The sequence below is a fragment of the Phyllobates terribilis genome, unplaced genomic scaffold (assembly GCF_046119375.1).
Source record: "Phyllobates terribilis strain yellow unplaced genomic scaffold, ASM4611937v1 Scaffold_13__5_contigs__length_258822181, whole genome shotgun sequence".
NCBI lineage: Eukaryota > Metazoa > Chordata > Amphibia > Anura > Dendrobatidae > Phyllobates > Phyllobates terribilis.
The window spans coordinates 129022509-129266301 of NW_027362773.1; the positions used below are offsets into that span (position 1 = coordinate 129022509).

General features: G+C 44.8%; 2 protein-coding genes across 6 annotated transcripts; one reads left to right on the plus strand and one right to left on the minus strand.

Annotated features, from left to right (window-relative positions):
- Nucleotides 1-96375: 96375 nt before the first annotated feature.
- Nucleotides 96376-158328, minus strand: HRAS (HRas proto-oncogene, GTPase). The gene is made up of 6 exons (XM_073658632.1): nucleotides 158029-158328; nucleotides 118606-118729; nucleotides 111315-111493; nucleotides 107058-107217; nucleotides 100670-100794; nucleotides 96376-98396 (listed from the first exon to the last, which is right to left on the minus strand). The coding sequence occupies exons 2-5, from the start codon at nucleotides 118714-118716 to the stop codon at nucleotides 100675-100677; spliced, it is 570 nt and encodes a 189-aa protein (XP_073514733.1). The 5' UTR covers nucleotides 118717-118729; nucleotides 158029-158328; the 3' UTR covers nucleotides 96376-98396; nucleotides 100670-100674.
- Nucleotides 158329-164788: 6460 nt separating this feature from the next.
- On the plus strand, nucleotides 164789-240414 carry LRRC56 (leucine rich repeat containing 56). Of its 5 annotated transcripts, none has more exons than XM_073658635.1 (15): nucleotides 164789-164899; nucleotides 168661-168803; nucleotides 190597-190644; nucleotides 192791-192941; nucleotides 193039-193144; nucleotides 195474-195534; nucleotides 212106-212202; nucleotides 213780-213977; nucleotides 221590-221761; nucleotides 228678-228878; nucleotides 229015-229079; nucleotides 229479-229610; nucleotides 230511-230697; nucleotides 232254-232569; nucleotides 235253-240414. In XM_073658635.1, exons 4-15 carry the CDS (start codon nucleotides 192798-192800, stop codon nucleotides 235425-235427), a joined length of 1854 nt encoding a protein of 617 aa, XP_073514736.1. In that variant the 5' UTR covers nucleotides 164789-164899; nucleotides 168661-168803; nucleotides 190597-190644; nucleotides 192791-192797; the 3' UTR covers nucleotides 235428-240414. The 5 variants fall into 5 exon arrangements, with proteins under 5 accessions (XP_073514736.1, XP_073514734.1, XP_073514735.1 ...); XM_073658633.1 differs by having other exon boundaries at nucleotides 229479-229609; nucleotides 230513-230697; nucleotides 232233-232569; XM_073658634.1 differs by having other exon boundaries at nucleotides 193039-193126; nucleotides 229479-229609; nucleotides 230513-230697; nucleotides 232233-232569.
- Nucleotides 240415-243793: the final 3379 nt, after the last annotated feature.

The following is a 243793-nucleotide window of genomic DNA, read 5'->3' on the forward strand; positions in this document are numbered from 1 at the left end:
ACGGGGCAGCAGGTATGGGAAGAGGCAGAAGGCGGTCGGCTGGCAGATGTCTAGGAACCTTGTTGTGGGCGCAGGACGCACAGGCTGAGACAAAGTCTATTACGTCCTTGTGCAGGGTAGGCCACCAGTAATGCCGGGTAATAAGCAGGAGGGTCTTTTTCTGGCCAGCTAGCTTAGACGAATGTCCCCAGTGTAGGACTTTCTCACGATCAGGTACTGTTACGAACGTCTTACCGGGTGGAAGACGATTTAGATCCACGGGAGTCACCAGCATTACCTTGGCGGGGTCGATGATGTGCTTTGGCTCCTCCTCTACATTGGAGAACAAAAAGGATCGGGACAAAGCATCAGCTTTGATATTTTTGTCTGCCGGGCGAAAATGAAGAATGAAATCAAAGCGGGCGAAGAACAAGGACCAAAGGGCTTGGCGCATGTTAAGTCTTTGGGCACTCTGGAGATAAGCCAAGTTTTTGTGATCCGTGCAGATTATTACCAGGTGAAGAGCAGCCTCGAGCAGGTAACGCCACTCCTCCAGTGCCCACTTAATGGCTAACAATTCTCGGTCTCCTATAGAATAATTGCGCTCAGATGAGGAGAAGAGTTTGGAGAAGAAGCCGCAGGTTACCATTCTTCCGGATGACGACTTTTGGGTGAGCACCGCTCCGGCTCCGGAGGAGGAAGCGTCTACTTCTAAGAAGAATTGTTTGTTGCTGTCCAGACGGTGCAGCACAGGAGTGGAGGAGAAAGCTTGTTTCAAAGACAGGAAGGCCTCCTCTGCCTCGGGCGGCCATTCTTTGGGATTAGCGCCCTTACGGGTGAGCGCAGAGATAGGGGCAGTCCGGGAAGAGAAGTACGGATTGAAGAGGCGGTAATAGTTGGCGAAGCCCAGGAACCGCTGGATAGCCTTCAACCTCTCCGGTCGGGGCCACTTCTGGATGGCAGAAAGTTTCTCAGGATCCATTCGTAGACTGGTCTGAGAGATGATGTAGCCCAGAAATGGAAGCGAGGTCTGCTCAAAGAGGCACTTCTCAAATTTTGCGTAGAGGTGGTTTTGCCTGAGCCTGAGCAGGACCTGACGAACGTCCCTCCGGTGTGTGGGGAGATCCGGAGAGAAGACCAAGATGTCGTCCAGGTATATCACCACGCAGGAGTAGAGAAGGTCACGGAAGATATCATTGACCAACTCTTGAAAGACGGCGGGAGCATTACAGAGACCGAAGGGCATTACGAGGTATTCATAGTGGCCGTCCCGGGTGTTGAATGCCGTCTTCCATTCATCCCCCTGACGGATACGAACCAGGTTATAGGCCCCACGGAGGTCCAGCTTGGTGAAGATTCTAGCACCCCTCAGACGGTCAAATAATTCAGGAATGAGCGGAAGGGGGTATTTATTCTTCACTGTGATCTGGTTAAGGCCTCTATAGTCTATGCAGGGACGGAGTGAGCCGTCCTTCTTTTTAACGAAGAAGAAGCCTGCTCCTGCCGGGGAGGTAGATTTCCGTATAAATCCCCGGGCCAGGTTCTTCTCGATATATTCAGACATGGACCGGGTCTCAGCAGCAGACAAAGGGTAGATACGCCCTCGGGGCGGAGTAGCGCCAGGTACCAAGTCGATAGGGCAATCATATGGTTTATGAGGAGGTAATGTCTCTGCTTCCTTTTTATTAAAGACATCAGCATAAGACCAATAGGGTACCGGCAGGCCGGGTAGATTGGCTGGGGGAGGAGAAGGACGGGCAGGACGAACGGGAACTAAACAAGTCTTATGGCAGTCCTGTCCCCAGCGAAGGACTTCTCCGGTCTGCCAATCAAGCACGGGTGCATGTCTCTGGAGCCAAGGTAGGCCAAGCAAAAGGGCATGAGAGAGTCCAGGTAGAACATGGAAGAAGATGCTCTCGGAGTGCAGCATTCTCACCTGCAGAGTTATGGGTTCGGTGATAAGTTGGATGGGATGCGGTAAGAGACCCCCGTCCACGGAGGCGACAGATAAGGGTTCGGCCAGAGGTTTGGTGGAAATGCGGTATTTCCAGGGACTGAGAAATGAGATTTCCGGCAGCTCCAGAATCAAGTTGAGCTAGTTCAAAGTAACGGTTCTCCCCGCAGATGATAGAGACCAACAGCATCAGAGATGGAGAGGGTTTATTCTTGTCTAGGACGACCTCTCTGAGCGATCCTAGACACAGGCGTTTCCCGACCTCTCCGGGCAGGAACGGATCCGGTGCTCCTTACTGCCACAGTAGAAGCAGCTCCCCTCGGCACGGCGTGACTCTTGACGGGTTTTGACCATCTTGGTCTGGTCGACCTGCATAGGCTCGGGTGAGTGCGCCTGGGGAGTAACAGAGGAAGTGACGGGATTCTGGAAGGTAGGAGCAAGGCGAGGAAACCTCCTCTCACGGGTGACCTCTTTGGTACGCTCCTGGAACCGGATGTCAATCCGGGTGGCAAGTGTTATTAAGTCATCGAGAGTGGTAGGAATGTCCCGACCAGCAAGTTCATCTTTAATCCGGCCGGATAGACCCTCCCAGAAGACGGACACCAGGGCGTCATTATCCCAGGCAAGCTGAGAAGCAAGGGTACAGAACCGTATGGCATATTGGCCCACGGTGAGACTCCCTTGACGGAGGCGTAGCAGAGATGAGGCGGATGAGGTCTTTCGTCCTGGTTCGTCGAAGACTTTCCGGAAAGCCGTGAGAAAGGCTGGCAGGTTGGACACCAGGGGTTCTCCTCTCTCCCATAGAGGATTTAGCCAAGCCAGCGCCTCCCCAGTGAGATGGGACATGATGAAGGCCACTTTGGCTCGGTCGGTGGAAAACTGGTGTGCCAAAAGTTCGAAGTGCAGGGTGCACTGGTTAATGAAGCCCCGTGCCTGACCGGGATCTCCACCAAAACGAGGCGGGGCGGAAAGGCGGGGACCGGGAAGGGATGCCATGGTATTGATGGGCAGCGGCGCTGCCGGGGTAGTAATTGTGCGAGTGGAAGCAGCTCCCGACGAGGCAGTCAGTGTGTCCAGGCGGGAGTGAACACTACGCAGGTGGCCCAAGATGGAGTCCTGTTGGGACCTCTGACGGGAAAGTTCATGACATAGGTCCAAGAGCGAGGGAGCTTGGGTGCCACCGGGTTCCATGGCCCGAGCAAACTGTAACGGGTCTGGGGGGTGGAACCTCTGAGCTACTATACAAAGGGGCAGTCCTTGTAAGGAAGCGGGTGGCTCCCAGGGAAGGCGGGCAGGTAGTCATGGCAAGTAACAGGAACAGTCTCTGGGTAGAAGGGCAGGAGGTCGCGACAAGTGACGGGAACAGTCTCTTGACAGGCGGGCGGTCACGGCAAGTGACAGCAGGGTAAGAGTCTCTAGACAGGCAGGTGGTTACGGCAAGTGACGGCAGAGCCTCCAGGTAGGCTAGCTGGCGGGTAGCAGGTGAGCGCTCCCAGGTGAGCGGGTAAGAGTCTCTCGGCTGGCTGGCAGGTGGTCTCAGGCAGGTATCAGGCAGGTATCAGGCAGGTATCAGGCAGGTGCTTCCTGATCCGCAGGCGGACTGGTCCATAGACAGACTGGCGGATGCTGGTAGACAGACTGTCGGACCGCAGGGAATGCAAGCAGGTAGACAGAGCTGGAAAACAGACTGGTAACAGGACCTGAGGGCTGAAGCAGAGGTGAAAGGCTTTGCAACAACTTTGCTCGGGCACCTCCATTTTGGAGGAGGTGCCTTATATATGGGAGCTCCACCGGCAATTGGCCGGGGACTCCTTAGGACGGCGCGTGCGGCCCCTTTAAGAGAGAGGGAGCGCGCGCGCGCGCCCTAAGCACAGTGCCCGGGAAGCAGCGAGCGCTGCCAGCAGCGCGGGAAGAGGACCCCGAGGACGGAGCAGGAAGGTGAGGGGAACGGTGTCTCTGCCTAGCAGGAGGCAGGGACGCCGACGCTACAGTAGTCTCTACCTCTTAACCCGATTGCAGTCCAGCACCAGATCATCATTTCACTTTTTGGGGGCATGGCGATAGGGAACGGGTCGCTTATCCTAACGCTACCAATCTCACTACCAGACAGTTCTACCTGTTGCCGCTTCATTAGGGCTCTGATCTCTTTTTGTAAGACACGCTGCTGGCTGGAGCTGGCATTCATTGCAACCTGCTGTAATATAGCAATTATGTCTGAAAGACAATTTTCAATAACGTTAGTACTCAAGGTTATTTTAGGGTGACTTTCACGACGGTCAATGTCCACAATAATCAGTCCTTGCGCCGGCAGTTCAACTTTACCAATTTTGATGGTCACCTCCTTGAACCCCACCTGCGGCACGGGCTGACCATTGCTGGCGATGATGCTTAAGTCATTATCTGGGTAGCGGGTAATATTCGTGTCATTCCAGTACTGCATGAAAAGTACATAGGGGATGGTGGTTACCTGTGACCGGGTGTCCAACAGTGCACTCATGGGAATGCCATCCAGTACCAAAGGCAAGACCGGTCGTCCCCCCACATACTTGTCACGCCGGTTTGAAGGGCCTGATGATCTTACTCCTGGGGGTGGGCTCGTTTAAATTACAGTACCTCGCAATATGTCCTGGCTGGCTGCAGCGGCGGCAGATGGGTTGTCCCTCCTGGTCGTAGCGGTCCGTTGGCTACCCTCTGGATGGTGGGATCCTCTTCTGTCGGCGCCACGGGACGTCCTCCGGACTGGTAGCCAGCTGGAACTTTCCTGGAGAGGATACCTGCAACGACTGCACAGTCCTGGTTAGTGCGGCAACGCTTTTGGTCAGTTCTTGGACCTGATGGTGCAGGTCTGTAGACGGGGTACTATTCATAGTCTGTGCATTGGCTCCTGCAGGTTCTGTAGACTGGGGCGCCGCCTCCTGGTAATAAGTGATAGCAGGGTGCCTAGAGGCCGCAACGCCACCGGGTGCGGGTTCTCGGAGTACCCGGATGGCTCTGTCCTTAAACTGTGCAAAGTCTAACTCAGGGTTCTGCAAGGCCATCAGGCGTAACTGGGTTCGGTGGGCGCTGGACAGCAGATCCTCAATGAATTGTTCAGTCAGCAGTTTATCTGCATTCCTCACACTGTCAGGCTCTGCCTGCTTAATGGCTCTCAGGGCCTCTTGCAAATTCAAAGCATAGTCTCTTATACTGTCTTGGGCCTGCTGCTTGCACCCATAAAATCTCATTTTGATCTCTGCTGAGGTGCTGGTATCAAAAGTGTCCTTTAGACGGGCTAGAATCTCCTTCACGATCCCCTTGTCCCTGACTGACCAGGACTTTACTTCTCATTGGGCCGCAACGGTTAACTGGCCTATCAGTATGGTCACTTTTTGTTTCTCCATCAGGGGGTATACTTTGAATAGGCTATACAGTCTCTCTTTAAAGTCACTCAGGGTATGCGACTCCCCTGAGTACTGGGGCAACCAGGCCGCTCCGCGGATGTAAGGCATCGTGAACGGCATTACTGCGGCAGTGGCCGCGCTGGCGGTGACAGTTCCCTCCGCTTCCGACATCTTCCTCCCCCCTAGTCAAACGTGGCCTACCTTCCGTTGCTTTTCTTCTGTAGGCCGCGGCTCCTTGTGACGTCCTTGTGACGTCAGCGTCCTCTCGGCTCCTTTCAGGACCTTGCGCAGCGTCCGTGTGTAAGGCGGGGCTCCAGTTCTCGCGCGCTTTCGTCGTCCACGCCCCTCTTCTTCCAGCGCGGCGTCCCAGAAATGGCGCCCGATGGCAGGAAATGGCTGCGGATGGCGGTAAACTCTACCAATTTAAGTATTACAGTCTTTCTTCAGGCACTCAGTACCCATTGGTGGCGGGCACGAAATCCTGCCGACTACGCCAAAAGTTGACGCGCCCCCTGGGCCGCGTGTGTGTGGGGATACCCGGAACCGGACCCGTTGTGGATGCTGGAGGTTGTAGTCCTTGCGTGGCGGGGACCCGGTCCCGTTGCTCAGGGTGGTCAACGCAAATGGCATTCTTATTTATAGGGTTTTATGACTAAATGTCCGACTAAGCCACCCGTGGATTGCGGTCAGAGTGAACCGCCGCTGCAGGGCAGACCGCTGAGGCTGGTGTTGGGGGTGCAGCAGAGGGTAGAATAACTCCCCACGGGAGGAATATAGCCTCAGGGCAGTAAATAGGGATGTTGGTGGTGATGGTGCGCGGGAGCAGCAGTAACCACACAGAGTCTGTCATGCAATTCAGGGTCTTTACTGTTGGCGGTATTAAGGGACCCTTCCGGAATACAGGTTAACAATGGAGGCCTGGTCAGTCTGAGAGCAACTGGGAAATCCCGCTGGTCAGGGGGAGTTTGTAGGCCTACCGTGCTGACTTAGCTGTTTCTTGGCTATCCTGCTGTAGTATGGTGGTAGCCCACGTCTCTGAGTGTACCGTGTTTCTCTCGCCCGTATGACAGGTGACTCGGGCCTTCCGTACCTCTCATCCCTCCGGGGCAGTAGTGGTCCCTCTTGTGTGGCTGAGCCTCCGGGCTTCCTTGGGCCAGAGGACTTGAAGTACCCTGCGTGGTGGTTTTCTGCTGCTGGGCTTATAACCCTCACAGCCTCGGACTCCAGTGTCCGGCTTTGTAAGTCTCTAGCTAGGATGAGCTCTGCTAGCTCCCCTCCTGGCCTTGTGTTCCTCCTCTGCCTACAGGGACTCCTCAGCCTGCTGCTGACCTCTCCCTATCTGCAACTTCACTGGAACTCGAACTCTCTAACCCCGCCCCAGATCCAGTTTATAAAGGGCAGATTTCTCCCCTCCCTGGACTGAGGCAGGAGGTGCTGCATGCTAATTGTCCCCAACCACTGTACCTCCCACCTGCTCTCAGACATGACATTGCTGCCACTGCGGCGACCAGACCTGGGGTGCCACACATACCTTGCTTTGGAGTCCACTTTATCATAATGATTCCTTGACTAGTTTTTTTGCATTTGGCCGTCACATAGCCCCTTTTGCACAATCTGCATTTTTGCACATTTTGGGAAGTATATATGCACTAGCACTTTATACACTTCCCTATTGCATTTATTTTGCTTGAGACTCTATTGTGTTTGTACTATCGATATACCTATATATATACATATATATATATATACATTGATGGACTCATATTTATATAATATATAATCTATACTTATATTTATTTATTTGGATATATATTTATTACAGCAGTATTTACTATTTATTATATATTTTTGTATTACATATCATCTATTACACTATTTTAGTAATCAATTTTTTCTCTTACTCCACCTGCATGGTTTTGGCATATGATACACATGTATATTATATTTTATTATGTTTTGCATATGTGACGGTTATATTTTGCTGTCCATTGATTGGCTGTTCCCATCGTGATTTTCCATACAATTCCTGGATATGTGCCCCTGTTTTTAGATGCTTTTAGTGTATTTATTTTATAATTTCTTGACATTGTTTTGTTATCCATTGTTGTCACCTGTAATAAATAAAACATATTTTTTCCACTGCACATGACGTTTTGGGACTGTATAGTCGGACTGTTTTCCTTTTTTCTTCCTTTGTTTTTCCGACTGTCCTTTGGTTTACGTTAGTCTGGATTCCTGTTTAGAGAATACTATATACCACTAGGGTATGAAATTTCTTATATCTCTCAGGAATTTAACTTCTTGTTTACCCTTGTTTTGTTTTATTATAGCGTCTATTGTATGTACGGGTAATTGCAAGTCTATAAGACTCAGAGAGGATCATATTGACTCACATTGAGAAAGCGATTTCCCTTTCACACAAACTCTTTTTCTAAGCTGGCTAGTATGAATTGAGGTCAAGTGTTCCAGAAGAACACCACACTGGCACTGGAAACCAGGGAAGAAAGGGACCAATAATTATTTTACACTTACTCTACATAATTATTCAGAAACAATTCTAAAGGAAAAAAATGTGCTGGGAACTCTTCTTTAGTTTCAGATTATAAAATATGGTGTTCTAAATGCCGATGTTATGTGAAATATTCTGATTCAAAGCTTTCAGGGTAAGACTAGCAGTCATGATAAACTAGCCTTGGTTGTGAAAGTATCATCTCACAGTCACACCCTAATATCATTGATGCCAGTCATCAAGTAAATTATAGTAATTAGATTTTATTTATATTTTTAAATAATAAACCTGATGATTACAAAGGAGGTAATAATAATGCATTTGCAATAGATACAATGTATTGGAAAAATGCTTTCGGCATATACCAAACTTTTTTTTTTTTAATCAGATAAATTTTTATTAAACATAACAAAACGTAGAACAGATATTATATGACAATACTCGTTTTACAATAATACAGTAAGTCACCCCCCTTCCCTTACCCCCCCATCCATTGAGACCTTTCTTTCTCTTTTTTTTTTCCTCTTCTTTCCTTTCCTTTTCTTCCCTACACTACTCCTTTTTTTACTTCCCCTACTCCCTTTCCTTCTCTTCCCCTTCCTTCTCCTTTTCTTTTTTCCTTCTTCCCTCTCCACTCCACCATACAGTTTACCAAGAGTTTTATGCTACAGTAGTATATGTAGGTGTTACTCTAATTAATCCTATCCAACCATGGCTGCCATAATTTATGGAAATATTCCTGCCTATTCCTCTTGGCGTAAATACTTTTTTCAAGTTGAATTATATAGTTCGTTTGGGCAATGAATTCGCGTCTGGACGGGGGCTCCTCTCTAATCCAAAATTTTGCAATCAATTTTCTGGCAATAAACAATAATCTATAAATTGCTATTTTGGTAATGTTGTCTGTTTTTATTTCCTCAATGTTCCCCAATATACATGTCAGTGGGTCCCTATGGACAATACACCTATTCACCATTCCAATACGGTTCAACACTATGATCCGAAAGGAGGACAATCTATGACAATGCCAAAGCATATGCAGTATGTCTGCCTGAGATTGCGAGCACCTTGGGCAGTCGGAGTTAGACTTCAACCCTGCTTTAAATAACATATCAGGGGTTCTATACGCCCTGTGGATCACATACAGCTGTGACATTCTCCCAGGCTCACTCATGGATAACTTGGGTATATATTCTAGAATACAGGGTGGGCCATTTACATGGATACACCTAAATAAAATTTGAATGGTTGGTTATATCAACTTCCTGTTTGTGGCACATTAGTATATGGGAGGGGGAAAACTTTTCCTGATGGGTGGTGACCATGGTGGCCATTTTGAAGTTGACCATTTTGGATCCAACTTTATTTTTTTCAATGGGAAGAGGGTCATGTGACACATCAAACTTGTTGAGAATTTCGTAAGAATAACAGTGGTGTGCTTGGTTTTAATATAACTTTATTCTTTCATGAGTTATTTAAAAGTTTCTCTTTGTTTACAGCCATTGACATGTCGCAGAGGTTAACACGTGAGGAGCGGATAGAAATTGTGTTGATGGCTGGTGAATGCAGTACCCGGGTCATTGCAGCAGATTTCAATGCAAGACACCCTACGAGACCACCTATCTCCCATGTTACAGTTAGCAAACTGCTTGCCAAATTTTGTGAAACAGAAACAGGAAGTTGATATCACCAACCATTGCCATTTTATTTAGGTGTATCCATATAAATGGCCCACTCTGTAGACTCCCAGCTATCGTCGTTTATCTCTCCCAAGTCTGTCTTCCACTTCCTTCTAGCTTTGATAGGGTGTCCTCCAAGAAAGGCGTGCAGCCGGTCTCTATAAACTTCAGATATTGCCCCTTCGTTCCTCTGTTTTTAAGTATAAAATCTATCATCAGATCTATTTGTATTCCAATAGGCCCTCTTCTGCTTTGGGTCTGAAATGCGTCCTGAACCTGTCTATTTTGAAAGAGGTTAAGCCTTGGGAATTGAAATTCTTCCTGCAACATTTCATATGATTTAAGCTTCCCTCTGTAAATCAACTGATAGATCAGGCCAATACCCATTTCTTTCCACTCACCAAACCCCTTCATATTACTGAACTTCTGAAAATAGATGTTATCCCAGATACGTGAAAACTTAAGTGAGTTACCCCCCTAATCTGCTTGATTTTCTGCCACATCTTATGTATTAGATTTATGGCATGGTAATGCGATCCCCATTTCTTGAAGACTCCCGGCTCCAGTCCCATACATAATGGCATATACCAAACTTTAGAGGGGTTACCTGGGACCATTTTATTTTTTTTCTACTCTTCGACAGAGTAGTGGCTTCTTTTCCGTTCTGCCCTGATGACGGGGCTTGGCTGCCAATGTCATACTGATTGACAGCTGGCTGCCCACTGCCTAACTGCGGGGATCCACCTGTCAATCAGCTTTATGTCAGCAGTAATGACCCATTGACAGGGTAGCCTGGAAAAGGAAGAGCTGCTATGTTAACGTAAAACAGCAGTATCACTGGCATTCATGGTCCGTGACTGCTCTGAGCCGGCAGAGATCGGCACCGGATAGAACAGGCAAGTAGTTAACAACTACCTACCTGCTAGTTCTTAGGCCCATAGGCAAAAGATAAACTAGCCCCGGATAACCCCTCTTAAAAAAAATAACATCACTCTATTAGCAGTACCTTGATATTCAATATCAGTACCTTAAAAACACCCATTTAATGTGTTTTAAAGTAGAACGCTGATTAGTATCTACATGGTACCAATATATTCTACATCAGTAGTCTCCTGCTTTTTCAAAATTACCTTTACTCCTCTATTATCACACTGATGTCCTTATTCTAATACATCTAGCATAATAATAGCATATTACTGGTATATGACATCACTTTATGATTGGCGGGGGTCTAAATCAGGACCCCTCTCAGATCCTGAGAGAAAAGCGCCACAGCTATGATTCAGAGGAATGCAGATTTTCAGGTTATTTACAAAACACATTACATCATTCTGGAATAAATCTGATTTAACAGTAATATAAAAGTGAATCCGCTTTAATCTGAAAGCTATTAAACAAGAGATGACAAAACAGACAGAAAGTGAAGAAACAGGAGTCGCATAAACAATAAAACAGAAAATGAAACAAACATACTGGAAAATCAACCAAAAAGCACAATGCAAAAGGGTCTGCAAACCCCGAAAACGTTACTGCCACAAATCCAAGTACCTCTATTAAATATAATAGTATCTCCCCTTTTAGAGAACTGAAGCGCCCCCTGGGACCGTGGGGTAGCCGGGCCGGTCAGTTCTATTGGGGTAGTCACGGTGGCGTGACCTGGTCCATGGCCCAGGGCAGTCAATAAATGAAGAGAAGAGGGGAATAAAGCTTTTGGGGATAAAGTTCGTGACGCCACCCGTGGTATGTGGCTATAGGTGACTGCCACGGCTGTTCAGGTCCACTGGGCCTGTTGGTGACGCAGCAGAGATGGTTCAGCTCTCCACGGGTAGAGCTAGGCCCCAGGGCAGTTAAATAGTTAATTTTAGATGGTGGTGTAGTGCAAGGCAGGTGATGCAGCAATTAAGTCAAGGACACAGAGGGTGCAGTCTTCAAGTTTTTTCTCACAGTTTTTACGGTACTCCAGGTTACAAATGCTAGCCATATTATAAGAGCCCACCGGGTTCTGTGTCCTCCGGAGAAGTGATTCAGCCAACTCTCAGATAACTTGGGTGCACTTGATCGGGACCGCCTTCTAGTGTACCTTTCTGGGTCGTCTCTCTGCACTGGCTCTCGCCCTCCAGCCCTACACCTCACACACAGTGTCACGAGCCAGTGGCCCCAGGCCTTGTCGAGTGACGTCCTCTGTCCCCTTGGTCCTATATGGCCACCTTTTCAGCAAATGTGTGTGGTTTTGGCTACGGCACTTAGAGATACCGCAGCCTCCGGTTTGCTAGCTGAGTCTTGTAGTCCTCCACTAGTCGGGGGCCGGTCCCCTACTGCGACCTGAACCCTTCACGGTCGGCGTGAATTCGGGTGCACGGGTGGACTCCGCACTTCCCGTGCCCCTAAGATCCTTTCTCTGTCTCTGGAGCCCTTCTCTCTGACTCCCTCGCTCCTCTTGTTCTTTCTCTTACTGGACTCCTCTGACTGGACTCTACTCCTCAACGATCCTCACTCACTGCGCTCTTGCTCCTAGGACCCTTCTAGATCTTTCTACCTTTCCTTTTATGCTACCTGTCATGTGACCCAAGTCACCAACTGTCACTCTACGTGGTCCCCTCTACCTTCAGTCCTTCCTTCAGTGCTTCCCCTAAACTACTTCCTCCACCCACCTCCTCTACCTAGTTCCATCCTCCAGACAGGGACAGGGACTGTGCTCTCCCTCAGGAGCAATCTCGCCCTTCCCTACTGGAGTGATGTGATGTTGGATGTGTGTGTGGGGATCCCGGGTAGTGCTCCCCTTCTTACCCGAGAGTGGGGTACCACACCTCTGGCTGAGATGCAGTACCTCTGTGGCGACTGGACCCGCAGGGGCACCACATTACACACACGATATAGTTGCAGATGAACAGAATAACTTTATTTTCTGCTGACCTTCACAGAAACTTTAGCCGTGATGGTGCAGCATGCTATACTGGAGAGATCGGTCAGCCTGCAGGCAGAGTAGCTACTACAGTGCCATTTTATAATGCACGTACTATCTCTTAATAAGACTGATCATGTTCACAGCCCATGTTAATCATGCACTGATTCCTAAAAATTCCAAGTCCCTCTCAGCTTGCTTCACAGTGACAACACTTGAGCACAAGAACTATTAGACAAAATGAGGAATCCTAGGACTGCAATAGATTCATCTTGGAGTACATTAAGGAGTAGTGTTGAGCCACCCCCGTAGTGTTCGAGTTCGGTTCGGTTCGTTGAACACCCGTATGTTCACCGAACTGTTCGTCGAACTGTTCGTTGAACACCTTCGAACACCGTTAAAACCAATGGCAGGCAAACAAAAACACATAGAAACACATAGAAAACACCTTCAAAGGTGTCCAAAACCTGACAAACTGCTCAGAAGACACAACTAACACATGGAAAAGTGACAAGTACATATAGTCATGCGAAAAGAAAAGAGGTGGAGGAGTAAAAGGAGGGGGAGACACATGCCCTTCCAAAACCAAAAAAGTGCGAAGCCGACACGGCCAGTCCGTTCCTGCCCGTGCGACCTCCGTGTCGCCGGGTTTGTGCCAGAGCTGCGGTGGACCCTGACCGCCAGCCCCCCTCTCCCAATACTGGTGCCTGTCCGCTGGTTGGTCGAGCGAGCCCCCCTGCGGCGGAGGCAGGTCTAAGCTTTTTAATTTAAATTGTCTCTCTAATTTGAATGAGTACCCTTTAAATCCTTTTACAAGGATCTATTGGAGGGCAAGTCTGATACCAGCAGCTGCGGGAATTCCAGCTCCAGTAGCGTCCACTAAAGCTGCTGCAGTTAAAAAGCTTTTATAAGGATCGAGCTTGGCGGTCCACCGCAAGGCGTCCTACCGCCAGTCCCAGCCCCTCTGCCTTGGGGTGCCTCCCGATGCTCTTCACTGAGTGTCCCGGGGGCCCGAAGCATTTCCTTTGAAAAAATTAAGTGTCCAAACTACAGGTGGTGTAGCTTGCTTAACAGCTGGGATAATCCGCTGACTAGCAGACACTGCTACTAGGCACAAAGTATTTCCTGGGCTAGATGCAGTTAAAAATTTGTAATTAGATACTTTCGTTGGATGCTGAGAAAGCATTCCATAAAGTCTCCAGGCACACCATATATTATTCTCTTAAAAAGCTTGGGGTACTGGTCTAGGGGACCCTTTTATAGCCAAAATCACGGCCCTGTATTGCAATACGTCACCTAGGCTGAAGATAAATGGAACATTTTCATCACCTTTCATAATCACCAATGGGACAAGGCAGGGATGTCCTCTGTCCCCTCTCTTATACATCCTAGTGACGGAGAACCTGCTCTCATCAATTCGCCATAACCCCAATATTAGGTGGATTGAGGTGGGAGGCACCGAGTACAAGTGCTCTGCATTTGCTGATGATGTCCTAGTATATATCACTCAATCACATATATCCATCCCTGCTGTTATGGCTGAAATAGTTCACTTTGTTACATGGTCAAATTTTAAAATCAATGCAGCGAAGTCTGAGGCCCTCGATGTCTCCCTCCCCAAATCCATACAGGATTCCATCCAGTCCAACTTTCCCTTTGCCTGGCCCTCACAGGGTATCAAATACTTAGGAATTCGTATTCATAGAGACCTCTCCCGTCTATGTTATCTTAATTTTGGGCCCTTTATTGAACAACTGCATACAGACCACGGTTTGCAAGTTAGAACTGTAAGATTCACTACGTCAACCACTGGTGTTTTGTGGAAAAGCACATGTACACTGTGTTCCAAATTATTATGCAAAAAGTGTTTAGGAGTGATAAGGTAAGAATTTTTTTGTTTGTCAGTTAAACTCATTGATGGTGATGTGTGTCAGGGCTCTTTATATCACTGTAAGCAATTGCAGACACCTGTGCTAATTAGTTTGGCAGGTGTGTCCAATGAAAGGCAAGACTACTTAAGAAGGCTGTCCCACATTATTAAGCAGCCTACATTTTCGGCCAAAATGGGAAAGAAAAAGGATGTGTCGGCTGCTGAGAAGCAACAAATTGTGGAGTGTTTAGGTCAAGGCATGACTACAATCAACATTGCCAAGACACTTCATCCTGATCATCGCACAATCAAGAAGTATGTAGCTGATTCACAGTACACACGTGTGCGTGCTGATAAGGGAAAATTGAGGACTCTTTCCCACAGGCAATTACGTCAGGTTAAAAGAGCAGCGGCAAAAAAGCCTTGTCATAGCGGCAGACAAGTTTTTGAAGATGCTGGTGCCTCCAACGTACCCCAAACAACAAGACGCAGGGTCCTTCAGAGGTTTGCAGCTGTGCGTAAGCCATCCTGTCGACCTCCTCTATCCACTGTACACAAGCAGAAACGGCTCCAGTGGGCCAAACAATACATGAAGACTGACTTCAAAACTGTATTGTTCACCGATGGGTGCCGTGCAACGCTCGATGTTCCAGGTGGATGGAGTGGAGGATGGCTGGTTGATGGACATCCCACGAAAACACGGCTACGGCGCCAACAAGGAGGAGGTGGAGTAATGTTTTGGGCTGGAATCATGGGGAGAGAGATTGTCGGCCCCTTTAGGATCCCTGAAGGGGTAAAGATGAACTCCATAATGTATGTGGAGTTTCTCAAACAGCACTTCCTGCCATGGTTCAAGAAGAAGAACCGTGTATTCGGCAGCAAGATCATTTTCATGCATGATAATGCACAGTCTCATGCTGCACATAACACATCTGCTTCTCTGGCTGCTATGGGCATAAAAGGGGACAAACTTATGGTGTGACCCCCATGCTCCCCTGACCTCAACCCCATTGAGAACCTCTGGAGCATCATCAAAAGGAGTGTCTATGATGGCGGGAGGCAGTTCACATCTAAGCAACAGCTCTGGGAGGGTATTCTGTCCTCATGCAAAACAATTGAAGCAGAAACCATCCAAAACCTGACAAATTCAATGGACGAGAGAGTTCAGAAGCTCCTTTCGAACAAGGGGTCCTATGTGCAAATGTAACATCACCTAGAATAAAGTTTTGAGTTGAAAACTGTTTGATTTCAGTTTGTAATAACCTGATAATGCTTATAATTTCAAAAATGACCATTTTTTTGTTCTTTATTAAAATGAAAAGGTTGATCGAAGAGTGTGGGGGATCTAAGAGTGCGGCAACCCAGTAGTCAGGATTATTTCGAATTCTGACAATCTGAGAGTCATGTTGCAGGTAGTGCAGCAAGAAGGCACTCATGTGTCTTGTGCATCTAGGAGCCCCAAAATTATTTTCCGGGCTAGATGCAGCTAAAAATTATTATTAATTTGAAAGCTGGTGGAGCTTAGTGTAGATGGCTTAATAGAATCAGTACTGCAAACTGCTACAAAGCCCAAATTATTTTCCAGCCAAGATACAGATAAACATGATTAGTAATTTTAAATCTGGTGGAGTTTAGTATAGATGGCCTAATAGAATCAGTACTGCACACTGCAACAAGGCCCAAATTATTTTCCAGCCAAGATGCAGATAAACATGATTAGTAATTTTAAATCTGGTGGAGTTTAGTATAGATGGCCTAATAGAATCAGTACTGCACACTGCTACAAGGCCCAAATTATTTTCCAGCCAAGATACAGATAAACATGATTAGTAATTTGAAAGCTTAAAACGGTTGGTGAGGTGATTTTAACAAATCATCAAGCTTTTACTCTCCCCAGGATGACACAGGGGTAGAAAAGTCGTTTAGGATCCATGATTTGTTCATCTTTATGAACGTGAGTCTGTCTACATTCTCAGTGGACAGCCGCGTGCGCTTATCTGTCAGCACACCACCAGCAGCGCTGAACACACGTTCAGACAGAACGCTGGCTGCGGGGCATGACAAGATCTCCAAGGAGTAAGTGGCGAGCTCTGGCCATTTATCCAGATTGGAAGCCCAAAAAGAGCAAGGGTCCAGTGACACAGTCATGGCTTCAATGTTTACTTGGAGATACTCCTGTACCATCGTTTCTAGGCGTTGACTATGTGTCAGACTTCTTGTCTCCAGTGGCCTTGCGAAGGATGGGCTAAAAAAGTGGTGAAATGATTCCGCAAAATTGATTTTACCAGCAGATACTGTGTTTCTGTTACGTTTTGAGTGCTGAACACTCGACGGTCCCACGGTTGGCAAGTTGGAACTGTGAGATTCACTACGTGCACCACTAGTGTTTTGGGGAAAAGCATATGTAAGATTCTGCAACAGTCTCTGCTGATACTCCTGCATGTGTGCATCTCTTTCTATGGCAGGAATAATTTCTGCAAATTTACTTTTGTACCGGGGATCTAACAGTGTGGCAACCCAGTAGTCAGGATTATTTCTAATTCTCACAATTCGAGGGTCATGTTGCAGGTAGTGCAGCAAGAAGGCACTCATGTGTCTTGCGCATCCAGGAGCACCAAGTCCCTGTTGTGTTGGTGGCGAGGTAACAATCATGCTTCCTTCCTCTGCCCTCTCCCCCCAACCTCGCACAACAGAAATGTGATCAAGGACTCCCTCATCTGATGAGTCTTCCATCAGTTCGTCCTCCACTTCTTCCTGGGCTCCTGCACCTTCCTCACTAGTTTGGCTGCTACCATGTGCCCTGGTAAAACCATATCCCCCACCCTCACATGCCTGCCGGCTTGGTGCTGCCGATCGTCTGGACCTTGCAGATGTTAGACCTTCCGCATACAACTCCTCCTCCTCTACTCCCTCCACCTCCTCTTCTGCCACCACCTGACTCCGAATTCTGTTTAACATGTGCTCCAGCATGTAAATCACCGGTATAGTCATGCTGATAATGGCATCGTCAGCACTAAACATCTTCGTCGCCATTTCAAAACTGTACAGAAGGGTGCATAGGTCCCTGATCTGAGACCACTCCTCCAGCGTGATTTGCCCCACCTCTGGATCTCGTTGGCCCAGGCTATACGTCAGAACGTATTGCACCAGGGCTTGTCGGTGCTGCCACAGTCGCTGCAACATGTGCAGAGTTGAATTCCACCGGGTAGGCACATCGCATTTTAGCCGGTGAAGTGGCAGGCCCAACGACTTCTGTAGAGATGCAAGTCGCTGAGCTGCTGGATGCGAACGGCGGAAGTGAGCACACAGCGACCGTGCCCTCTGCAGAAGGTCATCTAGTCCGGGATAGTGGACTAAAAATTGCGGGACAACCAGGTTCAACACGTGAGCCATACAAGGCACGTGTGTGACATTGCCCCGGCGAAGGGCCGCACCGAAGTTTTCAGCATTGTCGCACACAGCCTTCCCTGGTTTCAGGTCCAGTGGAGACAACCATTCATGAAACTGGTTCTCCAGAGCTGACCACAACTCCTCAGCTGTGTGACTCACATTTCCCAGACATTTCAAAGTAAAAACCGCCTGATGACGTTGAGCCCTGCTGCCAGCATAGTAAGGAGGTGTGCAGGATCCCTTCTGCGCAGTTAGAAAGCTTGTGGCATGACCAGACAGGCTTTGGGTGCAGGTGGAGGACCGAGAGGAGGTTGAGGAGGCAGAAGCAGTGGAGGAACTTTGACATAAAGAGGATTGACGCACAACTCGTGGGGACGGCAATACTTGGACAGCAGCCCCTTGTCCTGCTGTCACCATAGTTACCCAGTGCCCAGTCGGCGACATGTAACGCCCCTGTCCATGCCTACTCGTCCAAGTGTCTGTGGTGAAATGCACCCTGTCACACACAGAGTTTCTCAAAGAAGCTGATGTTGTGTGCGACATGCTGGTGGAGCGCAGGCACACCTTTCTTTGAGAAGTAGTGCCGACTGGGCATCTGGTACTGGGGCACTGCGACGAACATAAGGTCTCGAAAATCCTCTGTGTCCACCAGGCGGAAAGGCAGCATTTCTGTAGCCAAGAGCTTGCAGATGGTGAAATTCAACCTCTTAGCTTTCTCATGGCTAGGAGGAAATGGTCTTTTACTTGTCCACATCTGAGGGACCGAGGGCTGGCTGTTGTGCTTAGACGGGGTTGAGAAGGGTGTCCCCGGCAAACTGCCCATCTGTGAGGAAGATGCAGGCGGACATGTTAGCCTTGATCCAAAGGTGGTGCTATCGATGTCGGACAGCGCTGAACACCAGCTGGTGTTTCCACCTCCAAAGAAAATGATGACCTGCCAACCTGCTGTTGCGGGTAAAGAGGTGGCAGGTCTGCGTCCCAAAAGAGGTGTGACTGCTGTCCCCCCAGTCACAGAGGATGAAGAGGCCGCGGATGCACAAGATGTGGCAGACGGTGGTTGGCCCGGCTGGCTAGGCCGCATTGTAGCACAGTGAACTTCCCACTGCAACTTATGCTTCATATCCATGAGCCGGTTCATGCATGAAGTACTCAAACTATGTATTTTTTGGCCTCTACTTAGGTTTTGATGACAAATGTTACAGATAACACGAGTTGGGTCATCTTTATCGATCTGAAAAAATGGCCAGGCTATGCAAGGCTTAGCACCCATGCGACCTGAAGAGCCACCACGACTTGTGGTCAGAGGCAGTGTTGTGTTTGAGGATGCAGTTGTTGACGTGCTTGCAGTACTACGTCTCTGTCCAGGAAGGCGCAACCTGACCTCGTCGTCACTAGCATCCTCCTCCACCTCCTCTGCTGACCTCATCTCTTGGCTGACTATGGGTTGACAGTAAGTGGGATCTCCAACCTCGTCATCATAACCCTGTGTGTTATCACACCCATCGTCCTCAGAGCCAACCTCTTCCTGCCCTGACAAAAAACTCAAGTTGTTGCTCCAATCAGGTATTTGAGTCTCATCATCGTCTTCCTCATTGTCTCCACCAACAGGAGTTACAGTATGGGAACGAGGGTCTACATTATGGTCAGAACCTTCTGCGTCTGGATCCGACTCATAAAGATTCTGGGCATCAGTGCAGATCATTTCCTCGTCTGGATTCACAGAAGCTCTGGAGCCAACCTCTGATTCCCAGGCTATAGTATGAGTAAACAGCTGTGCAGACTCAACCATCTGTTCTACCCCATACTCAGACGGGCAGTTGGAGGCTTGGGAGCTGTGAGGAAGCAAGTGCGATTGGGGTGACACCTCTGAGGACTGGAGTATTTGTGATGTTTTAGTTGAGGTGGAGGAGAGCCCACTTAAAGGAGCACTTGATATCCGTTGAAGCACCTGCTGTTTTTGTGCCTCATCTGGAATTTGTAGCGATTGGCGTGGCCGTAAGAAAGGGATCTTATCACATTGTCCGCTAAAAGAAGTAGACATCTTAGTATGGCTGGAAGATGGTCTTTCTTCTGCAGATGTTACTGTTGCTTTAACACCTACCCCACGGACACAACCTTTTTTTCCCTTCCCAACACGCCTATTCCCCTTTCCACCAGCAGCAGGCCTTTTTCCACTCATTTTGGTGGTTAACTAATTCACAACTCTGAAGTTGTTTGCACAAAAAACAATGGATGGGAACCGAGTAGAGCTGAGTGGCCAAACTGTGATATTAGCCCAAAAGTATTGGCTGGGTTAGATGCAGATAAAAATTGTATTGAATTTGCAACCTGGTGGAGGTTAGTATAGATGGACTAATAGAACAAGTCCCACACACTGCTACAAGCCAAAATATTTTTTCAGAGCTAGATGCAGAAAAAAATTATATTGAATTTGCAACCTGGTGGAGGTTAGTATAGATGGACTAATAGAACAAGTCCCAGACACTGCTACAAGCCAAAATATTTTTTCAGAGCTAGATGCAGAAAAAAATGATATTGAATTTGCAACCTGGTGGAGGTTAGTATAGATGGACTAATAGAACAAGTCCCACACACTGCTACAAGTCGAAATATTTTTTCAGAGCTAGATGCAGAAAAAAATTATATTGAATTTGCAACCTGGTGAAGGTTAGTATAGATGGACTAATAGAACAAGTCACACACACTGCTACAAGCCGAAATATTTTTGCAGAGCTAGATGCAGGAAAAAAATTATATTGAATTTGCAACCTGGTGGAGGTTAGTATAGATGGACTAATAGAACAAGTCCCACACACTGCTACAAGCCGAAATATTTTTTCAGAGCAAGATGCAGAAAAAAATTATATTGAATTTGCAACCTGGTGGAGGGTAGTATAGATGGACTAATAGAACAAGTCCCACACACTGCTACAAGCCAAAATATTTTTTCAGAGCTAGATGCAGAAAAAAATTATATTGAATTTGCAACCTGGTGGAGGTTAGTATAGATGGACTAATAGAACAAGTCCCACACACTGCTACAAGCCGAAATATTTTTTCAGAGCAAGATGAAGAAAAAAATTATATTGAATTTGCAACCTGGTGGAGGTTAGTATAGATGGACTAATAGAACAAGTCCCACACACTGCTACAAGCCGAAATATTTTTTCAGAGCTAGATGCAGAAAAAAATTATATTGAATTTGCAACCTGGTGAAGGTTAGTATAGATGGACTAATAGAACAAGTCCCACACACTGCTACAAGCCGAAATATTTTTTCAGAGCTAGATGCAGAAAAAAATTATATTGAATTTGCAGCCTGGTGGAGGTTAGTATAGATGGACTAATAGAACAAGTCCCACACACTGCTACAAGCCGAAATATTTTTTCAGAGCTAGATGCAGAAAAAAATTATATTGAATTTGCAACCTGGTGGATGTTAGTATAGATGGACTAATAGAACAAGTCCCACACACTGCTACAAGCCAAAATATTTTTCAGAGCTAGATGCAGAAAAAAATTATATTGAATTTGCAACCTGGTGGAGGTTAGTATAGATGGACTAATACAACAAGTCCCACACACTGCTACAAGCCAAAATATTTTTTCAGAGCTAGATGCAGAAAAAAATTATATTGAATTTGCAACCTGGTGGAGGTTAGTATAGATGGACTAATAGAACACGTCCCACACACTGCTACAAGCCGAAATATTTTTTCAGAGCTAGATGCAGATAAAAATTATATTGAATTTGCAACCTGGTGGAGGTTAGTATAGATGGACTAATAGAACAAGTCCCACACACTGCTACAAGCCGAAATATTTTTTCAGAGCTAGATGCAGATAAAAATTATTTTGAATTTGCAACCTGGTGGAGGTTAGTATAGATGGACTAATAGAATGATGCTATGCCCAAAAGTTTTGACTTCACTAGGTGCAGTAAAACAATTTGTAGTCTATACACAGGTGGTGTAGCTTGCAACACAGATAGGCTGTGAAAAAACTTGCACAGCACTGGCACAGATCTGCCTGGCAAAAAGTGATAGCAACTGATGTAACCTAGCCCTGAAAAGGACTGCAATTACAATTAGTCTTTACTCCCAACCTATCTATTTAAGAGCACAGACCTGCCTGATAAAAGTCGTAGGAAATGCTGTAACCTAGTCCTTAAAAGGACTGCAATCACAACTATTCCCTACTCCCAAGCTATCTGTTGATTTGTGCAAAAATTGGCTTGAAATTAACAAAGTATAGCGCACACAGCAACAGCGGTGCCGTCTAACACGCAGCTGCAGCAGTGAGAAAATGGTGGCGACGGGGAAAATGGCTGGGTCTTATTGGTGCAAGGACATGTGACATACACTGCCAATGACACATGCCCTTGCTTGTGTGAAAAAAAGCACTTCGCTCCGTGTGTGCGCTGCTGATAGGCTGACAGATTGCACCTCCCCACTGTAAATGCGGGAAAGAGAAAAAAAAATGGAGATCTTCATTATTCCTGCAGAGATCCATCCCCTGCCCCTCCCCCCACCCCGCTGTACACTCAAACTGCGTATTAACATTAATTTTCAGCATTACTGAGAAAAAATCCAGTTATGATTTTGGTGCACGAACAGTTATCGAACATAACCTCGAACAGCCGAATTTTTTTCAAATCGTTCGTGTTCGCCGAACGGCTCGAACACCGCCCAAAACAGCTCGAATTTGAGATTGGCGAACAGTTCGAGTCGAACACCGCTCATCTCTATTAAGGAGTGGAGTCTAATGGATTGTTTTGTTATCATTCTTTAACCGTTTGCTATGTAATCTGAAAGCAGTATGATGTAGGGACTGAAAGCCTGATTCCAGCTATGCGCCACTTACTAGGCTGTGTTTTGATGTTTCAATAAAATCAGTGTTTTATCAGCAAAGGATTATCACTACAGGACTAGGTGTCTCGTGCATTTTAGTCCTTCTGCCCTGTGTAACTCCGTCCCACCACTGATTGACAGCTTTCTACCTATGTATAGTGTACACAAAGAGCTGCCAATCAGTGGTGGGGGCGGGGTCACACACAGCTCAGCATTCCAACCTCTGCTAGTTTTGCTGCAGAGAAAACTGTGATAGTATCAAAATGACAGCATGCAGACCAGCAGGTGACATCACTGGATTCAAGGTCTCTGCCCCTACATCATGCTATTCTCAGAGTACATAGCAAAACCTGGGGACAGATTCCCTTTAAAGGGAGCAGGAATTAGCTGCAGGTCGTGCCCAGTGTTAGCAACAGACAATAAGTTGCAGAGTTCAATATAAGGTGAATGGAAAACATGAAGTGTAGACAGACAGGCAGGTGGACTTCTCACACAACAGTGAATAGGCAGACGATCAGGGCAGGCAGCAGATAGGTGGTTGAGGTGAGGAAACAAGCTGGGTAAGTAAACAAAACTGAAGAACATTTAGCTTAGACAGGAACCTATTGAAACTAAAGCCCCCGTCACACTAAGCGAGATCGCTAGCGAGATCGCTGCTGAGTCACAAGTTTTGTGACTCAACAGCGACCTCAGCAGCGATCTCGCTACGTTTGACACTTAGCAGCGACCAGGCCCCTGCTGTGAGATCGCTGGTCGTGTCGGAATGGTCTGGACATTTCTTTGATCGTTGAGGCCCCGCTGGGTAGCATACATCGGAGTGTTTGACACCTTACCAACGACCTTGTTGACAACTTAGACACAGAAACACATAGGTGTGCATCGTTATACAGATCGTTACGGGTCGCCGTATCGTTGCTGCGTCTTTGGGAAGATCTGACTGTTTGACATCTCACCAGCGACCACATAATGACGCAGCAGCAATCCCTGACAGGTCGTATCGTTGTCGGGATCGTTGTAGCGCCACTTGGTGTGACGGGGCCTTTATTTCTTAGGCAATGAGTGATAGGGGATAGGTCTGGACAAAGGTTTGTCTGGACAAAGGCTGGGGTGGTTAGACAGGTTTAGTGTGAGCTGGATCAAAAGATAGAGTCAGTAAGCCCACTAACAACAGCTAAATCTGTTAAAAGATGATAAAGGCCAAGACTCACAGTCAGGGCCGGCGTCAGCACCCGGCGCACCCGGGCAAATGCCGGGGCCCTGAGCAGGCAGAGGGGCCCACTGGCGGTCGCGCACCCCGCTGGGCTATGGGCGGAGGAGAGCGGTGTCAGCGCCCCCGCCCTTCTCCCCCGCTTGCTCAGGGCCCCGGCAGCCCGAGCCTCCGCAGATCAGCTGTCTTCCTGCTCTGCGCTCCCTGTGACGTCTCAGGTCAGAGGGCACGGTGACGCCTTTACACCGCGCCCTCCCCTGAGCCGTCACAGGGAGTGCTGAGCGGGAAGACGCCGACAACGCTGGAGTCCCGGACCCGAGCAGCGGCCAGCGGACAGCAGGCAGCAGGTAGCAGGTGAGGAGAAGGGAGGTGAGTATTTGATTTTTTTTTTTAATGCATGGAGGCATGGGGCAGTATAAAGAGAGGGGGGGACATCCTGCATGGGGCATTATAAAGAGGAGGGGTGACAGCATGCATGGGGCATTATAAGGTGGGGAACAGCCTGCATGGGGCATTATAAAGAGGGGGGGCATCCTGCATGAGGCATTATAAAGAGAGGGGGGGACATCCTGCATGGGGCATTATAAAGAGGAGGGGTGACAGCCTGCATGGGGCATTATAAAGAGGGGGGGGGGATTCCTGCATGGGGCATTATAAAGAGGAGGGGTGACAGCCTGCATGGGGCATTATAAGGTGGGGAACAGCCTGCATGAGGCATTATAAAGAGGGGGAGGGATTCCTGCATGGGGCATTATAAAGAGGAGGGGTGACAGCCTGCATGGGGCATTATAAAGAGGGGGGGATTCCTGCATGGGGCATTATAAAGAGGAGGGGTGACAGCCTGCATGGGGCATTATAAGGTGGGGAACAGCCTGCATGGGGCATTATAAAGAGGGGGGGGGACATACTGCATGGGGCATTATAAAGAGGAGGGGTGACAGCCTGCATGGGGCATTATAAGGGGGGGACAGCCTGTATGGGGCATTATGTGGGGGGTAACAGCCTGCATGGAGCATTATAAGGGGGGGACAGCCTGTATGGGGCATTATGTGGGGGGTAGCAGCCTGCATGCAGCATTATATGGGGGCCAGTATCCTGTATGGAGCGTTATAAGGGGACCGGTATCCTGTATGGAGCGTTATATGGGGGCCAGTATCCTGTATGTAGTTTTACAAGGGGACCAGTATCCTGTATGGAGCGTTATATGGGGGCCAGTATCCTGTATGGAGCTTTATAAGGGGACCAGTATCCTGTATGGAGCGTTATATGGGGGCCAGTATTCTGTATGGAGCCTTATATGGGGGCCAGTATTCCGTATGGAGCCTTATATGGAAGCCAGTATTCCGTATGGAGCCTTATATGGGGACCAGTATTCCATATGGGGGCCAGTATTCCGTATGGAGCCTTATATGGGGGCCAGTATTCCGTATGGAGCCTTATATGGGGGCCAGTATTCCGTATGGAGCCTTATAGCATTATAAGGGGGGGACAGCCTGTATGGGGCATTATGTGGGGGGTAACAGCCTGCATGCAGCATTGTATGGGGGCCAGTATCCTGTATGGAGCGTTATAAGGGGACCGGTATCCTGTATGGAGCGTTATATGGGGGCCAGTATCCTGTATGGAGCTTTATAAGGGGACCAGTATCCTGTATGGAGCGTTATATGGGGGCCAGTATTCTGTATGGAGCCTTTTATGGGGGCCAATATTCCGCATGGAGCCTTATATGGGGGTCAGTATTCCGCATGGAGCCTTATATGGGGTCAGTATTCCGCATGGAGCCTTATATGGGGGTCAGTATTTCGCATGGAGCCTTATATGGGGGTCAGTATTCCGCATGGAGCCTTATATGGGGGTCAGTATTCCGCATGGAGCCTTATATGGGGGTCAGTATTCCGCATGGGGCCATATATGGGGGCCAGTATTCCATATGGGGGCCAGTATTCCGTATGGAGCCTTATATGGGGGTCAGTATTCCGCATGGAGCCTTATATGGGGGTCAGCATTCCGCATGGAGCCTTATATGGGGGCCACTATTCTGTGTGGAGCGATTCACCGGTTTCTGAGCTATTGTGGAATTTACAATAGATATCACTCATGTAATGTAAGAAGTGAAATCTTTGCATTGTTCTATATATATATATATATATATATATATATATATATATATATATATATATATTTCTCCGCCGTATCTCTGCATCATGAATCGTGGTATGTGTTAAAGGGGCCACTGAGACTCTTTCGCCCGGGGCCCAGAAAAACCTGGAGCCGGCCCTGCTCACAGTGAGAGGTGAAGTACGCCGCTGAGGATTGAAGCCACAAGCATCATTGGTGCTGCTCACCGGTTGGAGGGGCCCCGCAGTGATTAGCTGTGCACGTGTCACATAACATTTTGGCGCCAAAATATCTAAGGCTGACATATAGCCTGTAGTTAGATAGTTAGGCAAATTGGTTGTAAGTTTCTCACATGTTACATGCCAATGATGTGGTCTAGTACTTAATGACTATCCTCTGTGCATACCTTGCTTTGGACTCCACTTTATCATAATGATTCCTTGACTAGTTTTTTTGCATTTGGCCGTCACATAGCCCGTTTTGCACCTGCTGCATTTTTGCACATCTTGGGAAGTATATATGCACTAGCACTTTATACACTTCCCTATTGCATTTATTTTGTTTGAGACTCTATTGTGTTTGTACTATCGATATACCTATATATATATATATATATATATATATATATATATATATATATATACACACACACACACACATTGATGGACTCATATTTATATAATATATAATCTATACTTATATTTATTTATTTGGATATATATTTATTACAGCAGTATTTACTATTTATTATATATTTTTGTATTACATATCATCTATTACACTATTTTAGTAATCAATTTTTTCTCTTACTCCACCTGCATGGTTTTGGCATATGATACACATGTATATTATATTTTATTATGTTTTGCATATGTGACGGTTATATTTTGCTGTCCATTGATTGGCTGTTCCCATCGTGATTTTCCATACAATTCCTGGATATGTGCCCCTGTTTTTAGATGCTTTTAGTGTATTTATTTTATAATTTCTTGACATTGTTTTGTTATCCATTGTTGTCACCTGTAATAAATAAAACATATTTTTTCCACTGCACATGACGTTTTGGGACTGTATAGTCGGACTGTTTTCCTTTTTTCTTCCTTCGTTTTTCCCACTGTCCTTTGGTTTACGTTAGTCTGGATTCCTGTTTAGAGAATACTATATACCACTAGGGTATGAAATTTCTTATATCTCTCAGGAATTTAACTTCTTGTTTACCCTTGTTTTGTTTTATTATAGCGTCTATTGTATGTACGGGTAATTGCAAGTCTATAAGACTCAGAGAGGATCACATTGACTCACATTGAGAAAGCGATTTCCCTTTCACACAAACTCTTTTTCTAAGCTGGCTAGTATGAATTGAGGTCAAGTGTTCCAGAAGAAGACCACACTGGCACTGGAAACCAGGGAAGAAAGGGACCAATAATTATTTTACACTTACTCTACATAATTATTCAGAAACAATTCTAAAGGAAAAAAATGTGCTGGGAACTCTTCTTTAGTTTCAGATTATAAAATATGGTGTTCTAAATGCCGATGTTATGTGAAATATTCTGATTCAAAGCTTTCAGGGTAAGACTAGCAGTCATGATAAACTAGCCTTGGTTGTGAAAGTATCATCTCACAGTCACACCCTAATATCATTGATGCCAGTCATCAAGTAAATTATAGTAATTAGATTTTATTTATATTTTTAAATAATAAACCTGATGATTACAAAGGAGGTAATAATAATGCATTTGCAATAGATACAATGTATTGGAAAAATACATTTGGCATATACCAACCTTTTTTTTTTAATCAGATACATTTTTATTAAACATAACAAAACGTAGAACAGATATTATATGACAATACTCGTTTTACAATATTACAGTCAGTAACCCCCCCTCCCTTACCCCCCCCCATCCATTGAGACCTTTCTTTCTCTTTTTTTTTCCTTTTCTTTCCTTTCCTTTTCTTCCCTACATTACTCCTTTTCTTTCCTTCTCTTCCCCTTCCTTCCCCTTTTCTTTTTTCCTTCTTCCCTCTCCACTCCACTATACAGTTTACCAAGAGTTTTATGCTACAGTAGTATATGTAGGTGTTACTCTAATTAATCCTATCCAACCATGGCTGCCATAATTTATGGAAATATTCCTGCCTATTCCTCTTGGCGTAAATAAAATACTTTTTTCAAGTTGAATTATATAGTTCGTTTGGGCAATGAATTCGCGTCTGGACGGGGGCTCCTCTCTAATCCAATATTTTGCAATCAATTTTCTGGCAATAAACAATAATTATCAATTGCTATTTTGGTTATGTTGTCCGTTTTTATTTCCTCAATGTACCCTAATATACATGTCAGTGGGTCCCTAGGGACAATACACCTATTCACCATTCCAATACGGTTCAACACTATGATCCGAAAGGAGGACAATCTATGACAATGCCAAAGCATATGCAGTATGTCTGCCTGAGATTGCGAGCACCTTGGGCAGTCGGAGTTAGACTTCAACCCTGCTTTAAATAACATATTAGGGGTTCTATACGCCCTGTGGATCACATACAGCTGTGACATTCTCCCAGGCTCACTCATGGATAACTTGGGTATATATTCTAGAATACAGGGTGGGCCATTTATATGGATACACCTAAATAAAGTTTGAATGGTTGGTTATATCAACTTCCTGTTTGTGGCACATTAGTATATGGGAGGGGGAAAACTTTTCCTGATGGGTGGTGACCATGGTGGCCATTTTGAAGTTGACCATTTTGGATCCAACTTTATTTTTTTCAATGGGAAGAGGGTCATGTGACACATCAAACTTATTGAGAATTTCGTAAGAAAAACAGTGGTGTGCTTGGTTTTAACGTAGCTTTATTCTTTCATGAGTTATTTACAAGTTTCTCTTTGTTTATAGCCATTGACATGTCGCAGAGGTTAACACGTGAGGAGCAGATAGAAATTGTGTTGATGGCTGGTGAATGCAGTACCCGGGTCATTGCAGCAGATTTCAATGCAAGACACCCTACGAGACCACCCATCTCCCATGTTACAGTTAGCAAACTGCTTGCCAAATTTTGTGAAACAGAAACAGGAAGTTGATATCACCAACCATTGCCATTTTATTTAGGTGTATCCATATAAATGGCCCACTCTGTAGACTCCCAGCTATCGTCGTTTATCTCTCCCAAGTCTGTCTTCCACTTCCTTCTTGCTTTGACAGGGTGTCCTCCAAGAAAGGCGTGCAGCCGGTCTCTATAAACTTCAGATATTGCCCCTTCGTTCCTCTGTTTTTAAGTATAAAATCTAACATCAGATCTATTTGTATTCCAATAGGCCCTCTTCTGCTTTGGGTCTGAAATGCGTCCTGAACCTGTCTATTTTGAAAGAGGTTAAGCCTTGGGAATTGAAATTCTTCCTGCAACATTTCATATGATTTAAGCTTCCCTCTGTAAATCAACTGATAGATCAGGCCAATACCCATTTCTTTACACTCACCAAACCCCTTCATATTACTGAACTTCTGAAAATAGATGTTATCCCAGATACGTGAAAACTTAAGTGAGTTACCCCCCTAATCTGCTTGATTTTCTGCCACATCTTATGTATTAGATTTATGGTATGGTAATGCGATCCCCATTTCTTGAAGACTCCCGGCTCCAGTCCCATACATAATGGCATATACCAAACTTTACAGAGGTTACCTGGGACCATTTTATTTTTTTTCTACTCTTCGACAGAGTAGTGGCTTCTTTTCCGTTCTGCCCTGATGACGGGGCTTGGCTGCCAATATCATACTGATTGACAGCTGGCTGCCCACTGCCTAACTGCGGGGATCCACCTGTCAATCAGCTTTATGTCAGCAGTAATGAGCCATTGACAGGGTAGCCTGGAAAAGGAAGAGCTGCTATGTTAATGTAAAGCAGCAGTATCACCGGCATTCATGGACTGTGACTGCTCTGAGCCGGCAGAGATCGGCACCGGATAGAACAGGCAAGTAGTTAACAACTACCTACCTGCTAGTTCTTAGGCCCATAGGCAAAAGATAAACTAGCCCCGGATAACCCCTCTTAAAAACATCACTCTATTAGCAGTATCTTGATATTCAATATCAGTACCTTAAAAACACCCATTTAATGTGTTTTAAAGTAGAACGCTGATTAGTATCTACATGGTACCAATATATTCTACATCAGTAGTCTCCTGCTTTTTCAAAATTACCTTTACTCCTCTATTATCACACTGATGTCCTTATTCTAATACATCTAGCATAATAATAGCATATTACTGGTTTATGACATCACTTTATGATTGGCGGGGGTCTAAATTCAGGACCCCCCCCAGATCTTGAGAGAAAAGCGCCACAGCTATGATTCAGAGGAATGCAGATTTCCAGGTCATTTACAAAACAAATTACATCATTTTGGAATAAATCTGATTTAACAGTAATATAATAGTGAATCCGGTTTAATCTGAAAGCTATTAAACAAGAGATGAGACAAAACAGATAGAAAGTGAAGAAACAGGAGTGGCATAAACAATAAAACAGAAAAGGAAACAAACACACTGGAAAATCAACCAAAAAGCACAATGCAAAAGGGTCTGTGTGACGCCTCTCAATCCCTGCCCTGGGAAGATGGGGTACTCAGAGCCGGGTCAGATGTTGAAGGGGGATGCAGTCGTGGCCTCGACCCGTTCCGTGCCCAGGGCCGTCACATTAAAAATGATGTTAGGGCTAATCCGGGTGGAGTGGTAATTGTCGACTACACCACCTGTGGTGTCTGGTGATGGGCCACCAGCGCTGCTAGCAGTCCACTGAGGCACGATGTCGTGGCGGCTAAAGTTCTCACTGCTCCCCACAGGCGGAGCGAGGCCTCAGGGCAGACAGGCCGGGATGAAGGGGGTGCAGTGTTGAGGGAGTAGGGACGCGGGCAACGTGTCGCATGGTATGGCGCGTAATGAACAGTCCGGAGGCCAAAGGGATGAATTTCCAAGGCTTTACTCACAGTTCTCATAAGCAGCGCAAGGCTTCTCCCTGCTCCTCGCGGAGTCCTGCGGCCACCAGGGATGAGGGTCCGACTACCTCCGAGGAAGCCCAGTGTTTGGCAGCGTCCCTACTGTAGAGTGTTCCTGCACTAAAGACTTTACCCTTTCCCGTCTGTGCGTGTGTGGATAGGCCGGGTCTCACTCTGAGCTCCTCTCAGATCTAGGGCTCGGGTGGCAATTCCTCTCCAGCCGAGGCCCGCCGGGATCCTCAGGGCCTAACCGGGCTTTCCCGTCCTGGACATAGAGTACGAGGTCGGGTGTCGGGGGCCGGGACCCCTCTTGCAGCCGGAATCCCTCTGAATAGATCAGGTAGTAGATGACAGGTGGCGAACTCCGCTCCGTCTGCATCCTCCCCGGGACCCATTTGCTAGGGAGCCACACTCTAAAGCTCCCGGGCCTTTTTGATCCTGGTCCTTGGTCGGGTTGAGACATTCCTTGTCTGCAACCTCCCTCCCGTCCCATAGTTTAGGGTACGGGGGCTGTGTCCCATTCCGGTGCAGGCCCACACAGGATCTGCGCTCCCGGAGGGAAGTCACTTTAACACACAGTAGATGACAGCACAGTACGACCACTTGACAGATACACTGTCAGAGACCACACAGGTCAGTTAAACAAAGGACCGAACCGAGACAGAAGAACCAAGATTCAAGATGGCATTCTAATATATATCAAATTAGAAGTGTCACTAATTAACTGTTCCTCCACCCACACCCACTAACTGGTTCCTACAACTTTGTGTTCCCCAGTCTCCCTGTAACCAGGGGAGCAGCACTAGTGTATACTAGCTCCCTCTGGTGGAAATGTGTGGTGTTGGATGCAAAAGCAGGTAGCTACCTTCACACAGGACTTACCTCAGAGGAGGAACACCACACTCCATTAAAGAAGTGCAGCATTCCTGTGGCGGCCGAACCCTCAGGGGCGCCACATCTGCAAACCCCGAAAACGTTACTGCCACAAATTTCAAGTACCTCTATTAAATATAATAGTATCTCCCCTTTTAGAGAACTGAAGCGACCCCTGGGACCGTGGGGTAGCCGGGCCGGTCGGTTCTATTGGGGTAGTCACGGTGGTGTGACCCGGTCCATGGCCCAGGGCAGTCAATAAATAAAGAGAAGAGGGGAATAAAGTTTTTGGGGATAAAGTTCGTGACGCCACCCGTGGTATGTTGCTATAGGTGACTGCCACTGCTGTTCAGGTCCACTGGGCCTGTTGGTGACGCAGCAGAGATGGTTCAGCTCTCCACAGGTAGAGCTAGTCCCCAGGGCAGTTAAATAGTTAATTTTAGATGGTGGTGTAGTGCAAGACAGGTGATGCAGCAGTCTTCAAGTTTTTTCTCACAGTTTTTACGGTGCTCCAGGTTACAACTGCTAGCCATGTTATAAGAGCCCACCGAGTCCTGTGTCCTCCGGGGAAGTGATCCAGCCAACTCTCAGATAACTTGGGTGCACTTGATCGGGACCCCCTTCTAGTGTACCTTCCTGGGTCGTCTCTCTGCACTAGCTCTCGCCCTCCTGCCCTACACCTCACACACAGTGTCACGAGCCAGTGGCCCCAGGCCTTGTCGAGTAAAGTCCTCTGTCCCCTTGGTCCTATATGGCCACCTTTTCAGCGTGTGTGGTTTTGGCTACGGCACTTAGAGATACCGCAGCCTCAAGTTTGCTAGCTGAGTCTTGCAGTCCTCCACTAGTCGGGGGGCCGGGCCCCTAATGCGACCTGATCCCTTCACGGTCGGCGTGAACTCGGGTGCACGGGTGGACTCCGCACTTCCCGTGCTCCTAAGATCCTATCTCTGTCTCTGGAGCCCTTCTCTCTGACTCCCTCGCTCCTCTTGTTCTTTCTGTTACTGGACCCCTCTGACTGGACCCAACTCCTCATCGATCCTCACTCACTGCGCTCTTGCTCCTAGGACCCTTCTAGATCTGTCTACCTTTCCTTTTATGCTACCTGTCATGTGACCCAAGTCACCAACTGTCACTCTACATGGTCCCCTCTACCTTCAGTGCTCCCCTAAACTACTTCCTCCACCCACCTCCTCTACCTAGTTCCATCCTCCAGACAGGGACAGGGACTGTGCTCTCCCTCAGGAGCAATCTCGCCCTTCTCTACTGGAGTGATGTGATGTTGGATGTGTGTGTGGGGGTCCCGGGTAGTGCTCTCCTCCTTACCCGAGAGTGGGGTACCACACCTCTGGCTGAGATGCAGTACCTCTGTGGCGTCTGGACCCGCAGGGGCACCACATTACACACATATAGTAGCAGATGAACAGAATAACTTTATTTTCTGCTGACTTTCACAGAAACTTTAGCCGTGATGGTGCAGCATGCTATACTGGAGAGATAGGTCAGCCTGCAGGCAGAGAAGCTACAACAGTGCCATTTTTTAACGCATGTACTATCTCTTAATAAGACTGATCACGTTCACAGCCCATGTTAATCATACAATGATTCCTAAAAATTCCAAGTCTCTCTCAGCTTGCTTCACAGTGACAACACTTGAGCACAAGAACTATTAGACAAAATGAGGAATCCTAGGACTGTAATAAATTCATCTTGGGAGTACATTAAGGAGTGGAGTCTAATGGATTGTTTTGTTATCACTCTTTAACCATTTGCTATGTAATCTGAAAGCAGTAAGATGTAGGGGCTGAAAGCCTGATTCCAGCTATGTGTCACTTACTAGGCTGTGTTTTGATGTTTCAATAAAATCAGTGTTTTATCAGCAGAGGATTATCACTACAGGACTAGGTGTCTCGTGCATTTTAGTCCTTCTGCCCTGTGTAACTCCGTCCCCACCATTGATTGACAGCTTTCTACCTATGCATAGTGTACACAAAGAGCTGCCAATCAGTGGTGGGGGCGGGGTCACACACAGCTCAGCATTCCAAGCTCTGCTAGTTCTGCTGCAGAGAAAAGTGTGATAGTATCAAAATGACAGCATGCAGACCAGTAAGTGACATCACTGGATTCAAGGTCTCTGCCCCTACATCATGCTATTCTCAGAGTATATAGCAAAACCTGGGGACAGATACCCTTTAACCCCTTAAGCCCCGCGGGTGGTTTGCACGTTAATGACCGGGCCAATTTTTACAATTCTGACCACTGTCACTTTATGAGGTAATTACTCTGGAACGCTTCAACGGATCCCCCTGATTCTGAGACTGTTTTTTCGTGACATATTGTACTTCATGATTGTGGTAAAATTTCTTCGATATCACTTGCGTTTATTTGTGAAAAAAACAGAAATTTGGCGAAAATTTTGAAAATTTTGCAATTTTCAAAATTTGAATTTTTAAGCCCTGAAATCAGAGCGATATGTCACACAAAAGAGTTAATAAATAACATTTCCCACATGTCTACTTTACATCAGCACAATTTTGGAACCAAAATTTTTTTTTGTTAGGGAGCTATAAGGGTTAAAAGTTGACCAGCGATTTCTCATTTTTCCAACAAAATTTATAAAACCATTTTTTTAGGGACCACATCACATTTGAAGTCACTTGGAGAGGTCTTTATGACAGAAAATACTCAAAAGTGACACCATTCTAAAAACTGCACCCCTCAAGGTGCTCAAAACCACATTCAAGAACTTTATTAACCCTTCAGGTGCTTCACAGGAATTTTTTGAATGTGGAAGAAAAAAATGAACATTTAACTTTTTTCACAAAAATGTTACTTTAGACCCAATTTTTTTTTATTTTCACAGGGGTAAGAAGAAAAAATGGACCCCAAAATTTGTTGTGCAATTTCCCCTGGGCACGCAGATACCCAATATTTGGGGAAGAAACACTGTTTGGGCGCACGGCAGGGCTCGGAAGGGAAGGAGCGCCATTTGACTTTTTGATTGTAAAATTTGCTTGAATAATTAGCGGACGCCATGTTCTGTTTGGAGAGCCCCTGTGTGCCCAAACTTTGGAGCTCCCCCACAAGTGACCCTATTTTGGAAACTAGACCCCCCAAGGCACCTTTATAGATGCATAGTGAGCACTTGGAACCCCCAGGTGCTTCACAAATTGATTCGCAAAAATGAAAAAGTGAAAAAAAAACACACTTTTTCATTTTTACGAATCAATTTGTGAAGCACCTAGGGGTTCCAAGTGCTCACTATGCCTCTAGATAGGTGCCTTGGGGGGTCTAGTTTCCAAAATGGGGTCACTTGTGGGGGAGCTCCAATGTTTGGGCACACAGGGACTCTCTAAATGCAACATGGTATCCGCTAACAAATTGAATGGAAAATCGGCTCAAATTGTTAGCGGACACCACATTGCGTTTGGAGAGCCCCTCTGTGCCCAAACTTTGGAGCTCCCCAACAAGTGACCCCATTTTGGAAACTAGACCCCCCAAGGCACCTTTCTAGATGCATAGTGAGCACTTGGAACCCCCAGGTGCTTCACAAATTGATTCGTAAAAATGAAAAAGTGAAAAAAAAAACACTTTTTCATTTTTACGAATCAATTTGTGAAGCACCTAGGGGTTCCAAGTGCTCACTATGCATCTAGATAGGTGCCTTGGGGGGTCTAGTTTCCAAAATGGGGTCACTTGTGGGGGAGCTCCAATGTTTGGGCACACAGGGACTCTCTAAATGCAACATGGTATCCGCTAACAAATTGAATGGAAAATCGGCTCAAATTGTTAGCGGACACCACATTGCGTTTGGAGAGCCCCTCTGTGCCCAAACTTTGGAGCTCCCCCACAAGTGACCCAATTTTGGAAACTAGACCCCCCAAGGCACCTTTATAGATGCATAGTGAGCACTTGGAACCCCCAGGTGCTTCACAAATTGATTCGTAATAATGAAAAAGTGAAAAAAAAAACACTTTTTCATTTTTATGAATCAATTTGTGAAGCACCTGGGGTTCCAAGTGCTCACTATGCATCTAGATAGGTGCCTTGGGGGGTCTAGTTTCCAAAATGGGGTCACTTGTGGGGGAGCTCCAATGTTTGGGCACACAGGGACTCTCCAAATGCAACATGATATCCGCTAACAATTTGAGCCGACAATTTGTTAGCGGATATCATGTTGCATTTGGAGAGTCCCTGTGTGCCCAAACATTGGAGCTCCCCCACAAGTGACCCCATTTTGGAAACTAGACCCCCCAAGGCACCTATCTAGATTCATAGTGAGCACTTGGAACCCCAGGTGCTTCACAAATTGATTCATAAAAATGAAAAAGTGTTTTTTTTTCACTTTTTCATTATTACAAATCAATTTGTGAAGCACCTGGGGGTTCCAAGTGCTCACTATGCATCTAGAAAGGTGTGCTGGGGGGTCTAGTTTCCAAAATGGGGTCACTTGTGGGGGAGCTCCAATGTTTGGGCACACAGGGGCTCTCCAAACGCAACATGGCGTCCGCTAACAATTTGAGCAGATTTTCCATTCAATTTGTTAGCGGACACCATGTCGCGTTTGTAGAGCCCGTGATGTGCCTAAACAGTGGAGCTCCCCCACAAGTGTCCCCGTTTTGGAAACTATACCCCTCATTGATTTTATTAAGGTTTATAGTGAACATTTTGAACCCAGAAGTACGGCACAGAATTTGTTTACATTAGGTCATCATATTGAATAAGTTGTCATTATTCTTGAGCGCAAGTGCTCGCTACTTGAGTTTGCATCGGGTACTCAGGTATGCACCATGTACAGCGTGTGCTTGAGTGACATGCTCGAGTCCCTGCTCCGCATGTTTCACGGTTATTAGACACCCAAAAAAAAACATGCGGGGATCGCTCGTGCATGGCAGGCAAACCCCGTAAAGTTTTTTGGCCGCGAAGCATATGGGGCAGAGACTCGAGCATGTCACTCAAATACCCACGATACTCAATGCATACCAGAGCACCCGATGCAAACTCAAGTAGCGAGCACTTGCGCTCAACACTAGTCGTCATATCGTCATCTTTTTTTCTTACTTTTGAAAAAAATCCCAACCCCAGCCCTAACCCTAGCACAACCCTAGCCCTAGCACAACCCTAGCCCCAGCACAACCCTAGCCCCAGCACAACCCTAGCCCCAGCACAACCCTAGCCCCAAACCCAGCCCTAACCCTAGCCCAATCCTAACCCAAGAGTTTATTTTTGACGCCGTTCCTTGTGCGGTATAAGTGATTAGACGACTTTATTCTTCGGGTCGGTGTGATTACAGCAATGCCAGAATCATATGGGGTTTTTATGACTGACAGCTGTCACACACTAAAAGACGCATTTTTTGTAAAATCTAGTTTTTGCATCGCCATATTTTGAGAGCTATAATTTTTCCAGATTTTGGCAGACAGTCATGTGACGGCTCGTTTTTTGCGGGATGACTTGACGTTGTTATTGGTGCCATTTTCAGGCACGTGACATTTTTTGATCGCTTTCTATTCTGATTTTTGGGAGGCAGAATAAACAAAAACCAACAATTCAGGAATTGTTTTTTTTTTTTTTTTTTATTCTGTTCCGCGTGTGGTAAAATTGATGAGGTAGCTTTATTCTTCGGGTCAGTACGTTTACAGCGGTACCACATTTGTATAATTTTTCTATGTTTTGGCGCTTATACACAATAAAAGCTATTTTATAGAAAAAAATATTTTTTAGCATTGCTTTATTCTGAGAGCTATAACTTTTTTATTTTTCGGCTGATGGAGCTGTATGGCGGCTTGTTTTTTGCGGGACGAGATGACGTTTTCAGCGGTATCATTTTTATTTATATGCGTCTTTTTGATCGCGTGTTATTCCACTTTTTGTTTGGCAGTATGGTGATAAAGCATTGTTTTTTGCTTCGTTTTTTTTTTTTTTTTTTTTTACCGTGTTCACTGAAGGGGTTAACTAGTGGGACAGTTTTATAGGTCAGGTTGTTCCGGACGCGGCGATACCAAATATGTGTACTTTTATTGTTTTTTTTTTATTTTTTTTATAATAATATTTATTGATGGGTACATTATATTTTTATTTTTGGTGTATTATTTTTTTTATTTTTTTATAATATTTTTGCACTTTTTTTTTTTTTTTTCCACTTTCAGATAGTTTGTACACTTTATTACTTTGTCCCACTCTGGGACTTTCACTTTTTTTTTTCTGATCGCCTGCATGGCACAGGAATGGAGCACCATCCCTATGCCATGAAGGCTGTCAGAAGTGCACAGTGTGAAGATTGCTTGGAGATGCACTGCGCATGTCCAAGCAATCTTCCTGCTCTCTGGTGACCCGGATGTTGTCATGACGACATCGGGTCGTCATGGCAACACCCGGGAAGCCGCTGCAGACTGCGCTGGAAGCCGGAAGAGGAGGTGAGTATCGCCGATCACCTCCCCTTGCCCCCACAATGCCGCGATCGATTTCGATCGACTTCGATCGCAGCATAGCGGGGGTTAATGTGCTGGGAGCGGTGCAGGAACGCTCCCTGCACATAGTACCGGGTGTCAGCTGTGACAATCAGCTGACACCCGGCGGCGATCGCGCCCGCACAGCCTGTGTGCGCGCGCGATCGCGATGACGTACTAATACGGGTGTGGGTCTTAAGTCCCAGGGCACAGACGCGTATTAGTACGTCAGATGTTATTAAGGGGTTAAAGGGAGCAGGAATTAGCTGCAGGTGGTGCCCAGTGTTAGCAACAGCCAATAAGTTGCAGAGTTCAATATAAGGTGAATGGAAAACATGAAGTGTAGACAGACAGGCAGGTGGACTTCTCACACAACAGTGAATAGGCAGACGATCAGGGCAGGCAGCAGATAGGTGGTTGAGGTGAGGAAACAAGCTGGGTAAGTAAACAAAACTGAAGAACATTTAGCTTAGACAGGAACCTATTGAAACTTATTTCTTAGGCAATGAGTGATAGGGGATAGGTCTGGACAAAGGTTTGTCTGGACAAAGGCTGGGGTGGTTAGACAGGTTTAGTGTGAGCTGGATCAAAAGATCGAGTCAGTAAGCCCACTAACAACAGCTAAATCTGTTGAAAGATGATAAAGGCCAGGATCCACAGTGAGAGGTGAAGTACGCCGCTGAGGATTGAAGCCACAAGCTTCATTGGTGCTGCTCACCGGTTGGAGGGGCCCCGCAGTGATTAGCTGTGCACGTGTCACATAACATTTTGGCGTCAAAATATCTAAGGCTGACATATAGCCTGTAGTTAGATAGTTAGTAGTGTTGAGCGAGCATGCTCGACACTGCTCGGTACTCGCCCGAGCATCTCACTACTCGGGATGTTCGGCGAGCACCGAGCATTTCCGGGTTACTCGGGCGGGAGCTCGGGTCTCCGCCCTGCATGTTTGACGCTCTTTACAGAGCCAATGAACATGCAGGGATTGCCAGCCAGTCACTGTAATGCCGCAGCCATGTTGGTTGTGGGCATTACAGTGATTGGCTGGCTGCACAGCGTCACCTCGAGTATTTAAAACCGGGCTCCGCCATCTTGGACACAGTCGCTCCGCATCAGACAGTGTAGGGACAGCGCTGCTGATTTAGGGAGAGATACAAACTGCGAAATAGTTAGTGTAGGGTCTGTAAAGGCTGCCAGATCAAGCAAACAGTCCTTCTCAGGACTAATATCCATCCCAGATATCAGGCAGGCAGGCAGGCTGTATAGGAGACGCAGTGGTTATACCAGCAAACGCTGCATTACAGTCCTGTGTGCTCCTGTTGCTGAAATTGCTGGACTTAGCACCAGGTTTCAGGGGACAGGAAAAATCCTTTTTTTTTTCATCTAAATCCTCTTTTTTTTTCCTCCTTCACACTGTACAAATACCCATCTTATTAACCTTTTGGTGTCCCCCCCCCAAAAAAAAAGCGTGTCTCTGATTTTGACAGACACAAATATATCTGTTGAAAATAGTCAGGTGTAGGCTAGAGAAACAGAAGTGTTGTTTTGCACTTCCACTGTTCAAACCTCTGTATTATCCACTTTTGGGCCTTTGGTATCTAAAAAAACACAGTTTGAGTGTGTCGCTCACTGTTCAGCCGCAATTATATTTATTTAAAAAAGTCTGGTATACCCCAGTAAACAATAACTGTGGTTTTGCCATCCCACGGTAAAAAATCTCTATTATTCAGGTTTTGGTATATTTTCCGTAAAGAAAAACAGTAGTGTCTCCTGACTGTTGTGACACAAAAATATATCTGTTGAAAATAGTCTGGTGTAGGCCCGACAAATCCCAGTGTGGTTTTGCAGTTCCACGGGTCAAATCTCTGTACTATCCAGTTTTGGGCCTTTGGTATCTAAAGAAACACAGTTTGAGTGTGTCGCTCACTGTTCAGCCACAGTTATATCTATTTAAAAAAGTCTGGTATACCCCAGTAAACAATAACTGTGGTTTTGCCATCCCACGGTAAAAAATCTCTATTATTCAGGTTTTGGTATATTTTCCGTAAAGAAAAACAGTAGTGTCTCCTGACTGTTGTGACACAAAAATATATCTGTTGAAAATAGTCTGGTGTAGGCCCGACAAATCCCAGCGTGGTTTTGCAGTTCCACGGGTCAAATCTCTGTACTATCCAGTTTTGAGCCTTTGGTATCTAAAAAAACACAGTTTGAGTGTGTCGCTCACTGTTCAGCCGCAATTATACCTATTTAAAAAAGTCTGGTATACCCCAGTAAACAATAACTGTGGTTTTGCCATCCCACGGTAAAAAATCTCTATTATTCAGCTTTTGGTATTTTTCACGTAAAGAAAAACAGTAATAGTTTCTCCCTGATTGTTCAGATTGTTTAAAAGAGTCAGGTGTAGGCCAGAGAAATAGAACTGTGGTTTTCCTCTTCCACGGTTCTAATCTACTTTTTATTACCCTTTTTCCATTGATAGTGCAAGTGTAAGCTATTTTACTTCCTTTACAATGGGCAAGGCGCGTGGCAAGGGACGTGGAAGTGGATGTTCTGGTGATGGTTCGTGCAGAGGACGGGGCGTGGCCAAGGTGAAAATGTGCCACAACCAACAGCCACATCTTCTCGCTCCCACTTCTTGACCGAATTACTAGGGAAGCACAGAACAACACCAGTATTGAGAACTGTAGAGCTGTTCACTGGTCCATTTCCATATTTGTGCCCCTCGCCTGATACGCTTGAAGTGGTGGAAGAGGAGATCCCATGTAGCGATGCCCAAATATTTGAACAGCCACGGCCACAGGAAGTTGACGCTGGCAATTTGTCACAAGAGGTGGACGATGACAAGACACAATTGCCAAGAAGTGAGGAGGAGCATCGTGGTGCGCAAGTGGAAGAGGAGGAGGTGGTGGATGATCTAGTAACTGACCCAACGTGGCAGGAGGACATGCAGAGTGAGGCCAGCAGCACACAGGGGGAGGGAGGAAGAGTACCCCAACAGGCAGGAAGAAGCAGTGTGGTGGCCGCAGACAGAAGGCGGGGAAACCGTGTCCCGTAACACCAACACGAGGGACGTTGCCAGTACAAGCGGTAGGTCTTCCAGAGTCTGGAATTTTTTTAAAGACTCTGCTGATAACCCCAAAAAGGCCATATGTTCCACCTGCCATGCCAGCATCAGCAGGGGTGACAAAACTACCAGCCTGATCAGGCACATGGCAGCAAAGCACCCGACTTTGTGGGGCAAAACCCAGGGTCCACGACCAGTGTCAGCGGGTGTCAACACTGCTTCTTCCACTGTTGTGCGTACAATAGAACCCCCTGTTGTGTGTGCAAGGCAATCCCCTGTCCATACTGCATGTAAAGATGCCCCCTCCACTCAGTCTTCACTTTTTATGGCAGTTTCTCAAGAAACAGCATCAACGTCCACGTCCCACCGCAGCGTTCAATTGTCCATATCCCAGACCTTTGAACGAAAGCGGAAATTCGCAGCTAACGCCCCACAGGCCACAGTCCTAAATTCGCACATTTCACGACTGCTTGCATTGGAAATGCTGCCTTTTAGGCTGGTGGAGACAGAATCCTTCCGCGTCTTATGGCGGTGGCCGTCCCTCGGTACTCGGTCCCCAGCCGACACTATTTTGCCCGGTGTGCCATCCCCGCACTACACAAGGACATGTCCCAAAGCATCTGCCGTGCCCTCAACAACGCAGTTACTGGGAGAGTCCACCTGACAACGGACACGTGGACAAGTGCTTGTGGCCAGGGACGGTACATCTCTCTGACGGCACACTGGGTAAACATAGTGGAAGCCGGGACCCAGTCGGACCTTGGGACGGAACACATCCTCCCCACACCGAGGATTGCGGGCCCTATGTCAGTCAGAGTTGCCCCCACAGTGTACAGCTCCTGCGCATCCTCCTCCTCCTCCTCATGTTCAGCCTCCATCTCAGATATCACCACATCAGTTACAAGCTGGAAGCACTACAGTACTGCCTCCGCCAAGCGGCAACAGGCTGTGCTGAAACTCATAAGCTTAGGTGATAAACCTCACACTGCTTGTGAGTTGTGGACAGCTGTGAAAGAGCAGGCAGATCTGTGGCTGAGACGGCTGAACCTACATCCCGGCATGGTCGTGTGTGACAATGGCCGTAACCTGGTGGCGGCTCTGAGGCGAGGTGAGATCACACACGTACCATGCCTGGCTCATGTGCTTAACCTCGTGGTTGCCAGATCTGCTCGTGAAAGTACGCCGCCTGTCAGCTCATTTTCGCAAGTCGGCTACAGCTTCCGCCGCCCTTGCTGTGTTGCAGCAGCGTTTGCAGCTTCCGGCACACCGACTGGTGTGTGATATCCCCACACGTTGGAACTCTACCCTCCACATGTTGCAAAGGATTTGTGAGCAGAAGAGAGCAGTTCTGGAGTACCAGATGCAACAAGGCCGTCGATATTCAGGTCAGACTCCACACATAAGACCTCAGGAGTGGACCTGGATGTCTGACATATGCACCATCCTGACAAACTTTGAGGGGGCCACCAAGATGGTGAGTGGCGATGACGCCATCATTAGTGTCAGCATCCCACTTGTCTGTCTTTTGCAACGCTCTCTGCAGAGAATTAAAGAGGAGGCATTGCAGCCAGAGTATGATGAGATGGATCAAGAAGCCGTAGTGGGCGATTACACACAGCCCAGCCTCATCTCATCCCAACGTGCATTGGGGGACAATGAGGGAGAGGAGGAGGAGGAGGAGGAAGAACAGGAGCGGCTATCATGCACTGAAGACGGTAGTACCTGTACAAGTGTCATACCGTCGGTTCAGCGTGGGTGGCCTGAGGACAGGGGGGAGGAGGAGGAGGAGAGCATGGTCAGTTGTCATCTTGGTGAGGACACGGAAATCTTGCCCGTTACCAGTCTGGCACGCATGGCTGACTATATGTTACGCTGCCTTAACCGTGACCCTCGCGTTGTCAAAATGTTGGGTGACAGTCATTACTGGTTGGTGACACTTTTAGACCCCCGCTACAAGGAGAACTTTCACTCTCTTATTCCTGAGGTGGAGAGGTCTACAAAAATGGGGCAGTACCAGAAGGCCCTTGCTGCAGAACTGTTAAAAAAATTCCCATCTGAACACGCTAGCGGCAGAGGTCACAGTTCGTTGCCCAACCAAGGAGTACAGGCGAGAGAGATGCAACTCCAATCCAGCAGAGGCAGGGGAACACTGTCAACGTTCTGGGACAGATTTCTGACACCCGCCCAGCTTACAGGCCCTGAGGCGCGGGGTACTCTCACAAGGAGTGGAAAGTTTCAAAAGATGGTGAGGGAGTACCTTGCCGACCATACCAGCGTCCTCCGTGATTCCTCTGTGCCTTTTAATTATTGGGTGCCTTGGAATGAACTCGCTCTGTACGCCTTGGAGGTCCTGGCCTGCCCTGCCGCTAGCGTGTTATCGGAGCGTGTTTTTAGTGTCGCTGGGGGAATTATAACTGATAAGCGCACTCGCCTGTCAACTGACAATGCTGACAAGCTGACCCTTATCAAAATGAACAAGGGCTGGATTGGGCCAGATTTCTCATCACCACCAAATGACAGCAGAGTAACATAAAGTCAAATCCACTGTGTTATTTCGGGAGGTGTATTCACATGCACCGCTTCACACACACACATGGGTATACGCTTCCTCATTTCAGCTGTTTTATGTTTTTCTCCTTATCCTCAGCCTTCACCACCACTATACCACCAGGGTGCCAGCATTGCAAGTTCCTCCGTCCTTATTTTTGTTAGCTTTTGCTTGGAAGGCATAAGCAAATCCTATGGGAGACCCACGCCCCAATAATGGTACTTATGTTTGTAATATGCTGTACTGCATGGCTCTTGTAAGGGGCATTGCAAGTTGCTCTGTCCTAATTTTTGGAAGCTTTTGCTTGGAAGGGATAAGCAAATCCTATGGGAGACCCACTCCCCAATAATGGGACTTATGTTTGTAATATGCTGTACTGCATGGCTCTTGTAAGGGGCATTGCAAGTTGCTCCGTCCTAATTTTTGGAAGCTTTTGCTTGGAAGGGATAAGCAAATCCTATGGGAGACCAACTCCCCAATAATGGGACTTATGTTTGTAATATGCTGTACAGCATGGTTCTTGTAAGGGGCATTGCAAGTTGCTCCGTCCTAATTTTTGGAAGCTTTTGCTTGGAAGGCATAAGCAAATACTATGGGAGACCCACTCCCCAATAATGGGACTTATTTTTGTAATATGCTGTACTGCATGGTTCTTGTAAGGGGCATTGCAAGTTGCTCCGTCCTAATTTTTGGAAGCTTTTGCTTGGAAGGCATAAGCAAATCCTATGGGAGACCCACTCCCCAATAATGGGACTTATGTTTGTAATATGCTGTACTGCATGGCTCTTGTAAGGGGCATTGCTAGTTGCTCCGTCCTAATTTTTGGAAGCTTTTGCTTGGAAGGCATACGCAAATCCTATGGGAGACCCACTCCTCAATAATGGGACTTATGTTTGTAATATGCTGTACTGCATGGCTCTTGTAAGGGGCATTGCAAGTTGCTCCGTCCTAATTTTTGGAAGCTTTTGCTTGGAAGGGATAAGCAAATCCTATGGGAGACCAACTCCCCAATAATGGGACTTATTTTTGTAATATGCTGTACTGCATTGCTCTTGTAAGGGGCATTGCAAGTTGCTCCGTCCTTATTTTTGGAAGCTTTTGCTTGGAAGGGATAAGCAAATCCTATGGGAGACCCACTCCCCAATAATGGGACTTATGTTTGTAATATGCTGTACTGCATGGTTCTTGTAAGGGGCATGTTGGGCCAAAAAGTGGCAAATGGGGTTCAATGCCGATAAATGTAAGGTCATGCACATGGGAAAGAAAAACAGCAGTCACCCATACTTATTAAATGGGAAACCGTTGGGGAAATCTGACATGGAGAAGGACCTGGGCGTCTTGGTTAATAGCAAATTAAATTGGAGTGCCCAGTGTCAGGCAGCAGCTGCGAAGGCAAATAGAGTCATGGCATGCATCAGAAGAGGAATAGGGGCATATGATGAGAACATTGTTCTTCCTCTGTATAAAGCGCTGGTAAGACCGCACTTAGAATATTGTGCACAGTTCTGGTCTCCGGTGCTCAGGAAAGACATATTGGAGCTAGAGAGGGGACAAAGGAGGGCGACTAAGGTAATAAAGGGAATGGAGGGACTAGAATACTCAGAGAGGTTGTCAAAATTAGGCCTATTTACGTTGGAAAAGAGAAGGCTTAGGGGAGACCTCATAAACATGTATAAATACATCAGGGGGCAGTACAGAGATCTCTCCCATGACCTGTTTATACCAAGGATGGTGACAAAGACGAGGGGGCACACTATGCGTCTGGAGGAAAGGAGGTTCCTGCACCAGCATAGAAGGGGATTCTTTACGGTCAGAGCCGTGAGACTCTGGAACTCTCTGGGAGAGGAAGTGGTGATGTCCAACTCACTTAATAAGTTCAAGAGAGGCCTGGACGCCTTTCTTGAGAACAATAAAATTACATCTTATGCTTATTTAATTAATCCAGGGATTTAATCTGACTGCCAGATTGGTGTCGGGAAGTGAATTTTTCCTCAATGATGTAAATTGGCCTATACCGCATGGTTTTTTTTTGCCTTCCCCTGGATCAAAGCTGTGGAATAGCTGCAGTGCACAAGAAATAGGCTGAACTGGATGGACGCTTGTCTTTTTTCGGCCTTATAAACTATGTAAATATAAACTATGTAATTGCAAGTTGCTCCGTCCTAATTTTTGGAAGCTTTTGCTTGGAAAGCATAAGCAAATCCTATGGGAGACCCACTCCCCAATAATGGGACTTATGTTTGTAATATGCTGTACTGCATGGCTCTTGTAAGGGGCATTGCAAGTTGCTCCGTCCTAATTTTTGGAAGCTTTTACTTGGAAGGCATAAGCAAATCCTATGGGAGACCCACTCCCCAATAATGGGACTTATGTTTGTAATATGCTGTACTGCATGGCTCTTGTAAGGGGCATTGCTAGTTGCTCCGTCCTAATTTTTGGAAGCTTTTGCTTGGAAGGCATAAGCAAATCCTATGGGAGACCCACTCCCCAATAATGGTACTTATGTTTGTAATATGCTGTACTGCATGGCTCTTGTAAGGGGCATTGTTAGTTGCTCTGTCCTAATTTTTGGAAGCTTTTGCTTGGAAGGCATAAGCAAATCCTATGGGAGACCCACTCCCCAATAATGGTACTTATGTTTGTAATATGCTGTACTGCATGGCTCTTGTAAGGGGCATTGCAAGTTGCTCCGTCCTAATTTTTGGAAGCTTTTACTTGGAAGGCATAAGCAAATCCTATGGGAGACCCACTCCCCAATAATGGGACTTATGTTTGTAATATGCTGTACTGCATGGCTCTTGTAAGGGGCATTGCTAGTTGCTCCGTCCTAATTTTTGGAAGCTTTCGCTTGGAAGACACAAGCAAATCCTATGGGAGACCCACTCCCCAATAATGGGACTTATGTTTGTAATATGTTGTACTGCATGGCTCTTGTAAGGGGCATTGCAAGGTGCTCCGTCCTAATTTTTGGAAGCTTTTGCTTGGAAGGCATACGCAAATCCTATGGGAGACCCACTCCCCAATAATGGGACTTATGTTTGTAATATGCTGTACTGCATGGTTCTTGTAAGGGGCATTGCAAGTTGCTCCATCCTTATTTTTGGAAGCTTTTGCTTGGAAGGCATAAGCAAATCTTATGGGAGACCCACTCCCCAATAATGGGACTTATGTTTGTAATATGCTGTACTGCATGGCTCTTGTAAGGGGCATTGCAAGTTGCTCCGTCCCAATTTTTGGAAGCTTTTGCTTGGAAGGGATAAGCAAATCCTATGGGAGACCCACTCCCCAATAATGGGACTTATGTTTGTAATATGCTGTACTGCATGGTTCTTGTAAGGGGCATTGCAAGTTGCTCCGTCCTAATTTTTGGAAGCTTTTGCTTGGAAGGCATAAGCAAATCCTATGGGAGACCCACTCCCCAATAATGGGACATATGTTTGTAATATGCTGTACTGCATGGTTCTTGTAAGGGGCATTGCAAGTTGCTCCGTCCTTATTTTTGGAAGCTTTTGCTTGGAAGGCATAAGCAAATCCTATGGGAGACCCACTCCCCAATAATGGGACTTATGTTTGTAATATGCTGTACTGCATGGCTCTTGTAAGGGGCATTGCAAGTTGCTCCGTCCTAATTTTTGGAAGCTTTTGCTTGGAATGGATAAGCAAATCCTATGGGAGACCCACTCCCCAATAATGGGACTTATGTTTGTAATATGCTGTACAGCATGGTTCTTGTAAGGGGCATTGCCAGTTGCTCCGTCCTTATTTTTGGAAGCTTTTGCTTGGAAGGCATAAGCAAATACTATGGGAGACCCACTCCCCAATAATGGGACTTATGTTTGTAATATGCTGTACTGCATGGCTCTTGTAAGGGGCATTGCAAGTTGCTCCGTCCTAATTTTTGGAAGCTTTTGCTTGGAAGGCATAAGCAAATCCTATGGGAGACCCATTCCCCAATAATGGGACTTATGTTTGTAATATGCTGTACTGCATGGCTCTTGTAAGGGGCATTGCAGTTCCTCATAATTTTTGGAAAGCCTTCCATTCACTGCTTAGGCCAACAGTGTACAGGAGACCCAGTTGATATAAATGGAAAAAAAGGTTTAGTTAAGGCCCTCTGACCTCCATGTCATGTCATTTCCAATGGGCATTGAAGTGCCTCAAAATTTTTGGTAGGCATTGCACTCACTGTATGCCCTATAACTGTGTAGCCGAACCGCTCCTTTTGTTACAGAAACATATCCTACAAGACATATCTGGTTGACTGGCCTGATATTGATGTGAATGGTCCCTGTTTCTCCTGCTCTTTCTCCTTTGCCACTACCTCATCCATCATTTATCACCTGAAGCTTTGTTTTAACGGGAGTCATAGAACTTGGATAGTAGCAGGAAAACATCCAGCAATCCTCGGAGGAGGTAGGATATGCGCCAAAACGCTGACCACCTCAGGCCTAGCCGCTACTACATACATGCGCTTGCATTCCAACAAAACAAAGCAGATGCTAACTTTTATCATCCTCATCATGCTCCTCACCTTGGCACTCTCAACTCCCCTGATGGAGAAGCCAGGGCCCACAGGAGGAGTCTGGTTGTCTGGTGGGTTCGGCCAATGCTGCCCTAAAGCAGGCCAGGCTAAGAAAAGTGTGGGAAAGGTTACCGGGACAAATAGGGGTGGCTGGGGACCAAGTATGGACACCCGGCCGCCCCCTGGAGGCTGGGGAGCAAGCGGGGACATCCGGCCACCGGGCGGCTGGGGACTGAGTATGGATACCAGGCCGCCGACGCAGCCATGGCGTGGTGGCCAGATTCCGCCTCCACATGCCTAAAAGGCCCAATTTCAAGTGCAAGCAAGCAGTATAGTATTGCAACCTGTGGGTGGGTGGGTGGCAGGCTGCATACTTGCGCTTGTATTGCAAGGAATGGGGGAGGTACAATTGAACACTGCCCTGGGACTAGAACTTGCATGGGGATAGTTGCAAGTCTGCATCTTCTGATGCGGCAAGGTTCACTTATGATGGGCACACTTTTAGACAGTGACCTGGGGGTCAGAGATGCTTCCAGGGGTCTTCCCCATGCTGTTCCCATGTCTTTTCAGCACTTTATGCATGTGTCACACAGCACATGGCCAGATAAGGTTGTAAAATGTTAAAATGGCATTTCCTGGTGAATGCATTTGTCACAGTTGAAAGCAATACAAAAGTGCAAAAACGCATAAAAAATGCTACTTGTGAACATAAAAAACCAAGCAATGTGATCTGAGGTCTAAGATGGTAGACATGCAAGAAATAGGAGCATGTTCACACTAGCAAAAAGAAGCAAAACCTACAAAAGACAAAAATATATCTCATACCCTACCATCATTATATATAAATGTAAAGCAAAGTTGCATAATAAATATAGGGTACTTAGTGAACTATTTTTGATCAAAAAAAGTATACAAGCCGTCCCACCAGCGGCAAGGTGACCCTAAATTGGGACGGTACCTATACTGCCTATATTAAAAACCTTACTGTATATCAAAGTTGAAGTAATGCATATAAAAGGGTAGACAAATAGGACCGGGTCCCAACTCCAGACCACCTAGGCCCGTGGTAAGCTACATATATACTAATCAGCTCAACAAAGGGGATGCCACACCCTTAAATTGCACAGAATGCAAACAAGACAAAAAACCAAGCAATGTGAACTAAGGTCTAAGATGGTAGACATGCAAGAAATAGGAGCATGTTCACACTAGCAAAAAGAAGCAAAACCTACAAAAGACAAAAATATATCTCATACCCTACCATCATTATATATAAATGTAAAGCAAAGTTGCATAATTAATATAGGGTACTTAGTGAACTATTTTTGATCAAAAAAAGTATACAAGCCGTCCCACCAGCGGCAAGGTGACCCTAAATTGGGACGGTATCTATACTGCCTATATTAAAAACCTTACTGTATATCAAAGTTGAAGTAATGCATATAAAAGGGTAGACAAATAGGACCGGGTCCCAACTCCAGACCACCTAGGCCCGTGGTAAGCTACATATATACTAATCAGCTCAACAAAGGGGATGCCACACCCTTAAATTGCACAGAATGTAAACAAGACAAAAAACCAAGCAATGTGAACTGAGGTCTAAGATGGTAGACATGCAAGAAATAGGAGCATGTTCACACTAGCAAAAAGAAGCAAAACCTACAAAAGACAAAAATATATCTCATACCCTACCATCATTATATATAAATGTAAAGCAAAGTTGCATAATAAATATAGGGTACTTAGTGAACTATTTTTGATCAAAAAAAGTATACAAGCCGTCCCACCAGCGGCAAGGTGACCCTAAATTGGGACGGTACCTATACTGCCTATATTAAAAACCTTACTGTATATCAAAGTTGAAGTAATGCATATAAAAGGGTAGACAAATAGGACCGGGTCCCAACTCCAGACCACCTAGGCCCGTGGTAAGCTACATATATACTAATCAGCTCAACAAAGGGGATGCCACACCCTTAAATTGCACAGAATGTACTTCTGCGTGCTGCTGTCCCCGGCCAGCGGCATCATGGGATAGCAGACGGTCATATCTGACAGCCTCCTCATCACGGAGCGCGGGAGACTTGAAGAACAGGATCCAGGAGTGTGGGCCGGACCAGAGGCAAGCCACCCAGCAGGTGAGCACTATGAGTCTGAATGCTCCAATCAAGGGCTGTAAAGCATCCAAAATGTATTTGTATGTAGCTGAGGTTGTATAAATCTGCAAATGTATGCTTGTGTGTATATATGTGAATATATCTATGTATGTTGAATTGTGTGTATTTGTAGATGTGTGCATGCGTATGTGCGTGTATGTATGTGTGTATATACAGGTGCATCTAACTAAATTAGAATACCATCAAAAAGTTAATTTATTTCAGCTCTTCAATACAAAAAGTGAAGATCATAAATTATATAGAGTCATTACAAACAGACTGATCTATTTCAATTGTTTATTTCTGTTAATGTTGAAGATCATGGCTTACAGCCAATGAAAACGCAAAAGTCATTATCTCAGTAAATTAGAATAATTAACAAAATACACCTCCGAGGCTTCCTAAGCATTTAAAAAGGTCCCTTAGTATGTTTCCTTAGGCTCCACAATCATGGGGAAGACTGCTGACTTGTCAGATGTCCAGAAGGCAGTCATTGACACACTCCACAAGTTCCCAGAATTCCAATTTTCATTTGGAAATCAAGTTCCTAGAGTCTGGAGGAAGAGTGGAGAGGCCACAATCCATGCTGCTTGAGGTCTAGTGTGAAGTTTCCACAATCAGTGATGGTTTGGGGAGCCATGTCATCTGCTGGTGTAGGTCCACTGTGTTTTATCAAGACCAAAGTCAGTGCAGCCGTCTACCAGGAAATGTTAGAGCACTTCATGCTTCCCTCTGCCGACAAGCTTTTTGGAGATGGAAATTTCATTCTCCAGCAGGACTTGGCACCTGTCCACACTGCCAAAAGTACCAATACCTGGTTTACACACAACAGTATCACTGTGCTTGATTGGCCAGAAAACTCGCCTGACCTTAACCCCATAGGGAATCTATAGGGTATTGTCAAGAGGAAGATGAGAGACACCAGACCCAACAATGCAGATGAGCTGAAGACTGCTATCAAAGCAACCTGGGCTTCCATAACACCTCAGCAGTGCCACAGGCTGATGGCCTCCATGCCACGCCGCATTGATGCAGTAATTGATGCAAAAGGAGCCCCGACCAAGTAATCATCAACATTAACAGAAACAAACACTTGAAATAGATCACTCTGTTTGCAATGACTCTATATAACATATGAGTTTCACTTTTTGTATTGAGCAACTGAAATAAATTAACTTTTTGATGATATTCTAATTTGGTGAGATGCACCTGTATGTGTGTGTGTGTATATATAGGGACTGCGTGCGGCCTCATAGTATATATAGGGAGTTGCGTGCGACCTCAAAGTGTATATAGGGAGCTGCGTGCGGCCTCGCAGTGTATATAGGGAGCTGCATGCAGCCTCATAGTGTAAATAGGGAGCTGCGCGCGGCCTCACAGTGTATATAGGGAGCTGCGTGCGGCCTCACAGTGTATATAGGGAGCTGCGTGTGGTCTTACACTCTATATAGGAAGCTGCGTGCGGCCTCATAGTGTATATGGGGAGCTGCGTGCGGCCTCATAGTGTATATAGGGAGCTGCACCCTATATACACTATATCACACTGTATATATAGGGAGCTGCGTGTGGCCTCATAGTGTATATAGGGAGCTGGGTGCAGCCTCACACTGTATCTAAGGAGCTGTGTGCGGCCTCATAGTGTATATAGGGAGCTGCGTGCGTGCTCACAGTGTATATAGGGAGCTGCGTGCAGCATCATAGTGTATATAGGGAGTTGCGTGCGGCCTCACACTGTATATATAGGGAGCTGCGTGCGGCCTCACACTGTATATATAGGGAGCTGGGTGCGGCCTCACAGTGTATATAGGGAGCTGGGTGCGGCCTCACAGTGTATATAGGGAGCTGTGTGTGGCCTCACACTGTATATATAGGGAGCTGTGTGCGGCATCACAGTGTATATAGGGAGCTGGGTGCAGCCTCACACTGTATATAGGTGTGGCGCCCAGCTGCGCTTGGTATCACAGATCCTAGAAGTGTGCATTGATGGAATCCTCCACAAGAGGCCCCCATAAACATTCACACATCTCCACTTTCCACCTCAGACCAGCAGAGGGAGCCCGTTAGGGATATAAATAGGGAAGGTGGAGCCAGGCAGTTCAGTCTAGCCAGAACAAAGTTCATGCTCACAGGAAGAGAGGGATAGAGTTCTCCGTTCGGTTCCTGAAGAAATCTGTCTGCAGAGGAAAGCCCAGTCTAGACTCAGTTGTAGCTCAGGTTATTGAGATTTAGGTGTGCCGACGCCATAAGATCGGTGAAGCGCGGCAAGCTGCCGTTAGTGTGAGTAGCCTAGTGAGGGCCTGAGCGTGGCCGAAGGCGAGTGGAAAGTGAGTAGCAGTGGGGGCAGAGGAGCTTACCCAGCTCACCCCAAAACATATACCGGACTCCGGGTCCGAGCTTACCGTGATCTCTACGACCCAGTAAGGCGTAACTGGAATCCCGGGAGAACTACAGGTCCCAGGTTCACCAGCGAGCTGATACATAACAGAGCCAGGAGACACATAGGCCCCGTAAGCTGGGAGCGTGTACTCCAAGAGAAGGCCCTACCACAACGTCAGCCAGTGCAGGACAGAGATAAAGTTAGGCCTAGCTTCAGGCAGGTCAGAAACTTACTACGCAGAGGCAAGAAACAGGAGGCCCTACACCCGCTCATTGGGGAGGATCCTGATATGCACCCTTCACCCTACAGTGCTCCGGGATGTGCCTGAACTACCACCAGTAAAAGGTACTGAAGTGACTACCGTGTCCGTCCCTATTCTTGCTCTGACCCGGCTGGGTCTCGCCTGTCCTGCATCCCCCTCTCCGTACGCTGCCCTGAGGCCTAGCTCCACCTGCGGGGAGCTATACCATCGAGCTGCCTTTTCACCGGCCTCAGTGGACTGCCGCAGCGCTGGTGATTCTCACAAGAAACCACAGGTGGCGTCACAAACTTTCATAGAGTTAACAAATAATCCCCTTTTAAAAGCTGACCCAAGGGTACGGGCCCGGGAGCCGACCACCGCAACATCCCCAAGGCCAGGCAAAGGCCCATGTACCGAGTCGTCCCCATTCCCCTGGGCGAGTCATAGGGAGCTGCGTGTGGCCTCACACTGTATCTAGGGAGCTGCGTACAGCCTCACAGTGTATGTAGGGAGCTGTGTGCGGCCTCAGTGTATTTAGGGAACTGCGTGCAGCCTCATAGTGTATATAGGGAGCTGCGTGCGGCCTCACACTGTACATTGGGAGCTGCGTGCGGCCTTACACTGTATATAGGGAACTGCGTGCGGCCTCACAGTGTATATAAGGAGCTGTGTGCAGCCTCACACTGTATCTAGGGAACTGCGTGCAGCCTCATAGTGTATCTAGGGAGCAGCGTGCAGCCTCACACTGTATCTAGGGAGCTGCGTGTGGCCTCACACTGTATATAGGGAGCTGGGTGCGGCCTTACAGTGTATATAGGGAGCTGCGTGCGGCCTCACACTGTATATATAGGGAGCTGCGTGCGGCCTCACACTGTATATATAGGGAGCTGCGTGCGGCCTCACACTGTATATAGGGAGCTGCGTGCAGACTCACACTGTATATAGGGAGCTGCGTGCGGCCTCACACTGTATCTAGGGAGGTGCGTGCAGCCTCATAGTGTATATAGGGAGCTGCATGCGGCCTCACACTGTATATATAGGGAGCTGCGTGCCTACTCACACTATATATAGGGAGCTGCGTGCAGCCTCACACTGTATATAGGGAGCTGCGTGAGGCCTCACACTGTATATAGGGAGCTGCGTGAGACCTCACACTGTATATAGGGAGCTGCGTGAGGCCTCACACTCTATATAGGGAGCTGCGTGAGGCCTCACACTCTATATAGGGAGCTGCGTGCGGCCTCACACTCTATATAGGGAGCTGCGTGCGGCCTCGCACTCTATATAGGGAGCTGCGTGCGGCCTCACACTCTATATAGGGAGCTGCGTGCGGCCTCACACTCTATATAGGGAGCTGCGTGCGGCCTCACACTCTATATAGGGAGCTGCGTGCGGCCTCACAATCTATATAGGGAGCTGCGTGTGGGCTCACATTGTATCTAGGGAGCTGCGTGCGGCCTCACACTGTATAGGGAGCTGCGCACTGCCTCAGTGTATGTAGGGAGCTGCGTGCGGCCTCAGTGTATATAGGCAGCTGCATGCGGCCTCATAGTGTATATAGGGAGCTGCTTGCGGCCTCACAGTGTATATAGGGAGCTGTGTGCAGCCTCACACTGTATATAGGGAGCTGCGTGCGGCCTCACACTCTATATAGGGAGCTGCGTGCGGCTTCACACTGTATATAGGGAGCTGCGTGTGGCCTCACACTGTATATAGGGAGCTGCGTGCGGCCTCACACTGTATATAGGGAGCGGCGTGCGGCCTCACACTGTATAGGGAGCTGCGTGCGGCCTCACAGTGTATGTAGTGAGCTGCGTGCGGCCTCACAGTGTATGTAGTGAGCTGCGTGCAGCCTCAGTGTATATAGGGAGCTGCGTGCGGCCTCTTAGTGTATATAGGGAGCTGCTTGCGGCCTCACACTGTATATAGGGAGCTGCGTGCAGCCGCACACTGTACATTGGGAGCTGCGTGCGGCCTCACACTGTATATAGGGAGCTGCGTGTGGCCTCACACTGTATATAGGGAGCTGCGTGCGGCCTCACACTGTATATAGGGAGCTGCGTGCGGCCTCATAGTGTATATAGGGAGCTATATGAAGGCCCATACTGGATATAGGGAGCTATTTGGGGGCTTATACTGGATATAGGGAGCTATGTGGGGACTCATACTGTATATAGGGGGATGTCCGCATACTGAATAGTGCTCAATATTAAGTCATGCAATTAAATTTAAATTATTATAATTATTTTTTATTCTATATTAATTTGCCAATGAATGGGGGCATTTGGGGACTTATACATGTGGGGCTGTTTGTGGGGACATATACACGTGGGGCTGGTTGCTGGGACATACATGTGTGGCTAGCTTTGGGGACATATATACGAACGGCTGGCTGTAGGGGACATACAGTTGTGCTCAAAAGTTTACATACCCCGGCAGAATTTTTCCTTTCTTGGCCTTGTTTCAGAGAATATGAATGATAAAAAAACTTTTTCTCCACTCATGGTTATTGGTTGGGTGAAGCCATTTATTGTCAAACTACTGTGTGTCCTCTTTTTAAATCTTAATGACAATCAAAAACATCCAAATGACCCTGATCAAAAGTTCACATACCCTGGTGATTTTGGCCTGATAACATGCACAGAATTTGACACAAATGAGTTTGAATGGCTACTAAAAGTAACATCCTCACCTGTGACCTGTGGAGGCCATCATATTGTATAGAGGGCTATGGGGGACATCCTTCTGCATAGGGGACTGTAGGGGACATAATAATGTATATGGGATTGTGGGGGACAATGTACTGAATACTGTAGAGATGAAATACTGTATGGATGTGGTGAACATACTGTATTAAGGGCAGTGGTGAAAATACTATATAGCTGCCTGTTGAGGACATCATACTTTATAGGGGGTTGTGGTAACATAGTAACATAGTTTTTAAGGTTGAAGGAAAACTATGTCCATCTAGTTCAACCCATAGCCTAACATGTTGATCGAGAGGAAGGCAAAAAAAAAAACATGTGGCAAACACCAAGCTCCACATTGGGGAAAAAAAATCCTTCCTGACTCCATACGACAATCAGACTAGTTCCCTGGATCAACGCCCTATCAAGGAATCTAGTACAGTACAGACCAAAAGTTTGGATACACCTTCTCATTTAAAGATTTTTCTATATTTTCTTGACTATGCAAATTGTACATTCACACTGAAGGCATCAAAACTATGAATTAACACATGTGGAATTATATACTTAACAAAAAAGTGGGAAACAACTGAAAATATGTCTTATAATCTAGGTTCTTCAAAGTAGCCACCTTTTGCTTTGATGACTGCTTTGCACACTCTTGGCATGATAATACAAACACATGAGTGCACCGATAGTATGGACATTATAATAACATTATATGTTGTAACATACGAGAGAAATACAATGGTTATGACATTTGGTGATGACTTCTGTGAATTGGCGACATAACAGAGATGAGAAGTGGTCGGTAGGCTGCGATGAGTGTGAAAGGTGACTAACGGCTAAGGGTATACTATATATGGTAAAATAGAGAAGGCTGTTGGGATGAGGGGCATGTATGTACATGGGTGGGTACTGATAAGGGTATCAACTAAATGACAGGAGGTCGTACTCCCTGTTGAGGCCCCTGGGAGTACGACCTCCTGTCATTTAGTTGATACCCTTATCAGTACCCACCCATGTACATACATGGTTATTATAATGTCCATACTATCGGTGCATTCATGTGTTTGTATTATCATGCCATACTGCTCATTCATTGTTTTGTGACCTGCCTCTTTGTGTCCTTCCCACAGATGCTCCTCCTACTCTACGGTCCTCCCCTCCTCTCCTCTTATGCCCTTCTTCTCCACCGCAACCTTAGGAAATCCTGCCGCTCCCTCTGGCTATTCTTAACATTGTGGAACGCAAGTTTCGCCTCCTGGAACGCTCACATGACCGGAATCCGTCACTTCCGGTCACGCGACTTGCCACTTCCGGTTTCGCGTGGTCACCTGTTTTTGTACTCGCGCTTGTATTGGCTCACTCATCAGCCTCTCCCCCTATATACGCCCCCTCTCTCACTCTGGTCTCACATCGAGCGGTGGACACCGCGATGCACAACCGGAGCCTACGTACGCTCCTCTAAGGTAACCTTCTCTCCACTGCTGGATATGTTAGTTATAATCTTTGTTGCCCTAAATACTTATTTGCTTCTCCCTATCCCCTCATCTATAGGCAGCCCGATTGGGACCCTACCTCTCTTACTACACCAGCAGTTCTTTTTGGTATGTTTACACCCTCCACCGCGGCTCCTCTAGCATTTCCTCCACATTTTCTTCTACAGCTGCTCGCTATTCTCTTCCTCATCCCTCTTCTTTCCCAGTATCTCCCCCCTTGTTTTATCCTGTCCTCCCTATCCTGTACTGTGTATAACATTCAATTTCTTTTTTTCACCTTTCATAGTACCAGTGATATCACATTTACCTGCTCTTTCTCATGGTCTCACACACTTTCTACAAAAATCTCTTTCCCCTTTATAAACTCCTCCCTCCCCCACTCCTTCTTTTCCATATGTTTCTCCCTTCCTTCCCCCCTTTTTTTCATCAGATTGCTTTATTCATTTATCTAATATGCCCTTTAGGCACTATGTTTTTTTCCAACTACCAATTGTATTTCGTGATTACTACCATTATCTTTGTGAGCTATGTTTTGTCCTTATCATTATTGTTTATAAGGAATCACATTTCCCGACAAAACCTTACATTGTTTTTTATCTTCTACAGCCAACTGAAGAAGGTCATTATGACCGAAACGTTTTGTTGTTATATTGCTGTGTGTTTATCATGCTAAAATAAATTTTCACATATAAAGGACATTTTGAGTGCCGAGGTTTCTTGAACTGTGTCCTAAAGGGTTCGGCCCCTGCTCGAGCACCTACAAAGGGAGTGCAGTGATATTTATTTTCACTACCTGTACTGTATATATAACCTGTAATATTATACTTTTCAAGAAAGGCATCCATGCCCTTCTTAAATTTTAATAGTGAATGACTCATTACAACATCATGCGGCAAAGAGTTCCATAGTCTCACTGCTCTTACAGTAAAGAATCCCCGTCTATGATTATGATTAAACCTTCTTTCCTCTTATGCCCCCTTGTCCCTGTCTCAGGCCTCAGAGTAAAAAGATCAGTAGAAAGGTCTTTGTACTATCACCTCATATACTTATACATAGTAATAAGATCACCCCTAAGCCTTCGTTTTTCCAAACTAAATAACCCCAAGTGTAATAACCTGTCTTGGTATTGCAGACCCCCCAGTCCTCTAATAACCTTGGTCGCTCTTCTCTGCACCCGCTCTAGTTCAGCTATGTCTTTCTTATACACCGGAGACCAGAACTGTACACAGTATTCTAAGTGTGGTCGCACTAGTGACTTGTATAGAGGTAAAATGATGTTCTCCTCATGAGCATCTATGCCTCTTTTAATGCATCCCATTATTTTATTTGCCTTTGCAGCAGCTGCCTGACACTGGCCACCAAACGTAAGCTTGTCGTCCACCAATACACCCGGGTCTCTTTCAGTTTCTCAATGGTGACCATATTGTATAAGGAGCTGAGGTGGACATCATACTGAATATTGGGGGTCTGTGGTGTATATCATAGGGTATATTAGGGGGCTGTTGTGGATATCATATTGATTGGGCTACTGTGGTGACCATCATACTGTGCAGTGGGACAGTGTGAGTAGGGGGTACAGTTTGGAAAGGACAACATGATGGGCAGTATAAGGGCATAGTGTGAAAAGGGAGCACAGAATGGGTATGGAGAGGGGACAGTGTGAAATGGGAGCACTTTATGATGAGAGGTTAGCATGGTGGGAGACAGTGTACAGATAGAGAAAGTGTAAGGGAAAACAGTGGAGAGGGGACAGCCATGGTATAGGCCATGGTTCTTAAGGCCGGACAGTATGGCGGTTAGGTGGACAGTGAGGAGGTCATATACCTTTTGTAGGTTTATTAAAGGCATAGTATGATCAGATATTTTTATGCAGAGGGCATTATAATGACACTCTTATTTTTGAGGGCACTGTGTCGGAATTTGCTGCAGAAGACTGGAGAAGAGGGAATCTGGAAAGAAGAGCTGTGGATGTGAAAAGAGGAAAAGAAAGAAAGAAAAGACTCAGAGAAGATGTCACTAATAAGGTACCTTGATGTAAATGTGTACTTGCTAATATGATACTGACTATGTCTCATCAGTACTGTGGTTCCTGCTTAGTCCACAGTCTGATAAGGACTATCGATGGCTATGATGTTCTATTTATGTACTGATGATGATTTTGGCTTAGTATTCATGTACTGATGATGGTTCTAGTAATGAATACAGCACCAGAACCATCATCACTGCATGAATAGATCACCAGAACCACCATCAGAACAGGAATATGACACAAGAACCCCATTAGTACATGATCCACTGCTCCAAAACCACCAACAGCACACAAAAATGGAACCAGAACCACCATCAGTACAGGAATACTGCACCAAAACCACCATCAGTTTTGTTGCAAACTCTATTTGTCACATGACGAAGGTAAAAACCATCATAAGTATCCCTTTATCTATGATGGGGTCTGCTTAGCTTCCATTGGGGTATCCTCCAAATGCTGAACACCTTAATTGAAACCAATCGACCACCATTATAGTCAGGTTATATTAGTTTCTATGACCATGCTTGAACCTGACATTTAAATATAGGATGTCAAGGATTAATATCACTATTTGTCCCTGGTATTTTGTAAATGGTTCCCAAACAATGATTCTATATTTAAGTTTGCAACACACTCTCTGTTGAGCCTCCCCCCTAAAGTACAAAACTTTTTTTACATCGTCATGGTATTTGGTGAAAAAAGTAACAACTCTAGTGGAAGTGGTCGTCATAGCTTGTTACCTGACCCATCATAGGGGGAGGGGTGTGTGATAGACTCATTTTTCTTTAGTCTCTGACCCATCCCTTTACTTAGGGGATGAGGGTTCATGGGGTGGGGAGGGGGGCGCCATCGGTTTCACCTGCTTAGGGCACCAAAATACCTTGTTCCAGTCCTGTGGACCATATATATTAAATGCTGCTGCACTAACCTGACTCACTGGCAGAATGCCCAAGTTTAGTCGTATCAAGGCACTGTCCTTTTTCTGGCAAATATCCTGAGCCCCAATCCCATGAACGTCTTTCAGCAGATTGAATCAAGTGGAAGAACAGGCCCAGTTTGTATTATCATGTCCAGCCTCCAGTGTCCCGTTGGAGAGAGTATTCAGTGTGGCCAGTGGCTTTGTCACAATCAAGTGGGCCAGGTTACTCTCCGCAAGCTTGGAAAACATTACATTTGGCAAAATGAATCAGGCAGGTACTTGTGTGAACATTCATTCACCTACCGTTGATGCCGATGCTTAGATCGGCTGTACCACCTGCCTGCCTTGTGCATTGTCTTCTACACTGTTCTGCTGCTGCAAATGACATCCAGCTGGGCATCTACTTCCTATCCATCATGTCATCTATACCAGTGTTCCCCAACTCCAGTCCTCAAGGCTAACCAACAGGTCATGTTTTCAGGATTTCCTTACTATTACATAGGTTATGCCATTATTGCCTGTGCAGGTGATGCAGCTATCACCTGGGCAATACTATGAAAATCCTGAAAACATGGCCTGTTGGTGGGCCATGAGGACTGGCGTTGGGGAACCCTGATCTATACTGTACAGCTTTTGCCATGGCTACAATTGCTGACCCTAAGCTGCCAGTTATCTCCTTGCCTCCCATTCCCTTCAACCATGCAGCTTTTGCCACTGCCACTCCACAGGCATTAAAACCAACAAATTTCCAACACCAAATAGTAATAGATAAAATACTAGAAACGCACCCACAATAAATATGAATACCCAACTAAACAAAACGGTGAACCAAAAAGGTCTCATATGAAAGAGTACTTTATTAATATTATATGCAATTGACAAAAATTCTATAATTAAAGAAAAGGCAGAGTGATTCAATGGAGGGCTTTGTGAACAGATCCAGGTAACGCCCTGTCTCTATAGACTAAGCTACTGCCTGCAGTAACAAATTACAATGGAAAATATGGCACTAAACAAAAAATTCCATTATTATAATATTGGTAAACTGATGTATAAACAATTGGCATACTAAGAAAGTGGAGTATATTAATGCTTATAGTGTAAGCCCTAGTGGGTCATGTAAGATACAGCAAATCTAAATAGATCACTTATATGATATGATGTCAGTAAAACCTGATTTATCCTGTGGCCCTGGAGCCCCAACGCCCGTTTCACCCCAGCTTCGTCAGGGGGCGTCAGCCACATATCTCTTGGCTGTTTACTAAGTTTTATAGTGTTATACTTTACTGCTTCTGCATCAATAAAGAGTTAATATTTGGATGGCTTTATAAAAAAGCCATTGTAATTATTTGTTCATTTTGAGTATAGCAAACTGTAAATCCTCAAGGAGGAATCTTTTATTTTTTACTCCTAGATGATTTTGCATTTTAAAAACAGCACGAGTCTGCTCTCCCTGGACAAAAACATAATTTTTAGACTATTTGTGAAAAAGCTTTAATTTCTTCACTTACCAAATGAAAAAGCCCTCCGTACTCCCCAAACAGGGATAATTCTTGCACCACCTCTTGTGAAAAAGCTACAGCTTCTTTTGTTGGCACCATCTGTGCATAAGCAGACTTCTGCCCCAAAGAAAGGATAATTTTTAGTCTACTTTTACAGTTTAAGAAACCTAAAGAAGCTGTAAGTACAGTGTGGGCCATTTACATGGACAACCTAAATTGAAACAATGGATACTGGAAGCCTGTGCTAGCATTTCTTCTGCGGTGTTGCTATCAGTGTGTCAAGAGTAGGAGAAGAGGGTTGCATTGACAATCCAACACAATGGGCAGCACTTTGAACACATTTTATACGTGGTCATAAACTTGTAAAATACTCAGGAAAGAATAAAGTTATGTTAAAACCAAGCACACCATTGTTTTTCGTACAAAATTCTCAATAAGTTTGATGTGTCACATGATCCTCTTCCCATTGAAAAAAATAACATTGGATCCAAAATGGCCGACTTCAAAATGGCCGCCATGGTCACCACCCATCTGGAAAAGTTTTCCCCTCCCATATACGATATCACCAACCATTCCCATTTAATTTAGGTGTATCCATATAAACGGCCCAACCTGTACAGTGTGTTATTAGGCAGGCTGTTGGTACTACCATAGTTGACCTATAGCCGGGTGTGTTTGCACTTAAGACCTTGAAAGGAATTCAATATACTACTTGGAGATCTCAGATTGTTACATACGTCTTTTCTGGGCAATCAGAAGCTTTGCAGTGTTGAGATCCACTGCTAATCAATTTTTTGGGGGGAAATCCATTGAATCCTGTAAATTCAAATTTCAAAACATTCAATCATCTCTATTCCCGCGTCCTTAGAGAGGGGGTCGCAACACAAATTAATTTTCATTATAAATGCCTATCTTCTTAATGCCATAATTGAATCTATTTTGTGATATACTTTAATTAAAAAGTCCCTATGCTTCTCTAACTACACTGCTTTATTTTTTTCTACTACTTCCTTTATGATGATGCTTTGTTTGAGAATACTAGTGCATGTTGGGATACTGAAACGAAGCATCATCAAGGGAAGATGCTGTTGTCACTGCCGCAGCCCCTGGCCCTCCCTGAAACGAAGCATCATCAATTACCTCCATTTCAGGGGCTGGGCTAATCCCTTGCTCTACTGAGGGTGCGTCAGTTGTCAATTCCAACAGATACTCAGTAGATTGTTGCAGGGCTGACACCAGGAATTTCAGGGCCCCATACTGGCAAAATTTTCAGGCACCCCTGAGACTCCGCCCCAACTCTGCATTTACCTTAACTCTGCCTCCGCACTGCAAAACTTCCACAGTCCCACCGCCCACTCTTGGAAAAACTCCATTTCTGCACCACGTCCTCACCAATCACACATTACCAGTTCCCATCGAACACCATATCACATACTGTACAAAACCATTAGCTTTTGTTTTGGCCAAAAGATTTTTGAAGCTGCAACCATAACAAGGTAGACTCTTCTGGCCAGGTCCTACTCCAACCTATTAAACATTTGTTAAAATATCCAATACTCTTTTTAGGTATATTTCTATTTATTTTTCTTTAAGAGAATGTGTCTCGTACATTTTTTAAAATGACCAATAATATCACATGCAAGAGAGAAATACCGTCACACCATGGCCGGACCACATATTACCACCACGTAGTGAAATAATACCATATACAGGGACAAATAACATCACACCATGAGTAGACACATATTACCACCACATAGTGACTGAATAATACCACATACAAGGGACAAATACTACCACAATATGACCAGACCACATATTACTACCACATAGTAACCAAATAATACCACATACAAGGAACAAATAGCGCCACACCATGGCCAGACCACATATTACCGCAACATAGTAACCAAATGTTACTACATACAAGGGACAAATACTGTCACACCATGACCAGATCACATATTACCACCACATAATGACTGAATAATACCACATACAAGTAACAAATACCGCCACACCATCACCAAACAACATATTACCACCATATAGTGACCTAATATTATAATACTGATCATTAATAAAAAAAACACAATACTAATATTACCATAAGTGCCATTAATACACGGGAGCTCTGTATATAGTGTCAGTGTACAGGTAATACAGGGATCACCAGTGACATTATACACAGGAGCTCTGTATATAGTGTATAGTGTACAGGTAATACAGGGATCACCAGTGATGTAATACACAGGCACTCTGTATATAGTGTATAGTGTAAGTGTACAGGTAACACACTGACTCACCAGTGACGTCTCTAGTTGAAGTCCTTTGCTTTTATTTTCATTCAGAGCAGACTGCCATCACTTCTTCCAGCCAGAACTTGTCTCTGCATAACACAGTTATCTAGAGCATCACTTCCAGAGGACATTTCCCACTTTTTCCCCTTCTACTCAGCTGAATACAGACGTGCACCTGTGGCGCCCCTGAGGGTTCAGTCTCCACAGAGGTACTGCACCTCACCCCGAGGTGTGGTGTCTCGTTTCTCTCAGGTAAGGAGGGAGTGCTGCACAGAACCCCAAACACCTGCATACAACACTACACTGCTCCAGGCCAGCTGGAGGGGCAACATGCAGAGCGCAGCTGCTGAGCCCTGACCCTGGCTGGAGTGGGGGGAACCCAAAGGTAGGGGGAACTAGTAGTGGGTGTGGGTGGAGGAAGTAGTTAGAGGGAGCACTTTGGTAGGGGTATAAGATAGGGAAGCCATCTTAGGGTGGCAGATTAGTCAGAGGGAGCAGTTCAGAAGAACAGCTCGGGACAGTTCAGAAAAACAGTCCGGGAGCAGAGTCTCATTAGGAGATCTGCTCCACAAGTAGGGCCAAGTCAGGAGGCCCAGGAGGGGAGCAGGGATTAGGTTTCATTCTAGAAAGTATCCCAGGGGGTACGGCGCGTGCAGTACGGCACCCGTACGCCCCGTATCTGCCAGAAGACAGAGGGATCGCAGCGCATTCTAGTCCCCAGGGGGTCAAGCAAGTCTGTGTAACTCCAACGGAGAGGAGGAACTTCAGAGTACCCAAACAGGACTGAGAGTGGGCAGCGCAGGGCAGGAGAGAGAAAGACCCAGTGGAAGACAGTCAAAATAGGAACACGAGAAAGTGGGGTTCTGCCAGGTATTCCCAAGTTGCCTGAGGAAGGATTGAACCCCTGCCCGGTGAACGTAGCGCAACGCGGGAGGCCTGCACCTTTACAGTGCACCTTCGGACTGTCTGAAGAATTGTGAGTAAAACCTTGGATGACTGCACTGTACCGCCTCCGTCCATTCTTTCATCGGCACCATTGTTCCCCCTGCACTACAACGCCCAGCGCAACCCACTCTCCCTCACCTCACTGCCCTGAGGCCTGTTCCACCTGTGGGGAGCCGTCCCATCACAATCTGCCCTAACATCTACCTCAGAGGACTGTTGCAGCGCTGGTGATCCTCACCAGGCACCACAGGTGGCGTCACGATCTTTCCAAATCCCCTATATATTCTCCCCTTTTACTGACCGCCCTGGGTCACGGACCGGGCCAGCCACCATGATATCCCCCAGCAGCCAGAGGCCCGGCTGCCGAGTACCCCACGGCCCCGGGGGGACGCGTCACACCGACCATTAATATATCATTTGTTATTATTAGTGTTGAGTGAGCACTAAAATGCTCGGGTGCTCGGGCCAAGCTCACCGTGATACTCGGTTGCTCGACCCAAGCAACGAGCCCAATGTTAGTCTATGGGAGACCCGAGCATTTTTGCGGCGGCACCCCCGGCAGTCTGTAGAAAGCCTAAAAAGTGCCCAAAACGATAGTGACAATGCTCAAATGACATGGGGACAGCATGGGGATCGCCCCAGGAAGCATTTCTGACCCTCAGGTCACTGCTGTCAACAACGTGGTCAGAGGTATTAAGCCACTTTTACTGGCTCACAATAAAACGTTCAAAAACTAAACTGAAACTGTTTTCCTGTGAAATGTGTTAAGGAACATCCTTGCCAGGATAAAGACTTGTGTATAAGGTAAAATAAGGCTGTGTGCCCACGATGCGTCTTTTAAGCGTTTCCGCAGCGGCAAAAACGCTGCAGAAACGCTTAAAAAACGCATCGTAGAAGGCCTGCCATGTTCCCCAATCATAATTTGCATGTGCTGTGCACATGCTGCGGAAATTTCCCCTGCAGATTATCATTGCGGAAAAAAACGCAGCACTACCAATTATTTTGCGTTTTCGCCGCCATTGACTTGCATTGAACGCATAGATTCTGCATCACTGTATATGTAGATGCGCATTCCATGCGTTCCAATGTGTGGATGGTACCCAGGTGTGGAGGAGAGGAGACTCTCCTCCGGACCCGGGTACCATAGAACCTGTGAAAAAAAGAATAAAATAAAAAATAATTGTTATACTTACCTTCTGACGGTCCCCGGTGCACTCGTCCTCCCATGCCGGCAACTAGCGATGGCCTGAAGGACCTGCGCTGACGTCATAGTCATGTGACGGGTCACGTGATGCTGACGTCGGCAGGTCCTTCAGTGTACCACGAGCTGCCGGCAGCCAGGACGCAGCGAACCAAGACTGCGGGGGCCATCGGAAGATAAGTATAGATTTATTTTTTTTATTTGTAACCATTCTTTAGGTCACACTATATAAATCCATGCCGTTTGCATTTATATAGTGTGACCAAGTTGACAAGCACTTTCCAAGTGATGCTAAAATCGCTTGGAAAGCGCTTGTCAACCCGCATGCGGAAATGCATGTGAAGAACACTTCACATCCGCTTGTCCCTGGCAGGAAATCCGCATGTACAATCCGCATGTTTTTTCTGCCAGGGGAGATGCAGAAACGCTCAGGAAAAATCCGGAGCATTTCTGCATTGTGGGCACATAGCCTAAATAACTAAAAACAAAAATACTCCTCCACACCTTGGGCTATGTTCACAAGTAGCATTTTTTATGCGTTTTTGCACTTTTGTATTGCTTTCAAACGTGACAAATGCATTCACCTGGAAATGTCATTTTAACATTTTACAACCTTATCTGGCCATGTGCTGTGTGACACATGTGACTAGCCCAGGGGCAGATGGGGGATAACTCGGTACCCGCGCCTTTAGCCTTTAGAGATGTCGCGGTGGTCGGCTCCCGGGCCCGTACCCTGGGCCTCTCTTTTAAAAAAGGGGTTTATATTTGTAAAGTTTATAAAAGAAAGAGTTCGTGACGCCACCTGTGGCTTCTGGTGAGGATCACCAGCGCTGCGCAGTCCACTGAGGCCGATGATAGGGCAGCTTGATGGTATTGCTCTCCACAGGTAGAGCTGGGCCTCAGGGCAGTATAGGAACGGGGATGCGGGACAGAGAGACTACGCCGGGTCAGAGCAAGAACAGGGACGGACACGATAGTCACTTCAGTACCTTTTACTGGTGGAATTTCAGGCACTCCCCGGAGCACTGTAGGGTGAAGGGTGTATGTCCGGATCCTCCCCAATGAGCAGGTTTTGGGCCTCCTGGTTCTGGCTGCTGCGTAGTAAGTTTCTGACCTGCCTGGAGCTAGGCCTAACTTTGTCTCTGTGCTGCGCTGGCTGACTTTGTGGTAGGGCCTTCTCTTGGAGTGCACGCTCCCGACTTACGGGGCCTATGTGTCTCCCGGCTCTGGTACGTATCAGCACTTTAGTGATCCTGGGACCTGTAGTTCTCCAGGGATTCCGGTTTATCTTACTGGGTCGTGGAGATCCCGGCAAGCTTCGGACCCGGTGTCCGGTAACTGATTCTCCTTCGGGGTGAGCTAGTTAAGCTCCTCTGCCCCCTATGAGCTAACTCTCTACTCGTCGTCTTCGGCCTACTCGAGCCCTCAATAGGCCACTCACACTAACGGCAGCGTGCCGCGTTTCACCGATCTTATGGCGCGGCACACCTATAGCTCACCTCACTGAGCTACACTGAGTCTTGATCTGGATAAGCTCCACTGCAGGGTAGGATGCAGGAGCTGGAACAGGCTTTTGTCCTCTGAGGTAACTCATCTCAGACTGCACTGGACTCACTGCTAAACCAGAATAGACTGACTGCTGCCTGGCTCCACCTTCCCTTATATATCTCCCTAAGGAGCTCCCTCTGGTGGTCTGAGGTGGAAGGTGGAGATGTGTGAATGGTTATGGGGGCCTCTTGTGGAGGAATCCTTCAATACACCCTTCTGGGTCTGTGATGCCAAGCACACATGCATACAGTGCTGAAAAGACATGGGAACAGCATGAGGAAGACCCCTGAAAGCATCTCTGACACCCAGGTCACTGCCTAAAAGTGTGCCCATCAGAAGTCATCCTTGCCGCATCAGAAGATGCAAACTTGCAACTATCCCCCGTGCAAGTCCTTGTCCCAGGGCAGTGTTCAATTGTACCTCCCCCATTCCTTGCAATGTAAGCGCAAATATGCAGCCAACCACCCACCCACCCGCAGGCTGCAATACTATACTGCTAGCTTGCACTTGAAATAGGGCCTTTTAGTTTGGAGGAGGCCGAAGCTGGCCACTACCTCATGGCTGCGTCGGCAGTGAGGTCTCCATACTCAGTCCCCAGCTGCAACTATTTGTCCCGGGAACCTTCCTCACACTTTTCTTAGCCTGGCCTTCCTTAGGGCAGCATTGGACGAGCCCACCAGACAACCAGAGACTCCTCTGGTGGGCCCTGGCTTCTCCATCAGGGGAGTTGAGAGTGCCAAGGTGAGGAGCATGATGATGATGATAGAAGTTAGCATCTGCTTTGTTTTCTTGGAATGCAAGCGTAAGTGTGCAGCCTGCCACCCACCCACCCCCAGGCTGAAATACCATACTGCTAGCTTGCTTGCACTTGAAATTAGGCCTTTTAAGCTTGTGGAGGCAGACGCCGGCCACCATGTCATGGCTGCGTCGGCGGCCTGGTATCCATACTCAGTCCCCAGCCGCCCGGCGGCCGGGTGTCTACACTCGTTCCCCAGCCGCCAGGGGGCAGCCGGGTGTCCATACTCGGTCCCCAGCCGCCCCTATTTGTCCCGATGCGCCTTATACACAAGCGAGCATACCAAAACATTACCTGTTCTCTCCCCAGTGCATATAGTGGGAAGGACAGCCTATTCCTCTGTAGTGTGTGCACACCAACCACTTGTTCATGGCACATGCGAAGATGCCTCCCGCCCTGCACCTGTCATTGCAGACTTGCAGCTATCCCCGTTCAAGTCCTTGTCCCAGGACAGTGTTCAATTGTACCTCCCCCATTCCTTGCAATGCAAGCGCAAGTATGCAGCCTGCCACCCTACCACCCCAAGGCTGCAACACCATACTGCTTGCTTGCTTGCACTTGAAATTGGGCCTTTTAGGCATGTGGAGGCGGAATCTGGCCACCAAGTCATGGCTGAGTTGGCGGCCTGGTATCCATACTCAGTCCCCAGCCGCCCGGCGGCCGGGTGTCTACGCTTGGTCCCCAGCCGCCAGGGGGCGGCCGGGTGTCCATACTCAGTCCCCAGCCATCCCGTGGCCGGGTGCCCATACATGGTCCCAAGCCACATGGGGGCGGCCGGGTGTCCACAAACGGTCCCCAGCCGCCCCTATTTGTCCCGGTGCGCCTTATACACCAGCGCATACCAAAACATTACCTGTGCCCTCCCCAGTGCATTTAGTGGGAAGGACAGCCTAACCACAAACACGTGGACAAGTGAATGTGGCCAGGGATGGTCCATCTCACTGACGCCTTCACACTGGGTTAATATTGTGGAAGCCGGGACACAGTTGGACACTGGGATGCAACACGTCCTCCAGACATAAAGGATTGCGGGTCCTGGGTCAATCAGGCTTCAACACAAAGTTCAGAAGGTAGACAGCAGCAGTGGTCAGCCTCCTACACAACGAGTAAATTATTCATGATCATAAGGCCATCCATCTCCTTAGATTTCTCTTCCTTGGAATGCAAGCGCATGTATGTAGTAGCGGCTAGGCCTGAGGTGGTCAGCGTTTTGGCGCATATCTTACCTCCTCTGAGGATTGCTGGATGTTTTCCTGCTACTATCCCAGTTCTATGACTCCCGTTAAAACAAAGCTTCAGGTGATGAATGATGGATGAGGTGGTGGCAAAGAAGAAAGAAGAAGGAACAGGGACCATTCACATCAATATCAGGCCAGTCAACCACACATGTTTTGTAGGATATGTTTCTGTACCAAAAGGAGCGGTTCGGCTACACAGTTATAGGGCATACAGTGAGTGCAATGCCTACCAAAAATTTCGAGGCACTCCAATGCCCCTTGGAAGTGACATGGAGGTCAGAGGGCCTTAACTAAACCGTTTTTTCCATTTATAGCAACTTGGTCTCCTGTACACTGTTGGCCTAAGCAGTGAATGGAAGGCTTTCCAAAAATTCTGAGGAACTGCAATGTCCCTTGAAACAGACGTGGATTACAGCGAACTAAAAACCTTCTACCCATTATTGGGGAGTGGGTCTCCCTTAGTGTTCGCCTATGCATTGAAAAGCAAAAGCTGACTAAAATTAGGAGGAAATGCAATGCCCGTTGGAAGAGTCGTGGAGGGTAGAGGTAATTAAAAACAACATTTCAATGCCACTTGGAAGAGCTGTGGAGTTCAGAGTGGTTTAACAAGATGGTTTTAATGCCCCTTGGAAGAGACGTGGAGGTCCCAGTGGAATAAAAAGACAATATCAATGCCCCTTGGAAGAGTGGTGGAGGTCCCAGTAGAATAAAAAGACAATATCAATGCCCCTTAGAAGAGTGGTGGAGGTTACAGTGGAATAAAAAGACAATATCAATGCCCCTTGGAAGAGTGGTGGAGGTCGCAGTGGAATAAAAAGACAATATCAAAAGACCCTTGGAAGAGACGTGGAGGTCACAGTAGCTTAACAAGACGATTTTAATGCCCCTTGGAAGAGATGTGGAGGTCACAGTAGCTTAACAAGACAGTTTTAATGCCCCTTGGAAGAGATGTGGAGGTCACAGTGGAATAAAAAGACAATATCAAGACAATTTTAATGCGCCTTACAAGAGTCATGCAGTACATCATATTAAAAACATTATTCCCATTATTGGGAAGTGGGTCTCCCATAGTCTTTGCCTATGCCTTCGAAGCAAAAGCTTCCAAAAATTAGGACGGAGGAACTTGCAATGCCCCTTACAAGAACCATGCAGTACAGCATATTAAAAACATTATTCCCATTACTGGGGAGTGGGTCTCCCATAGTCTTTGCCTACGCCTTCCAAGCAAAAGCTGCCAAAAATTAGGAAGGAGGAACTTACAACGCCGGCAACACGGACCACGGTGTAACATACCTGGCGGCGTCCTTGCATGGTGGTCCATCTCCCACTGTGCAAGAGCGCGCACTTGATCTCCAGTCCAGAATGTCTCTCTGGCTTCCCTCCATGCTGTCTGTTTGTGTCTGTTTCTGCTGCTTAAGGGCGGCGCCCGATCACTTCCTGCTTTTTGTACCTGCTGTGGGTCACACCCCTTGTGCGTCCTCAGCCTATTGCTGTCTGTCACTTGGTATATAGCTCAGCTGCTCCCATCTATCCCTGCCTGAGCATAGTGTTTCTTTCAGTGTGTGCTTGCACTCTGAAGGTGCCAGGTCCCGTTCTTTGTCTCCTGCTTTGCGGTATCAGTTCCTGTGTCTGAACTGAGTCCTGTCTATGTCTCCTGCCTTGCGGTATCAGTTCCCGTGTCTGAACTGAGTCCTGTCTATATCTCCTGCCTTACGGTATCAGTTCCCGTGTCTGAACTGAGTCCTGTCTGTGTTCTCTTGTCTGCCTATCCTGGAGGCTGTATTTCCAGGCCTGTCTGAACACGCTCCTAGCCTGTTCCTCCCGCCTTCTAGGGGCCGATTACCTAGACCCGTTCCTGTATCTTGTCTGTCCTGTCTGAACACGCTCCTAGCCTGTTCCTCCCGCCTTCTAGGGGCCGATTACCTAGACCTGTTCCTGTATCTTGTCTGTCCTGTCTGAACACGCTCCTTGCCTGTTTGTCCCGCCTCTCTGGGGGCCGTATTCCCAGACCCGCTCCTGTCTCCCGCTGCAGTGTCGGTCTCCTCCGTACACTCAGTTCCAGTCTGAACTCTTTCCTATCCTTTACCTGTTTTGCCTCTATGTCCGTTCCCTTCCTTTTTCTGCAGAGTCTGAACTCGTACCTAACTCCTGCTTGTTGTCTCTGTACTCTCGTTTGTGAGTTTGTGGTCCACTCGCTACTTCACTGCAAGTACCCTGTGGGTGTCTGGCTCTGCCTTACCCTTCCTGTCTGTTCCGTGTGAACAGAGCCCTGTCCCCCCTACTCAGCCTTGCCTGCTCTATCTCCTTTGCTCACCGCTCCGGCGGTTCTAGCCTGCTCTGACTCCTTTGCTCACCGCTCCGGCGGTTCTAGCCTGCTCTGACTCCTTTGCTCACCTCTCCGGCGGTTCTAGCCTGCTCAGACTCCTTTGCTCACCGCTCCGGCGGTTCTAGCCTGCTCTGACTCCTTTGCTTACCGCTCCGGCGGTTCTAGCCTGCTCTGACTCCTTTGCTCGCTGCTCCGGCAGCCTCGCTCAGCTCTGACCCTTTGTTCACCGCTCCTGGCGGCCTTGTCCTGCTCTACTCTTGCTCACCGCTCCAGACGGCCTTGTCCTGCCCTGTTCTCGCTCACCTCTCTGGGCGGCCTCACTCTGCTGTGTTTGTCCGCCACATCTGTGGTTCTGTTCCTGAGTCCCAGTGTGTACTGGGTCCTATCCCGCCAGTGTCCCTACCTGCTAGTGCCTCCCTGTCTGCACTCTAGCTGTGCTTGCCTGTACCCCTCTGCCTGTGTTGTTCCTGAGTCCCAGTGTGTACTGGGTCCTATCCCGCCTGTGTTCCTACCTGCTAGTGCCTCCCTGTCTGCTCTCTAGCTGTGCTTTCCTGTACCCCCCTGCCTGCATACCCGCCTGCCTGCATACCAGTTGTGCCTGCCTATACCCACCAGTCTGTGTGCCAGCCTACCAGTCTGTTCCTGTATTCCCCTGTGTGGGTCAACAGCCGTGTCCGGGGTCTGTCCTGGAGTAGCACCTGGTCCCTCTGCTCGGTTCCTCCTTGGTGCACTGGCGTCGTATGCCGTCGTGCCACCTTGGTCGGATCGGGCAGATACTTAGTTACGCCCCTCCAGGCACTCTCCGGTTCATGGCACAGTGGAATCACTACATAAACACGCACACGCCAGTCAGTCCGGGCGTGTGCATAACAGCATGCTCAGGCCATGGTTCCCGTTGAGCCCCACGGCCTTCGCTCTCTGAGAAGTTTTCCAGCGAATACATGCATTAAAAATAAATAAATAATTTATTTTTTTTCTCAGCTGAGTTCCAGGCGAATTACGCACCCGTCCAGATGGATCTATCTGCTCTCGTTCCTGCGGATCCGCCACGTTACTATGGGGATCCAAGACAAAGTCGTGCATTTGTGGAGCAATGCATGCTACACTTCAAGTTCTACCCTCTATGTTTTCCCACCGATCGGGTTAAGGTGGCATTCATTATGTCTTACCTGGCAGGTGATGCCTTGGAATGGATCAACCCCCTATATGAAACACAGGATCCGATCCTCCTGGACCTAACGGCCTTCCTGGTGGCCTTTCTAATGGTCTTCGATGATCCTAACCCGGAGGCTCCTGCTGAAGCTTCACCTCCCAATATCCCGGAGCAGCCCCGATGGGTAATGTGTGTGGGTAGCGCAATAGTCCTCCAGCCGAATGAGACTACTGTCCACCCAGAATCCTCACAGGGTGACTACGCTTCCCGGAAGACTTCTCCCAACCTCAAGGGGCAGTCCAGACGTGCTAGACGTAGAGGCAAGCCGTCACGCCAGGGTCTGTCCTCCCTGAGACCTCCTGACCCCAACCTTGAAGTCCCTACTGAAGCTTCATCTCCCTGTATCCCGCAGAAGCCCCAACGGGTAATGTGCGTGGGTAGTGCACCGGTTCTCCTGCCCGAAGAGACTTCTGCCCATCCAGACTCCACACAGGAGAACTTCCTGCACCCGGCATCAGATGCTTCACCCACTTTAACCGGTGTGCATGTCCAAGGATGCTCCAAAGCTGTGGTTGCCTCAGAGTCTGTGCACCTCTACTACCTGGTGGAGGACACCCTGTTGCCTCCTGAATCCTCCGGGATACCACTCGATGACAAATGGAGAGAGACTTCTCTACACCCGGTACTCGATACTTTGTCCGCTTCGTCCTGTGAGCCTGACAATGGGTACCCCAAAGTGGAAGTTACCCCCGAGTCTCTACACCCCTCCGACCAGGCGGAGGACCTCCAGTTGTCTCCTGAACCCTTCGGGGTGCTACTTGGTAGCGAAAGGACAGAGACTCTCCTATACTCTGTACCTGATACCTCGCTCGCTTCGTCCAGTGAGTCCAACCTAGTGTACTCCGAAGCAGAGGTTACTCCCGAGTCTCTACACCCCTCCGACCAGGCGGAGGACCTCCAGTTGTCTCCAGAACCCTTCGGGGTGCTACCTGGTAGCGAAAGGACAGAGACTCTCCTATACTCTGTACCTGATACCTCGCTCGCTTCGTCCACTGAGTCCAACCTAGTGTACTCCGAAGCAGTGGTTACTCCCGAGTCTCTACACCCCTCCGACCAGGCGGAGGACCTCCAGTTGTCTCCAGAACCCTTCTGGGTGCCACCTGGTGGTGAATGAACAGAGACTTTCCTATATCCTAGATCTGATACCTCGCTTGCTTCGTCCAGTGAGTCCGACCTAGTGTACTCTGAAGCAGAGGTTACCCGTGAGTCTCTACACCCCTCCGACCAGGCGGAGGACCTCCAGTTGTCTCCAGAACCCTTCGGGGTGCCACCTGGTGGTGAATGGACAGAGACTTTCCTATACTCGGTACCCGATACCTCGCCTGCTTCGTCCAGTGAGTCCGACCTAGTGTACTCTGAAGCAGATGTTTTCTCTGAGCCTCTGCACTCTTCTGACCCGGCGGAGGACCTCCAGTTGTTTCCTGAATCCTCCGGGGTACCACCAGATAACAAAGAGACAGTGACTTTTCCTCATTATGTACCTGATAACCCGTCTATTTCTTCCTGTGAGCTTGACAAGATGTACCTCGAAGCAGAGATTACCCCCAAGTCTCTGTCCCCCTCCAACCCGGTGAAGGACTTCCAGTTGTCTCCTGTACCCTCTGGGGTGCCACCTGAAAATATGTGGAGAGAGACTTCCTTGTGTGCTGTTCCTGGTACTCCACTTGTTTCGTCTGTTGCTGAGGATGGCTGGATAGGAGGTAGCATCCTAGCTAACCAGATGAGATCAGTTTTTCCTGTGGACAGTGGAAGTGATCTCCTTGAAGTGAATGACTGGTCCTCGAATTCCCTGCGGAAGATTCTGGCAGGCCTGAAGAAGAGGGGGCGTAAGGGGGGGGGTACTGTAACATACCTGGCGGCGTCCTTGCATGGTGGTCCATCTCCCACTGTGCAAGAGCGCGCACTTGATCTCCAGTCCAGAATGTCTCTCTGTCTTCCCTCCATGCTGTCTGTTTGTGTCTGTTTCTGCTGCTTAAGGGCGGCGCCCGATCACTTCCTGCTTTTTGTACCTGCTGTGGGTCACACCCCTTGTGCGTCCTCAGCCTATTGCTGTCTGTCACCTGGTATATAGCTCAGCTGCTCCCATCTATCCCTGCCTGAGCATAGTGTTTCTTTCAGTGTGTGCTTGCACTCTGAAGGTGCCAGGTCCCGTTCTTTGTCTCCTGCTTTGCGGTATCAGTTCCCGTGTCTGAACTGAGTCCTGTCTATGTCTCCTGCCTTGCGGTATCAGTTCCCGTGTCTGAACTGAGTCCTGTCTATATCTCCTGCCTTACGGTATCAGTTCCCGTGTCTGAATTGAGTCCTGTCTGTGTTCTCTTGTCTGCCTATCCTGGAGGCTGTATTTCCAGGCCTGTCTGAACACGCTCCTAGCCTGTTCCTCCCGCCTTCTAGGGGCCGATTACCTAGACCCGTTCCTGTATCTTGTCTGTCCTGTCTGAACACGCTCCTAGCCTGTTCCTCCCGCCTTCTAGTGGCCGATTACCTAGACCTATTCCTGTATCTTGTCTGTCCTGTCTGAACACGCTCCTTGCCTGTTTGTCCCGCCTCTCTGGGGGCCGTATTCCCAGACCCGCTCCTGTCTCCCGCTGCAGTGTCGGTCTCCTCCGTACACTCAGTTCCAGTCTGAACTCTTTCCTATCCTTTACCTGTTTTGCCTCTATGTCCGTTCCCTTCCTTTTTCTGCAGAGTCTGAACTCGTACCTAACTCCTGCTTGTTGTCTCTGTACTCTCGTTTGTGAGTTTGTGGTCCACTCGCTACTTCACTGCAAGTACCCTGTGGGTGTCTGGCTCTGCCTTACCCTTCTTGTCTGTTCCGTGTGAACAGAGCCCTGTCCCCCCTACTCAGCCTTGCCTGCTCTGTCTCCTTTGCTCACCGCTCCGGCGGTTCTAGCCTGCTCTGACTCCTTTGCTCACCGCTCCGGCGGTTCTAGCCTGCTCTGACTCCTTTGCTCACCTCTCCGGCGGTTCTAGCCTGCTCAGACTCCTTTGCTCACCGCTCCGGCGGTTCTAGCCTGCTCTGACTCCTTTGCTTACCGCTCTGGCGGTTCTAGCCTGCTCTGACTCCTTTGCTCGCTGCTCCGGCAGCCTCGCTCAGCTCTGACCCTTTGTTCACCGCTCCTGGCGGCCTTGTCCTGCTCTACTCTTGCTCACTGCTCCAGGCGGCCTTGTCCTGCCCTGTTCTCGCTCACCTCTCTGGGCGGCCTCACTCTGCTGTGTTTGTCCGCCACATCTGTGGTTCTGTTCCTGAGTCCCAGTGTGTACTGGGTCCTATCCCGCCAGTGTCCCTACCTGCTAGTGCCTCCCTGTCTGCACTCTAGCTGTGCTTGCCTGTACCCCTCTGCCTGTGTTGTTCCTGAGTCCCAGTGTGTACTGGGTCCTATCCCGCCTGTGTTCCTACCTGCTAGTGCCTCCCTGTCTGCTCTCTAGCTGTGCTTTCCTGTACCCCCCTGCCTGCATACCCGCCTGCCTGCATACCAGTCGTGCCTGCCTATACCCACCAGTCTGTGTGCCAGCCTACCAGTCTGTTCCTGTATTCCCCTGTGTGGGTCAACAGCCGTGTCCGGGGTCTGTCCTGGAGTAGCACCTGGTCCCTCTGCTCGGTTCCTCCTTGGTGCACTGGCGTCGTATGCCGTCGTGCCACCTTGGTCGGATCGGGCAGATACTTAGTTACGCCCCTCCAGGCACTCTCCGGTTCATGGCACAGTGGAATCACTACATAAACACGCACACGCCAGTCAGTCCGGGCGTGTGCATAACACACGGTCACCCTGGTGGTATAGTGGTGGTGGAGGCTGAGGATAAGGAGAAGAGCAAAATACAGCCGAAATGAGGAAGCGTATACCCATGTGTGGGTGTGAAGCGGTGCATGGGAATACACCTCCCGAAATAACACAGTGGATTTGACTTTGTTACTCTGCTGTCATTTGGTGGTGATGAGAAGTCTGGCCCTTGTTCATTTTGATAAGGGTCAGCTTGTCAGTTGACAGGCGAGTGCGCTTAACAGTTATAATTCCCGCAGCGGCACTAAAAACACGCTCCGATAACACGCTAGTGGCAGGGCAGGCCAGGACCTCCAAGGTGTACAGAGCGAGTTCATTCCAAGTGTCCAGCTTGTATACCCAATAATTAAAAGGCACAGAGGAATCACGGAGCACGCTGGTACAGTCGGCAAGGTACTCCCTCACCATCTTTTGAAACTTTCCACTCTTTGTGAGAGTAGCCCGCGCCTCAGGGCCTGTAAGCTGGGCGGGTCTCAGAAAACTGTCCCAGAACGTTGACAGTGTTCCCCTGCCTCTGCTGGATTGGAGTTGCATCTCTCTCGCTTGTACGCCTTGGTTGGGCAACAAACTGTGACCTCTGCCGCTAGCGTGTTCAGATGGGAATTTTTTTTAACAGTTCTGCAGCAAGGGCCTTCTGGTACTGCCCCATTTTTGTAGACCTCTCCACCTCAGGAATAAGAGAGTGAAAGTTCTCCTTGTAGCGGGGGTCTAAAAGTGTCACCAACCAGTAATGACTGTCACCCAACATTTTGACAACGTGAGGGTCACGGTTAAGGCAGCATAACAAAGTCAGCCATGCGTGCCAGACTGGTAACGGGCAAGACTTCTGTGTCCTCACCAAGATGACGACTGACCATGCTCTCCTCCTCCTCCTCTCCCCTGTCCTCAGGCCACCCACGCAGAACCGACGGTGTGACAGTTGTACAGGTACTACTGTCTACAGCGCATGATACCAGCTCCTGTTCTTCCTCCTCCTCCTCCTCTCACTCATTGTCCCCCAATGCACGTTCGGATGAGATGAGGCTGGGCTGTGTGTAATCGCCTGCTACGGCTTCTTGATCCATCTCATCATACTCTGGCTGCAATGCCTCCTCTTTAATTCTCTGCAGAGAGTGTTGCAAAAGACAGACAAGTAGGATGCTGACGCTAAAGATGGCGTCATCGCCACTCACCATCTTGGTGGACTCCTCAAAGTTTGTCAGAATGGTACATATGTCAGACATCCAGGTCCACTCCTGAGGTCTTATGTGTGGAGTCTAACCTGAATATCGACGGCCTTGTTGCAGCTGGTACTCCACAACTGCTCTCTTCTGCTCACAAATCTTTTGCAACATGTGGAGGGTAGAGTTCCAACATGTGGGGACATCACACACCAGTCGGTGTGCCGGAAGCTGCAAATGCTGCTGCAACACAGCAAGGGCGGCCGAAGCTGTAGCAGACTTGCGAAAATTAGCTGACAGGCGGCGTACTTTGACGAGCAGATCTGGCAACTCAAGGTACGATTTAAGAAACCGCCGAACCACGAGGTTAAGCACATGAGCCAGGCATGGTACGTGTGTGATCTCGCCTCGCCTCACAGCCGCCACCAGGTTACGGCCATTGTCACACACGACCATGCCTGGATGTAGGTTCAGCGGTCTCAGCCACAGAGCTGCCTGCTCTTTCACTGCTGTCCACAACTCACAAGCAGTGTGAGGTTTATCACCTAAGCTTATGAGTTTCAGCACAGCGTGTTGCCGCTTGGCTGAGGCAGTACTGCAGTGCTTCCAGCTTGTAACTTATGTGGTGATATCTGAGATGGAGGCTGAACATGAGGAGGAGGATGATGATGATGCGCAGGAGCTGTACACTGTGGGGGCAACTCTGACTGACATAGGGCCCGCAATCCTCGGTGTGGGGAGGATGTGTTCCGTCCCAAGGTCCGACTGGGTCCCGGCTTCCATTATGTTTACCCAGTGTGCCGTCAGGGAGATGTACAGTCCCTGGCCACAAGCACTTGTCCACGTGTCCGTTGTCAGGTGGACTCTCCAAGTTACTGCGTTGTTGAGGGCACAGCAGATGTTTTGGGACACGTGCTTGTGCAGTGCGGGGATGGCACACCGGGCAAAATAGTGTCGGCTGGTGACCGAGTACCGAGGGACGGCCACCGCCATAAGGTTGCGGAAGGATTCCATCTCCACCAGCCTAAAAGGCAGCATTTCCAACACAAGCAGTCGTGAAATGTGCGAATTTAGGACTGTGGCCTGTGGGGTGTTGCCTGCGAATTCTGGGATATGGACAATTGAACGCTGCGGTGGGACGTGGACGTTGGTGCTGTTTCTTGAGAAACTGCCATAACAAGTGAAGACTGAGAGGAGGGGGCATCTTTGCATGCAGTGTGGACAGGGGATTGCCTTGCGCGCACAACAGGGGGTTCTCTTACACGCACAACAGCGGAAGAAGCAGTGGTGACACCCGCTGACACTGGTCGTGGACCCTGGGGTTCGCCCCACAAAGTTGGGTGCTTTGCTGACATGTGCCTGATCATGCTGGTTGTGGTCAGGCTGGTAGTTTTGTCACCCCTGCTGATGCAGGCCTGGCAGGTGGTACAAATGGCCTTTTTGGGGTTATCAGCAGAGTTTTTAAAAAAATTCCAGACTCTGGAAGACTTAATGGTTGTACTGGCAACGTCCCTCATGTTGGTGTTACGGGGAACGGTTGCCCGCCTTCTGTCTGCGGCCATCACACTGCTTCTTCCTGCCTGTTGGGGTACTCTTCCTCCCTCCCCCTGTGTGCTGCTGGCCTCGCTCTGCGTGTCCTCCTGCCATGTTGGGTCAGTTACTAGATCATCCACCACCTCCTCCTCTTCCACTTCCGCACCACAGTCCTCCTCCTCACTTCGTGGCAATTGTTTCTCGTCATCGTCCACCTCTTGTGACAAATTGCCAGCGTTGCCTTCCTGTGGCCGTGGCTGTTCAATATTTGGCCATCGCTACATGGGATCTCCTCTTCAACCACTTCAAGCGGAGCAAGCGAGGGGTCCAAATATGGAAATGGACCAGTGAACAGGTCTTTAGAGTGTCCATCTGTGGGATCAGTTGCTGTCTGACGACACTCAACATGGAGGAGGGTGAGGAGGAGTATGCAGTCGAGACTCACGGCTACTAACACTTGACCGTGTGGAAGACATACCGGAGGTGGTGGTGCCCAGGTGACTGGAAGTATTATCTGCTATCCAATTAATAACCTGTTCACATTGATCAGTTGGCAATAGTGGTGCTGTTGTATGCTTCCCTAGTAATTCGGTCAAGAACTGGGAGCGAGAAGATGTGGCTGTTGGTTGTGGCACATTTTCACCTTGGCCACGGCCCCGTCCTCTGCACGCACCATCACCAGAACGTTCAGTTCCACGTCCCTTGCCATGCGCCTTGCCCATTGTAAATGAAGTAAAATAGCTTACACTCGCACTATCAATGGAAAAAGGGTAATAAAAAGGAGATTTGAACCGTGGAAGAGGAAAACCACAGTTCTAGTTCTCTGGCCTACATCAGAATCTTTTAAACAGATATATTTGTGTCTACACACTCAATTTTTCTTTTTTTTGAAAATAAGATGGGTATTTGTACAGTCTGACTGAGGGAAAAAAAAAAAAAAGAGGATTTAGATGAAAAAAAAGGATTTTTCCTGGCCCCTGAGACCTGGGGCTAAGTCTAGCAATTTGAGCAGCAGCAGCACACAGGACTGTAATGCAGTGTTTGTTAATATAACCACTGCGTCTCCTATACAGCCTGCCTGCCTGATATCTGGGATGGATATTAGTCCTCAGAAGGACTGTTTGTTTGATTTTGCAGGCTTTAGAGACCCTACACTACCTATTTCACAGTATAAATCTCTCCCTAGCTCAGCAGCACTCTCCCTACACTGTCTGATCCGGAGCAACTGTGTCCAAGATGGCGGCGCCCGGTTTTAAATACTCGAGGTGACGCTGTGCGGCCAGCCAATCCCTGTAATGCCCACAAACAACATGGCTGCGGCATTACAGTGACAGGCTGGCAATCCCTGCATGTTCATTGGCTCTGTAAAGAGCGCCAAACGTGCAGGGCGGAGACCCCCGAAAATGCTCGGTGCTCGCCGAACATCCCGAGTAGTGAGATGCTCAGGCGAGTACCGAGCAGTGTCGAGCATGCTCACTCAACACTACTTGTGACATTTCAGTTTTTCTTTTTTAATAAATTTGTAAAAATTTCTACATTTCTGGGTTTTTTTCAGTCAAGATGGGGTGCAGAGTGTACTTTAATGACAAAAAATAGGAATTATTCCTACTGTTAATTACGTTTCCAGGAGTCCACCATAACGGTACGACAGGAGTCAAGTCCTCTGTTCCTTTAGGGACAGGAAACACATGAGAGGTTAAACCCCCCTTCTCCCATCACACTCTCAGTGTTTGTACTAATCATTTAAACCAGGATGGATGCAACTCTATTTTATTATATACATATACCAATGTTAAATTCACATTAGTGTCAAGAGCAGGGGAGGGAAATATGGTGCCGTTATGATGGACTCCTGGAAACGTAATTAACGGTAGGAATAATTCCTATTTTACCAGTGCGTCCATCATAATGGCACGACAGGAGACATACCAAATCAAAAAAATGGAACACTTAGGGCGGGACTACTGCCTGAAGGACTTTACGGCCATAGGCTAATTGTTGACTAGACAATACATCCAATTTATAATGTTTACTGAATGTTGATATACTAGACCAGGTTGCTGCCTGGCAGATTTGGCCTACTGAAGCTCTTGCTTTCTCTGCCCAAGAAGCGGAGATTGCTCGAGTGGAATGAGCCTTAAGAGAAATTGGGGGATCCTTCCGCTCTGATTCATATGCGAGGGCGATAGTCCTTGTCAACCACCTTGCTAGAGTCGGCTTAGAAGCTTTCTTGCCTTTATTCACACCCGAGAATTGCAGAAAAAGGTTTAAGTCTCTCCTCCAGAGGGCTGTGACTTCTATATACCGAATAATTGCCCTCCTGACGTCCAAGGTATGGAAGGCTTTTTCCTTTTCATTTTTGGGAGACTGGAAGAAAGACTGCAGTATTATTTCTTGATTCAGGTTCGTACTGGACACCACCTTAGGGTGAAAGGAGGGATCCAGCTTAAGAACCAATCTGTCCTCCAGAATCTTAAGGTATGGGTCTAGAACTGAGAGAGCCTGGATCTCACCTACCCGCTTCGCTGTAGTAACTGCCACAAGAAAGGCTGATTTCAGAGGGAGCAGGTCTACTGATGTTTCTTCTAGGGGTTCAAAGGGAGACTTACATAAAGCTCTCAACACCAGGTTCAGATCCCATGGCGGTACTAGACTCCTTATCGTGGGTCTTAAACGAGAAGTTGCTTTTATGAACCTTGATATCCATGGGTGGTCTATTAAGGAGTAGTCCAAAAAAGCACTTAGGGCCGAGATATGAACTTTTAACGTATTTGGCCTCAGACCCTTATCAAACCACCTCCTGGAGGAAATCCAGTATCTTCGGAATATTGTGGCGAGACAAATTTCCCACCGACTGACCTGCAAAGCTACAGAACTGTTTCCAGATCCTAGAATAGATGGCTGACGTTACTGGTTTCCTACAGGCTTGAAGAGTTGTAATTATTCGATGAGAAAGGCCCTTAGAGGCTAGGATCCGCCTCTCAGATTCCATGCTGTCAGTTGAAGGAATTGGATGTTCGGATGTAACAAGTGACCCTGCAATAGAAGATCTTTCCTGGCTGGAAGTCTGAATGGGAGATCCACCGACATCCGGTGTAGCAGAGGGAACCAGCTCTTCTTGGACCAGTAAGGCGCTATTAGAATAAGAGCTCCCCTCTCCTGTTTGATTTTCCTTAGTACTCTTGAAATGAGAGGAACTGGAGGGAAAGCGTACACCAGTTTTGTTCCCCATGATTGAGAAAGGGCATCTATTCCTTCTGGGCTGTCGGCTGGGTCCAAGGAAAAAAAGCGCTGCAGCTTCCTGTTTTTTCTTGTCGTGAACAGGTCTATGAACGGGGTGCCCCATCGTTGAATGATTTGATCAAACACCTCTGGATTCAGCTCCCAAACTGAGGGACCAACTCTTGCTCTGCTGAGGAAATCTGCTACCACATTTTCGGACCCCCTTAGATGAATAGCCGATATTGAAAGAACATTTCTCTCCGCCCAGTGGAAAATTTTTGCCGCCAAGGATTGTAACCATTTCCCTCTTGGACCTCCTTGCCGACGAAGAAACGAGATGGTAGTGACGCGCCCCCTGGGCCAGTGCTGTTTGGGGATTACCCGGAGCCGGATCTGATGGGGGTTGTAGTCTCCGAGTGGCGGCGACCCGGTCCGTGCCCAGGGTGTCAAACTCAGTGTGTGGCAGTCTTTACAGATGTTATTAGTTGTTCTTAGTGTCGACTACGCCACCCGTTGATTTGCGGTCAAAAGGCCGCCGCTGCAGCAGGGTCCGCTGAGGCTGGTGGTATACGTGCAGCTGTGGTAGTATAACCCCCAATGGGAGGGGTATAGCCTCAGGGGGTCAGGTGTAGAGGATGGTGGTTGTGGTGGTGCAGTGTGGATGGTAAGAAGACTCAGAGTCGGGCTGTGCAGTTCAGGGTTTTTACTTACTGCTGTTCTGTTGGTCACTCTGGCCTTGAGTGACCGCCCGAGCCGTGCTGCGTCCACCAGGTCCTGGACTCGGCCAACCCCCAAGCAATTCTGGAGCGTGGTCCTGAGCTCCCTTTCTGACTGTCCTCTCTACTGGCCGTTCCCACCAGGGGTCCACTTATGTCCGGCTCCCTCGGGTCTCCTATTGGGTGAACCTTCTTTGGCTTCCCTGACCCTATGCTCGGTGTGCCTTCTTAGTGGACTTGGTGAGGGGCTGCTCCACATGTAATGTCGCAGCCTCCGGTTCTTAGTTGAGGGTTGTTTCTCTCCTCCACTAATTTGGGATCCGGTTCCCTTGCGTGCCAACCCTTCACCCTTCTGGTTGTATACTGGGTTCTTGGGGTTCCTTCTTCTCCCCCTCTGGGTCCTTCTCTTCTCTCTGCAGGCGCTCCTGGACCTCTCTCAGGACTGACTGACCCTCTACAGAAGACTGACCCTGATCTAAGATGGTGCCCACCTTATATACTCCCTCTATGTGTGAGCTCAGGTGACCAGCACCCAATGAGCTCCTAGCCTTACCCAAACTGCTCCCCCTATCTGCCCCTACACTACTGGGATGTTCCACCCCCCCTCCCACTCCAGCCAGGGACAGACACTGTCGTACCTGCACATATACTGGTGGGAGTACCGTCGGTCTGTCCCCCGGAAATGGGATGTATGTAGTGTATGCAGCTATCTGAGCTCAGTCCCACACTCCATCCTTACCCGGGAGTGGAATACCACACCTCTGGCTTGAGGTGTAATACCCCTGTAGCAGCCGAGTCCTCAGGGTGCTACAGTAGTGCTGCTGTCTGAGAAAACTTTTACGTGATTCCCTCTGAGTAAATGTTGACATCTTTGAAGAGTTTCCCAGACCGCCTTCAGCTCCCTGAAATTTGACAACCTGTTTTGTATCTCTTTGGGCCATATCCCTTGTAAATATCTGTTTCCTATGCTTGCTCCCCAGCCTTTTTGGCTGGCATCCGTATGGATTTGGATTGAAGGAAGAAGGATCCAGTCTACTGAATTTTCTAAGTTTGAAGGGTCTGTCCACCAGGAAAGGGAGTTTTTTAGCTCTCTTGACAGTCTCATTTTCTTGTCTAATGCTGACGGTCGTCTGTTCCAAACTGACAGGATCGATTTCTGTAATGGCCTTGAACGGGCCTGAGCCCATTTTACGCTTGGAATGCATGAGGTCATCAATCCTAAGATCCACATGGCGTATCTGATTGAGGTGGTCTTCCGTTTCTCCAAGTTGTAAATTTCCAGTTTTATTTTTTCTCTTTTCTCCTGAGGCAAGGAGGACTTCTGAAGACTGGAATCTAAAACTACCCCTAGAAATACTTTTGTAGTACTTGGATGTAGGCTTGATTTTTCCCAATTGATGTTCCACCCCAAATATTCCAGGGTTTTGATCGTATGATCTTGTTGACTGAGAAGAGGAGACTGACTCTGCTACCAACAATATATCATCCAGGTAAGGGATGATTACAACCCCCTGTGTTCTTAAGAAGGCCGCTACTTCTGTCATAACCTTTGTGAATATTCGGGGGGCCGAGGATAGACTGAAGGGTAGGCAAGTGAATTGAAAGTGGTGTACTGTGTCCTCTTGCTCTAGAGCAAACCTTAGGTATTGCTGGTGACTTGGGTGAATTGGAACATGGTAATATGCATCCTTGAGATCTAGGGTGCACATTACCGATCCCTTCTCTATCAATGGAATGCTGGTTTTTATAGTTTCCATTTTGAACCTTTTGTATTCCACCCACTGGTTTAGGGGCTTGAGGTTTATAACCGTACGGCGTTTGCCTGAGGGTTTTAGTACCGAGAAGAGGGAGGAATAATGGCCTAAACCCTGCTCTGAAGGGGGGACCTGTTTTACCACGTGTAGGGATTGAAGGACTAATATATCCTGCCATAGACTTCTGAGATCTACCGGGGAGCGAGCATGAGTGATTTGAAAACGACGAGAGGGAGTATGGGAGAAGTCTATCTTGTAACCTTCCCCTAAGGAACGTAGGATCCATTGATTTTTTGTAATGGACGCCCACTTGTCCTGAAAAAACAAAGCCTGCCCCCTACTCCAATAGCGTCATGGTCTTGCTGGGGCTCCAGAAGCGACCTGATCTGTTCTGTCCTTTCCTCCCTTCCTGTAAGACCATCTCCCCGTCTTACCCTTACCCCTGTAATCACGTTTAGGGGATCGACGGGTTCCACGAAAGGGCCATTATCCTTTAACCCTATCCTCGGGAAACCCTTTTTCTTGTCGGATGCTCTTTCTAGGATCTCATCCAATACTGGACCAAAGACCCGGGTACCCGAAAAAGGAATTGAGCACAACTTATTTTTTGAGTGGCTATCACCCGACCACGTTTTTAGCCATATTGCCCGTCTAGCGGTATTAGATAGTACACTACATCTAGCTGCAAACCTGACCGATTCGGCTGAGGCATCAGCCATAAATTGTGTCGCCAGTTTTAACATAGGAAGAGAGTCTGATAACATTTCTACAGGGGAGTCGGACCTAATTAGATCGGATAGATCGTCCAACCAGAGGCACATGGATCTTGCCAGTGAAGTGGCAGCGATGTTAGATTTGATTATGGCTGCTGAGGCTTCCGAACTCCTCTTGAGCATGCTCTCCGCCTTCCTATCCATTGCGTCTTTGAGGCAAGACGAATCTTCAAAGGGGATGGACGTTTTCTTAGCCACTTTCGCTATTGGGACATCTACCTTAGGGATTTCCTCCCAAAGTTTGATGTCCTTCGGATTGAAAGGAAGACGGGATTTAAAGTCTCTTGGTACAATGAGCTTTTTTTCCACTTCTTCCCATTCCTCCATAATCATTGCTTTTAGATGTTCATTTACTGGGAACACTCTATTCCTCAGACCTGCGAACATTTTGTCTTGTCTGGAGTGGGAGACCTGAGTGTCTTCTAAGTTCATAGTATGTCTAACGGATTTCAATAGTTCATCCGTATGTTCTGCAGAGAAGACATATTTTTTTCTCTCTTGTGAGGGTAACTGTGAGAAGCGATCCTCATCCTCTTCCAGACTTTTCTCTGATGCGGAGTCTAAATATTCCCCTTCCTCAGACAACTCTTCCATCTCCCACCTGGATCTTTTCTGGCGGGGAGGGGGTTGAACCATTTGGGGTGACGGCTGCGTATGGGAAGGTATAAGGCTCGAGACTGTGTTCTGGACCCCCTCACGGATCATAGACCTTATGTCCGTCAAAAAGGAAGCTTTCTCTTCTCTTAAAACTTCTGCTATACATTCTTTACACAGCCTCTTTTTATATGAGTCCTGAAAGTTAGTGTTACAGGATACACATCTCTTAGATTTTTTGGAGGATGATCCGGACCTCTGGGCTCCTCTATCACTGCCCAGGGACTCTGAAGGGGCTTCTGACTGTGTAGGATTGGATTCCAAAGTGTCAGAGTGTGTGTGGCTGCGGTGTACCCTTTTATAGGGTCTTACCTGATCCAGGTGAGTAGGCCACGCCCCCAACGATAAACGCTATTCCTAATGTGCCCTGGAGGCTCACCACCGCCTCGGGGCACCTGCTGTCTGGGCGCTGGAAGACCCGCTTCCCGGCGTCGGAAGGAGAAGCCCACGTGGATTCCATGTTCCCCAAAGCGGATGTCCGCTTTCCTGACTCCACCTCCCGGATGGAAGCCCGTACACAGCGCTCAGCGTGCGTTCCAGGGTGGAACGCATGCCAGCCCAAAGCGGATGTCCGCCTTCCTGACTCCGCCTCCCGGCCAGAAGTTACGCAGCGATCCTCCGTGGAGTGCACGCCGGCCCTTCATAACGCCGGCGGGTCAGTGCCATGATCAGAGCCCCCTGTCCGGGGGATACAGCGGCAAGCGGTGGTTTTCTGGCTGAGGGACCCCCGCAGTGGGGTATCAGCATGGAGCCTCTGGACCGAAGGAAGGGGAAAGTTCTCAGACCCCACCCCAATTGTAAAGGAACATTACTCATGCATGTCCTGCTATTCTGCTCACTTAAATGTCATTTCAAGTTCTTTAAGGGACATTCTTAGAGAATTACGAATTTCTATTGATATTGGCATAAATAATGAAGCTGAAAAGTAAGAACTAGTATTTCTATATAGTTTTCTTTTGTCACAGAAACGTGTACTTTGCTATTAGGGCAGTATATCATGGGTCATGCTATGTCTCATCAGAATAGGACCTATTGTTTAAGTCAGGTCAAGTACAGTATATTTAAACAAAAAATTTATTTTTCAATATTCCGTATCATTAATATCTATAGATCGATATACACAGTGGTATAAGAAGTCTATACACCCCAGTTAAAATGACAGGTTTTTGTCACGTAAAAAAATCATACCAAGAAGAATCCTTTCAGACCTTTTTCCACCTTTAGGGCAGGGGCAAAGGGTCATATTTTTGGTCTGAGTGAGATCCGACAAAGTATCAGATCGGGGGGTGGGTGGGAATCATTGCATGCTCGATTTCAATTTAATATTCAGATTGCACTTAGCCATGCAAGTCAATAAGTCTGAGAAAAACATTGGTCTGCACTCAGATGACAACTGAGTGCAGTCCAATTTTAAAGGACTGCCAGAATGGATAGGATAGAGAATTTTTTTTCCTGATCTTCTGCTCTTCCAAGAGAATGATCACACCCTACTTTTAAAAAAAGGTTAAAAATGTCAAAAGTTAAAATACATGCTATATAAATGACACAATCACAATGACCTCATGATTCTGAGAAAAAAAATTACAATATATATTATCTCAGAATCATGAGGATATTGTGATTGTGGCATTTATATAGCATGTATTTTAACTTTTGACATTTTTAACCCTTTTTTTTTTTTTTTTTAAAGTATGGGTCAATGAGTCCGAGAAGAGGGAGACTTTTTTTTTTTTTTTTTTTTTTTTTTTTTTAAAGTACGGGCTGATGAGTGTGATCAGAGTGTGACCTTTTTAACCTTTTTTTTTTTTTTTTTACGAAGAGGTTACAAATCACCTGTAAATGGCATATTGGGTATCTGTGTACTCAGGATCAATTGCGCAACAAATAGGGTGATCCATTTTCTCTTGTTAGTCTTGTAAAAATTAAAAATTTGGAGCTAAAAACAACAATTTTGTGTAAAAAATACATTGTTTCATTTTTAAGGTCGAATGTTTTAAAATTCTGCAGTGCACTTGCGGGTTAATGATGCTCACCACATACCTGGATAAATTCCTTGAGGGTGTAATTCCCAAAATGATGACATTTGTGAAGGGGTTTCTGCTGTTTTGGCACCTGAGCACCTCTTCAAATGAGAAATGACGTTCACAGTCTATTCTGGCCAAATTTAAGCTTGAAAAGTAAAAATAGCGCTCCTTCCTTTCAAAGCCCTGCATTGTGCCCAAAAGTAGTTTACCACCACATAATGGATAACGTTGTACTCAGGATAAAGTTGTATAACTAATCACCAAGAGCAGGCCCGGAGTCATCCTCCGGCGCAACAGGGCAAGTGTCGGGGCCCTAAGCAGACGGGAGGCCCACTCGCCGTCGGGCACCCCGACGCTTTGCTATGGGACCCGAGAGCGGTGCCAGCGCCCGCTTCCCCCCCACCACTTACCTCTCCCCGTGCCTCCGCAGCAGGTCCTGCATCTTCCGCGGCTGCTGCACTGTGACGTCCCAGGTCAGAGGACGTGATGACGTCTTTTCACCGCGCCCTCTCCTGAGCAGTCACAGTGCAGAGCAGGAAGACGCCGGCGACGCTCAGGAGTCCAGAGCTGAGCAGCGGCAGCAGGTGAGGAGAAGTGAGGTATTTGACTTTTTTTTATTATGTATGGAGGCATGGGGGCATTATATGGGGGGGGGTGACATCCTGCATGGGGCATTATATGGGGGCGTGACATCTTGCATGGGGCATTATATGGGGGAGTGACTTCCTGCATGGGGCATTATGTGTGCGTGTGTGTGTGGGGGGGGGCCAGTATTCTGCATGGAGCGTTATATGGTGACCAGTATTCTGCATGGAGCGTTATATGGTGACCAGTATTCTGCATGGAGCATTATATGGTGACCAGTATTCTGCATGGAGCAGTATATGGGGCCCATAATACTGTATGGAGCAGTATATTGGGCCCATAATACTGTATGGAGCAGTATATGGGGCCCATAATACTGTATGGAGCAGTATATGGGGCCCATAATACTGTATGGAGCATTATATAGGGCCCATAATACTGTATGGAGCATTATATGGGGCCCATAATACCGTATGGAGGACTATATTGTCCGGCCTGCACTGTGCGCTGCGAGGATTCGCCGGTTTCTGAGCTATTGTGGAATTTACAACAGATATCACTCATGTAATGTAAGAATAAGAAGTGAAATCTTTGGCATTGTACTAATTACCGTAATATTATATATATATATATATATATATATATATATATATATATATATATATATATATATATATATATATTTTTTTTTTATTATTATTTATTTATTTTTTCTTATTTCTCTGCGGTATCTGTGCATTATGAATCATGGTATGTGTTAAAAGGGGCCTAGGGAGACTCTTTTTCCCTGGGCCCACAAAAACCTGGAGCCGGCCTTGACCAAGATAGATGCAATTTGTTGTTGTACACTAATCGATTAAACCGGTTTTCTGACGTCACTGTGGAAGGTATATCAGTCAGCCTTCATTGCTTGTACTGTATGAGCCTGAAGAAGGAGCTGGGTCAGGTGAGTAGCGCATAGCTCAAAGATATGTTTTATTCAAACCATTTCCTCTCCGGTTGATGGCAGCGCTTTATAGCCCGATGCTTTATCCTTTTAATCCTCATCGTGTCTATTCGGATCCTCATCATCCAAAGATCCAGAGGGTGTAGCTGCAGCCAGTAGAGAGCCTTTCCCTGCTTACACCAGTGTCGTGCCCGACGCTGCACAACAGGTTCAGGTGAACTTACCACTGCTACACGGGATTTCCCCATTGATCTGCATAAGGAGCGCTCTCTTTTTTTTTTTTTTTTTTTACATTTATAGCACTGAACATGACAATATTTGGGGCGCTGTTCCTTCTGTCTCCTTACATCTGCAGATGTGCACCAAAGCACACGTGATGAACACGCGTCTTCCCAAAAAATTTAACACGACATATCACATGATACCTCACGTGCTGGGCTGGAAGTACCCACGATCTCTAAATTGCCTGGGCCAACTGGCTACCCTTAACTCTTATGACATAGGAGGCAGATGTGTAGTACCCTGCGGCGACCACCAACAGAAGACGGCCAGCTCCGAACGAGAGTACTTCCGGCTGGCGGCCACCGAAGCAGACACGCATAACAGCTGATCGGTGGGGCTGCCGGGTGTCGCACCCCAGTCGATCAGACATTGATGACCTATCCTATGGATAGGTCATCAATGTAAAGTAGTGGTCAACCTCTTTAATGAAGTTACCTATTAATATTCCCGGAAAACCGCAGACTTTTACAATAAAGGAAGCTAAATTATTGCGTTCTAAAGGATATAAATATATGCACAAAACTGCATTGTTCAATAACCAACTTTAATGCAAATTCAGCATAATATATACAATAAATAAAAAAAAAAAAACTAATACACAAGTTTAGCTTATTTTCTTACAGCAATTCAAAACAATTTGGAAGGCATTATATGATACAATTTACACATGGAGTCATAAATTGGGGTATTCAGTGGAACAAAATACAACAGGAATATACATCTTTGCTAGGACCTTGAGGTATCAAAGGGGTTAATGAGGTTAGACTGTTGTTCGGCATATCGGTTTGGAGACAATGGACCTTAGAGCCCCCAATACACATGATACCTGTCAATCAAAAAATCTCTCCTTACTCGTCTATACCCACAAGCACATTAGTCTATTGTGTAAGGAGGACTTTAGTTACAGGAAAAAGAAAAAAAAAAAGTAGGACAATGTCAACTTGACGGCTTGTGTCCCGTAGAATAAAAGGATCGGTAGCCTGAAATCAAACATGTTGGATCCTTCTCTTCCCAGACTTCATCTATTGGGGGAGAGTAGGGACGTCCCCATACACAGACTATTGGCAGGTTTAATAAATGTTCATTTAATGTTCATGGGGGCCCTTTAAAAGTAAAACACAACACTATTCCCGAGCCACTGAATGACCGATCCGAGCAGCACCTGCGATTTCTATCATTTGTTCTATACGCTGCATCCTTGCCATTAAACCAGACAGATCTGTCAATCAAAACTTCCATTTTAGATGAACATGGCCCATAACACATAAAATGTGGATTTATATTCATTTGTTCCATATGGAAAATATACATTGTGCTTAGTACTGGCTAATAGGACAAATCCATGAAACATGGACCTTGGTCAGGTAGGAATATCCAGCGAGAACGCGGAGTCTTCTCATAGGAGCTTATTAGCTCATAAGCTAGCGTTAGGAGATCCGGCAGACAATCGAGTGTAGTCTGTGATACTAGCCTTACAGAGCAAAATGTTGGCCTAAAGCCATCTCCACTAAGGTATGGATAGAATCCAAGAAAGAAGATTCAGAGCTTAAAAAGGAGTGGTCCCATCAGAGAGAACCGCTTTCAAAATGTACCCATGAGCCAAGTATAGTTGTTCACCTCGGCCCCAATCCAAAAACTCCTAGAAAACAGCTGAACTTACAGGATGTAGAGAATGTTGTAATCTAAGAACACCTACAGTAAATACATGTAATTATACTTGGCAGTATCAAAAGTTTTCTTAAACTAATTATGCAATATAGAAACCTTCAACAGGACTTGGAATGACTTCAAATAAAAACTAGGTTTATGTAGTTAAAGGGAATCTATCAACAGGTTTTTGCCATGTAATCTGAGAGCAAATTAAATAGGGGCAGAGACCCTGATTCCAGGGATGTGTCACCTACTGGGCTGCTTGGTGCAGTTGTGATAGAATCCCTGTTCTCTGCTGTAGCAGTGGTCAGATTCTGAGCTGTGTATAACCCCGTCCACACTACTGGTTGGCAGCTTCCTCTGTCCACTGTTAGCAAGCTGCTAATCACTGATGGGCGGGGTTACACAAATTAGCTGGACTACGTGGCACATGACACCTAGTCCTGCAGTGATAATTTTTCTGATAAAACATGGATTATATTGAAACTATAGCACATCCCCGTATAATTAACACATCACTGGAATCAGTGTTTTAGCCTCTACATTATGCTGATCTCAGATTAAATAGCAAAATCTGCTATTAAAAAAAAAAAAAAAAAAAACACGTATGTGTCTGTGAAATAATGGGTTACAATCTCAACTGTTTGATGTATAGTCAGGGGTCGACATATCATTGGTGCAACCTGTGCAGTCTCACATGGGCCTAAGAGGTAAGGGAACCCATTTACAAAGCGGGTGGAATTGTGCATTATGATGACTTATTGGACTGCAAAGGGCCCTTATATTGTTCTTCCACAGGGGCCCTCTTCTGTCTGTGTCCACCAAGGTGTACAGTGAAACCTTTTTGTCATGACTGACCAAACTAGCAGTGCAAAACTGTCCTCTAGAGTCTGCACAAAGATGCTCAAAAAGCACCACATGTCAGGGAATTCCAGTCCCAGTATTTGATTGAATATGTTGGAAAGGTTTTACAATGCAGTACATAAATGTGATGAGAATAGAGGAACACTATGCTTTGTCCTCAGCTGCATTTCGAGTTCTCGTTTCCATTTTAGGAACAAAGATACAAAATTCAAGTGGAAAACAGAAACATTACAAAACGGCCCCAAATAAATGCAGATGGGTCCATTGACCTTTTTTTGAATGAAATAAAATGTTTGGCAGGCTGCACTTTTTGTTATGTTCAATGAGAGGCAAGATAGAAACTAGGTGGATGCATGTAATAGTTAGGGCTCATGCAGACAACTGTATTTTCGTTCCGATTGCGATCAGACAAAACATCGAATCGCATTGTTAGTCTGTGGGAACGTGTCCATGTCTGATATTTTCATCAGACAGAGCCAGTCCGAAGAAGAAAAAAAAAACGATGCGTGCCAGAGTTGGATCTGATAGTCAGATCGCACTCAGCCATGCAAAATAATGAGTCGGTGGAAAACATTGGACTGCACTCGGATGACATGTGAGTGCAGTCTGTTTTTCACAAACTGGCAGAATGGAGAAGATTGAGAATCTTTTCCCCATCTTCTCAGAGAAAATCAAATCAGAGCTTGATTCGCTCGGATGAGAGAAATACACTGGTGCAACCTTAGCCTTAGAGGGGCCCCATCTGCATTAATTTTCCACTTTATTTAATTTTAGCAACAGAGAAAATGCATTTGAGAAAAGGGATTCCAAATCCAGGAGTAAACACATCAAACCAGTTTTGATCTTTCCTGTGCACCCAATCCCATTAAAAACAAATGAAAAAAAGTTTTCTAGAAATAATCTTCATCCTTCCTTTCTTCATCCTCTTTATAATCTGCTAATTAGTCCACACTTTGTATGTGTCACACCCAATCTTGTTCCTGTCTGAGTAGTCACAATCTTCAGATTCTTAGGACAGTCTCAGTAAACAAACTCATTTACCTCCTGGAAGGGAAACTCCCTCAGAAAAGTCTTTGTCAAGACACAAATGTAGATTTTCAGTGAATGAATCATGTGGCTACAGACAAGACTACAAAGTTCGAACCTGGGGGTCTGTTAGTAACGAACGCAACAACTGACTCAACGCAACAACTGACTCCAGGTCAACAGGCGCCTGAATAAGTATTGTTATCAATGTGTGCGGGTGGAGATGATTTACAACACTAAATCCATGACAAAAGATCATGTACACATACATACATACATACATACATACACATATATATATATATATATATATATATATATATATATATATATATATATATATATATATATATATATATATATATATATATATATATATATATATATATATATATATATATATATATATAGTACAGACCAAAAGTTTAGACACACCTTCTCATTTAAAGATTTTTCTGTAATTTCATGACTGAAAATTGTACATTCACACTGAAGACATCAAAACTATGAATTCACACATGTGGAATTATATACTTAACAAAAAAGTGTGAAACAACTGAAAATATGTCTTATATTCTAGGTTCTTCAAAGTAGCCACCTTTTGCTTTGATGACTGCTTTGCACACTCTTGGCATTCTCTTGATGAGCTTCAAGAGGTAGTCACCGGAAATGGTCTTCACTTCACAGGTGTGCCCTGTCAGGTTTAATAAGTGGGATTTCTTGCCTTATAAATGGGGTTGGGACCATCAGTTGTGTTGTGCAGAAGTCTGATGGATACACAGCTGATAGTCCTACTGAATAGACTTTTAGAATTTGTATTATGGCAAGAAAAAAGCAGCTAAGTAAAGAAAAATGAGGGCCATCATTACTTTAAGAAATGAAGGTCAGTCAGTCCGAAAAATTGGGCAAACTTTGAATGTGTCCCCAAGTGCAGTTGCAAAAACCATCAAGCGCTACAAAGAAACTGGCTCACATGAGGGCCGCCCCAGGAAAGGAAGACCAAGAGTCACCTCTGCTTCTGAGGATAAGTTTATCCGGGTCACCAGGCTCAGAAATCGCAGGTTAACAGCAGCTCAGATTAGAGACCAGGTCAATGCCACACAGAGTTCTAGTAGCAGACCCATCTCTTCAACAACTGTTAAGAGGAGACTTTGTGCAGCAGGCCTTCATGGTAAAATAGCTGCTAGGAAACCACTGCTAAGGACAGGCAACAAGCAGAAGAGACTTGTTTGGGCTAAAGAACACAAGGAATTGACATTAGACCAGTGGAAATCTGTGCTTTGGTCTGATGAGTCCAAGTTTGAGATCTTTGGTTCCAAAGACCGTGTCTTTGTGCGACGCAGAAAAAGTGAACGGATGGACTCTACATGCCTGGTTCCCACCGTGAAGCATGGAGGAGGAGGTGTGATGGTGTGGGGGTGCTTTGCTGGTGACACTGTTGGGGATTTATTCAAAATTGAAGGCATACTGAACCAGCATGGCTACCACAGCATCTTGCAGCGGCATGCTATTCCATCCGGTTTGCGTTTAGTTGGACCATCATTTATTTTTCAACAGGACAATGACCTCAAACACACCTCCAGGCTGTGTAAGGACTATTTGACCAAGAAGGATAGTGATGCGGTGCTACGCCAGATGACCTGGCCTCCACAGTCACCAGACCTGAACCCAATCGAGATGGTTTGGGGTGAGCTGGACCGCAGAGTGAAGGCAAAAGGGCCAACAAGTGCTCAGCATCTCTGGGAGCTCCTTCAAGATTGTTGGAGACCATTTCCGGTGACTACCTCTTGAAGCTCATCAAGAGAATGCCAAGAGTGTGCAAAGCGGTCATCAAAGCAAAAGGTGGCTACTTTGAAGAACCTAGAATATAAGACATATTTTCAGTTGTTTCACACTTTTTTGTTAAGTATATAATTCCACATGTGTTAATTCATAGTTTTGATGCCTTCAGTGTGAATGTACAATTTTCATAGTCATGAAAATACAGAAAAAATTTTAAATGAGAAGGTGTGTCTAAACTTTTGGTCTGTACTGTATGTATATAAATATATATATATATATATATATATATATATATATATATATATATATATATATATATATATATATACATACATATATATATATATATATATATATACATACATACATATACACACACATGCAACACAGATATAAGATTTAAACAATAGGCTATTTTCTGATAACCAGGCTTGTTTGATTAATAGCAAAGTTAATGACCAAATAGTTTTATTTGTTTTTCATGAGCAAGTTGATTTTTTTTATTGCCTTCATTCTGAGGCACATATACTACATTATTTAGCTTTCATTATTTTTTGGGGAGGGGACAGGGAGGGAAGGGAATGCAGGGGAAAAAAATAACAGTGATTCCACTATTGTTCTGTGTTGTTTTTTTCTTTACACAATTCACCATGCAGTAAAAATATCAAATTAATCCTTTGAAGGGCTCGTTCACACGACAGCCTTTTCAGTCCAGGTGCTGTCTGTGGAAAAACGGACAGCACTCGGTCCAATGTTATTCAATGGGACAGTGCAGATGAGCGACTTTTTTTTCACAGACCAAATCTGCATGTAAAAACACAGTGAAAGGACTGGCCGGCGCCTTTCCCGACCAGAGCATAACAGCTTCATGTATTTCTATACAGCTGTCACACTTGGGTCAGTAGAGCCGCCGGCCAGTCCGTGCACTGTGTTCCGATCTCGGTCAGGTTTATACTGCTGTCTGCCTGCGCCTTTAGACTGACATCAGCTTAATAGACCATTCCTCTAGTATGACCTAATAGGCACATACAAATTGCAGACCCAGGTGTAAGTATTACGGCAGCTGGGAGCCTAGTAAACCAATGACACTCTGCAATCATAAGGAACCAATGGTCTGACAGAGGGAGCCTTCTTCCTCTGTCAAACAATTTAAATGCCATGTTCACTATTGAGCATAGCATTTAACAAGGGTTAAACTGCTTGCACCAGCTGAAACTTTAGTGCCAGAAGTTGCAGGTGGAGCCCGACTGTGCAATATAGCTGGGCTTCAGCTGCGATTTCATGAGTGCAGAGGACAGTACTAATGAGATCATCCTTACCGGAACTAGCACCCTAATCATTATGGATATATTCATCTTTGGGGTTAATAGGCAAAACCCTGCACCCTTTATCCTTTGAATGAGTAGTAAAGGGCAGCAGACTGTGCTTTACTATACAGTGAGCACCCCCCAAAAAAAAATTACTGCATAGTATATCTGCTTTTTTGGATTTGTTTTCAAGATTGTGGCCAAAGTAAGCCATTATATTGCTATACATCCCAGTCATAAATCGAGTGGATATTTGCAATGCCTAACTTTGATATATTATTCTCACATGACGTGAATGGAGCCCAGGAGACCATACTGTACCTGAACACTATGTAACGTAGCCTTAAATTTTTATGGTCTTTACCTAATCCACACCGGCTCTGCTTTATCAAAAATAGAAATAAAAGAAAAAAAAAAGAAAATAAATTCATCATAAATCATTTTTATGATCTATTTAGCCTAGCCCCTTTTCCGAGAAACAATTAACATGACAGATGATAATAATGATGACTTAAAGTCAGTTTGCAAATGGTCTCAATGTTTCGAGAGTCATCTAAAGGGTCTACTTAAATTCTTTGCAATGTAATAGACATTATTTATGAAGTATGCGAATAGACATATCAAAGAAAGTAAAGTTCTTTACTTTGGGACAAATCAGTGACATGACATGTTAATATGAGGTCCTATGGGTATATTGAGAAAAAAATATATATATGCTAGACCAGGTTACTCATCCAAAATAACCAAATTTACCAGGAAATACTGATACTAATATCAGTGTCAAAGAGAACTAGATCCATTGAGTTGCCCGAACAACAGTCACGTCATTAACCCTTTTGTTGGAATTAATACTACCTGTGGTATATACTCGGCTCATCCAGAAGACAAATACATTCCTGGATGTGGAAGTCAAATACCCAGGTTAATCAGGTTTGAGTCTTTACAGACAGTTCTTCACAGAAGGCTTGATGTCTTCTAATCTCTTCGAATACTTTATCCACCTGGATCTGGCACTTGGCCGGAGGAGCAGATTAGGGGAACATGTTCAGGTCAGGCGGTGACCTGAGATCCTAGTAAAGGAGAAATATACAGAGATTCTTTAAAAATTATATATTTTATCATATAAACAAACAAAAAAAAAAAAACAGATGTAACCATCTCTAAAAAGTTTACATTTCCATCTTCAGAAAAATAAAAAACTGAAGCAGCTTAAAAAAAAAAACAGGAGGCTACGTAGAAGATTGGGGACCTCAAAGCAAACATTAAATGGTACCCCATTTTGTTGGCAAATTTTAGAATACAGAAGGGACGTCAACTCCTTTTCATGGCCCTTTAGCCAATTTCCTACATTTGTTTGCTAAAAAAAAAAAAAAAAAAAAAATATATGCCAAAATTCAGTCTCTCAGCAAAGGGGGAGCCCTGTTCAAGTCCTAGCCAACAAGTACTGAGCCTCCATCTTTGCAAGGGTCATAAAAGACCGGCTTTATGTAAGTGGCATTGCTTACACCAAAGACTGGGGGCCCAGGACTTTTTGCTGCCCCATATCTCCAGTGAGCACCGCTTTGAACTGTTTCAGCGTCAACATGATACCAATTGGAAGGATTGTTAATTTGTGGGCATTATTATTGATGTGGCAAATGGTGGGGGTTACTGAGGGCCATTGTTACATGAGTGGGCTCTTTTTATTTATTTATTTTTAGACTGGAGAGCATTATTACCAGATGGGGAAGGGTTAATGCAGGAGGCTTTTTTTTTTATATAGGATGGGGCACCTTGGGGAGGGGGGTTGAGGATCAGCTTCCAAAGCTTGTTTTGAATTAAAGGGGATGTTACCAGTGTAAGACTTGTAGGTCAGGTGATAAGAGGTCAGTACATGTCTCACACTGGTAATACCCCATTAAAATAAGCTCTGGAGGCAGATTCTCAAGGAGATCTATGTCCGGCCCATAGATCTTAACAGCTGATTTACATATTAGGAAAAATGTGGATTGCTCTGGCATAAGACATCGGATCGCAGATATCAAGGTATCATTTTATTTAACTTCCTATGACCTACATGGTCATACAGACAGCTTAGGAGGGTTGATCCTACTCACAGACTCCCATTACAAGAAACCAGTCAGCTTGGAAATGCAGTATAAATTGCATTTCAAGCAATCAAATCCCTGCTTTTATTTATACACAGGTCCAGTGGGTGGTCCTAGTCAATGATTGACAGTTTTCCCTTTGTAAGGGATCATGCAGACATAACTGTCACTCATTGATTAAAACCAGCAGGGATTTCATTGACTAAAATTTATCTTTTTCCCAAAAAAAAAAACTGTGCTGTGTATCAATCTGTTCAGCTTCTCATCCTCTATAAACATGCTTATTGCAGAATACACTACATTTCCAAATGACTTTAAGTGGCAAAGTGAGGGCTGATCTTAAGACCCTAGCAATGTCCTGCTCTATAGTAATTTTCCCATTGAATTTAAGGCTGCAATAAATTCGACAAAAGGTTTCTTCCTAGAAAGAATAGTTACAGTAAATAGCTCCCTCATGTGGCAAAAGCATCTACTACATCAGACTCTACATTTTATCTAAAGAAGAAGCATTCCCATTAACATTTACACAGTGTAGCATAGCTGGGAAGGTCAGGGTTAAATTCCAGCTCTGCAGTGTTTGATTAGAAGCACCTGCATGGTTTCTCTAAGAAATAGTAAGTCGATTCATTGTGGGACCAGCCAAGATGTGAGCTGAGGGAGAGACACGTACCGGGGTCTCTCTCTAAATGGAGTGACTGAGGAGTCAGTCAGTGTGCTGGATTTAGCAAAGGCAAATATATTAGTCAATGAATGAACAGACCGTGGGCACCAGACTGGATGTGTCTTGGAGCTGAAGTGAGCGATTCTGCACGTGTTTGGCCCAAAACTGCATTACCTGTGTGAAGTCTACCTAAGGCCTAATGCCTACGAGAGGGTCACTCCCTCCATGTGATGGTGATTCAGACTCAGCGGATGACGCTGCGCTCTATGTATGACCCTAAACGTCTTTTACAATGTAAGCCTACGTAGAGTCGGAACAGGGCTTCATAGGATTACATTATAAAAGACTTCCAGATCACAGAGTCCAGCTGGATCCGGGGAGTCTGCCCATCACGGCGTGATACAGAAGACGGTGATCGGCACAACAGTGAACTAACATTTACAGAGGTTTAAGGGGAAAAAAAAATTTAAAAGTTAACTGGCGTGCTTCTTAGCAAAATTTATAAATAGCAGTCGTCAGTTTTGTTAATGTGTTTAGGAAACAGTGAACATCGATAAGTATCCTGTTAGAAAGCAAACGCTGCTGACTTTCTTACCATGGTCAGGATACAACACACTTGCAGTTCAGACAACCCTTCTCGCTCTCATCAGGGGGATTGAGTTTCCGTAACTTATGCTGCCGGATCTCTCTCACTAATGTGTAAAAGGCGTCTTCTACTCCCTGCGAGATACAGGAGACAGCAAGATAGCACAATGGTCTGTAATCAGTTATGTATCTGGAATGGCATCTTTAATAGGTAAATTTCAGCATGGTAAGTGAGAATTATCAATAGTATCTGGTTACAAAAAAGGGGTATTCCTAATTCAATGCAATGACTGCTATCGAATGTACTCTTCGCTGGCTCTGTACACTTTTTACATCTGGCTGCCGCAAGAGAAGATAACTGATCGGTGAGTGTTTTGGGTGTTGGACCCCCACACATACTGTATATATGAACTATCCTGGGGATAGGTTATTCCAGAACAACCTCTTAGTTTATCCAAATAATAAAATTATGCATTTCCTACCTACAGCAACAAGTTGGATGCATGCAACTTTCTTTATATTTAAGAGCAATAATCCTATGGGTTCTGACTAGAGATGAGCAAGAATTAGAACTCACCAGCGTCGATTAAAAAAATATATATATTAATAAATACATAAATATATGTATTTTTTTTAATCGATGCTGGTGAGTCGATATATATATATATATATAATATATCTTCGCCACAAAATTGAAATCACTTTAAAGTCTCCAATTGCCCTAAATGTAAAATTTCACTATCAATATTTGGTCAGTATTTTTTCTCAGGAGTTGGAGCTAAAACCAGGAGTGGGTGATAAATGCAGAATTGGTGACTTGTTTCTATTATACCTTTTCTCTGATTGTTCCTCACCTGGTTTTGGCTCCCACACCTGGGAAAAAATGCTGACTAAACACTGATAGTGGGGCCGTGGACTTAAATGCAAACTTAGCCTTAGTAATGTTAAAGTGATCTCAACAACATATATGACTGTGGGTAATCGGACGACAAACAGGCTGCTGGCTAATTAGAAAATAAGAGAAGCCCCCTAAAAAATAACTTAATAATTTAATCTAAAAAGGAGACTGAAACAATCCATAAACAAACAATGATACTCCTAATAATAGGACATCAAAATTAGGTAATACACCGACAAGGAGGGAATACAGATTAATCCTGTCCCTATTTTATCCCTAATTCCTCTCCCTTCCTAACAGCGGAGGTTGGCACCCTAATTTGTACTTTGTGGCGCCCCCGCTCCACGTCGGTATCCTTAATGTCCCTACAAAAACCCTTATCTTAAAATTAACAAATCCACAATGGTGAGAAAGGGTAGAAAGAAGTGAACATATAAGTAAAGAAGCCGATAATCCTAATTAAATGATTATAGAGGGCCAAATCTATCTAGTGGGGTATATATCAGTGCTCAAGGATTTAGGAGCATAATCTTTGTCTTATCATAGCCAGATCAATCGGTTTATAGCCAGTTTATAAACATTTGGCTCCTAAATCCTTAGGCAGAGAGTCTTCCGGGGTGTAGTTCATGACACGGACACCCAAGTTCTGGGTCCACGATCCTTATAGAACGGGACTGGTGCAGAGTGGAGTGTAGAAGAAAGGCTGAACGGACAGGGAGACAAATACGAACAGCAGATACAGCAGTGGAAAAGTGTTTCATCAGCGCAAGTTTTCTGAGCAGAATGAGGACACGTTTGAGACTTGATCTGGACGACACCACAGTCCTGGGCTTAAAGCCTAAAGAGGTATTGAGAAGCAGGCCTTTATATCCCACATGGGAAGATTCTCAGTTGGGTCGCAGATGAAGTGGAAGATGGTGGGTCTCAGGACAGGACGAGGACGAGGACGAACACTGGAAAGGCACATAACCAAGGGTACTTCAGTAACTAAAGACTATGTCTTAATCTGTATGCTGCAATCGTGTGTAGAAGAATTGCATAGCAAAAGTGAGTCTGTTAATCCGGATCTCAGATCTCCTGTCTTGATTGAAGTTAGTTCCGGTCCCATGGACGAAGTAACAGTGAGTACACAAAGTCCTCTATCACACTATACACTCCACTTTCAGTCCTTTATTCAACCCCTGGCAAAAATTATGGAATCACCGGGCTCGGAGGATGTTCATTCAGTTGTTTAATGTTGAAAAAAAGCAGATCACAGACATGGCACAAAACTAAAGTCATTTCAAATGGCAACTTTAGGGCTTTAAGAAACAGTAAAAGAAATCAAGATTAAAAATGTGGTACTCAGTAAGGGTAATTTTTTTTTCAGACCAAGCATAGGGAAAAAATTATGGAATCACTCAATTCAGAGGAAAAAAAATTACGGAATCACCCTGTAAATTTTCATTTCCAAAACGAACACCTGCATCAAATTAGATCTGCTCGTTAGTCTGCATCTAAAAAGGAGTGACCACACCTTGGAGAGCTGTTGCACCAAGTGGACTGACATGAATCATGGCTCCAACATGAGAGATGTCAATTGAAACAAAAGAGAGGATTATCAAACTTTTAAAAGAAGGTAAATCATCACGCAATGTTGCAAAAGATGTTGGTTGTTCACAGTCAGCTGTGTCTAAAATCTGGACCAAATACAAACAACATGGGAAGGTTGTTAAAGGCAAACATACTGGTAGACCAAGGAAGACATCAAAGTGTCAAGACCGGAAACTTAAAGCAATATGTCTCCAAAACAGGAAATGCACAACAAAAAATCAGGAACGAATGGGAGGAAACTGGAGTCAATGTCTGTGACCGAACTGTAAGAAACCGCCTAGCGGAAATGGGATTTACATACAGAAAAGCTAAATATAAGCCATCATTAACACCTAAACAGAAAAAAACAAGGTTACAATGGGCTAAGGAAAAGCAATCGTGGACGGTGGATGACTGGATGAAAGTCATATTCAGTGATGAATCGCGAATCTGCGCTGGGCAAGGTGATGATGCTGGAACTTTTGTTTGGTGCCGTTCCAATGAGATTTATAAAGATGACTGCATGAAGAGAACATGCAAATTTCCACAGTCATTGATGATATGGGGCTGCATGTCAGGTAAAGGCACTGGGGAGATGGCTGTCATTACATCTTCAATAAATGCCCAAGTTTACATTGATATTTTGGACTGTTTTCTTATCCCATCAATTGAAAGGATGCTTGGGGATGATGACATCATTTTTCAAGATGATAATGCATCCTGCCATAGAGCAAAAACTGAAAACATTCCTTGAAAGAAGGTCAATGTCATGGCCTGCAAATAGTCCGGATCTCAATCCAATTGAAAATCTTTGGTGGAAGTTGAAGAAAATGGTCCATGACAAGGCTCCAACCTGCAAAGCTGATCTGGCAACAGCAATCAGAAAGTTGGAGCCAGATTGATGAAGAGTACTGTTTGTCACTCATTAAGTCCATGCCTCAAAGACTGCAAACTGTTATTAAAGCCAGAGGTGGTGCAACAAAATACTAGTGATGTATAGGAGTGTTCTTTTGGGTGTTTGTTTTTCATGATTCCATAATTTTTTCCTCAGAATTGAGTGATTCCATAATTTTTCCCTCTGCTTGGTCTGAAAAAAAATTACCCTTACTGAGTACCACATTTTTAATCTTGATTTCTTTTAGTGTTTCTTAAAGCCCTAAAGTTGCCAATTGAAAGGACTTTAGTTTTGTTTCATGTCTGTGATCTACTTTTTTTTAACAACATTAAACAACTAAATGAACATCCTCCGAGCCCGGTGATTCCATAATTTTTGCCAGGGGTTGTAGAAGAGGGGACACATAGCGAAGAGAACTCTGTTCTGGCCCACAGCGTGTTGATACCGGCCCTGTGCCTCCCCCCCTTCACATGTGTAACCTCCGCATGAACTTCTATTCATATAGTGCCTTCGCAAAGGCCAATATTTATTGCATTTCATAATTTTTTGAGCAAGTATATTGTAATCCTAAAAATATATTAAAATCAATAATACTTTTATGATTTTATTTTTAGACAGTTTTTCCTGTTCTATATAATCTTTATTTTTTTTTTATATATATATAGCGCTAACATATTCCGCAGTGGGGAGGTTTTTTTCACCCCTTCATCTTACATTCATTATGGCTTGGAGTATCTTTACAGCCCAAAGCAAAATAAGATATTCAGTTAGCGGAGAATAAAATTTGTTACAAATCAAACTTCTTGGTAAAATCCAGATGATTTGGCAAATTTAAAACTTGGAAGATCCACTCATCTCCAATATCCTTTATACTCTCAAAAATATCAATTCCCAGTGTTGGGATAAAAGAAAAGCCCATTAAAACATTTATCTACAATGGTGTTATCTTGTGTCATATAATCATCTTGGATAGATTACATATTTGTAAATTAATATGCAAATTGTCTCTTCAGAGAGAAAGAGGACTTGAACTCTAATGCCACCTATTGGAAGTAGCAATCCTACAAGTCATTATCAACCTTTTAACAAGCCTTGAAATATTACTTGGGATAATGACTTGTAGCATTGCTACTTCCAATGGTTGGCACTAGAGTTCAAGTCCTCTATCTCTGAAGAGAAAATTTGCATATTTAATTTCCCAGAGGAGCAGGCAAGGCATTTAAGTCTCCTCATACTGGTGTAGGGGGATCAGCCCTTACCGGACATTGAATACACTGTGGCTTTAAGAAAACATGCTCCGCTCTGGGTTTTCTGCTTGTGGACTAGTCGCCTTCCCTGCTTCTTGGTCTGTGCTGGGAGAGGGAAATGAACCAGGAAGCAGAGGGACCTGTGTGTGTCTGAGGGAGCAGAGAGGCTCCTGCATGTCCCTGATAAAGAGAGGCTAGAAAAAGAAACTGTATATCTCTGGAAAGATAAGAGCGCAGACTTTATCAAGATTTGTTGTCAGGACTGTATCAAGAGTAGAGAAATCCCTCCCTTTTTGAAGAACGTGTTCCCTGAACGCTGCTGACCTGATGTAACACACAACACAGAGTACCAGCCATTTTACCTCAGTTAAAGTGAAGTAAGGTTTGCCTGCCTGCAGAAGAAAGAGATCCAATCTACAAAGGAAAGATCTCGAGTGACATGATACTGCTTGTTTACACCACAAACAAGCGGCGGCCATCATCGGCGTCTGATCTGCGCAACATTGAGTGACTCACCGGTGTGAACTGTACTAGGGTTTAGTGGAGTTTTCATTAGTTAGAACGCTATAGCAGCGTGGTCCCATTAGCAGAAAGCCAGATAGGGGACTAGCCTAGAGTAGTATGTGAAACTTGATGTGTACTGTTGTATTGAGCCATCATTACCATGGCTGGAGCAAAGCTTTGTGATTTGCTTCAGCTATCCCTTCCTGTATTCATATTATTGATATGGTCATTGTAAATACTGTTATTTTCACTACCCGGCATATAATCCCTTTATACATAATAAAGAAGGAATTTGTTTCAGCCTTCTCATCTTAAGTTCCGTACTTGAATCCTGCCTTGCGGTGTTCTTTGGACACCGCTACACTGGCGTGCCAGACCTGGCAAGTCACTCTCCACAAGGAGAAACTTTACCCCTTAGATATCTACTATATAATCGGCTTATCCCGTCTGTCCGTCCAGGAAATCCCGCTGATTGGTCTGGCCGCGGCCAATCAGCGATGCGGGATTTCAGAACAAGATGGCGGCCGTTAGCGGCTCATCTGCCACACGGAGGTCAGCGGCGATGCAGCCGGGAGATGACCGGCGCTAGCCGGTCATCTCCCGGCTGCTCGCAGCAGAAGTACCCCGACCGGTGGCCTAGGCGGCGCCACTCCCCTGTCCGCCCTAGCCGCTGATCTCCCGACGGTAGCTGCATGGAGGTCAGCGGCGATGCAGCAGGGAGATGACCGGCCCTAGCCGGTCATCTCCCTGCTGCTCGCAGCAGATGTACCCGAACAGGCAGCGCCGCTCCCCGGTCTTCACTAACACGATTCGCTGATTGATTGGTCGCGGCCGCCGGCCGCGACCAATCAGCGATATTGGCGCGAAATTTAAAACACCGCTTCAAATTACGTGCTGGCTGTGCACGATCAGCGATGTTGTCACAAACAGTAACAAGCAGTATTGACAACATGACGTAATTACAAAATTCATTAGGGGCACCGGGGGGATACATTGGGGTGGGGGGGTGTTAATTTAAAGTAGTGCACAACCCATTTAAACACTGCTTCGCTAATTAGTCGCGCCTGGTCGGCCGCATACATATTCTAGAATACCCTATTCTAGAATGGCCACCATCTAGTATGTAAATAATCATCCATTGTCAAAAGTGCTAGAATTGCCATAACTGTATTGTGAACAAAGCCTTTCAGCAATGCTTAAAGCAGCAAAAAACGATTAATCTACAGTATACCAACCAGAGTAAATCACATTATCCACAAGGCACATTACATCCTGCACTTACCTGCCTGGTTTTGGCAGATGTTTCAATATAAGGAATGCCATAACTTCTGGCCAAGTCCTGAGCTTGCCGGGTCTCTACTGTTCTGGCTGGGAGGTCACATTTGTTTCCCACTAACACCATTGGAACATCATCAGAGTCCTTTACCCGTTTTATCTGCTCCCTGTGTAAAAAAAAAAATTGCAAAGGACATCCATTAGCTTTAAAATTGTGTATATATATATATATATATATATATATATATATATATATACACATACACACACACACACACACACACACACACATACATACATACATACATCTAAATATACTTTTTTTTTTTTTTTTTAAAGGATAACTATACCTTTCAGACTAGCTAAAGATACTGTACATGAGGATTATTTATACATGCAGGGTAATACTTTGTGTCTACTATATGACTTGTATCCTGCAATTCCACCAGTTTCTCCCTTTGGTGGCTCTTTTTCTTCAATTTGCAATTTACTCTCAACTAGTGGGAAGAAATAAACTACTATGAGGTTTATGAGACTATGGAGACTGCAACACACACAGAAGCAGCATGGAGGAAATTATCCAGCAGCACTGAGCAGTGTAGATGTAAATCCAGCACCGGGGTGAGTTAAAAGACTTGTCAGAAAGCTCAAAATGATATTTGATCATTTTCTCACTGTGTTCTTGACTCCTCCTCTCCTCCCCCTTTCTATAGAGTATAAAAACCCTCACTGATCTAGTAGTACAACTGGTCTTGAGCGTTTATTTTTTCCCCAGAATGGATGGTGATTTCAGAAAGGAAAGGGAAGAAGTGACTAATAAGTGGGGAGGTAAACAGCAATTCTATTTGACAAGTTAAATTTTATGTGATTTACATGCTGCACAAAAGTGTTAACTTTATTCATTGGCTCAGTATGATTATGGATCGACATTCTGAAAGTTTGTTTTACAATTTTCCGTCAGGGAAGCTGTAGGGGGGCTTATTTTTTTTGCATGACAAGACGTACTTATGACGTTTTGTACATTTGACATTTTTTATAAATTTTGTCCTGCGTGAAAATTTATCATAGTTTGCAAAACACTTTAGAGGATTTGTCTTCATTCCTGTAAAAAAAAAAGTCATGCAAATCGTTTCCAAACCTGTGCTTTTTTTCCCCAGTCTATTTTCCTGCCTTTAGCTGCACTGATATCAGAACACACTCATTTGGAGTACAGATGATGGCAGTGAGAGGGTCAGCTCCTATGTCCTCCTCTGAGTTTGTGTTAAGGGCTCGTGCACACAAACGATTATATAGGGCAATGGCTATCCGTGGTTTTCACGGTTAGTACTCGTATCAGAGTCTGATCAGCATAATTGGGGCATTTTTCTTGGATAGAGAGAACAGTTGTGTGCACCTACCCTTATCAGAACAATCTCCTGCAGCAGACTTATCCCCAGTCAGTGTATGATGTGCACATAGTCTTTTTCAGGTGTATTCTGCCTGAAAAAGCGCTAAAGAAAACAAAAAATGCCGAAAAGAATTCACATATGCGCAGCAATGTGAAAATGAACAGCTGTGCATACGTTTCATCTTTTCAGGCTTTGAAGGCAGTGAAGCGGCTAAACTAAGCAACTTGACTATTCTTCAGGTAGTTTCTGCTTGGAGGGCACCATTATATTATATAATAAAAAAATAAAAATAAAAAAAAAGCAGGCCGTCAAAAAAACAAATAGGACAGCAAATACGATGTGTGAAGATACCCTGAGTGAGACACGAGCTGAGCGGACCCTTTAACTGCCAGCACCTGTACTCCAAATGAGGTGAGAGGTCCGGAAACCACTTACATGCAATTCCATAATAAAGTGATGAGGCAAGACAAAATTGGAAAACATAAATAAATGAAAAAGTCTACTCTTTAAATGACATGATAATGTCACAATAGAAGTCAAAACAGTATACACAATACCAAATGTTTGGAGTTTTTTTTGTGTAAAAGTTATTGACAGCCATAAAATAACAAACCACAACATCAGTGCACAATGAGAGGAGGGGATAGTGCCTCACCCTATTTAGGCCCTATCTCACCCTACCTTGCCGCAGAGGTTGGCACCCTATTTTCCTGTTAAATGGCGCCCTCGCTCAACGATGACTCTCCCTGGGATCCCTAAAACACCCTATATTGACGGCCAATGGGGTACAGGGATTCTTAGTGGAGAACACACAGTTTCTTGTGACAAATAGAAACAATGAAAAAATTCTCAAAAAGTTTTTATATATCTGTAGCCCTGATCAGTACAATTTGGCCACAGATACAGAAGGGTGCATGAATATAATTAAAGCGCATAACATGGATCAATTGTTAACATTTTTTTTTGTTTGCTCAAAATCATGCCACAGGATAAATATTAAAATGCACTACTAAATTTCCATGACCTGGATAGAGGATCCATTTCAAGATAATACTCAATGCCCGATCAGCTTATATATAGCTCATGATCTCAGTTAATAAATTGTCCTGGACCAGGGATCCATTTAATACAAATAAATACCAAATCTATACATATATGACTTAATGCCAGCACAACTAAGATTGCATGTCATGAATGAAAATATATTGTGCATATATGACTCAATGCCTGTACAACTCAACGCGTTTCGCCTTTTACCAAGGTTCATCAGGAGTATCTTATTTAGGCAAATTTTCCAAAGACATAATGTATAATGTCAGAGTTTACTTATCGGAGTCCTCCATATATAAAAGCACAGAGTCTCCACCATCTCTCTGTAGAGTATTTTGGGAGTCCAGGGAAAGTCCTCACTATCATAAATGTGCTTGTATTGGAGAGTCCATCTGTTCAAACACCCTCTTTTATATATAAATCCCCTTCTCATTCATCAGTGAAGTGCATACAGCGCGCCTGGTTGACCGAATATTACATTAATTCAACACCAGTGACCTGATCCAGCAGGCTAACATGCGTCTGGCGTGCGTTTCAAATGCCGGAAGTCCACGTGCGCTCCACTGCACAGGAAGTGGTGCGCCTCACCCATCGGAAGTCATGCGTTCCACAGTGTGCTTTCCAAATTACAATATTGTCAGGGGCACATGACCAGAAGACTCCGGGCGCGGTCAACTAATAGCGCTCTAGGGATTGCAGACTCTGATGTAGTTTTTTGATAGAATGCGTTAGGTCTCTAATATAGTTTTTTGATAGAACCACAGATATCATTCTCTTAGGTGATTGCAAAAGAAGGGGAAAATTTTTTTGAGATATTATGATACAAGAACAGACATAATCAAAGGATGCAAAGATATGTGGTTATTCTATCGATAGAAGAACCCAACAATGTGGGCCTAACGTTGCAAAACTACTTCACCCATTAGGGACAGTGTTGCATGACAGACTTACATGGGGTCCCTTGAAAGTCATATCTAAATCTGGAAGCATTCAAATAAGACAACTGAAATTCAGATGTTCATTTAGCCCATGGGGTTGATGGGATTTCATTCTATATATCACCAGGATTTCATGTTACCCTTATAACCTTTGGTTAATTCCTGAAATAAATGTTTCAAATCAGATGTCTTATCTGGATTGTCCACAATATTACAATCATTGAATGCATCTCTAGTAGCCATGCCTCCCTATTAATAGGACCTGTTAGAAATCCTGCCATTTAGACAAATATGAATCATAAGAATCACAGTAAAGGATCTATATAGTTACGGTACCAACCAATCTTGCGCAGGAAAATAGGGTGCCAACCTCCACGGCAAGGTAGGGTGAGATAGGGCCTAAATAGGGTGAGGCACTATCCCCTCCTCTCATTGTGCACGGATGTTGTGGTTTGTTATTTTATGGCTGTCAATAATTCAATACAGAAATTAAAAGTTATATTTTAGAATTTGTCTTGAAGAGGTACAAGCTCTGTGAATTGTTAGATTGGTTGGTACCGTAACTATATAGATCCTTTACTGTGACTCTTGTGTAAAAGTAGAAAACAAAAAGCTTAAAAAATATTATATTATATATTTTTTTGGAGGTGGGGGGCATACTCCAGAACCCATAACTTCATCTTTCTGTACACAGATTTTTGAGAGATTGTGTGTGCGAAAAGCTGTAGTTTTCACTTGTGCCATATTTGGGTACATACTGCTACTTTTTGATTACCATTTTCTATTGTTTTTACTTCCTTATGGCACTCACTGTGTGGGGTAAATAAGTATTTCATTTTATAGTACAGTTGGAAACAATTACAGGGATGTCACTTATTGGTCACACACCTGTATTGGTGAATATCCTCAAAAGACTTTGTGTTGTTAATGGCAAATACACATAAAAACCCCTCTCCTGTTCTCATGTACTGGTCCCTCATTGCACTGTATTCCTCTTGACCCGCAGTGTCCAAGATGTCCAACAAGCAAGTCTCTCCATCTATGACCACTTGTTTTCTATAGGAATCCTGTGGGGGGGGGGGGGGGGGGGGGGGGACAAATACAGGAAAGTTAAAAACAGAAACATTCACTTAAGCAGGGTTTTTTCCATTAGTGTGCTGCATCTGACTTTGATCAGTTTTCAGTTAGTGTGTTCGTTTTTACCATCAGTGTACTAATGAAAAGGACAATGAAACAACCTAGATGGCATCCTGCACTGGTATTACATTCTCCCATTGACCCACTTGCTTCAATTGGCAATTTTGAGCCAAGGGAAAAAAAAAAAAAATAATAATAATAATAAAATATATAAATATATTACACACATTATATTTGTGTAAATATATGTGTGTGTGTGTGTGTGTGTGTGTGTGTGTGTGTGTGTGTGTGTGTGTGTGTGTGTATATATATGTACACATTTTCATAAAGGATTAAAAAATTATATATTTTTTAATATAGATTTATTCTGATGTTTTATATATTTTAATACATAAAATATATATATAATTTTTCATGTATTAAAATACATATTTATTCGGATATATGTATTTTAATACATTTTTTTTGTCACAAAACAAGGAAAAATATTCCCTCAAAAATAAATATATGTGTATTTTAAAAAAAAAAATGGATAACACTTGGATGCCGTGTGTGTCCATTTTTTTATATATTTTTTTACTGTCTAATGGGTAGCAGAAAACTGGATTTTTTTCCTCTTACCCCCTCCCACATAGAAAAAATCTGACGCCACACTGATGGTAAAAACGGACCAAAATGGATGAGGTCGTAGGCGCAAGACTAATGCCACTACGGACTGCATTAAGTAGAGAAGATAAATAATATGCACCAGTATATACAAAGCAGCCCAAGCTAGTATGCAGAGTATATCAACATTTGTTCTCACGGCGTACAAAGAAATTCATTACATTGATTTAGGTTTGTCATCTAGCAATCATCACACCCAAGAAAGACCAATTTAGAGGGATAATGTTCTGTAAGTTAACACAATAACTTTACCACCATAATGAGAGGAGTTGAAAAAGTGTAAAAGTACTACAAGGTACAGAATGCAGCCCAGCTGGATGAATGAACCTGCCTTAAAATTAAACATTTAAAAAACACAGCAGAGAACAGATAGATAGTTTGTAGCGCACAGAGACATCTTGTGGCAATTTTAAGTATTGCGTGAAGATACGATTGACATACATTGAAGCAATTACTCAAGAGACATAAACCTTATAACCCTGAGATATTACTACCTCTCAAAATAGTAATTGATTATTAAAGGGGGGGGGGGGGGGTCTATAAGTCACACACACTCCTCCAGGGTTTCCGGTTTCTTCCTCCTACACTCCAAAGACATGACAGTATCTGTAAAGCACTGAAGAATACGATGGCCCTATAAATGTTTTATGTGCTATGTGTCCACATGTAGAAGGAAAAATTTGCACATAAAAAATGTGGAGTTTAAAAATCTACAGTCAGAAATAGTCACAGATCTGAGCTTTTCAATTATTCTACGTGCAGAGTTTATTGCAAAATCGCTGCAGATTTATATTGAGGCTTAGATGTAACAATCATTGGGAGTCAGCATGTTACCCTTTACATGCAGCGCCACGACAGGCTATAGCACACAATACTAACAGCAATTCATGCTATACAAATAGTGCATATATCGATAGGAAGGAGGTAAAGGGAACACCATCTTGTAGTACTGAAGGATGTCCACTAGAGAGAGTAATTATGTAGTACATTACACCTGCCACTAGATGGCGCTCTTGGCATTAGAAGCATCTAATAGATGGCTCTGTCCAGATCAGGAGAATCTGACATATGCTGGGTCCACAGCACATGGACCATAGATGTTTAGCACAGTCCACTCAAGCAGGATAGATATTCCCCATAAATATGGAGCCTAAATGCACAAAGATTTTATTACTGATAAATAGAATTTACACTGAAGCAAACAATAGAACGGTGCTAGGATATGCCTTAACCCAATGATAGATGGGGGTCTGGCTGTTGGGACCATCAAATGTGAGAATGGAGAGGCTTCCTATGGATAGGAAGGCCGCAGCGAAGCAGAGGGAACCGTAGTCCTTTAGTTGACCAGAATAGCAGTGGTCACAGAGGTCTGATCTTCACGATCCTAATGTTAAGGTACAGTATATCTAATGCAATGCTGGAGGCCTAGATAAGAATGGAAACGCTGTACATAGGTTTCTAAGGAGGGAGGCTGTACTTCATCACTTTTTGGAGACTACAATAATATACAACATTTTTTTATAGTCAATTAAATCCCATTCATTTCAGCTGACAATGTCCCACGCCTATTTCATGAATGCGTGTGTAGAAGAGGCTTCCAGCAGTGTCAGGGGGGGGGGGGAGGGGGGGACACACACACAACCATTTTTTTTTATTTTTTTTTATTATTTCTCATACTCCGCAGACACTGCCCTAGTCTACACAGCAAAGCCGATAAGTGACTGGGCTGATGCTTCTCTTTTTTTTTGGCAACGATTTAGTGACCAGCATGAAAATCATGATCACATTTCTTTCATTTGAAATCATCCTGAAGCATTTCAAACAAAACAAGTCAAAAAAGGCTAAGTGGCACTCCTATTATTTTGGGTGCCCAGATAGGTTCTTATTGTTATCTGCATACGGAGTGGAATCCTATCACTCCAAGATATGGTGAAAAGATTCAAGAAATTTATTTACATGATTCTTCAATATTAAACTGACGTTTGGGCCTCATACGGACATAGTCTGGAGACGCCATGGAGAGCAATCTGCAGCCTGCAACATCCTTCAACATGACCGGTTTGTTAGTGGGTCAGTAATGGTGTGAGGTGGCATTTCTTTGGAGGGCCGCACAGCCCTCCATGTGCTCACCAGAGGTAGCCTGACCGCCATTAGGTACCGAGATGAGATCCTCAGACCCCTTGTGAGACCATATTCTGGTGCGGTTGGCCCTGGGTTCCTCCTAATGCAAGACAATGCCAGACCTCATGTGGTTGGAGTGTGTCAGCAGTTCCTGCAAGATGAAGGCATTGAAGCTATGGACTGGTCCGCCCGTTCCCCAGACCTGAATCCGATTGAGCACATCTGGGATATCATGTCTTGCTCCATCCACCAACGTCATGTTGAATCACTACTGTCCAGGAGTTGGCGGATGCTATAGTCCAGGTCTGGGAGGAGATCCCACAGGAGACCATCCGCAACCTCATCAGGAGCATGCCCAGGCGTTGTAGGGAGGTCATACAGGCATGTGGAGGCCACACACAATACTGAGCCTCATTTTGACTTGTTTTAAGGACATTACATCAAAGTTGGATCAGCCTGTAGTGTGTTTTTCCACTTTAATTTTGGGGGTGACTCCAAATCCAGGCCTCCATCGGTTAATAAATTTGATTTCCATTGATGATTTTTTGTGTGATTTAACTTTGTACAGAACAAAGTATTCAATGAGAATATTTCATTCATTCAGATCTAAGATGTGTTATTTCAGTGTTCCCTTTATTTTTTTGAGCAGTGTATTTAAACAAGGTAATTCTCTCAATGAAATTTGTCTTACATCCCAATAATGTTCTTTACAGGAAATCTGTCAGTAAGATCAACCCTCCCAAGTCCTCTATATGGGCATGTACTGTAGGTTATACAAAGCTGAACAAAATGATACCTTGATATCTGCGATCCGATGTTTTATTCCAGAGATGTGCACATTTTTGTTAATATGTAAATGAGCTGTTAAGATCTATTGGCGGGATACAGATCTCTCCAAGACTCTGCCTCCAGAGCTTATTATAAATGAGAGGGGATGTTACCAGTGTGAGACATGTAATGACTGACAGTCTAGTAGCGCCGTCTTTCATTTATAATGCGCCCTGGAGGCAGATTCTCAGGGAGATCTATGTCCAGTCCACAGATCTTAACAGCTCATTTACATATTAACAAAAATGTCCATTTCTCTGGATTAAGACATCAGATCACAGATATCAAGGTATCATTTTATTCAGCTCCTTATGACCTACATGACCATATAGATGGCTTAGAAGTGTTAATCCTACTGTCAGATTCCCTTTAAATGAGTTGTCAGTTTTCCTTAAAAAATGGTGCCAGGAAATGCTTTGAAAACAAAAATAAAATGATTTAGTAGTTCAAGCCCCTGCTGCTCCCTGCCTTTTGTTTAAAGAACTGCAGTGGCGATATCCTCTTTACAGCACTTTACCGCAAAGGCTAGTGATTGGCTGCAGTGGTCACATGCTTAAGATGTGATGTCACTGATGCTGCCCTGTAAACAGAGACTAATAAGGAGGGGCATAACTGTGGGTTGTCCGGGTCATGGGCCAACAAGCAACTTTGACTAGTACACCGGGTTTAGAAACCAGTTGAGGAGAGTATTGAACCTTTTGTCCTAGGTGAAGGAAAAACGTGCTACAGTTCTCCAGTGCAGAGGCGGAATTAGCACACCAGGAGATTAAACAGGTAAGTAATGCTTATCTTGTTACTTTCATTCATTGTAAGACTTGACATTTTTTTTATATAAAAATGACAACCCTTTAAGCAAAAACTGATCTGCGGCAGCAGCATTTGAAGATATATCTGGCGAGTTACTGATCTCTGCTTTCTTCATCAAACTCTTATTGAGACATCACAAGACCTTCTGTCTGCAGAGAACAGTCCCTGGGTTTTCACTTACATGCTTCTAAAAAGATACTAAACCTTTGAGTTTCCCTTTTTGGAACCTCTGGTGCAGTGTGATGTGTGTAAGAATTGGGCCATAATAAACGCTAATATTCCTATAGTAAAAAGTCTAGAAATGTAAAGAGATGACCTTCAACACAGTGAAAAAGTAGCAATTAAAAACAGATTTTCTCATTACAGTAACTTATGGTATATGCATTCAGTGTGTACTAGATGCAAGTCCCACCTGTCTCCAGAAAAGGGGTCCCTTGATCCCTGACCCACATGGTCAGAGATGTGGCGGCACAGCTCGGTCTATTTAGTTCTGGAACATCGGAGAAGGGGGTTGGGAGAACTTCATTCTATAGATAAGTGGAACCTGCACTGAGACATTTACAGCATATCTTATGGCTATGGCATATTTCCCCAGGTCAAGGTCCAAGCAGAAAAGGCTTTCAAAATGCTCCCTATTTTCATAATGTAGCATAAAAAGAAAAGCCAACTCACCACATTTGCAATTTTTTAGGTGCACGGAAGGTTGTGAAAGCCCAGATCACGTTTTTAACATTTTTTAGGGAAAGTCCAGCATCACCATTTGCAATGTTAAAAAAAAAAACTTCATCACAAAAGTGCAGGAGGATAAACAGACGAGTACACTTGCATACCAAAAGTCGACACATTTCGAACCTAAAAGTTATTTTTTGAAGGAGCTTGAAAAATAACTTATGTTCGAAATGCATTGCCTTTACATATGCAAGTGTATTTTTTAAATGGGTAAACTGTGTTGCCATTCATACTCCCTGTTTTTCGCGCCTGCGATCTCTAAAACTACTTTAATAAAATTGATAAACTGGAAGCTGCAGGGTGCAGCAGTGCAGAAGATAAAAAAAAAAAATATGCAAAACATTTTATTGTAGATTCAGATAAAAAAAAATACTGAAAAAGTGAGCTTTACCTACGCATTTCAAACTGAAACAACCATTTTAGTTCAAAAAGCGTAGGAAAAGCTCACATTTTTTCTGGGAATGTCCTTTATTATCTGAATCGACAATAAAGTTTTTTTTTTTTTTTTTTTTATCAGAACAGATGGATTTTTTCTATTTTCTATAATATTGTTTCCACAAAGCAGGAGTGTTTTTTTTTATTATACAGAGTATTGCAGGCAACTTAAATTTGGGCGAGTTGGATTAGTCGGAGGTCTTCGTCCTGCTCGGCACTAATTCATGTGTAAGTAATTTGACATATGGTAACGTTTTAAATACTAAAGGTTAGGATCGTCCCGAATGGGGTCACCTTGACGTGGTGGGATGGGTTTTACATTTTTTTTATCAAAATTATGTTAACCAAGTACCCTGTGTTATGTTTATTCCATTTATTTACTGTAGGGTATTTGCTTATTTTGTTTTTATCTTGGGTTACACTGCTATGTAATCAGGTTAGGGTTAGTCCAGCTATGTTCTCGATAACCCCTCCCTTCTTTCTCCTGTACCAGTGTCTGTCAGCCATATTCCTCCGAGGATCATCTCTGTTTCAGAATTGTCTTTTTACCTACTGCAGCTACTGGAATTGTGCAAAATTCAAGAATTCAGCTTCAAAATAAGCCTTCTTCTGGAATCTTCATACGTGCCTCTGCAGTCGAGTTGAAGCTATCTGATGAAATCATTTTCTGTGAGTACTGGCTCATACAGACATCCATAGAAATGCTGTCTTAAGCGACCCACACTCGCAGCCATGTTAAGAAGTCAGAATAAAGCCCTTGTTTACAGTGTTCCTATATGTGAAGGGCTCTGTACAGTCTTACAGACTATATCCTGTTGAGTTAACAGACACAACAACTAAAAGTTGAAGTCACAGTATTAAAACGGAGATCTCTCTCAAGTAATCTATTTTTCATAAATTGATGCAAAATGAAAACACTCTTATTTTTGGCCATTCATAAGGGTGCTACAAGTTAGGGATTTCAGAATGTGTTCTGCCATTCTCTGCTCTCAAGTCCAACATAAGTTATTCATTTAACTGCATCTTATCCCCACGCTATAATTTTTCCAATACATACTGCCAATTTCCCTCCATCCTGGTCTCCCCACCCTAATATGTATCTGTTGCTGGCTCACTAGTTCCTACAGCGCCTCTCTAAAACACAGTGCAAATTTGATCCTATGTGACAGGTGTCATCCCATTCTCCAAGCCCCCCACTCATGAGACACCAAGCATCCACCCCACCTGCCCAGACCCTGAGATTCATACTGTATGATTGAGACTATGAACTTGTGGAAACAGGCAGATTTCTGGTTGTCAAGAAAGTAACAAATGTTTAAAAGGAAGAAATTAAGGATTTAGGTTTTCCGATATTATGGATCTCAGAAAACATCAGATTCATTTATATACCATTGTGATGGCTAGAAGAACAAAAATGAGTGTCGTGATGAGAACATGCCATATTTTGGAGACCTACCTCAATAGTTGGGTCATATTCATCAACAAAGTGGTTCTGTATAAGCTGAATGGTTAAGGCACTTTTCCCAACGCCTCCTGCTCCCACCACCACCAGCTTGTACTCGGTCATGGTCTAGAACCCCCTGTAGAAAAATATACAAAGACATTACCAATTATTCTTGGTTATAAAAACATCTTCCAAACATTGCCCCAACTTTTTCTGTGCCTTGGCTTGTATATAAAACTGTTGTAATACTTAATACATGTCTAAATTTATAGATCACATTAGGACTATTGACAGTTAAAAGGAATTGTCAGTAGGTTTTTGCCATGTAATCTGAAAGCATCATGATGTATGAGCAAATACCCCGATTGTAGGGATGTTTCGTTTGCTGGTCTATATACTGTCATTTTTATACAATCACAGTTTTATCTGCTGCAGATTTAGCAGTGCTCTAAATGCTGAGCTCTCTATAACCCCGCCCACACCACTGATTGGCAGCTTTCTGTGTACACTGTGCATAGGCAGAAAGCTGATAATCAGTGGTGGAAGTGTGGTAGGACCAGAAGGCACGAGAGAACCTAGTCCTGTAATGATAATCTCCTGCTGATAAAACACTGATTTTATTGAAATAACAGAAAACTGCTAAGCAAGTGAAAATCGCTGGAATCAGGCTGCTCTCAGATTACATAGAAAAACCTGCTGACATATTCCCTTTAAGTGCACTTAAGTTTCTAATAGCAAACAATGGGTGATTCAGATACATCTCTAGGAATGCAATTAGACTGCACGTGAATAATAGCTAACGATTAATGGATAACCGTACTTAAATCTATTTCCTCCTCTCAATGGGAATACCCTTGCATTTACAAAAATGTTTTTATTGGTTAAATGCACATTACCTTAATGTACAAATAGTAAAAAAGGGTGACATCACAAACATGCACACAATGGACAGGAGGACAATGAGATGTACGTAAACTACATTTCTCCAATATGGAAAATTACAGCAGTTTTCATCATTCTATTCAGCTGAATCACTTCCTTTACAAGTTAGAATTGAAATGCAAATACACTTAAATCTACATAGGGCCAAGATATTGTGCTAATTAATTTCTTATAGTTAAATTCAGGCTGACTGCAGGCACCACTAGGGGGAGCTTAGGAGTGTAACGGAGGCGGTGTATACATGGACTCATTGAAACCATATGCCATAAGCTCACCCTAATGGCGTGTGAGTGTCCCACAATTACAACTGTTACCACCTATCCACAGCATAGACCAATGATAAGCATGGTAAGAGGTTACCTTCCTGATTGCTTGGGGTACGACCACTGAGACCCCCACAATAGAGAGAACCAATTATGTCAATTATGTGCACTGTCGCTCAATTCATTCTTAAGTCAGTACTTGTCAATTTCTAGCAGTGCCAATGAGGGCTCATGAGGACGTCGGTGCAAATCGGTCGGAGCACAGACTGGTCGCTGCTCTCCTGATCTGAGCATCACAGCCTCAGATAGACACACGTGGTCAAAATTGTTGGTACCCCTCGTTTAATGAAAGAAAAACCCACAATGGTCACAGAAATAACTTGAATCTGACAAAAGTAATAAATTAAAAATCTATGAAAAATGAACAGATGAAAGTCAGTCATTACTTCTCAACCCTGCTTCCACAGAATTTTTTTTTTTTTAAATTAAACTCATGAAATCGGCCTGGACAGAAATGATGGTACTCTACTTAATATTTTGTTGAACAACCTTTTGAGGCAATCACTACAATCAAACGATTCCTGTAACTGTCAATGAGACTTCTGCACCTCTCGACAGGTATTTTGGCCCACTCCTCATGAGCAAACTGCTCCAGTTGTCTCGTGTTTGAAGGTTGCCTTTTCCAGAATGTTTCAGATCTTTCCAAAGATGCTCCATAGGATTTAGGTCAGGGCTCATAGAAGGCCACTTCAGAATAGTCCAATGTTTTCCTCTTATCCATTCTTGGATGTTTTTAGCTGTGTGTTTTGGGTCATTATCCCATGACCTGTGACTGAGATCAAGCTTTCTGACACTGGGCAGCACATTTCTCTCTAGAATCCCTTAATAGTCTTGAGTTTTCTTTGTACCATGCACAGATTCAAGACACCCTGTGCCAGATGCAGCAAAGCAGCCCCAGAACATAACAGAGCCTCCTCCATGTTTCACAGTAGGGACAGTGTTCTTTTCTTGATATGCTTCATTTTTCCATCTGTGAACATAGAGCTGATGTGTCTTGCCAAAAACTTCCATTTTTGTCTCATCTGTCCATAGGACATTCTTCCGGAAGCTTTGTGGCTTGTCAACATGTAGTTTGGCAAATTCCAGTCTGGCTTTTTTATGATTTTTTTTTCAACAATGGTGTTCTCCTTGGTCATCTCCCATGAAGTCCACTTTGGATCAAACAACGACGGATGGTGCGATCTGACGCTGATGTTCCTTGAGCTTTAAGTTCACTTTTAATCTCTTTAGAAGTTATCCTGGGCTCTTTTGTTACCATTCATATTATCCGTCTCTTTGATTTGTCATCAATTTTCCTCCTGTAGCCACGTCCAGGGCGGTTGGCTACAGTCCCATGGATCTTAAATTTCTGAATAATATGTGCAACTGTAGTCACAGGAACATCAAGCTGCTTGGAGATGGTCTTATAACCTTTACCTTTAACATGCTTGTCTATAATTTTCTCTTTCTAATCTCCTGAGACAACTCTTTCCTTTGCTTCCTCTGGTCCATGTTGAGTGTGGTACACACCATGTCACCAAACCTCACAGTGAGTATCTGTAGCCCTATATACAGGCCCACTGACTGATTACAAGATTGTAGACACCTGTGATGCTAATTAGTGGACACAACTTGATTTAACATGTCCCTTTTGCCACATTATTTTCAGGGGTACCATCATTTCTGTCCAGGCCTATTTCAGGACTTTAATTTTTTTTAAATTCTGTGGAAGCAGGGTTGAAAAGCAATGTCTGACTTTCATTTGTTCATTTTCATAGATTTTTAATTTATTATTAACTTTTGTCAGATTCAAGTTATTTCTGTGACCATTGTGGGGTTTTCTTTCATTAAACGAGGGGTACCAACAATTTTGACCACGTGCGTATATGAAGCTGTCACACTCGGTACAGGACTCCTGCAGGCAGTCCATGTCTGTCTGGCTTATGCTAGGACCGATTTGTACGAATATCAGCATGAGCCCTTAGAATGAATGGTGAGACAATGCGCAAGATCAACAGCTCCATTCGCAAGAGGTTATTCAGAGCTTCAGTTCTCAGGATCAGTGGGGGTCCCAGCAGTCAGACTCCCAGTGATTGGGAAATTTTCCCCTATCTAGAGAATAGGGGAGACCTTCCAAAGCTGAGAATACCCCTTTATGGCAACAATCTGATTGAAAATGCCAAAAAGTCAATTTACAAATTACTTTTGTCATGTCATCAACCTCTCCCTTATAAAAAAAAAAAAATTATCACTCCAAAATACAGTCCACTAGGGGTCTCCATTCTGCTTAACTTGCTCTTTACTGTCTGTTGTCAAGTGTAATCCTTCTGTAGCAGTAGGGACACAGATGGATTACAGGAAGTGGGGGCAAGTCTTAGTCTCCTTGCTCCTCAAATCCTGCCTGTCAAATTGCAAGCTAGTGAAAATGGCAGGTACAATGCATCTTGGGAAAAAGAGGTAAAGGAAGCTCTAGCAACTATAGTGCTGACAGGAAGCTGATAAGTTAGGAGGTTCCTCTTTAAAAGCTACAATGTTAGGCTGGGTTCACACTGCTGTATTTCAGTCAGTATACAGACCACAATACCTGGACTAAGCACAGGTCTTCTGCCCAAACTTACAGCTTCATAGGCACATTAGGCTGAAAGTTCGAGTCAGGAGACCCACAATGAGCCCAAGGGTTGCAGTAGATATATGGGCTATGAAATACAGTTGTCTGAATGGTAGATATAGAGAATGAGAATCAAGATATTTTTTGAACATATATTAAACTGGTAAGTCCACCAAAAGAAGTTTTAACCATTTGTGGGGTAGAAGGGCAACTGGCCGACGCTTTTCTAAGGGTATGTGCCCACGGTCAGGAGCCGATGCAGGTTTGAAGCTGCGCGTCTATGCAGCGTCAAACTTGCAGCGGCCAGACGTTACAGCATAGTGGATGGGATTTCTAGAAATCCCATGTCCACTATGAGTCTCTGATCACCAGCGGAAACGGACATGCGGCGCGACTTTCAGACTGCAGCATGTCAATTTCTCTTGCGGGTCCGCATGTGGACTTTCCCCATAGATTAACATCTATGAGGAAAGTCCGCATGTAAAAAAAAAAAAAAAAAAAAAAAACACGCGACACTCTTTTGCATAAAATGAGGACGGAAGCCGCGTGGCTATCCTGCAGCGCCAGGGCCACAGGCGGCTCCTGACTGTGGGCACATACCCTCAAGGTTGTGCATGACAGGAAAGGTACGTTGTAAAAATAAAGGGGTGGCCAGAAAACAACATTTAATTTTAATTATAAGTGTATTGATGTAATAATCTAATCTCTTTTCTAATATACTTTAGAATTTCTCCATCGTTCCTTCACGGCGCTATCTAACCGCTTTATGTTTTTTTCCTAATTTTTGATGACGACGCTTCATTTGAGAACCCCTGGTGGATGTTGGTATATTCAAACGAGACGTCATAAAGGAGAAAATTTCACTTGCAAGAACAGGGCTGGTCTCTGCTCGTCAGGTTGACCTCCTTACAATGCGCACTGACAGTGCACTCTCATGCCAGCTCGTCACTTATCAGAGCCCGTGAAAGAGCGCATGGTCACTGTGCATTAAAAAGAATGCTGCACAATGAAAATCATACTGAGCAGATGTCTTAATTGACAACCAAAGTATGCCCAGTAGAGCAGGGGCTAGGCCAGCCCCTGAAACAGGCGTCACTGATGAGGCTTCCTCATGGTGGGGGCCAAAAAGTTACCACTGTCACTATGGGCCAATAAATACATTTTTCTATTTCTGGAGTGCTGCCTCTATTTTTTGGGGATATATTGGAGGACTGGTCATGCCTGGGAGGCCCTGCACCCAACTATGCATTATTTTTTTCACTGGTGTTGCAGATAAAACATATAAATATACACACACACATACACACACCTCTTCGAGCGCCATTACAGTTCTAAGATTAGTGTAGGTTTGGAGATTTATTATTATAAGAGGACTTATTTTTTTATTTGGACCTATGGTAGCCAAGTTTGGAGGTATCCAGTTTTAGAACACAAGGTAACCTGATAAACCTTGTCTCATGCATTGCCCTCTGGTCTGTATAACTTCCAGATCTTCTGCAATGAAGTCTCAGTAGACCTATGTTTAACCTTATCAAAAAGGTCATCTCCTTACAAACCCTCTCAGAGGAGGAAGTTAGACCAGAAGTTTCCTCTCCAGTACACGTGCAAACATAATACAACACTCCATTGAGTAGGTCCAACATCATGCCCAAAGAATGACAACAAAAACGTCAAAAAACTTAGGATGGAGACTAGTGTTGAGCATTCCGATACTGAAATATCGGGTATCGGCCGATATTCACTGTATCGGAATTCCGATACTTAATTCCGATACTTTTATAATATCGAATACCGGAATCGGAAGTTCCCATAATGCCTGCGCTCTGCAGTGTCTGTGAAGGATGACAAGCTGGATGGCAGCGCTCAGCTGAGATCCAGCCTGTCATCAGAATGCCATCCCAGCGTGGGAGAATTCTCCTGATTGTTTAAAAGCCGGCGCGCGGTAAAAAGCCGCCGGCTTTTAAACAATCACACAGCCCCATACTGCTTCCCCGCAGCCTCCCACCCCGATCCTCCGCTCCCCTCGCCACCTCCAATCCCAATCGTAAATTAGGACCGGGCGGGGAGCGCAGCACCAAGGAGCGAAGGACCCGGGCGGGGAAGCCGGCAGTGAAAAGACTTCACCGCCGGCTTTCCCGTTCTGTGCTGCGCTTTCCCGCCGGTTATTTCAAATGAACAGCTGAGGTATCAGGTGATGCCGATCAGCTGTTCATTTGAAGTAGCCGCGGTGCCTTCAGAGGGTTCATGTGAGTTCATGCTTGACTGCATGAACTCACATCAACTTTCCCACGGCCGCACAGGTCAGCCACTCCTCCCAGACCCGTCATGATTAGTGTGTGTGCGGGGTGTGTGTGTGTGCGGGGTGTGTGCGGGTGTGTGTGCGGGTGTGTGTGCGGGGTGTGTGTGCGGGGTGTGTGTGCGGGGTGTGTGTGCGGGGTGTGTGTGCGGGGTGTGTGTGCGGGGTGTGTGTGCGGGGTGTGTGTGCGTGCAGGCAGACATAGGCCGATGTGACACTACTACTCCCATCGGCCTATGTCTGTCCCCCGTCCACTCGTGCCAGCAGGATCAGCTTGATGGGAGCAGTAGTTCCCATCAGCCTGATCCTGCTATTTAAATTGCCCTACTGTGTCCCCAATAAATTTTAAATACATGTCATTGGTGGCCAGTGGTTACCTAAAAGAAATTAGTTCATACATTACCTGTCCCCGCCGATCGCCACCTAAAATAAAGTAAAAAATAAAAAACTACACCTATACTCACCTAGACACCTAATTCCCCGAAGCCATCGATCTCCTGTAATAAAATATAAAATAATAAACCACAACCTTATCCTTACCCCTCCGTAGCAGTCCACGAGTGTCCCACGAAGATCTCCAGTTCAGAGCAGCCACATAGAATGTGACCGCTCTGAACCGCTGCCGCCGCTAGAATGACGGGGCCGTAAGGGTTCACCGGAGTTCAGGCAGCGCTGCTCCGGTTAGCTCCTTTACGGCACTGCTGTATCGTGAGAAATTCCCACGGTACAGCACTGCCGTAAAGGAGGTCTCCGGAGCTGCGCTGCCTGAATGCACTCCGGTGACCTCAGTCAGTGGCTCCCGCTGCCGGGAGCGGACGTGTTCCCGGCAGCGTGAGCTTACAGCAGCCATGCACAGCTGTCACCATCTCCAGATGTGACAGCTGTGCATGGGAGATCAGCGCAGGAACGTGGACAGGTAACTATTTTTTTTTTAGTAAACGAAGAATTAAATAAAATGGTGTTTTATTTCAAATAAATTATTTTTTTCTGGGTGTAGTGTGTTTTTTCTTTTTAACACTTTGTAGGTTAGTAATGGGGGTGTCATATAGACGGCCATCATTACTAACCTGGGCTTCATGGCAGCTGGCGCTGACATGAACCCCACCACTATTACCCCCTGCCACCGCACCAGGGCAGCGTGGAAGAGCGAGGCTAAGTGCCAGAATTGGCGCATCCTATGGATGCGCCATTTCTGGGGCGGCTGACGGCTGGTGTTTCTAGCCTGGGAGGGGGCCAATATTCATGGCACCCTTCCTGAGCTATTAATATCAGCCCCCAGCTGTCTGCCTAGCCTTTGCTAGCTATTAAAATAGGGGGGACCCCACGTCATTTTTTTGGGGGGGGTCCCCCATTTTAATAGCTAGTAAAGGCTAGGTATTCAGCTGGGGGCTGATATTAGTAGCCTGGGAAGCTCCGTGGGTTTTACCCCCTTCCCAGGCTTCAAACATCTGCCCCAGCCGTCTGCTTAACCTCCGCTAGAGACTAAAATTATGGGGGATCCCACGCCATTTTTTTTTTAAATAAATCCTTTATTTTAACACTAAATGACATTTGAGGACTTAATAAAGATGCAGTCCCTAAATTATTATTTATTTTTTAATAAATTTTTCCCAAAACTTTTGACGTGGGCTTCGCCATATTTTTGTATGCCAGCCAGGTACAGCATCCAGCTTCTATGAACGCGCCATTTTCCGGGGCGGCCGCGGACTGCAATTTTCAGCGGGGGGGGGCAGAAAGCTTGGGCCTCCCTGCGCTGCAGATTCCATCCCCCAGCTGCCTAGTTGTACCTGGCTGGACACAAAAATAGGGAGAAGCTCCACGTTTTTTTTTTTTTAATTATTTCATGAAATTCATGGAATAATTAAGAAAAAAAGGGCTTCCCTATATTGTTGTGTCCGGCTAGGTACAAATAGGCAGCTGGTGGTTGGGGGCAGCCCGTTCCTGCCTGCTGTACCTGGCTGGACACAAATATAGTGTGAAGCCCCACGTCAATTTTTTTTTAATTATTTCAGGAAATTCATGAAATAATTAAAAAAAAATTATGTGGCGCTTCGCCCTATTTTTGTGTCCAGCCAGGTACAACTAGGCAGCTGGGGGCTGGAATCTGCAGCGCAGGGAGACCCAAGCTTTCTGGGCCCCACCCGCTGCAAATTGCAGTCCGCAGCCGCCCCGGAAAATGGCGCGTTCATAGAAGCGCCATCTTCTGGCGCTGTACCCAACTCATCCAGGGCCCTGGTGCGGTGGCTCACTGGGTAATAAAGGGGTTAAGGCCAGCTTGGCATTATCAGCTGGCCCTAAGCCCGAAATTCATGGGGTCACGCCAATATTAGACATGACCGCCATGAATTTCTAGTAAAGTATTTAAAAAAAACACAAACACCCAGAAAAAAGTCCTTTAATTGAAATAAAGACACAATTCTTTATTGTTCTAAATTAAACCATACTTACCGCCACGCCCATTCCAGCTGAAGCCAACGATCTCCTGCAATAAAAGTAAAATAATAAAGCAACCTCATCCTTACCTTTCCATGGTTCCCAGGACAGCTTCAGCTCTGCTACATCGAGATGACAGGCTGGACCGCAGCAGAACGCTGCCATCCAGCCTGTCATCCCGCGGACACTGAGAAGCGCAGGCATGCTTGCGCTCCTCAGTGTCTCTCTGTGACGTCATCCAGATGAGCCGAGGTCATGTCCAATGAACTCAGCTCACCTCATGCACGTCACTGACAGCGTGGGAAAATTCTCCTGCACTCAGCGCTTCAGCGTGAGAATTCTCCCACGCTGTCAGTGACGTGCATGAGGTGCGCCGAGTTCATTGGACATGACCTCACCTCATGCACGTCACTGACAGCGTGGGAAAATTCTCCCGCTGAAGCGCTGAGTGCAGGAGAATTCTCCCACGCTGTCAGTGACGTACATGAGGTGAGCCGAGTTCATTGTCGGCTCATCTGGATGCCGTCACAGCCAGACACTGAGGAGTGGAAGTATGCCTGCGCTTCTCAGTGTCTGCGGGATGACAGGCTGGATGGCAGCGTTCTGCTGCGGTCCAGCCTGTCATCTCGATGTAGCAGAGCTGGAGCCGTCGTGGGAGCCATGGAAAGGTAAGGATGAGGTTGCTTTATTATTTTTCTTTTATTGCAGGAGATCGTTGGCTTCAGCTGGAATGGGCGTGATGGTAAGTATGGTTTAATTTAGAACAATAAAGAATTGTGTGTTTATTTCAATTAAAGGACTTTTTTCTGGGTGTTGTGTTTTTTTTAAATACTTTACTAGAAATTCATGGTGGTCATGTCTAATATTGGCGTGACCCCATGAATTTCGGGCTTAGGGCCAGCTGATAATGCCAAGCTGGCCTTAACCCCTTTATTACCCAGTGAGCCACCGCTCCAGGGCCCTGGATGAGTTGGGTACAGCGCCAGAAGATGGCGCTTCTATGAACGCGCCATTTTCCGGGGCGGCTGCGGACTGCAATTTGCAGCGGGTGGGGCCCAGAAAGCTTGGGCCTCCCTGCGCTGCAGATTCCAGCCCCCAGCTGCCTAGTTGTACCTGGCTGGACACAAAAATAGGGCGAAGCTCCACGTTTTGTTTTTTTTAAATTCATGAAATTCATGGAATAATTAAGAAAAAAAGGGCTTCCCTATATTGTTGTGTCCGGCTAGGTACAAATAGGCAGCTGGTGGTTGGGGGCAGCCCGTTCCTGCCTGCTGTACCTGACTGGACACAAATATAGGGCGAAGCCCCACATCAATTTTTTTAAATTATTTCATGAATTTCCTGAAATGATTTAAAAAAAATTGACGTGGGGCTTCTCCCTATTTTTGTGTCCAGCCAGGTACAACTAGGCAGCTGGGGGATGGAATCTGCAGCGCAGGGAGGCCCAAGCTTTCTGCCCCCCCCCCTGCTGAAAATTGCAGTCCGCAGCCACCCCGGAAAATGGCGCGTTCATAGAAGCTGGATGCTGTACCTGGCTGGCATACAAAAATATGGCCAAGCCCACGTCAAAAGTTTTGGGAAAAATTAATTAAAAAATAAATAATAATTTAGGGACTGCATCTTTATTAACTCCTCAAATGTCATTTAGTGTTAAAATAAAGGATTTATTTTTAAAAAAATTGACGTGGGGCTTCGCCCTATATTTGTGTCCAGCCAGGTACAGCAGGCAGGAACGGGCTGCCCCCAACCACCAGCTGCCTATTTGTACCTGGTTGGACACAACAATATAGGGAAGCCCTTTTTTTCTTAAATTATTCCATGAATTTCATGAAATAATTTAAAAAAAAAATGCGTGGGGCTTCGCCCTATTTTTGTGCCCAGCCAGATACAACTAGGCAGCTGGGGGCTGGAATCTGCAGCGCAGGGAGGCCCAAGCTTTCTGGGCCACCCCCGCTGCAAATTGCAGTCCGCAGCCGCCCCAGAAAATGGCGCGTTCATAGAAGCGCCATCTTCTGGCGCTGTACCCAACTCATCCAGGGCCCTGGTGCGGTGGCTCACTGGGTAATAAAGGGGTTAAGGCCAGCTTGGCATTATCAGCTGGCCCTAAGCCCAAAATTCATGGGGTCACGCCAATATTAGACATGACCACCATGAATTTCTAGTAAAGTATTTAAAAAAACACAACACCCAGAAAAAAGTCCTTTAATTGAAATAAACACACAATTCTTTATTGTTCTAAATTAAACCATACTTACCACCACGCCCATTCCAGCTGAAGCCAACAATCTCCTGCAATAAAAGTAAAATAATAAAGCAACATCATCCTTACCTTTCCATGGCTCCCACGACAGCTTCAGCTCTGCTACATCGAGATGACAGGCTGGACCGCAGCAGAACGCTGCCATCCATCCTGTCATCCCGCAGACACTGAGAAGCGCAGGCATACTTCCACTCCTCAGTGTCTGGCTGTGACGGCATCCAGATGAGCCGAGGTCATGTCCAATGAACTCAGCTCACCTCATGTACGTCACTGACAGCGTGGGAAAATTCTCCTGCACTCAGCACTTCAGCGTGAGAATTTTCCCACGCTGTCAGTGACGTGCATGAGGTGAGCTGAGTTCATTGGACATGAACTCGGCTCATCTGGATGACGTCACAGAGAGACACTGAGGAGCGCAAGCATGCCTGCGCTTCTCAGTGTCTGCGGGATGACAGGCTGGATGGAAGCTTTCTGCTGCGGTCCAGCCTGTCATCTCGATGTAGCAGAGCTGGAGCTGTCCTGGGAACCATCGAAAGGTAAGGATGAGGTTGCTTTATTATTTTTCTTTTATTGCAGGAGATCGTTGGCTTCAGCTGGAATGGGCGTGATGGTAAGTATGGTTTAATTTAGAACAATAAAGAATTGTGTCTTTATTTCAATTAAAGGACTTTACTCTGGGTGTTTGTGTTTTCTTTTAACTTTGACTATGGGGTTAGTAATGGGGGTGTCTTATAGACGCCTCTCCATTACTAACCTGGGCTTGATGTCAGCTGGCATTATAAGCGGACATCAACCCCAACCCTATTACCCCCTGCCACCGCACCAGGGCAGCGTGGAAGAGCGAGGCTAAGTGCCAGAATTGGCGCATCCTATGGATGCGCCATTTCTGGGGCGGCTGACGGCTGGTGTTTCTAGCCTGGGAGGGGGCCAATATTCATGGCACCCTTCCTGGGCTATTAATATCAGCCCCCAGCTGTCTGCCTAGCCTGTGCTAGCTATTAAATTAGGGGGGACCCCACGTTATTTTTTTGGGGGGGTTCCCCCATTTTAATAGCTAGTAAAGGCTAGGTATTCAGCTGGGGGCTGATATTAGTAGCCTGGGAAGCTCCGTGGGTATTACCCCCTTCCCAGGCTTCAAACATTTGCCCCAGCTGTCTGCTTAACCTCCGCTAGAGCCTAAAATTAAGGGGAACCCCACGCCAATTTTTTTTTAAATAAATCCTTTATTTTAACACTAAATGACAAGTACAGTAAGCAACACTGTCCCTGTACTTCATATATATGTGACTGACATGTTTCTATCTATCTAATCTATGTGTGATTCTCTATTCTGTCTGTTATAAATTGTCGGGTACAGATGCTGAATTGCCGGCCGGCTTTTTTAAAGAGACGGTGCACGAAAACACTAATATTTTTTTTAATAAATCCTTTACACTAAATGACAAGTTCTGTAAGCAACACTGTCACTGTACTTCATATATATGTGACTGACATATTTCTATCTATCTAATCTATGTGTGAAGCTCTATTCTGTCTGTTATAAATTGTCGGGTACCGCTGCTGAATTGCCGGCCGGCTTTTTTAAAGAGACGGTGCACGAAAACACTAATATTTTTTTTAATAAATCCTTTACACTAAATGACAAGTACAGTAAGCAACACTGTCACTGTACTTCATATATATGTGACTGACATGTTTCCATCTATCTAATCTATGTGTGAAGCTCTATTCTTTCTGTTGTAAATTGTCGGGTACCGGTGTATGCCGCTGATGAATTGCCGGCTTTTCATGTCATTCTACATTATTCTTAGTTGTTTTACTTCATGTAGAATTAACCTACAAGGAAAGAAAGGGTTTATTTTCATTCCGATATTTGTGTCCCATTGACTTGCATTGGTTTCCGGTATCGGAATCGGCGATATCCGATACTTTTTGGGTATCGGCCCGATCCAATCCGATACGATATTTCCTGATATCGGAAGGTATCGCTCAACACTAATGGAGACCCAATACTTGTTAATGTACCAGTTATAAAGAAAATGAACCATCTTATTGAACCCTTTTTCACATATGGAAGTATTGGTATGGCTCTATAGGACTTGTCCAAATAAAAATGTTTAGGTTTTTGTTAAGAGATTAGGAGAAATCTAGTGTAAAAGCTTAAGTGCACTGGAGGAGTCAGTCCATTTGAAAGAAGTAGTCCAAGTGTGCAGACATGCTCCAGGTGCACTTCCAGCCTGATTTGCATACGACTTTTACACTCGATTTCTCACGACTCGACCTTACCTGCAGTGTATATCTACAATCCCTGTTTAAAGGATCAAACCCGTTAATATATTTTAAGGCTTAATGAATGTCTTTACCCAAGAAGCAGATCCAGAATTCCCTATGCAATCTCATTTTGCTTGTACAAGTTTAACATTCCTGATGTATTGTAGAAGAAAAAAAAAAAAATGGACAATCCTTTCTTTGTATTCCGCCTCTATCTTGTGAATGCTGAAAAAAAAAATGTTACAGTAAGATGATGGGGAATTCTAAGGATGTTACAATTGGGAGAAAAATAAATATCCATTCCTTTTCACTTTGTAGTCCAAATTAGAAATCCTACCAAATGCAGCAGATAAAAGGAATGGGCATCAGTACCCAGGAATCAAACGAGAATGGGGATAAGGTCTGCTATAGACATGCAGTCATGAACCAGGATAATATGTACCGGAAGAGTTACTTTAAGAAACCATAAGTCAAGATGGAAAACACAAAGAGGCAAGTGGTGAAGACGTGGACATATGCCATGTGGTGGTTTGGGGTTTTTGTGGGGAGAATCTACTAAAAGAGGACACCAGTATCGGGGGTCACCATTCCCTTGATATTGAAGGGGTGCTCTAGGACAATACTGTTTTTTCCTTGGTGAGACTGCTAGCTGGCATAGGAAGTCTTGTAGGCCAAACAATACTTCCTGGGAAAGGGTAAGCAAATCAGCTCTTCTTCAGGAAGCTGGCTCTCTATTGCCAGGTAGTCAATATCCATTCCTCTAATGAGCCTTTCAAATTGATATGGAGATTTTTCCAAGAGTAAAAAAAAAAAAATAAAAGACACTCTTCTGCATAAGCATTTAGGGTTCTTGACCCACATAAGTGTAGTACAGGTTGGCTCGGGGGAATGCTTCTTATCAACGTTTAGGGAGCACTTATTTTTCTTAAAATATCCCAGCTGATATGGAACTGGCTTATAAGTCTCAATTAGTATAAACCAGTATTGATGTGGAAGGAGATTAAATAATAATAACAACAACAACAACAGTTAATAAATAACATAGGGTGCTGGGTTAAAAATAAAAATATCAAAAATCCCATCACGACAAGGTGTACCCAATCAGGACGGTCCTCATCTCTAGTAATCAACGTCACTATGTGCCAGCAGGCATCAAAATAGATAGGGTGGGGGAGAAAGAGCAGGACCAGTGCCTGACTGTATTGGGACCTGCTCTGCCACCATTTATTTTGAGGCCTGCTGGCGTATTGTGAGGTGAATTACTAGAGTTAGGGACCATTCTGATTGGGTACACCTTGTGGCGGTAAGATTGCTTTTATGCTTTTTTTGATGAAAAAAAAAAGTTAACCAAGTACCCTATGTTATTTACATGTGTTACTATTACTGTGTAGGCACACTGCAGTATGGTATTTTTCTCTTTTAGGTCTCTTTTAATAGTTAATATAGACCAGAACACAGTCCTTTATTTAGGCCCTGTCAAGCCACCTTTTCACTTGTGTAGGACTGTGACAATATAGAACAGTGTAAAATGGTCTCTTCAGAGAGGAAGAGGACCAGAACTCTAGTGCCACCTACAGGAAGTAGCAATCCTAAAAGTCAATAGTGACCCTTTGGCTATGTGCCCACGATGCAGAAATCATCAGGATTTTTTCCTGAGCATTTCTGCATCTCCCGGCATGCGGATTGTACATGCGTTTTTCCTGCCAGGGACATGCGGATGTGAAGCGTTCTTCACATGCGGGTTGTCAATCTCTTTTCAAGCGATTTTAGCATCACTTGGAAAGGGCTTGTCAACTTGGTCACACTATAAAAATCCATGCAAATGGCATGGATTTATATAGTGTGACCGTAAAGAATGGTAAAAAATAAAAAAAAAATCTATACTTACCTTCCGATGGCCCCCGGAGTCTTGCTTCGCTCCGTCCTGGCTTGCCAGCAGCTCGCGGTACACTGAAGGACCTGATGTCACATGACTAAATGACGTCAGCGCAGGTCCTTCAGTCCACCGTGATCTTTCAGAAAGTGAGGACGAGCGCAGCGGGGGCCATCAGAAGATAAATATAATATTTATTTCTTATTTTATACTTTTTTTTTTTTTTTTTTTTTACAGGTTCCATGGTACCCGGGTCTGGAGGAGAGTCTGTGACAAGCCCTCTCTCTCTCTGTGATATTACTTCGGACGGTGACATGCAGCTTTCTCCAAGGTCAGCGGAAGCGGACGATGATTGTATATCACATGCCATCAAACTGCAGCCCTGTCAGCAGTCACTGCGCTCAGATTTCTCCTGACCGATCGAAGTATTTTCAATTAGAGGAGGCAGGGAAAATGGGGCCAATGCAGCTAAAAATAACAGGCATGGGCTTATTAAATGGCTTTGCCTGCCAGAGAACATATTGATTTGGAGAAATGCTTCCATTAGCGGTGACAGAGAAAATGCATCTGATGTTATCATGTCTTAATTGTTCTAGTGCTCAGCCCTCCTGAAATCAGCCTGACGCACTGGCCGAAAGACAAAGCAGCAAACTGACAACTCGAGGGTTAAACACTAATAAAATAGCCACAGTGCCTATAGAAAGCACAGCGGCACGTCTCTACATTGGGTGGCTATGGGACCTGCGCTCTTTGTACTTTGTCCTTAAAAGGGACTGACTGGATTCTAGTGAATATATTTTATTGACAGTCATTAAATTGTTTTCCCCAAGTCTTGCTCTAGGGTCATTTACTGGCCAAGAGTAACATTCCACTATTCCCATGTACAAAGAACATAGGCAACCTGCTAATGGTGGAGAATCCTGCAGAATGACTGTTCAAACCAAGCACAGGCACCCTTGGCCAAACATTTAAGTGACCCTTTCCAAATGCTCGTTTTCCCTCTATTTTGATTGACAGCTGAATCTGTCACCAAATTTCTCAATACACACCGCACACACATACCTCTAAAGACCTGATGTGGCAGGTGACCTAGTTTTGAAAATTCATGTAAGAATACCTATATTATCCCTTTAAAACATTCCCTGCCGATAGGAAAATGATCATTTTAGGAATCCAACTCTAGCAGGACTCACAAAATGCTTACCTTATCAAAATTCTATAGCCATTTTGACTTGATTTTTTAAAGTAATTGCACTAGCCCCATCAGGTCTAATTAAAATAAAAAATCTGGCTCTAGTGCTGCCTTTCGTGAGCCAATAAAGTTTTAGAGAATAAAAAAAGAGCATCCACAGCACACATTACATGATTTTTGAAATACAGTTTTAATGGGCAAATTAAATTCTACTGGTCCAATCTTATGTTTCCTTGGGAAGCCAGAATCACATGGAGGGTCCACTTGTTTTATCCCTCCAATAGAAACCTAAAGGAAATAGGTTTATGGGGTGGCCGTTAGCCGGCAGCTATCTATAATAAGTGTAATAATGTGAACAACTTTCTGCCTTATCTTATGGGAACCAGGCACATTCCCACCGACCACTCAGTAGATTGCTATCGATTCAGATAAATGTGACTGTAAATTGGAATAAATGGGGGAGGGGTATTTTTTTTATTATTATTCTTAGACAATTTCCACAACTAGAAAAAGTTTTTTTGGGAATTTTACAGTACATAGATATATACAATATTACAGACACTGTTCAGTATATCGCCACCCCTGAAGACACCACTCTTCCTTGCATCTAAAAGAGCTAAACAAATACTCATTCGGATGGCTGCATTTTCGGTCAGTATGCCGTACCTGTATTTAAGAGACAGCATACTGACCAGTAAGATTTCCTACACAGACCAGTGGTACAAAAGGGGGAATATATAGGTATGAAAGGGAAGGTGGGATAGAGTGTACAAAAGGGAGGGAAGGTGGGATAGAGTGTACAAAAGGGAGGGAAGGTGGGATAGAGTGTACAAAAGGGAGGGAAGGTGGGATAGAGTGTACAAAAGGGAGGGAAGGTGGGATAGAGTGTACAAAAGGGAGGGAAGGTGGGATAGAGAGTACAAAAGGAAGGGTGGGATAGAGTGTACAAAAGGGATAAAAAAATAGTCAGTATGCACTAGCCTGGTCCATAAATCATGTCAAAAACATGCAGCTCTGCTATGGTGATGAACACATGGAGACAGTCATGTCCGCAATGTGTGGATATGACTGGCCCATGTTTTAGCACAGCCGTCTGATCCTGGCCAAATTATAACATTACTTATGTCTGTTCTACATCTCCTTACATTACTACAATGGGTCATGATATGCATTTGTATTAAGTCACTGCATTGCACGAATATTTGTGAACAATATGGCACATTTACATGCTCACTGTAAAGCAATATATATATATATATATATATATATATATATGACGCGCCCCCTGGGACATATTCCTTTTTGAGGGGAATACCCGGCACCGGATCAGATGGGGGGGGTTGTAGTCTCCGAGCGGCTGTGACCCGGTCCCGTGCCCAGGGCGTCAAGCTCAGTGTTATGTGGCAGTCCTACAGATGTTATTAAGAGTTCTTTTGTGTCGACTACGCCACCCGTTGTGATGCGGTCACTGTGGCCGCCGCTGCAGCAGGGTCCGCTGAGGCTGATGGTGGATGCGCAGCTTGGTGGAATAACCCCCAACGGGAGGGGTATAGCCTCAGAGGGGACAGGCGCAGAGGATGGGGGTTGTGGTGGTGCGGTGCAGCCAGCAATGAAGACAGACTCGGGTTGTGCAGTTAAGGGTGTTTACTTACTGCTGATGTTGTACTGGTCACTCCAGCTGTTAGTGACCACCCGAGCCGTGCTGCGTCCACCAGGTCCTGGATCCGGCCAACCCCCAAACAAGTCCAGAGCGTGGCCCTGAGCTCTCCCTCTGTCCTTTCTTCAGCCGTCCCCACCAGGGATTCACCTAGGTCCAGCTCCCTCGGGCCTTCTTTTGGGACACCCTTGGCCCTGGGTTCCCTGACCCTTCATGTGGTTTGCCTTCAGGGTGAATGTGGTGGGTGACCGTGGCAAACGCTGCCCACGATCTCCGGTCTCTGGCTGGGGAATGTCTTTGCCCCCACCAGCTTGGGTTCCGGTACCCTCTTGCTGACTCCTCACCCGGTGCTCTAATTTGGGTTCTTGGGTCCCTTCAGTCTTCCCCCTCTGGGTCTTTCTCTTTCTTTCTCCTCTCTCTCTCTCCAGGGCTGCTGTTTCCTTCTCTCTCCTCTCCAACTGACTTGTTCTCAGCGTCTGACCCTGATTCTAGTTGGTGCCCTCCTTATATACACCCTCTATGTGTGAGCTCAGGTGACCAGCACCCAATGAGCTCCTAACTTTACCCAGACTGCTCCCCCTATCTGCCCCTACACTACATGGGATGTACCACCCCCCTCCCACTCCAGCCAGGAACAGGCTCGGTTGTACCTGCACATTTCTAAGTGGGAGTACCGTCGGCCTGCTCCTCCGGAATGGGATGTATGTAGTGCATGCAGTCTATCTGAGCTCAGTTCCACACTCCTTCCTTACCCGGGAGTGGAATATCACACCTCTGGGTTGAGGTGCAATACCCCTGTAGCAGCCGAATCCTCAGGGTGCTACATATACATATATATATATATTTTTTTTTTTTTTTTTTTTTTTTTTTTTTTACTTTCTCGCAGGGCCAGCACAGAACTATATTAAGTCTTAATAAATATGAAATGCCTAGAGCATAGCAGACTTTTGTGAGCATTTAAAATACAGAAAACAAACAACAAAATAGTACTATTATTCAAAAAAAAAATTTTAATCAAGTCCCATGTACTCCCCCTTTTCAAAGTGTAGATTACGTCTCTATACAGGGCCACAATTTAACCTAAAAAAAATTTTTTTTCAAGGTTTTCACTGTGGGATTATGTCAAGAACAAAGGGTCGTATTTGCGTTGTAGGGTGCTCTAGGTACTGAAATTAAATATGTACAATTTAATCAGCTTCTGCTTTTCTCAAACCAGTGTGCGGCAGTTAGTAAACCATTATTGCTCCATAATTCTGGCTTCATTTGTCCTAGTAAACCGGTGTACACACTTCGCAGTACATTATGCATTTAGACACTGTCTTAGTTTTTGGAAACTATGTACAATGTAGGGCATGGCTTAGAGGAGTCTAAAATCTTTGAAGGTAGCAGAAAGTGTGTAAGATATCTAGTAAGATGCTGCAAAACGTAACGTACAGCTTGTGCCACTGTGATAAATTTGGAGCATGTTTTACCTGCCTGGTCTGGTTTTAAATAACTTTGTCCCATTGTTTTTCATTTGTGTTGGACCTATAATTGTTGCATATGAGGCTGTTGATATGGACAGAAAATTTCTTTAAAATGTTAGAGATAGAATAGTGGAATAAGGCCTATTTTTCAAATAATTAATGATCAAAAGTAAAATAAAAAAAACATAAAAGTACTATGAATTGCCTCTAGAGCAGACGTGGGCAAAGGGGGGCCCGCAGGCCACATATCGCCCTCTGGCTGTTAAGAGTCCGGCCAGAGACAGCCGAGGGGGTGGAAAACAGTGGCCCATGCCCTGATCCCCGCAGCCTGCTCTGTCCGTCTGCTGTCCCCATCCACACTGACCGTGCTGGTGGAGGAGGGGCCTCTGGCCCCTTCCTCCGCCAATCAGTGTGTCAAAAAGCTGACGTGATGACGTAATTTAATCGCGTCAGCTGTGTACTGTGGGGAGTCAACACACTGGAGACAGGAGCAGAGGCAGAGCATCGGGGAACAGGACCGAGGTGAGTATGTGGTGTTTTTTTCTTTCACCCACCTAACCTGAGTGGCAGTTCCTCAGTGTCCTGCCTTCCTCCTGCTGCTGAGATCTCACACTGCTCAGTACAAGCTGGAGCTGTCAGGTCAGGCTGGACAGATACTGAATAATACTTTGACTCATGAGCTATTTCACGTTTATTTCTGAACTGAAAAAAAACAAAAAAAACATTTACTTTCAGTTCAGAAATAAAAGTGAAATAGCTTGTGAGTCCAAGTATTATTCAGTCTCAAATTTTTTTTTATATATATATATAACAAGAAAATATATAAAGAAAGCGCAGCAGCACTCCACTATGGCCAAGATACATAAAGACAATAAAAATATGATCTACATTGTATTAATATTCAGTAAGCTATACTTACTTTAAAAAAAAAAACAGAGGTTCTTAGTGCATAAATTGGCCAATTCATGTGTGCACATCAACCGCTCAAAGGTGACCTCCCATCTGATGGGTACTACTCTGCCTACATGCCTCTCCTGGGACTATAAGCCTACATGGACAAAACATGTCTCTTTCTGGCTAAACCTAAAATTTAAATAGGCTTGGGCTGGTAGAATAGAATATACGCCACCTGCTAGTGAAATGGGAGGAGTTGCACGAACAGCCAGAAGGCAGTTTCAACCTCCTCTTCTCGCCCCGACTGCCTAAACTAGGTCGGTGATATTAAAAAAAATGTAAAATAAAAATAAAACTTTATTCCCATAAAAGACCTTTAAATGGGTTTAGAGGTTCTAGGATAAGTGGTCACCTCTTCAACATAAAACCAAAACAGGACTAGCAGATATTTCCCTTTGGTATGTAATTCACCCTGCTTAAATGAAGTGTCCTCCCTGTGCATCTGTGCTGATGAATTGCTTGCTCTTAAGTATTTATGTGAATATGGAGGTGTATATATAGAACGTGCATGTGGAGCTGTATGGCACACGTGTATCTCCAGAGTGTGTGATGGGAAGTGGAGCTGGGAAGCCCATTCCTTCCTCCCAGCCCCTCCTGTTATTCCCAAGTGATTTCTTGTGCTTCCTGAGGTGGGCAGCTTAACCCTTTCCTTTCCTCCTACGTACCCTTTATAATCTATGGACAGGTTAGTGTTTTTTCATCAACTGTGTGTCCGTGCAAAACTCACAGACATCTCCGTTTTTTTCCTGCAGCACCGATGACAAGGACCAATACAAGTCTATGGGTCCGTGAGAAACACGTACAGAACAAGCATGGCTTCTGTGCTGTTCATATTTAATATTGCAAAGTACAGGATAAGCTTTGTAATTTATTTCTTTATCCATCCTTGAAAAACATGGATGGTAAAATAGGACACACAGATGGAAAACACGGATGACACCGGTATCGTTTTTTTCACGTACATGCTTTACACAGACGTGTGAAGGAGGCCTGAAAGGTATTGAAGAATTATTCCTTAAAAAGGACCTGTGACCACGTCAACAGTGGTCAGTTTTTGCTCTATTAGCACTGAATAAAAAGTTCCCATTTCTATGGCAGATTTAAAAAAAAAAAAAAAAAAATACAAAAAAAAAAAAAATTGCATACTCAAGTGAGCAGGGCGAATAAGATACAACCGAAAACTGATCAGTGTGACCTAGTGACAGGTCCCATTTAGATAGGCCAATAATCAGGGAATTAAGAGTTCGTAGGAACATTTGATTCTGACTATCAGGCCATCTAAATAGGCTGGCAAAAATATGGCTTGTATCTAAAAAGGCCATTACTCCACAAAACTTACTGGCCCCAGCAGCCAATGGTGGCGTGCTTTACACCACGCCATTCCTTCGTATGGAAATGTTCAGCCATGGAAGCTCAACCCATCCTTGGAGGTTCCGTCAAAGAGGTCTTGAGTTTATGCTGCTTACAGGAAGTTTACATTTTGGCTGAGTTTTAAGCAACTCTTATGACCAAACGCTGACCATTAGCATGCTATGAATGTATCAGCATCTTGTGGTCACATTCTGTAAGTTGATATGGCCTCCAACTTTGCACTCAAAGTTGTTGTTGTACGTAGTCATATCCACTTAACACAACAGCAGTAAGATGAGGCCTTCACAACAGTATTTCACCGTAAAAGCGGCTATGGTAGCCTCAAAAAGAATTTGGTACTTTAAGTTGAATTTTTATAACTGAATGGAGAACAATTATATAACTTGCTAATCTAGTAGTTAGGCAAAAAACAATCCTAGGATCCTCGTCTAGCGGTCAAATCGGTAGCCCATGACTTCTGCACCATTATACTGCAAACCTCATCCTACCTGCTAGCAACCTGAGACTTGATTAGTAGGCACCTGTGACATCATGTGTGTGTTGAGCCACAACAAAATGACATTGGGGGATTACAATTCAAAAGAGGTGCTGGAGGTTTGCCGTGTTCTGGTCCAGCTCCCGCAGACTACTGGCCCGGTAACTACCAGGGTCATGAAAATCTCTTTGCTCAACTGTATAGTATAATGATTTGAAGTTCTGCACGAGTTATTAGGTCAAGCTTTCATGTGCACTCGAACGTCCAGCGCATGCGCAGTGTGCTCCTGTACAGCGTGCTGACAGATGTATCGCAACCAGAAGGGCGAAGTCAGAAGATCATATAAAATTGGGCTTAGATTGAACCGCAATTCAAGGATTGATTGGTGGCTCTCCTGACCCAAGAGGGACAGCTTCTTGTATTTTTATGCAACTGTCACGTCTGGGCTGGAGCAGGGCTGTGGTGTCGGAGTCGGATGGATCGACTCCAACTCCTAAAATATATAATAAATTGGGTACAGTAGTTCAATGCAGCTTGTGGGGAATATTTTTTCATAAGAATTTGGGAAAGTTATAAAATGTCTGTCCTATTCCTGATCTAAGGGTCTAGAATTTTAGCCGAGATGAATCTGTGCTACAGTAAATTGATCACTTAAACATGAGCCATGTATGAGGGAGTCGGAGTCGTGGAGTTGAAGTCATGGAAATTGAGGAGTCGGAGGTTTGGCTTACCAACTCCACAGCCCTGGTTTGGAGAGCCACCGGCCAGTCTGTGCACTATGGTCTGATTTATATGGCCTAAGAGTGAGGTGCTGTCAGGACAACATGGTAGAGCCTGTAATCAGTATACATTAGAAATTTGCTAATATTTCTCCACACATTTGGAAACAAAATACCAAAGGCTGAAAAACACAATGAAAAAAATGCAGCAACATTGCGTGTGAAACCAACTTAAAAAGTTTAACTGTCATGATATAAAAGTTTTTATATATTTCAGGTGCTGCATAGTGTTGCTCATTTGTGAGGTACTGATCCTAAGTCCCTCGCTGGTCAAATCAATGCTCTGTACTGCCCAGCTCATGCATTAGCTGCTTACACAGAGTTATGTATGGGCTCGTTAGTAAGTCTATGGGTCCATATATGCACTCTCGGAGCCGCTTACAGACCCATAGACTTATTGGGTCCATACACCACCTTATGCAAGCAAGGTGATGCTGGAGCTCCTTACTTCAGAGCATGGTTTTGACCTATCGATGGTGGTCCCGGACCCCCCACCAGCAAGCAATACAGCCAATGAAAGTAATATATAAAAACTTTTATAAAATGATACACTTTAAAGAGATTCTACAAGACATTAGAAAGCAAATTGCAGAGAGTGCTGTATGTCCTTGCACCCTACAATATACCTTATACAGTGGATAGGCCTCCGAGCGCAGATTTCAGTGATGACAGATTCTGCTGTACAAATAACTTAATCTTTTTTTAAAGGGGCACATACTGTACTCTTGAATGTGACCTATATTTTCTGTGCAGTTCAGAATTTCAATAGGATTACTTTCAGGAAGTCCTGCTAATATATCTGCCCTACGATCACTGTTTTTTCTTCAGTTATTAATACTTCTGAGAGCCTCTGGTAACATTTAGATATTTGAGCATGAAAGTAGCAACTCATTACTTTAGTCTTGGATTTAGATCAGTTTCAGATGTCAACTTAAAGTTTTCTACGATGCTACAATTATACAGCAAGAGTGATAGAAAGTCCATAAACCAGACTAACAAAAGCGAATACCTAAAAGGAATAGTAAACGATTAAGATATAAAGCCGTTTGTAAATACAAGGAGTTGGCTGGGCGGGCAGAGCTTCCTCTTTTAGTTTGTTTGATGTCAAAAGACTTTGGACATGTAACAGGGATACCAGTAAAGAGACAGGTTGCTTAACACTTCCCTTTACGGCAGCCATAAAAAATAAATTCTCAAAAGCTGAACTACTCAATTAGTGGAGTCTACTATACCAGAGCTAGTGTAATTGTTGCGAGGCCACACTCCGACTAGTGATGCGGCAGTCCTGTGGGCATGGCCAACTAGAATGCACGAGGCAAGGGAAAGGAGACTTTTAGGCCACGCAATGCTCCTCTGGGAAATTAAATATGCAAATTGCCTCTACAGAGAGGAAGAGCACTTGAACTCAAGTGTCACCTAATGGAAGTAGCAATCCTAACAGTCAATATAGACTAACGAGACTTACCACATGACTTAAGATAAAATCCAAACCAGAATCTCAATTTGTAAATGCGTGTTTCAGGGTGTTACTCTCCACAAGGGAAAACACTCTCACTTAGACTCCAGTCAGAGGCTTCTCAAACCGCTAAATCAGATCTCATAACTTTGCACTAAGGAGGAGAAACATCCCGAAACAAGTGTCTGCAAATTGAGATTCGGGTTTGGCTTTTATCCCAAGTGATGTGGCAAGGGTCGTTAAAGGATCGATATTGAACTTTTAGGATTGCCACTTCCAATAGGATTTAATTCTTCTTCCTCTCTGAAAAGAATTTGTATATTGACTGACCGGTGAACTGTGAAATTACTGTGATCTGAGTGATATGACGACTCCGTTCAGATCTCTAAAGACCAGTTGGAAGGGCAGCAGCAACCAACAGAATCTGTACTGCCAGTCATCCTCACTGACATTATTCACATCTTGATATTGCTTTGCAGTTACCAACAAAATGGGCCTGTGATGCTAAACTTCATTCTCCCCCTATACCTTTGCAAACACCCAGAAGGGGAGGGAAGGAGTGTATTCAGATACATGGAAAAGATCCCACCCACATTCACTACAGTCGCAATGCAAGCTAGAATTACACTAGGCTTTCATGACAAATTTGAGCAGCTGCTCCCCTTAGTGCTTAAAAGTTGAAGATTAAAAAAAATTAAAAATTATTAGTTTTATTAACACAAACGATTTTTAAACAGTTGAAAAGTAGTATTAATGTTTAATTTTTTTTAATTATTTGAAAAAAAAATAGTTTTTGATGACTCATTCCCTTTAATATGTAAAATAACAGTTATACTCACATCTGATGGTCTCCCAGGACTCACGTGACGTTATGTCACGCAAGCCCTGCAGCCAATCCACAGCCGCTTTGCACTCACTTCCCTTGGCAGAAAGAGACTTGAAAGAACTGAGAACTGCTGTTGGTCTCAGACTTCCTTCACACAATCATTTTTTTATTTCTGCAGACGATACGTCCTAATTAGCCATACCCTAAAAATGTGTTAGGAAATTAGTGAATAATGTGATAATTGAAATTGATACCTTCAGCCAGAGGCTCCAAAGAAACCAATGGACGAATAAAATTACAGAATATTGTTGGTGCGCTACTGCAACGAAGTGTCGACATTCTTGCTCACAACAGCGCTTGTCCATACACTGCTTCAGAAAGTATAATCAGTGCTGATCATGTCACACATCTGTGTGTCAAGGTCCGTGATTCAGACCAGCCCCCAAGTATCCCGACCCAGACATATAAAAGGCTGTCAAGTTTGGGTCAGGAGATCCGAGGTCAAGCCATGCATCTCGGGCTCACTCATCGGACCACAATACACAAATATGGGAGTCTGGCCTTACAATCCCTTGTCAATAAGGTGTGCATAACAACCACTTGTTACATTGTTTCATAACTTTCCAGGAGACATAACAGAGGAACAAGACAATGCAGACTTCTAAGAAAAGATTCTCCAGAATTGTTTTTGAAATGAAGAATGCAAGCATTTTCCAAATCGGATATGTCTGGAGTACAGAGATTCTCCTCTAAAAGGGGCAATTTAAGCAAACATTCTTCATTAGCTCAGAAACTACAGCTTCATTTCAAAGACTTTCCCACCACTTAGATATTAATATCACAATGGTGGGGGTCCAACCGCCTGCACCTCCATCCATCAGCTGTTAACAGCTCTGGCAGCAGCCGGATGTAAACAGTGCGGGGCGCAGCACCACAGCTCCATCACACTGGATAGGTGATCAATATCCTAGCGGTGGAAAACCCTATTTAAAGGTACTTTACATTAAATTGACATTTCCTTATTACACAGGAACACATATTACATGTAACTAGATTACAACCTAAATGTCTAGAATAAAATTGCAGAACGGGTAGGTTTAAGCATACTTAACTTTGATCTTAAACAGCAGCAAAATTCAACAAGTAACTAAATTGAGAAGGATCTTTTAGAGACTGGAATAGAAGCGCATGCACAGATCTTGTAAAGTTACTTACATTGACTTTAGAAATTTGCATAAACAAACATTAAAAAGGGGGGTCTCCACCACTGGACAGCCCCTTCTTAATTAGCTCAGCTATGCACCACAAAATAAAGCACAGCATACTTATCTCCCTGAATGGTGCTATTCCCAGAATCTCCATACTGAGGCATACAGTGGTCAGGAGACATCTTCTGATGTCTGCGGGGATCAGATAACATTGTTTATTGTCACCTGTCTGCCTACACATTGGATATGGATGTGGCTCCTTTAACATGACCACCTTGCCCCACCCCCCACCCATGTCACTTCTGTATGATTAAAGAAGAAATGTCACCACCTCATATTTCAGGTTCTCGGAATGAGAATTAAACAATCACTTTGCATAAATCAAATGGTGCAAGTGAATAAAATAAACTTTGTAATATACCTTATCAATTTTACACCAGTCCCTGACAACCACTATGAAGAAGGGGGAAAAAAAACATCCATCTTGGTCAAAGCAAGATGTACTATCAAATCGCTGTGGTGTCAAATTACAGTTCTTATTAAACTTTATAGAAAGGGAGGACAAGTGAGGAGCACTTAGTTCAATAAGACACCAGGCAGGCATAGGCAGATGAAGCTGCAGCTGCTACAAAATGTAATTCACTACTGTGTTGCATACACAGCCACACAGTTCAGTGCTGATGTATAAATTCCTCTAGGATCTTGATTCTGTATTACAGATAAAAAAAAAAGAAAAACGAACAAGAATCCCTCAGTGTACTGTGAATGGGAGACATCATAGCAGCAAGTGTCCACCCACTAGCTCAGAGATAACTGAAAATGAGAGAGAGCATGGAGAGGGGAACACTAGTGAAAATAGAATTAGACTTACTGGTAATTTGGTTTGTAATAACCCACCATGACAGCACCACGGGAGGATGTCATCCCATCCTAATAGGGAAAGGAAATACAAAAAGACTGGAGGGAGGAGCTATTTGACCTCTTTGTAAAAGGACCACGCAAGTATGAATGCTTCAAACTATATTTATTATTCAACTTAAAGTAATCTTAGGCAAGTCAAGGGAGGGAATTACCCGTGCTGATGTGGTGGGTTATTAGAAACCGAATTACCGGTAAGTCAAATTCTATTTTCTCTAATACCCCCACAGCACCACAGGAGGAGTACCAAAGACTAAATGTTAGGGAGAGACAATAGCCTGGAGAAGTTTTCTCCCAAATGCTAAGTCTTTAATGGCCATTTTGTCCAGCTTATAATGTTTGGTGAAGGTATGGACTGAGGACCAAGTAGCGGTTTTGCAGATCTGCTCAATGGAAGTGCTGGCTTTCTCCGCCCAGGAGACAGATACAGCCCTAGTAGAGTGCGCCGTAAGTTTTTCTGGAGGTGAGAGATTCTGGATCTGATATGTTTTGATAATGGCTATTTTGATCCAGTTGGCAATAGTACATTTTGAGACTTGCCTTTAATTTGACCATAAAGTTGGATAAACAGATTTTGATCCTTTCTCTAAGGTTTCGTTTTCTGGAGGTAGTGAAGGACCACTCACTCGTCTTACGTCCAGAAAATGGAATTCTTCCTCTTTCATTTGTTGGATTTTGGCAGAAGAAAGGTAGGATTATTTTCTGTGACCTGTGGAACCCTGATACTACCTTTGATAGGAAGGATGGGTCCAGTTGGAGAATAATTCTGTAGTCCACTACTTTCAAATATGCTATAAGGAAGGCCATTTTTCGAGATAACTTGTCCAGATCTATTGAAGATAATGGTTCAAATGGTGGTAATGTTAGGCCTTTAAGGACGATATTAAAAAGGTCCCAGGTAGGAACATGGTTGATTAGTCTGGGGCTAAGACGGGTAGCCATCGTCATGAACCTTTTTATCCAAAGATATTTAGCCAGGCTCTGGTCAAAGTACGAACTTAAAGCTGCAATCTGCACTTTGAGGGTGCTAGGTCTAAGGCCCTTTTCCAGCCCTTCTTGCAGAAAGTCTTAAATTTGAGCTACATGGATCTGGATGATGGAGGTTTTGTGAATTCGGCTTACACCAAGACAAAAAGGTTTCTTATATTTTGAGGTATATGGAGTTTGTACCCGTTTCTTACTTTTCTGTAGGGCTTGAATGACACGGTCTGATAGGCCTTTTGCTTTTAAGACCGTGAACTCAGGTCGCTAGATGTAGACTTCCAGAGTCTGGATGGAGTATTGGACCCTGGTAGAGGAGGTTTCTGATTGATGGTAGAATCAGGGGACCCGCTATGCTTAAGCTGTTTAGTGTGCCGAACCAGCTTCTCTTCGGCCATAGGGAAGCAACCAGGATTATTTTGACTTTTTGACTATTTTTTGTAGTGTTCTGGGTAGAACCGGAATCGGGGGAAAGGCATATGCCAGTTCGAACCTCCATGGATGAGTGAACGCATCAACGCCTAAACATGTATCGTCTGAATTCAGGGAGAAGTATTGATCCACTTTGGTATTTTGAGGTCTTGCAAAGAGATCTACTTCTGGGTAACCCCATCGTCTGGCTAGAATTTGGAAGACAACTGAATTTAGTTCCCATTCTCCTGGATGAATCTCTCTCCCTCTCAGGAAATCAGCCTGGATGTTGGCTGAGCCTTTTATATGTAGAGCTGATAGCGTAAGAAGGCGTTCTTCTGCTCCGGAGAATATTCTTGCCAAGATACCCTTTAGGTCCTCATGCCTTGTGCTTCCTTGATGGCAGAGGTAGGCAACCGTAGTCATATTGTCTGAGTAGACTTTTACGTGTGTGTCCCCGACCATTGATGATGCTTTGAGTGCCTCTTCCACTGCTTTCAGTTCCCTGAAATTGGAGGACTGTTTGCTGTTTTTTTTTTTTTTTTCATCCAGTGTCCTTGGAAGGAAGTCTGGGCGACAATAGCTCCCCACCCTCTTTTGCTGGCATCCACGGTTACCATCAGAGGATTTTGGATCCAGGGAACTCCCATTCTTAGGTTCTCTGGGCTGAGCCACCAGGTTAAAGATGTTTTTTACTTGAGAGGGTATTAGAATCTTCCTGTTTAAGGATTCTGGGGACCCGTCCCAGTGTGCGAGGATATGGGTTTGCAGAACTCTGATGTGTGCTTGGGCCCAGGCTACCGATTGTATACAGGCTGTCATGGAGCCAAGAACAGACATTGCGAATCTTAGTGATACCTTCTTTTGTGTTCGTAGGACAGCTATCTTGGATCTTAACAGGATCGGTCTCTCTTCCGGTAAGAAGTAGGTTTGTTTGTGAGAGTTTAATAGAATGCCTAGGAACGTCTTTTTTGTGGAGGGGATCAAGTCTGATTTTTGAGGATTCACCAGCCATGTGTTTCACCAGCATCCGAGAACTTCTGGCCACCGCCAGTAACAGCTGACTGAAGGGGGTGCTGCATGTTACACCCCCACTAAGCAGATATTGACAGCCTATCCTAAGGACAGGCCGTCAAAAAAAAAAATATAGATATATATATATATATATAGATTAGTGGTTAAACCCTTTAGGCTATGTGCCCACGATGCAGAAATGAAGCAGAAAATTTCTGCATCTCCCTGGCAGAAAAAAACGCATGCAGATTGTGCATGCGTTTTTCATGCAGAATACATGCGGATCCACATGCAGATTGACAAGCGCTTTCCAGGCGATAGCATCACTTGGAAAGTGCTTGACAACTAGGTCACACTGTATAAATCCATGCAAACAGCATGCATTTATACAGTGTGAACCGTAAAAATTAAAACAAATAAAGCTATACTCACCCCCGAGGCCCCGGACTGGCTGCAGCGCAGCTTCCTGGCTGGTTCCCGGCTGCGGCCATATCGCGCGACAGAGCGGTGAAGGGCCTGCGGTCACATGACTGTGACGTCACCGCAGGTCCTCAAGCGATGCCGGCATTTAGAGAGACGCCTTCGGAAAGGTGATTATAAACTTTGTTATTTTATTCTTTTTTTACAGGTAGAATGGTACCCAGGTCTGTATAAGAGTCTCCTCTCCTCCAGAACTGGGTACCATCCGCACACAGAGACGCATAGAAGCCGCTTGTACAAATGTACAGTCGTGGTTTCTATGCGTTTCAATGCAAGTCAATGGCGGGAGTTCCGCTGCGCTTCCGCAAAATTAAATGACATGCTGCGGATTTTTGTACGCAGCATAAACGCTGCGGAAAAATCCGCAGCATGTGCATAGAACATGCGGAATCCCCTTGGGGACCATGGGGTGCGGATTACCTAGCGTTTCACAAGCGTTTACGCTGCGGAAATTCCGCAGCATAAACGCTTGAAAAACGCTACGTGGGCACCCAGCCTTAAGCTGTTTGCTTGCTAGAATTTTCTGCCAGAAAAATCCATGACAAAAGGCCCAGTATGAATATACCCTAAGGGTATGTGCACACGATGCAGAAATGAAGCAGAAAATTTCTGCATCATTTCTGCATTTCCCTGGCAGAAAAAACGCATGCAGATTGTGCATGCGTTTTTCCTGCGGAATACATGCGTTTCCGCATGTGGATTGACAAGCGCTTTCCAGGCGATTTTAGCATCACCTGGAAAGTGCTTGACAACTAGGTCACACTATATAAATCCATGCAAACAGCATGGATTTATATAGTGTGACCCGAGAGAGTGTATATACTTACCTCCGATGGCCCGCGCTGTCCTGCTCAATCCGTTCTCCCTCGCCGGCAACTTTGAATTGAAAGACCTGCCGACGTCAGCGTCACGTGACCCGTCACATGACTCTGACGTCTGCGCAGGTCCTTCAACTCACTGCAAAGTGCCGGGAACCAAGCAGGAGCGCTGCGCGGGCCGACAGAAGGTAAGTATACATTTATTTTTTATTTTATTCTTGTTTTACAGCTTTTTTAATGGTACCTGTGTGTGGAAGAGACTCTACTCTCCTCCACACCCGGGTACCATCCGCACATTAGAATGCGCCAATAGCACAAGTACAAATGCAGTCTTGCGGAATTGGCGCGTTCTAATGCAAGTCAATGGCGGCGAAAACGCCGCGTTTACGCAAAATTAATTGACATGCTGCGGATTTTTAAGCGCAGCGTTTACGCTGCGGAAAAATCCGCATCATGGGCACATGATTTCAATTGGGGAACATTGCTGCCCTTCTACCATGCGTTTTTAATGCGTTTCCGCTGCGTTTACGCAACTGCAAAAACGCTGCGGAAACGCATTAAATACGCATCGTGTGAACTCAGCCTAAAGCTATGTTCACACATTTTTTTATTTTTTTTTTTATTCTGTATTTTGTGCCTTGCATGGTTTTTTGGAAAATAGAGCATGTCACTTCTTTCACCCATAGGAAATAATGGCTGGTGAAGAAAAAACACCACAATTTGCAGCAGCGTTTTTTCAGTGTTTTTGATGGCAAAATAGAATGGTTTTTTTTGTTCCCACAGAACTTTATGTACATGCATAAAATAGAGACAGAAAGACAGTGAAAAAAAAACGTTGAAAAAAAACGCATCAAAACTGCAGGAAAAATACTGAACAAAATGCCCCTGAAGAGAAAGTTTTGCGATGCAAAAAAAAAAAAACCATGATGTGTGAACATAGCCTTAATGTTGTGTGATACATGAGTCTAGGGGATGTCAGATTATGATTCTACCTACACAGGCTGCAAATGTAATGAAGAGACCATTGAACTCTGTCACTCCCGGTAAAAGGTGTAATGTCCCCCTTCTAACTAGTGACAAATATAAGGTAGAAATAGTTAAAAGGTTGCTAAATATTTTTTCAGAAATTATCTGCATTCCTTTACAGCAAAGGTGGGATGAGGACATCAGCTAATAGGAGAGACAATCAGCGATCGATCGGCCAGCGTGCAGCCTTCACTATAGTACGCCACTCATCCTCTACCGAGCCTCAACATCTGCACAGAACAGAAGACATGTGGCCTCTACAGCATTGCCTGAATACCAAACTGATATTAAGTTGCTGATACAATGATAAGAAGCCATTTTACTGCATGAAAAGATCATCATAACCAATTTTACACTGACGAGCTATTACTGATTCCATTATGGAGCCTTTACCTAATGTATCAAATGACAGGCATGACATCATTACTGATAATGTGATATCACTCCGCAAAACGCATCCATTGCAAGGTTTCAAAGCACAAATGTGTGACTATTAAAGGTACCGTCACACTAAGCGACGCTACAGCGATCCCGAACAACGATACGCCCTGGCAGGGATCGTTGCTGCGTCGCTATGTGGTCGCTGGTGAGATGTCAAACAGTCAGATCTTCCCAACGACGCAGCAACGATACGGCGACCCGTAGCACGATGCAACGCAAATGCACGCCTATGTGTCTCAGTTCTGAGTCGCCAACGAGGTCTTTGGTAAGGTGTCAAACACACCGATGCATGCTACCCAGCGGGACCTCAACGATCAAAAAATGGTCCAGGCTATTTCGACACGACCAGCGATCTCACAGCAGGGGCCAGGTCACTGCTACGCGTCACACGTAGCGAGATCGCTGCGGAGGTCGCTGTTGAGTCACAAAACTTGTGACTCAGCAGCGATCTCGCTTCGTGTGACGGGGGCTTAAGTCAGTGCCTCAAATAGAATTCTTAGAAAAAGGAAGAATGAATAAGACCTAGTGATGAGCTTGTGGTAAGAAATTCCTAACATATGTAACAATTTTTTTTACAGGACATTTCACAATTCGCTTATTCCTGGAAAACTAATAGTGCTTCAACTCTCCACTGGAAAGACAATGAGGCAAATGGTTGTGACATGGAGTTTATTACTGGCACCTAACGTGTTGGTGTAACACTAATTGTTGTACATTCCTTGACTCTTTCAGATCCATCCACCTTTCAGGTGTTGCTTCTTTATACAGTGGTGTGAAAAAGTGTTTGCCCCCATCCTGATTTCTTATTCTTTTGCATTTTTTTGTCACACTTTAATGTTTCAGATCACAAAACAAGTTTAAATATTAGACAAAGATACACAAGTAAGCACAAAATGCAGTTTTTAAAATCAAGGTATTTATTATTAAGGGAAAAAGAAATCCAAACCTACAGGGTCCTGTGTGAAAAAGTGATTGCCCCTAAATCTAATAACTTGTTGGGCCACCCTTAGGCTGTGTGCCCATGATGCGTTTAAGCGTTTCCGCAGTGGCAAAAATGCTGCAGAAACGCTTAAAAAACGCATGGTAGAAGGCCTGCCATGTTCCCCAATGATAATCCGCATGTGCTGTGCACATGCTGCGGAAATTTCCGCTGCGGATTATCATTGCGGAAAAAAACGCAGCACTACCAATTATTTTGCGGAAGTGCTGCGTTTTCGCCGCTATTGACTTGCATTAGATCACATGGATTACGCCTCACTGTATATGTAGATGCGCATTCCACGCGTTCTAATGGCGGATGGTACCCGGGTGTGGAGGACAGGAGACTCTCCTCCGGACCTGGGTACCATAGAAAACTGTCAAAAAAAAGAATAAAATAAAAAATATATACTTACCTTCTGACCACCCCCGCTGCACTCCTCCTCGCATGCCGGCAGTTCGCAATGGACTGAAGGACCTGCGCTGTCGTCATAGTCATGTGACGGGTCACGCGACGCTGACGTCGGCAGGTCCTTCAGTGTACCGCTGCCGGCAAGGGAGAACGGAGTGAAGCAGGACACCCGGGGGGCCATCAGAGGGTAAGTATATATTTATTTTTTTTATTTACCATTCTTTCGGTCACACTATATAAATCCATGCCGTTTGCATGGATTTATATAATTTGACCAAGTTAACAAGCACTTTCCAAGTGATGCTAAAAATCACTTGGAAAGCGCTTGTCAACCCGCATGCGGAAATGCAAGTGAAGAACGCTTCACATCCGCATGTCCCTGGCAGGAAAACGCATGTACAATCTGCATGCGTTTTTTTCTGCCAGGGAGATGCAGAAACGCTCAGGAAAAAATCCTGAGCATTTCTGCATCGTGGGCACATAGCCTTAGCAGTAACAACTGCAATCAACCATTTGCGATAACTGGCGAAGAGTCTTTTACAACGCTCTGGAGGAATTTTGGCCCGCTCACCTTGGCAAAATTGTTGTAATTTAGCCACATGGGAGGGTTTCCGAGCATGAACCGCCTTTTTAAAAGGTCATGTCAAGGCATCTCAATCTGATTAAGGTCAGGATTTTGACTAGGCCTCTCCAAAGTCTTAATTTTATTTTTCTTAAGCCATTCAAAGGTGGACTTGCTGGTGTGTTTTGGATCATTGTCCTGCTGCATAACCAAGTGTGCTTTAGCTTGAGGTCACAAACAGATGGCAGGACATTCTCCTTTTGTTTTTGGTACACAGCAGAATTCATGGTTCCATTTACCACAGAAAGTCTTCCAGGTCCTGAAGCAGCAAAACAGCCCCAAAACATCACACTACCACCACCATATTTTACTGTTGGTATGAGTTTTCCTTTTCTGAAATACTGTTTTACTTCAATGCCAAATGTAATGGGACATACACCTTCCAAAAAGTGCAACTTTTATCTAGTCAGTCCACAGAATATTCTCCCAAAAGTCTTGGTGATCATCAAGATGTTTTCTGGCAAAACTGAGATGAGCCTCAGCAGTGTTCTTTTGGCTCAGCAGTGGTTTTCGTTTTGGAACTCTGCCATACATGCCATTTTTTGCCCAGTCTCTTTCTAAGGTCACGGCCCCGCTATCAGAATTTGGTCAGTATTTTGTCTTAGGAATGGGAGCCGAAACCAGGAGTGGGTCAAATATACAGGATTGGTGCACTTGTTTCTATTATACCTTTTTTCTGATTATTCCTGCCGTGTTCCATCCCGCACAGTGTTTCTAGTCGTCAGCTGCAGATTTCAGCTGATCCATCAGGAGTCGCTACAGAGAACTGATACAGGCTATGTGCACACGGAGGCTTTTATCGGAGTTTGAGCGGAAACTTTGAGGAGTTTTGATATTTGAAGAGTTTCCACTCAGCCTCTGCTCCAGAACAAAACCTTTGGGAAACAGAGCCGTATGGCTTCGTGCACCCATCAGAAATTTTTCAAAACCTTAAGGGTGAAAAAAAACGCTCAAAAACTGAACGCATGAACAGCAAAGTGATTTTACAAAATACATCTTTTCCAAAGCATTTTTTTTTGCACGGGCCTACTCAAAGAAGAAACTCCTTAAAAAAAAAAAAAAAAAAAAAAAAAGTGTTCACATACTATAAGGCCCCAATCTATCAAGACCGACAATTTTCACATCGATCTTGAGGAGACATGATAAGAGTCAGAGGCTCCTGATTCAGGTGCATGCCTCTTCATGAACCTGGAGCATCTGACAAGTGGCATACACCTCTGTGTGCCATGCCAGAGGTCTTACTTCAGGTCCCTGACATGTCCCGGTCCCACCACTTCCCATTTTGGCGGAAATGGGAAAAACTGGCATGAAAAGGCCAAAAGTCGCTAGAATTTTGCCCATCTCAGAATTGCACCAAAATGTTGGGACTTTTCAAATCAATTTATGCCAGAATTCTGGCAAAATTGCATTGATGAATCGGTGTCAGACACTGGCTTCAGCCATTTACAGTTCATTCTAAAACACACTGACAATTTAAGGAGAAAACATATTTGAAAAGCCAAAGCGGGGACTAGGTTTCGCACGACTAGTCCAAGGCAGGCCCCCGATGTCCCCCCCCCCCCACTCCATTATTCTGACAAGTCTATCTCTATACTTACACATAGGGTGGAAACTGTCATTATCGGGAAGCATGGCAGAGGTGGGGAGAAGAAACCAGCACTGGACTCAGACTAGTCATATGAGACACAGAGCCCTCGGGTAGCTTTTCAAAGTATGTTTTCTTTGAAAAGCTGCAGCTCTTCAGAGTAAAACATACATGGCTGCCCTAATGCAGCCAGTGTCTGGTTCAGGCAGCATGAATACCATGACAAGTTCCCTTTACTCTAGGTCAGTGTTCCCCAACTCCAGTCCTCAAGAGCCACCAATAGGTCATGTTTTCAGGACTTCCTTAGTATTGCCCAGGTTATAATTGCACCCCCTGCACAGGCAATAATTCAATCACCCGCGCAATACTAAGGAAATCCTGAAAACATGACCTGTTGGTGGCTCTTGAGGACCAGAGTTGGGGGAACACTGACCTAGATGATTCTTCTCAAGGGTGCCCAAATGTGGATTGGCAAAAATTTTTCAAGCAATCCTTTCTTTAGGACAATGCTATTGATGTAAAACAGAAAACTGGAGCAAAAGAGGAAATGTTAAGCAAGTTATATTTAATGACTATTTGCATCAAAAACAGAATTTAGCAACTGCTTCCAGAATAAGCAAGTGATCTACTAAAATATGATTAATTTCAACTCATCTGCACAGAGGTTGAAAACTAGTAATTAGATGCTGTGGTTGGTAACTGGGATCTTGCGCACAACTCTGATCATAAGATGATCAACGGGAAGTTATAAGGGTCAGACCACTCGTAGAATGTAATGTAAACTTATGTATTTAATTATTATGAAATTGCTTTCCACTACTACATTTTTTCTTGGAGGCAAGTAGTGTCCACTGCACAAAGCCAGTGTCGGCATGTGGTTTAAGCGAAATTGGAAGTTAATGGCCATATTTGCAAGTAAACAGCAGGTTTTTGGGTACGTGCACACAATGACTTTTAGACGCCAGCATACCTGCGTAGTTTTTGAAGCAGAAGACACTTCAGGATAACATCGGCGGTGTTTTTCCTAAAGAATCTTATTTGACGTATTTTTTGAGGCAGCTTTACCATCAGCTTTTCTTTAAAGGGGTGGTCCGGCACCTACAAAGTATTTTCTAAATATCTATCCTTACATCCTAACCACTTTTGTAATTTGCTTTATTACACAATACCCTAAACATTTCCCCATCTAACTAATCCCCGAGTTGTTTTTTGTTTTTGTTTTTTTAACGTGCTTCCTGTGACGTTTCATTTGAAAGGAGTCTCAAATGTGACATCACTGGAGGCTGGGGCTGCACTCATTCCCCGCAGCGTCCATCGCCCCTCCTGGAACATGACTATCAGGGGGCAGCGCTGCAGTTATTTACTAGTTTCTTACATCGCCACCAACTCTGAAGACATCTTGGATACTGGGTGATACTGCGGGAGAGGAGAGTGCAGCGCCAGCACTATCTTTCCTCAGCCACTGTAGCTTCTGTAAAAGAGGACATCATCAGGGGGCGGAGATAGAAGCAGTGAGTGTCACCAGCACCACACCACAGCTTCTAGCATCGCCCTCTAACAAATCATCAGTAGGGGGCAGTGCTGGCATCACTTACTGCTCCTATAACTGCCCCCTGATGACAATTTGTTTCAAGTTCTATAAGTTGTGGGGCGGCGCTGGTGTCACTCACTGCTTCTATCTCCGCTACCTGAAGACATCTTTCACAGTTTACAAGCTACGCTGGCAGCGAAAGTACAGTTAAAAAAACAAACAAACACAGTTAGGGATTAGCCAGATGGGGAAAAGTGTAGGGTGTTGTGTAAAAACAAATTACAAAAGTAGTTAGGGTGTAGTGATAAAACATATTTTCAAAAAAAAAAAAAGATCTAAGTGCTGTAGCAGCCATTAATTGCATATATAAGATAGTGGCAGATTCCAAATGGTCAGGTCAATTCTTCTAGCCGGTTCATGGCTTTTGAGGCCTGCAGAGGTTAAAAAAGGAGTGAAAAAAGATGTAACATATGCACAACAAATAGTTTTGACATTGCTGTGCATATGTTCATTCATCTTTGACGGTTCTCTTCTCAGGCAGAATCTGCTTGAAAAAAAAAAACGTGTGTACATATCCTTACTTAAAATACTTTGTGGCTATTAAAAAGATTGTTAACGGATGGCCAGCTTTGTGGGAAAACCGTTGTCCATTAATAGCCAACCTAAAAGTGTACCAACCACACATTATTGTTGGCCACGTGATTAAGTAAATATTAGTTATTAGATTGTCCTCATAAAAATGTAATACATACATTTATGATATTACATTTTTAAAATAAAAATTCCTTTACTATAAAAGGATATACTCACAGTGACAACCAACTGGTCCACTATTATGGCTTTCACCAGGAGTGGACACAAACAGAAGAAGGATCTTGGGCAAGAACACTATATGGGCCCCTTGCAGTCCCATAGCTCATCATAATGCACAATTTCACTTGCTTTGGAGCTAGTAGTGGCCACCATACCTTTTCAGCACCTGTGCGGGGCACATTTTGCGTGGTATGTCCGCCACTGGGTCTCACAGAGGCTGTCAGCTTTCAAAGACTGAATACCAAACGAGTGACTGCCATGCATTCCTTACTGCCATAATATCACATCTAGGCAAATTGAAAACCTTCCAATCTCATATGGGAGTTGTAAGAGTGGCACCAGTCACACGATTCTGCATGTATATGTAACCAAAGGAACGTTAACAGGAGGCAATATTGTAAGTTTCCTTAATTTTGGATAATATTAAGGTTAATAACAATATTTTTTAGATTAAAAAAAAAATAAATTACACATGGCAACAAGGGGTCACAAATTATAAACTGGTAGCTGAAATTACAATCACTGGTTGTACGTAATGCACTATGGAATCCTATAAACAAGATATGGTACACAAATAAAATATAAATAAAAAAAAAAAAAAAATCAGTAATAACTGCTGAGAAAACATCCAAGCATCCTCGCTCAGTCTGTAGGAAAATTGAGTGATATCAGGGCATTAAATGCACAATACAATTGGAGTACCTATATAGCAACTCTATGGGGGGGTAACTAATGAGCACATGTAGGGCAGGGGGCTCTCTCTCTTTCAAAGCCCACTACGCCCATGCACTTTCATTATGGGAGTAAGGTCACACTAGGACTGTATGAGCTCATTCATGCAGATCTGCTGTCTGGAGGTGCAGTACCCAACTGATTCATCTTGATACATTGTATCACATAGTGTAAACAACTAAATATCATCAATACCAGAGATACATTGCATCACATAGTGCAAAGAAATAAATATTAACAAATACACAAATGGGTTACAGTATATCAACAGAAGATATTGTAGCTACAGATATCAACCACTCACCAGAGGTTCCTTGCAAGGAGCCCACCACAACAGAGGAGAAGCACCCAGCTCCTGGCAATGGAGGAGGGGGATCAGTCTTGAAAAGTTTCAGCAATGCAAAAGTGGTATGTCCACCCAGCAGTCTGCAGGATCTTATCCCACCCTGTGAGATCCCATGCGATGGGGGCTGCAGTGTGCAGATGAATGGGGAATCTGGGCGTTGCTGTCTATGCAGCTGCTGCATTGACTGCTCTCTGCTCTGGAACAATGTGTGCAGCCCACGCCCAGGGAGCTGCTGGATGAGACGCCCATTGGGGGGAGGGCAGTCATCAGGTGCATCAGAGCTGGTATTGGGTGAGGGGGAGGACAAGTACAGAAAGACCCCGCCTGCAGCAAGCTAGTGAACATGAGGCTGCTGCATCCTGGTGACAACTGCAGGTTATGGAGCAATCAGGGAATGATCACTGTGACACTGGACTGTATATGGTCACACATGGAGATCCATTGCAGAAATGTCTACAGGCGTTGCAGAAATCCATCTACATAATATTTATTACACTTTCCTTGTATAGCGCCATCATATTCCACAGCGCTTTACAGAAATAATCACTGCCCCCATTGGGGCTCACAATCTAGATTCACTATCGGTATGTCTGTGGAGTGTGGGAGGAAACTCGGAGGAAACCCACGCAAACACAGGAAGAACATACAAATGCCTTGCAGATGTTGTCCTTGGTGGGATTTGCACCCAGGACTCAGTGCTGCAAAGTAACAGTGCTAACCACTGAGCCACCGTGCTGCCCCAACCTCAGATGAAAGGAACCGACTTTAGTGGTAGAAATCTGTTTTGTATGTGGGAGCCAAAACCAGGAGTGGGTGATAAATACAGAATTGGTGACTTGTTTCTATTATACTTTTTCTCTGATTGATTCTCACCTGGTTTTGGCACATACTAGTGAGGAAAAAATACTGACCAAATACTGATAGCGGGGCCGTAGCCTAAGAGTGCTTTCACATTGTGTTTAGGCACCCGTTCAGTGGCCCCGTCAGGGTTTACATCCAAAACGGGATTCGGACATATATGCCGACAGGGCCATAGATTGTTTTTTTACTGACTTTGTAATAAAATACTTACAGTGCCTACAAGTAGTATTCAACCCCCTGCAGATTTAGCTGGTTTGATAAGATGCAAATAAGCTAGAGCCTTCAAACTGCAAACGAGAGTAGGTTTTATGAACAGAAGCATAAATCTTACAAACCAAAAAGTTATGTTGCTCAGTTGAATTTTATTAAATTTTAAACATAAAAGTGTGGGTCAATTATTATACAACCCCTATGTTTAATATTTTGTGGAATAACCCTTGTTTGCAATTACAGCTAATAATCGTCTTTTATAAGACCTGATCAGGCCGGCACAGGTCTGTGGAGTTATCTTGGCCCACTCCTCCATGCAGATCTTCTCCAAGTTATCTAGGTTCTTTGGGTGTCTCATGTGGACTTTATTCTTGAGCTCCTTCCACAAGTTTTCCATTGGGTTAAGGTCAGGAGACTGACTAGGCCACTCCAACACCTTGACTTTTTCCCTCTTGAACCAGGCCTTGGTTTTCTTGGCTGTGTGCTTTGGGTCGTTGTCTTGTTGGAAGATGAAATTACGACCCATCTTAAGATCCTTGATGGAGGAGCGGAGGTTCTTGGCCAAAATCTCCAGGTAGGCCGTGCTTTCCATCTTCCCATGGATGCGGACCAGATGGTCAGGCCCCTTGGCTGAGAATCAGCCCCACAGCATGATGCTGCCACCACCATGGTTGACTGTAGGGATGGTATTCTTGGGGTCGTATGCAGTGCCATCCAGTCTCCAAACGTCACGTGTGTGGTTGGCACCAAAGATCTCGATCTTGGTCTCATCAGACCATAGAACCTTGAACCAGTCTGTCTCAGAGTCCTCCAAGTGATCATGAGCAAACTGTAGACGAGCCTTGACATGACGCTTTGAAAGTAAAGGTACCTTACGGGCTCGTCTGGAACGGAGACCATTGCGGTGGAGTACGTTACTTATGGTATTGACTGAAACCAATGTCCCCACTGCCATGAGATCTTCCCGGAGCTCCTTCCTTGTTGTCCTTGGGTTAGCCTTGACTCTTCGGACAAGCCTGGCCTCGGCACGGGAAGACACTTTCAAAGGCTGTCCAGGCCGTGGAAGGCTAACAGTAGTTCCATAAGCCTTCCACTTACGGATGATGCTCCCAACAGTGGAGACAGGTAGGCCCAACTCCTTGGAAAGGGTTTTGTACCCCTTGCCAGCCTTGTGACCCTCCACTATCTTGTCTCTGATGGCCTTGGAATGCTCCTTTGTCTTTCCCATGTTGACCATGTCTGAGTGCTGTTCTCAAGTTTGGGGAGGGTCTTAAATAGAAAAGGCTGGCAAAAGAGATCTTTAATCCACACATGTGAAGCTCATTATTCTTGGTGCCTGAACTACTTCTTAATACTTTAGGGGGACCAAACAGAATTCTTGTGGTTTGAGGGGTTGAATAATAAATGACACTCTGAATTAACTTTTAACGTTTTAAAAAAAAAAAAAAAAAAAAATTTGCTGCAGTGCATTTCCCACTTCCAGGCTGATCTACAGTGCAAATGTCACAATGCCAAGTTAATTCCGCATGTGTCAACCAGCTAAATCTGCAGGGGGTTGAATACTACTTGTAGGCACTGTATGTGTTCTTTTTTGTGATATCCTTTCTTGACGTATGAACTTTACTCTCCACCATATGTGACTTTATAACCCTTCCCCTTCACCTTGGCGCCCCTTTTTGAATTTTTCTTGCATGTATGTTATCCGGTGCTCTTATCTGTAGTCCTGAAGAAGGAGTCGGAGTGACTCTGAAACGTGTTGACATTAAATCAGCTTTCCTTCAATCCATTTTTGCTTGTCATCTTTCAGCAGGACACTTCCATCGTCCTCGGCATAATCCTATAAAAATATAAAACAAACTGTAAACGTGACCATGGCTTTCCGAGAGCAGAAAAGTCTCCTCTTGGCAGATCTCTGAAAAATGGCACTTGTATAATGTATTTTGATAGTAGTAAATAATTTAGCCTTTCAGCTGCGGAGATTCTCTACTGCATTGATATTAGCTAAGTCCATTACCCCTTGTAAGGGGGTTGGTACTCACTCAGCCGCTTTTGAGGTAGTCACAGGAGTCAGTTTCTTTAAAATGTCCAAGGTGGGTTTATTCGGACTTCATAAACTGCACTCTCCAAGTAAATGAAAACATAACCTTGTCTGGCACAAAGTAACAAAACAAGAAAACAGTCCATACAGTGCTGCGGGTTCGCCCACTCACAGTCAGTGTCTTGTAGCACAGACACTCTGGAGGTCTCCACACCTCCAGTCACAGACTCTGAATGAGAACCTCGTTCTCCATTTTATATGCAGGTCCTGGGGTGGGGATATATGAGCAGCTAATCCAGCCCAACTCGAATGACTGCTTGTAAAAACCGGCCCTGACATGCCCTATTAACCCTCTCAGCACTACACGTGCTGGAGCATGCTTTCCCGGTTTTACATCACCGAAGCTACCAACCTGGGTGATACATATCTCCCGTCAAGGACCTGTCCGGCGGCCATCTTACACCCTCAATGACTTGGGACATACATTTTTGTCACAGGTGACATGCAGAGTGTATGGAGCGGGCTCAGTCAGTCACAGTCAGATGAAAACATGAACAATTGTCGGATTTTCATCCAGTTAACTACGACGATTTTCATCTGTCTGCCCACTTTTATACATCAACATTTTAAAATTTACAAGACTAAATAAAAGTTTCCTGTGTTAATAATAGCAGTGTATCCATAAAAATTGCATGCAAAAAAGATGGTCTCTATGGAATCCAATTGTTTTTGTGCAACCATAGAGTTGAATGGGAGAGTCTCATCTGAGACTTTGGTAGAGAATAGTGCATGCTGCAAATTTTTTTTTTTTCAAATAAACAGTCCATATGGAAAACTGTCATCTGAACTCAGCCCTATTGATTTACATTGGTCAGTGTGCTGTCCCATTTTTTACTCAGACAGCACAAGTCCATATAATACGTTCGTCATTCCGAGCTTTTGGCTGGGCTTTGTAGTACAATGTCAATTAAACTACATACTGCAATAATCCAGTATTGTAGTATATTGAATAAGCCATCAAATGATCACAGGTTCAAGTGCCTTGAAAAAGTAAAAATTGAAAAATTATTTTTTGGGGGGAAATCTAAAAGTTGAAATCAACCCCCTTCTCTCAGTTCAAAAATAAATAAAAAATAATAAACAAGAATTGCCATATTTCAGTCCCCACACTTTGGATGCAGCTCTCATGTGTCATAACATTTTTTTTCCATTGATATAGTCGTATAAGGGCTTGTTTTATGCGGGATGAGTTGTCATTTGGAATGACACTATTCATTATATATTTTAATGTACTGAAAAAATTGAAGAAATATTCCAAATGGGATGAAATGGTGAAAAAAAAATGGTGAAAAATTTTGCGATTGTTTTGGGGGTTTTGTTTTTATGGGGATTAATTGTGCGGTAAAAGTTGCCTGGCATTGTAATTTTTCAGGTTGATTATGGTAAAGGAAGGACATCATGTAGGGAGACTGTACATGAGAAACATATGCTTTTCAATCCCAGGGTGGGGTCGCTATAAGGGCCCATACGCAAGACCCATTTTCTCGTACGAGTTATATCCGTGGTTTTCATAGGTTGCCCTCGTACCTGTAATTTTCTATGGGGCTGTACTCATGTCTGATTATTTCCTCGGACCGAGTGGTTCACGAAAAAAGTTGGAGATATCTCCGATTTTGATCCGAGTGAAAGTCTATGGGTCCATGGAAAAAAATCAGACTGCACTGGTACGATTTTCAGTCTGGCATAATGGAGAATACGGAAAAACGTTTTATTTTTCTCTCCACTTCCGAGAAAAATGAATCCCGCTCTAATCAAAGTCTGATCAGGATAATCTGACCGTTTTTTCTCGGATGCGGAGAAAATGGTCGTGTGACTGTACCCTAAGGATGTGTGCACATGTTGAGTATTTGATTGTAGAAATTTCTGCAACGTTTCTGAATCTCTAGGAATTTGTTGACTGCAAAAATACAACGGAAAATACGAGCGTTTTTGCATGCGTTTTTGTTCTGCATTTTTGACTGATTTGCGTAAAGTCAGTGGTGAAAAATGCAGGGCAAAAACGCACAGAGAATTGACACGCTGCAGATTATTTTCTGCACCAAATCTGCAAGTCACAAATGCTCAACGTGTGCATGACACTTCAGGTTTCTCATTCACTTTGCTGGCATCAGGTTTGGCTTCAGAAAAAAAGGCGACAAAAACGCCCCAAATCTGCAACGTGTGCACACAGCCTAAGGGAATGCGCGCATCATGTCTTTTTAAGGCGGGCCTGAAAAAACGCCCCAAAAATACTCAAAAGATTTAAAGGGAATCAGTCAACAGAAAAAAACACTATTAACCTGCAGATATAGGGTTAATCTGCAGGTTAATAGCGTTAATACCTTGCTTGGCGCCTGCACTTAGCCGAACTCTGCTTGGAGAAAATAAGCTTTATTCCCCCGGCAGCGTTCGGGTTTCAGTCACGGAGCGGTGCTGGCACGGTTTCGGTCACTGCTTTGAGAATAGAGAGCGGCGGCTATAACCGCGCCTCAGCCCTGACTGACACTCGCTCTCCATTGGGGTCAGATGTCAGTCGGCTATATTCTCAAAGCGGCTATTGGACCTGCGTCGACGCTGCCCCTCCATGACTGAATCCCAATACTGCCGGGGAAAATAAAGTTAATTTTCTCCCCGCAATATTCAGGTAAGTGCAGGCGCCGGGCAGGTTAGCAACACTATTAATTTACAGATTAACCCCATATCTGCAGGTTAATAGCATTTTTTTTCTGGTGACAGGTTCCCTTTAACATATACATCCATACGTAAAAAATGACTTGCTGTTCATATCTTCAGGATTTTAAACATCTTGTAATTGCTTCATGTTTTCAAAGACGCAAAGATATTAAAAGAAGCGACTGGAGTGTTCTTCATGTGTCTTCTCCAGACAGAAGACGCTGTAACGTCTTAGAAACGCTGTCGTTTCCTGAAGTGGATTCTGCTTAAAATACTGAACGGGTTCAGACGAGTTTTAAAAGGCGTCGTGTGCACATACCCTAACAAAGCAGACTGGCTTTTCAGGAGTCTGGGAAAGCTGGAGAAATGGTAATGATAACCATAGTACTACCACACCTTTTGTAGACACATATATAAGAATGAAACAATGAAACATCTTCTTTAAAAAAAAATACATAAATAATAAAAATAATACTAAATATATTTATATATACATATATATATATATGAATGTATGAAATAATAAAATAAAAAGTAATAATAAAAAAAATAAGTTATTTATTTATTTATTTTACTCACTTATATAGCACCATTAATTCCACAGCCCTTTACAGACATATATATATATATATATATATATATATATATATATATATATATATATATATATATGTGTGTGTGTGTGTGTTAGGACAATAAAAGAAGTAAAACTAAATAAAAGGTTGGAATAACTTTTTCTTTCCCTGTGACGGCTTAAATCTCCGAAGTGTCTCCGCTGCTGCGAGTAACGAGGGGTTAATATTTTCTGCTTCCTTGCACAACTAAAGCCACAAAGCAAGCCCTCTCCAATTACCTTAGGGCACAATGTTTAGTTATGCTAATTCCAGCTTTTTATTTGCCCCGTTGCTGTGAAACGGTCGCCCATGGCAACACGGCCTGGTAATGCAGCAAAGCCTTGGAGCTTCTTAGTGGACTGAAAAAGTGACTGCAGCGTCCTGTATTACAGAGGTAAGCGTTATAGGGGGGATATGGACTGAGGGCGATTGTAGTCAGACAGATGTAGCAGAGCCGTGTTGTGGTTTGGTGCAATCCATCATGGTATCACCGTGTAGGATCACTGCTCCTGTGTTTCTATTGCGGGGTATTATTACACTGCAGCCTTAAAGAGTTAACACAGAAATCCAGCTCTGCTTCATCCGCTCCGCTGAGTCCGTACATCTGACCATTCATTTCATGTATCTAGTTGCATATTCGCCGCCTTGTGTGTTATTCGCGTTTTCTATTTATATTGCCCCCCATATTTTGTTTATCGGGCACCAATGACATTTTCAGCACTTATGGGGCACTGAGGTTGGCACTGGTGCGGGGGCACTGTTGCTGGCACCACTGTGGGGAGCTCGCTGACTGGTGTTGTTATGGCTGAGATCACATGTGAAGCAAGTAAATGGATTTTTACGAAGCCCATTCTCATACTAAGGCCACGTTCACACGTTGTTTTTTCGCGTACAAGTGCTATCCATGTTTTTCTATGAGGCTGTTCACATGTCTGTGATTTTATTTGGACCCAGCTCTGTCCGTGCAAAATCACAGAGACATGTCCTATGATGATCCGGAGCAATCTCGACAATGAAAGCCTATGAGTCTGTGAAAAATTGAACGGCACTCAGATGCCATCCAAGTGCTGCCCATTTTTCAATGACTGATATATAAGAGGAGGAGAAACTTTTTTTTTTCTCATCAGAGAAAAACTAATGACATTCTGATCAAAAACACTGATGAAAACTCTGATTTTCTTTTCTCATGTGAGAAAATCACTGACGTGTGCATGAGCCCTAAGCGTGCTTTCACCTTGCATTTAGGGACACACTTGGTGGTCCCCCTCCGCAAAATGGACGCAGGCCCACCGCACCCACTAAACACAATATCAAAGCACCCTAAGGCTTCATTCAGACCTCTATTTTTCATTTGTGTGCTGGATCCAATTTTCACCTAGTCTTGATCCATGTGTCCATTTTTACCACCAGCGCCATATCTGTTTTTTTTTTTTTTCATTTTTCAAGTGCAAAAACAAAAAATTCCCAAACTTCTCCTATCTATTAAACAATAAAATACAGACAGCAGATGGATGATGCGTGAGTGGCACCCATGGGCTGTACGTTTTTTTTCACTGAAAAATTGATTTGGATTGGCATATTTGGTCCACAACTTGGATCAAAAACAGACATGTCTCCAGTTTTTTTTTGCAGACATCCAGGTCCTGATTCATCCAGGTTTTTGTACATTATTCTGGATTAAGAATAGTTTCAAGGCCTCATTCAGACGTCAATGACTTTTCTCATGCGTAAAAAGTCGGACCGTTCTTCATCAGTGTTTGGTCTGTGTCTAAGGTTTTACCGTTAACGATTTTCGCCTATATAAAAATTAATAGATGTATAACAAAGCTTCTCCTATACAATACAGGGTTAGGGTATTTTCATCTTGCGTTCCGGCACCCGTTCGGTGACCCCGTCAGGACTTATGTCCGAACTCCCTCGCAAAACCAGCACCATTATAGCTTATGGCCCCGTCAACACATACGTCCAAATCCCATTTTACGGGGGGGGGGTCGGACATATGCCCAGACGGCAACCGAACGGGTGCCGGAACGCAATGTGAAAGCACCCTTAGTCATGGACAGCACACGCACTACGTACCGAGGCCATCCTTGTGCTGTCTGTGATTTTCATGGACCCATAGACTTGTATGGGTAATATTCATCAAAGATTTAGAATACATACAGACATATGTCTATGATTTTTGAAAATACACAGTCCACAAAAAACAGGGAAATGTGAATACCACCATAGACTATAATGCGTAAGTGTTCTGTCTATGAAAATCTTGACTAGATCACGTACGTAATTCATGGTCGTCTGAATGAGGCCTAATAGTCACTTTAATGTTTATGCCTTAATTATTTAATTTGAGCCTTTTTTTATTTAACTTTTCTTGGATTTGTCTGCGTTTCTTTTTTTGTTTGACAATGCAGGCTTGGGTTTCCTTATCTAGATGTTGCAGCCTAATTCATCATTTGCAAATTTTCAGAATGTCCCAACATTTTTGTGTTATTGTACTCCAGTACCCTACTGGAGAAGAAAATCTGTTTTATTTTTGTGCAGTTAAAGGCCAACGTGTGACATTTTACATTTGGATCATGTGATGTTTTGCGCTAAAAAGGTGCATAAAAGGCAAAAGAAGAAAAAGATCAAATTTCATTTTGCGTAGATTTCCATCAACCCGCATGCGCCATTTTGATGAATTTGGTGCAAAAATTTTAATGAATACAAACAACAAGACAAAAAAGAAAAGTCACTTAAAAAAAAGTAAATGTTAAATCAGGTCCTCATTCTGCACAAAAACACAGATGGAAACACGTGGAAACTGCCTCAATAATGGTCAGGTTTCTTCGTTAAACCACTTCACTACCTTTGAAGTAAAGCGGTTAAAGGGAACCTGTCGGGTGATTCATGCTGTCCAAAACGCATTCCCAATATTTAGAGAACAAGAGGATAGGAGGGTAAGTTGAACTTTTTATTTTTTGGAAATTCTCCTTGAATCACTGATAAGCTCGAACCCAAAGGTCATGCGAACAGAAAGTCTTTTTATGGCCGATTCCAATTATGAAAACCGCCTGAAAAGGTGCTAACTAAACACTCAACAGAATGATCATATGCATCTTTACGTAAAAACAACTTGCTGTTCATACGTTCAGTCTTTTGAGCATCTTTTAACCGCTTAAAGGGGTTGTTCCATGAACAAATTTCATTTTAATCAATAGATCTTGGAATAATAATAATTTCCACAATTGGATGTGTTTAAATAAAATGTCCCTGTGCTGAGATAATCCTATAAATGTCCCCTGCTGTGTACTGTGTAATGGCTGTGTCTGACCGTACAGGAACATGGTCTGATCATACCACAGCTCCTGGACAGGGGAGGAAGAAAAAGAGTATAGAGACAGTACAGCACGGGATTGCAAATAATTCTTTCTTTGAGGGAAAACATTTTTTTTAAAAACAGGCAGGGAAATGCTTTTTCTTACAAAAATAATCAGCTGTGATCCCTTAATGTAATGCCTGTATACTCTTTTCCTTCCTCCCCTGCCCAGGAGATGTGGTATGATCAGACCATGTTCCTGTACGGTCAGACACGGCCATTACACAGTACACAGCACGGGCACATTTATAAGATTATCTCAGCACAGGGACATTTTATTTAATCACATCCAATTGTGGAAATTATTATTATTCCAAGATCTATTGATTAAAATCAACTTTAAAATTAACTTTGTTTGTGGGAAAACCCCTTTAAGATTTACAAAAGACACCAATTGAGTAAAAGTTGTGATTGAACCATTGTTCAGGTACTTTCCGCTCTATACTTTTTAACAGAAATCAATAGGCATCATTTTGAGGTTTTTGCCAGAGCTTTTGCTTGGAAAAAAAAAAAACACTAGCGGGTTCTTCACTGTTGAATGGAGTTAAAAAAAAACAAAAAAAAACTGGAAAACACCAGTAAAATGGACACCATAAAAATGCTGGAAAAAACGTTAAAAAAAAAAATCTGCGTTCAAAAACATTGAAAAATTGTCAGGAAACGAGCCAAAAAATATCCTTCAGGAAAAGAAAAACGTTGATGTTTACCGATGTGTTCAAAAAGATGTTGTGTGCACAAATCCTAATGGTTATTTCTATCACACTTTGCCATTTACATTTGTATTTTGATTTTAGTCCAGAGTAAAGCGGAGAACGGGACAGGAATAAGACATTTCCATCTGAAAGCACATAACAGAGATTTATTGTAACCACTGAGAGGAGGGAAATTATGCAGCAGCGATGTGAAAAACATCTGCACTGATCAGGTTTTCTTGCTGGTAAGTAGAAGACATGACTGAGACATTTCCTGCTCAAGCTTATTGTAGAATCCAGGCACAACAAATCGCGTCCATTTCTGACGCCATAAGGGACTTTTTGTTATTATTGGACTGGTATAACATGTTATACATAGTCAACATGAGTCCTGCTGGGTTTTAAACACTAAGGGCATTTATTAGATATCCATAGTATGATAGGTTGGGTTCCCACCTTTGTCACCCCCACTAATCGGAAGAACAGATGGCTTGGCTGTTTCTGTAATTCCTATACAGGGTCAATGGAGGGTCGGACATACAACCATATATCGACTAGGCATGCAGGGGATTCCCATTAGGCCACGTTCACACGTTCAGTATTTGGTCAGTATTTTACATCAGTATTTGTAAGTCAAAATCAGGAGTGGGTGATAAATACAGAAGTGGTGACGTGTTTCTATTATACTTTTCCTCTGATTGTTCCTCTCTTGATATAAAATACTGAACGTGTGAACGTGGCCTTACAGATAAAATACGTAATAAAATATTGTTCTGTGCATGAGGCCATATTCTTCCAACAGTAATAAATCAGAATATTTCTCCATAGCATAGTCCTGCATTACATATTTGCGGTGCCTAATGATTTGGATGCGTACCAGTCACCTAGTCACAATCGGCTATCTCATGTTCAGGCATGTCTACTAATCCTGCCTCGCAAATGACCTTTGTTAGACTGTTATTGATGGGTGCTATGATTATAGTCAGCGACCGCTAGTCAGGACAAATCCGAAAAAAAAGAACTAGAAGGATTGCCCGTTATCTAACATATACACTAATAAGCCGGACAGGTAGTGATGGTTATAGAGTTGGTGCAAATTGATTTGCAGGAACCTGATTCAATGGCCATTTCAGTTATCTGTGATCCATGAACGAGAGCCCTGAGGACTGCCTGTAATCTGACGGCAATCATGGCTTTACTTTTGATTAGCTGGCCTGTCGCGCCTTCACATGACATTATGGTAGGCTGGCTAATCAAATGAGGAGCCAAGGATGCCATCAGATAAGAGATGGTTCTCAAGGCTTCCGTCCATGAGCCAAGGATTACTGACGTAACTGATGGACCAGGTTCAGCAAATTGATTCGCACCCACTGTAGATGACCATATAATCATGCCAATTAACAATCATCGATCCAAGCTATTTATGCCAGAGATGAGATCTTTATCTAATGACCTTTAACAGATCCAGCCCCATTAGTTGAAATCTGCAGACAATTGGATGCAATGGTGGTCCTACACATGAACTTAAAGATGCCTGAATAACATTCATTAAGGTTGTAACTATTCCTCCTGACTCCTCCATATACATGCATGCTTGGCTGGTCCGACAGTACATATGTTCTTAATCTAGGGAGATAGGGAAGAGGTGTCTGACAGCATTTATCTACCACTAAGAAGCGCAGTCAGACAGCCGTAAAAATCGGATAGAGATCGGAACGCTGTGCGCGGACTGGCCGGCAGCTCTTCTGTCCCGAGCATGACAGCTGTATAGAAATACAGTGTATGGAGCTGTCACGCTTGGGTCAGGAGAGCCACCGGCCAGTCCGCGCACAGCGTTCCATTCTCGGTCCGATTTATACAGCCACTGACTTCACCCTAAAGCAAAGGATCTGGCATATTCAATATAAACATGGTACTGTACTTCTTTTCCCAAAATCTGCCATTGATGGAGAGTCAAGACACCTCTACACATATTGGATTGTGGGCTAATCCCTCTAAAATCAATGGCTTCAACCAAAATTCATATAATGCCTTTTCTGCTACTAAAATGATCTGCAGATAAATATGTCATGTCTATGGCCAGTTTTAAGGTGGCCATACACCTCAGACAGCTATCAGCCTAAACCTATTATTATTATTATTATTAAATATTTATATACCGCCATTAGGTTCCATGGCGCTTTACAAGTGTAGGGGCTGACGGGGACATGAACACGAGACATCAAAAGAGGCGCACTGGTACAGTAGGGTAGGGGGTCCTGTCCACAAGGGCTCACAGTCTATTCCTCCCATCTCCCCCATACATATGGACACTCAGCAAGGATAAGCATGCATGTGGCAGAAGAGAATGAGCTGCTGCCAGCACTCACTAGCAGCAGCATTCCTTCCCTAGAGACAAAGGTTTGGACATATTAAAATCCAATATGCCAGGATCTGATTCTTTCCCCCCACCCCCACCCTCATTGCCATCAGGAGAGATCCTGGTGATCAACATACACTAGATGGTCGGCCAATAAAAGTACAAGAAACAGCACAACGCCATTCCCTGGAATTTGTATCCCAGTATCAAAACTAATATTATTTTTACAGCTAAACAGTCAATGCCAATAGTTTTAATTTAGACTTCATGGAGGAGGTATTCGTCTGTAGGTCCACGCCAAGATCTGCTGCATTGATTTCTGCATTGTTTTACTTTAGTACTTCTGTGATGCTCTCTAAAATTTCCCCAGGGAGTTTTAAGTATTTTAAAGCGTATTTGTGGTTAAGGGCCCTGCAGAGACAGAGCTTAATGCACAGAAGCTTTTATGATTGTGTGTCAGCAACCTGGTAGCTGTAGCTGCAATGGGTCTATCCTCATGAGCTGAAACTCATGTGCCAAGAGATCTACTAGATACAATTCATTAAATCACCTCTTTGGAAATATAGTATATTCTGTCCGCAATGCCTTAGGACGGTATGCGCTAACCTGGTCCCTAAAACTAGTCTATCCCTGTCAGTCGGATTACTTCTGAAGGTGGAGACGCCAGGTTCTCATGCCTTCCTATGCACCTATATCAACCCTGATCTTTCCCCTCCCCCACCCAGGGAGGTGGGAGGCCGAAGTGTATAGGAATACGTTAACCAGACAAACAAGGTAAGACTGGCAGGGATAAATGAAAACAACAATAATACAAAATGCACTAACCAAACAGAGTAAAAGATAGGGGAGCTAAAGGAAGGAGAAACCAAATAGGAGTAGATGAGGATGTGCATACAAATAAAACTCCAAGCAACAATCTCCTGAACAAATCGCCTAACACCTACTCCAACCTCAAACCAGACCCCCCTGACTATAAGAGCTTACACGTCACAGAAGAGAGAGGACACCGCTGACCATAAGAGCTTACATTCTACAGTAGAGAGAGAGGACTCTGCTGACCATAAGAGCTTATACTCTACAGGAGAGAGAGGACACAGTTGATCATAAGAGCTTACACTCTACAATAAAGAGAGGACAGAGCTGATCATACTTATACTTATACTACGTAACTTATACTATGTAGAAAGAGAGAGGACCCTGCTGACCATAAGAGCTTACACTCTACAGGAGAGAGAGGACACAGCTGATTGTAAGAGCTTACACTGTACAGGAGAGAGAGGACAGAGCTGATCATAAGAACTTATACTATATAGAAAGAGAGAGGACCCTGCTGACCATAAGAGCTTACACTTTACAGAAGAGAGAGAGGACCCCTCTGACCATAAGAGCCTACACTCTACAGGAGAGAGAGGACAGAGCTGATCATAAGAGCTTATACTATATAGAAAGAGAGAGGACCCTGCTGACCATAAGAGCTTACACTCTACAGAAGACAGAGGACACAGTTGATTGTAAGAGCTTACACTCTACAGGAGAGAGAGGATACTGCTGACTGAAAGAGCTTACACTTTACAGGACAGAGAGATGACACAGCTGATCATAAGAGCTTACACTCTACAGAAGAGAGAGAGGACTCTGCTGATCAAAAGAGCTTACACTCTACAGGAGAGAGAGGACCCCACTGACCATAGGAGCTTACACTCTACAGGAGAGAGAGGACCCCACTGACCATAGGAGCTTACACTCTACAGGAGAGAGAGGACCCCACTGACCATAAGAGCTTACACTCTACAGGAGAGAGCGGACACTGTTGACCATAAGAGCTTACACTCTACAGAAGAGAGGGAGGAACCCACTAAATGTAAGAGTTTATACTATGCAGAAAGAGAGAGGACCCCGCTGACCATAAGAGCTTACACTCTACTGGAGAGAAAGATCAAGGGGTCACTCACGTGAGCATATAACTGAGGCGCATGCTATCTGATGCTTTGTCAGATAGCACTCAGCCCAATGTTGTACTGGGACAGTGCAGATCTACATTTTTTTCTCATGTCAATTTGATATCAGAAAAAAAATCGCAGCATGCTGCAAGTGGCTCTTCACATCGGATCACATGCGTCCATTCAAGCCTATGGGTGTCTGTATAAGATCAGACTGCACTCGGATGTCATCTGAGTGCAGTCCAATTTATGAAGACATAGACAATGGAGAAGATGGATAAATTAAATTCTCTTGTCTTCTCCGCACCTGTGGTACGATTATTTTGGGGTTGCGTTCAAGAGCATCTTTTGGCACTTTTAATTGGTTTTAGATTTTTTTTTTTTTGTCACCTAAAGTGTTTATTATCTTCATGTTGATGTATGTGCAGCAGTTTATAGCAGTGTAATTTTTCTTTTACTCTGTTGTATTCTGTATATTCAAACACTTGATAGTACTCCAGAATCTTTAGCTCAAGCTGTGCCCACAAGTGATGAGTGAGCGTGTTCTGTTAAACCTTTCGGCGGGCATCCTCTGAGGCTCGCCGAGTATTTGCAGCGTGCTCGAATGTTATTTTAGTGACACGCCCCCTGGGCCTTGTGGAGAACCCGAACCGGGCCTTTTGTGGGATGCTGGGGGTTGTAGTCTCCGCGTGGCGGTGACCCGGTCCATGGCTCAGGGTGGTCAAACCAAATGGCAGTCTATTTATGGTTTTTTGTTATTATTTATAAATTGTCCGACTACGCCACCCGTGGATTGCGGTCAGGATGAACCGCCGCTGCAGGGCAGACCACTGAGGCTGGTGTTGTGGGTGCAGCAGAGTGTAGTACAGAGTGTAGCCTCAGGGCAGTGTATGCGGAGGATGGGGGTGATGGTGCAGGAGTAGCAGTGACGACACAGAGTCAGTGATGCAGTCCAGGGTCTTTACTCACAGTTCTTATTATCCAGGCCACTTCTGCAGGTAACGGCTGCCCACGTCGTACTGTGTTCACCAGGTGAGGTGCTCAGCTGACTCTCAGGTATCTCCGGAGTGTTTCACAAGACCCCCTTTATGTGTCCTTCCTCTGGCCTGTCGTACTCCACCAGATACCAAGCTTCTGTCCAGCTGCCTCGGGCCTTGGCGGGCAAACGTGCATTCCATTTCCCTGGACCCTATATGGTGCCTTCCTAGCGGGTGTAGCGAGGGGCTGCGCCACTTGAAATGTCGCAGCCTCCGGTTTCTAGCTGAGGGTAGTTCCCCGCCTCCACTAGTTTCGGGGACCGGTCTCCCCCCTGGCCTGACCCCTCTACACTGGTAGATACGGGCGTATGGTGGCTTCCAGCCGGTCCACACCCCTGGGGTCCCTTCTTTCCTCTGTCCTCCTGGAGCCTCCTCCCCTCCCCTTCCTTCTTCCCTCTTCCTTCAGGCCCAGGCCTCCTGACAGAGCCTGTCTGTGGAGCAGAGCCCATGCAGCAACCCTGCTCCCTGTCTTCTCTCTGTCTTGGGCCTCTCAGGCTAGGCCCGCCTCCTGGAGCAGAGCTCCACAGAGCCCTGCTCCTGCTCTTTTCCTCCTCTGACTGGCTGCTGCTCTAAGATGGCCCCCACCTTTTATATCTCTCTCTGTGCACCCAGGAACTGCTTCCTCTCTGCCCCTGCACTACAGGGTTCCCCCTTCCTAGGTGTTCCCTCCCCCCACTCCAGCCAGGGACAGGGACTGTCGTGCCCAACTTAGGGGCATATCGGTCGCCCTGCCCCCCGGAAATGTGGTGTAGTGCATGCAGCTGTCGGGGTCCTGATCCACACTCCATCCTTACCTGGAAGTGAGATATCACACATCTAGGTGAGATGCAATACCTCTGTAGCAACCGAGCCCTCGGGGCGCCACATTAGAGTCACTGTGTGTGCATGATTTGCGACCGTTTGACAGCTTTAATACATGTGAGGAATGCCTAACAAACAAGCATTCCTCACATGTATTAAAGCTGTAAAACAGTCGCAAATCATGCACACGGAGTGACTCTAACATAACATTTGAGCACACCGAAGATACCAGGAAAACACCCGAGCATCCTCGTAAATCTCGAGTAACGAGCATTCTCTCTCATCACTTGTGCCTACCAATCTTTCTTAGGTATTATAGTCTTGATGAAGATGTTTAATAGTGATGATCGAGTATGCCTCATTAACTCTTTCAGCAAGCACACTTGGATGCTCGCCGAGTATTTTCACGTGCTCGGCATTTCATTCATTGTCGCCACCCCTGCAAGTGTTACGGCTGTTAGACAGGTGTGACACATGCAGAGATAGCCTGTTCGCTAGGCTATCTCTACATTTGTCACAGCTGTCTAACAACCATGACACTTGCAGGCATGGCGACAATGAATGAAACTCCGAGCATGCCAAAATACTCGGCGAGCACCCAAGGGTTAATGGGGCATACTCGATTATCACTAATGTTTAATTAATTAAATTGTGTTCTCCTAATGAATTTGCTGTATCTCTTAACTGCTGTGGGTAATTGCCAGAAATGTTGTCTAGTTAACCCCTTTACCCCCGAGGGTGGTTTGCACGTTAATGACCGGGCCAATTTTTACAATTCTGACCATTGTCACTTTATGAGGTAATAACTCTGGAACGCTTCAACGGATCCCCCTGATACTGAGATTTTTTTTCGTGACATATTGTACTTCATGATAGTGGTAAAATTTCTTCGATATCACTTGCGTTTATTTGTAAAAAAACTGAAATTTGGCGAAAAGTTTGAAAATTTCACAATTTTCAAACTTTGAATTTTCATGCCCTTAAATCAGAGAGATATGTCAAACAAAATAGTTAATAAATAACATTTCCCACGTGTCTACTTTACATCAGCACAAATTTGGAACCAAAATTTGTTTTTGTTAGGAAGTTATAAGGGTTAAAAGTTGACCAGCAATTTCTCATTTTTACAACAAAATTACAAAACCATTTTTTTTAGGGTCCACATCACATTTGAAGTTACTTTGAGGGGCCTTTATGATAGAAAATACCCAAAAGTGACACCATTCTAAAAACTGTGCTCAAAACCACATTCAAGAAGTTAATTAACCCTTCACGTGCTTCACAGCAATTAATTGAACGTGTAAGGAAAAAATTAAAATTTAACTTTTTTCACTAAAATTTTACTTTAGACCCCAATTTTTTTATTTTCACAAGGGTAACAGGAGAAATTGGACCCCAAAAGTTGTTGTGCAATTTCTCCTGAGTACACTGATACCCCATATAAGGGGGAAAGCCATTGTTTGGGCGCACGGCAGGGCTCGGAAGGGAAGGAGCACCCTTTGACGTTTTCAACGCAAAACTCGCTGGAATTGACAGCGGACACCATGTCGCATTTGGAGAGCCCCTGATGTGCCTAAACAGTGGAAACCCCCCACAAGTGACCCCATTTTTGAAACTAGACTCCTTAAGGAAGTTATTTAGATGTGTGGTGAGCACTTTGAACCCCCAAGTGTTTCGCAAAAGTTTATAACGTAGAGCCGTGAAAAAAAAAAACATTTTTTTTCCACAAAAACGATCTTTTAGCTGCAATTTTTTTATTTTCACGAGGGTAACAGGAGAAATTGGACCCCAAAAGTTGTTGTGCAATTTCTCCTGAGTACGCTGATACCCCATATATGGGGCAAAGCCATTGTTTTGGCACACGGCAGGGCTCGGAAGGGAAGGAGTGACGCTTTGGAATGCAGACTTTGATGGAATGGTCTGTGAACATCATGTCACGTTTTCAGAGCCCCTGATGTGCCTAAACAGTGGAAATGCCCAACAAGTGCCCTCTTTTTGGAAAATAGACCCCCCCCATTAAATTTATCTAGATGTGTTGTGAGCACCTTGAACCCCAGGTGCTTCACAGAAAATTATAATGTTGACTTGTGAAAATAAAAAAAACATTTTTTTCCACAAAAATGTTAAAAAAATATTTTTACAAGGATAATAGGAGAAAGTGGACCTCAAAATCTGTTATCCAATTTCTCCTGAGTACGCTGATACCCCATGTGTTGGAGAAAACTACCGTTTGGGTGCATGTTAGTGCTCGGAAGGGAAGGAGTGACGCTTTGGAATGCAGACTTTGATGGAATGGTCTGTGGGCGTCATGTCACGTTTTCAGAACCCCTGATGTGCCTAAACAGTGGAAATGCCCAACAAGTGCCCCCTTTTTGGAACTGATTCCTGATTTGTGAATATTATAATGTAGTGTCATACGTCAGTTGTGTAGAACAACCTGACGAACACTACACAACTGACATAGGACAACCTGACGAACACTACATCAGTTGTGTAGTGTTCGTCAGGTTGTCATACGTCAGAAATGAATTTAGTAGTGCGTAGAAGTATGTTACCTTCTGAAACATTCTTTCATGCACAGGCCAGGTTTGTCGAGGCAGGTGTCACATTGATAAGTGGTGTCCTTGCGTATTCCCCTTTTGGAACACACTCGGCACCTCTTTTGTGACTTACCTTTTTTCCTGTTTGAGGGATCTCCCCTGGGAAATGTTGGCCTGGTACAATTCGAGGTCCTTCAGTTCCGGAAGTACTGGGGCCCGCTCCGTCACCACTGCCAAATATCAGGGCTTGATCACTACCCCCTGAAACTGAAGGTACGACGTAGAAGCAGGGCTGTGGAGTTGGTAAGCCAACCCTCCGACTCCGACTCCTCAATTTCCATGACACCAACTCCAACTCCACGACTCCGACTCCCTCATACATGGCTCACGTTTAAATTATAAATTTACTGTAGCACAGATTCATCTCAGCTAAAAGTCTAGACCCTTAGATCAGGAATAGGACAGACATATATAGGTCATTTCATAACTTTCCCAAATTATTATTAAAAAATATTCCCCACAAACTGAATTGAACTACTGTACCCAATTTATTATATATTTCAGGAGTCGGAGTTGGTCCATTTTATACCAACTCCACCAAAATGGGCTCCGACTCCAACTCCACAGCCCTGCGTAGAAGTCTGGCCTGCACATCGTGACAGAAGGAAAGCGTTGCGCATTGCCATCTGTACGATGTGCACGACCAGCTTCTTGTACCACACCTTGGCCTTTCTCAAAGCACTATACGGCTGGAGGACTTGATCAGAGTGATCAACTACTCCTATGTACTTGTTGTACCTCACTACACAGTCTGGTTTGACGATCTGTGTAGAGCAGGGGTCTCAAACTTGGCTAAGTATATGGGCCGCACATAGAAAAAAATGTGAATTTGAAGGGCCGCATTCTTTGCAGGATGATATGAAATTTTTAATGATACCATATTGTTTTTTCTATACACCTTTTGGATCATTTTTTGAACATTTTTGGCTTTTTTTATTTTATTCTTTTAAATGGCATTCATTTTATGGGCTATGGTACAGTTTTATAGTTTTTACAATTTTACAGTTTTTACAATTTTTATTTCCTTTCTATGTCCCCTAATTGGCCACATAGTGATTTTTTTCTTACAATTAGCACCATATAGTAATTCTGACCAACTTCTTATAGTAATTTGCCCATCTTGTAGTAGTTTACCCATCTTGTAGTAATGTCCCCCATCCTTGTCCGCATCTTGTAGTAATGTCCCCCATCCTGGTCCCCATCTTGTAGTAATGTGCCCCTGCTGGTACCCATCTTGTAGTAATGGCCCATCCTGGTCCCTGTCTTGTAGTAATGCCTCATCCTGGTCCTCGTCTTGTACTAATGTGCCCAACCTGGTCCCCGTCTTGTAGTAATGTGCCCATTTTGGTCCCCATCTTGTAGTAATGCGCCCATCCTGGTCCCCATCTTGTAGTAATGTGCCAATCCTGGTCCACATCTTGTAGTAATGTGCCAATCCTGGTCCACATCTTGTAGTAATGTGCCCATCCTGGTTCCCATCTTGTAGTAATGTGCCCGTCCTGGTTCTCATCTTGTAGTAATGTGCCAATCCTGGTCCCCATCTTGTAGTAATGGCCCATCCCGGTCCCCGTCTTGTAGTATTGCCTCATCCTGGTCCTCATCTTGTAGTAATGTCCCCCATCTTGGTCCCCATCTTGTAGTAATGTCCACCATCTTGGTCCCCATCTTGTAGTAATGTGCCCATCTTGGTCCCCATCTTGTAGTAATGAGCCTCATCCTGCTCCTAATCTTGTAGTAATGAGCCTCATCCTGGTCCCCATCTTGTAGTAATGTGCTCATCCTGGTCCTAATCTTGTAGTAATGTGCCCCCTGACGAAGGGAAGACCGAAACGCGCGTCGGGGCATTTCTTGCTCCACGTGCGCACCCTCCTTATAGACCCCCATACCGCCTGACTGCCCCGTGACCGCTTGACATCCCTGGTATGTACACAGTGGTTTTTTGTGCACTATAGCTTTAGGTAGTGAATGGCAGCAAGAACTATTTAGCTGATACATTTATGGTATTGGGACACTGCAGTGGACATCTTATGTTCTAAACTAGTATTAAATAATATTGTTATACCTGTTATTGTATGAACATACAGTACAGACCAAAAGTTTGGACACACCTTCTCATTTAAAGATTTTTCTGTATTTTCATGACTTTGAAAATTGTACATTCACACTGAAGGCATCAAAACTATGAATTAACACATGTGGAATTATATACTTAACAAAAAAGTGTGAAACAACTGAAAATATGTCTTATATTCTAGGTTCTTCAAAGTAGCCACCTTTTGCTTTGATGACTGCTTTGCACACTCTTGGCATTCTCTTGATGAGCTTCAAGAGGTAGTCACTGGAAATGGTCTTCCAACAATCTTGAAGGAGTTCCCAGAGATGCTTAGCACTTGTTGGCCCTTTTGCCTTCACTCTGAGGTCCAGCTCACCCCAAAGCATCTCGATTGGGTTCAGGTCTGGTGGCTGTGGAGGCCAGGTCATCTGGCGTAGCACCCCATCACTCTCCTTCTTGGTCAAATAGCCCTTACACAGCCTGGAGGTATGTTGGGGTCATTGTCCTGTTGAAAAATAAATGATGGTCCAACTAAACGCAAACCGGATGGAATAGCATGCCGCTGCAAGATGCTGTGGTAGCCATGCTGGTTCAGTATGCCTTCAATTTTGAATAAATCCCCAATAGTGTCACCAGCAAAGCACCCCCACACCATCACACCTCCTCCTCCATGCTTCACCTTGGGAACCAGGCATGTAGAGTCCATCCGTTCACCTTTTCTGCGTCGCACAAAGACACGGTGGTTGGAACCGAAGATCTCAAATTTGGACTCATCAGAGCAAAGCACAGATTTCCACTGGTCTAATGTCCATTCCTTGTGTTCTTTAGCCCAAACAAGTCTCTTCTGCTTGTTGCCTGTCCTTAGCAGTGGTTTCCTAGCAGCTATTTTACCATGAAGGCTTGCTGCACAAAGTCTCCTCTTAACAGTTGTGGTAGAGATGTGTCTGCTGCTAGAACTCTGTGTGGCATTGACCTGGTGACCTGGTCTCTAATCTGAGCTGCTGTTAAGCTGCGATTTCTGAGGCTAGTGACTCGGATAAACTTATCCTCAGAAGCAGAGTTGACTCTTGGTCTTCCTTTCCTGAGGCGGTCCTCATGTGAGCCAGTTTCTTTGTAGCGCTTGATGGTTTTTGCAACTGCACTTGGGGACACTTTCAAAGTTTGCCCAATTTTTCGGACTGACTGACCTTCATTTCTTAAAGTAATGATGGCCACTCGTTTTTCTTTACTTAGCTGCTTTTTTCTTGCCATAATACAAATTCTAACAGTCTATTCAGTAGGACTATCAGCTGTGTATCCACCTGACTTCTACACAACACAACTGATGGTCCCAACCCCATTTATAAGGCAAGAAATCCCACTTATTAAACCTGACAGGGCACACCTGTGAAGTGAAAACCATTTCCAGTGACTACCTCTTGAAGCTCATCAAGAGAATGCCAAGAGTGTGCAAAGCAGTCATCAAAGCAAAAGGTGGCTACTTTGAAGAACCTAGAACATAAGACATATTTTCAGTTGTTTCACACTTTTTTGTTAAGTATATAATTCCACATGTGTTAATTCATAGTTTTGATGCCTTCAGTGTGAATGTACAATTTTCAAAGTCATGAAAATACAGAAAAATCTTTAAATGAAAAGGTGTGTCCAAACTATTGGTCTGTACTGTATATGGAGACACCATCTATTATTATTACTCCGAAGTGATGGTCCTCCTGCTTCTATAGATTATAAATTAATGATTTTTATCATGTGGAATATAGGATCTATTTTGGAGGTTGCCATGTGGGGAGGGTTATTTTAAAGCTTCACATATTTTCCGCACTTACCCCTTTTGTATGCTTTTTGATGATCTACAATAAATTTGTTAAAAGAATATTTTCAAATTTGGAAGGCTCTGGTTTCGTCTTTTTTCCTTGTTTTTTTCTGGTCCCCATCTTGTAGTAATGTGCCCAACCTGGTCCCCATCTTGTAGTAATGTGCCCATTCTCGTCCCTAACTTGTAGTAATACCTCATCCTGGTCCCCATCTTGCAGAAATGGCCCATGCTAATCTCTAACTTGTAGAACATTCAACTGAAAAGAATCAAGGACTTTGGCGGCCCTCAGGACCAGGCCGCAACAATTATGGGGGCTCTGGTGCCTGCGGGCCGCATTAAGCACCCTCAGGGGCCGCATGCGGCCCTTGGGCCACGTGTTTGAGACCCCTGGTGTAGAGGAACCTCGTACAGTGCTGAGGGTGCTGCCATCACCATGTATAGTGGTCAAGAAAAGGACATCCCTCTTGTCCTTGTACTTGATCACCAGCAGGTGGTCGCTACATTGGGCTCTGCTCTCAGCCCTTCTGAGCATCTGCCCATTTAGTGTCTTTGGGAGGCCTCTGTCAGGCTGTACATTGCGCAGAGAGGCACTTGAAGAGAGGGACACTGGTATAAAAGTTATCCACGTAGAGGTGATAACCTTTATCCAGCAGTGGGTGCACCAAATCCCACACAATTTTCCCACTCACTCCCAGAACAGATCGGCATTCAGGGGGTTCAATCCGGGAATCCTTCCCTTCGGAAACTCTAAACTTCTGAGTGTATCCTGAGGTACTCTCACAAAGTTTATACAGCTTGATTCCGTACTTGGCCCTCTTACTGGGCAGGTACTGCCGGAATCCAAGCCGCCCCTTAAAATGGATTAAGGACTCATCCACTCAGATGTCCCTTTGGGGGACGTACTTGTTGTTGAAGTGCTCGATGACCGGCCGAACTTTGAAAAGACGGTCAAAGTTCGGGTCATCGCGTGCATGACACCTTGCATTATCGTTGTAATGCAAGAACTTGCGGATGGCCTCAAAACGTGTCCGGGTCATGACTATTCGGAACACTGGAGTGTTATACAAAACGTCAACACTCCAGCATTGCCGAATTTGTGGCTTCTTCAGGATCCCCATATGAAGGAACAGGCCCCAAAACGTCATCATTTCTACTGCGTCTACAGGAGACCAGTTAGAAAATGATGAAGAGGAGTTTTGTTCCAAAAATTAATGATCGTGCATATTAGCTTGGCCCACCATGAGGTTTACAAAATCCTCAGAGAAAAAGACTTTGAAAAAGTCTAGTTCTGTGAGGCTGATGGTGTCAAACTTGATTCCTGATTCCGCCACGAAATCCGGAATCAGTGGCTCATAATTTTCGGGGGGCGAGGTCCATACGGGGTCAGTAGTGGGGGGCACTGGTTCATCTTCTCTCCTGGGACGACTGCGTGGTGGTTCAGCAGCACCTGAGGAGAAAGAGGAGGAGGAGGAGGAGGAAGAAGAGGAGGAGGACGATGACTAGCCGTCAGAAAAATAAAGGGAGGTGGGATCCTCGCCCTCGCTGTCAGTGTCGGAGGCAAGGAAAGCGTATGCCTCCTCCTCTGAATAGCGAGTTTGGGATGAGCGGGACATTTTTTTGTTATGTATGTGGTGCGTGTGCGTCAGTACTTTATTTAGAGTGTGTGTGTGTGTGTCAGTGTGCTTGGTGTGAACTTTTTTTTCTGAAAAAAAAAGGAAAAACCGTAGGTGGTGCAAACAGCGAGCACGAGTGCGGATCGGTCAACTATGTCACCGATCAACGCTCGGTGACTGCTGGATGTGCGCACGGATGTGGTGCAAAGGAGGGGGGGAGTGTAAAACAGCGAGCACGCGCACAAGTGCGGATAAGTGATCGGCGATCACTGATCAGCGCTCGGCTGCTGCAGGAAGCACGAAAAAAAACCTGACAAAAGTCGAGCGATCAAGTACTGATCAAGTAATGATCAGCACTTGTTGACTGAAAGAGGGACGGGAAGGGGGGAAGTGGGAGAGGGGGATTGGGGTGGATGAGGAGGGATCAAAAAATCCTACTTACAGTTGTCGTCTGTCAGATGTTTTCTGTAAGATGTCTTCTGTAGCAGCAGCAGGAGTGACAATTGTGGTGTCACAGGCTTCTGTGGCACTGCAAGGCCCAGCACGGCGCACAATCAGACAGTGCGACCACCCTCTACAAAAGTAAAAAGGTTAGTGGGAATAAAAAGAGGGACGGGGGTTGGAGTGGATGAGGGGAGATGAGAGATGGACTTACCAAAGTCTTCTCAGTTCTTCTTTCAGCAGCAGCAGGATCAACAGCAAGCTCTTGAGCAGGATCCACAGCTTACCACAGCAGCAGGAGACAGGAGACCGGAGCAGGACACCGAGGACAGGCGACCGGAGCTGGTATGAGAAAGGTCTTGTGGTGTCACATGTGCTTCTGTGGCACCACAAGGTACAGCACAGATTAGATCAGCAGTGTGACCGCTCTGTAGAAATCCTCACCAAGTGTGAGGAGCAGCAAGGCGGTCACAGGGGGTGATAGGGTGGTGACAGCCAGGTCACAGGCCGGTCACCACCCGGTCACCTCCCAGTCGGGCACTCTCATTAGTGCGACCTATGTCATCATCGATCGCTCCAATCAGAGCCAGCTGGGGCCTGGGCACTCATCACTGGGGGTCACAGGGAGGTGACAGGCAGGTCACAAGCCGGTCACCGCCCTGTGACCGCCCAGTCACCTGTGGTCAGGCACTCTGATCGGAGCGATCAATGTCATCATCGATCACTCAAATCAGAGCTGGCTGGGGCCTGTGCAGCATCACAGGAGGGCATGGGGCAGTGACAGACAAGTCACAAAATGGTCACCACGTGGTCAGCGCTCTGATTAGTGCGATCGATCTAATCCGCGATCGCACCGATCAGAGCGGGTTGGGGCCAGGGCTGAAGTTACTAGGCTACAGCCTAGGATCAGTGCTAGGATCGGAGCTGATCCTAGGCTGCACATCACTGTTTCAGGCAATCTGATTGGCTGAAACAGTGAGAAATGCTGTGATTGGCTGTTCATAATTGAACAGCCAATCACAGCGATCGTGGTAGCGGGGGGCGGCGACACCCCCCCGGGATGATGACGCCATCTACCCTAAGGTAAGATGGCGCCGGAAATTTAATGTGATCATCGTGACTTCGGTCACATGACCGCATTAAAAAGATCAGCCATAATAGTACGTATCTGGTACATATGGCCCAGGGCGCAGCTACGTACTATTACTGACCTCGTCGAAAAGGGGTTAAAAGTTATAAAATTTTTAGTGCAACTTCAGTTTGTGCAAAAACATATTTTTTTTTACATTTCAAGCAGTTTTATGCCTGAAAACTGGAAAAAAAACTGCTTGATTTATCGGGGCCATATTATTGTTACCTTTCCTTAGTTAGAATTCACCTTTAGGCTCTGTGCCCACGGTGAGTTTTTGGTGAGGTTTTGACGCTGCATATTTTCCCTGCATCAAAAAGGCAGTGTCTTCCAGTTCCAACAAAGTGGATAGGATTTAACACACTAAAAACACATGTGCGGATACCCATCAAAAACGCATGTAATTCGCCCATGATTGTAGTAATAAAGTTTTGTCAGAGCCAAATATTAGGAAGTATCAAAAGCAAAGCAACTGTGTTTAAAACTTGAAACACCAACAAGGGAAAAAAAATGCAATAAAAAACGTAATGAAAAAATGCAAGTGACCTATTTTACTTAATGGATGCAGAAATGGCACCGAAAATCTGCAACATCAAAAAATCACCAAAAGCTCATCGTGGGAATGTAGCCTAAAGATATTTTTCAGAATCACAATATTGATGGCCTTCCTTTTGGTGGTGGGGAACTGACTCATATCACCCCATATTGACACGTGTTTGTGCATCAAATTTGTGATCCTGGAAAACTCATTTAATGCTCAGATGCAACTTCTAATAAGAATATAAATCAGTATTTTAAGCAATTTATATACAGTTATACCAGGCAGTTACTCTACATCCACCACTTTACCTGTCTGGTTTCTTATCTTCCAGTCGGCACAAGCAGGGAAATAATGCAAAGTGACATTTTTCTTTAAAGGAACTGTCCAGTGAAGAGAAGTCATCTTCTATCGTTGGGATATCGGAGGGATCCAGCATTGATTGGCAGAACTTTCATTCCCGTAGAATGGAGCAGCAGTGCGCATGCCCCACAGCTGCTCAATTCATTCTCTGTGGGTCTAACGGCAAAAAAAGAATTCAGCGCCCATAGGGAATGAATGGAGAGATGCATGGGAATGTGCACTGCTCCATTCTATTGGGGATACAAGTGCCTTCTTCCGATCAGTGATGATCCCACCGATCAATAAGTTCTCACCTATCCTATTGACAAAACCCCTTGAAGTCTTGAGGGAATTGTAAGGGACAATAGAAGGGCACCATGCAATATATTTTCAGTATTAGAGACCTTATCTTTAGTGCAAAATTAAGAAGGTGTATTCTAGGGTGCATTTACATTAGACGACCTGAGGCCATTACATGACCACCAATTGGCTATATTTGCCGGATATTGGTCGCATAATATCCTGTTTAGAATGGTCAGCCGCCCTTCCGATGGACACAGAAGGAAAATGGATCTTTCAGTGCTCAAAGTGTGTCCTTGTATTCAGCAGCACGTTTACTGTTTACACAGGACAAAGTGCTGCCGAGATCGATGAGTTTTAAGCAAGCACAAAAGTCATTTCACCCAACGAACGAGCCATTGGGTGGTTGGTGGCCTGTTTCCATTGTCCAGGTATTGGGATATGAGTGTTCCAAAGAACATTCATTCCCGATAATCATGTAGTGTAAATAGACCTTTACACCCTTAATCTATAAGGGTGAGGCATGCTGCCTTAATACATATCCATTTTTAGTTGCGATCATACAGAAGTGTTTACTGAATGCAAGGAGTGAGATTGCGATGCATTCCCGTAATGTGTGGACAGATAGTCAAGAGCTGCTTTATCTAGAAGCTCAAAGCATGAAGTAATTGTTTGACTTTGTAGATGTAGTCACAAATTGAAAGTGAATATATTAGATAAATATTTGGCACCAGTTTCGGATTCCCAGCGTTGACTAAAGAGTGCAATCCTGCAACCATGACATTTACTGCAGCATCAATAAATGAGGTCATAGCTGACACATCCATTTAACTGTTTAAATGGGCTGCAAGACAAAGGTGCAGGAACTGGCTTTGCTGCAAACTGGATAATGGGAAGCACAAAACTAGCCGCTCATTTCTTAATGTAATTTATTGTCTTCTGCATGGTTAAGCACTTTAGTATACCATAATGCAGTAATTTCTGATGAGAAGACTGGCTACAAAAAGGGTCAGATGCAGATGACTCTCTGACAGTGTTGATGTATCTCACTGATGATGCCTCAAAATGTTTCACAAGCAATACAAATCATCTACAGCCATTTTACTTAAAGGGGCCGTCCGGCCTAAGAATACAAGTCTGCAGTTACTCTGACTGCACACTTGTGAATCCTTACATTGTGCACACTGCACACTTTAAGGATTGTCTGGTGCTGGGAGTGGTCGGTTTTGTGACCTCAAGCATGCGATTTGCCTACTTCTGTCCATATTCTGACTAGACTGTGTTCAGCCTCGCTTAATACACTTGCATTGAGGGAGGCCGCGCATGTCTAGTTGGCTGTCACGGGTGTCAGAGGTAACAGACAGTCGCTCTGCATCTGGCTGCAGAAGGTCTCTGCGTCTGGCATTGCAGACACCTTCTTAATCCTTCTGACTTTTGGACCCAGCGGTAACCTCCCTCTTGCTCTGATTGACACACCCTGGTCTGGGTGTTTATAAACTCTCAGTCTGCTTCAGGGAGTCGCCGGTGATCTTCTCATTTTCCCTTGTGAAGGCTTGGAGCTATAGCAGTCAGCTAGCTTCCTCTCTGGTGCCCTTGGAGGACGTTTGGTGTTATCTCTCTGGTGTCTGCTCAAGCTAAGTTTTCCCCCTTTGTTTGTCTCCCTTGTTGTCTTTAGTTTCTAGTGGGAACTGACCAGTGCTCACCCCCCTCCCTATTTAGGGCCTAGCTATAGGGATATTCAGGGCTTAGGTTTCCTGCTCGGCGATTGATGTGGAACCAATATAGGGACGGTAGGGTAGGCAGGGTGTTATTAGATCTTCCTAGGGGTCTCCACTCCCCCTTGCCCTAGTTTCTGGGTTTCCTTCTCCTCATCCCTTCGTGCTGCACTTAGTCTTTCCCACACTGTGCGTGACATCAGCATGTGACCGTATGTATGCAAATCACATACTCGCGGTTATGCACCTGGCGCTGGCACAGGAGAATCCTCACAGCTTTCAGTGTGCGCGATGTAAGGATTCATAAGTCTAAAGTCACATAGAGTGACTGCAGACTTGTAGCCTAAAGCCTAACAACACCTTTAATGTAACAAAATCAGCTCTACCTTGTTGAAGCATGGACTCCCCAAGACCTGGCACCTAGTTATTAGCAGCAGATCCTGTAAGTCCTCCGAGGTGGGGTCTGAATGGATCAAATTTGTTTTTCCAGCACAAAGATTGAGATCTGGGGATTTTGAGGCCAAATTAATACATTAAAGGGGTATTCCAGTCCAAATAAGATATAACCTATCCACTGGATAGGTGATCGGTGTGGGGTATCTCTGGGGCCTCCGTAGTCAGCAAACCAAGTACTTGTGCCCCCTGTTCTTCCCTGGTAGCAAGAGCACAGAGAGGGGAAACTGATTAGTGTGCCAGGCTGCGACAAAGACCAAGATTGCTGAGCCCAGAGCGTCACTTAGTTATCTTTTAGTATCTTCAGTGTAATAGACTTGTATGGAGTAGCTTGGACCATGCTGCACTTTTCAACTCGCCCTCCCAGCTGTAGAATTCACACAATCTCCTGTGGAGAGTGTTAGGCTCACCAGGTGAGGTGGATCCTCTAAGTCTTAGGAACGGGTAGGCACAAGGATCCTGGGCTTTGATGCAGCAAGCAGGAAGGTACATGGGCAGCGGGGCCTCGGCACACACAAGAATCTCAGGAGCTGAAGGACAGATAAAGTGGAGCCAATCAGAGATGAATGCAAGTAGAAAACACAGCAAAGCACAGGTAATGGAGCAAACCAAACATGGAACACTAGAGTCTCAATCCCAAGACACAGGTTTGTGTCTAAATGGGCCTTAAATTGGTCTAGGGAAATTGTCATTGATCCACTCCGGGAAACCTGCAAAACCCGACGCAGAGCACAGCAAAGGAGAAAAGGACCAAGGGGAATGAAACAGAGCCACGGACAGGTGTATAACAGCTAGGCAGTAACTAGAGATGAGCAAAAACATTTGAACTACCGTCCTCCTTTATGTCAGCCAGACCAGGGCAGTGTTCACTTCTGTACCAACAATCATCTGTTCATGATCATGCTTCAGTCTGCAATCTTTATTAACTTGCAGACTCTCTGATATGCAGTTTGCAGCCTGATCCAAGTATCAGATTTTTTCTTGGTAGAGTGTCCCTCCTTTTAATATAAGCTGAATGTGAGATCTGTGTGTATTCAGGGTACTACTGTCTTCACTTGATGTAATGTATCAACACAGCTTCAGAACTGCACTTATTACGTCTACATGTGTTTTTCCACTTGAAACCTGTTTTCTCTCCTCTCCATTAAGCTTTAGATACTTTCTTTACTCTCTCCAATGCCCAATGCAGATCTCTGTACAGCCCTATTCCCTCCATCCTGCTATCAATAACACTGAAAGAAGGGAGGGCAGGAGGGATCAGAGACTGGTAAGGAGCTCCTCAGATGAATTTGAAACATTTTTACAGATTACTCATCTAGATAAAGGACTTTGATGGTTGAACATTTTTAATGAAAATTATTTAGAAAGTTTCTTGACTTTATTTTTAAGGAAAAAAAATAAAAAAAAATTGTGTAATTGTAGATAGCCTTTAAATTTGATGTGGTAACCATCTTTTCCATGAATCATACTGTATCTCACCCAAGTATGCAAACTTCACTGTATATTGTTATAATGGCCATACACTTTCAGGTGACTTAGTATGAATTTAGTTTTAATATATACCATTGATCTAAATGGAAAAGTATAGTTCAGGATTAGAAAAAAAAATTTCTAATTTATTAATTTTTGTCAGTAATCGCACTTATGTCTTTTGTTCTCACAGTAACTTGTACTCGCTCTGCAGTGAGAGCAGAGCAGGTTGTCATTGCATCTCACACAGGAGTAGCCCAGGACTGACAGGATACTCCTGTGTGAGATATATAATGACAGCCATGTGTACTCACTGCAGACAACTTGATGTCACTGCACAAGTAGCTGTGAGCACAACAAACATAACTGTGGTTACTCACACCTTTAAGCTCTCAGCTCTGGACAAGCAGAGTGGGGTGAGGGGCAGTACAGTAGAGGGGACAGTGCTGTAAGAGGAAAAGAGCTGACAGAAGGCTTTGTAATGTGACACAGTTAAACTCATTTGTGCTGCCCTTCCCCACTTGGACTGCTGGGACCTTATCTGAAAGATGTTAGTCATCTGTGCTTTACTCCCAGTACTTTCTAATCATGCACTAGGAGATCAGGGTTGTCTGTCATTATCTCAAGCACTGAGAAACCTACTCTGAGCTATTGTAGGGGCATGTTCTTTTTCTGCTGTGTTGCTGCCTGCTTATGATTGGTCAATGTTATACAGGAGGAAGAAGTACACACCCCGGTGAAAACTATCTGACAACACCCATTTGGACTTAATGAAAAAATTAACTCATTAGGAGCTAAATACTTTGATTTCTAATATCTCTGCAGCAGTGAGGCAAAATATAAAAAAAAAATGTTTTATTCTGCTCTGCATCCACTATTAAATTGTGTCCAGTTTAACATGAAAAATTTGGTGAAATGTGCCTTTCTGAGAGTTTCCAATGAAATTTAAAAAAATGTATAATGATTTTTAAAATGTGTTGTCCATTGCGGCTAGTAAGAGGCTTTCTTCTATGTTTCACCTCATTATAAACTTTCATATAAAGTAACATTGACATACAGGCAACAAATGATATTAACAGAACTTCAGAAAACTACTTAAAATGCCATTTCCTAAAAAAATAAATAAAAAGGAAACATAATCACCTGAGCTGTCAAGATGTTAAGATTTGTTCTCAGCTATATCTTAGTTATACCAATGTGTGAGGAAAAGACAAGCTGACAACCCAAAATTTCAACTTCGACAGGAACTGTAACCAGGCAACCCAAACCAAGCCTCTCAATATCTAGATAAGTCTTCCAGGATATTTAGATAACAACCGTTGTTTAGCTGCAGCAGTGCTATTTTGGTTCTTGATGTTGTTTGTTCTGTTCTATGTAAATGCTACCAATTATATATAAATTATATAAAATTGTCATCTCTTTTTTTTTCAGTGGTCTGAATTTTTAAAAGAAATGTAACCTACTATCCTTCCTTGAAAGGTGAGTGAATGAACTATGTATTAATGACAAATATTAATTGAAAGGCTTATTCTCCCCTGTTCAACCTTTATCCATTGGTTTGACAGATATTGCTCATTTACAAGTTGGCACCCTTGAAGGTACATTTACATCTGCTGTTTTGATTTAGTTTTTATTCTTATTATGCTTTGCTTATATAGCACCATCATATTCTGCAGCACTTTACAGACATTATCATCACTGTCCCCATTGGGACTCACAATATAAATTCCTTATCAGTCTGTCTTTGGAGTGTGGGATTAAACCTGAGAACCCAGAGGAAACCCATGCTAACACGGGGAGAACATGCAAACTCCTTGCAGATGTTGTCCTTGGTAGGATTTGAACCTAGGGCCCCAGCGCTGCAAAGCAACAGTGTTAACCACTGAGCCACCATGTTTTAAAAAGAGTCAGTCTGTAAGATCAACCCCCACTGCTCCCCAAACCTCATATATGGGGAGAGGATGCAGGTCTTTGAAATGTAAATCCATCAACACCTTTACATCTTCTCTCTGTTGCTGTATTCCCTAGTAATTAGCATTTTCATTCATATGCAAATGAGGCATTGTACTGTGGGCTATCAAACAAACTAAAGAGGTTGATGCTGGACAGACAAACAACATTACAAGGCAAAGACTTGGGAAGGGCTCTGTCAAGCCCAGAACACTTAGTGTTTTAATTCATATTCAATTGAGGCATTAATTTCTCAGGAACGCAGCAACAGATAAAAGATGTAAAGGTGTTGATGGATTTACATTTTAAAGACATGCATCTCCTTATATGTGGTTTGGAGGGGTTGATCTTAAAGACAGATTCCCTTTAAGCCAATGTCAGGGATGGATTGTAAAGTGATGTAAAGTATGCATGACAAAATCTACTGCTATCTTTTTTAGAATCCACTGCTAGTTTAGGCTTCAAAACTGAAAATCAAAATGACTCATCATGTACTGTATCTTTGTACACAGTATACATATATGTTATAAATATTAAGGCCCCGATTCATCAATAAGTTTTCACCAGAACTGACCGAAATGGCGCAACATTTTTGCGCAGCGTCACAATTTATTGCGGTTTCTTGTTTTTACCGCACCTCCGGTCAACTACGCTGACTTTTTGAAAAGTGGTCGGAGATTAGCAGGAGGGGTGTGACTTGTGAGCACAGCTGACAAATTCTTCATAATTTTCACCATAAAAGTGCATTTCCAACAGAAATATACTCCAATTGCTGATTGAAGTAGTTTTTTTATGGTAGCGCTGGGCGCCTTAAAAACAACACATTTATTAAGAGGAGCTCATCTTATTCCGGCACACACTTCATTAAAATTGCCATGCAAGATGCCAGTCTTGGGGCCTTAATTTGTACCACGTCCCATCAGTTGCCAATAGTCCCATAGTACACCATAGGGACTCTGCACAAGCTCCAAACACAAGAGTTTTTTTTGGCTTTCTCTGGATAAGTACCCATAAGTAATAAATTGAACATGAGTGACTTTTTTTTAAAAAATTCAAACCATTTTACTATCCCTGTTTTCAAACATAAGGAATATAATAATAAAATTCTATAGTTAAAAAAAAAATTTAAAACTAATATGATAAAAAATTTCCTAAAATATGGTATTAAGCAGGACTGTGGAGTCGGTAAGCCAAACCTCCGTCTTCGACTCCGACTCCTCAATTTCCATGACTCCGACTCCACGACTCCGACTCCCTCATACATGGCTCATGTTTAAGTCATAAATTTACTGTAGTATAGATTCATCTCAGCTAAAAGTCTAGACCCTTAGATCAGGAATAGGACAGACATTTATAGGACATTTCATAACTTTCCCAAATTCTTATTAAAAAATATTCCCCACAGACTGCATTGAACTACTGTACCCAATTTATTATATACTTTAGGAGTCGGAGTTGGTCCATTTTATACCGACTCCACCAAAATAGGCTCCGACTCCACGACTCCGACTCCACAGCCCCGGTATTAAGTGGCTACAATGTGAAACTTTACCTTTCAGCTTGCTTTTATGATACTGTTGTATGGTTATATGGAAAATTATGCAAAAATTGATTCTGTCATCTAAATAATTAGAATAAAAAACATTATCATTATTATTATTGCCACTCCTTGCAGGTAAACCATGGAACAGAGTTTTCAGAGACGCCCAGGTACTCCCAGTGTGAGGGTCCTTGATTTGGGATGGCAAGGATTGCTGAATCCAAATCCTGTAAACAGGGAAGAATATGAAACCCTCGTTGATGAATATCTCTCACCCACAAGACTGGTATGGGTTCACTGTTAAATACATTTACAAACTATATGAATCTATACTTTATCCCCTGACTTTAATATTGTATGACTTAATTTTTTTTCCCCCACAGAAAGCACTTACCGGGGAAGATAATCTGCAAGATGTTACAACACTTCAAATGTGTGTGGACACGAGGGAACGCACCTTGGGGAATTTTGGTGAGGGATACTTTTTAGGTGAGGGGGTCAAACAGGTGGCCCTATGTGCTGTGCAGTGTACATCTAACTCTTAGAGAGTTTTGTTTCTTAAAATGGCAAGTTATTCCCTATACAAAAGTTAGAGGATAACTTGCTGATCGTTCATCCAACCGTCAGACATTCTAAGACCGGGGCTCTCTACAACTCCATCTTGAATGAAGCAGACCTGCACATACTTGGCCTCCATTTTATCCATTGTCAATGGGAATGATGATAATTGAGGAGAAATCTTCTTGGCTTTCTCTGACAGTTCCATTGACAATGAATGGAGCAGAATTGATCACTCCATTCAAGACGGGGCCGCAGAGACCTGCTCTCATATTTCCAGAGTCCCATTCTCTGGATTTCTACCCCAGTAGTCGGACTCCCAGTGATCAGCCAGTTATCGCCTTTCCTATAGATAAGGTATAACTTGTAATTTGGGAAAAACCTTTTAAACTGATACATTAGTCTAACTATGTACTGCCTTATATGCACAGCTGGTATAATATAGGCTGGAGGAGTAACATGTGGGTCGCAAAGCAAAATCTGTAATTGGGCCCCCAACTGTGACAGTCATTTATATTGATCTCCTTTACCTTTGGGACCCCTCAGGCTCTAGGGCATAGGCATGATGTAGGCACTTTCTTATGTATGTGGCTACTGTTAATATAGACTCTCTTGGGACCAAAATACGACCGTGTGAAAGCAGGCCCATTCTGAAAAGTCAGATTTCAGCTACTAGCAATGCTGTATAGGCAACTTACATCAGATGTCAGACCTGTTTTTCATAAAGTTAAACAGAGAAAAGAAATCATGCAATTACCCTCCCAGGAGGATCATTTTCATCATAGTTGGTAAAATAAAACTGTTATACTGGAAATATCACTGGATAAATCGCGTCATTGTAGTATAGAAACGTCATGATGGTTGTTTTTTTGCAGGAAGACAGAGAAGTTTAGGCTCTGGCTCCATTAGTAGCCAGGTTCCAGTAATTGTAAAATTGGTAAAATTATAAAGGAAGATGAAATTTTTAGCTCTATGTAAAAGAATCTTTCATGGCCAGTTGCTAGTTCAAAATTATATTTTTTTAAAGGACAGGCAGGGAAGACATCTGCGTCTATTCTGCAATTCTATGTATCTGTTGTAGGGCTTTCAGCTCTCTGGTAGCTTGTGGATACACACAGGCGCAGGTTTTTTTTTATATCAAAACAGAATAAAGTTTATTGTCCTTCATAAACCTTATAACTCCAAAGTGAAAACAGCCTTTCTTCAGCCCAAATGAATAACATAAACAGTCCTTTCTTTAGCACAATACAGCAAAGTAAATGTAGCAGTCTCACTAATCTTGGTATAGCTGGCAGTAGCAGGTCAAGTTGATTTAAACACTTTTATCAACAAACACACCTCTGTTTAGTTCCAACACAACTCATTATGCTGAGCTAACCCAGCTGCCTGATATTAGACTTGTAAGACACGGAGTATGGGGCGACCTCTCCCACCCAGGCTCTTTTGGTCCCTCCTAAATCCCGGACCAAAATCCGGTCAAAATAAATCCATATCAGTAACCTTAACTCCTGGTTTTATTACTCTGTATATGTAAAAAATATATTGGAAAAACTATCCCTATTTACACATCAACACAATTTTGTAGATTACTGGGCTATTTACATGTGTGTTGCAGGTGTTTCCTTTGTTATTACAACCATATAATCAGCTCAGCGCTAGCTCTATCTGCCAGTACATTGTTGCTTCAATGTTCAACCCCTACACTTATGGCCAGGAAACGTGGCGAGGTAGACGACAGCCCTGCATTCCATTAAGGAAGATAATAAATCCCTATAAATTTAAATATCTCTAAAACTCCTTTAAATAGCACCATTAATGTAAATTAATTAAATTGTATTTAACCTGCTGCTGCAGACAATAAACTAATCCGATATAAAATATTTACCCTGTCTATTAAATTGCATCTGTTAAAAAATTGACATTAGATTCACTGTAACGTTTCGCCTGGTTCAAGCACCTTCAGGGCTTAGAGATCCTTACTCAAGAACCTCTTATTAAACTCCTGCTTGAGAGTAAAGGTATAGCTACTCTTTGTACTGTGATACTGACTATGTATTATAAAACATTATTATGGGAAGGAATTACATCAAGTGTAAAGGACTGAATTTTCTAGAAAACAGAGCCCTAGCCACATCTCATTGCTGACCTCTGTCAGGACACCTTGCATGATCTGGGCAACAGAAAAGAGCAGTATCATGCAGAGAATATGGCTTTTACTATGTACCATAAATCACTTACATATTTCCTCTTATTAACACAGGTACACACATGCCAAACCTTAGAGAACTTAAGCTGAACAATAGTGTAATAGTTTCCATCAGGTAAGGACTTTCTGTATTATTAGTCCTATATTAAAGTTACAACTTCAACTTGTACCCACAGTATTTAATGGTATCTATCATTACAATTTAATTTACAGTTAAAAATTGTAAGTGATTTGGATTATTTTACTAATATCGATAAGTAATTTTCTCTCTGTCTTTACCTCCATGGCTACATCTTGCTACTTCAAGTTATTTTATTTTCATATAACTCCTATTCAGGTCTATGAAAGTTATAAAGATCTGTATGAAGACCGTTAACTCAACAACTCAATATGGTTTCCCTCCATCCCTCTTTTTTTTACTTCTTCATTTCACTTTCCCTTACTAACTGAAATTTACTTACTGTATGTCTGTGTTAAATTTTTAAGTCCAGTTGTTTTGGGGTTTGATGTAAGTTATTACCTAGACACATATAAATTGTTGAAAAACTATACTCTTAATGCCCCTCTTACAAGTTAGACTTTGAGGGGCCAAGTAGGCCTGTGTTGTGGAGAAAGAAAAATTAATTTTATTATGCCCATTTAATAAAAACAATTAAAAAAGTGGGAAAGGAACACTCCAAACAAGATCATCTGAAGGGGTAACTGGTAGTGTTGAGCGAGCACTAAAATGCTCGGGTGCTCGAAGCTCGGGCCAAGCTCACCGAGCACCGAGCCCAATGTTAGTCTATGGGAGACCCGAGCATTTTTGCGGCGGCACCCCCGGCAGTCTGTAGAAAGCCTAAAAAGTGCCCAAAACGATAGTGACAGTGCTCAAATGACATGGGGACAGCATGGGGATCGCCCTAGGAAGCATTTCTGACCCCCAGGTCACTGCTGTCAACAACGTGGTCAGAGGTATTAAGCCACTGTTAAGGGCTCATAATAAAACGTTCAAAAACGAAACTGTAACGGTTTTCCTGTGAAATATGTTAAGGAACTTCCTTTCCAGGGTAAAGACTTGTGTATAAGGTAAAATAAATAACCAAAAACAAAAATACTCCTCCACACCTTGGGCTATGTTCACAAGTAGCATTTTTTATGCGTTTTTGCACTTTTGTATTGCTTTCAATCGTGACAAATGCATTCACCGGGAAATGTCATTTTAACATTTTACAACCTTATCTGGCCATGTGCTGTGTGACACATGCATACAGTGCTGAAAAGACATGGGAACAGCATGGGGAAGACCCCTGGAAGCATCTCTGACACCCAGGTCACTGCCTAAAAGTGTGCCCATCAGAAGTGATCCTTGCCGCATCAGAAGATGCAGACTTGCAATTATCCCCGTGCAAGTCCTTGTCCCAGGGCAGTGTTCAATTGTACCTCCCCCATTCCTTGCAATGCAAGCGTAAGTAGGCAGCCTGCCACCCACCCACCCCCAGACTCCTCCAGTGGGCCCTGGCTTCTCCATCAGGGGAGTTGATAGTGCCAAGGTGAGGAGCATGATGATGATGATAGAAGTTAGCATCTTCTTTGTTTTCTTGGAATGCAAGCGTAAGTGTGCAACCTGCAACCCACCCACCCCCAGGCTTCAATACCATACTGCTAGCTTGCACTTGAAATGAGGCCTTTTAGTTTGGAGGAGGCCGAAGCTGGCCACTGCCTCATGGCTGCTTCGGCAGTGAGGTATCCATACTCAGTCTCCAGCCGCCCGGCGGCCGGGTGTTCATACTCAGTCCCCAGCCGCCCCACGGCCGGGTGTCCACACACGGTCCCCAGCCGCCTGGGGGCGGCCGGGTGTCCATAAACAGTCCCCAGCTGCCCCTATTTCTCCTGGGAACTTCCCCCACACTTTTCTTAGCCTGGCCTGCTTTACGGAAGCATTGGACGAGCCCACCAGAGAACCAGACTCCTCCGAAGGGCCTTGACTTCTCCATCAGGGGAGTTGAGAGTGCCAAGGTGAGGAGCATGATGATGATGATAGAAGTTAGCGTCTGCTTTGTTTTCTTGGAATGCAAGCACATGTATGTAGTAGCGGCTAGGCCTGAGGTGGTCAGCGTTTTGGCACATATCCTACCTCCTAGGAGGATTGCTGGATGTTTTCCTGCTACTATCCCAGTTCTATGACTCCCGTTAAAACTAAACTTCAGGTGATGAATGATGGATGAGGTGGTGGCAAAGGACAAAGAGCAGGAGGAACAGGGACCATTCACATCAATATCAGGCCAGTCAACCACACATGTCTTGTAGGATATGTTTCTGTACCAAAAGGAGCGGTTTGGCTACACAGTTATAGGGCATGCAGTGAATGCAATGCCTACCAAAAATTTCGAGGCACTCCAATGCCCCTTGGAAGTGACATGGAGGTCAGAGGGCCTTAACTAAACCGTTTTTTCCATTTATAGCAACTGGGTCTCCTGTGCACTGTTGACCTAAGCAGTGAATGGAAGGCTTTCCAAAAATTATGAGGAACTGCAATGCCCCTTGAAACAGACGGGGATTACAGCATACTAAAAACCTTCTACCCATTATTGGGGAGTGGGTCTCCCTTAGTGTTCGCCTATGCATTGAAAAGCAAAAGCTGACTAAAATTAGGAGGAAATGCAATGCCCGTTGGAAGCAGTAGCTTAACAAGACTGTTTTAATGCCCCTTGGAAAAGTGGTGGAGGTCGCAGTAGCTTAACAAGACGGTTTTCATGCCCCTTACAAGAGCCATGCAGTACAGCATATTAAAAACATTATTCCCATTATTGGGGAGTGGGTCTCCCATAGTCTTTGCCTATGCCTTCCTAGCAAAAGCTGCCAAAAATTAGGACAGAAGAACTTGCAATGCTGGCAACACGGACAACAGTCACAATGGTAGTATAGTGGTGGTGGAGGCTGAGGATAAGGAGAAGAACATAAAACAGCCGAAATGAGGAAGCGTATACCCATGTGTGGATGTGAAGCGGTGCATGTGAATACACCTCCCGAAATAACACAGTGGATTTGACTTTATGTTACTCTGCTGTAATTTGGTGGTGATGAGAAGGCTGGCCCAATCCAGCCCTTGTTCATTTTGATAAGGGTCAGCTTGTCAGCATTGTCAGTTGACAGGCGAGTGTGCTTATCAGTTATAATTCCACCAGCGGCACTAAAAACACGCTCCGATAACACGCTAGCGGCAGGGCAGGCCAGGACCTGCAAGGCGTACAGAGCGAGTTCATTCCAAGTGTCCAGCTTGGATACCCAATAATTAAAAGGCACAGAGGAATCACGGAGGACGCTGGTACGGTCGGCAAGGTACTCCCTCACCATCTTTTGAAACTTTCCACTCCTTGTGAGAGTACCCCGCGCCTCAGGGCCTATAAGCTGGGCGGGTCTCAGAAAACTGTCCCAGAATGTTGACAGTGTTCCCCTGCCTCTGCTGGATTGGAGTTGCGTCTCTCTCGCCAGTACGCCTTGGTTGGTCAACAAACTGTGACCTCTGCCGCTAGCGTGTTCAGATGGTAATTTTTTTAACAGTTCTGCAGCAAGGGCCTTCTGGTACTGCCACATTTTTGTAGACCTCTCCACCTCAGGAATAAGAGAGTGAAAGTTCTCCTTGTAGCGGGGGTCTAAAAGTGTCACCAACCAGTAATGACTGTCACCAAACATTTTGACAACGTGAGGGTCACGGTTAAGGCAGCGTAACATAAAGTCAGCCATGCGTGCCAGACTGGTAACGGGCAAGACTTCCGTGTCCTCACCAAGATGACGACTGACCATGCTCTCCTCCTCCTCCTCCTCCTCCTCCCCCCTGTCCTCAGGTCACCCACGCTGAACCGACTGTATGACAGTTGTACAGGTACTACCGTCTACATTGCATGATACCAGCTCCTGTTCTTCCTCCTTCTCCTCTCCCTCATTGTCCCCCAATGCACATTGGGATGAGATGAGGCTGTGCTGTGTGTAATCGCCCATTATGGCTTCTTGATCCATCTCATTATACTCTGGCTGCAATGCCTCCTCTTTAATTCTCTGCAGAGAGCGTTGCAAAAGACAGACAAGTGGGATGCTGACGCTAATGATGGCGTCATCGCCACTCATGATCTTGGTGGACTCCTCAAAGTTTGTCAGGATGGTATATATGTCAGACATCCAGGTCCACTCCTGAGGTCTTATGTGTGGAGTCTGACCTGAATATCGACTGCCTTGTTGCAGCTGGTACTCCACAACTGCTCTCTTCTGCTCACAAATCCTTTGCAACATGTGGAGGGTAGAGTTCCAATGTGTGAGGACATCACACAGCAGTCAGTGTGCCGGAAGCTGCAAACGCTGCTGCAACACAGCAAGGGCGGCAAAAGCTGTAGCCGACTTCCGAAAATGAGCTGACAGGCGTCGTACTTTGACAAGCAGATCTGGCAACTCGGGGTACGATTTAAGAAACTGCTGAACCACGAGGTTAAGCACATGATCCAGGCATTGTAAATGTGTGATCTCGCCTCGCCTCAGAGCCGCCACCAGGTAACGGCCATTGTCACACACGACCATGCCTGGATGTAGGTTCAGCGGTCTCAGCCACTGCCTGCTCTTTCACAGCTGTCCACAACTCACAAGCAGTGTGAGGTTTATCACCTAAGCTTATGAGTTTCAGCACAGCCTGTTGTCGCTTGGCTGAGGCAGTACTGCAGTGCTTCCAGCTTGTAACTGATGTGGTTATATCTGAGATGGAGGCTGAACATGAGGAGGAGGAGGAGGATGATGATGCTCTGGAGCTGTACACTGTGGGGGCAACTCTGACTGACATAGGGCCCGCAATCCTCGGTGTGGGGAGGATGTGTTCCGTCCCAAGGTCCGACTGGGTCCCGGGGATAGCACACCGGGCAAAATAGTGTCGGCTGGGTACCGAGTACCGAGGGAGAGCCACCGCCATAAGGTTGCGGAAGGATTCCGTCTCCACCAGCCTAAAAGGCAGCATTTCCAATGCAATCAGTCGTGAAATGTGCGAATTTAGGACTGTGGCCTGTGGGGCGTTGGCTGCGAATTTGGGCTTTCGTTCAAAGCTCTGGAATATGGACAATTGAATGCTGCGGTGGGACGTGGACGTGGACGTTGATGCTGTTTCTTGAGAAACTGCCATAACAAGTTAAGACTGAGAGGAGAGGGCATCTTTGCATGCAGCATGGACAGGGGATTGCCTAGCACGCACAACAGGGGGTTCTGTTACACGGACAACAGCGGAAGAAGCAGTGGCGACACCCGCTGACACTGGTCGTGGTTCCTGGGGTTCGCCCCACAAAGTTGGGTGCTTTGCTGACATGTGCCTGATCATGCTGGTGGTGGTCAGGCTGGTAGTTTTGTCACCCCTGCTGATGCTGGCATGGCAGGTGGTACAAATGGCCTTTTTGGGGTTATCAGCAGAGTTTTAAAAAAATTCCAGACTCTGGAAGACCTACCGGTTGTACTGGCAACGTCCCTCATGTTGGTGTTACGGGGAACTGTTGCCTGCCTTCTGAGTGCTTCCACCACACTGCTTCTTTCTGCCAGTTGGGGTACTCTGCCTCCCTCCCCCTGTGTGCTGCTGGCCTCGCTCTGCGTGTCCTCCTGCCACGTTGGGTCAGTTACTAGATCATCCACCACCTCCTCCTCTTCCACTTGCTCACCACGATCCTCCTCCTCACTTCTTGGCAATTGTGTCTCGTCATCGTCCACCTCTTGTGACAAATTGCCAGCGTCGACTTCCTGTGGCCGTGGCGTGGCTGTTCAAACATTTGGGCATCGCTACATGGGATCTCCTCTTCCACCACTTCAAGCGGAGCAGGTGAGGGGCACTAATATGGAAATGGACTAGTGAACAGCTCTTCAGAGTGTCCAAGTGTGGGATCAGTTGCTGTCTGACGACACTCGGCATGGTGGGAGGAAGGAACATCAGGGTGAGGAGGAGTATGCGGTCGAGACTCACGGCTACTAAGACTTGACCGTGTGGAAGACAGACCGGAGGTGGTGGTGCCCAGGTAACTGGAAGTATTATCTGCTATCCAATTAATAACCTGTTCACACTGATCAGTTCGCAGTACTGGTGTTCTAGTGTGCTTCCCTAGTAATTCGGTCAAGAACTGGGAGCGAGAAGATGTGGCTGTTGGTTGTGGCACATTTTCACCTTGGCCATGGCCCCGTCCTCTACACGCACCATCACCAGAACGTCCAGTTCCACGTCCCTTGCCACGCGCCTTGCCCATTGTAAATGAAGTAAAATAGCTTACACTCGCACTATCAATTGAAAAAGGGTAATAAAAAGGAGATTAGAACTGTGGAAGAGGTCTCTGGCCTACACCATACTCTTTTAAACAGATATATTGGTGTCTGACCAGTCAGGGAGACACTATTACAGTTTTTTTTTACGGCAAAAAATGCCAAAAGCAGGATAATACAGAGATTTGACCCGAGGAACTGCAAAACCACAGTTCTAGTTCTCTGGCCTACACCAGACTCTTTTAAACAGATATATTGGTGTCTGAACAGTCACAGACACACTCATTTTTTTTTTTTGGGGGGGGGGGATACCAAAAGGTTAATAAGACGCGTATTTGTAAAGTCTGACTGAGGAAAAAATAAATAAATACAGGATTTAGATGAAAAAAAAAAGGAATTTTCCTGGCCCCTGAGACCGGGGTATAAGTCTAGCAATTTGACCAGCAGGAGCAGACAGGACTGTAATGCAGCCTTTGCTGGTATAACCACTTCGTCTCCTATACAGCCTGCCTGCTTGCCTGATATCTGTGATGGATATTAGTTCTGAGAAGGACTATTTGTTTGATTTGGCAGGCTTTAGAGACCCTACACTACCTATTTCGCACTATATATCTCTCCCTAACTCAGCAACACTGTCTGATCCAGAGCGACTGTGTCCAAGATGACGGCGCCCGGTTTTAAATACTCGAGGTGACGCTGTGCGGCCAGCCAATCACTGTAATGCCCACAAACAACATGGCTGCGGCATTCCAGTGACTGGCTGGCAATCCCTGCATGTTCATTGGCTCTGTAAAGAGCACCAAACGTGCAGGGTGGAGACCCGAGCTCCCGCCCGAGTAACCCGGAAATGCTCGGTGCTCGCCGTACATCCCGAGTAGTGAGATGCTCGGGCAAGTACCGAGCAGTGTCGAGCATGCTCACTCAACACTAGTAACTGGTCCATATACACAGTCATCGCCAAAAGTATTGGCACTCTTGAAATTGTTCCATAAAATGATATATATCTCCCAGAATATTATTGCACTTACACATGTTTTGTTATACACATGTTTATGTCCTTTGTGTGTATTGGAGAAACACAAAAAACGAGAAAAAAAGGAAAATTGGACATAATTTCACACAAAACCCCAAAAATGGGCTGTGCAAAATTGTTTGCACCTTTCTAAAATTGTGGGTAAACAACTTTGTTTTAAGTTTGTGATTCTCGGTCAAACTTCTCTGTGACAAGTAACAGGTGTGGGCAATATGAAAATTACTCCTGAAACCAGATAAAAAGGGGAGAAGTTGTCTTAATTTTCGCATTGTGTGTCTGTGTGTGCCACGCTAAGCATCGAGAACAGAAAGAAGATAAGAGAACTGTCTGAGGATTTGAGAACCAAAATTGTTGAAAAATATCAACAATCTCAAGGTTACAAGTCCTTCTCCAGAGATCTTGATGTTCCCTTGTCCACAGTGTGCAACATAATCAAGAAGTTTACAACCCATGTCACTGTAGAAAATCTCAATGGACGTGGACCTCAGAGAAAAATTTATGAAAGGTTGCAACACTGGATAGTCTGAATGGTGGATAAGCAACCCCAATCAAGTTCCAAAGAAATTCAAGCTGTCCTGTAGGCTGAGGGTGCATCAGTGTCAGCGCTAACTATCAATCGACATTTGACTGAATTGAAACACAATGACAGGCAACCCAGTAGGACCCTACTGCTGACACAGAGACATAAAACAGCTAGACTTCAGTTTGCCAAAATGTATGTGTGTAAGCCAAAATTCTTCTGGAAAAGCATCTTGTGGACAGATGAAACCAATATAGAGCTTTTTGGTAAAGCACATCATTCTACTGTTTACTGAAAACAGAATTAGACCTACAAATAAAAGAACACAGTACCTACAGTCAAAAATGGTGGCGGTTCAAAGATGTTTTGAGGTTGTTTTGCTGCCTCTGGCATTGAGTGCCTTGACTGTGTGCAAGGCATCATGAAATCTGAAGATTACCAACGGATTTTGGGTCTCAATGTATTGCCCAGTATAAGAAAGCTGGCTTTGCGTCCTAGGTCATGGGTCTTCCAGCAGGACAATGACCCTAAACATACTTCAAGAAGCACCCAGAAATGGATGGAAACAAAGCGCTGGAGAGTTCTGAAGTGTATCACTGACTGCGGTGGAACATAATAAAATATAACCTTTATTGAATATATAAAATAACAATACTCTAAATCCACCGTGCTTGTGTGCAGTGTGGTGTGATATGAATGTGCTCCCCTGCTATGTATGAAGCAGTGTGAACCATAGTATTAGGAGCTGGTAATTAATTTCTAGGCAATGACCTGTGATATAGACCATAATATTTTTGGGAGCTATCTGTAGTAAATGTAGCGCCGGCGTCCCTGCCCTCTGCTAGGCAGGGACGCTGTTCCCCTCACCCCTCTGCTCCGAGCCCGGCGTCCTCCTCCCGCTCTGCTGGCAGCGCGCGCTCCTTCCCGGCCACTGTGCTTAGGGTGCGCGCGCGCGCGCTCCCTCCCTCTTAAAGGGGCCGCGCGCGCCGTCCTAAGGAGTCCCCGGCCAATGGCCGGAGGACTTCACCATATATAAGGCACCTCCTCCAAAATGGAGGTGCCCGAGCAATGTTGTTGCACTGTTCACTACTCTGCTTCAGCCCTCAGGTCCCGTTGCCAGTTACCTGCCAGATTCCTGCCAGTTTGCTGTCTGATTCCTGCCTGATATTCTGCTTACCTGCCTGCTAGCCTGAGGTCCGACGGTCTGCCTACCGACTCCTGTCAGTCTGTCTAAGGACCAGCTTGCTCGCTCACCTGGGAGCGCTCCTCTGCTACCTGCCTGCTAGCCTGAGGTCCGACGGTCTGCCCTCCAACTCCTGTCAGTCTGTCTATGGACTAGCTTGCCCGCTCACCTGGGAGCGCACATCTGCTACCTGCCTGCTAGCCTACCTGGAGGCTCCGCCGTCACGTGCTGTGACCACCTGCCATTCCAGAGACTCCTGCCCGCTCACCTGGGAGCGCACACCTGTTACCTGCCTGCTAGCCTACCTGGAGGCTCCGCCGTCACGTGCTGTGACCACCTGCCATTCCAGAGACTCCTGCCCGCTCACCTGGGAGCGCACACCTGTTACCTGCCTGCTAGCCTACCTGGAGGCTCCGCCGTCACGTGCTGTGACCACCTGCCATTCCAGAGACTCTCGCTTGCTCATCTGGGAGCACACATCAACCATCTGCCTGCTAGCCTACCTGGAGGCTCTGCCATCACAGGTCGTACCTACCCTTTACCCAGAGACTGCCCCGGTCACTTGCCGTGACCACCTGCCCGTTCATCCAGAGACTGCCCCGGTCACTTGCCGTGACCTCCTGCCCGTTCATCCAGAGACTGCCCTGGTCACTTGCCGTGACCTCCTGCCCGTTCATCCAGAGACTGCCCCGGTCATTTGCCGTGACCTCCAGCCCGTTCACTCAGAGACTGTCCCGGTCACCTGCTGTGACTGCCTGCCCGTCTTCCCTGGTCGCCACCCGCTCCCTTACAAGGACCGCCCCCTTGTATAGTAGCTCAGAGGTTCCGCCTCCCAGACCCGTTACAGTTTGCTCGGGCCATGGAACCCGGTGGCACCCAAGCTCCCTCACTCTCGGACCTGTGTCATGAACTGTCCCGTCAGAGGTCCCAACAGGAGTCCATCCTGGGTCACCTGCGGAATGTCATTACTCGCCTGGACACTCTGACTGCTCCACCAGCAACCACCGCCAGAGCCATGACTCGCAATCCGGCAGCTCCGCTGCCCACCAATACTATGGTATCCTACCCCGGACCCCGGCTTTCCGCACCTCCTCGCTTCGGAGGCGACTCCGCTCAGGCTCGGGGCTTTATAAATCAGTGCACCCTGCACTTTGAACTCCTGTCCCACCAGTTTAACTCCGACCGGGCCAAAATTGCCTTCATCATGTTCCATCTCACCGGGGAGGCCCTGGCCTGGCTAAATCCTCTATGGGAGAGAGGAGACCCCCTGGTGTCCGACTTGCCTGCCTTTCTCACGGCTTTCCGGAAAGTCTTCGACGAACCTGGACGGAAGACCTCATCCGCGTCATCTCTGCTACGCCTCCGTCAGGGAAGTCTCACCGTGGGCCAATGTGCCATATGGTTCCGTACCCTTGCCTCGGAGCTGGCCTGGGATAACGACGCTCTGGTATCTGTCTTCTGGGAGGGTCTGTCCGGCCGTATTAAAGATGAACTTGCCGGTCGAGACATTCCTACCACTCTCGATGACCTAATAACTCTTGCCACCCGGATTGACCTACGGTTCCAGGAGCGTGCCAAAGAAGTCACCCGTGAGAGGAGGTTTCCACGTCTAGCTCCTACTTTTCAGAAATCCGTCACTCCCTCCGTTTCTCCCCAGGTACACTCACCTGAGCCTATGCAGGTCGACCAGACCAAGATGGTCAAAACCCGTCAGGACTTACGCCGTGCCGAGGGGAGCTGCTTCTACTGTGGCAGTAAGGAGCACCGGATCCGTACCTGCCCGGAGAGGTCGGGAAACGCCTGTGTCTAGGTTCGCTCAGAGAGGTCGACCTAGACAAGAATAAATCCTCTCCATCTCTGCTGCTGTCAGTCTCAATTATCTGCGGGGAGAATCGTTATTTCGAACTAGCCCAACTTGACTCTGGAGCGGCCGGGAATCTTATTTCACAGGCCCTGGTAGAAAAATACCGCATTCCCACCAAACCTCTGGATATACCATTATCTGTCGCTGCTGTGGATGGGGGCCTCTTACCACGTCCCATCCAACTCATCACCGAATCCGTAACTCTGCAGGTGGGAATGCTGCATTCTGAGAGCATCTCTTTTCATGTTCTGCCTGGACTCTCTCACGCCCTCTTACTAGGTCTACCTTGGCTCCAGAGACATGCACCCGTGCTTGACTGGCAGACCGGAGAAGTCCTTCGCTGGGGACAGTACTGTCATAAGACTTGTTTGGTTCCTGTTCATCCCGCCCGTCCTTCTCCTACCCCAACTAATCTACCTGGACTTCCGATTCCCTATTGGTCATTTGCTGATGTCTTTAATAAAAAGGAGGCAGAGACATTACCCCCTCATAGACCATACGACTGTCCTATCGACCTGTTACCCGGTACTACGCCTCCCCGTGGGCGTATTTACCCATTGTCCGCTGCTGAGACCCGGTCGATGTCCGAATATATTGAGGAGAATTTGGCCAGGGGATTCATCCGGAAATCTACCTCCCCGGCGGGAGCAGGCTTCTTTTTCGTAAAAAAGAAGGACGGCTCTCTCCGTCCCTGTATAGACTATAGAGGCCTTAACCAGATCACGGTGAAGAATAAGTACCCCCTTCCGCTCATTCCAGAATTATTTGATCGTCTGAGGGGGGCTAGAATCTTCACCAAACTGGACCTCCGTGGGGCGTACAACCTGGTCCGTATCCGTCAAGGGGATGAATGGAAGACTGCATTCAACACCCGGGACGGCCACTATGAATATCTGGTAATGCCCTTTGGTCTCTGTAACGCTCCTGCCGTCTTTCAAGAGTTGGTCAATGACATCTTCCGGGACCTTCTCTACTCCTGCGTAGTGGTGTACCTGGACGACATCTTGGTCTTCTCTCCGGATCTCCAGACTCACCGGAGAGACGTTCGTCAGGTCCTGCTCAGGCTCAGGCAGAATCACCTCTTCGCTAAATATGAGAAGTGCCTCTTTGAGCAGACCTCGCTTCCGTTTTTGGGCTACATTATTTCTCAGACCGGCCTTCGAATGGATCCAGAGAAACTGTCTGCCATCGAGAAATGGCCCCGACCGGAGGGGTTGAAGGCCATTCAGCGGTTCCTGGGCTTCGCCAACTACTACCGCCTCTTCATACCACACTTCTCTTCCCGGACTGCCCCAATTTCCGCGCTCACCCGTAAGGGCACTAATCCCAGAGAGTGGCCGCCCGAAGCAGAGGAGGCCTTTCTTTCCTTAAAACAGGCCTTCTCTTCCGCCCCGGTGCTGCATCGCCCAGATGGCAACAAGCAGTTCTTCCTGGAGGTTGACGCCTCCTCCTCTGGAGCCGGAGCGGTACTTGCCCAAAAATCATCTTCCGGGAGAATGGTAACTTGTGGCTTCTTCTCCAAACTCTTCTCCTCTTCTGAGCGCAACTATTCCATAGGAGATCGAGAGTTATTGGCCATCAAGCTGGCATTGGAGGAGTGGCGTTACCTGCTCGAAGGGGCTCTTCACCCGGTAATAATTTACACTGACCACAAGAACTTGGCTTACCTCCAGCATGCCCAGAGACTTAACCCGCGCCAAGCTCGGTGGTCCTTGTTTTTTGCTCGCTTTGATTTTATTCTTCATTTTCGCCCGGCTGACAAAAACATCAAGGCGGACGCCTTGTCCCGATCCTTTCTGGTGTCTGATCTCGAGAAGGAACCGAAACACATCATCGATCCCGCCAGAGTAATGCAGGTGGCTCCCGTGAGTCTAAATCGTCTCCCTCCTGGTAAGACGTTCGTATCAGTACCTGATCGGGAGAAGATCCTACACTGGGGTCACTCGTCTAAACTAGCTGGCCACGCCGGTCAGAAAAAGACCCTCCAGCTTATTACCCGGCACTACTGGTGGCCTACCCTGCACAAGGACGTAATAGACTTTGTTTCTGCCTGTGTGTCCTGCGCCCGCAACAAGGTTCCGAGACATCTGCCAGCCGGTCGCCTCCTTCCGCTCCCAGTACCTGCTGCCCCCTGGCAGCATATAGCAATGGACTTTATAACTGATCTCCCCGTCTCTGCCGGTTGTACGGTCATTTGGGTGGTCGCTGACCGCTTTTCCAAGATGGCTCATTTCGTTCCCCTGCCAGGCCTCCCGTCTGCACCCGAGCTGGCTAAAGACTTTATCCGCCACATCTTCCGTCTTCATGGCCTGCCCCTCCACATCGTGTCGGATCGTGGGGTACAGTTCATCTCACGCTTCTGGAGAGCCACTTGTAAACTGCTAGACGTCACCCTGGACTTCTCCTCCGCTTACCACCCACAGTCTAATAGTCAAGTGGAGCGGATCAATCAGAACCTGACCAGTTACCTCCGGCACTTCGTTAATGCCCACCATTCAGACTGGGTGGATCTCCTGCCATGGGCCGAATTTTCTTACAACAATCACGAGAGCGAATCTTCCTCCAAATCCCCATTTTTTGTTGTCTTCGGTCAGCATCCTCGGATCCCATTTCCCGTCTCCACCTCGGTGGACAATCCGGCTCCGGAATCTCTTGTTAACAAATTTTCCTCCATATGGGAGAGTACCCGATCAGCACTCCTTCTGTCATCCGAGCGCATGAAAAGACATGCTGACAAAAAACGTCTGGATCCTCCTCAATTCCATCCAGGAGATAAGGTCTGGCTCTCGTCCAAGTATGTCCGGCTCAAGATTCCTTCCTATAAGTTAGGGCCTCGGTTCATCGGTCCTCTGGAGGTCATCAGTCAGATCAACCCGGTGGCCTATAAATTGAAACTCCCGGCCAACTTGCGGATCCCTAACTCCTTCCATGTATCTCTCCTCAAACCTGTGGTACTTAACTCTTTTTCCAAGTCTACAGGTACGCCTCCTGCTCCGGTTTCTGCTGAAAACGAATTTGAGGTAGAGAACATTCTGGCCACCAAAAGGGTAAGAGGGAAGACCTTTTTTCTAGTAGATTGGAAGGGGTTTGGTCCTGAAGAGAGAACGTGGGAGCCCCGGGAGAACATTCATGCCCCTCTTATCCTAGCTAAATTTCTCTCTGGCCTAAAAAAGGGGGGGCCTAAAGGGGGGGTACTGTAGCGCCTGCGTCCCTGCCCTCTGCTAGGCAGGGACGCTGTTCCCCTCACCCCTCTGCTCCGAGCCCGGCGTCCTCCTCCCGCTCTGCTGGCAGCGCGCACTCCTTCCCGGCCACTGTGCTTAGGGCGCACGCGCTCCCTCCCTCTTAAAGGGGCCGCGCGCGCCGTCCTAAGGAGTCCCCGGCCAATGGCCGGAGGACTTCACCATATATAAGGCACCTCCTCCAAAATGGAGGTGCCCGAGCAATGTTGTTGCACTGTTCACTACTCTGCTTCAGCCCTCAGGTCCCGTTGCCAGTTACCTTCCAGATTCCTGCCAGTTTGCTGTCTGATTCCTGCCTGATATTCTGCTTACCTGCCTGCTAGCCTGAGGTCCGACGGTCTGCCTACCGACTCCTGTCAGTCTGTCTAAGGACCAGCTTGCCCGCTCACCTGGGAGCGCTCCTCTGCTACCTGCCTGCTAGCCTGAGGTCCGACGGTCTGCCCTCCAACTCCTGTCAGTCTGTCTATGGACCAGCTTGCCCGCTCACCTGGGAGCGCACATCTGCTACCTGCCTGCTAGCCTACCTGGAGGCTCCGCCGTCACGTGCTGTGACCACCTGCCTGTCCAGTGACTCCTGCCCGCTCACCTGGGAGCGCACACCTGTTGACTCCTGCCCGCTCACCTGGGAGCGCACACCTGTTACCTGCCTGCTAGCCTACCTGGAGGCTCCGCCGTCACGTGCTGTGACCACCTGCCATTCCAGAGACTCTCATCTGGGAGCACACATCAACCATCTGCCTGCTAGCCTACCTGGAGGCTCTGCCATCACAGGTCGTACCTACCCTTTACCCAGAGACTGCCCCGGTCACTTGCCGTGACCACCTGCCCGTTCATCCAGAGACTGCCCCGGTCACTTGCCGTGACCTCCTGCCCGTTCATCCAGAGACTGCCCCGGTCACTTGCCGTGACCTCCTGCCCGTTCATCCAGAGACTGCCCCGGTCACTTGCCGTGACCTCCAGCCCGTTCACTCAGAGACTGTCCCGGTCACCTGCTGTGACTGCCTGCCCGTCTTCCCTGGTCGCCACCCGCTCCCTTACAAGGACCGCCCCCTTGTATAGTAGCTCAGAGGTTCCGCCTTCCAGACCCGTTACAGTAAACTCTAAGGTGCTCTGGGTGAATGAGGGTTTTAATAATGAGCTCTATGCTCTTCATTCATAGCAGGGGAGCACATTCATATCACACCACACTGCACACAAGCACGGTGGATTTAGAGTATTGTTATTTTATATATTCAATAAAGGTTATATTTTATTATGTTCCACCGCAGTCAGTGATATACTATTATATTTGGTGGTAAATTGTGAGTTGGTAGATCCTCTTTCAGTGATCAGAGTTCTGAAGTGGCAGCAATGAATCCCGATATAAATCCCATTGAGCACCTGTGGAGAGATCTTAAAATTGCTGTTGGGAGAAGACGTCTTCAAATATGAGAGACCAGGAGAAGTCTGTAAAAGAAGAGTGGTCCAAAATTTTAGTTGAGAGGTGTAAGAAGCTTATTAATGGTTATAGGAAGCGATTGATTGCTGTTATTTATTCCAAAGGGAGTGCAACCAAATATTAAGTTGAGGGTGCCAACAATTTTGTCCGGCCCATTTTTGGGGTTTTGTGTGAAATTAAGTCCAACTTGCCTTTTTTTCTCTGTTTTTTTTGTGTTGTTCCAATGCACACAAAAGAAATAAATATGTATATAACACACCGTATAATTGCAATCATTTTCTGTGAGAAATACTGTACAATTTTATGTCTTGGTATACGCAAAGTAATCACACAATCTAAGTTTTCTCACAGGTTCATTGCATCGTGCAGGGTATGTATGTTATTTAAAAATGTGAAATGTTTACTGAGCATAGCAGATGCATTTATACAAAAAAAAAGTTGATGTATACATAAGGTATGATGTATCTCTATTAAACGTAAGAGCTAGTAGGCCATAAGCGATTAATTCATTGCATCCTGAGATATTGTGAGATTACTTCTTAAAAGGTATAATATTTCACACCGTATTAAGGATGAGGTGAGCCACCCCTTGAGGAAGCAGAGGCGAAACGTGTGTTGGAATTGACAGCAGCAGGGTAGTGGTCTGGTAAATATCACCTTATCCTTAATATTGTCTCAAATATTTTACTGTATAACAAAATTAATTTCAAATTATTATGGTTGTGGGTGTCAATGTATAATTGTCATTGACAACTACACCAAATAGAATTTAGTGTTCTTACGGAAGCTCTGTGGTTTTGGCCATCTATGCAGGTTCTGTACATAGTTTCTTGCAAACGTTAAAGATTGTACCTCATCGTACGTAAATGAACCAGGCTCTTCTTTTTTACATCCCTGTATGGACTAACCTGTATTCAACACATTTAAAGTGTCGGTCTACATCACCCAGCGCACCCCCTACATGCAGAATAAACAAAAGATTGAATACTTCAAAATTAGTCTAGCATCAATGTGATCAAACAGGATATGGAACACTGAAAGAATATGTATGTTTTTTTTTTAATTCTGAATATTTGAGATATTATAAAGATACAGCTTGTAGTCACTGTGCTTCATTATTGGTGTTACTGGAGGTTTTATTGATGTTTGATTTCTAGAGATCTTGGTACATCGCTATCACATTTACAAGTGCTCTGGATGGCTCGTTGTAACCTTACTGATCTTGATGGCATATCCTCCCTGTCTTCTTTAAAGGTACAGTTTATTTTTTTTTTATCCTAGAGTAATTTTCATATAATTACATAAGAGTATTAAAGAGATGTCATTTACCAGGTTAACATTTTTTTACATATTAATGAATCTAATGTTGTTTTTCTCTTTTTTCCTGCACATTTCCATTCCTGAGATATTTCTCCAGCTTCCCTGTATATAGATCTAGTCATTTTAGCCAAATAGGTGTAGTCCTCAACTCTTCTCCATGGGAGTCTTCTTGAGGACCATGCCCAGTTGTCTAAAAAAAAATTGATTTACGTAAAGGGAAAAGGAGGCCATATTTCAGGACTTAGAGGCGCAGGAACAAGAAATAAAGAATGCCATATTCAGGAGAACAGCAGCATTTATACTGGGTAAAAAATGGCATATTTTCGACAAGTAACAGATTAACAGATTCATTTTAGGCTAGGGCGACATACCACGCAACAGCATTTTTTAGAAAAGTCACTCAACAAAAAACATCTGTGCAACTTATCTGTGAGTTGTTGTCACGCTATTTTTCGAGCTGTGATTTTACTGTGAAAAAAACTACAAATCGCAAAGAAGTCACACACTAGTCACAGTCGCATGTGATTTGCATAGAAATTTATAGAAAGTGGGTCGCCTACGACCATTAACAGAAAATCCAAAACATTAGCGACTCTGTTACAGTCGCAGGAGGTCGCAGGTCACGATGCGACACAATGGGAATTCATTGTGGAGTGACACTTTGCCTTGTCACCCTAGCCTAAATCACACTGCCTCCAGTTTAAGAATATTGTATATTAGGTATAAAATTGTAATAATAGAAATAGTCAGTTCAAATAAGATATCAGATAAGGTTAGTAGAAAGATGTTTACTTCCATTAATTCACTCAGTTTCTGGGATTATATGAATTAAAATAATATTAATAACACCTTTACTCACCTCCAGTTCCAGCACTGTTCCAGCAGTGTCAGCACTGTGTCTTCTGGAGATCGCATGACATTGTTATGTCCCTGATTGGCAGCAGAGATTGCGTGACATAACAATGTCACACTATCCCCGGGAGACCCAGTGCCAACTCTGCTGGAACAGGGGTAAACATAGGGATTGAAAAGGGGTTGTCCGAGTAATGGACAACCTCTTTAAGTATACAGAACCGAGAAGCCACCCAAAGAATGAGCATGTCACTTTCATTAATCACTCCATTATTTCCGAATCCTGAAACTGTTAAAAAAGTAACATAAGGGGGAACATGTGCACAGTAATGTAGTTTTTACATTGCTCTGCATTATGTTTATTTTATGAGGCACTTCTTTAGGTGTTTTCCAGGCGGAATCCGTCTGAAAGAAGACACTGTGTGCACATAGCCTTAATTTGACAAGTAATATATCAGAAGCAATTAATTCTCCAAACAAAATAAAAAATATAAAAAAGTGAATTCCTTTTCTGTTTCCAAGAAGCAATGTGTGATGAAGCTGCTGCAGCACTGAGTACCAGATAAGGGTGATATAAGTGGTGGGGTAGATAAAACATGATAATTGGTGGCTAATTGTGTGGTTCTTCATCTTCTGGAATACTCTCTTGTCCACTTCAGGAATTATACCTGGCCTACAATGCTCTCAGCGATCTCAGCCAAGTGAGCATGTTGGAAAATCTGGAGATCCTTGATCTTGAGGGGAACAACCTAGAAAACATTAATGAACTGCAGTACCTGGCATTATGCAGCCAGCTTACAACACTTACAGTGGAAGGCAACCCCATATGTGCCCGACCCAGTCCGGACGATACTGAGGTATGCTATGGAACAACTTACTATATTTATGATGAAAATTGACTGCATCGTTCATGAGTTCACCTTTATTAATGAAGGAACAAGTGCTCAGTGTACTCTTAATAGCCAGATACAGTATTTTTTTGTGCGATACTGTTCTCGCAGTGTGGTCTGGTCATCCCAGCAACATATGGGTTAAGAATGCAGCTTCAGAGTAGTAATGAAGGTCTATGCTGACCATGGCGTCTCTCATGTGTTGAGTTCCATCTGTCCCCAGACACAGCCTCTAACAAGGTTATCAACCCTTCTGTCTACATCTGACTCTGCCGCCTGATCTGATTTCACCTTGGGTGAGATCATCTCCTCTGGTGATCTCACGTCTAATATACCAAGAGCCCCATCAATTAGTTAACGGGAATGTGTCATCAAAAATGACCTATTGTTTAAATCAATTTTTTTGTGTCAAACTGATTCTTTTTATTTTATTTTTTTTTTGTACAATTTTTCATATAACCATATTAAAAAAATCTTAAAATCTCACAATTTTCACTCTCGCCACAGAACCTCATGATAGACTGATACTTAACCCCTTTACCCCCGAGGGTGGTTTGCACGTTAATGACCGGGCCAATTTTTACAATTCTGACCACTGTCACTTTATGAGGTAATTACTCTGGAACACTTCAACGGATCCCCCTGATTCTGAGATTGTTTTTTTGTGACATATTGTACTTCATGATAGTGGTAAAATTTCTTCGATATCACTTGCGTTTATTTGTGAAAAAAATGGAAATTTGGCGAAAATTTTGAAAATTTTGCAATTTTCAAAATTTGAATTTTTATGCCCTTAAATCAGAGAGATATGTCACACAAAAAAAGTTAATAAATAACATTTCCCACATGTTTACTTTACATCAGCACAATTTTGGAACCAAAATTTTTTTTTGCTTGGAAGCTATAAGGGTTAAAAATTGATCAGCGATTTCTCATTTTTCCACCAAAATTTACAAAACCATTTTTTTAATGACCACATCACATTTGAAGTAACTTTGAGGGGTCTTTATGACAGAAAATACCCAAAAGTGACACCATTCTAAAAACTGCACCCCTCAAGGTGCTCAAAACCACATTCAAGAACTTTATTAACCCTTCAGGTGCTTCACAGGAATTTTTGAAATGTGGAAGAAAAAAATGAACATTTAACTTTTTTCACAAAAATGTTACTTTAGACCCAAATTTTTTTATTTTCGCAGGGGTAACAGGAAAAAATGGACCCCAAAATTTGTTGTGCAATTTCCCCTGGGCACGCAGATACCCCATATGTGGGGAAAAAACACTGTTTGGGTGCACAGCAGGGCTCGGAAGGGAAGCAGCACCATTTGACTTTTTGATTGCAAAATTTGCTTGAATAATTAGCGGACGCCATGTTGTGTTTGGAGAGCCCCTGATATGCCTAAACAGTGGAAACCCCCCACAAGTGACCCCATTTTGGAAACTAGACCTCCCTGGGAACTTATCTAGATGGGTGGTGAGCATTTTAAACCCCCAGGTGCTTCACAAATTAATCCGTAAAATGAAAAAGTATTTTTTTTTTCACTTTTTCATTTTTATGAATCAATTTGTGACGCACCTGGGGGTTCCAAGTGCTCACTATGCATCTAGATAGGTGCCTTGGGGGGTATAGCTTCCAAATGGGGTCACTTGTGGGGGAGCTCCAATGTTTAGACACACAGGGGCTCTCCAAGCGCAACATGGTGTCCACTAACAAATTGAATGGAAAATCCGCTCAAATTGTTAGCGGACACCATGTTGCGTTTGGAGAGCCCCTGTGTGCCTAAACATTGGAGCTCCCCCACAAGTGACCCCATTTTGGAAACTAGACCCCCCCAAGGCACCTATTTAGATGCATAGTGAGCACTTGGAATCCCCAGGTGCTTCACAAATTGATTCGTAAAAATGAAAAAGTGGAAAACAAAATAATTTTTCATTTTTACGAATCAATTCGTGAAGCACCTGGGGGTTCCAAGTGCTCACTATGCATCTAGATAGGTGCCTTGGGGGGTTTAGTTTCCAAAATGGGGTCACTTGTGGGGGAGCTCCAATGTTTAGACACACAGGGGCTCTCCAAACTCGACATGGTTCCAATTTGCTAGCGGACACCATGTCGCATTTGGAGAGCCCCTGTGTGCCTAAACATTGGAGCTCCCCCACAAGTGACCCCATTTTGGAAACTAGACCCCCCAAGGCACCTATCTAGATGCACAGTGAGCACTTGGAATCCCCAGGCGCTTCACAAATTGATTCGTAAAAATGAAAAAGTGGAAAAAATAATAATTTTTCATTTTTACGAATCAATTTGTGAAGCACCTGGGTGTTCCAAGTGCTCACTATGCATCTAGATAGGTGCCTTGGGGGGTCTAGTTTCCAAAATCGGGTCACTTGTGGTGGAGCTCCAATATTTAGACACACAGGGGCTCTCCAAACGCAACATGGTGTCCGCTAACAAATTGAATGGAAAATCCGCTCAAATTGTTAGCGGACACCATGTTGCGTTTGGAGAGCCCCTGTGTGCCTAAACATTGGAGCTCCCCCACAAGTGACCCCATTTTGGAAACTAGACCCCTCAAGGATTTTATCAAGGGGTATAGTGAACATTTTAAACCCAGAGGTACGACACAGAATTTGATAACATTAAGTCATCATATTGAATAAGTTGTCATTAGTCTTGAGCGCAAGTACTTGCTACTTGAGTTTGCATCGGGTACTTGGGTATGCACCATGTACTGCGTGTGCTCGAGTGACATGCTCGAGTCCCTGCCCCGCATGTTTCACGGTTATTAGACACCCAAAAAAAAACATGCGGGGATCGCTCGTGCATGGCAGGCAATCCCCGCAAAGTCTTTTTGGCCGCGAAGCATATGGGGCGGAGACTCGAGCATGTCACTCAAATACCCACGATACTCAATGCATACCAGAGCACCCGATGCAAACTCAAGTAGCGAGCACTTGCGCTCAACACTAGTCACCATATCGCCATCTTTTTTTCTTAATTTTGAAAACAATCCCAACCCCATGACAACCCTAACCCAAACCCTAACCCCAACCCCAGCCCAACCCTAACCGCAGCCCAACCCTAACCCTAGCCCTAACCCGAGAGTTTATTTTTTACGCCGTTCCTCGTGCAGTATAAGTGATTAGATGACTTTATTCTTCGGGTCGGTGCGATTACAGCGATACCAGAATCATATGGGGTTTTTATGATTGACAGCTGTCACACACTAAAAGACGCATTTTTTTGTAAAATCTAGTTTTTGCATCGCCATATTTTGAGAGCTATAATTTTTCCAGATTTTGGCAGACAGTCATGTGATGGCTTGTTTTTTGCGGGATGAGTTGATGTTTTTATTGGTGCCATTTTCAGGCACGTGAAAGACAAAAAAGGGGGTGGGGTGGAAAAGCGCAGTGCTTGTGTGAACCTGTATTGAAGTAGAATATACGTGCAGATACAGTGGTCTGCTCACCTAAGTGGGTTGTGCAGACCGCACAACCCAGGTTAAACAGCTACTGGCGCTGATAGCGCTGCCACGATGCCTTCAGTGTCTCCTCTGGATTAGCAGATGGAGCTTCCAATCATGTGATTCCGGGTGGGGTCACATGGGTGATGACATCATCGCAGGTCCTACAGGTCCTGCAGCTGAAATTGTGTCCAGTACTCTGCAGCCTCCAGCCACAACTCCCAAGGGAAAAGTGAACAGTGTGCAAATTGAAGTGGTCAGTGGGGCGCTAGAAACTGGATAAGGCGCTGGAAAAGGATAAAACAAACCTCTTTATTGAAGTTCTAATGCCCACAACGTGTTTCTGCAGCGGTCTGCTGCCTTCACCTGATGAAGTGTTTCTGCTACAATTAGTTTTCATAGGGTTAATTATATTACCTCCTTCACCTTGTTCAAGCTTGTTTTCTCCTTCATGACCAGGCTAAATTTTACAATTCTGATCAGTGTCACTTTATGTTGTAATAACTCTGGAATGCTTCAATGGATTCCACTGATTCTGAGGTTTCGTGACATATTGTACTTCATGAAAGTTTTAAAATTTGTTTGATATGACTTGCATTTATTTATAATAAAATGGGAATTTGGCAAAAATTTTGAAAATTTTGCAATTCTCAAACTTTACATTTTTATGCCCTTAAATACTTTCTCACATGTCTACTTTACATAAGCGCTATTTGAAGCATAATTTTTTTTGTTAGGAAGTTATGAGGGTTAAAAGTTGACCAGCAATTTCAAATTTTTCCAACAAAATTTACAAAAGCATTTTTTTAGTGACTACTTCACATTTGAAGTGACTTTGAGGAGTCTGTATGACAGAAAATGCCCAAAAGTGACACCATTCTAAAAACTGCACCCTCAAGGTGCTCAAGACCACATTCAAGAACTTTATTAACCCTTCAGGTGCTTCACAAGAATTAATGGAATGTGAAAGTAAAAATAAACATTTAAATTTTTCTAACAAAAATGTTACTTTAGACCCATTTTTTTTACTTTCACAAGGGTACAGGAGAAAATGGACCCCAATATTTGTTGAGAAATTTCTTCTGAGCACACTGATGCTCCATATGTGGGGGAAAATCATTGTTTGGGCGCACGGCAGGGCTCAGAAGGGAAGGAGCGCCATTTGACTTTTTTAATATAAAATTTGCTGGAATAATTAGCGGATGCTATGTCACGTTTGAAGTGCTCCTGTTGTGCGTAATAGTGGAAAAACCCCACAAGTTTCACAATTCTGGAACCAAGACCCATCAGGGAACTTATCTAGATTTTTGGTGAGAACCTTGAATCCCCAGATGCTTCACAGAAGTTTATAATGTTGAGCCGTGAAAATAAAAAAAAATTACATTTTTCATACAAAAATGTTTTTTAGCCCCGCATTTTGCATTTTCATAAGGGTAACAGGAAAAATTACACCATACAATTTGATGGGCAATTTCTCCTGAGTAAGCAGATACCCAATATGTGGAGGAAAGCTACTGTTTGGGCGCACAGCAGAACTCAGAAGGAAAGGAGCACCATTTGAGTTTTTGAAAGCAAAATTTGCTGTAATAATTAGTGGATTTCTTGTCGTGTTTGTGTGACGCCTCATTCTCGAAAGAGCCCCTTTTGAGTTTACCCTGGGTGATTGGGGGACTCGGCGTCGGGTCCTGTGATGAAGAGATGGGTTGCAGCCGTGGCCCGGACCCGACCCGTGCTCAGGGCCGTCACATGAAAAGGAAGATGTTGTGGGCTCGTCCGGGTTGAGTGGCTTATTTAACGACTACGCCACCTGTGGTGCCTGGTGAAGGGTCACCAGCGCCGCTGCAGTCTGCCGAGGCCTGGTGTCATGGCGGCCAAAGTACTCACTGCTCCCCACAGGTGGAGCAAGGCCTCGGGGCAGGCAGGCAGGATGGAAGGGGGGGTAGTAGTGTGGGGAGTACGGGCATCGCGTCGCATGGCATGGCGCAGAATGAACAGTCCGGAGGCCATAGGGGTGAACTTCCAAGGCTTTACTCACTTAGAGATGACAGCGGGAAGGCGACTCCCTGCTCCCCGCGGAGTCCTGTGGCTACCAGGGACGGGGGTCCGACTACCTCCGAGGAAGTCCAGCATTCAGTCGGGACCCTATACCAGAGTGTTCCTGCACTACAGACCTCTCCCTTTCCCGTCTGTGCGTGTGTAGATAGGCCGGATCTCCCTCTGAGCTCCTCTCAGAACTAGGGCACGGGTGGCAATTCCTCTCCATCCGATGCCCGGTGGGATCCTCTGGGCCTACCGGGCTTTCCCAACCAGGACTTGGAGTGACGAGGTCGGGTGTTGGGGGCCGGTACCCCTCTTGCAGCCGGAATCCCTCTGAATAGATCAGCTAGGCGAGGACAGGTGGCGTACTCCGCTCCGTCTGCATCCTCCCCGGGACCCATTTGCTGTGGAGCCACACTCTAGAGCTCCCGGGCCTTCTTGCTCATGGTCCTCGACCGGGCTGAGATAGTCCTTATCTCCCGCCTGCCCATCATCCCAAGGCCTAGGGACTAGGGCCGTGTCTCCATACCCTGCAGGCCCACACAGGATCCACTTTCAGGGTAGGAGATCACGTTCTGACACCAGTCAGGGTACAGCCATAGTACAGCCGAGTACTGTCAGGCATCAGTCAAGAACAGTCAGAGAACAGTCAGAGAACACAGAGCCAAGATGGCCTTACATTAAATATTAGATTTGAAGCTTAAATAACTTGTAAGTCCTCCACCCTCACCCACTAACTGGTTCCTACCACTTTGTGTTCCCCAGTCTCCCTGTAACCAGGGGAGCAGCACCCAGTGCATACCAGCTCCCTCTGGTGGAGAAGTGTGGTGTTGGATGCAAAGGTTGGGTCACGACTATCACACTGTCCTTACTTCAGAGGAGGAACACTACACTCCATTAGAGAAGTGCTGCATCCCTGTGGCGGTCGAGCCCTCAGGGGCGCCACATTTGGACGATAAGTGTGTCATAAGTATGACATCATATATGTGCATGTGTATACCGAAATAATGTATAATGACCAATCGGTATAAAACACATAAAAACCAAAAGAAAGAAACCGAAGTAAAGGCCAAATATGAATAGTGTGAAAAAATATCTCAACTTTATTAATCAAACAATTTGTGTGCAGTAGTAATTGGGGTTATTGTATTACTCCTGCACACCAATTGTTTCATTAATAGAGTTGAGATATTTTTTCACACTATTCATATTTGCCCTTTACTTCGGTTTCTTTCTTTTAATACCAAACACAGCCTATGGTTAAGGGTTCGCTCACACTGGAGTATATTCACTCATGCGAGAGAATCGGGCCAAAAATGCTAATGACACTCGGATCAAACTCTGTCTGATTATCTGTGTGTGATCCGATTCTCTCACATGAGAAAATCGCAGCACAAGTGCGGAGAAGATGGAGAACTTAATTTTTCCATCTTCTCCATTGTCTCTGTGAGCGTATATATTGGGCTGTACTCGGATGACATTCGAGTGCAGTCTGATGTTTTACACGCACCCTCAGACTTGTATGAATGTGTGTGATCCGAATATTGGATCCGAATTGACATGAGAAAATAATCTGCACTTTTCCATAGTATAACATTGGGCAGAGTGCTAGCCGATAAAATTTCGGAGAGCGCTCAGCCGTGTTATACGCCAGTGTGAACGAGCCCTAAGAGTGGTGCTGTTTCTTTATTTTCTACTCCTGGTGAGCCCTTTCTTAGTGTATGCATTGTGATTGATCATTTGTAATTAGATTTTGGGTTAAGAATCATTTTCACTAAACTAACCTACGGTATAATCTTGCAAGTGACAATAAAATCTGATACTGGATGGTAGGTAGCCTGTAACATCATTATACAGACATCTCGTGTGTTCTTTTCTATAAACCACGATTCATTGTTTTACTATAGATGAAAGATGAAATACATTATCAAATAGACAATACATCAGCTGCAATAAAGTTGCCTTCTTTTGTTTGTTTTTTGGAGTACCACTATCTTTAAAACAAAAGTTTGATGAAAAAAATAACAAAAATGTGTTCCTGATACAACATAGTGGCTTAGAATATGGTTTTTTTTTCTTAGTCTTCAGATTACGATTACCGTGTGGTAGTGAGAAGAATGATCCCACAATTAAAATATCTTGATGATGCCCCCACTGATCAGATAAAACCAAACGCTCTCTGGACTTCAAACCAGGACTGGCTGATGGTGTTGGAGTCCATTAAAGAAAGTGCTATGAGCTTTGCTTCTGTAGGTAAGTGACTCGCCCCCTGGGCCGTGGGGCATGCGGAACCGGGCAATAGGGAGACGATGGGGGTAGTAGTGGCAACCCGGTCCCGCGGCTCAGGGTGGTCAGACCAATGGTAGTCTGCTGTTGTACTTTAGATAATGTCCGACTACGCCACCCGTGGATTGCAATTATTAGGAACCGCCGCTGCAAGGCAGTCCGCTGGGGCTTATGATGTATGCAGCTGGGATGGTGTGACTCCCCACGGGAAGAGTGCGGCCCCAGGGCAGTGTAGTGGATGGTGGGAGTGATGGTAGTGAGAGTCCCAGTGCTGATAGTGCTGGAGGCGCGAAGGAGCACACGGACAACAAGTTACAGTCCAGGGTCTTTACTCACAGTTCATTTGTTCCGGGTCACTTCTGTCAGCAGTGACCGCCCGAGCCGTGCTGCGTCCACCAGGTGTGGGGCTCGGTCAACTCCCAGGCAGTTCAGAAGTATGGCTCAGGACCCCCTTTTGTCCTTCCTCTGGCCTGCCTCACCAGTGACCCACTTTTGTCCAGCTGCCGCAGACCTGTGCGGTTAAACGTGGGCCCCGTCCCCCGCTGTCCTATATGGTGCCTTCCTAGCAGGTTTGATGAGGTGTCGCACCAATAAATGATCACGACGACCGGACTTAGGCTGAGGGTAGTTTCTCCTCCACCAACTTGGGATCCGGTACCCTTAATCTGCCTGACCCTTCACCCTGGATTCTCGTGGGTTCTTAGGGTCCCTTCCACCTTCTTGTTCCTGAGCCCTTCTGTTTCTCTGTCTCTTCTTCTCCTTTTCTGTTCCTTCCTGTTCCTTTCTGTTCCTTTCTCTTGGAGCTGGGATGAGCCAAAATCTCAGCTCCCCTTCACCTCCTCCTCGGCCTCTCACTAGGCCCTTCTGGAGTAGAGCTCCTACAGAGCCTCTACTCCCTGTCTTCTCCTCTCTGGACAGAACTTCTCTAAGATCTAAGATGGTGCCCACCTTTTATACCTCCCTCTGACCATGAGCCCAGGTGACCAGCAACCAATGGGCTCCTACCTACGCTCAGGAACCAACCCCTATTTGCCCCTACAGCACTGGGTGTTCCACCCCCCCTCCCCACTCCAGACAGGGACATAGTCGGTCGTGCCTGCACTTCAGTCTAGTGGGAGCACCGTTGAGCTGTCCCTCGGAAATGGGGTGTGTGTGCTGTATGCAGCTAACTGAGCCCTGGTCCATACTCCATCCTTACCTGGGAGTGGAATATCACACCTCTGGTTTGAGGTGCAATACCCCTGTAGCGGCCGAACCCTCGGGGCGCTACATTCCCCCCTGGTAAAGCACAGCACGTCCTCGGGCTGGAAAAGAGCAAAAACAGTTGATTACAGGACATGCAAAAACTTTTTCAATAACCTTTTACATTTAGAAACGGACGACACAGTTCAATTCCCTTTATGGGACACACTTTTCTTTTCTTGTCACACTATCATAAAACACGTACTTCTGGAACTCTTTTGACATATAAACACTATTAGAAAACATTCACATTACTATCTAGCAGCATATAAAAACTTTTCATATAAAACATTTGCAGGAAAACATTTTTACAACACATTCTTGGATCCTGGCGGCGGTGCAACTTGCGACCAGGTGTGCACTCTTCTTGTAAGTGCAGGAACTTTGGCAAACTTGTAAACACGAGGGACTTGCTGTCCCGAGGTAGACGTGGTAGTCTATTTATAAAACCAGTAGGGGGCGCTTTAGGAAGCGCAACTATATACAAGGGATTGGCCGCTCTCAGTCCTCGGCCAGTTTTGGGAAGGGGAATGGCTGCTCACAGTCCTCAGCCTGGTAGGGGATGAGGGGCACACAGGTAACAGTCTCTTAACAGTAATCAGTTCTCTGTACCCTGACGGGTAACTATGTACACAGGTACGTGGCTACTTACTAGTAGCGGTGTCCTCCATATGCTCCTCCTTCCTCCTCATATGGTTCTTCAGACCCGTCCGGGTCCTCTTGGCTCTCCTCATAGCCGCGGTGTTGTAGTTCCTCCTCAGTGAGCCGATGAACATGTAGGGCGTACGGTCCTTTTGCGCCTACGTGGCGGGTGAAGGTGACCATGTCACCAGGGTATACGTCAGTCCCAAGGGGTGGTGGCTTCGGGATCGGGGGCGCACGCGGTTGGGAGGCGCCTGGGGAGTTCAGGCCTTGCGACCGGGCCGGTGACGCTTCTCTCTTTACGGCGCCCAGGGTCAAGGGGCGTGGCGCCGGGCGGGGCGTGGCCACGGCGCTCGCCGCCTGAGGCCTAGCTGGGAGCAGTGACGGCGCGGCAACATGTGCGGTGAGTGGGGCTTCGGGTTCTGCGGCGGGAGGCTGGGGCAGGCTTGCGGCTGCTGGGCCTGGGGTGGTAACGTCCCCTGTACTTGCCTCGGTCCTCGTGGCTCCCTCCGCGACGCTGTCTTCGGCCTTCACTCCTCCTGCACCGTCCTCAGAGGCAGGCGCGCTGTCGGGTGCTGGCAGTGTCTCTTGCGGCTGGGTCACGGCCCGCTGGGCCACCTCCTCCTTCCACCCGGCGGTGACGTCCCGCTGCGCCCGGACCATTCTCCGGTCCAGCTCCTCCAGCGCAGTCCGCATGAACTCTGGGTCTACTTTGGGGAGTTGCACTAGCAGCTCCATGAAGCTGCATGGGTATTCGGCCTGCAGCAGGCCACGCGCCAGGGCGCTGGAGCTGGTTCCTGTCTCTATCTCTGGGTGCGGCCTGGTGAGACTGGTCCAGACCTCGCCCTGCCCCACCGTTTTCTTCTCTTCCAACCCCCATTGGGGGTGGTCCCGGGGCAACTTGGTGACAATCCCTTTCAGGGGCAGCCCCCCCACCTTGATGGACATCTCCACAGCCGGGCTCATGGCTGTTGGGGGCGGGCTCCTTCTTTGGCGCCGTTCTGGGACCTGGCCCACGATGGGAGGCGGCCTCCTGTGGTCTTTTGGCGCGCACATTATGGCGCTCATTCTTCTAGGGCGGGCGCCATTTTCAGCACAGTCAATTTTCAATAAAACAGTCTCTTTCTCTTCAGGCGCGCAGTACCCGTTTTTAGCAGGCACGTAATCCTGCCGACTACGCCAAAGCTGACTCGCCCCCTGGGCCGTGGGACACGCGGAACCGGGCAATAGGGAGACGATGGGGGTAGTAGTGGCAACCCGGTCCCGCGGCTCAGGGTGGTCAGACCAATGGTAGTCTGCTGTTGTACTTTAGATAATGTCCGACTACGCCACCCGTGGATTGCAGTTATTAGGAACCGCCGCTGCAAGGCAGTCCGCTGGGGCTGATGATGTATGCAGCTGGGATGGTGTGACTCCCCACGGGAAGAGTGCGGCCGCAGGGCAGTGTAGTGGATGGTGGGAGTGATGGTAGTGAGAGTCCCAGTGCTGATAGTGCTGGAGGCGCGAAGGAGCACACGGACAACAAGTTACAGTCCAGGGTCTTTACTCACAGTTCATTTGTTCCGGGTCACTTCTGTCAGCAGTGACCGCTCGAGCCGTGCTGCGTCCACCAGGTGTGGGGCTCGGTCAACTCCCAGGCAGTTCAGAAGTATGGCTCAGGACCCCCTTTTGTCCTTCCTCTGGCCTGCCTCACCAGTGACCCACTTTTGTCCAGCTGCCGCGGACCTGTGCGGTTAAACGTGGGCCCCGTCCCCCGCTGTCCTATATGGTGCCTTCCTAGCAGGTTTGATGAGGTGTCGCACCAATAAATGATCACGACGACCGGTCTTTGGCTGAGGGTAGTTTCTCCTCCACCAACTTGGGATCCGGTACCCTTAATCTGCCTGACCCTTCACCCTGGATTCTCGTGGGTTCTTAGGGTCCCTTCCACCTTCTTGTTCCTGAGCCCTTCTGTTTCTCTGTCTCTTCTTCTCCTTTTCTGTTCCTTTCTGTTCCTTTCTCTTGGAGCTGGGATGAGCCAAAATCTCAGCTCCCCTTCACCTCCTCCTCGGCCTCTCACTAGGCCCTTCTGGAGTAGAGCTCCTACAGAGCCTCTACTCCCTGTCTTCTCCTCTCTGGACAGAACTTCTCTAAGATCTAAGATGGTGCCCACCTTTTATACCTCCCTCTGACCATGAGCCCAGGTGACCAGCAACCAATGGGCTCCTACCTACGCTCAGGAACCAACCCCTATCTGCCCCTACAGCACTGGGTGTTCCACCCCCCTCCCCACTCCAGACAGGGACATAGTCGGTCGTGCCTGCACTTCTGTCTAGTGGGAGCACCGTTGAGCTGTCCCTCGGAAATGGGGTGTGTGTGCTGTATGCAGCTAACTGAGCCCTGGTCCATACTCCATCCTTACCTGGGAGTGGAATATCACACCCCTGGTTTGAGATGCAATACACCGGTAGCGGCCGAACCCTCGGGGCGCTACATAAGTGCTACCGAAAATAGCAGATGGATGATAATAGATTAGTCAGCATATTGATATATTAAGAAAACCAAAGACAGAAACACAATACACAAATACTATGCAATAAATAAATAAACCGCAGTAGTGCATGAAAATAATATAGGGTGCTTAGTTAACATAATTTTGATCAAAATAATGCAAAAGCCATTCCACCATGTCACGGTCACCCTATTTGGGACAGTCCTAACTTTAATATTTAAAACCTTACCATTTGTCAAGTGACATACATGTGGATAAGGGCTGAGAGACTGAACCCAGCTAGTGGACACCCAGACATGGGGAGCAAGATGAATAAACTTTCCAGCTCAAGGAAAGGGCAGGCCACACCCTTATATGCATTTGTGCACATTAGACTGAAAAAAACCTGAAGAAATGAACTGGAATGTAAATTGGTGTGCATGCAGCATGTAAGAGCATATTCACACATGGCCATTAAGCAGGAAAAAAAAACAAAGACAGAAACACAATACACAAATACCCTTCAATAAATAAATAAACCACAATAGTGCATGAAAATAATATAGGGTACTTAGTTAACTTAATTTTGATCAAAATAATGCAAAAGCCATCCCACCTCGTCACGGTGACCCTATTTGGGACAGTTCTAACTCTAATATTTAAAACCTTACCGTTTGTGGTTTATTTATTTATTTCATTTCTACCTGCTTGTTAGTTCTCCGGCCCACAGTAAAAAATTAATATAGTCCTGGATAACCCCCTTAATTGGTGGAACGATGTCAGGCTAGTAGCATATTCGTCCAGAGGACTGTATCCTATTGTAAGGATTAACAGATATTTGATTGTCTTTAATTAAATATACACTACCGTTCAAAAGTTTGGGGTCACCCAGACAATTTTGTGTTTTCCATGAAAACTCATACTTTTACTTATCAAATGAGTTGCAAAATGAATAGAAAATATAGTCCAGACATTCACAAGGTTAGAAATAATGATTTTTATCTGAAAGAATACATTTTTTCCTTCAAGCTTTGCTTTCATCACAGAATGCTCCCTTTGCAGCAATTCCAGCATTGCAGACCTTTGGCATTCTAGCTGTTAATTTGCTGAGGTAATCTTGAGAAATTTCCCCCCATGCTTCCTGAAGCCCCTCCCACAAGTTGGATTGGCTTGATGGGCACTTTTTGCGCGCCATACGGTCAAGCTGCTCCCACGACAGCTCAATGGAGTTGAGATCTGGTGACTGCGCTGGCCACTCCATTACAGATAGAATACCAGCTGCCTGCTTCTTCCCTAAATAGTTCATGCATAATTTGGAGGTGTGCTTTGGGTCATTGTTCTGTTGTAGGATGAAATTGGCTCCAATCAAGCGCTGTCCACAGGGTATGGCATGGCATTGCAAAATGGAGTGATAGCCTTCCTTATTCAAAATCCCATTTACCTTGTACAAATCTCCCACTTTACCAGCACCAAAGCAACCCCAGACCATCACATTACCTGCACCATGTTTGACAGATGGCGTCAGGCACTCTTCCAGCATCTTTTCAGTTGTTCTGCGTCTCACAAATGTTCTTCTGTGTGATCCAAACACCTCAAACTTTGATTCGTCTGTCCATAAAACTTTTTTCCAATCTTCCTCTGTCCAGTGTCTGTGTTCTTTTGCCCATATTAATCTTTTCCTTTTATTAGCCAATCTCAGATATGGCTTTTTCTTTGCCACTTTGCCCTGAAGGCCAGCATCCCGGAGTCGCCTCTTCACTGTAGACGTTGACACTGGCGTTTTGCGTGTACTATTTAATGAAGCTGCCAGTTGAGGAGCTGTGAGGTATCGATTTCTCAAACTAGAGACTCTAATGTACTTGTCTTGTTGCTCAGTTGTGCAGCGGGGTCTCCCACTTCTCTTTCTACTCTGGTTAGAGCCTGTTTGTGCTCTCCTCTGAAGGGACTAGTACACACCGTTGTAGGAAATCTTCAGTTTCTTGGAAATTTCTCGCATGGAATAGCCTTCATTTCTAAGAACAAGAATAGACTGTCGAGTTTCACATGAAAGTTCTCTTTTTCTGGCCATTTTGAGAGTTTCATAGAACAAACAAATGTAATGGTCCAGATTCTCAACTAGCTCAAAGGAAGGTCAATTTTATAGCTTCTCAAATCAGCCAAACCGTTTTCAGCTGGGCTAACATACTTGTGCAAGGGTTTTCTAGGGTTTTCTAAACATCCATTAGCCTTCTTACACAGTTAGCAAACACAATGTACCATTAAAACACTGGAGTGGTGGTTGTTGGAAATGGGCCTCTATACACCTATGTAGATATTGCAATAAAAACAAGACGCTTGCAGCTAGAATAGTCATTTACCACATTAACAATATATAGAGTGGATTTCTGATTCATTTAATGTTAGCTTCATTGAAAAAAAATGTGCTTTTCTTTCAAAAATAATGAAATTTCTAAATGACCCCAAACTTTTGAACGGTAGTGTATAAAGAATGAATGACCAAACTGATATTCGAAACATTTTTTTATCAAGAATCTGGGAGTTCCCAAAAAAAGAAAGCTATGAGACCCAGTACTGCCCAGCCAGTGCTAACCAGACGACCTCACTCAGCCCCAAGACCCTCAAGTGTTGGAAGAATTGTCCAGCCTCCCAAGACTACCCACCGAAGTGGAAGCCCACTTGTGCCACCAGAGGATTCTCAAGTCGAGGATGAAATCAGTGACCTCACTCATGGTAACTTTATGCTGCTTAAACATGAATTAATGTTGTCTTTCTTGTTATTGTGGAGCCTCTTAAACAGTATATGAGGGTGTAAGCAGCTTGTTCAGTAATTGTACCCATAATTGTATGGATTTATTTTTGATCGCAGGGGTTAGCAAAGTCATCTGTGGGAACCCCGTCAAAGCTCTCCGTGCACGAAAAGAAAAGATAGAGGTAAGTGTCCACAAATAAAATTTTATACTGAAACATTTATTAATTTATTTTACTTACTTATATAGTGCCATTAATTCCACAGCTCTTTACAGACATTATGGGCACTGTCCCCATTGGGGCTCACAATCTACATTCCCTATCAGTATGTCTTTGGAATGTGGGATGAAACCCACACAAACACGGGGAGAACATACAAACTCCTTGAAAATGTTTGTAATCCTCGCTGAATTTGGATAGACCACTGAGACACCAAAGGAGGATCAGCAGGCAGTGATAATCATTAAATCATATTCCAATTGGACAGCACTGATTTTATATAAAGTTCTTCTTTTTTTAAGGGTTTCCCTGGAATATAAAGTTTTACTCTTGCTAAATATCTTTTGTAACATTTATTCTCAGGCAACTTATAGCTCAGGTGTGCCACCAAAGGGATTCAAGCCTGAGGCCTCATATGATTCTGTTACCGTCTCTCAGAGGGATCGTGATGATGTGTTTGCAGAACTAAAAGCCTGGAGAGAAAGCCATCACGAGTAAGAGAAGACACAAGGATGATTGATAAGAATCTCAGACATAGGCCAAATTCAGACGTCTATGTATCATGGTCCAAGCAGTGGATCTCTTGACATGAACTTGACAGGCTCGTAGTCATATATGAGACTGTCAAGCTCGGGTCAGGAGACTTGTGGCCAGTCCGTGAATTGTGGTCCATACTTAGACCGCCACATACAGACGTGTGAATTCAGCCGTAAAAGGGAATCTGTCTGTAGGATCAACCCTCCTAAGCCGTCTATATGGGCATGTAGGTCATAGGAAGCTGAATAAAATGATACCTTGGTATCTGCGATCCGATGTTCGATTCCAGAGAAATCAATTTTTTTCTTTTATGTAATTGAACTATTAAGATCTATGGGCCGGACATAGATCTCCCTGAAAATCTGCCTCTAGAGCTTATTTTCAATGAAAGGAGGCGTTACCAGTGTGAGACATGTAGATCGAGAGAGCAGACTGTCAGTCATTACATGTCTCGGAGAAAGGCAAAAGTAAGAGAAAATTGTTCTTTTTTTTGGCTGCATTTACTGAAGATTTTACATTATACATTGTTGTCTTTAGGACACGGTAATAATAAAATACACACAAGCACTCCAAATGGGTAGTATGCTCCAGTATTTTACAAATGCACTGCATGAAATCAGCTTGGATCCAGATTGCACTTTAATACTGTTGTGACACTAATTTTTCTGTAGTTGAGAAGTAATAATTCTTTCAGAGAAGGGGCGTATTAGAAGATATATTGGTTTCATGTTTCGGGATGTTTTTAGGCCAATTACTACTTTTTGCAAGATAAATTTGAATACAAAAAATACACAAATTGAATTTATCCATGATGGCTTTCTAGAGAAGGACTCAAAATGGCTTTTAATTAATGTCACTAGGGTGCTGCAAAGGATTAACTATGAACAAGCCCCACAGGTCCTCACTATAACGCACAGTGATGAAGAAGACAGAGATAGCTTATGTTCCAGCAGTGAGGATGAAGATCTGGAGAACACCTGGGACTCAGCATGTCTTGTTAGAGTATCTCCTGAAACTTCAATTCACTCTCCTAGATCAACCTCAGGTAAGAGCTTCTTTAACTTAGTTTAGAAATAATGACCTGAGTTAGGATAAATACAACATATTACATACAACTTCTTTCGTAAGCCAAATATTTAAAGCCAGGGACTTGACCGAACCTTGCCCTATGAGATCAGGAAAGTTTCTGCCCAATAAAACGGCTTTAAGAACTGCTTCTCTAATCTAGCAAAATGGGATCCACTTTCATTGTTGGATCAAAATAAGATTAGTAATACCCTGTCCCTAACATACCTCTATTTTATAAACTACTGTGACAGGTTAGGGATTAGCTCACGGGATCGCAGTCTCTTTAGACTGGTGCTTCAGGCACTTGAGACACAGTTCAAACCAAGCAGGTTTGACGTAACTGATCACTTCCAGTTTTATTGGTTGCATATATAAATTTATCTGCAAAAGAATAGACAAATGATACAAAATAAAATCCTAGGTCGGTTAGCCGCTAACTATGCATGCAAATTCTGCCTCCACATAGCTGGGTCTAGTGCATATATATGGGGTATATACTCTTATCTCATTGCTGTCAGTGTAATATCCCCCATACGTGAGCTCCCTGTGTGCTTGCCTTGTACTTTTCCGATTGTCTTTCTGCCTGTTCTTCTCTCTGTGCTTTCGTACAATTGCCCAGTGTGCATTGTCACTGCCGAAAGAATGATGGTTGGAGCCATAGAAAGGGAATTGGATCCCGTAAAGGAACAGAGCGTTAGTGTTGTTATACCAATGGTGCTATGCTGGTCAAACACCATAACACTGGGGCTCTAGACATGGAGGGAGCGAAGGAGTTCTTCATATGAAGTTCAGAAGGAGGAGTATATGGAGGGTCGATGCTCAGAGTTTGGACACAAGAAAAATAGAAACCCCTATATTTTATTGGGAAGTAAGGGGAAACGACCAAGTGGTTGGGAAGCCATAGTGGTGCTATAAAATGTCATGACCTGAGTTAGGATTAGTCTTAAGAATGTGAATTATCCTCCAAGAATTGGTCTCTAGATGAAAGTTCCACCAGTAATTTGCTAGTGACCATGTATGATGCCAGGGGGACCTGCTGTGAGTGTACAGAGTAAGCAGGCCCAACCACAGTCACTGTATGGGATGGCGATGGAGACCAGGAGACCTGGTGTTATATAGCAAGCAATACTGGAATATAGCAACCATGAGATAAGCCAGGCAACTGCTCAGGAGATTGTCGGAGCCATTGCTGGGTCGGTGTGGGCTTTTGATGCGCCAGACCAGAGTATTGGTGAACAATACTGCCTGTGGAGTGTCCTGTTTAACTACATCTAACCTATTCAGTTGACTATAGATAAAGAGGGAAAGTATCAAGCTAAGAAGTTAATCGGGCGACCGGTTCAGGTTTGGTGGGTAATCCTTCCTCCTAGGTACCAAGTGAGGGTTCAAGGGTTGCACTGTATATTGTGTGTTACAGGTACATTCCTGCTGCATAATGAGGTCGCATTTATAGTGTTTAATGAAATAAGTGTATTATTTATAGTTTTTTAAATTATTATTTCTCTGTAATAGCCATCTCACTGAACATTGCAGAGATGACATCACTTGATTCCCCACGTCAGCCATCTCCCCCTATGACTCCATGCCCACCAGGTTCAAATGGTGTAAATTCCAGAGTCAACAAGGGTGCAGACATTCGAGCAAGACGTTTACACAGGGTCTTCACTCCAAGCAAGACCACAGCAATGGCAACAAATACATACATGGGGGATGAGGCCTTTTTGCCAACAGATTTTGATGACAATGTTATTAGGACTCAGTCAGCTAGCCATCCATCTAGTGCACAAGTCGGAGAACTGAATAGAAGGTCTTTTTCTGGGCCAGGACTACTAGAACACAGTATCTCCAGGTGAGTGTTCTGAGACATGTACGTATATGACTATTATGAGAGCTCATTTCTACGGTGTATTAAAGGATTATCAAAATAACGTCCAACTTATTATCTTTATATGGCACTTCAAAGTACAATATATTAACCTTTTTCAGAGTTCTGATTGTTACCCGAAAAAAAACAAAGAGATCCATAACCAATATTAAAAATTGCAATAATCTTTATTAAACATATTTAAAAACATGCAAAAACAAAACAGAGAGACCTCTAAGGAACACATTAAGCTACCTGAATTAATACCTAGTAAATTTTAAAGGCATTCCGGACTCAAAACTAAGTTATTAATACACTAAACATTTTTGTTGACACACAGTGGCTATACTACAGAATTAGCTATTGATGTAGTAGCATTTTTGTTAAGATATACCAGATAACTATGCAAATTTGTTTACGTGTTGTGACAAAGTCACTGGCAAAGTGCTGGAGGGGAGATATGTTTAAAACCATTACATTTCCTCCAGCATGTTATGTGCAAGAAGGGGTTAAGTCACCATTTGTAATGAGCATGTTTTTATGAGAACAACCATAGAGCGGGCGGGAGGTTGTTCTCCATATCTCCACCCCAGGGTGTGGTCTGGGGTTTAAATACTGGCCTGCTGAGGCATTCAGTGTTCAGTGTCTGGAGAAGCTAGCTCCAGAGAGGACCTTGTGTGTTCTGTGCTAATCTGAACCCTGTGTTTGCTGGACTCTGAGCTTGTGGATCCCCGCTACCACAAGGACTGTGTTTGGTTACACCACTTTGTTTTGTTTTCCTGTTTTTGCCCAAAGGGCCATGTTTGTTTTGCTTCCCTTGGTTTATGCTGCCTAATAAATTTGGGAAGAATTTAAAGAGACAGTGTTCCTGTATACCTCTATGTGCAACCAAGTGAGCCGATCTACCACAGTGTATACATATAATATTTACTTATATATGGAAGAATCAAGTAATCAGATGTGAATACAACAATAATAATCCTTCTTACATATGCTTGGAAGCAAGAATGATACAAAAGGTACAATAAATATGCCGTTTGTAACCTGTGTTCACAATATACATGCTCAATACTTTGATTACCTATGAATAAAGTTAAGTTTACCGGTATCCACTGTATCCGGAGAGCACATATATATTGCACACAGCCCAAACAAAAGTAATTCAGCCACAAGCTATTGCTATATACCACTCATTAATATACACCAATCCTCCACGGATAGGGAAAATGAAGGAAAAATGGTAATAGGTATGGTGAATGGACTGACAAAAGTCATAGAATCAATAAACAAACCAATTTTTACTTGTGAAGATATCACACAGAACCGGGAGGGTAACAGTTGTTGTGTCCCCTCACCCCAACGCCCCCAGAAGAAGCGAGGCAAAACGTGCGTCGGGGTGACAGGACACCAGTTTTTAATATTGGCTATGGATATCTTCATTTTTTTCGGGTAACAATCACAACTCTGAAAAAGGTTAGTGTATTAAAGGGGTTCACCCGTTAAATACAAGGTAGGTGAAAAATGTATGACCACTGATCCTAAATATGTCCTCAAGTCCCCTGTGATAATGGAGCAATAGAGGACATGCATTTACATTGCTCAATTTACTTCTTTGGGATTGATGGAGATAGACATAATGTCAACCCGATTAAAGTAAATAAAGAGGCAGTTATATGTGTGCACTACTGCTCCATTCACACAGGGGTCTTTGGGAACCACGTTCATAGAAAATGCTGGAATCCCAACAATTGAAGTTTATCTCCATCCTTAGATAGTTAGCTCAATTTTTCACCTTGGATAAATCCACATGAGAAGAAAGAATTGAAGATTTTACACGCATTTGCACATTAGCGTAGAAGGCAAGTGGATGAGATTTTTACTTTTAAAGGGAGACTGTCATCAGGTTTTTGCTATGTAATCTGATGTAGTGGCAGATACCATGATTACAGTGATGGATTAATTAGTTTACTGGGTGCAGTAGTTTTGATGCAATCACAGTTTTCTCTGCTACAGATCTAGCAGAGCTTGGAATGTAGAACCCTGTTTAACCCCGCCCACATCACTGATTGGTAGATTTCTGTTTACACTGACAAAAGGCTGCTAATCAGTGCTGGAGGCGGGGTTGGACCAGGAGGCACAAGACACTTAGTCCAGTAGTGATAATCTCCTGCTGATAAAACACTGGTTTTATTGAAACAGCAACACGGAGCTTAGTAAATGCCACATCACTAAACTTAAGCTCTCTGCCCCACATCATGCTGCTCTCCGATTACATAGCAAAAACCTGCTGACGGATTCCCTTTAATTTAAAAGAGGTGAAATCCGTAGCTAATAAAAATGCAACACATGTGGATTTCGCTGCAAATTTGCTTTAGATTTGAAGCTAAATCTGAAGCTGAACATTTCCATGTTGACCTGGCTCTACCTATTGTGCAGGTTCTTGAAGGCCAATAGGAGAACATATTATATTAATCATTTTGAGGAAACAATTTCCTTCGTTATCAGCTGCTTTTTATATTTTTTTAGAATAAGGCTGGAGGGATGCTTTATCCTTTGCTATAGAGGTCCATATACAACATACACTGCCAGGGATACATTATATGACCCACCCGGGACTATTGCTCTAATGAGGAATGTTTAAAATTGTCTTTCTCTTGTTCCTGTCTAGACCAACAGTAGCCAGAATTATTTCCTCCCATCAACCTGTCATCCGCACCTCCATTAAAACCCCAGAAAGACCCTCACCACCGCACACTATCCGTCCTGTTACAGCCATGGGCGTCCTGCAAAGGCTGCCCAATCGACCAACGCTTATAACAGCCAACAAAACTTCAAGTGCATAGCTAGAAGAATGAAATCCTATTCTACAAAGTCCACCAAAGAATTTCCCACCTCTGTACGGACAATTGTCCTTCTGCAATGGACTGTTCCATATTAGTTGAGTGAAACCCTTCACAGCCAACATGGAGAAGAAGAAGTTGGCCAAGTTTCTAGATTATTGATTTAAGTGTAAGTTTTGTAAAGGAAATATTTAATATTTCAGGTAGCTACTATGGTTAGTCAGTACAGTATACTGTTCCCTCCCATGTCACAGGAAGCTAAGGTATGGGAAATTATTTGGTAATGTCCTCATAATTGGGGTCTGCTATCTACTTTGGTTGTTCCTGTGCCTGCCCATGATATGAAGGGAACTCGTTGACTCGAACCAAAAAGACGGATGGGCACTTACAAATGTATAAAATGTAGCTGGGTGCTACTAGTGTGCAATACAACTAACTTATCATAAGTGCAAAGATACACACTAAAAAATTAAGTGTACACCACAAAATGGCAAATAGTGTATAGTTACCCCTGACAAAGCTGCAGCGGAGCGAAACACATGGGGATCCTTTCTTGTCTGGTATATGGACAGACTGCCTGACTCTTTGATTTTTTTTCTCTTTTATATCTTACTGATGTCGCATTTTTTTGTCTATATGCCTATGTATTTTTTATGCTTTTTCTTATATACGTTACTCTCTCAGACAAATAGTTGTATATCCTCACCATACTATCCTATTAGAATGGGTTATGTGCCTATATATTTTGGGATTTATTTATGTAAATACTTGAGTATTTCTTCAGGACTTTACAATTGTTGTAGGCAGCATTCACTGTTTTGTACGGTCTCTTAACACACTCACTAATTATATTGTTTGCTCATATGTGGTTTTGCATTCTTTGGTTTTATTCCCCACTGACCTATATATTCTACACTTTGTTGAAGCAAGCAGGTCACAATTATTTTGTGACGACCTTACATTTTGTACAATTTTAAATGTTTGTATATCAACCCTCCCCCACCTTTTTTTTTTGTATATAATTTTTCTCCATATTTTTGTCATTTTGGGTGCACCACATTTTCACATGTGTATCTTTGTACTTATGGTGAGGAAGGAAATATATGGTCACTTTATTCAATGGCGTTAAATAAAAAATGATTCCTTGACCCCACAGAGCCACAGGGTTGGTTGTTAAAAAAAAATGTTCACAGGTACATGTATTTCTTTCCACCGCGTTACAGGCATGCATGGGGACAGACAGCTACGAGAAGCCCTCGAGTGGCAATAAAGGGCAAACTTCTCATAACTAAACTTCTTGTACATCTGGTGGGATGTGAGGGGAGTGAATATTGGGATGATCTGCTTTAGAAAACTATTATCAAATTCTCTATTTAGTGAATTGTGACTTGAAGGGCTTGTCCAGGACCAAAATATTGATGACCTTGGAATAAGTTATGAATGAGATTGGTGGGGGTCCTGGCACCCCCACCAATTAGCTGATATATCTTCTTTAGCAATGTATGGAGCAGAGTACAACAGCTCTGTACATTGCTTACATCCAGGGTAGATATCAGCTAATTAGTGGGGGTGCCAGATGTAGAACCCCCGACCAAAATCATATTCATGACCGGTTCTATGGATAGGTCATCAATATGTTACACCCAGACAACCCCTTTAATAGGGAGAAGTTCCTCCATTGCTTTGTGACTATACAGAGTGTCCCTCTCCAAAGGACCCAACAAACCCATTCATTACATGAACAGTATATTGATTTGTAGGTCATCCTGTAATGCCTAATTCCCCCAGGGGTGGCGCTAAAGGTGATTTTAACACTTCATTGCCTCATTAGACAGCTGTGAGGATCGTTCGGATGACAACTATTTTTGTGTTTTCAAAGGGGAGCATGGAGAAACCTGCTCCTGGAGAGGAAAAGGTCCAGAAATTAAAATACAAATTACCCTTATCTTCTCAAAGATGATCTATCAAGGAGAATCGGGAGGCCCCTATACTCATTAGACTGTCGGATATTCCTGCTGATATCGGCGCGTAATGATGACTTTATTCTAATGTGTATGGGGGCCTATAAAAAAGCTGGAGAAGTCAGCAGTAGAGGTAGTCCTTTTAACAAACAGGCATTTTATAGAATGGACTACCCTTTCAATAGCTATATATAGTCACTAAGGAACAGTGGACACATTTTCACACATGCATGTTCTAGCGGTTATTACAGCCTTGTATGCCTAGTAGTGATGTGCGCAAGTGTTAGTTACTGCAGTTTGCCTAGGGTGCTTGGGTATGCACCGAGTGTCGCGGGTGCTCGAGTGAAATGTTCGAGTCCCCGTGCCTGCATGTTTTGTGTCTGTTAGCCATAGAACATGCGGGGATTGCCCGTGTTTGTCAAGTAATCCCCATGTTTGTCAGGTAATCCCCGTGTATGTCAGGCAATCCCAGTGTATGTCAGGCAATCCCTGTGTATGTCAGGCAATCCCTGTGTATGTCAGGCAATCTATGTGAATGTCAGGCAATCCCCGCATGTTTTGTGGGTGTCTAACAGCAGGGACTCGAACATGTCACTTGAGCACCCGCAATACTCAGTGCATACCCGAGCACCCTAGGCAAACTTGAGTAGCGAGCACTTGTGCTCATCACTAATGCCTAATAATCTTAAATAATACTGTAAATTTTTAAAGCAGCCACTTTGAATGTTTTATTTGCTCACTTTAAATGTCATTTCTTATATTAGCTGAAGATTTATTTTTTTTCCTTATGAACAGTATCAAACAAAAAAGCAGCTAAAAATTGTAACACAAGACTGCAGTGCTGCTAGGATGCAAATCCTGCCTCCATTGTGCTGACTTGTACATTTTGTCTTAGCCAAAGCAAACCGTGTTCTTTTGGAAAGCCATAAATCAATTTTTAATATATTTAAGTTTTATGTTAATGATTTAGTCTTTGTAGATTTTTACTATATCACATTTTTACTTTAATTTTCTAACACAAAGTGTCAGATAATCTAATTCCACTTGAACGAAGTGAAGGTGGAATGGAATGGAGAGGCAGAAACCCAGAGATGTCGCTGCACTAACGCCTGGATGACATCTAGTAATGGGTTAATGTCATGGTGTTTATGTCTGCACAGTTCTGTAGCTTATGTGATGTTGTTATCTTAGCAGTTGTTCTCTTGGTTGAGTTTTTTTTTCATTTATGAATTATTAGATATTGCACCAAAAATGTAAAAAAATGCACATTTATTGCACAAGTAAATGCAATCTTTGCTATCAGCCATTTACACGAGGGTGAGGCTGACTATTGTTATTTCTCAATGAGATTAACTACAGGAATTTATATTCGTGTTTGCTAAGATTGATACAAATGTAGCCAGTTTGTGCCTTATGTCCAATAATAACATTCTAAAGTGGTTCTCCAGGTGGAAAAAAAAAACTATAGATGCTTTCAGCCCCATACTTTGCTTATATGCTGCCGCTGCTGGAGCTGTTTTCAGCTGATTGATGGTGGTGCCGTGTGTCGGACCACCACGATCTCATACTGATGACCTATAACACAGATAGGTGATTAAATGTTAAAGGGGTTGTCCAGGCTTGGAGCTCAAGTTTGCAGTCAGTCTATGTGACTGCAGACTTGTGAATCCTCACAGCATGTAATGTGCGCTCTGCCTAGATTCTACACTACCGATGCTGGAAGCGGCGGGCGCGTGACCGCAAATATGAAATCTGCATACATGCGGCCACATGTGGACTAGACGTGCACGGCCTCAATCAATACAAGTGAATTGAGCAAGGCCGAGCACGGCTAGTCGGAATGTGGCTTTAAGTATGCAAATCGCATACTTTGGTTACATGACCGTCCATTCACCGGGGCCGCAAAATTCTGGCAGGTCGCACTGTGCACGCTGTGAGGATTCACAGGTCTGTAGTCATATAGGGTGACTGCAGACTTGAGCCCCAAGCCTGGACAACACCTATAAAGAAGTTGTCAGGGCAAAATGAAAGTTCCCAGGTGGTTTAGAGCAGTAATAACAATCTAAATCATACTGCCCTGCCTGCACCCTCCGGGGTTCAGCACAGACCGATCTGTGGTTTGCACATAAACAGGAAGAAGAGACATCACCGTTCCACCAACAGCGGGACAGCTGCAACAGTAAGGTGCCTTTAGAAGCACATCATCGAATGTTTTATGATGAGACGTTGCTCAAACTTATCTGACCACTGCAGACAGTCACAGGCCACAGCAGTCCTGCCGCTAATGGAATGGTATCATCACTGCTTCCTGTCTCTGTGCAGACCACACTGCGATCTGCGCTGGATCCAGGTGAGTACTGAGTCTGTTACTTTTTAGGAAACTCATCCCTTGAGCAAATTTTCATTTATAGCCCCTTTACGTCCTAGACAACCCTTTTAAAGGGAACCTGTAATGTTAAACATGCAGTCCTATCTGCATGTTGTAAAGCAATATATATATATATATGTATACTGCTAAATATATATTTTTGTGGGAAAAGAGTCACAATAACTTTCAATTCATTGATTTACATTCCTGTGACTTCTGGCTTAAGAGTCACGTGGGCGGTTCTATCGGTGATTGACAGCCTTCCTTGTATAACTATGCATATAGAGTCCATCGGTAAGATAGACTGCCAACCGGACACCTAAGCCTGAAATGATCTGGAATTAAAATAAAATAAATACTAATTATGCTGAATCTATTCCGACAAAACTACATATTATTTTGCTTAGCTCCTCCTGATCTATGACATGCTGCCCATAGCGGGGACTGTATGCTCAGTTACAGATTCCCTTTAATCAGTGGAATTAATGCTGGTTTATCCTACAGAATTCTGCCTTCACTGTGTAGGTCAACGATATCAATCTGTAAGCAGTCTGGATATAATGTATTCATATTTAGACGGTTTAGCAAGACAATCCTACTTTTCTATTCTTATTTTTGTAAATTGAAAAAAAATTAAAAAGTTTCTGCTTTTCAGCCTTAAGTGAATTATTTTATTGACACATTGAGTTACCTGGTATCACTATAAGGAGTGGTTTTGACATGAGTAAGAAGTGTAGCTAGGGGTTCAATGCAATTGGGGGTGAAACATATCTGAGTTGGCCTTCAAATCAGGTAGCACGTTTCCAGCGACTCACAGGTAACGTCCTTTCTCTTTTCCATCTGGCCCAGACCATCATGATGACTCCTTTCAGCCACGACTTACTTACAGAGTTTGCAATACACATTTCACTGCTCATGTTTCCAGTATGATCCCCACATTTTCCTAACCAATTCAAACTCCCCATCCTGCTAATATACCAAATTTTGTGCTTGTTGCCTATATACTGTACTTCAAAAATATTGCCTATTATGAAGCATGCAAATTGCCTCTTCAGAGAAGATGACTTGAACTCTAATACCACCTATTGGAAGTAGCAATCCTAAAAGTCAATATCAACCCTTTAACGAGCCTTGCCATATGACTTAGGCTAAAAGCCAAACCAAAATCTCAATTTTTAGATACACTTTTTCAGGGTGTTGCCCCTCATCAGTGCAAAGTATAAGATTTGATTTGGCTAGGTGAGAGGCTTAAGACTGGGACCAAGGCTATAACATTTCTCCTTGTCACTCTACACAAGGAAAAACGTTACCCCTTAGATCCTAATAAAGCAATAATGCTTTGAGTGACCACGTATAAAGTAAGAAATAATGTACCCTTAACAAAGTAATTATGATGTGAATGCCACTTTTACAATAATAATGTCAAAGCCCTGCAAAAAATAATGCCCCTTAACAATTAATGTTCAGATTGCCACTTTAATACTTTCGTGATTGCCCCCCAAAAAAGTAAAAATGCCCCATTAACACATTATAGTAATCCCTGAGTACACCCATAACATGTAATAAAGCTCCTGATTGTCCACAAAAAAGGAATTTTAGCCTATTCAGTCCTAAAAAACAGCCTCAACTCTGTTATGTTGGTGGATGTAGTTCCATGGACCGCTCGCTTCCGACCCTTTCACAAAATTTCTATAGGATTAAGGTCAGGAGTTTGACTTGGCCATTCCAAACTTTCAACTTTATTCTTCTTTAGCCATTCAGTTGTTGAATGACATATTGGCTTTGGGTCGTTGTCTTGCTGTATGACCAACATTCTCTTGAGATTCAGATGTCCGACAGATGTACAGACATTTTCCTTTAGGATTTGCTGGCACAATTCAGAATTGATTGTTCCATCAATGATGGCAAGCCTTCTTAGCCAAGAGGCAGCAAAACAAGACTAAACATTGCAATCCTGCCATGCATATTTTGTTGTTCAGTGTCCTCTTGATGGTGAACTCATGACCAGTAGCGTAGCTACCGGGGGGGCAGAGGGGGCGTTCACCCCGGGACCCGCGATCTGAGGGGGACCACCCAGAGCTACTCTACTGTAACTGTATCGCCGTGCACAGCACACCTTTACAGTTACATTCCGGGCAGAGCAGGGAGACTGGATGTCCCTGCACTGCCCGGCGGCCGATATGGAGCCCTTGAGCAGGGGGGGGGGCCCGGTGCCAGCATCGGGCTCCCCCGCCCGTCACCACTGTAAGTTAACTGATGAGAGAAGGAGCGCAACACTCCCTCTGCCATCAGCCCTCCCTCTGCATCTGACGTCAATGACGTCATCACCAGGCGCCTGGCCCGCTGTGCTGAAGATGTGTGTGGGCCGGGCGCCCGGAGCAGCGAGGGAACCAGGAGGAGAGAGAGGTGAGTATTGTGCTTATTTATTTATTTTTCCTATTGGGGGGATATTAAGCTACATACTTTGCTTATGGGGGGAGGAGATTATACTACAGACTGCCTATGGGGGGGGGGATTATACTACAGACTGCCTATGGGGGGATTATACTACAGATGGCCTATGGGGCGGGGATTGTACTACAGACTGCCTATGGGGGGATTATACTACAAACTGCCTATGGGGGGGGAGATTATACTCCAGACTGCCTATGGGGGGGTAGATTATACTACAGACTGCCTATGGGGGGGGAGATTATGCTACAGACTGCCTATGGGGGGGAGATTATGGTACAGACTGCCTATGGGGAGGGGGAGATTATGCTACAGACTGCCTATGGGAGGGGATTATGCTACAGACTGCCTATGGGGGGGATTATGCTACTGACTGCCTATGGGGGGGATTATGCTACTGACTGCCTATGGGGGGGATTATGGTACAGTCTGCCTATGGGGGGATTATGCTACAGTCTGCCTATGGGGTGGATTATGCTACAGACTGCCTATGGGGTGGATTATGCTACAGACTCTGCCTATAAGGGGATTATACTATATGAAGGACTATCTGGTGCATTATGCTATATGTAAGCTATTTATACATTGTAAGGATTACCGTTAGGGTCATACAGTGTGGGAGATAATGTGGGGTCTTTGCACAGTGTGGGGGCCATCATACAATGTGGGAGATAATGTGGGGTCTTTACCAGTGTGGGGCCTTTCATATAGTGTGGGAAATAATGTGGGGTCTTTGTATAGTGTGGGGGCCATCATACAGTGTGGGAGATAATGTGGGGTCTTTGCACAGTGTGGGGGCCATCATACAGTATGGGAGATAATGTGGGGTCTTGGCACAGTGTGGGGACCATCATACAGTGTGGAAGATACTGTGGGGTCTTTGTGCAGTGTGTAGGCCATCATACAGTGTTGGAGCCATCAGTTTGGAGGCTACTAAGGGGTCAGTATACTGTGTGTTGGGTACTATACAGTGAAGGGGCATTATACTGTGTATGGGAGAGCATCATACTGTGTAGAGGGGAGCTGTACGGGGGGGGAGACTCAGAACATTATTAAATGTTAAGTTATCGTTATAGGGGCAGTTATCGTTATAGGGGAACTCAGGTTATTATGACTGTCACAGAGGGCATTATTACTTTCTAGGGGACACAATGTGGTCACTGTTCTCTAGGACACTTGCATTACTATATTCTAGAGGTTTGTTTTACCATCTAGAGGGCACACAGCAGGTGCAGTAATAGGGACACGGCAGCAAAGCCTTAGTATTGGGGTATCAGCAGGATGAGGAGTTTGTGCAGGTTGGGAATAGATGGGGACAGGGCCTGAAATGTGAGGAGTCAAATGTGTCTTTGTTGTGATCTCTGCAGACCTGAGACTGAGTCCTGGATGGAGGAGTTGTTGTGTCGGCCTGGGCCAGATGGAAAAGACGGGAAAAATGGACAATTTAATCAGAAAGAACGTCAGCTGTAAGTTACAATATATAACCATGCTGTGATCTCTTATATGTTCTGCAGGACTGGCATCTATCAATATATGTCACCATATGGCGGTAGTATCAGTGCTGGTCTTTGTATAGAGATTATTTTTAG

What these genes read in the sequence shown, in the direction of transcription:
- HRAS (XM_073658632.1), bottom strand. Translation starts at nt 118,716, where the DNA reads ATGACCGAGTACAAGCTGGTGGTGGTGGGAGCAGGAGGCGTTGGGAAA. An exon ending in AATATGACCCAACTATTGAG is followed by an intron (nt 111,494 to 118,605) that starts GTAGGTCTCCAA and finishes CCCCCCCCACAG; the next exon opens with GATTCCTATAGAAAACAAGT. An exon ending in CATCTGCCAAAACCAGGCAG is followed by an intron (nt 100,795 to 107,057) that starts GTAAGTGCAGGA and finishes TGTATCTCGCAG; the next exon opens with GGAGTAGAAGACGCCTTTTA.
- LRRC56 (XM_073658633.1), top strand. Translation starts at nt 192,798, where the DNA reads ATGGAACAGAGTTTTCAGAGACGCCCAGGTACTCCCAGTGTGAGGGTC. An exon ending in AGTGTAATAGTTTCCATCAG is followed by an intron (nt 195,535 to 212,105) that starts GTAAGGACTTTC and finishes TTTGATTTCTAG; the next exon opens with AGATCTTGGTACATCGCTAT. An exon ending in CTCTCCTAGATCAACCTCAG is followed by an intron (nt 230,698 to 232,232) that starts GTAAGAGCTTCT and finishes TCTCTGTAATAG; the next exon opens with CCATCTCACTGAACATTGCA.